The 241,910-nt window shown below is 44.6% G+C and overlaps 1 protein-coding gene across 2 annotated transcripts; it reads left to right on the forward strand.

Annotated features, from left to right (window-relative positions):
- Positions 1–129,026: 129,026 nt before the first annotated feature.
- On the forward strand, positions 129,027–240,854 carry GRIP2 (glutamate receptor interacting protein 2). Of its 2 annotated transcripts, none has more exons than XM_069736250.1 (24): positions 129,027–129,328; positions 212,247–212,327; positions 213,834–213,969; positions 214,054–214,199; positions 214,742–214,828; positions 215,590–215,665; positions 222,124–222,269; positions 225,118–225,265; positions 225,890–226,059; positions 226,860–226,985; positions 227,355–227,513; positions 227,735–227,921; positions 229,912–230,057; positions 230,440–230,520; positions 231,631–231,694; positions 232,179–232,324; positions 232,893–233,037; positions 233,227–233,366; positions 233,520–233,699; positions 233,859–234,012; positions 235,343–235,463; positions 235,738–235,953; positions 236,218–236,364; positions 237,885–240,854. In XM_069736250.1, exons 1-24 carry the CDS (start codon positions 129,166–129,168, stop codon positions 238,059–238,061), a joined length of 3,342 nt encoding a protein of 1,113 aa, XP_069592351.1. In that variant the 5' UTR covers positions 129,027–129,165; the 3' UTR covers positions 238,062–240,854. The 2 variants fall into 2 exon arrangements, with proteins under 2 accessions (XP_069592351.1, XP_069592352.1); XM_069736251.1 differs by lacking the exon at positions 129,027–129,328 and adding an exon at positions 151,242–151,421.
- Positions 240,855–241,910: the final 1,056 nt, after the last annotated feature.

Consider the following 241,910-nt stretch of genomic DNA (forward strand, 5'->3'; position numbering starts at 1 on the left):
TGCAACACTAATAGAGGAATTTGGTAGCTACTTTCTCCTCTCTTCCCACTTAAAACAGCTGAAGAGCTGTGTGCTCATCCTGTACACAGCGTGATTGATTACCCTGTTCCAAAACAAAAAGTTATTGTCATGATCCAGAGCGGGTTTTGAGTCCTGTTTTCACTTTTTCCCAGTCTGGTCATGTCAAGAATTAACCCTTCCTAGCCTCAGTCTGGGCTCAGGTTGGCTATTTATTGCCGCTGCTTCCTCCAGGCGATATCAGTTATAGTTTTAGCCTAGTGCTGCTGTAGCTGGATCCGATTGCTCTGATTTGTCCTCCTGCGTTTTCTGTCTGAACCAGTGTCTCTGTTTTCCCCTATTTGCATCTTGACTCAATGTTTCCCTTTAGTGTTCTGACTCCCTGGTTTTGACTTGGCTTGTATCCTGACCTGCTTCTGTCTTTTGTCTTCTGGCTTATCCGCTCCTGACCGTTACTGATCCCCTGGCTTCTCTCTGACCGTGAGTTTGCTTATTCGTTTGGTACTGCATTACAGTCTAGGATCTGACCCGGCTTGTTTGACTATACTGCTGCCACCTGTGGTAGCCTCACTGCTGCACTGCAAGCCAGCTCTGTTTAGGTGCAGTCCTGCTTCCACTCTACTGCCATCTAGTGGAGCCTGCACCTACCTGCATTGCAGCAGCGTGACAGTTATGCCATTGAATACTGATCCAATAGAGACCATGAGGACCCTATTGAATTGTGTTTCATGTATACATTGCTTCAGGAGCTCTCCCTGGGCACATGACAAATGTGCCAAGTGTGAATGCCCCTGTACACAGAGGTTGTAATGCAGCTTTCCACCTGCAAAATTCTATTTCCCATGGACCAACGCATGGCCTATGAGTCTCCCTACGCAGGGAGGAACCTTAGCCATTATAACCCCTGCAAATCTACAAAACACTCTAAGACAGTTCAGAAAGCGCTTATGACTTCATACCAAGTTAATATCCCTTAAGATCTGGGACATCAGTCGTTATGGAAGACTATTGTAATAATATTCCGAATCTCAGGGGAGCCCTTTATACCCACACATGGTCAGAGGAGGCTCCAGCGAGACTGTGTATAACAGTGCTCCCCAACCTGCGTCTCTCAGTGCTCGATGGGATTAGTTCTGCAATAGCTGGAGAGTCATGGGTTGGGGAACATTGGTCTACACCATCACTCCTGGAGAGGAAACCTCTAGTGTAGTTTTAGCAATTAGTGGTGATGACACTGGCTGGACCCCATCAATCTAACATTTATCACCTACTCTGTGGCTATACAGTAGATAGGATGCATCCATAACACTTTTTTTTATAATTTTTTTAGATCATGCTCTCTCTCCTGGGTGAGGTAAAAAAGTGACTAAAAGGTGCCACGAAAAAAGTGCACTGGGATGCAGTCAGTTCAAACCCTCTCCATCAAGGGAAAGACCCCCAAAGACTGTTCCCCTTCCCTCCAAGCCAAAAGGCCACAGTGAGGGACAGGAGCAAGTAGCCTCCCCTATCCGAAGACAAGGGAGACCCATTCTCACTTTTAGCATCTGCCTGGTCTCCCACCCAAGTGACAACTGGGAGCCATCGACTGTTCACTCTCCCGCTGAGAGTGAAGAGCTAGGGACACGGTCGGCTCCAGGTTTTCATGGGCCCAGAGCAAAAGAGTCTCAGTGGCCCCCTTTAACACATACCACGATTAATGATGCACAGATACGGTGGAGAAATATAGGTATACAACACAGGGCCCAGGCTACTCACTCATCGTACCCAGACATGCGCACACACTGCCCAGACATGCACACTCACACAGTACGCAAACATGCGCGCGCACAGAGTGCACACAGCTGCTGGAGCAGCGACCCTCCCCCGACTGCGAGTGGGCCCCCCTTTGTCCAGGGCCCCGGCACTTGCCCAGGTGCTGACACCGGCCCTGGCTAGAGATCGGGGGGACCAGAACCTGATGGCCACACACCCTAGACCTATCAGAAGGGAACCTCTGAGGGATCCGCATCCGACAAACCCAAGTGCACAGACACACAACGAAACAATCAAAATTGTGAAGGTTATTCAGCATAATACTGACCGGACCATCGACCAGGAATTTAACAATTCCCCATCCTAAGCCAAAATGCACAGAAAAGGGTGTACTCAAAAAGTGAGACGTCTAATGTGCAATGTGCCAAAATGCAAGTGGGGCTCCCAATTCCAGTGAATTAAGGCCCCCCAGGGTCGCCACTCCTGGGGCACCTCAGGCTTTCGAACTTACTCGGACTTAGTGGCTTTGATTCTGGGGGTCCATGTTTTTCTCCAGATGACTATATAAGCCACATGGTGTACTAACAAGACCATCAAATCCAGTGTGCATAACATATCAATCTACCAGGGCGGCCCCAGACAAAGGCGCATTCTCAAAAAATACTACAGGTAATCGTAGCCAAACGGCTGAGACGCGATTCATCCACGACACTTTAGTGTTTTTATTTCACAGATGTGGAGGAGCTGCTCCCAGGACTCTGGTGCCTGCGGACCCGGCTCCTGTACCTTCTGCTACATTGCTCCCTCAGTCGGGCGTCTGTCTTGTATAGCAGCAAAGTCTCCTTGGGAAAATGTATTGAAATGTTGTTGTTTTTCTTTCCTTCCAGTTGGGGTAATTGTTCTCTGTCCTTTTCTTTTTCCATTGAAGTGACAATATTGCATTCAATTGGGCTTAAACATGGGCTATTGAGACTATCCGGAGAAAAGCCGAGAGGTGCCCCTACCCTGTGCATTACCCTGTCCTTGAGCAATAATAGCGTCATTTACTCCTGACCTTTACTAATCATGTGGCGCTGCCTACAATATATTCACCAGAACAATGCCGCCGATGTTACGTTGTGTACTAGGGCTACACAGATCCCGGGGGCAGGTAGCCACTGCAGCTAAAATAGTGCCATCTGAAGGTGCACAGTAGTCATTCCTTCCGTCTCCTCCATAGGGGTGTAAGAGTGTGCATGTGTCCTCAGTGCTGAGTGTGCATGTGTCCTCAGAGCCAAGCATGCATGTGTCCTCAGTGCCGAGTGTGCATGTGTCCCTAGTGCCGAGCGTGCATGTGTCCTGAGTGCTGAGCGTTCATATATCTTTGGTGCGGAGCGTGCATGTGTCCTTTGTGCTGAGCAGTCATGTATCCTCAATGCTGAAGGTTTATGTGTCCTCAGAGCCATGCGTGCACGTGTCCTCAGAGCCATGCGTGCACGTGTCCTCAGAGCCATGCGTGCACGTGTCCTCAGAGCCATGCGTGCACGTGTCTTTGACAGGGAAAATTGAAAAATCCTCAACCACACAACGTATCCTCCCTGACGTCCGAGAATCTGCCATGCTCACACGAATTTGCCTCCTAATTCTTTCCCCAACCTCTCCAACCAGGGAAGGGTCTGCCTCTCCCCCTCACTCACCTGCTACATGGTCACTGATTCTGAAAAAAATTGTTAGATTCGTCAACTTTCATTTACTATAAGGGGAAATTCAAGTTATTATCTCCCCACTGGATAGGTGGTAACTGTTACAATGGTGGGGGTCCCATCACTAGAACGGGGGCTTGTGTCCTATGGTTTCCTCTGGATGTCCCCTACAGTCACAAGTTTTTCCTTCTTGCGATCAGTGGGATCCACACACCGGCCTTACAGTCATCATCTGTCCAGTGGTGACGGACACACGGCTTTCTCTGCCTTGGGACATTCTGAATGTAGACACCATGTTCATCAATGTCAGATTGGTGGGTGTCCAACCCAGGGCGCCCCCCACTGATCTGGATGTCACAGCGCCGTACATCCTATAGTGACCGCCGACAGGTACTACAACTATGTCATTCAACAGGAGCTGATCTGCAGTACCAGAGATCGGCCACTACACAGTGTGCGGCGCTATGGTATTCTGTTCCATACACTTTACATGAGACCACTGCTGATCAGTTGTCGGACCCCCATCGATCTGAAATACAACAATGGCGTCATTTCATTTTTTTCACCAAAATTTCCTGAGTGTCAGAACCAACGTGGTAAAGTGAACGGTGTCATTCATAATGATACATAACCCTCATATGGCGATGTCCACGGAAAGAGAGAAACAGTATGGCTCCCGGAGGAAGGGGAGGAAAAATGCCTGCGTCATTAAGGGGTTAACCGCATATAAAAAGTTCCTTCTAGTTGAAGATGTTGACTCTGCCTTTTGGAAAAAAAATCAACTAAAACTTTGTTGCAGTCCCTGATCATGAGAAATTGGGCCACCTGATACTCAGGAGAATGTGGAGGGTTAATGAGGAGACGGATGCGTTCTGCCAGGCTCTGCCAGGCTCTGCCAGGCTGTAGGGTGTATGATAGCGCAGCAGAAGGATGAGCAGGGGCAGCACGTGCGTCCCACCGAGGTTGATGTAGTGTCACTGCCCTCAGCCACAATGTCACAGCCGCTGCCGGACCCTCAGGGGGGCTCTTAGCGAGACGAGGACATGTCTTTTCTGTGCAACAATCGTAATGAGACAGCTTTAGTCATTAGGCTCCGTATCATCGCATGCTGATACCATTGCTGCTGCTGCTGCTGCTGCACCTCTTATTACCATCCTGCCCTTGGAGACTGCAAACTTTTATCAGGGAGCAACTAGTAACTTAATGTGGACCCTCAAGTCTAAAAATCCCCCGGTATTGGCAGGTTTCTTCATTCATCCTCTTGTATTTTTTGCACGTACACGAGGTTAAATCAATTCAGTGCAAACGTGCAATCTTCACGCACGGCCTTAAAGTGGAAAACTCGGTTACTGGGAAGGAGAATTTGCTGATTGTGCAGGGGAAGATGATACCGCAGCGGTGCCAAGTGATCTCAGCTGCCAGATGAAAACACTCAAAGGGCAGCGAGGAAGAACTGAGCCACAGAAGAAGGGCGGTCATTATGGCCAGCAGTGGACGGATGGACGGACGCCTTTCCCTGCCTTTTCAGTTCTCGGTATCTGTTCCTCCCCGCCACATTCTCCAGCTCAATTCATTATCAGGATAGGGAGTCCTTGGCTTATAAGTCTTATATAAAAAGCCATCTATTTCAATATTTGCATGCAATACTACATTCTCCCTGTAGCAACTGCTAAAGAGGCTATAAGTAGCTGATGGAAGTAATATCTGTTTGCTGGGGTCTTCATAGACACTTTTACAACTTAAAAAGAACACAATGTCTTTTTTTTACAACTTAACAAACATTCTCGATTGCCTACTGTTTTGTGTATACAGCTCCCAATGCAGATCTATGTGTTTCCATGGTAACAGACTACAAACGATCTATGTGTAGTCTGATCCTGCATTTATGTGTTACACCTCTCCCTCTTCCTCCTCCTTTTCTAGATCGCACACAAAGGCCGCCATCACACTCGCAGTATTTGGTCAGTATTTTACATCAGTATTTGTAGCCAAAACCAGGAGTGGAACAATCACAGGAAAAGTAATAGAAACATATGCAGCACTTCTGCATTTATCACCCACTACTGACCAAATACTGAGCGTGGACGGCAACCAAACAGTGGAGAGGAGGCAATACATGGTTGCATGTTATAGACCCTTTAAAGGGTTTCTACGTAGAATTATCCCCAGGATAGGTGAACATGTCATGAATGCTGGGGGTCTGACTGCTGAGACGTCCGCCGATCCCAGGAATGAGGCAGTCTGATTGTAAAAATGTCTTTAAAGGGTTTTTTTTTAATCAAGAATAGAAGTCAGTCCTATCACTGGGATAGGGGATAATGTGTTGTTGTTGTGAGAGTTGGGGGTCCGACCGATGGGACCTCCATCGAGAATACTGTATGAATGGACCGAAGGTTGAGCATGCGCACCACGACTGCATTCACACCTGCGGCGCTCGGCTATCTAAGGCGCTACCATTGAGAATGATGGAGGTGCGCATGCTCGACCGTTCCTCCATTCACATGGTTCCTACAGAGTCCTGTTATCGTGATCAGCGAGGGTCCCAGTGGTCGGACCCCCCCCAACAATCAGGATGTTATCACCAATTCTATGAATAGGGGATAGTTTCCAATCTTGGCACAAACGCTTTAAGACCATGCGTGTTTTGGGCGTATTTCGGTACAGAGGACCTAGGTCCGGGTCAGCAATGGATAAAAAGGACCTGAGCTGAATCCGGGGTCAGGCCAGGACTTGCATCCGTGATACAGGCGACGACCGTAATACTTCTGTCTGAAGCCTGAGTGCAGCGCTGCAAACCAGTAACTTGTTACTAAAAAGTGGCGCATGCCAGTCAGAAATCTGGCGCATCTTACATCTCCGCAGAGCACCCAGCAAGGTGCCGACATCTGTTATTTTGGTGGAATGAAGTAATAAATGTGTCTAAAGTAATTTGCACCAGAATGGTGATTTAATTACCTGGATTGTTTCTGAGGAAGACATTCGCTGGTTCTGCGTGGCATCTGCCCGTTATAGTGTCTGACATGCTAATTGCATACTAATTAAAGACAGATGCGCTAATATGTGTGCGGGCAGCCTGTTGGCACACTCTCCTGAATATAAACCACCAGCCAAACCAGCTCTGGTTAAAGGGGTTATCCATTTAAAGGGGTTGTACGCATCTTTTTTTATTATCTAATGCGATGACCAAATCATCCCTACATGTGCTGTCTCCGAGGAAGAAAGGAGACCGGCGTGGGGACCTGGGCGATGGTACAAAGGGATGGTGGCAGATCTTTAATGATTTTTCTTGCTCAGTGGCATCCCTCGGCCACAAGTTGTGCTGGGGAACTGCAATATGGCCCCATTGAAAAACATGTGGTCAGGAAAATTGTGCAGCCCAAAGCCTGAACTTCTGATGCCACCGATCACATCCTACCGTAGCGATATGCCATCACTTTAAGAATGGCTGCATATCAATGAGGCGCAGCATCTGTGACGGATCCAGACGGCGCTTCTCCATCAGTGATATTTCTGATCCTCGGCGCGTACTCCCCCCGACTTGGAGAGGCCCCCAGATCTAGTAATAGCAGCTCAGATCTGGCACCGCCGCACATGCTGAATCAGGAGACATGTGGAGCCTCGCTCTCGGCATGGCATGCTGGCACTTTCTCTATTTTTGAAGACATCATGTTTTTTTTATTAGTTTTGTATTTTTTTTTTTTTTATCGTTCATTTCCAGAGTTTAATTTTCTACCTCCTAATATTTCCTACGTTCCGCTTTATTGTGCACAGTTCACATTTTGTAGCCCTTTTCCTTGGCATGTTCTGCGCAATTTGCAAATTAATTGTGTCGATTTATGACCCGAGCTCTCGGGCTAATGAGATCCACTCCCTGATTTGCATCGCTGACAGATTTCTCTGCTCTATTTTAATGAGAGGAAGTATGACATAAAAGGGAGGCAGCCGACTATTGATGTGTAAACAGCACATGGGGTCACGGATTCGCCATAGCGATGCCATGTGTTCCGTATATCACCGGATGGCAAATACGCCTGCGCTATTTACAGGGCTCATACGGCTGTATGGCACCTATAGAAACCTATGGGATTCTGCTCTACATCTATTTGTCTTCAATGCATGCTTTATTACAGGGGCCCAAAAGGTCAAGGGGCCACTATTACCCCCAAAGCAGGAGATATGGTGCATTATGATGGACTGTTGGACTAGATAGGGCCCATGTATTGTTCTTGTGCAGGGGCCTTTTACTGTCTGTGTCCGCCCATGCTTTATTATGGAGGCGTTCTTCTCCAGAATCAGAGGGGAGCACAATGCATACTGGCATATAGGATACATAGTATACAGAATTGTAGGGGCTCCATTTTCTAAATGCATGAGGTATATTGTCAGCTCTGCAGGCCAGTTATATAAGAAGGAGTTCTTCCTGTCCTCTATACCCTGCATGTTTCCAGGACTCATCCATGCCTCCTATATAGGACTCTATTCATATTATGTCTCAGCGTCTTCTCCCAGGGTGTCCATAGGGTATAATGGGTGTGATTGATTCTTTTACCGCACATTTATTTATACCATACTTTTTTTCAGTGTATTGGAAAGCGTCGACTGTTCAATACAAAGAGATTATGCAAAAAATCATATACCGCATATATACGTGTACGTTTTATATAATAAGTGCTAATGGGCCACATAGCCGACTGTATGCATAGGTTGGGGCATTACCATTGGGATATATGGCGAATATTAGGTGATGTCCATATGTGACGAAAAAAATCTGTTCTGGCAACTTTTGTATGTGTTGTAAGACTTGGCACAGATTTACATTGAAAAGGGGGAAATTTAGGGTGAACATCCAGACTTTAAAGAGGTTGTCCCACGAACAAAGCTCATTTTAATTAATAGATCTTGGAATAATAATAATTTCCAGAATTGGATGTGTTTTAAAAAAATGTTCCTGTGCTGAGATAATCCTATAAATGTGCCCCTGCTGTGTACTGTGTAATTTCTGTGTCTCACCGTACAGGAACATGGTCTGATCGTACTGCATCTCCTGGGCAGGGGAGGAAGCAAAAGAGCATACAGACATTACAAGAGGTAAAACATTTTTTTTAAACCAGGCAGGAAAAAGCTTTATCTCAAGAATCCTCAGTAGTGATGAGCGGGTGCACTCGTTGCTCGGGTTTTCCAGATTTTCATCCCCTCAACTGAATGATTTACAGCTACTAGCCAGGCTGAGCACATGTAAGGATTCCCTAGCAACCAGGCAACCCCCACATGTACTCAGCCTGGCTAATAGCTGTAAATCATTCAGCTGCCGCGATGAAAACTAAATCTCCGAACACTAACAAATACTCGGAGACCACCCGAGCATGCTCTGGAAAACCCGAGCAACGAGTATATTCGCTCATCACTAATTCTCAGTGATCCCGTGCTGTAATGTCTGTATGCTCTTTTGCTTCCTCCCTTAGGCTACGTTCACATTAGCGTTTTGCGCGGTTGCGTCAGGCGCACCCGCGGCGACGCATGCGTCATGCGCCCCTATATTTAACATGGGGGGCGCATGGACATGCGTTGTGCTGCGTTTTGCGATGCATGCGTTTTTTTTGGCCGCAAGCGTAGGGCGCAGAGGACGCAGCAAGTTGCATTTTTTTTGCGTCCATTTTTCGGCAAAAAAGGACGCATGCGTCGCAAAACGCAGCGTTTTAGCGTGCGTTTTGTTGCATTTTTGTTTGCGTTGTGCGGTGCGTCGCCGACGCAGCCCCGCACAACGCAAATGTGAACGTAGCCTAACCCAGGAGCTGTGCTATGATCAGACCATGTCCCTGCACGGTGAGACACGGCCATTACACAGTACACAGCTGGGGCACATTTATAAGATTATCTCAGCACAGGAACATTTTTATTAAACGCATCCAGTTGTGGAAATTATTATTATTCCAAGATCTATTTGATTAAAATCAACTTGAAAATTAACTTTGTGGTAAAAACCCTTTAAAGAGCATTAGGGGAAAAGTTGACAGGTTAGGCTCCAATTTTATTCCCGCTGTTCCCGACTATTCCAACCTTTTTATTTTAGTTTTTAAAACGTCATATGGTACAAAAGATGTGATCCTTTGTATTTAGTGCGCTCAATATTTTAAATTTTTTTTAGATCTTTTTCAGGCAAAAACCTCATTCACACGTCCGCATACTAGAAAAACAGACCGATTATTCTGATCAGACACTTGTCGAATGTTGTTTTGTGGAGGGTTTTGGGCGCAAGCCTTTACGGGGCCACTGAACGTGGGCAAGAACGCTGTATGTAAGCACTCTTATCCATTTTCTCCTTCTTGGAGAGATACCTTTTTTTTTTTTTATCTCCACCTTCTCCATCCTGACAGTCCCTGAAAATAGGACCGCACTCGGATGGCAATGGAGTGCTCTTCAATTTTCTCACGGACCCATAGACCTGCATCGTTGTTTTTGATCCAACCATCAGTCATGTCTCTGCGATTTTTCTCTGATCACTCGGATATGTGAATGTTCCTATAGACGATCACAGGTACCAGTGCTGTCCGTGACAACTACGGATAGTACGAGAATATCGGGCGTCTGAATGAGGCCTGTGTCACCCGCCCATCCTCCAATCCTGTGACCACACCCAGTTGCTAAATAACATAAAAATTTGCATTAAATATAAAGGCCATTACCTCTGGAACCACATGGCGGATCAAGAAAAAAAGAACCTTGAACTCGGGAGCAACAGGAATAAAATAAGAGCCGTCTGCCCACGTTTCACCAGGTGACAGATCTCCTTTATTTTGTATAATTTTTTCACATCTAATCAGATTTATTAGAATCTCATCCATTTGGTAACACGGTGCGGGGTTTTTCCGCCTGACATTCCGCAGCGTTTCCGCTGCACGTGAACACGGAGTGTCAGCCCTGCGGCCCGGCCGTTATTCTGCAGGTGACACTCCAGGTATCATCACGTCACATACTACCATCACTCGGATTTTCCGCCCCTGACTGTTCACATAATAGACAGAGAACCGTTCTGTTCCTGGGAATCGGCCTGTACTATTGTACTACAGGGGGCACGGAGCCCCCTCCGTCTATAATGGAGGGCAACGTCTGTCCCTCCAGATCAGTTGTTGCTGTAGATTACCATGAAGAATGATTTAGTAGCCCCCCTGCCAGATATCGCTGTGTAGCCCCCCGGAGGTGCCGGAGGGCATTCCTTAGCTGCTCCTGTCAGTCTCCCCTCAGATCTCGGCCCATATAGTATGATCCTCACTGTCTGGGATGCGTTATTCAGGTGGCTATTGGGGATGGCAGGGGGAGGACTTGAGCTGAGCCCAGGGGTCCAGTGGGGAGCGGTGACTGTCAGCTGTGCGTAGATGCACTGGTCATTTCTGATCAGGGCACTGCCATTAATGCCAATGGAAGCCTAAGATCCGCTGCCAGGGAGCCTCACTACACCCATTGACAGGGGAGCCAGCACAAAGGAGAACTGGTGATGAGACCCCAGGGACCACCACACTGTGCATTAATGGGGCACACCACAGCCCAATGTTAAGCCATACAGTAAGGCACCGCTTCTGCAAATCCTCTCCCTTGTGTCTCGGAGACAGTGGACAGGCTGCCCGTATCCCTCACATGTGCCAGCATGCCAGGCTGGAGAAGGAACCTTTCTCTCTGCTTGCAGAGGATGCAGGATGATGGTAAGACAATGGTTGGGATGATGAGGGTTTTCCTTGTGCGTACTCTCAGGTGTGCGTATAGTTTAACTATGTCAGTGCTGGGAAGAAAAAAAAGAGAAGAAAGGCCTATTAGTTGGTGTGGAGATGAGGGGTTCCGTGCATTGACCCTTTGTTTGCTGGACGCGGTTTTCGCTTTGCTGTGAATTGTCGGTAATGATATTGCATTGTATTTCATTAATAATGAATGGGCAGAAGTTGAATATGAAGCGGATAAAAATAAATGTGGAGGAGTCAATTAGATTTCTTGTAGTCACTGAACGCAGAGAGTGATGACCTGGGGTGACCTCATAAGCGCAACTGCTTGGGTTAAATTGTCAGTCAATTGACCTGTATAAATAATAGGCGCAAAATAGTGGCCCGAGGGCGAGGAGGAAATACTCATTAACCTGCAGAGTCTGAGCGGGAAAAACCCACAAGGGTGGCCGCCCAGACGGTGATACATCATAATGTCTCATCCATGTAATATCTCATGCATGTGATACATAGTAACATCTCATCCGTGTGATACATAGTAACATCTCATCCATGTGATACATAGTAACATCTCATCAATGTGATACATAGTAACATCTCATCCATGTGATACATAGTAACATCTCATCCATGTGATACATAGTAACATCTCATCCATGTGATACATAGTAACATCTCATCCATGTGATACATAGTAACATCTCATCAATGTGATACATAGTAACATCTCATCCGTGTGATACATAGTAACATCTCATCCGTGTGATACATAGTAACATCTCATCCGTGTGATACATTGTAACATCTCATCAATGTGATGCATAGTAACATCTCATCCATGTGATACATAGTAACATCTCATCCCTGTGATACATAGTAACATCTCATCCATGTGATACATAGTAACATCTCATCCATGTGATACATAGTAACATCTCATCCATGTGATACATAGTAACATCTCATCCATGTGATACATAGTAACATCTCATCAATGTGATACATAGTAACATCTCATCCATGTGATACATAGTAACATCTCATCCATGTGATACATAGTAACATCTCATCCATGTGATACATAGTAACATCTCATCCATGTGATACATAGTAACATCTCATCAATGTGATACATAGTAACATCTCATCCATGTGATACATAGTAACATCTCATCCATGTGATACATAGTAACATCTCATCCCTGTGATACATAGTAACATCTCATCCATGTGATACATAGTAACATCTCATCCATGTGATACATAGTAACATCTCATCCATGTGATACATAGTAACATCTCATCCATGTGATACATAGTAACATCTCATCCCTGTGATACATAGTAACATCTCATCCATGTGATACATAGTAACATCTCATCCATGTGATACATAGTAACATCTCATCCATGTGATACATAGTAACATCTCATCCATGTGATACATAGTAACATCTCATCAATGTGATACATAGTAACATCTCATCCGTGTGATACATAGTAACATCTCATCCGTGTGATACATAGTAACATCTCATCCGTGTGATACATTGTAACATCTCATCAATGTGATGCATAGTAACATCTCATCCATGTGATACATAGTAACATCTCATCCCTGTGATACATAGTAACATCTCATCCCTGTGATACATTGTAACATCTCATCAATGTGATGCATAGTAACATCTCATCCATGTGATGCATAGTAACATCTCATCCATGTAATATCTCATCCATGTGATACATCATATTATCTCATCCAAGTGATATATCGTAACATCTCATCCATGTGATACATAGTAACATCTTATACATATAATATCTCATCCCTGTGATACCTCGTAACATCTCATCCATGTGATACATCATAGTATCTTATCCGTGTGACACATTGTAATATCTCATCCATGTAATATCATACCCATGTGATACATAGTAATATATCATCCATGTGATACATCATATCTGTTCCCTGTGATACATAGTAATATCTCATCCATGTGATATATTTTAATATACTATCCATGTGATACATCATAATATCACACCCATGTAATACATCGTAATATCTAATCCATGTAATATCTCATCCATGTGATACTTAATAACATCTCAGCCATGTAATACATTGTAATACCTCATCCATGTGATGCCTCATAATATCTCATCCCTGTGATACATAGTAATATCTAATCCATGTAATATCTCATCCATGTGATACCTTATAACATCTCATCCATGTGATACATTGTAATACCTCATCCATGTGATACCTCATAATATCTCATCCCTCTGATACATAGTAATATTTCATCCATGTAATATCTCATCCATGTGATACCTCGTAATATCTCATCCCTGTGATACATCATATCTCATCCGTGTGACACATCATAATATCTTATCCATATGTAACATCATATATATCTCATCCGTATGATACATCGTAATATTTCATCCATGTGATATATTGTAACCTCTCATCCATGTGATACATCATATCTCATTCATGTAATATCTCATCCCTGTGATACACTGTAATATCTCATCCATGTGATAAATCATATCTCATCCATGTGATACATCATATCGACATGCTGTTCCTTATTTTTTACAGATCCATTAACTTTTATTGCCAATTTTGATCCCCCAAATCAGATCAAAATCAAGCATGACTTTTTTTCATTTTATTTTGTGCGACCATGTCCAAAAAAAATGCAAATGTGAACAGTATCATAATTTGCTGTAATGGGCACAGGTACGTTAAACACTGGCGTTCGGACGAGGCCTAACATTTTATACATGTGTTACTGTATAAGGTTTCGTAGGGTTCAGCCCCATCCAGAGAAATGGAAGCGATTCTCAGTTGCAGATATACAAAAAAGCCTCCTGCGTGTGACCATAGGCTAACAGTGCCAGAAACGTTGATAAATCATCCGCACTAAATGAAACTTTGTCGCTTGTATCAGTAATGAATCCGACAGAGGTTCTATATAATGTGCTTTACTATAACGCCGGGGGTTCACGTTTATGCAGTGTAACATTTATACCAATGTCGTCTTAATGCTTTTTAAGGATTTTCTTGCAGTCACTGAATCGCCCGTGATCAGTCACACTGTCTAGGAATCTGATTACACTATAGTTATCCTGTGTGAATTTGTAAGTTTGTTTCACTGTTTGCCATAGACAATAGTGTATTACTGAGCGCAGCACTTTATAGGTAAGTACTCACTAATGATCAGAGACATTTATAGCTCCCATCTTATTCCCCGGCACTGTCTAGCCTTATATCCTGCCCATATAGTTATCCCATGGCCATACTTACGGTACTTTTTGAACTCACGTGTATGTGGAGCTATAACGGCTCCTGGGAAGATTTTCTTTAAGATTTTGGAGGGGTCTTTGGGAATTTTTGTCCCATCAACCTAAAGAGCATTTGTGAGGTCAGACCCTGATGTTGGAGGGAGGCCCGGGCTCACAATAGGATAGGTCTGAGGTCCAGGCTCTGTGAGGCCACTCATATTAACCTCTCCATGTCTTCATGGAGATTGTGCACTGGGCACAGTCATGGGGAACAGAGAAGGGTCTTCCTCAAGCTGTTCCCTCAAAGCTGAAGCTACAATTGTCCACAATGTCTATGTAACATCCGTGCTGGCATCACTGCATGGCTTCCCATCTTCCCTCTTACTCACCACTCCGGGCCATGCTGTGAGTTCTGTCCTCTGCCGGCTCCATGCTCTGGGCCTCATGTCCTTGATTGCTGCATACTACCTGGCTGTATGCTTTGGGTGGCGGCCCCGGCACTTCCTTTTTCTTATAGAGATTGTGTGCACCTTCCTAAGGTGTCCCCTGCCAATGTTCAAGAGGCATCAGGTACTTAAGACATTCCCACCCCTAGGGGGATGCCTGAGCAACGTACTTTCTCATTGTCTTGTTGCTGAGGTGCTAGGTCCTGTCTTGCTTTAGCTCTTGTTTCTGCCACCCAGTGTGGCTTCGTACCCTGGCCCGTTCCTGTGTATCTCGTTTCTACCACCCAGTGGGGCTTTGTACCCTGGCCTGAGTCCTTGTTCCTGTGGCTTGTTCCGTACCTGACCCTGTCTAAACTAAGTCCTATATCTGTGTCCGTTTGTATCCCTGCCTGTAGCCTTCCCTATCTCGCTGTGTTTCCTTGTGTTCTCTCCTTCTGCTCTGCCCCGCCTCCTGAGGTTCTGCTCTGCCCCGCCTCCTGCGGTTCTGCTCTGCCCCGCCTCCTGCGGTTCTGCTCTGCCCCGCCTCCTGCGGTTCTGCTCTGCCCCGCCTCCTGCGGTTCTGCTCTGCCCCGCCTCCTGCGGTTCTGCTCTGCCCCGCCTCCTGCGGTTCTGCTCTGCCCCGCCTCCTGCGGTTCTGCTCTGCCCCGCCTCCTGCGGTTCTGCTCTGCCCCGCCTCCTGCGGTTCTGCTCTGCATCCCGTAGTTCTGCTCCCTTATCCTACTCTTTCCTGCCTGTGTTCCCGTGTCTCCTGAAGCAGTTCCTGTTCCTCCAGTCTGAACTGGTTCCGATCTGTTCTCTACTCGTAGCTGCCCGTGTTCCTGCCCTACCCGTTATCATCCTGATTCCTTCAGTGTGCTCCGTGCCTGCTAGCCATGCCTGTCAGAGTGCCAGCCACTGTGCCTGCCAGAGTGCTAGCCGCCGTGCCTGCCAGAGTGCGTGCCAGAATGCCAGCCGCCGTGCCTGGCAGAGTGATAGCTGCCGTGCCTGCCAGTGCTAGCTGCCGTGCCTGCCAGTGCCAGCCGCCATGCCTGCCAGTGCCAGCGGCCGTGCCTGCCAGAGTGCGTGCCAGAATGCCAGCTGCCGTGCCTGCCAGTGCCAGCCGCCATGCCTGCCAGTGCCAGCGGCCGTGCCTGCCAGAGTGCGTGCCAGAATGCCAGCTGCCGTGCCTGCCAGAGTGCCAGCCGCCGTGCCTGCCAGTGCCAGCGGCCGTGCCTGCCAGTGCCAGCGGCCGTGCCTGCCAGAGTGCGTCCCAGAATGCCAGCCGCCGTGCCTGCCAGAGTGATAGCCGCCGTGCCTGCCAGAGTGCCAGCCGCCCTGCCTGCCAGAGTGCCAGTCTCCGTTCCTGCAAGAGTGCCAGCTTGCGTTCCTGCCGCTGTGCCTGCCGCTGTGCCTGCTAGAATGCCAGCGGCCGTGCCTGCCAGAGTGCCGGCCGCCGTGCCTGCCAGAGTGCTGGCCGTCGTGCCTGCCAGAGTGCCAGCCGCCTTGCCAGCCTCCGTTCCTGCCAGAGTGCCAGCCGCCGTGCCAGCCCCCGTTCCTGCCAGAGTGCCAGCCCCCGTTCCTGCCAGAGTGCCAGCCCCCGTTCCTGCCAGAGTGCCAGCCCCCGTTCCTGCCAGAGTGCCAGCCCCCGTTCCTGCCAGAGTGCCAGCCCCCGTGCCTGCCAGAGTGCCAGCCCCCGTGCCTGCCAGAGTGCCAGCCCCCGTGCCTGCCAGAGTGCCAGCCTCCGTGCCTGCCAGAGTGCCAGTCTCCGTTCCTGCAAGAGTGCCAGCCTGCGTTCCTGCAAGAGTGCCTTCTAGAATGCCAACGGCCGTTCCTGCCAGAGTGCCGGCCGCCGTGCCAGCCTCCGTGCCTGCCAGAGTGCCAGCCTCCGTGCCTGCCAGAGTGCCAGCCTCCGTGCCTGCCAGAGTGCCAGCCTCCGTGCCTGCCAGAGTGCCAGCCTCCGTGCCTGCCAGAGTGCCAGCCTCCGTGCCTGCCAGAGTGCCAGCCTCCGTTCCTGCAAGAGTGCCAGCCTGCGTTCCTGCAAGAGTGCCTTCTAGAATGCCAGCGGCCGTGCCTGCCAGAGTGCCGGCCGCCGTGCCTGCCAGAGTGCCGGCCGTCGTGCCTGCCAGAGTGCCAGCCACCTTGCCAGCCTCCGTTCCTGCCAGAGTGCCAGCCTCCGTTCCTGCCAGAGTGCCAGCCTCCGTTCCTGCCAGAGTGCCAGCCGCCATGCCAGCGGCTGTGCCAGCCGCCATGCCAGCGGCTGTGCCTGCCAGAGTGCCAGCGGCTGTGCCTGCCAGAGTGCCAGCGGCTGTGCCTGCCAGAGTGCCAGCGGCTGTGCCTGCCAGAGTGCCAGCCGCCGTGCCTGCCAGAGTGCCAGCCGCTATGCCAGCGGCCGTGCCTGCCAGAGTGACAGCGGCCGTGCCTGCCCGCACCTGTCACTAGTGTTTCGTCCCTCAGTGGGATCAGCTGCCACAGCGAGACACCCAATCAGGGCGTGAGAATAACAGTCTAGTGCTGAAGAATTAATATTTCCCATCACTGGAGCTGAGGGTCCGAGGCCGTCCACTGATAACAGCAGATGGCATTATCCTCCTCCGCCATCTGTATAGGGGGCACAATGCAGTCAGGGGGGTAACGTCCTCCTGCAATCACCAAACCCAGACTCCTCCATGAGATGCAGATAAAAAAGTGCTATCCGTTACCGCACAGAATACGTCTCCTCCAGAGTCTAGTGGTGACAGCTTTACACTTCATCTGACACTCGGCATTGTGCTTGGTGATGTATGTCTGCATGCAGCTACTTGGCCATGAAGTGTTTGTGTTGATGTTATTTCAGAGGAGGTCTGGACTCTACAGTTATGGGGTCAGCAGAGCGGTGATGACTTTTCTGCCCTCTGCTCCTCAACACTCGGCCCCCCGATCTGTAACATTACGGGGTTTCTGTCATGGTTAGGACCTGGTTAACCCCTTTCTGGCATTAGACGTACTATCCCGTCAAGGTGGTATGGGCCCATATGACCACCGACGGGATAGTACGTCTAACGCGATCAGCCGCGCTCACGGGGGGAGCGTGGCCGATCGCGGCCGGGTGTCAGCTGACTATCACAGCTGACATCCGGCACTATATGCCAGGAGCGGTCACGGACTGCTCCTGGCACATTAATACCCAGAACAATGCGATCATACATGATCGCAGCGTGCCGGTGGCATAGGGAAGCATCGCCTGCCAGAGTGCGTGCCAGAATGCCAGCCGCCGTGCCTGCCAGAGTGCCAGCCGCCGTGCCTGCCAGTGCCAGCCGCCGTGCCTGCCAGTGCCAGCGGCCGTGCCTGCCAGAGTGCGTCCCAGAATGCCAGCCGCCGTGCCTGCCAGAGTGATAGCCGCCGTGCCTGCCAGAGTGCCAGCCGCCCTGCCTGCCAGAGTGCCAGTCTCCGTTCCTGCAAGAGTGCCAGCCTGCGTTCCTGCCGCCGTGCCTGCCACAGTGCCAGCCGCCATGCCTGCCGCTGTGCCTGCTAGAATGCCAGCGGCCGTGCCTGCCAGAGTGCCAGCCGCCGTGCCTGCCAGAGTGCCGGCCGCCATGCCTGCCAGAGTGCCGGCCGCCGTGCCTGCCAGAGTGCCGGCCGTCGTGCCTGCCAGAGTGCCAGCCGCCTTGCCAGCCGCCGTGCCTGCCAGAGTGCCAGCCGCCGTGCCTGCCAGAGTGCCAGCCGCCGTGCCAGCCAGAGTGCCAGCCTCCGTTCCTGCCAGAGTGCCAGTGTAAAAAAAATTGTTCCAATAAATACATTTCTTTATGTAAATAAATAAAAAAAACAATAAAAGTACACATATTTAGCATCGCCGCGTCCGTAACGACCTGACCTATAAAACTGTCCCACTAGTTAACCCCTTCAGTGAACACTGTAAAAAAAAAACTAGGCGAAAAACAATGCTTTATCATCATACCGCCGAACAAAAAGTGGAATAACACGCGATTAAAAAGACGGATATAAATAAACATTGTACCACCGAAAACGTCATCTTGTCCCGCAAAAAATGAGTCGCCATACAGCATCATCAGTGAAAAAATAAAAAAGTTATAGCCCTCAGAATAAAGCCATGCAAAAATAATTATTTTTTCTATAAAAGTTTTTATTGTATAAAAGCGCCAAAACATAAAAAAATGATATAAATGAGGTATCGCTGTAATCGTACTGACGTAAAGAATAAAACTGCTTTATCAATTTTACCAAACATGGAACGGTATAAACCCCCCCTCAGAATAAAAAGCGATCAAAAAATGTCATGTGCTCAAAAATTTTGCCAATAAAAACGTCAACTCGTCCCGCAAAAAACAAGACCTCACATGACTCTGTGGACCAAAATATGTAAAAATTATAGCTCTCAGAATGTGGTAAAATATTTTTTGCAATAAAAAGCGTCTTTTAGTGTGTGACGGCTGCCAATCATAAAAATCCGCTATAAATATTAAATCAAACCCCCCATTATCACCGCCTTAGTTAGGGAAAAATAATAAAATAAAAATTTTTTTTTCCATTTTCCCATTAGGGTTAGGGTTGGGGCTAAAGTTAGGGTTGGGGCTAAAGTTATGTTGGGGCTAAAGTTGGGGTGAGGGTTTGGATGACGTTTACGGATGCGTTAGGGGTGTGTCAGGGTTAGGGGTGTAGTTAGGGTTGGGATTAGGCTTAGGGGTGTGTTGAGGTTAGGATTGGAATTAGAATTGGGAGGTTTCCACTGTTTAGGCACATCAGGGGCTCTGCAAATGCAACATGACGTCCGATCTCAATCCATTCAATTCTTTGTTGGAAAAGAAAAACAGTGCTCCTTCCCTTCCGAGCTCTGCCGTGTGCCCAAACAGTGGTTTACCCCCACATATGGGGTATCAGTGTACTCAGGACAAATTGGACAACAACTTTTGGGGTCCAATTTCTCCTGTTACCCTTGGGAAAATACAAAACTGGGGGCTAAAAAATCATTTTTGTGGAAAAAAAAAGATTTTTTATTTTCACGGTTCAAAGTGCTCACCACACATCTAGATAAGTTCCTTGGGGGGGGTCTAGTTTCCAAAATAGGGTCACTTGTGGGGGGTTTCTACTGTTTAGGTACATCAGGGGCTCTGCAAACGCAACGTGACGCACGCAGACCATTCCATCTAAGTCTGCATTCCAAAACACCACTTCTTCCCTTCTGAGCTATGCCATGCGCCCAAACAGTAGTTTTCTCACACATATAGGGTATTGGCATACTCAGGACAAATTGAACAACAACTTTTGGGGTTCCCATAATTATTGAGTTATTAGTGCTTATTATGCAGCGAAGGTCCCAGTGCCGTTCTGCCGGGTGGTATAAGAGATTGTCAGCAGGCTTGTAATCTATCATAATTGAACTTATCGTACATGCTTGGGCCTCCATCCTCACCTTACAGGTGTAGTGTCCCTTTAAAACCATACTTACATCCCATAAGGCCCCTTTCTATGATTTATTTGCAGATCCAGCCACAATGGGCTCATCCACGATGTCGGCTTTGTATTATGACACGTTACAAGATTGAAGTATATATCACTGACAGGGTCTGTCACGGAGCAGAGAGACAGAGTGACACCCAGAGCGCCCTCTTCACATATCACTGATTGGGGTGATTTACTATTCTGGACGTATTAAATGGAGAGAAGGAGCAACCTTGACACTGACGTCTTCATGTGTGACACACAGTCTATATCCATCACTGGGAACATGGGTAGCAAATTACATTGTCTTACCAAGTGTCACCCACCAAGACGCGAGTGATTCAGAGCCCGGGCATTCACCACCACTGCGGCAATGTATGGAAGGAAAGGAGGCGGCGCAGCTATGTATGGGCACCGAGGACATCCTGTACAGGCTGACATGTTAGTCAGGAGTCTAGGAAAGCTGTGTGACATCCCTCTTATGGAAGCCATATTGGTTGTCACTCATTCTTCTTTGGACATTTGCATCTAAGATTAAAAACAAACAATGAACTTTGCAAATAATTTTGATAAGAGAATCGTCACCGTTTTGTGTCTTCAGCTCTTATGCAGATGCAGAGCTATGTGTCCCAGTGGTTACTGACTACCTTGAGTCCATCGCGAGGGGCAGAGAGTCGAGGATGGCTTCCAGAGTCATATCTGATCTTTAAAGAGTTTAAAGGGGTATTCCCATCCCATACCCACATGTTATCCTTTAAATCAGTGTTTGTTTTTGTACATACATAAACACACAGAATATATTCAGGGGCACTGTGTATATGCATATATATTTATAGGTCACAGTGTATATACAGTATATATATAGGTATATATTCAAGGGGTGCAGTGTACATTTTATACATATTTAGGGGCACAGTGTATATTTATCCTACTATATAATTGTCTAAGGGTCACTTCCGTCTGTCTTTCTGTCACGGATATTCATTGGTCGCGGCCGTGACAGAAAGACAGACGGAAGTGACCCTTAGACAATTATATAGTAGGATGGGGCACAGTGTATATTTATAGATGCATATTCAGGGGGCACAGTGTATATTTTTATATATCTAGGGGGCACAGCCGTTAGGTTTTGTTTGGATTCTTCACTACAGAAGAATAAATGTCTGATGGAGCAGCCAATCTGAGTCAAGTAGACTGAAATTGCAGCAATTGTGAATGGTAATATATCTGGCTCACGGACAGCAGCAGGCCTTGAAAATATATTTCCTTGACGGGTATGAATTATGCAGAAAGGGCCAACAGGTTGTCCTATAAATATCCAAATTGAAGACGTAGAGAACTAAAAAAAAACAAAAACAAGCATCATGAAATCCCTTCCATGTGATGTAGTGTAATGGAGAGTGAAGACATCAAGTGAAATCTCACAGACTGAAATTTACGTAGTGGAAGGTGGAGAGTCCCAGCAGCACAGAGTATATAAGGAGAGGAATGTGCTGATTTTGTCCGAGACTTGTTCACATTCCTGTCAGCGCTCACCCCCCCACACTGCCTGTCATGAGATGAGATCTGGAAGTGTTTGCAATGATACAGAACTCTGCTGTAGATACAGAGATGAGTGAGCAGAGGAGGGCGTGTTCCTTTCTCCCCTGCAGGATGCTGCCTGCTTTTTGATTGGTCAACCTCATGCAGGGGAAGAAGTACACAACCTTAGTTGTACTGAAACATAAATTATAAACTATACTTTACAAGTGAATAAAAAATAAAAACTATTTTTACTCTCTACATCTACTAATCCATGATGTGGCCGGGTTTATCATGCTCAAAGTGGTTAAATGTTGTAACTATGTATGCAATGATGTGTGAGCGCATTAACATACTTACCTATCGCTGCCTCCTCCAGTTTCTAGCTCTGCTGCCGTCCTCTTCTGACCCATCTCATCTGAAAACAAAGTGTCTCACATGGGAGTTTGTGTGTGGCCTGAAAGTCGCTACCCAATGCAAGTCTATGGAGCTTCGTTCTGATGATCCATAGGTTTACATTGATGGACGTCGCTTCGCCCCAACAACTGTGTGAGCCGGCAAAGAAGAGGAGCAGTCAGGTGGGACCAGAGCGGCACTGGCAGTTACCCATCATTACATAGGTAATTAATCCACCCAAAGTGTAAGGCTTGATGGATGGATGGACGGACGGATGGATAGAACGGAGTACAGATTTTGCAGTGCAGTCTCGTTTCAGTGTTCTTTATATTGTATTTTCGGTGCCTGATATTTCACATTTTGTCAGTAGGTGTCATGAGCGCAGCGGCTGTAAAGATACCCATGATTTGTCTGCTCTCCTCTCCCCGCAGCTGGACCCTGCCCTCCTCCAGGATAGAGTAGGTCGCTGCCCCTGTCTTTCTACCCTTCATATCTCTACATTCACAAACTTGTCTGCATTTTATGTCCTGTCACAATTTCCTCGCTCTGAACTCAGCTGTTGAATATAAAAGATGCTGAAGGATCCAGAAAGGTCTAACGTTTGATTGATGGGAAGTCAGACACTTTGGCCTCTTGTCCACAATGTGCCAAGTGCTGGGAATAGCAGAGATGGGAGAGGGGTTGTTTCTCAATAACTGGAGCATGCATAGAGGAGAGAAGGAGCAAAACAAAAATAGACCTTTTCCAAGTGCAGGTTCCCTCCATCCCCTCCTTACTCCATGGTAGCTTAATAGGGTCATCTCCTCTGTCGCTTGTAGGAGCAAAGTTAGGAAAGTTAGTTTTTCCTATGTTTGTGAAGTTGCATTGCATGTGGCTGAGCGGGACAGATCCGAGAAGCGAAAGATCTGCTGTGTATAGAAATCTGCCACCGGCACCTACATTTTAGGAGTAATAGGGTCTAGATAAAGGTTTTTGAGACTGTAAAAAGTGTGGAGATTTTTTTCAAGTGGAAACTTCAGAAAACACTTAGTTGAGAGCGGATTCCATTCGGAGCCGCTTCAAAGGACAGATATGCCCCTTCTTTCTTCCTAACAGGCGGTTTCCAAAACTGGAAGCTGGAAAAAAATGCTAAAAAAAACTGGACATATGAACAACTAAGTGGGTTTACAATAGAAATGAATAGGAAGAGTCTATTAAGTGATTTTTCTGCCATTTTTAAGCATACCCACTCCAAAGAATTCCTCAAAAGCTACATGTGCAAATGACCTAAGACTTTTACTTTTTACTTATTTAGTTACAGCAGATTTTAGGGTATGTGCACACGTTGCGGATTCGCAGCAGTTTTCCATGTGGTGTACAGTACCATGTAAACCTATGGAAAACCAAATCCGCAGTGCCCATGGTGCGGAAAGAAACGCGTGGAAACGCTGCCTTGTATTTTCTGCATCATGTCAATTCTTTGTGCTTATTCCGCAGTGTTTTACACCTGTTCCTGTATAGGAATCTGCAGGTGGTAAAACGCAGGTGAAATCCACACAAAAAACACTGGAAATCCACAGGTAAAATGCAGTGAGTTTTGCGTGCGGATTTTTCAAAAACAGTGCATAAAAAATAAGTACATGAATCCGCAACATGTGCACATAGCCTTATGCTAATTTTGTTTCCTGTAGGTTTTGTCTAAGTCCTTGCATGGCCAATAAAACGACTTGTATTCAGGCTCGGACTGGCCAGCAGGAGAACAGGAGAATCCTCCGGAGGGCCCCTTTGACGTAGTGCTGATGAGAAGTGCTATTGCAATTGATTTACTATTTGCTGAAAAAGTTATCATTTAATCATTCAGTAAACCAGCTAGCCAGATTAGTATTACATAGAAGCCAAATAATGAACAGTGGGCTCCAAGAGTCAATGTTATTGATGGGCTTTGGCCAGCCAGTCCGACACTGCTTGTATTTTGGGACGCGTCTGCTTTACACACGGCTTTGTTAGAAAGGGATAGAGTTAATAATTTTCAAGCAATAGGATAAATCTCCGCAGCCCTCTTATATTCAGCCGTTTATGTAAGAAATAAAGAAAGCCTGGGCCCCTGGGAATACTGTGAGGAATGTCGCTGCGGGGGAATTAAACCTGTCTTGTCCCAGATTTGCAGGTAGGTGTCAGATAAAGGAGGCTGACACCGTGAAATCAGCTGCTGGATATCTCTCAGACACAGGCCCCGGGGTGTCCTCATAGGATCGGCCTCAGATCACCCAGAAATATTGTTCCGTAACTTGGACAACGTACAGATTCCTGAACGGCGGGGAGATTGATCCGACAGCTGCTCTAGTTAAATGTCGCCGTGGGATAAATGTCATTAGGGGCTATGATGCAGCGCTGAAGGCCGGGGATATTACACGCTCGGATTATCTGAGGTCAGGCTGCACACCGGCACTCATTCTACTGTTGGGACGGCTATGCTGGGATCTGCCGACAGCTATCCCTAACAGATGATGTCAAGGGAGAGAAGGAACCAACATATTTCTGTCGGCCGATCGTCTTGTTCTCTGGTATTGCGAACACAGGAGTTCTCCGCCAAGCCAAACATTCATGTTTATGGGAGGCCTCAAGAGTATTGGGGGCTTTAGGCAGGTGTAGATGTATATATGTCTGTTTCACATACCCGTCAGCTCCAGAAACAAGGGTATGCAGATCTTCCAGAAGCTCCAAAACCTCCCGGAAAGCAGCGCTTCAAGAAGGTTCTTGTTAGGCTCCATCATCTCAGCCCCCTATGTGCTTTGCACTTTCAATAAAGTGTGGAGGGTCTATAAAAGGGGATCAGGGGGCACAGCCTAGTTAAAGGAGCACGATCATGAATGGTTTTTACCGGTGCACTACACAGCAGCAGACCTTTTTGCTGAAAATACATCCCGTGTGAACGTTCCCTAATCTTTTTGCTTGCGTCCCTTCTAAGTAATCGGAAGTGTGAAGTCTACCTGGTGCCATTACGTTAGTGATGTTTCTTCTTGGTTGCACTTATTGAATACTGTACATATAGCCAAGAAGTCTCTGCAGCTCTGATCCTCTCTCACATACAGAATAGCTGCAGCTGCATCCCCCTCTTCTCCACTATTTGTTGTTGCAGGAACACCTTCCTCACCATCCACCAGCCTTAAATTCACTTTGTGTACACGTAGAGTAGCACAATTAGGAAAAGTGTGAAGGAGGGGGATGCAGCTGCAGTTTTCCTTCCTCCCAGGTTTTATGAGAAGGAAGTGCAAGTAGCAGGAGAGGAGGCATTGTGTCATTGCACAGAGGGTGGCATTGCCCTCTAAACAGAACTTTGAGATGGTTCAGTACAAATTCTAAATGCAGTCGAATAGCTAATGTGATATTAATGATGGCGGCATTTCCAGTCCTGTTTCACTGCACACAAATGTGATCACCATCAGGCTCCGCGTATATATACGATACTGATACTGCTATACACCAATATGCTCAAGTCTCATATTCTATCACTAATTCATCCGTGTTTGAATTGCATGCACATGATGAATAATTCCATTCCTGGCCATTATATGACTCATGTCCTGCATTTTTTCTACCAGTTTTCCCCTCTGCAGGCTCCATCTCTAATTTTGAGTTGTCTCTGAGCTGGTGGGTGGAGAGTAATTACTATGATGTCTCCCATACATTATATAGCAGTACTGAGCAGTGCAAATGTGAATCAATCACAGTTGCTGAGATAAAAACCTTACTAGAAACCAGAAGCATGGAGGACATTACAAGGCAGTACTGAGCAGTGTGGCTGTGAATCCAGCTCTAATTGCTATAAATAAACACTTATTAGATAGCAGCAGCATAATTAGTCTCTCATTATCATTGTCCTCCTTTTCTGTCCCCCTCTTGTCTCTATGAACTTTTATTGGCAGCTGTAATTTCATGCCTCTGAGCTGACAGTCTGTTTTTGTTTTTTTGAGAGTTTCCGCTCAGTTTCTGCTCAGTGTGCACAGAGCCCAAATTTGGTTCTGCTGGTGGAAAGGCTTGCTCGTCGGCAGATTGTGGCGCTCGATGGGCAGGATGTAAGGCTTTGAATAAGAGCGAATGAGGCAATCTGTGAAGATGTATTCGCGATAGAAGACGTTTGGGCACGACACTTGTGAACATGCGGCAGGCAGCGCTTCCTCCTCATCGCGCACAAGTGCACTGACCCATATACACGAAATCTGTAAGAACCATTATTCATTCAGAAAGGGATAATGGTCCGCAGCGCTCCGCTGCATATTCATGAGCCTGATTTGCATGTAATTAGCATCGGCTGAGGACGCCTTTCCTTAGACTCATTACAATTATTATTATTATTTGCCTAGATCCGGCTGCATATGTCGTACGTCATGGAACAGAGCGCAGCCAGACCACATATTTACCCGGCTATTTATAGAGAGGGTCCTGCCCACCGGTGCCCACCACCACTTTTAGGAGTTTATTCCTCTTTGTATTCCTGAGACATTCAATGGAAAGAATTTGCCTTAATCGCCATTTCTGACTTTCAATCTCATTTTAATATTTACTTCTTTATCACTCACTCTTTTTTTTCTACATTAATAGACTTTGGATTGGTATGAGATATTGCGGACGATTTATCCATGTTCCCTTTAAAGGGTGTTTTTAGGGACAGCACATCGATGGCTTATTTGTATGATTAATGGGGGCTCAAGTCCACTAATCAGTAGGACAAGGAGGGTGCGAATGTAGTGCCCCCGATTCATCCAGGCACGATGGCATGACTGCCGCTCAGCTCCACTTCATAGGATTGCTTGGTATGAAACCCTGAGGCCATATTCATTAACACTTGATACGCCAATCTAATAAAAAAAAAGAGCGTGTGAAAAAATGTACACCTCTGAATACATGTGCTGCAGTTTACACTGTCAAAAAGTCAGAAAATACAATTTAGAATTGCAGAAAAAATGCCTCATTTTCTGTCCATCATCATGATTTTTTAGGCGCTATGTATACCAAAAACTCGCATAAGAAAGTTTTTGCTGCGGGAAGAAACTTCAGAGGACGCCAGTCCTGAATCGTCTTTTCTTATGTCTTTTGTGACAGCATCCTCATTTTCGTACATTCTATCCGGAAGCCATCAGAGGAATAGTCGGGTCATTACTTTTAGCCTTTTCACGGCTTTCAAAGCTTGAAGCCGTTAAAGAAGTGACAAAAAAACGGAACATGAGCACAGCAAGTCGTATTGACGTTACCGTGTATGTTTTGTAACATTTTTTTCAGGCAGAATCAACCTGAAAAAGCCGCCGTGTGTACATACCCTATAAGGGTACATTCATCTGAATTTTTTTTTCAGTTGTTGTGCTCCCTGTGCACATGGATCCAATGTTAGTTTAGCAGCTACGTCCCATAGATCCCTGAAGTTCTTACCAGAAGAATCGCAGCTCGCTCTGGTCTGTTCCGTTTTCCCATCCATTAGCTGGGAACTCAGAGCTGCACATAAATCCAATCACGTTCGCAATTTTTTATTATATGTGTCAAAAAATTATTTCTATCAGTGTTTTCATCAGTTTATCTTGTAGGCAAAAAAAAAAAGAAACTGATTGAGACTCTGAATCTTCTAGAAAACAGTCACTGAAGAGCAGGCAGGACACGGATGGTGTAATGTTTATCTGTGTTTCGTTTTTCATCCAGTAAAAATGCCGTATTGTCACTGCTATGCCGCCCGTTTGCCTTCTAATGTCCATTTCTTCCATCTGCATGACATCCATTATTATACATCAGCAATGATACAAGGTCAGATATAGTTTCCTGTTTTAAGAATTACCATTGGTCTGAAAAAAAACAAATGCCACATGGATGGTGTCCGCATGGCATCAATATTCTAACACATCCATTGAGTTTCATAGGCAACAAGAATATAACTACTATAATACTGCCCCTATGTACAAGAATATAACTACTATAATACTGCTCCTATGTACAAGAATATAACTACTATAATACTGCTCCTATGTAGAAGAATATAACTACTATAATACTGCCCCTATGTACAAGAATATAACTACTATAATACTGCTCCTATGTACAAGAATATAACTACTATAATACTGCCCCTATGTACAAGAATATAACTACTATAATACTGCTCCTATGTACAGGAATATAACTACTATAATACTGCCCCTATGTACAAGAATATAACTACTATAATACTGCCCCTATATACAAGAATATAACTACTATAATACTGCCCCCTATGTACAAGAATATAACTACTAGAATACTGCCCCTATATACAAGAATATAACTACTATAATACTGCCCCCTATGTACAAGAATATAACTACTAGAATACTGCTCCTATGTACAGGAATATAACTACTATAATACTGCTCCTATGTACAAGAATATAACTACTATAATACTGCACCCTATGTACAAGAATATAACTACTATAATACTGCTCCTATGTACAGGAATATAACTACTATAATACTGCTCCTATGTACAAGAATATAACTACTATAATACTGCCCCTATGTACAAGAATATAACTACTATAATACTGCCCCTATGTACAAGAATATAACTACTATAATACTGCCCCTATGTACAAGAATATAACTACTATAATACTGCTCCTATGTACAAGAATATAACTACTATAATACTGCCCCTATATACAAGAATATAACTAGTATAATACTGCCCCTATGTACAAGAATATACTATAATACTGCCCCTACGTGCTAGAATATAACTACTATAATACTGCCCCTATATACAAGAATATAACTACTATAATACTGCTCCTATGTACAAGAATATAACTACTATAATACTGCCCCTATATACAAGAATATAACTACTATAATACTGCCCCTATGTACAAGAATATAACTACTATAATACTGCCCCTATATACAAGAATATAACTAGTATAATACTGCCCCTATGTACAAGAATATACTATAATACTGCCCCTACGTGCTAGAATATAACTACTATAATACTGCCCCTATATACAAGAATATAACTACTATAATACTGCCCCTATGTACAAAAATTTAACTACTACCTATTATTCTGCACTTTCCCCAAATCCCTATATATACACATACTCATGTATACACGGTGTATGAGAATATTTATACAGTTAGGTCCATATATATTTGGACAGAGACAACATTTTTCTAATTTTGGCTTTAGACATTACCACGATGAATTTTAAACAAAACAATTCAGATGCAGTTGAAGTTCAGACTTTCAGCTTTCATTTGAGGGTATCCACATTAAAATTGGATGAAGGGTTTAGGAGTTTCAGCTCCTTAACATGTGCCACCCTGTTTTTAAAGGGACCAAAAGTAATTGGATAGATTCAATAATTTTAAATAAAATGTTCATTTCTAGTACTTGGTTGAAAACCCTTTGTTGGCAATGACTGCCTGAAGTCTTGAACTCATGGACATCACCAGACGCTGTGGTTCCTCCTTTTTGATGCTCGGCCTTCACTGTGGTGGTTTTCAGTTTCTGTTTGTTTGTTGGCCTTTCTGTCTGAAGTTTAGTCTTTAACAAGTGAAATGCTGCTCAATTGGGTTGGGATCAGGTGACTGACTTGGCCATTCCAGAATATTCCACTTCTTTGCTTTAATAAACTCCTGGGTTGCTTTGGCTTTATGTTTTGGGTCATTGTCCATCTGTAGTATGAAACGACGACCAATCAGTTTGGCTGCATTTGGCTGGATCTGAGCACACAGTATGGGTCTGAATACCTCAGAATTCATCCGGCTGCTTCTGTCCTGTGTCACATCATCAATAAACACTAGTGACCCAGTGCCACTGGCAGCCATGCATGCCCGCGCCATCACACTGCCTCCGCTGGGTTTTACAGATGATGTGGTATGCTTTGGATCAGGGGTGCATTCCTCGAGGGCTGCAAACAGGTCATGTTTTCAGGATTTCCTTGTGCTGCACAGGTGATAATTTAATCACCTACACAAATAATGAGTTGGTGATTAAATTATCACCTGTGCAGTACAAGGAAATCCTGAAAACATGACCTGTTTGCAGCCCTCGAGGAATGCAGTTTGACACCCCTGCTTTGGATCATGAGCTGGACCATGCCTTCACCTTACTTTTCTCTTTCCATCATTCTGGTAGAGGTTGATCTTGGTTTCATCTGTCCAAAGAATGTTCTTCCAGGACTGTGCGGCTTTTTTAGATGTTTTTAGCCTTTTTATTCTTGATGCTTATGAGTGGCTGCACCGTGCAGTGAACCCTCTGTATTTACTTTCATGCAGTCTTCTCTTTATGGTAGATTTGGATATTGATACGCCGACCTCCTGGAGAGTGTTGTTCACTTGGTCGGCTGTTGTGAAGGGGATTCTCTTCACCATGGAGATTATTCTCCGATCATCCACCTCTGTTGTCTTCCGTGGGCGCCCAGGTCTTTTTGCATTGAGTTCACCAGTGCTTTCTTTCTTTCTCAGAATGGACCAAACTGTAGATTTTGCCACTCCTAATATTGTAGCAATTTCTCGGATTTTTTTTTCTGTTTTCGCAGCTTAAGGACGGCTTGTTTCACCTGCATGGAGAGCTCCTTTGACCGCATGTTTACTTCACAGCAAAACCTTCCAAATGCAGCACCACACCTCAAATCAACTCCAGGCCTTTTATCTGCTTAATTGAGAATGACATAACAAAGGGATTGCCCACACCTGTCCATGAACTAACCTTGGAGTCAATTGTCCAATTACTTTTGGTCCCTTTATAAACAGGGTGGCACATGTTAAGGAGCTGAAACTCCTAAACCCTTCATCCAATTTTAATGTGGATACCCTCAAATGAAAGCTGAAAGTCTGAACTTCAACTGCATCTGAATTGTTTTGTTTAAAATTCATTGTGGTAATGTCTATAACCAAAATTAGAAAAATGTCTCTGTCCAAATATATATGGACCTAACTGTATATAGAGTATATCATGTGGACAAATCTTCCTGTTTATTAGATTGTATCAGAAGAAAAAAAGACCAGCAGTTCAGCAGATTGTTCTGACGTTTTTGATTCCTGCAGATTGTCTTACAGTTGGATATCACCTCCCCACAATAATATTGGATTAGAGGAGATTTTTCGTTTCTCGCCCACTGCAGGGATTGTCTCCCCGGATGATAGATCTGGGTATTTGCCTAATCCCTCCATGCTGACACGATTACACCTTGGTGGTGTTATAACGCTGGACCTCCCGGTTGAGCCGAGGCTTTCTTGGTACAAGCATAAACTTTCTGGCCTTGAAGGTGGCTACAATTATTTATACGTTTTTTTCACTTACCAAACACAGATTTGATCACAATGCTGGGACTTGTGCTCTCTTGCCGCTTTGCAGCGTTAATGAAAGTGACTGAATTATGGCAGGAACCTGATCTAGATAAATGATGGCGCGGGACTCTGGAGTCGCCCATCCTTAAAGCCCAATACTCGGAAAGCTACTGGTAACACAATGAATACAGTGCAGGAGGAGACCATTGTGGATATAAAAATATATATTTTTGCTTTAGATAAAACTTCAAATTGGATTTTTCAGCTCCTACATTCATGTACATTCACAGGTATGAGCGCAGAGTAATTCAGATGGCAACAAAGGTTGCTGACATCAACAATGAAATACATTCCCGGGGATCTGACGGACCGCTGCTGCCAGTGGAGCGCTGCTATTAATGATTATCACACGCTTTACATAAAAAATACAATGTCACATTGTAACATAAACTGAAAACCCATTTTCAACAATCATCTACCTTTTTTAGCTTTATGATTCTGTACTGATTAATTGCATTAAATATCTGTATATTTTTCGTACACGGAGTTCCAGCTCTCTCTGTACACCGTGGAAATGAAATCGTTTTTTCCATCATAAATGAGTAAAACTGCAAAGTGTAAAAGTTAGTAACTTTGCAATTTACCTCTTATTCAAAATCCATTTCATTCTCTGCTATGAATGGATTATAAAATTAATTAGTTTACAGCTCGTTGCCTAGGTTACCAGCCACCTCTTCAGTCTACCAGCAGTAGCCTAGACAAGCAGCAAGCGCTTACAAGCTCTTTGTAAGTGCAGCGCTGTAGCTTTGCAGCTTGGATCGACTACTGGCCCAAACGGTCAATTATAATTATCAGGATCGCACAAATTCAGACCACCCGGTTGGCAGGAAACCATGAGGAAGAGGAGTGGTTTTGCACATCAATAATGAGAAAACCTCTTTAAATGATACAATTCTAGCACCACTAGGGGGAGCTCATAACATAGGGTGAATGTACGATCAGCACAAAGGAGCTCCCCCTAGTGGTGGTTTTAGTGAGACAAAATGTCACCATTCAACTCCATTTCTGTATTAAAGGAAACCTGACAGCTGATACAAGCTGCCTGATCCATAGATCAGACATTAGCCATGTATGTGTGACTGTGAAACACTGCAGCATTTCAGAGAAAGGCAGGCTTTAAAATCCTGTGGGGAACCAGCGTCAATACAGACCAGTCAGACAGGGTCCCCAAATACTTCTCTGGAGTGTACGAGAGCGGGCGAGAGAATCTGCTGGGGACCGGCCTGTCCCATGCGGCTCGGTTCGTATCTGCTTTTATAGCCTGTCTTTCTCTGAAACTCTGCAGCGTTTCATACAAACATACAGGCCTGAAATCATACAGTCTGTGTCTGATACATGGCCCAGGCAGCATGTATCCACTGTCAGGTTTCCTTTAAGGGAAGAAGAGGTTTTATAGCTGTGAATTAGAAATAGTAACATTGTTGCAAACTTCTGAAAAACTGCAACTCAGTAATTCTAAAGATTCTGCTGTCTGAGCACAAAGCATAGGATTGCTCATCCTGAGCTTCTTGGTTCATAGCTATGACTAATAACTGGACTGGACATACTCCTGCAGGATTTAGATGCCATCCCAACCTTCTTGGTGCTGTAACTATTGGTTGTCAGCCAGGCTCTGCCTACCCATCTGGGAAATGGAGATCATTTATTTAAGTTATGGTTTCCTGTTTTTAACTACAGATTTCTATTTGTTTATGACAATATTGTTGTTTACATCTGAACTTGATACTTTTCACTGCTGCGAGTTTGTTACAAATGAATCTAGTAGAAACAATTGTCTATGAGCAGAGATTGGAGTTGTATCAGGGTCTGACCATGAGAGGAGGATGATGATGATGGATGGAGACAATGGCAGGAACCATGAAGATGTCTCCGAGGACCCAGAGACCGGAGGGTGTGGAGATTCCCCAGTTATCTGGTCTCCTGGAGTTGGAATTGACTTGTTGTCGCTCACAATAATAAAGTTATAAATCTAATCATCGGAGCTCGGGTTTGATTAAGATGAATAGTTTCTGTGAGGACAGGTAGACTGACTCAATTACAGGAGCCATCACCGTCCCTCCGCTGAATGTAATTACACAATTAATGAGCTGTGCTTGGAAAATGGAAGGATTTCATGAAGGAAACAGAAAATTGACTTTCTTAATTAATGTTTTATTTAATTGCCCATCTTTGTATTTGGAGGTGAGCAGTTATCCTATACCTGTAAGTATAAAGGAAGGTATTAAAAACATTCACATTCTGCTCCAATCACTAATGGTTCTTAAAGGGCTTGTCCACGCTCATGATCTCTGCTTGCAGACAGTGAAATTGTATTTTTTCTTTTAGAGGCTGAGAGCCCATCCTGACCTTATCCTACTTTCATAGTCTGCTCCAAAACATGGAAATATGCCTGTTTTTAGGGCTCGTTCAGAAGAGTTATACGTTTGTTTGCAAAACTAATAACCTATGGACAGCAATGCAACTCTATGGGGTAGTTCACATGACTGTATTTACACACGGACCAATGTAATAAAATCGTGGCGTGTGATCTGATTTTAGTAGTTATATTCCTATACATAGGGGCAGTACTATAGTAGTTATATTTTTGTACACAGAGAACAGTATTATAGTAGTTATATTCCTGTATATAGGAGCAGTATTATAGTAGTTATATTCTTGTACATAGGGAGCAGTATTATAGTAGTTATATTCTTGTACATAGGGAGCAGTATTATAGTAGTTATATTCTTGTACATAGGAGCAGTATTATAGTAGTTATATTCTTGTACATAGGAGCAGTATTATAGTAGTTATATTCTTGTACATAGGGGCAGCATTATAGTAGTTATATTCTTGTACACAGGGGCAGTATTATAGTAGTTATATTCTTGTACACAGGAGCAGTATTATAGTAGTTATATTCTTGTACATAGGAGCAGTATTATAGTAGTTATATTCTTGTACATAGGGGCAGTATTATAGTAGTTATATTCTTGTACATAGGAGCAGTATTATAGTAGTTATATTCTTGTACACAGGGGCAGTATTATAGTAGTTATATTCTTGTACACAGGAGCAGTATTATAGTAGTTATATTCTTGTACATAGGAGCAGTATTATACTAGTTATATTCCTGTACATAGGAGCAGTATTATAGTAGTTATATTCTTGTACATAGGGGGCAGTATTCTAGTAGTTATATTCTTGTACATAGGGGGCAGTATTATAGTAGTTATATTCCTGCACATAGGAGCAGTATTATAGTAGTTATATTCTTGTACATAGGGGCAGTATTATAGTAGTTATATTCTTGTACACAGGGGCAGTATTATAGTAGTTATATTCTTGTACATAGGGGGCAGTATTATAGTAGTTATATTCCTGTACATAGGAGCAGTATTATAGTAGTTATATTCTTGTACATAGGAGCAGTATTATAGTAGTTATATTCTTGTACATAGGGGGCAGTATTATAGAAGTTATATTCTTGTACATAGGGGGCAGTATTATAGTAGTTATATTCTTGTACATAGGAGCAGTATTATAGTAGTTATATTCTTGTATATACGGGCAGTATTATAGTAGTTATATTCTTGTACACAGGGGCAGTATTATAGTAGTTATATTCTTGTACACAGGAGCAGTATTATAGTAGTTATATTCTTGTACACAGGAGCAGTATTATAGTAGTTATATTCTTGTACACAGGAGCAGTATTATAGTAGTTATATTCTTGTACATAGGGGCAGTATTATAGTAGTTATATTCTTGTACATAGGGGCAGTATTCTAGTAGTTATATTCTTGTACATAGGCGGCAGTATTATAGTAGTTATATTCCTGTACATAGGGGCAGTATTCTAGTCGTTATATTCTTCTACATAGGGGGCAGTATAATAGTAGTTATATTCCTGTACATAGGGGCAGTATTATAGTAGTTATATTCCTGTACATAGGGGCAGTATTATAGTAGTTATATTCTTGTACATAGGGGCAGTATTCTAGTCGTTATATTCTTCTACATAGGGGGCAGTATAATAGTAGTTATATTCCTGTACATAGGGGCAGTATTATAGTAGTTATATTCTTGTACATAGGGGCAGTATTATAGTAGTTATATTCTTGTACATAGGGGCAGTATTATAGTAGTTATATTCTTGTACATAGGAGCAGTATTATAGTAGTTATATTCTTGTACATAGGGGCAGTATTATAGTAGTTATATTCTTGTACATAGGAGCAGTATTATAGTAGGTATATTCTTGTACATAAGAGCAGTATTATAGTAGTTATATTCTTGTACATAGGGGCAGTATTATAGTAGTTATATTCTTGTACATAGGGGCAGTATTATAGTAGTTATATTCTTGTACATAGAGGCAGTATTATAGTAGTTATATTCTTGTACATAGGGGCAGTATTATAGTAGTTATATTCTTGTACATAGGGGCAGTATTATAGTAGTTATATTCCTGTACATAGGTGCCAGTATTACACTAGTTACCATATATTCTTGGTGGATGCTTTCCTGAAACGGAAAGTACTTGCAAGCAACATAATGCAAAGAATAGCAGGTTTACCCAGAATCCTTTGCAGTAGGCGGAGCTATGCAAATCATCTCTTTCAACCCCTGTCTAATCCACAGCGCTTGGAACCGCCAAGCGTGCAATGCTGCGGATTAGTTTCTAAATTTACACAGCCAACCAATTCCTACCTGTGGACACGTGTTTCGGCTGCAAAGGATTCTGGGTAAACCTGCTATTCTTTGCATTATGTTGCTTGCAAGTACTTTCCGTTTCAGGAAAGCATCCACTATGTATTTCCTTTAAGTAGAGGGCTTTTCGGTCTCTTTCGTCCCGCTATATTTAGCCCAACTTGGGTCTCTCCCTAAGGTGGCTAGCATGTGCATATATTCTTGTACATTCCTTCTTTGCTGGTTTCAGGCTCAGCATATTTGAAGACTTTCCAGTTGCAGCAGTGACATCTAGAGGTGGAGCTGTATACTGCGTTGTGTTAAGAAATCAGTGAGGTGCAGGAGAACAATTATAGCCTGACATGCATACATTATCTCTTAATAACCATAAACTGCAAATGTCACATCTCATGTTTTTGGTGTGAGGATATTAAGTGTTCATCATGCTGATGTTTCTGCCCAGAAGCAAGTTGTCTTCTGTTTGTGCTGACATTTGCTATAGGGAGATTTATGAGTTTTCCAGATTATACATATAATTCTGCTCTCCAGTGGTGTACCACTGTAATGAAATGCACATTTGTACAACATGGGTAAAATTAGATGTAAATTTATTAAAAAAATATTCAATATTCATAATAAATAAACTTTCCTGAGCAATGCCATCAAATCAGAACCAGGCGTTTTATTTCCAGCAGAAATCTGGGGACTTTGATTTTGGACATAAATGAGTAACCAAAGTGTGTGTATTTTATTTTTATTTTCCTGGTGTCAGATGTGTTATCTTCACACTTATTATTGCATTTGTGGTTTCCACTTCTGTGCAGGACGGACACTAACTCTGCGCAGTAGAAGCGCTGGAATCATTAGGACGATCTGACGGAGTCAAGGATCACCAGGCGGTGGACACCAGGGGGCGCTATTATAAGGGTGAACACCAAGGGGGCGCTATTGTAGGCGTTTATAACAGCAATATCTGGACACAGGAGCCATTCAGGTGCAAATATTTAGTTTTACGCACTTGGGTGGTCCGGGACATCTGCGCTACAGTAAATGAAGACTCATGTTGCAGTAATGACTTCCCAACTACTCACGTGTCTTCTGCAGTCAGTTACATTCTTACCAACAACAAGGGGTGTAGGTTTCTCGTCCCCAATCCCACCCATGAATGTCAGATTGCTGGGAGCCAACAGTTGGGACCCCCAGGATTTCTAAGCATGGGGGTTCCAAAGTCCCTGTGTAAATGGAGCGAGCACTGCCCTGGTCACTTGTATGGGGCTGATGAAGCCTTCCATCCTTCCTATGGAAAGGGGATAAATATATTTAGTGGGAATAAATATATGGAGACTTTGAAGAACAAGGGATTCAGGAAGGGGAATAAAAGCAGCGTCCGCTATCAGTCACTGGAGATGTGATATAGTGCAGTGATTATTGGGGCAAGACTACACTCTTTCCATTGAAGAACACTACATTCCTCAGCCCTCAGCCTTAAATGGCAGATAACAGAAAGTAATAGATTATATTCAACCAAACACAAAAGGAGGAGAAAGCAGACGGCTGGCTGCTGTTAATGCAGAAATTACTCTCGTAAAGTTCATTTTGAGTTACTCTGTACTTGGCTTCACTATAAATTGCGTTTATAGGGATATTAAGCTGGAGAACAGTTTCTTGCAAACAAAGGAACGGCAAAAGAGAAAGGGATTCATGGATTAAATGAAATGATAATTGCATGATACGAAGGCCGATTAGACAGTGGTGGTTGGGGGATTTATAGATAGTCCTCCTGGTGTCCACAATCGCCACATAATGAAAAGTTCTACAACTTCCTAAAATACTTTCTATATATACTGTATAGTGCTATCATATTCTGCAGCGCTCTACACACATTATCATAATAATCTGTCGTGATCACATCCTGCACTTGATGCACTGTAGCGAGGCACACCACTGTGGAATCAGAGCGGCACATCTCCGTCCCCATTGTGGGGTATTCCCACCATAATTGTATTTAGCAGTGAATCTGCTGACATGAATTCTACGCTTTGCTCGCGTTTTGCCAGGAAATTCAATTTGCATTGAAGTTATTCGAATCAAATACACATTCTTACCTTCGGCACGTAGACCTCGTCCGCGCAGGGCACCACACAATGCCGGGTGCCTGAAAACACCAAAGATGGTGGTACAGGGAATTCCAAACAAAACGGATGAGGATTATTATTTAGTTTATTATTTTTTACATTTTCCCAGCTCTTTTGATTTCTGGAAAATGATCGACATTTTACTGGATTTCCACTAAACAAATTGCAAGAAATATTTTGTGAAATTCCAGGCAACTTTGGATTCGCCTCAAAGTGATTCTCTAATTCTAATATTTGCAGAAATGTTTTTGACTTTTGGTCACAGCCCCTTCCAGAAAGGGGGTCCTGTTGTGAATTCTGTGGCTGAGTTCACTTCTGTGGTCACAAGTGGTATTGCAGTCTCTGGGCTTCCTCCCTCAGGTGTTTTGGTGAGCTCGTTGGCTGCCTTGCTATTTAGCTCCACCTGAGTCTGTCTTCCTTGCTCCTTGTCAATGTTCCAGTGTTGGATCTGAGCTACTGCATCTTTCCTTGGGCCTGCTGCTCTGCTAGATAAGTGCTTCTAGTTTGTTTTCTGTTTTTTTCTGTCCAGCTTGCTATTGTCTTTTGCTGGAAGCTCTGAGAAGCAGAGGGGTGCACCGCCGTGCTGTTAGTTCGGCACGGTGGGTCTTTTTGCCCCTTTGCGTGGTTTTCGTTTTAGGGTTTTTTGTAGACTGCATAGTTCTCTTTGCTATCCTCGCTCTGTCTAGAATATTGGGCCTCACTTTGCTGAATCTATTTCATTCCTACGTTTGTCTTTTCATCTTGCTAACAGTCATTATATGTGGGGGGCTGCCTATTCCTTTGGGGTATTTCTCTGAGGTAAGTCAGGCTTGTATTTCTATCTGCAGGCTAGTCAGCTCCTCAGGCAGTGCCGAGTTGCATAGGTAGTTGTTAGGCGCAATCCACTGCTGCTTATAGTTGTGTGAGGATAGATCAGGTACTGCAGTCTACAGAGATTCCACGTCTCAGAGCTCGTCCTATTGTTTTTGGTTATTGCCAGATCTCTGTATGTGCGCTGATTACTGCACGCTGTGTTGCCTGATTGCCAGACATAACAGTACAAGGAGCCTCACCAATGATTCCCAATAGAGGGAAAAAAGAAATCCTGACATCATTTTTTTTTCTTAGCTCTGTCTTCAGTCTTTTTTTTCCCCTAGACATTAGAGTGCTTCAGGACACAGCTGTGGACATGGATATTCAGGCTCTGTGCTCCTCAATGGATAATCTCGTTGTAAATGTACAAAAGATTCAAGATACTATTGATCAGAAATCGATGCTAGAACCAAGAATTCCGATTCCTGATTTGTTTTTTGGTGACAGAACTAAGTTCCTGAGCTTCAGAAATAATTGTAAGCTATTTTTGGCCTTGAAACCTCATTCTTCTGGTAATCCTATTCAACAGGTTTTGATTATTATTTCTTTTTTGCGCGGCGACCCACAGGACTGGGCGTTTTCTCTTGCACCAGGAGATTCTGCATTGAGTAATGTTGATGCATTTTTCCAGGCGCTGGGATTGCTTTACGATGAGCCTAATTCAGTGGATCAGGCTGAGAAAAATCTGCTGGCTTTATGCCAGGGTCAGGATGATGTAGAAGTATATTGTCAGAAATTTAGGAAATGGTCAGTACTCACTCTGTGGAATGAATCTGCACTAGCGGCTTTGTTCAGAAAGGGTCTCTCTGAAGCTCTTAAGGATGTAATGGTGGGATTTCCTATGCCTGCTGGTTTGAATGAGTCTATGTCCTTGGCCATTCAGATCGGTCGTCGCTTGCGCGAGCGTAAATCTGTGCACCATCTGGCGGTATTGTCTGAGAGTAAACCTGAGCCTATGCAGTGCGACAGGACTATGACTAAAGTAGAACGGCACGAACACAGACGTCTGAACAGACTGTGTTTCTATTGTGGTGATTCTACTCATGCTATTTCTAATTGTCCTAAACGCACTAGGCGGTTCGATAGCTCTGCCGTTATTGGTACTGTACAGTCCAAATTCCTTTTGTCCATTACCTTAATGTGCTCTTTGTCATCGTATTCTGTCATGGCGTTTGTGGATTCAGGCGCTGCCCTGAATCTGATGGATTTGGATTATGCTAAACGTTGTGGATTTTTCTTGGAGCCTTTGCGGTGTCCTATTCCGTTGAGAGGAATTGATGCTACACCTTTGGCCAAGAATAAGCCTCAGTACTGGGCCCAGCTGACCATGTGCATGGCTCCTGCACATCAGGAAGTTATTCGCTTTCTGGTACTGCATAATTTGCATGATGTGGTCGTGTTGGGGTTGCCATGGCTACAAACCCATAATCCAGTATTGGATTGGAACTCTATGTCGGTAACCAGCTGGGGTTGTCAGGGAGTACATGGTGATGTTCCATTTTTATCTATTTCGTCATCCATTCCTTCTGACATCCCAGAGTTCTTGTCGGACTTTCAGGATGTATTTGAGGAGTCCAAGTCTGATGCCCTACCTCCGCATAGGAATTGTGATTGTGCTATCGATTTGATTCCTGGTAGTAAATTCCCTAAGGGTCGTTTATTTAATTTGTCCGTACCTGAACACACCGCTATGCGCAGTTATGTGAAGGAGTCCCTGGAGAAGGGACATATTCGCCCATCGTCGTCACCATTGGGAGCAGGGTTCTTTTTTGTAGCCAAGAAGGATGGTTCGCTAAGACCGTGTATTGATTACCGCCTTCTTAATAAGATCACTGTTAAGTTTCAGTATCCCTTGCCATTGATTTCTGACTTGTTTGCTCGGATTAAGGGGGCTAGTTGGTTTACTAAGATTGATCTTCGTGGTGCGTATAATCTGGTGAGAATCAGGCAGGGAGATGAATGGAAAACGGCATTTAATACGCCCGAGGGTCATTTTGAGTATCTGGTGATGCCGTTCGGACTTGCCAATGCTCCATCTGTTTTTCAGTCTTTTATGCATGACATTTTCCGTGAGTATCTGGATAAATTCTTGATTGTTTACTTGGATGACATTTTGATCTTCTCAGATGATTGGGAGTCTCATGTGAAGCAAGTCAGAATGGTTTTCCAGGTACTGCGTGCTAATTCCTTGTTCGTGAAGGGATCAAAGTGTCTCTTCGGTGTGCAGAAAGTTTCATTTTTGGGGTTCATCTTTTCCCCTTCTACTATCGAGATGGATCCGGTTAAGGTTCAGGCCATCCAGGATTGGACTCAGCCGACATCTCTAAAAAGTCTGCAGAAATTCCTGGGCTTTGCTAATTTTTATCGTCGCTTCATCTGTAATTTTTCTAGCATTGCCAGACCATTGACCGATTTGACCAAGAAGGGTGCTGATTTGGTTAATTGGTCTTCTGCTGCCGTGGAAGCTTTTCAGGAGTTGAAGCGTCGTTTTTGCTGTGCCCCTGTGTTGTGTCAACCTGATGTTTCTCTTCCGTTCCAGGTCGAGGTTGATGCTTCTGAGATTGGTGCAGGGGCGGTTTTGTCACAGAGAGGTTCTGGTTGCTCAGTGTTCAAACCATGTGCTTTCTTTTCCAGGAAATTTTCTGCTGCTGAGCGTAATTATGATGTGGGCAACCGAGAGTTGCTGGCCATGAAGTGGGCATTCGAGGAGTGGCGTCATTGGCTTGAGGGTGCTAAGCATCGCGTGGTGGTATTGACTGATCATAAGAACTTGACTTATCTCGAGTCTGCCAAGCGCTTGAATCCTAGACAGGCCCGTTGGTCGTTATTTTTTGCTCGTTTTGATTTTGTGATTTCATACCTTCCGGGCTCTAAAAATGTGAAGGCGGATGCTCTGTCTAGGAGTTTTGTGCCCGACTCTCCGGGGTTATCTGAGCCGGCGAGTATCCTCAAGGAAGGAGTCATTGTGTCTGCCATCTCCCCTGATTTGCGGAGAGTGTTGCAGAAATTTCAGGCTAATAAACCTGATCGTTGTCCGGCCGAGAAACTGTTCGTCCCTGATAGGTGGACTAGTAAAGTTATCTCTGAACTTCATTGTTCGGTGCTGGCCGGTCATCCAGGAATCTTTGGTACCAGGGAGTTGGTTGCTAGATCCTTCTGGTGGCCATCTCTGTCACGGGATGTGCGTGCTTTTGTGCAGTCCTGTGGAATTTGTGCTAGGGCTAAGCCCTGCTGTTCACGTGCCAGTGGGTTGCTTTTGCCCTTGCCGGTCCCGAAGAGGCCTTGGACACATATTTCGATGGATTTCATTTCTGACCTTCCCGTTTCTCAAAAAATTTCGGTCATTTGGGTGGTCTGTGATCGCTTTTCTAAAATGGTCCATCTGGTGCCCTTGGTTAAATTGCCTTCCTCCTCTGATTTGGTGCCTTTGTTCTTCCAGCATGTGGTTCGTTTACATGGCATTCCTGAGAATATTGTTTCTGACAGAGGTTCCCAGTTTGTCTCGAGGTTCTGGCGAGCCTTTTGTGGTAGGATGGGCATTGACCTATCTTTCTCCTCGGCCTTCCATCCTCAGACTAATGGCCAGACCGAACGAACCAATCAGACTTTGGAAACATATCTGAGATGTTTTGTTTCCGCTGACCAGGATGATTGGGTGTCATTTTTGCCGTTGGCTGAGTTCGCCCTTAATAATCGGGCCAGCTCGGCTACCTTGGTCTCTCCATTTTTCTGCAATTCTGGGTTCCATCCTCGTTTCTCTTCAGGACAGGTTGAGTCTTCGGACTGTCCTGGTGTGGATTCTGTGGTGGACAGGTTGCAGCAGATCTGGACTCAGGTAGTGGACAATTTGACCTTGTCCCAGGAGAAGGCTCAGCTTTTCGCTAATCGCAGACGCCGTGTGGGACCCCGACTTCGTGTTGGGGATTTGGTTTGGTTATCTTCTCGTCATATTCCTATGAAGGTTTCCTCTCCTAAATTTAAACCTCGTTTTATTGGTCCGTATAGGATTTCTGAGATTCTCAATCCGGTGTCTTTTCGTCTGACCCTCCCAGACTCCTTTTCCATACATAATGTATTCCATAGGTCGTTGTTGAGGAGATACGTGGCACCTATGGTTCCATCTGTGGAGCCTCCTGCCCCTGTTTTGGTGGAGGGGGAATTGGAGTATATTGTGGAGAAGATTTTGGATTCTCGTGTCTCTAGACGGAAACTCCAGTATCTGGTCAAATGGAAGGGTTATGCTCAGGAAGATAATTCCTGGGTTTTTGCCTCTGATGTCCATGCCCCAGATCTTGTTCGTGCCTTTCATGTGGCTCATCCTGGTCGGCCTGGGGGTTCTGGTGAGGGTTCGGTGACCCCTCCTCAAGGGGGGGGTACTGTTGTGAATTCTGTGGCTGAGTTCACTTCTGTGGTCACAAGTGGTATTGCAGTCTCTGGGCTTCCTCCCTCAGGTGTTTTGGTGAGCTCGTTGGCTGCCTTGCTATTTAGCTCCACCTGAGTCTGTCTTCCTTGCTCCTTGTCAATGTTCCAGTGTTGGATCTGAGCTACTGCATCTTTCCTTGGGCCTGCTGCTCTGCTAGATAAGTGCTTCTAGTTTGTTTTCTGTTTTTTTCTGTCCAGCTTGCTATTGTCTTTTGCTGGAAGCTCTGAGAAGCAGAGGGGTGCACCGCCGTGCTGTTAGTTCGGCACGGTGGGTCTTTTTGCCCCTTTGCGTGGTTTTCGTTTTAGGGTTTTTTGTAGACTGCATAGTTCTCTTTGCTATCCTCGCTCTGTCTAGAATATCGGGCCTCACTTTGCTGAATCTATTTCATTCCTACGTTTGTCTTTTCATCTTGCTAACAGTCATTATATGTGGGGGGCTGCCTATTCCTTTGGGGTATTTCTCTGAGGTAAGTCAGGCTTGTATTTCTATCTTCAGGCTAGTCAGCTCCTCAGGCAGTGCCGAGTTGCATAGGTAGTTGTTAGGCGCAATCCACTGCTGCTTATAGTTGTGTGAGGATAGATCAGGTACTGCAGTCTACAGAGATTCCACGTCTCAGAGCTCGTCCTATTGTTTTTGGTTATTGCCAGATCTCTGTATGTGCGCTGATTACTGCACGCTGTGTTGCCTGATTGCCAGACATAACAGGGTCCCTTGACCCTATTTTACCTGGCAAATTGACCTCCACATCCAGGCAGAGCAGATAGGTGTCCATGCATGTCTTGGGCTCCCTCCATTTCCATCTATCAGAATCACGACTAAGCCGAGTTTCTACAAATGAAGAAGGGATTGTTGAAAATCATCACTTAGTCCCATTTCAGTTACCAAAAATTAGGTCCCATTCTGCACCCCTTGAGTCTAAGCAGTGCTGGTTAGGAATCCAGGCACAAAAATTGCCACCCACCCACTGCCCACCAGTCTCTTGCCAACTCTCCACCAAACGTCTAGAAGGGGAGACTTTCCTGACACCCGGGGAGCCTCAGTAGCCTCCTGCCACGTCCTGGGTATTAGGTTTTGGGAGGCTTTCGCGGTACGAAATGCACAACAAAGGGGTATGGTAGAGGCATTTAGAAGTTTTGACAGAGGCATGAAGGTAACTTGCCCCAAAAAAGTGGGTGCAGCAGCATAGAAAACTTGAATGCGGCTTGCTTTGCACCCTGTGGACTCTTCACCAGGACATGCAGAAGAAGTAAACAAAGTCTCTCCACTATGAAAGACCCTTTTTAATGGGTGGTGATGGGCAAACCTAGCCCCCATCGTGGTGCCCTTTACTTTTGAACTTCGAAGGTCCTCTCCGTTGCCCCTTAGATATTTGGTGGGGGCCTAAGAGGCTGTGTATGAATATAGACATCTCTGTGTCGAGGTGTTTGAGGACATCGGTGACACATTTCACAGTTCTCGCTTCTCCGCTGCCTGCAGTGGTCAGTCTGCCATTGTCACAGACTCTCACCTTCGGGGCAGAGGCAGACCGGCTCCACCGGCACACGGCAGAGTAATGACTTGATATTCGATGGTATCTAGAGTTCCACTTACATCTTCTTCCTGTCCTAATAAAGCGGACACAAGATAAAGTAAATAGTTTTGTACCTTGTGCATCAGATAAAGACTCGCGGTGCCCTGATACCGGACTAAATCCATAACCTAAAGGAACTCGGAAGATTTCTGATAAAAACAGAGGAAAGTTTCAGGAAGATTAATGTCCCTGTAAGTCAGAGCAGAACTTCTACAAGGACATCCTTCATGTTCCCATGATCAAAATGCAGCAAATTTAGGCATGTTGTGGTTCAGGTCTCTGTACACCCTGGATGAAAATGGGTGTTCTGGTTCAGATTGGGCATTCCTGGGTGGTCCTGGGAGGCAAGACTTACTATAACTGTCCCTACTTCACTAACAAAGGTGTCTGCCAGACCCCCAATCACAAGACGTCATCTAACCCTTATCACCTGTCCTATCCAAATGATCAGCGCATGACTCAAAAATCTTCCATATTGCTGCTATTTCACTCCAGCATTCAATTTCTCTGTTGTCCCTTCTCAAGAGTTGCTGAGCATGAATAATAACGTCCTATGAATTAACCCAGCAGTGCTGGCCTTGTGCTCATGAATCAGGTCTCCCAGGATGAGCAGAGCCGCAGGGCCATCCCATAAGGATGCAATACATGGAATTTTAGAAGGTTACAAAAGTCAGATACATTTTCACAATGAGATGGATCCAATATATTAAAATATAATTGTCCTCCATATCCCGTGCCGCACCTGTGAGCGCACAGCAGTCAGAGTGCCCGAGTCACATTGCAATTATCCCCGCTCTGGTTATGGGGGGATACAGAAAATGTTATCAGCTAATGAGTTATAATATAGCCGCCTGCTGTTAATAGCCACAGACATCACACCGGGCAAACTGGCTGGGCCACCGAGAGACGGCGGGATCGGGGAGACTGCTGGAGAGGCGCTACTTGTGGAAGAAAGCAGCCATGTTTTTGTAATCTCATACATCCCCTTTAATGCTAGTTATAATGCTTAACGCCTTCTTTAGTGGACCAGAAAATCTGTGGGACATACCCTTCAGGTTCTATTTTACATATACGGTATATATAACTTAAAGGGGTTGTCTTGTCCAGTTTAGAAAACTATTTTTCATTTCCTGCCAGTAAATTTTGGGATAATAGAGGGGTCCTCTTTTCAGGATCCTCATCTCTTGCCACAGAGGAGAGATTTTACAAAGAGCATCTCTCACTCTGGAGGACCCAAAATATTTAGAATTGAGAGTCCTCAGTGGTTGATACCTTTTAATGGCTAACTGAAAAGATGGTAACAAATTGCAGCTTTCGAGACTACTCAGGTCCCTTCATCAGGCACAGACTAACACAAATTCTGAAGAGTCACATATTTATGCACAATACAGCCCAGAAATAATGTCATAGATAAGGCAGGTGACAAGAAGCAGAACTACCATTATGGGAGAGTGATAAACAGTTGTGTCCATAAACATTGGAACAGTTCATAGATAATGAGTGTGAATGTTTTATTGTCCTCTGATTGGGGTCTGGTTCTGTGTTGTGATGCCCCCACAAGGTCTGAGGAGCAAATTCCTTCATTGAAGTAAAAAGACATAAATCCATGCAACACATTCATTCCTGCACTGAGAGTGTCAAAGGTCATCATCAGTTTATACTCCCAAACTCTTCTGTCTGAGATTTGAAATTACCCTTTAATACAAGTAATCTCATGTCCATGGTGCAGTGATCAGGGAGACAAAAATGTATTGCCACAGGTAGATCTATTATTTTTTCTCTTATTGTGTGGCGATGAGAGTTCATCCTTGTTCTCAGTTTCTGCCCTGTCTCCCTTACATACAGACACCCAGTTGGACATTTAGTACACATAGGTACCACATTATATGTGATGCAGCTGAAAGTTGAAAGCTGCAATTTGTTACCATCTTTTCAGTTAGCCATTAAAAGGTATCAACCACTGAGGACTCTCAATTCTAAATATTTTTCTATCTTCTGGCTAACACGGTACCAAGATATATATATCTTTCCTATATCAATCTGGAGGACCCAGGCAGCCCATTAATGTGAATGGCCAAGGTGTAATGCTTCATTTCTCCTGTGGTGGCGACAGAGGGAAAGGAAACACTGCCTGGTTTCCTGCAGATCACGGCTGATCGATCAGTGATCAGTAACCCTCTGAACAAGTATTCGATCATCTCCATCTTTAAGGGGAAAATGCTAATTTTTTTACCCCCAGATCTGAGGTTTGGGGCCCGTTGTTCCTCCTGCCTCAAGACAAGTAAACAGCAGTTTCCCATTGGAAAATACTGGAGTAATTAGCTGATCCGACGCTCATGCATTGTTAATTATGGCGACATAATCTGCACATTCGGGGACGCTCAGCATATGTTATCAGCTCTGTTTGTCTATCGCTTATCACAAAATATGCAGATTGTATTTCTTTCTTTCTTTGTGCAGCTGCCAGTAATGTTCCCTCATTAATTCTGTAGGAATAGCCTGTGACGTGTCACACGAGAATAGCGACCGGTTTTCTGACAGCAAGAGGGTGAAGGGCGACGTTAATTCTTTCTTCTCCTTGTTTCACAAAATTTATTTTAAAGGGGGCCTGTCCTTTTCATATTTCATCTGGTTTATATACTGTACTTTGCATTAGGTTACATTAATCTCCACCTCATACTGTTCTTCCTGCCTTTTACTATTAGTCGCAGATGTGAAATGCGTTGGCCAGCAGAGGGCAACAATGAGCAAAGGAGAAAGCTCCTCCCAGGATCAGGGAAAAAAATCAAACCTGATCACCATCCCGAGCAGTAACAGTAACGGGAGGGACATTCACACTCAAATACTGGGGGTTTCAGTGCAGCTGTGTAACAACCCTGCCGGCATCACTGCATGGCCTTCCATTCCCCACCTGCCTGTTACACCAATGCACTCACCCAGTGCCATGCTGTGAGATCTGTCTGCTGCCGGCTCCATGCCATGTGCTCTATGGCCGCTTACTCTGTGTACACTTCCTGGCTGTGTGCATAGGGGGGCGGCGCCAGCAACTCCGAATTCTTATTGAGACTGTGTGCACCTCCCTTGGGTGTTCCTGGCCAATAGCCTAGTGGCCTCTGATACTTAAGGCATCCTCACCCATTGGAGGATGCCTGAGCAAACTATTTCCCTCAGTAAGCATTTGCTACTGAGCTGCCAGGTCGTGTCTGTTTCCTGTCTCTGAGGGCTGCAATACGCAATCTGTGCTCTGTTACTTCTGTGTCTGTACTCTGGTCTATGTCACTTCCTGTTCCTTCTTTGTTTGTTTACCATTCTCACTTTGCTGTGTGTATCTCCACGTTTCCTCTCTGCTCTGCTTGCCACTATCAGTGGTTCTGCATTTCTCTGCTCTGTTCACCACTACCCGTGGTTCTGTGCTTCTCTGCTCAGTTCTGCCACAACCTGTGGTTCTGCACCCTCTGGCTCTTGGCGTTGCCTCCTGCGGTTCGCTCTTGGCTCCGCCTCCAGCATCTCTGCTCTTGGCTCCGCCTCCAGCGTCTTGGCTCCGCCTCCAGTGACTCCGCTCTTGGCTCTGCCCTCAGCGGCTCTGTCCTTAGCTCTGCCTCCTCCTCTGCCTTCTCCTTTTCTGCTCTGTCTTCTCCTTCTCTGCTCTTTGCTCTGCTTTCTCCTCTGCTGTTAGCTCCGCCTTCTCCTTCTCTGCTCTTTGCTCTGCCTTCTCCTTCTCTGCTCTTTGCTCTGCCTTCTCCTTCTCTGCTCTTTGCTCTGCCTTCTCCTTCTCTGCTCTTTGCTCCGTCTTCTTCCTGCTCTTACTCCACCTCATGTGATTCTACTTTGCATCCGCTCTTGCTTTACCTCAGTTCAGCAACTTGCCGTACAGGTCTCTACCTGTTTCTTTATGTTTTCCAGTCTGAACAGGTTCTTACCTGTTTCCATACACCCGCCTGTATACCAGTTCCTACCAGAGTATCAGCCCTGTCTGCCTGAGTGCCAGCCGTGCCCGCCTGTCTGCCTGTATCTCCGTCAAGCCAGTCTGCCCGTCAGGGCCTCTGCCGTACCCGTCCGTCAGCCAGTGTCACAGCCGTGCCTGCCTGCCTGTCTTGTTCCCTGGTGGGATCAGCATCCACAGTCAGACTCCACCCTGGAGTGGTACCTGGTAGCTTCCTATTGCACAAGTCTGACCTCACCATCAGAGGCTCCAGCGAACACCTAACAAGCTACTTAGTTACGCCCCTTCCAGGGAAGTTTGGTCTGTGGTCCAGTGGGGCCATACCCCCAGATGCCCGCACCAACCAGTCTGGGCACGAGCCTTACAAGCTGTTTTATACAATATATCGACCATGTCATTTCGGAAGGATCACTGCAGTATTGCTATAAGTATCAAATACAACCGGACTTGCCCTTTAAATTCCCGATCGGCCATGTTAAAATACTTTCATCGTCTTGGTGAGCTCTCTCTTCAAATGACTTGTATAAATGGCTTTAATTTCAATGATTTGGGTCAAGTTGTTTGTTTACTCTCCGACAACGGAAGGGACAGTACGTCCTTTAACTATTGCGCTGCCGTACGTCTCCAGGAAAGATCATTTGGCTTCAGTTACAGCAGATTAAGCGAGACGCAACTGATAGCTCATTGGCATGAAGGTAAAGCAAATCTTAGATTCTGCCTATATTCCCTTAAAGGCAATGTCCACCTTCCTGTCCTGAATATGCTGCACATATTTTTTAATGGGTCTAAAGTAAAAAAAAAAAAAAAAAAAAGAAAAACGATGACGTATTTATAGGGGAATGCAGCTCATACTCATTTGTTAATTTGGCCAGGATCGCAGGAAACACTTTGCGCACATGGCGTCTTTTTCAGGTGAGTCTTCCCCTAAAACTGCCTCAATAAGCGGGCAAAAAACGCTCAAAAGAATGAACATATGCATTTCTACGTATAAAAATATATTACTTTTCTGTTCATATCTTCAGGCTTTTCAGCATCATTTTACCCCTTCAGGTTTCCAAAGGCGCCAAGTGAAGACGATCTTACTTTACAAGTCAAAAAGAAGGCTCTGATGATGTCCCAGGCGTCTTTTTGAGCTTTTAGCCATTTTTGCTTCAAAAACTGCTAGCGCTTGTTTAATTGTTTAACAGACTTTAAAAAAAAAAAAGGATCTCAAAATCACCAATAAAAAAGATGCCACACAAACACTTGAAAAACAGTTAAAAAAAAGCTGAAAAATACTTTTCGGGGGAAAAAAAACGTTTACTGAAGCATCTGACTCATTAAGAATCTCTGAGGTTCCACACGCCTCAAAATAATCCAAATAAACCTGCTCTAATAAAGCACTTTGGATTGTTAGATTGAGCGATGATCCCAAACTCCTAGCCATCACTTTACAAGATAGAAAGAATAAAAACTTTAATGGAAAATATACGGTTTTGTATCCACACCCTCTGTGCATATCTATGTGTCTCCATGGTAACAGACTACAACTAAACCTTGTGTAGTCTGATCCTGTAAGTCATACTCCCTATTTTTTACTAACATACTTTCTATAGGTTAGCAAGAAGTAGTAGACACATAAAAGCGAGTATAACCGTAGGATCAGACTACATCGGGTTTCTGGTAGTCTGTTACCATGGAGACACATTGACTCAGAAGCATCAAATCTGTAAAACACTTAACGGCAATTACCAATCCTTCCTTTACCATTCGGTCCCAGGTCTGATGCCCAGAAGGGTCCCCTTGATTTCAGCCCAGGGGCGATATTGTTGTATTGAAGTACACTGTGAATTTTAGTAGTTGGTGCTACTTATTAGAAGTATAAAAAACATACATTATTCGTTAGATTGATTTTTATGACAGCGACCTTATATTGGCGGGATAATGTATCTTTAAGGGGTACTCTGGGATGATAATATTAGGATAGGTCATCAGTATCTGCTCGGAGTGGGTCCATCTCCAATCAGCTGAGTGAAGGCGCTGTTGTGCATCTGAAGTGCTGCAGCGCCATCCATTGTGCAGTGGCTGTGAACGGTACTGCAACCTGCGCCATTTCTGATGTGCGATGGTATCAAGAGTCAGATAATGAAGATGACCCAATACTTGCTAATAATAAGTATGAATGCCATTCTTCCCCTCAACCTGGCGGTGTTTTCTTTTTCCCGTTTTTCTGATTTTGAGATACAACCTTGTCTTCCTAATATCTACACAAGACTAGCAAATCCAGTGTATCATAAAACGGCCAAAATGATTCCTCCCTGATGTATTTGGGCACTTTTACGCCAATAAGTTATCACCCTGGGTGGTCCCTGACTTTTATCTTGCACTCAGTATATACTTATATTATATGTACGTTCCTCGGGGGCCGGCACTCGGTCTACGGAGGACAGAACACAGAGCGGTTACTCATTAGGTAAGTTTAAAGACTTTATATACCGAGACAAGACAGACGTGGGGTCCGATGTTTGCAGGTGGCAGATATAAGCCGGACCCCGGTTTTGTCATTGTGAATTATTAACACCGTCTCCTTAGTTTCTTCCATCGGCTGAGGCCACGTTCTCATCCTGCATCTGTAGACCTGGTTCTTAATGCGAGCTGAAAGTAAAAAAAAGCCTGGCCATAAAGAGTCCTGCAGCTACAGGGGGATCAATAGGCAGAATCGCCCCGCGGCCGCAGCCCGGGCAGCAATGAATTCACCAGCTTTTATTGTAACCAATTGCAATTCTAGTACATTTGTCAATCAATAAAACAATAGCGATAACGGTTATTACTGCCGGCGTGGCTCGTCTTGTTTTCTTTTTTTTTTCCTGGATATTAAGAACGTTTTCCTTCTCAGTTTTTGTAAAATTAACCATATAATTGCTGCAAGAGTCAGAGGTCTGGAATACAGATTTGGGGAGTTTTTTTATCGGACAAATCAAATTTGCTGTTGTCTCGGAAATCTGATGAATCTATTTGCTTGTCTTTATTGGAATATTTCCTGGGACACAGGAGCTTACAATCTGACTTGTTATAAGCATGCATAAGATGGCCAATTAAAGAGCTTACCCTCCTCACAGGGGTAGGCCACTTAGTAACTTTTTGGGAAAGGTGTCATGACTATGAAGCCGATCACAGTATGTCTCAGCAATAAGCTGCAATCTGTGGGGGAACCCAGGAGATGGCCTCCGTTTATCATCTGTAGGTTTTGACCGCTCAACCTCATATGATCCTACTGAATGATGTGAGTACATGGGGTACATGGCTATGTAAGGTGCGCAGTGCGATAGTCATGGGCGAGAGGCTGCTGTGTTCCCACAACCTGGCACCCTAGAAATAAAGTGTCCGATTCCCATGTGCTGTGCGTGTGACTCAAATTTCGGCCTTAGGCTTCTGCTGTATCCAGGCTCCCAAATCCAGGAACATCCGCACACAAATCAGGGAACACTTGCTTCTTAACAAACAGTTCAACTTTACTTAGCATCTTGAGGTCTAATAGCAGTTCCACCACGTACGTCCTCACTTTCTCTGTTTGTTCCACCTGAGCTATCCCTTCGCTTAATGGCTCCCTCGGCCCCTGAGATACTCTGTCCTGCGTCACAGTTTCCTTAAGTCCCGTCCCGTCTCCCTCCTGTGTTTCCTTGTCTGGCTTCCATTTGTTGGAAGGGAATAAGGCACGCTTCCCAGTGCCTGGTTCTGGACGTAGGCCCCAGATGTTACAGGAATGTCCGCTGAAGACATTTGCTGAAGTTCATATTCTGCCAAACAGTCCATACTTCTTATGCCCTCCATTTATCACAGTACATCACATTAACCAAGCACATTAGTGCCTATAAAACTCTATGTAGTTCCACATATTAAGATTCACAAAAATACAATAAAATCACACATTTTGTACAAACACTGTTTTGAGAGGGAGACAGCCCCTGTCACACCCTTACAGCTAAACTAGTGCTCCAGCTGCTGTACTCTTAGGCTCATTGATCAGTTTTCATATTAATATATGAGCCTCATACTATAAGAAAAGATTAAGTTGCACCCTGAATTGCTAAGAATAATAACTTTAGAAAATTGGAACTGCATTATTGCCATAGAAAATAGGAAACACTGCATTATGTAGATGTGTAATATTGGAAACATTAAAATGCTAAATTGCTATGAAAAATTACAATAAAAAAGGTAGCCTCATACTATACTGACACCTACTGTTGTGTAGAAATCACTTTTCAACAGCCATATCATTATCATCACAGGCAGGATAACAATGTCAAGTAACAAATATAGATATCACAGGATCAACCATTTACAAAGGGGGTGATGTCATGTCACATCTCACCTCCTCCCTCCTTGCACAGTTACCTCTGCACAGGCCATAGAGCAAGCCTGCAACACTCTCCCATATAAGTCAATAGTTCATGGTCACAGCTCACCTCCTCCCCTCCTTGCACAATTACCTCTGCACAGGCCATAGAGCATGCCTGCAACACTCTCCCATATAAGTCAATAGTTCATGGTCACAGCTCACCTCCTCCACCTCCTTACACAATTACCTCTGCACAGGTCACAGCTCACGTCCTCCCCTCCTTGCACAATTACCTCTGCACAGGCCATAGAGCATGCCTGCAACACTCTCCCATATAAGTCAATAGTTCATGGTCACAGCTCACCTCCTCCCCTTCTTGCACAATTACCTCTGCACAGGTCATAGAGCATGCCTGCAACACTCTCCCATATATGTTGGTAGTAGATGGTCACAGCTCACCTCCTCCACCTCCTTACACAAGTACCTCTGCACAGGTCATAGAGCATGCCTGCAACACTCTTCCATATATGTCGGTAGGTCATGATCACAGCTCACCTCCTTGCACAATTACCTTTGCACAGGTCATAGAGCATGCCTGCAGCACTCTCCCATATAAGTCAGTAGTTCATGGTCACAGCTCACCTCCTCCCCTCCTTACACAATTACCTCTGCACAGGTCACAGAGCATGCCTGCAGAACTCTCCCATATAAGTCAGTAGTTCATGGTCACAGCTCACCTCCTCCCCTTCTTACACAATTACCTCTGCACAGGCCATAGAGCATGCCTGCAACACTCTCCCATATAAGTCAGTAGTTCATGGTCACAGCTCACCTCCTCCCCTCCTTACACAATTACCTCTGCACAGGTCACAGAGCATGCCTGCAGCACTCTCCCATACAAGTCAGTAGTTCATGGTCACAGCTCACATTCTCCCCTCCTTACACAATTACCTCTGCACAGGCCATAGAGCATGCCTGCAGCACTCTCCCATATAAGTCAGTAGGTCATGGTCACAGCTCACCTCCTTGTACAATTACCTCTGCACAAGTCATAGAGCATGCCAGCAGCACTCTCCCATATATGTTGGTAGTAGATGGTCACAGCTCACCTCCTCCATCTCCTTACACAAGTACCTCTGCACAGGTCATAGAGCATGCCTGCAACACTCTTCCATATATGTCGGTAGGTCATGGTCACAGCTCACCTCCTTGCACAATTACCTTTGCACAGGTCACAGAGCATGCCTGCAGCACTCTCCCATATAAGTCGATAGTCCATGGTCACAGTTCATCTCCTCCACCTCCTTGCACAATTACCTCTGCACAGGTCACAGAATATGCCTGCAGCATTCTCCCATATAAGTCAGTAGTTCATGGTCACAGCTCACCTCCTCCACCTCCTTGCACAATTACCTCTGCACAGGTCACAGAATATGCCTGCAGCACTCTCCCATATAAGTCAGTAGTTCATGGTCACAGCTCACCTCCTCCACCTCCTTGCACAATTACCTCTGCACAGGTCACAGAGCATGCCTGCAGCACTCTCCTACTCATGTCGCTGCTTTGTATCGCAGAGATGTGTGTGTTATATACTGCAGGAAACGTGTGATGCAGAGCTCATGCTTCTTACCAAGAACCCCATGAATACATAGTTGCTTGGGTCCAGTTCAGATTCCACAGCCGTTAGCGCTGATTTGTCAGGTCACAGTGGGCAGCTGAGAGGTCGGATGGATTTTATCACAGTGACGCAGTATTTCGATCAGGGAGGAGATCTCCGCTCCCGTCCACCTCGCTGACTGTCATCACCGTACATGAGGGATGCCACTCGGGCTGCCTGTAATTAAGTCACCGCTAGAAATGAGGCTTTTAATTGTATCCGCTTCACTAGTCAAATATTATAATGTCCGAAGGAAGCGCCATGCCGGACTCAGCCCCCGCCGGGTGCAAATTATCTCTTAATGTTCTTCTATTGTAACTGAATGTCTACCAAAAAGGAAAACTGTTTTTATAAATACTCTATGTCTCCCATCAGCTTTACATATTATTCTTATATCTGTTTCTTGTGCTGTTTCATTAAATCTTGGTTCCTCTGATCAATGCGACGACTTACAAAACTGCCAGTTATATTATTTATCCAAGACGATGTTTTCAACCCCCCCCCCCAAAAAAAAAAACAGTACAAATTTCCACCCACAAGGTCTCTCCCACTGCCTGCTGTAAAGTGAAATCTGTCTCTAGCTGCAGAGAAATGGAGGCAGAATACAAGAAGAGGTCGAGATCATTGTACAGGGAGGTGGCAGTGGGCCTTTACAAGAAATGGGTCTTTGCCTCACTACTGGAAGGAGGACTTTGTCTCTGCTCCTGTCTGTCAAACTGTATAAAGGCATAACAGGAAGGCGGGCTTTTATTTTAGGCAGGGCTAGCCACCCGACAATGCAAGGCTCAATACATACTGGAAAGAGGAAAGTTCCAGCACCTGTAGTGCTGGCAGAATGGTAATGTATAGGGATCACCTACTAAAATAACAATGATAATTTGGATAGTTCATTGACTTATTCAGACTGATATGGGTACCAAAGCCATTATTGTGGAGTTTATAGGCATGAAGACCATACGTCTGCTTTAGCACGCTTTAAATTGGTGGTGTAGCCAAGACATCCCCCGTTATAGCTGCAGCTCCTGTGAAATGCACTGATAATAAGGGACCTGCTTGTTGTCAGTGATTGCAAAGTTCTTGTTTATGGCCTTAGGCTGAAAACCCTACAGAGCTAAGACTTCCCACAGCTGAGGGTGTGATAGATTATGTCTAGTCTAGGGTAAAATGTATCAGCCTGGAGTCCACACAGTGTATCTCACTTCTGTAGACATGCTATAATTGTAGCAAAGTCTCAGCTGTGAGAATGATTGGCAGCAACAAGTATGGAGTACTGTTTAGATATAAAACACTATGGAGCTCCCCCTAGTGGTGACCACACGTACACAACATTTGGCAATTATCTCTGACATTGCAGGTGATTTGGAGATCAGTATCAGGTCGGATCCCATTTAATATGAGGAAATTAGTCAGCAAGGTTTAACCTGAACGCAATCACAGTGATAACAGGTGGACATTCCCTTTAATTCTCAAAATCAACAGATCTGAACCTGACAATATGAAACAAGAAAACAATGTGGACGTCCTATTGGACATCTGAGGCTTGCACAGGCTGCACCTGCGATCCGTTCTGTGTCCTGTACATGAAGTGTTCCGACAGGATCCGCTTCCTCCAGACAATCAGATTGCTGCCCCCGGCAGAGCGGCTGCTTTCTCAGGGATTGCAGAGAGGCTCAGTGATTCCAGCCGTCGCACCTTCACCTTTCAGGGGATACCCCTGGAGCACCGTGTATCTCCGCATCTACTAACAAACAGCGATGGGAGCGGAGCATCTATCTGATGCAGAGTGACATGCCCTGTCCACCGCTCAGATCCTGAGCCTCACCGAGGAGGAGAAGAGACATAGGATGTTCAGCACTCACACACATGAAATGGGGAGATAGAAAAAATAAATCTGGTAGAAGTAACAAGGGAGAGGCAATTAGTAGGAAGAAAATAAGCGGTGATGAGTGTATCCAACTCTGGGGCTAGATCTGGATCTTCAGCTGCAGAAATTTGTCAGTTCACCTTTACCGTGTATGTGCCCTGTAGGAGAAAGCTATATATAAGTCTTACAATGCTCAGTGCAATCCCCGAGAATACAGAGTCTGTGCTCTCCTGTAATAAAAGCTGACACATACATAGAAATCAATGCAAAAGAAAGATATTCTAAAAGCAAAAACGCCTAATCTTTTTCTACTGATTGGAAAATGCATCCCGTAAGTGTGTTCACAGTGACAGGCAAAGGGGCGTATTCTCAGCCCGAGGGTAAGTGCACGTGGCGCCTTTTTCAGCCGGATTCTACCTAGTATCCACCTGAAAAAGGGTTCCAGAAGTGCCCCATAAAATGAACATAATAAGCAGAAATGAGATAATCACTTGAAATCGCTCCTTAGCCTCCTATGCTCCATGCTCAGTGTCAAACACCATGATAACAAACAGCACTGTGACTACTTTTCACCCTATAACTAGGCACTGACTGAATACAAGTCTGTAGACACCTGTGATGATAAGTACAGAACACGCCGTTATGTCACACATCCCTATAGTCACATTATTTTACATAGTAACATAGTAACATAGTAAGGCCGAAAAAAGACATTTGTCCATCCAGTTCAGCCTATATTCCATCATAATAAATACCCAGATCTACGTCCTTCTACAGAACCTAATAATTGTATGATACAATATTGTTCTGCTCCAGGAAGACATCCAGGCCTCTCTTGAACCCCTCGACTGAGTTCGCCATCACCACCTCCTCAGGCAAGCAATTCCAGATTCTCACTGCCCTAACAGTAACGAATCCTCTTCTATGTTGGTGGAAAAACCTTCTCTCCTCCAGACGCAAAGAATGCCCCCTTGTGCCCGTCACCTTCCTTGGTATAAACAGATCATCAGCGAGATATTTGTATTGTCCCCTTTACATGAACACCCAAGCCTTACACTATGGCTGGTCCGAATAACTATAGCAATTGTTACCATCCACCTCTCGTGTCTCCCCTTTTCCTCATAGTTTGTAAGCTTACGAGCAGGGCCCTCACTCCTCTTGGTATCTGTTTTGAACTGTATTTCTGTTATGCTGTAATGTCTATTGTATGTACAAGTCCCCTCTATAATTTGTAAAGCGCTGCGGAATATGTTGGCGCTATATAAATAAAAAATTATTATTATTATATTATTATTATATACTTATACATGGTTATTAGATCGCCCCTCAGTCGTCTTTTTTCTAGACTAAATAATCCTAATTTCGCTAATCTATCTGGGTATTGTAGTTCTCCCATCCCCTTTATTAATTTTGTTGCCCTCCTTTGTACTCTCTCTAGTTCCATTATATCCTTCCTGAGCACCGGTGCCCAAAACTGGACACAGTACTCCATGTGCGGTCTAACTAGGGATTTGTACAGAGGCAGTATAATGCTCTCATCATGTGTATCCAGACCTCTTTTAATGCACCCCATGATCCTGTTTGCCTTGGCAGCTGCTGCCTGGCACTGGCTGCTCCAGGTAAGTTTATCATTAACTAGGATCCCCAAGTCCTTCTCCCTGTCAGATTTACCCAGTGGTTTCCCGTTCAGTGTGTAATGGTGATATTGATTCCCTCTTCCCATGTGTATAACCTTACATTTATCATTGTTAAACCTCATCTGCCACCTTTCAGCCCAAGTTTCCAACTTATCCAGATCCATCTGTAGCAGAATACTATCTTCTCTTGTATTAACTGCTTTACATAGTTTTGTATCATCTGCAAATATCGATATTTTACTGTGTAAACCTTCTACCAGATCATTAATGAATATGTTGAAGAGAACAGGTCCCAATACTGACCCCTGCGGTACCCCACTGGTCACAGCGACCCAGTTAGAGACTATACCATTTATAACCACCCTCTGCTTTCTATCACTAAGCCAGTTACTAACCCATTTACACACATTTTCCCCCAGACCAAGCATTCTCATTTTGTGTACCAACCTCTTGTGCGGCACGGTATCAAACGCTTTGGAAAAATCGAGATATACCACGTCCAATGACTCACCGTGGTCCAGTCTATAGCTTACCTCTTCATAAAAACTGATTAGATTGGTTTGACAGGAGCGATTTCTCATAAACCCATGCTGATATGGAGGTAAACAGTTATTCTCATTGAGATAATCCAGAATAACATCCCTCAGAAACCCTTCAAATATTTTACCAACTATAGAGGTTAGACTTACTGGCCTATAATTTCCAGGTTCACTTTTAGAGCCCTTTTTGAATATTGGCACCACATTTGCTATGCGCCAGTCCTGCGGAACAGACCCTGTCGCTATAGAGTCACTAAAAATAAGAAATAATGGTTTATCTATTACATTACTTAGTTCTCTTAGTACTCGTGGGTGTATGCCATCCGGACCCGGAGATTTATCTATTTTAATCTTATTTAGCCGGTTTCGCACCTCTTCTTGGGTTAGATTGGTGACCCTTAATATAGGGTTTTCATTGTTTCTTGGGATTTCACCTAGCATTTCATTTTCCACCGTGAATACCGTGGAGAAGAAGGTGTTTAATATGTTAGCTTTTTCCTCGTCATCTACAACCATTCTTTCCTCACTATTTTTTAAGGGGCCTACATTTTCAGTTTTTATTCTTTTACTATTGATATAGTTGAAGAACAGTTTGGGATTAGTTTTACTCTCCTTAGCAATGTGCTTCTCTGTTTCCTTTTTTGGCAGCTTTAATTATTTTTTTAGATAAAGTATTTTTCTCCCTATAGTTTTTTAGAGCTTCAATGGTGCCATCCTGCTTTAGTAGTGCAAATGCTTTCTTTTTACTGTTAATTGCCTGTCTTACTTCTTTGTTTAGCCACATTGGGTTTTTCCTATTTCTAGTCCTTTTATTCCCACAAGGTATAAACCGCTTACACTGCCTATTTAGGATGTTCATAAACATTTCCCAATTATTATCTGTATTCTTATTTCTGAGGATATTGTCCCAGTCTACCAGATTAAGGGCATCTCTAAGCTGGTCAAACTTTGCCTTCCTAAAGTTCAATGTTTTTGTGACTCCCTGACAAGTCCCCCTAGTGAAAGACAGGTGAAACTGCACAATGTTGTGGTCGCTATTTCCTAAATGCCCAACCACCTGCAGATTTGTTATTCTGTCAGGTCTATTAGATAGTATTAGGTCTAAAAGTGCTGCTCCTCTGGTTGGATTCTGCACCAATTGTGAAAGATAATTTTTCTTGGTTATTAGCAGAAACCTGTTGCCTTTATGGGTTTCACAGGTTTCTGTTTCCCAGTTAATATCCGGGTAGTTAAAGTCCCCCATAACCAGGACCTCATTATGGGTTGCAGCTTCATCTATCTGCTTTAGAAGTAGACTTTCCATGGTTTCTGTTATATTTGGGGGTTTGTAACAGACCCCAATGAGAATTTTGTTACCATTTTTCCCTCCATGAATTTCGACCCATATGGACTCGACATCCTCATTTCCTTCGCTAATATCCTCCCTTAAAGTGGACTTTAGACAAGACTTTACATAGAGACAAACCCCTCCTCCTCTCCGATTTTTACGATCCTTTCTAAACAGACTGTAACCCTGTAAGTTAACTGCCCAGTCATAGCTTTCATCTAACCATGTCTCGGTTATTCCCACTATGTCAAAGTTACCTGTAGATATTTCTGCTTCTAGTTCTTCCATCTTGTTTGTCAGGCTTCTGGCGTTTGCGAGCATGCAGTTTAGAGGATTTTGTTTTGTTCCAATCTCCTCACTGTGGATTGTTTTAGAAATGTTCTTACCTCCCTTCTGAGTATGTTTTCCTGGGTCGTCTTTGTTCGAGTCTAATGTTTTTCTTCCCGTCCCCTCTTCTTCTAGTTTAACGCCCTCCTGATGAGTGTAGCGAGTCTTCTGGCGAATGTGTGTTTCCCAGGTTTGTTGAGGTGTAGTCCGTCTCTGGCGAGGAGTCCATCATACCAGTAATTCACACCGTGGTCCAGGAATCCAAATCCTTGTTGTCTGCACCATCGTCTTAGCCAGTTGTTTGCATCAAGGATCCTGTTCCATCTCCTGGTGCCATGCCCGTCTACTGGAAGGATAGAAGAAAAAAGGAAGCTTTTCAGGGAAGCAATCATTTTTGTCCCCGCCATTTTCATTAGTGTGTCTTTGTTTCTTTTTGCCGAACCACAATTGATAAGAAAAGTCTGAATGTCATTAGTTGATTCAGTGCATTTAAATGTCAGTTTCTAGTTATAAATGTGACTATTGTGGGGTTTTCTTACTTTAACAGAAGGAGCCTAACAATTGTGTCTGTATGTAACTCAATTCCTATACCTCTCTTTAAAAGAAGACGCCATCATCATCCAAAAATAATATTAAAGAGGTTGTCAGTTTGGGGCCACATTTGGTATTTTGTTGTCAGTTTGGGGCCACATTTGGTATTTTTGTACAGAGAGCCCTCCATTAAATGGGTTGTCATACAGTATATTGGTGACCTATCCTCTGGATAGATCATCAATATTAGGTCGGGGTCGCACCAGTGTATTTTCTCTCATCCGAGAGACTCGGGCCAGTTATGTTAATCACTTTCTGATCAGAGTGTCAGCACTGTGCGATCCAATTTTCTCGGATGAGGATGAAATGAAAAAAAACCCTCCATATTCTCCATTCTGTCAGTTTGCGGAGATCGGACTGCACTTAGATTTCATCTGAGTGCAGTCCAATGTTTTCTAATGACTCATTGACATTGCATGGCCAAGTACGATCTGATAATTGGATCCAACTTGTTGTGTGTTTTTTTTCCTTGATTCGAGGAAAAACATTGGACGACCACACCGATCTGATAGTCATGATCTTTCCTGAGTTCTGGACAATCCCTATGAGCATGCCTAATCTGATAAGAGTGAGAACGAGAAAGGCACAGACGTCTCATTCATTCCAGGGAGCGCTGATGCACTAAGCTGCAGTATCAGCCATTCGTAGGTTTGGGGGCAAACAGAAGTGGCACCCTTATACTACAATCAGCCAACATGGGCCTTATTAAACCCGTGCACCCATCCAGTTCTGCACACTCAGCGCTCCGCACCATGGGCTGGAGGTAAAATGCTAAAGTAAACCAGTAAAAGTCAGCAATCAGTGGACTGTAATATACTGGTGCGATCAGCTCTCCGGTGGCTGATATCATTACAGGCTTCCTCCTCGCAGGCCATGAAGGAGCCGGTAATCCACCAGTTCATATGAGCTGCCAGGAATGGATTGTCCGGTCCAGGTGTAAGATAAATCCCATGATGGCGGGTGCCTGAGCGCCGGCCGCCTGAGCAATCTCCATATTTCCCATTGGATCAACGTTTATACATGAACATCCATCCCCTCTCCACGACCTGCATGATTTTCATGTCAGAAATCGCAGCTTGAAGCCATTAGTAATACAGCAACCAGGGAAAAAAGTGCAAATATATTTTTATTCCTGATTTGTAGAAAACTGTTCTGTATCGCCACCATTAGGGTGAACGATAGGAATGAAAATGGACTGGAGAAGCGCTGAGCGCGCAGCACCGTACAGAATGGAAAAGACACTTATTATCTAGAGAGATGACAGACCCGGAAACATGAGCACTCTCACCGATCAGTGCATTTCCAGTTTCGGCACTGTAGACTATGAAGAATAATAAAAGATGGATCTACCCCTGCTCTTATATAGAGGCAGCACTGGGGACTCTTGAGAGATCGGGTCCATTCCAGGCTGTGGTCACTATTAGTATAGGAGGGGTCCGTGCTCCTGGGCTGTGGCGGCGGCTGTTCTTCACTTTTGTTTGTCGACATGAATGGAACCAACCTACTAAAGTTTCCTCTGACTTAAATTAAGGCCCTGCTGTCCGGCCAATCACTGGGTCCAGTCAGCAGACCGGTGACAGGGCGGGTTTCATGTTGAATGGGGGTCCACAGCACTCAATTTAAAGGGAATTTATCATCACGAAATTACCTATTGATAAATTCAGATTATTGAGGAGTTACATTCATTTTTTGACAAAGTTTTCTTTTCATATCGCAATTAGTATAAAAAATTGTATTCTTGCAATTTTCACACTGGCCATTGGGTGCTTTTATACTTATCATTGACAGGATTGCAATAACTGATAACACGTCTATATACAATATATACCACAGAATCCACCATTCACAATTGGTGATGTCACAGCTCTCCTCCTCCTCCTCCTCCTGTGCAATGACTGATAACACCTCTATATACAGTAAATTACACAAGATCCACCATTCACAATAGCTGATATCACAGCTCACCTCCTCCTCCTGTACAATGACTGATAACACCTCTATATACAGTAGATAACACAGGATCCACCATTCACAATAGGTGATGTCACAGCTCACCTCCCCCTCCTGTACAATGACTGATAACACCTCTATATACAGTAGATAACACAGGATCCACCATTCACAATAGGTGATGTCACAGCTCACCTCCCCCTCCTGTACAATGACTGATAACACCTCTATATACAGTAGATAACACAGGATCCACCATTCACAATAGGTGATGTCACAGCACACCTCCCCCTCCTGTACAATGACTGATAACACCTCTATATACAGTAGATAACACAGGATCCACCATTCACAATAGGTGATGTCACAGCTCACCTCCTCCTGTACAATGACTGATAACACCTCTATATACAGTAGATCACACAGGATCCACCATTCACAATAGGTGATGTCACAGCTCACCTCCTCCTCCTGTACAATGGCTGATAACACATCTATATACAGTAGATGACACAGGATCCACCATTCACAATAGGTGATGTCACAGCTCACCTCCTCCTCCTGTACAATGACTGATAACACCTCTATATACAGCAGATAACACAGGATCCACCATTCACAATAGGTGATATCACAGCTCACCTCCTCCTGTACAATGACTGATAACACCTCTATGTACAGTAGATGACACAGGATCCACCATTCACAATAGGTGATGTCACAGCTCACCTCCTCCTCCTGTACAATGACTGATAACACATCTATATACAGTAGATGACACAGGATCCACCATTCACAATAGGTGACAAGTCACTAGGGGGACTTGTCAGGGAGTCACAAAAACACTGAACTTTAGGAAGGCAAAGTTTGACCAGCTTAGAGATGCCCTTAATCTGGTAGACTGGGACAATATCCTCAGAAATGAGAATGCAGATAATAAATGGGAAATGTTTATGAACATCCTAAATAGGCAGTGTAAGCAGTCTATACCTTGTGGGAATAAAAGGACTAGAAATAGGAAAAACCCAATGTGGCTAAACAAAGAAGTAAGACAGGCAATTAACAGTAAAAAGAAAGCATTTGCACTACTAAAGCAGGATGGCACCATTGAAGCTCTAAAAAACTATAGGGAGAAAATACTTTATCTAAAAAACTAATTAAAGCTGCCAAAAAGGAAACAGAGAAGCACATTGCTAAGGAGAGTAAAACTAATCCCAAACTGTTCTTCAACTATATCAATAGTAAAAGAATAAAAACTGAAAATGTAGGCCCCTTAAAAAATAGTGAGGAAAGAATGGTTGTAGATGACGAGGAAAAAGCTAACATATTAAACACCTTCTTCTCCACGGTATTCACGGTGGAAAATGAAATGCTAGGTGAAATCCCAAGAAACAATGAAAACCCTATATTAAGGGTCACCAATCTAACCCAAGAAGAGGTGCGAAACCGGCTAAATAAGATTAAAATAGCTAAATCTCCGGGTCCGGATGGCATACACCCACGAGTACTAAGAGAACTAAGTAATGTAATAGATAAACCATTATTTCTTATTTTTAGTGACTCTATAGCGACAGGGTCTGTTCCGCAGGATTGGCGCATAGCAAATGTGGTGCCAATATTCAAAAAGGGCTCTAAAAGTGAGCCTGGAAATTATAGGCCAGTAAGTCTAACCTCTATTGTTGGTAAAATATTTGAAGCGTTTCTGAGGGATGTTATTCTGGATTATCTCAATGAGAATAACTGTTTAACTCCATATCAGCATGGGTTTATGAGAAATCGCTCCTGTCAAACCAATCTAATCAGTTTTTATGAAGAGGTAAGCTATAGGCTGGACCACGGTGAGTCATTGGACGTGGTATATCTCGATTTTTCCAAAGCGTTTGATACCGTGCCGCACAAGAGGTTGGTACACAAAATGAGAATGCTTGGTCTGGGGGAAAATGTGTGTAAATGGGTTAGTAACTGGCTTAGTGATAGAAAGCAGAGGGTGGTTATAAATGGTATAGTCTCTAACTGGGTCGCTGTGACCAGTGGGGTACCGCAGGGGTCGGTATTGGGACCTGTTCTCTTCAACATATTCATTAATGATCTAGTAGAAGGTTTACACAGTAAAATATCGATATTTGCAGATGATACAAAACTATGTAAAGCACTTAATACAAGAGAAGATAGTATTCTGCTACAGATGGATCTGGATAAGTTGGAAACTTGGGCTGAAAGGTGGCAGATGAGGTTTAACAATGATAAATGTAAGGTTATACACATGGGAAGAAGGAATCAATGTCACCATTACACACTGAATGGGAAACCACTGGGTAAATCTGACAGGGAGAAGGACTTGGGGATCCTAGTTAATGATAAACTTACCTGGAGCAGCCAGTGCCAGGCAGCAGCTGCCAAGGCAAACAGGATCATGGGGTGCATTAAAAGAGGTCTGGATACACATGATGAGAGCATTATACTGCCTCTGTACAAATCCCTAGTTAGACCGCACATGGAGTACTGTGTCCAGTTTTGGGCACCGGTGCTCAGGAAGGATATAATGGAACTAGAGAGAGTACAAAGGAGGGCAACAAAATTAATAAAGGGGATGGGAGAACTACAATACCCAGATAGATTAGCGAAATTAGGATTATTTAGTCTAGAAAAAAGACGACTGAGGGGCGATCTAATAACCATGTATAAGTATATAAGGGGACAATACAAATATCTCGCTGAGGATCTGTTTATACCAAGGAAGGTGACGGGCACAAGGGGGCATTCTTTGCGTCTGGAGGAGAGAAGGTTTTTCCACCAACATAGAAGAGGATTCTTTACTGTTAGGGCAGTGAGAATCTGGAATTGCTTACCTGAGGAGGTGGTGATGGCGAACTCAGTTGAGGGGTTCAAGAGAGGCCTGGATGTCTTCCTGGAGCAGAACAATATTGTATCATACAATTAGGTTCTGTAGAAGGACGTAGATCTGGGGATTTATTATGATGGAATATAGGCTGAACTGGATGGACAAATGTCTTTTTTCGGCCTTACTAACTATGTTACTATGTTACTATGTTACTATGTCACAGCTCACCTCCTCCTCATGTACAATGACTGATAACACCTCTATATACAGTAGATAACACAGGAACCATCATTCACAATAGGCGATGTCACAGCTCACCTCCTCCTCCTGTACAATGACTGATAACACCTCTATATACAGTAGATAACAGGATCCACCATTCACAATAGGTGATGTCACAGCTCTTCTCCTCCTCCTGTACAATGACTGATAACACCTCTATATACAGTAGATAACAGGATCCACCATTCACAATAAGTAATGTCACAGCTCACATCCTCCTCCTGTACAATGACTGATAATACTCTATACACAGTAGACAACACAGGATCCACCATTCACAATACTGTAGGTGTTGTTACAGCTCACCTCCTCCCATCCTGTACAATGACTGATAACACAGGATCCACCATTCATAATAAGTGGTCACAGCTCACCTCCTCCTCCTCCTGTACTTATGCTGCTATAAACCCCAGGCCCCAATATTATGCCCATAGTGATACAGTGCTGTCCCGTCAATATGGAGAAACTTCACCCTCCTCTCTCTGCATGGACCCCTCCAGGATGCGGCTTTACAGCTACATTTTGAGAGTATGTATATTATTACAGGCGCAGAACATTTTGTCAGCAACTTTTACAACACATTAAAGGGGTTGTCAACATTAAAAAAAACTCTATTAGATCTATTCTAATTTTATGTTATAAAAAAAAGTCATAATAGTTTTATAATCGGTGTGTCCCCATCTGCAGCTATCATGCGCTGTCTGTGATTTGGTGCAGTATCCAGGAGGGTATGTCTGGCGTCAGCACACAATCAGCGCTGTGTGTGAAGGAGGATGGCTGATTGCTCATTTCAGTCACTAAACCAGCCCCCTTCTCCAACATGGCTGATGCATAGCTAGAGAAGGGGCCAGCTGAGCTATTAAAAATCATCACAGAAGGAAGAAGACCAGAAGTGGAACTGCCGAGGCAGACACTGTGGCTGAAGATCGGCGCACATCAATAATAAAACTTGCACAACCCCTTCATAATGTGCAAGTCTTCACATTTTATTGGTGCGACACCCCCTCCTAGCTACAGACCACCAGAGTCTGCAACAAGCGATAAGAGGTTCAGGTTCATTATAAAGCGTCATAACCCCACCTTTCTGTGTTTGAGGGGGTCTCCTGGCTCATGGACCCACAAAGTTCTTCTCCTTCTGTTATGGAACAATGAGAAGTGGACTTCCCCTTTAAGTGAATTTGATTTGCTGTATATTAATGCAAAATATAGACATACTAATATAAAATTTGACATATTTTGGGGTCAGGACTTTTCTATGGCGGATTGCCAGTTAATAAGATCCATACAACACAATAGATTCTTCCCCCTTGAAGTCCACGACTCGGCCGCCACTGAAGAAAGAGGAAACGTTCTTTTGTGTAAAGTAGAGCAGCGACTTGTGTAACGAGGAGGGAAGTTTCGTCCGCGCCGCCAAGGTCACCGTGCAGCGGGCGTCTAATGATCCTGGCAGCGCGCGGTAAAGCAGCGGCGGAGGACGCGCTTCGCACCATTAATCTTTTCACACCTGACATTTCTGGTCGGAATAAAATGCTGATTGATCGGAGTGAGGACCTAGAAACACAGGAATCCATTAATATCGTCATGATGACCAGTTGACCAACAGTTTGGAGGTGAATAGATTGTTTTAATGTTTTGATACAACATAAATCAAAAGTAAAATCAACACTTTTTGTAATTGTTTCTGCAATTTTGAAAAACCATAGCAAAGAGATTCGGATCAATCATGGCAAAAGAAAAAAATCACTGGGGCGGCAACATGTGGACGCAGCTCAAAAGTGGCTGCAAAAGTTTGGTCATTAGATTTATTTTGTTATTTTGTTTCCGCGATCATTTTTACATTGATAAGAGAAAATGCCGCCATATTGCTTGTTACATTTACTTCCTATCTTCAAGTTGATATCTATTTTCTTATATATGAGCCAGCGTGGCCAATATAGGAGGGCAGAGCTGAGAAGCCACAATAAGTGCAAGTCCGTGGCCATATAATCCAGTCAGACTGCTCGCATGTTGGTATCTTCCACCGATGCCATCACTTTAATGTAATAGTTGCTACATACATGGCCTTTCTTGGTGCATCTGATTGGCTAAGAGGATCTGATTGGCTTAGATACTATGGTGCAGTACTACCTTGTTGAGTAGATGGGACTGAGCTGCCACATTGGGCACAACTGCTGGGTCTGAACAACTGACGTTAGTGGTCCAGACCAATGTCATTGGGGTCAGAGTCTAACCATGCACCTATTGATAGGATATTCTAAGCATAGTCCTTCCATGGAGGTTGCTGCAAACCGTCTTTCCCATTAGAAGAACCATTCTGGTCTTGGAAAAAAAAAAATGGAAGGTGGGACGTATCCAGGCTGAATCAGATTCTTCATGACAATGGTCAACAGTTATTGAAACCATCAGCTAAAAAGGAGCTTCCACAGCCACACTTGGCACAAGCCTCTCCACTCAGCAGATTCAAAGAACACCCTGGTTTTCAGCCTTCCATCCCAGTAAAGGGATGTGGTCTTCGCTGCAGAGGCCTCTGGGTTGTATTCATGGAGTATCTGCTGGCCAGTGGACCAAGTTGAAAGTAAAATGGTCAGCAGGCGGGTGAAAACCACTCGCAACAACAGAATCAAAGACCAGGTACGTAGTCAGGGGAACACCCGGGGTCAAGTCAGGCAAATATATTAGGCAATGTCCATAGACCTTCACTGGACAGGCCTGACGAAGCGCTCTCCACTACATCAGACGGCCAATGCCTTGTGAATGCTGCCTGCATGCACGTCCCCGCCAACCACTGCACGTGTTTTGATTAAAGAATACAAGTAATTTCACTTCTAGGCCTCAAAAAGTCCAGGGTCAAATCCAGATGGGCGTCCAGCAGAGTAGTATAGGTATACTAGCCTGGTCAGAACATAAGAGGTCAGTCCAAATATGAGCAACTGAGGAGGAGAGCACTTATTTATTGAACAGCCTTCAGCAGGTTCTCGAGCCATGGTGACTTGATGAATGAACGATCTTTAGGAAGATCCATCTTGTTCAAACCTAGATAGGTCCACCAGGGTCTTCTCCGCCGTTATCTTGATTGTATCAAGCCATCGGGTTGCTGGTCTTCCTCTTCGCCTTGTTACTTCTATTCTTCCATGTTGCCCTTCTCCAGTGATCACTCTCTTCGTATGATGTGTCCACAGAAGACATGTCATGGCTTGGTGATCCTTGCCTCGAGTGTCATGTCTGGCTTGATTTGTTACAAAATTGATTTCTTTGTTCTTCTGGCCATCCATGGTATTGATAACATCCTTCTCCAACACCACATTTCGAAGACATCGAAGGAGGAGAGTATGCAACCAAATAACTGGAAATCACCCCCAGTGAGTGTCAAGCACGTCCTGCCATTGGCCCACTGACTGGCTCCAGGAGTCGGCAGGGCCATCATGACACCTTGAATATTCACAGTTGTGTGGTGCACTGGGCAAGAGGGGAGAACACTCACTTCTAGAGAAGTCCACAGCAATGCGTACCTGGCGGTGAGCCCGCTGCCCAGTGATAACGTCACAACCGCTTCCTGCGCTGTCAGAGGCGCCCACATTGTTAGAACAGTGGCATCTGTCAGTGGAGGTATGGGGGGAAAGTAAGTTCATAACCCCAGGATAACCCACATATTGCCCCGGATCACACGCTCCTTGCATGGCACCAACGTTCATCTTTATGGAGACCAAGTGAAGCTAATCTGTGTCCCTACCGCGTCTCCTCATCGCTATCCTCACGGGGCAAGAAGTGAACGCCGCACTGATTTATTTCCTAATCTGAGGATCATCATCTCTGATTTATTGTCTTTGCTTTGTCACAATGGGTCGTTTTCCTCCCTTCAATGTGTCACAATGGATTGCTTGGCGCTCGCAGCTTGTTACAAATTGCACTGTCTTTTCCTGCTTGCCCTGACTGTTACACAATGGCTGCCTCTGCGGCTAATCCCCGCACAGCCGTGTAATGTTTTATCTCGTGTACTTATTGATGTGCCTTGTAGAATCGAATTTCTCAGCTTAACTGTGCAAAGCTATTTAACATGCCCGGAATTATGAAGTGCGAATGTCGATGGGCGGAGGGGCATGTGTTGCACGCACGAGTGCCCCCTTTTTATTGGTCTCATTTACTTAATAGGAATGTTTTGCATCTTCTATTAAGTCTTACAAGATGATTTTGGAAATACTGAATTATAACCGAGGTTGTCGTTTGGTCTTTGTACTATAAGACAAGTATTGTCTCATTGCCTCCCCCAAAACCTTACGTTGGTGGATTTTACAGAACGCTGCAATAGTCATAGCGTAATTGATTTTTATCTAATATATTAGAGGCATTTCCAGTAAATTAAACTCAAATATTGTACAATAAAAAGTTCTGCACGTTTGTAATCTAATTTGTATTTAAAAAACAAACAAACAACATTTTCAAGACCTTTGCTTCTTGTCACTAAATGGGAACATTCTTATTCACACTTCAGTGTCCCTCCTCCCTGCTGCTGCATCTTTATCCACCCAGGCTGATTGGCAGCTCCTCAGTGTTCATCCACCCTGCTGTTGTTTAGGCTCTGCCCACCCAGGCTGATTGCTCCTCAATGTCCCTCCTTCCTGCTGTTGCTTAGTCTCTGCTCACCTAACCTGACTGACAGCTCCTCAGTGTCCCCCCTTCCTGCTGTTGCTTATTCTCTGCCCACCTAGGCTGATTAAGGGCTCCTCAGTGTCCCTCCTTCCTGCTGTTGCATAGTCTCTGCCCACCTAGGCTGATTGACAGCTTCTCAGTGTCCCTCCTTCCTGCTGTTGCGTAGTCTCTGCCCACCTAGGCTGATTGACAGCTCCCCATTGTCCCTCCTCCCTGCTGTTGCTTAGTCTCTGCCCTCCTTGGCTGATTGAGAGCTCCTCAGTGTCCCTCCTTCCTGCTGTTGTTAGTCTCTGCCGAAACTAGGCTGATTGACAGCTCCTCATTGTCCCTCCTCCCTGCTGTTGCTTAGTCTCTGCCCACCTAGGCTGATTGAGAGCTCCTCAGTGTCCCTCCTTCCTGCTATTATTTATCCTATGCCCACCTAGGCTGACTGACAGCTCCTCAGTGTCCCTCCTTCCTGCTATTGCTTTGTCTCTGCCCACCTAGGCTGATTGACAGCTCCTCCTTGTCCGTCCTTTCTGCTGTTGCTTTGTCTCTGCCCACCTAAGCTGACTGACAGCTCCTCAGTGTTCCTCCTCCCTGCTGTTGCTTAGTCTCTGCCTACCTAGGCTGATTGACAGCTCCTCAGTGTCCCTCCTCCCTACAGTTGCTTAGTCTCTGCCCACCTAGGCTGACTGGCAGCTCCTCAGTGTCCCTCCTCCCTACAGTTGCTTATTCTCTGCCCACCTAGGCTGATTGACAGCTCCTCAGTGTCCGTCCTCCCTGCTGTTGCTTAGTCTCTGCCCACCTAGGCTGATTGACAGCTCCTCAGTGTCCCTCCTCCCTGCAGTTGCTTATTCTCTGCCCACCTAGGCTGACTGACAACTCTTTGGTTGTTTAGTAAGTTGAATATTTTTTCATGCTACAATGGTTAAACTTCAGGGGTTGAGACATTGCCAAAAATTATGTCTCTTTACAATTTCATTACAGGGACTACCACCTGTGCGCATATAACTGTGATCATAGGAGACGCTATCTCCTATACAGTAGACTGCTTCTGAGCGCTGCACAGCCTTGTAGGTCTGAGAAAATAATGCAAGAAATAATTCAGCTTCAGCGTGCAAATCCAACAGGACAAGGAGAAATATGCAGGGAAGGGATTGTAAGTTGTTATCTAGCTGTGCACTGACAGGGGGGCTTTTGCGCGGTGGACATTGGCTTTCAGCTTTTTAAATAAAATACCCACCATAGATATTGAACTCGACTGCTCTCACGTTTCAGGAACACATCACAGATGTCAGTCACTGCTGGGCTCCTTCGCAGAGCGCGGGGTCGTGTAGCAGGAGGTTGATTGACAGCTCTGCTTCGTTGGTGTCCCTCACCTGCTGTACGGCACGCAGTGTTGACAGGTGACCTCCAATAACCCCATTACAATATATCACTAAGGATTTAGGAACATGAACTCTTTCCGTATGTGATGGAAAATTGTTTTACTTGCAGAAATTGAAATGTTTTTTTGCTCTGATTTTTTTTTAATTTCTGGCTGAACATGAAAATGACACTTCCCTTCCCGAGTATCACTGCCGATGAGTCAAGAGGTCCAGAGGAGCAGAGATACTACGCTTTGCAGTAAAAAAAAAATCAAAGTGAAAACATGTTAAACAATTCAATATTCCTAAACGCTGCAACAAAAATACTCATTTAATATGTAAAATGTCTCTTATAGAGCCGGTACACAACCATGGGGCAGAAATTCTTTATAAGTCCTTGAAGAAGCCAATGGTACAAAATGTCTCTCTAGCCCCATATAGAGGGATGGGAGGAGGTCACAGCTGATCACAGGTTCTTTTTAAGAGGTAAAAGAAAAAATTCAGAGTCAGAAACGCTAAACCGCCCCTCATCTTCTCTGCCCCATCTAAGGCGGAAGTCAGACTGTTTTATCAATAATTTGCTGCTTATTCTAAACTCGACTCATAAGTAAATTCCCAGATGGGTAATCAAATAGTAACTATCTACAAGCCGTAATCTATATATCTGCCGAGGAAACAAAGAGGGATTAAAGAGGAGCTTAGACATCCACAACGTAGGATCTCTGTCTGATACACCAGCGTTATTAGCATAAGACCCATACAGGGACACAACACGATGGGAAACGGATTATGAGGTGTCAATGTAACGTATTGTTCTTCATCTATCACAACCAAAAGAAGAGGAGCAAAGACAAGACACAGGATATTGTATAGTAGATTGTCGAGTCCATGTTGTCAAACTCATTACAAATGGCATTAATTATCCTGTAACTCTAACCCTAATGTATTATACTCCAGAGCTGCACTCACTATTCTGCTGGTGCAGTCACTGTGTACATACATTACATTACTGATCCTAAGTTACATCCTGTATTATACCCCAGAGCTGCACTCACTATTCTGCTGGAGCAGTTACTGTGTACATACATTACATTACTGATCCTGAGTTACCTGCTGTATTATACCCCCCAGATGTTGTGAATTCTGTGGCTGAATTCACTCCTGTGGTCACAAGTGGTACTGCAGCTTCTGAGCTTCCTCCCTCAGGTGTTCTGGTGAGCTCGTTAACTGCTTCATTACTTAACTCCGCCTGATGCTGCTATCCTTGCTCCTTGTCAATGTTTCAGTGTTGGATCTGAGCTTCTCCTGATTGTTCCTGTGACCTGCTGCTCTGTATAGCTAAGTGCTTTTTGCTTTTTTGTTGCTTTTTTTCTGTCCAGCTTGTCTTTTGTTTTGCTGGAAGCTCTGAGACGCAAAGGGTGTACCGCCGTGCCGTTAGTTCGGCACGGTGGGTTTTTTTTGCCCCCTTTGCGTGGTTTTGCTTTAGGGTTTTTTGTAGACTGCAAAGTTCGCTTTACTGTCCTCGCTCTGTCCTAGAATATCGGGCCCCACTTTGCTGAATCTATTTCATCCCTACGTTTTGTCTTTTCATCTTACTCACAGTCATTATATGTGGGGGGCTGCCATTTCCTTTGGGGAATTTCTCTGGGGGCAAGTCAGGCCTATTTTTCTATCTTCAGGCTAGCTAGTTTCTTAGGCTGTGCCGAGTTGCCTAGGTAGTTGTTAGGCGCAATCCACAGCCGCTTTTAGTTGTGTTTAGGATAGGATCAGGTGTGCAGTCTACAGAGTTTCCACGTCTCAGAGCTCGTTCTTGTATTTTTGGGTATTTGTCAGATCACTGTGTGCGCTCTGATCGCTAAGCACACTGTGTTTCTGGATTGCCTTCATAACACCTGTCATTAGCGGACATAACAGTACAAGGAGCCTAACTAATGATTCTCAATAGAGGGAAAGAAAAAGTTCTGACATCATTTTTTTTTTTTTTTTTTCTGCTCTGTGTTCACTTTTTTTTTTTTTTCCCCTAGACATTTGGGTGATTCTGGACACAGGTGTGGACATGGATATTCAGGGTCTGTGCTCTTCAATGGATAATCTCGTTATAAATGTACAAAAGATTCATGATACTATAGATCAGAAATCTATGTTAGAACCAAGAATTCCTATTCCTGATTTGTTTTTTGGAGATAGAACTAAGTTTCTAAGTTTCAAAAATAATTGTAAGCTATTTCTGGCCTTGAAACCTCATTCTTCTGGTAATCCTATTCAACAGGTTTTGATTATTATTTCTTTTTTGCGCGGCGACCCTCAAGACTGGGCATTTTCTCTTGCGCCAGGAGACCCTGCATTGAGTAGTGTCGATGCGTTTTTCCTGGCGCTCGGATTGCTGTACGATGAGCCTAATTCAGTGGATCAGGCTGAGAAAAATTTGCTGGCTTTGTGCCAGGGTCAGGATGATATAGAAGTATATTGTCAGAAATTTTGGAAATGGTCAGTACTCACTCAGTGGAATGAATCTGCGCTGGCAGCTTTGTTCAGAAAGGGTCTCTCTGAGGCTCTTAAGGATGTCATGGTGGGATTTCCTATGCCTGCTGGTTTGAATGAGTCTTTGTCTTTGGCCATTCAGATCGGTCGACGCTTGCGCGAGCGTAAATCTGTGCACCATTTGGCGGTACTGCCTGAGGTTAAACCTGAGCCTATGCAGTGCGATAGGACTATGACTAGAGTTGAACGGCAGGAATACAGACGTCTGAATGGTCTGTGTTTCTACTGTGGTGATTCCACTCATGCTATTTCTGATTGTCCTAAGCGCACTAAGCGGTCCGCTAGGTCTGCCGTCATTGGTACTGTACAGTCCAAATTCCTTCTGTCCATTACCTTGATATGCTCTTTGTCGTCGTTTTCTGTCATGGCGTTTGTGGATTCGGGCGCTGCCCTGAATCTGATGGATTTGGATTATGCTAAACGTTGTGGGTTTTTCTTGGAGCCTTTGCGGTGTCCTATTCCATTGAGAGGAATTGATGCTACACCTTTGGCCAAGAATAAACCTCAGTACTGGACCCAGCTGACCATGTGCATGGCTCCTGCACATCAGGAAGTTATTCGCTTTCTGGTGTTGCATAATCTGCATGATGTGGTCGTGTTGGGGTTGCCATGGCTACAAACCCATAATCCAGTATTGGATTGGAATTCCATGTCGGTATCCAGCTGGGGTTGTCAGGGGGTACATGGTGATGTTCCATTCTTGTCGATTTCGTCATCCACCCCTTCTGAGGTCCCAGAGTTCTTGTCTGATTATCAGGATGTATTTGAAGAGCCCAAGTCCGATGCTCTACCTCCGCATAGGGATTGTGATTGTGCTATCAATTTGATTCCTGGTAGTAAATTCCCTAAAGGTCGATTATTTAATTTATCCGTGCCCGAACACACCGCTATGCGCAGTTATGTGAAGGAATCCCTGGAGAAGGGACATATTCGCCCATCGTCATCACCACTGGGAGCAGGGTTCTTCTTTGTAGCCAAGAAGGATGGTTCGCTGAGACCGTGTATTGATTACCGCCTTCTTAATAAGATCACTGTTAAATTTCAGTATCCCTTGCCATTGTTATCTGACTTGTTTGCTCGGATTAAGGGGGCTAGTTGGTTCACTAAGATAGATCTTCGTGGTGCGTATAATCTGGTGAGAATCAGGCGGGGAGATGAATGGAAAACTGCATTCAATACGCCCGAGGGTCATTTTGAGTATCTAGTGATGCCGTTCGGACTTGCCAATGCTCCATCTGTGTTTCAGTCCTTTATGCATGACATCTTCCGTGAGTATCTGGATAAATTCCTGATTGTGTACTTGGATGACATTTTGATCTTCTCGGATGATTGGGAGTCTCATGTGAAGCAGGTCAGAATGGTTTTTCAGGTCCTGCGTGCTAACTCTTTGTTTGTGAAGGAATCAAAGTGTCTCTTCGGTGTGCAGAAAGTTTCATTTTTGGGGTTCATCTTTACCCCTTCTACTATCGAGATGGATCCAGTTAAGGTCCAAGCCATCCAGGATTGGATTCAGCCGACATCTCTGAAAAGTCTGCAGAAATTCCTGGGCTTTGCTAATTTTTATCGTCGCTTCATCTGTAATTTTTCTAGCATTGCCAAACCATTGACCGATTTGACCAAGAAGGGTGCTGATTTGGTTAATTGGTCTTCTGCTGCTGTGGAAGCTTTTCAGGAGTTGAAGCGTCGTTTTTGTTCTGCCCCTGTGTTGTGTCAGCCAGATGTTTCTCTTCCGTTCCAGGTCGAGGTTGATGCTTCTGAGATTGGAGCAGGGGCGGTTTTGTCACAGAGAGGTTCTGATTGCTCAGTGATGAAACCATGTGCTTTCTTTTCCAGGAAGTTTTCGCCCGCTGAGCGTAATTATGATGTGGGCAATCGAGAGTTGCTGGCCATGAAGTGGGCATTCGAGGAGTGGCGTCATTGGCTTGAAGGAGCTAAGCATCGCGTGGTGGTATTGACTGATCATAAGAACTTGACTTATCTCGAGTCTGCCAAGCGCTTGAATCCTAGACAGGCCCGTTGGTCGTTATTTTTTGCCCGCTTCGACTTTGTGATTTCGTACCTTCCGGGCTCTAAAAATGTGAAGGCGGATGCTCTGTCTAGGAGTTTTGTGCCCGACTCTCCGGGTTTATCTGAGCCAGCGGGTATCCTCAAGGAAGGAGTCATTGTGTCTGCCATCTCCCCTGATTTGCGGCGGGTGCTGCAAAAATTTCAGGCGAATAAACCTGATCGTTGTCCAGCAGAGAAACTGTTCGTCCCTGATAGGTGGACTAATAAACTTATCTCTGAACTTCATTGTTCGGTGTTGGCTGGTCATCCTGGAATCTTTGGTACCAGAGAGTTAGTGGCTAGATCCTTCTGGTGGCCATCTCTGTCACGGGATGTACGTACTTTTGTGCAGTCCTGTGGGATTTGTGCTAGGGCTAAGCCCTGCTGTTCTCGTGCCAGTGGGTTGCTTTTGCCCTTGCCGGTCCCAAAGAGGCCTTGGACACATATTTCGATGGATTTCATTTCTGACCTTCCCGTTTCTCAAAAGATGTCAGTCATTTGGGTGGTCTGTGATCGCTTTTCTAAAATGGTCCATCTGGTGCCCTTGGCTAAATTGCCTTCCTCCTCTGATTTGGTACCTTTGTTCTTTCAGCATGTGGTTCGGTTGCATGGCATTCCTGAGAATATTGTTTCTGACAGAGGTTCCCAGTTTGTTTCAAGGTTCTGGCGAGCCTTTTGTGGTAGGATGGGCATTGACCTATCTTTTTCCTCGGCTTTCCATCCTCAGACTAATGGCCAGACCGAACGAACCAATCAGACCTTGGAAACATATCTGAGATGTTTTGTTTCTGCAGACCAGGATGATTGGGTGTCCTTTTTGCCGTTGGCTGAGTTCGCCCTTAATAATCGGGCCAGCTCGGCTACCTTGGTTTCTCCATTTTTTTGCAATTCTGGGTTCCATCCTCGTTTCTCTTCAGGACAGGTTGAGTCTTCGGACTGTCCTGGTGTGGATTCTGTGGTGGATAGGTTGCAGCAGATCTGGACTCAGGTAGTGGACAATTTGATCTTGTCCCAGGAGAAAGCTCAACGCCGTGTGGGTCCCCGACTTCGTGTTGGGGATCTGGTTTGGTTATCTTCTCGTCATATTCCTATGAAGGTTTCCTCTCCTAAATTTAAACCTCGTTTTATTGGTCCGTATAGGATTTCTGAGGTTCTCAATCCTGTGTCTTTTCGTTTGACCCTCCCAGACTCCTTTTCCATACATAATGTATTCCATAGGTCGTTGTTGCGGAGATACGTGGCACCTATGGTTCCATCTGTTGAGCCTCCTGCCCCGGTTTTGGTGGAGGGGGAATTGGAGTATATTGTGGAGAAGATTTTGGATTCTCATGTTTCTAGACGGAAACTCCAGTATCTGGTTAAATGGAAGGGTTATGCTCAGGAAGATAATTCCTGGGTTTTTGCCTCTGATGTTCATGCTTCCGATCTTGTTCGTGCCTTTCATGCGGCTCATCCTGGTCGGCCTGGGGGCTCTGGTGAGGGTTCGGTGACCCCTCCTCAAGGGGGGGGTACTGTTGTGAATTCTGTGGCTGAATTCACTCCTGTGGTCACAAGTGGTACTGCAGCTTCTGAGCTTCCTCCCTCAGGTGTTCTGGTGAGCTCGTTAACTGCTTCATTACTTAACTCCGCCTGATGCTGCTATCCTTGCTCCTTGTCAATGTTTCAGTGTTGGATCTGAGCTTCTCCTGATTGTTCCTGTGACCTGCTGCTCTGTATAGCTAAGTGCTTTTTGCTTTTTTGTTGCTTTTTTTCTGTCCAGCTTGTCTTTTGTTTTGCTGGAAGCTCTGAGACGCAAAGGGTGTACCGCCGTGCCGTTAGTTCGGCACGGTGGGTTTTTTTTGCCCCCTTTGCGTGGTTTTGCTTTAGGGTTTTTTGTAGACTGCAAAGTTCGCTTTACTGTCCTCGCTCTGTCCTAGAATATCGGGCCCCACTTTGCTGAATCTATTTCATCCCTACGTTTTGTCTTTTCATCTTACTCACAGTCATTATATGTGGGGGGCTGCCATTTCCTTTGGGGAATTTCTCTGGGGGCAAGTCAGGCCTATTTTTCTATCTTCAGGCTAGCTAGTTTCTTAGGCTGTGCCGAGTTGCCTAGGTAGTTGTTAGGCGCAATCCACAGCCGCTTTTAGTTGTGTTTAGGATAGGATCAGGTGTGCAGTCTACAGAGTTTCCACGTCTCAGAGCTCGTTCTTGTATTTTTGGGTATTTGTCAGATCACTGTGTGCGCTCTGATCGCTAAGCACACTGTGTTTCTGGATTGCCTTCATAACACCTGTCATTAGCAAACATAACACCCAGAGCTGCACTCACTATTCTGCTGGAGCAGTTACTGTGCACATACATTACATTACTGATCCTGAGTTACATCCTGTATTATACCCCAGAGCTGCACTCACTATTCTGCTGGTGCAGTCACTGTGTACATACATTACATTACTGATCCTGAGTTACATCCTGTATTATACTCCAGAGCTGCACTCACTATTCTGCTGGTGCAGTCACTGTGTACATACATTACATTACTGATCCTGAGTTACATCCTGTATTATACTCCAGAGCTGCACTCACTATTCTGCTGGTGCAGTCACTGTGTACATACATTACATTACTGATCCTGAGTTACATCCTGTATTATACCCCAGAGCTGCACTCACTATTCTGCTGGTCCAGTCACTGTGTACATACATTACATTACTGATCCTGAGTTACATCCTGTATTATACCCCAGAGCTGCACTCACTATTCTGCTGGTGCAGTCACTGTGTACATACATTACATTACTGATCCTGAGTTACATCCTGTATTATACTCCAGAGCTGCACTCACTATTCTGCTGGTGCAGTCACTGTGTACATACATTACATTACTGATCCGGAGTTACTTCCTGTATTATCCTCCAGAGCTGCACTCACTATTCTGCTGGTGCAGTCACTGTATACATACATTACATTACTGATCCTGAGTTACATCCTGTATTATACTCCAGAGCTGCACTCACTATTCTGCTGGTGCAGTCACTGTGTACATACATTACATTACTAATCCTGAGTTACATCCTGTATTATACTCCAGAGCTGCACTCACTATTCTGCTGGTGCAGTCACTGTGTACATACATTACATTACTGATCCTCTGTTACATCCTGTATTATACTCCAGAGCTGCACTCACTATTCTGCTGGTGCAGTCACTGTGTACATACATTACATTACTGATCCTGAGTTACCTCCTTTATTATACCCCAGAGCTGCACTCACTGTTCTGCTGGTGCAGTCACTATGTACATACATTACATTACTGATCCTGAGTTACATCCTGTATTATACTCCAGAGCTGCACTCACTATTCTGCTGGTGCAGTCACTGTGTACATACATTACATTACTGATCCTGAATTACGTCCTGTATTATACCCAAGAGCTGCACTCACTATTCTGCTGGTGCAATCACTGTGTACATACATGACATTACTGATCCTGAGTTACATCCTGTATTATACCCCAGAGCTGCACTCACTATTCTGCTGGTGCAGTCACTGTGTACATACATTACTGATCCTGAGTTACCTCCTGTATTATACCCCAGAGCTGCACTCACTGTTCTGCTGGTGCAGTCACTGTGTACATACATTACATTACTGATCCTGAGTTACATCCTGTATTATACTCCAGAGCTGCACTCACTATTCTGCTGGTGCAGTCACTGTGTACATACATTACATTACTGATCCTGAGTTACCTCCTGTATTATACCCCAGAGCTGCACTCACTATTCTGCTGGTGCAGTCACTGTGTACATACATTACATTACTGATCCTGAGTTACATCCTGTATTATACTCCAGAGCTGCACTCACTATTCTGCTGGTGGAGTCACTGTGTACATACATTACATTACTGATCCTGAGTTACCTCCTGTATTATACCCCAGAGCTGCACTCACTATTCTGCTGGTGCAGTCACTGTGTACATACATTACATTACTGATCCTGAGTTACATCCTGTATTATACCCCAGAGCTGCACTCACTATTCTGCTGGTGCAGTCACTGTGTACATACATTACATTACTGATCCTGAGTTACCTCCTGTATTATACCCCAGAGCTGCACTCACTATTCTGCTGGTGCAGTCACTGTGTACATACATTATATTACTGATCCTGAGTTACATCCTGTATTATACCCCAGAGCTGCACTCACTATTCTGCTGGTGGAGTCTTTGTCACAGAATATAATCATGTGGTCTGTACTTCTCCCCCCGTTTATGGCCATGCTCTGGCATTAAATGTCTTGATCGATCTTTTGATAAAAGTCTGCAGTCACTCTGAATGAATCTTGCAGAAACCTGTGCACTTGCTTTAGATACAACCCAATTCAGATGTATGGAAATTTACTGCCACCCTTAGACCGTACTGTATTATTGTGATTATGTAAGCATGACCCACAAAGAGTTAATTGCGAGCTCAGCCCCTTTGTCAGCCCCAGGGATGGCAGCAGAATCTTATTTCTTCATTTGGCCCCTGCAGAGTGTGGAGCAGGAGTTGCCAGAGCGCAGGAGATGAGGCTGGCAGTTCACACAGGCCCCTGGCAGAGCTCCATGGGATTGTGCAGACTTCAGTATGAGATGATGAATTGCTGCCTCCTCACCCCTGACCTTGGCAGAAGCTGAGCGGTCCTAGTGCTGCCGCCTCATTGCACTAGATTCCAGGATGCACCGGGTTTATTCTAGTTTACAACTTGAAAGAGCTTAACGAGAGCTGTAATGAGATTATTAGCATTGTCTCTGACGAGGCATCTGTGCTGCCGAGGAGCCTGTGTGATGTGCAACGCTGATTCCGCTGACTTATGGCTTGGATTATATTTACTTAACAGTATTTTGATTTTATAATATTTGGGTTGCAAATTTAGTCAAACATTTCTTGTGCGATCATCTGAAATGACATGATCTTGGCTATTAAAATGGAATCTAAAGGTCCAGCTAGAATTGCAGCATTACCTACTGATAGGAATCACATTGCAATGGATGTCCGCCTATTAAAACATTCTTTTTTTTCTCTAAATATACTCTTATGATAGTTATAGCTCTGTTTTTCTAATATAGAGCTCCAAATCCCCTGCAGAGACTTGAATAATAAAATTCTTGCTGCCTTCAGCCACCACTAGGGGGAGCATTGGCGCTCAATGCATACACAGTGTATTCTTACGTCCTAAGCGCCATCTAGTGGTCGAATTTAATCTTTGGAAAGATCCAGGCACCTTTGTGTAGATTTGTTTTACTTAAATTGCTCATATTTTGGCTACAGATCATTTTTTGTTCAAGTTTTCTTTAAAGGGAACCTGTCACCCCGAAAATCGCGGGTGAGGTAATCCCACCGGCATCAGGGGCTTATCTACAGCATTCTGTAATTCTGTAGATAAGCCCCTGATGTTACCTGAAAAAGGAGAAAAAGACGTTATATTATACTCACCCAGGGGCGGTCCCGCTGCTGGTCAGGTCGGATGGGGGTCTCCGGTCTGCTGCGGCGCCTCCTATCTTCTTTCCATGACGTCCTCTTCTGATCTTCAGCCACGGCTCCGGCGCAGGCGTACTTTGCTCTGCCCTGTTGAGGGCAGACAAAGTACTGCAGTGCGCAGGCGCCGGGCCTCTGACCTTTCCGGCGCCTGCGCACTGCAGTACTATTCTCTGCCCTCAACAGGGCAGAGCAAAGTACGCCTGCGCCGGAGCCGTGGCTGAAGATCAGAAGAGGACGTCATGGAAAGAAGATAGGAGGCGCCGGAGCGGACCGGAGACCCCCATCCGACCTGACCAGCAGCGGGACCGCCCCTGGGTGAGTATAATATAACGTCTTTTTCTCCTTTTTCAGGTAACATCAGGGGCTTATCTACAGCATTACAGAATGCTGTAGATAAGCCCCTGATGCCGGTGGGATTACCTCACCCGCGATTTTCGGGGTGACAGGTTCCCTTTAAATATTTTGGACTTATTGGCTTTTACAGGCTCTGCAAATCACATTGTTTGACAGCAGAGTCTGTGACTCTTGTATCTCTTCTCTTGAACCATCTTCAAAGCTCATTATTGACCAGAGTTCAATCTCCTCTCTATTTCGGCTGGTCAAGATCAGGAGCTGCACAAACCTCACCCAAGAAAGGGGCAAACCAACCTGAGACTCCTGAATCCGCTCTTTGGGGGAGTGATTTTTTTGCAGACTCCTCATTCCGTTCTCTGGGCCCCATAGGAGTGTTGTAACCCTTTAAAATCCATGCTCCTGAACATCTTTAAAGATACATTGTAGCATTAATATTCAGGGTTTTATAAACTGATCCTGAGTCCCCTCTTACAAGATTTCAGGCCCCAGATATAAGCTTTGGTTCCACCATAAATTCAGCATTAGTTCCTCCATAAACCAGAGAGTAACTGTATGGAACGTCAGACTCCGCTCCTGGTGTCTTTCACTCCCTGCTGTATCAGGATGAAATATTTTACAGCCGAAGAAATTGAAACAATAAATGTAAGGAGTAAATTGTCTGGTTTTGCAGCACATTACGGCGGTGATTTCTCACTGCTTCCTCCATAGTGGAAACATGAAAGTACAAATCCTAAATGTCACAAAGGAGGTAAAGGCTACACTCACACTAGCGTCGGACTCGGCCCGTCGCAGTGCGTCGGGCCGAGGTTCCGACGCTAGCAGTGAAACGGAGGCACAACGGGGGCAGCGGATGAATTTTTCCTGCGCATCTGCTGCCCCATTGTGAGGTGCGGGGAGATAGGGGCGAAGTTCCGGCCGCGCATCTAACGTTTTTTGCTCCGGGCGGTCCGCCACAACACGGCGCAACCGTCGCACGACGGTTGCAACGTGTGTCCATGCGTCGCAATGCGTCGTTAATGTTAATCTATGGGGCAAAAACGCATCCTGCAAACAACTTTGCAGGATGCGTTTTTTCCCCTAAACGACGCATTGCGACGTATTGCAAAAAACGCCAGTGTGAAAGTAGCCAAAACCTGCATTCACATCCACATCTGGGATATTGCAGGAGCTGTCCAGAGCAGCGGTGCTGAAATCCTGCTTACTACTAGTCAGAAAGCAAATGTCAAGGCTGAACACCATTCAGTTCCCGAGACATCTGAGAACAGGCATCAGCAGCTTGACAGGTAATGCTGGGAGTTGTGGTTTCCCATCAGTGGGCGTGCGGCAGCTTGGTGATGCCTGTTCTTGACATGTCAGGAAATCTGATTGTTCTTCCAGCTTTGTTTCTTGACAAGTAGTGACCAGGATTTCAGCACCGCGGCTCTGGACGGCATCGGCAGTTTCCCAAATGTAGATACATCAGTCCCCATTCCTTTTTTTCATCCAGTCTAGATGAAGCGTGCGCTGGACTGAGGTGCGACATTTCATCAAAAGGCTTTCATCTTAACAGCTGCTCGACGCCACCACAAGAAGTGTCCACAAGTCATGGACTGGAGCAAAGTTTTGTCATAACTGACCCCACCACTTTCATAGTTTACAGACCCTCTTGGCTAAAATTCTTGCCACTTCTCAAAAAGTTGGTGAAGCTGCCTGAGACTGGTGTAGAAACTCTCAAAAGTCGAAACATGTTTCCACTAATGATTGCATAATTTTGAAAACAATTCTATTCCAGAATTCTGGCAAAGAACTCTTTGGTGAGTTGCCCTCGTTGGCTTTACCTCCCGTGTGATTACGATTACCCAGATTCGTGTAGTACATTTTATCACCCCTCTGTTACTCATCCTGGAAATGTGTAAATTTATAAACTGAGAACTCTGTCTCACCGATATGTCTCCTTGTGTTTAGGGTTTGGGCCTAGCAGTTCTCTAATATACAAAATTGGAATCTCTTAGAGAAATACAGAGGACAAAAGAGATACACGGTTATGCAGATCGCAGCACAGGGGAGGGCGCTATATAACACACAGAATCCAAACTGATACATTTCACATGCACTGATACATTGTATCAAAGTCTCCGCAGAGAGATGTGTTGCTCATGTATTGATCTCACAAAGGATTGTTTACACCAGGTACAACTGTAACAAACCCTCAGCTCTGATGGTCTGTAGAGGTATTCTGTTTCTGGATGTAACCAAGAATGTTTCCGTTCCCTGGCAGCAAGCAGAGATCTTAAAAATGACCAGGAATGTAAATATTAAAGCCCCAATTTAGTGACTATCTTAATGAAGCGAATGCTGGCTAAAGATGCACCAAATTCATGCGCCATTGCCAGAAATGTTACCTCAGTCGTGTTACCTCTGTATATAACGTTAACCCTTTAATTCCGCCGTCGCCATCATCTTCCTTTATTACAGAGAGTTACTGATACAGGCCCTTCACAATTCCCCTCCTTTGTGACAGTTCTCGTTCCTCGGATGTCGTTTTTATAGTGCTCTGTAAATCTCTCGCTCATTAGTTTTTTCTACTCTGCCTGCAGCACTCCGAGGGCATCAAACGCTGTTTGTTACTTCAATTAAGTGGTAACAGTCTTTAAAAACCCAGAAGAACGATGTCAGGCCGGCAATGGGGGAAAGGAATCAGTCTCCTAATGGTTGATACTCATGAATTAAGGTGGGCGGATAAGAGAAGAGGGACATGGCTGTCTCCGCTACAATACACCACCATCCTTGTCTGGTATTCTTATAAAGGAGTCTGAGCTGTAATACCAGACACAGCCTATGGACAAGAGTGGCGCTGTATGCTGAATCCACAACAACACCTATTACTGTGATCTGATAGGTAGTGAGTCCCTAGATCCCACCTAACTACGAAAGCCAGGTGCACATGTCCAACTAACATGACCTGAGTTCAGATGGCAATGTCCGGACTGGTCATGGGTGGCCTGAGCTGAACTGAACAGCTTCATACATAAGACCAGGAGGCCGCGGCAGGGCCAGATAATGCAGTCCATACTCAGACCATGAATGTCGGATGTGTAAAACCAGCACAATATGAATATTACAGAGGAAGAAACAAAAAGCAAAATACAGAACTGATAATATTATAGAAAACAGCAATACAAACGTTATATAAAAAAGCAACAAACAACTGATAATATAGAAAACAGCAATACACACGTTATATAAAAAGGAACAAACAACTGATAATATTGTAGAAAACAGCAATACACACGTTATATAAAAAAGCAACAAACAACTGATAATATTGTAGAAAAGAGCAATACACACGTTATATAAAAAAGCAACAAACAACTGATAATATAGAAAACAGCAATACACACGTTATATAAAAAGGAACAAACAGAACTGATAATATTATAGAAAACAGCAATACACACGTTATATAAAAAAGCAACAAACAACTGATAATATTGTAGAAAATAGCAATACACACGTTATATAAAAAAGCAACAAACAACTGATAATATTGTAGAAAATAACAATACACACGTTATATAAAAAAGCAACAAACAACTGATAATATTGTAGAAAATAGCAATACACGTTATATAAAAAAGTGACAAACAGAACTGATAATATTATTTAAAACAGCAATACACACGTTATATAAAAAAGCAACAATCAGAACTGATAATATTATTTAAAACAGCAATACACACGTTATATAAAAAAGCAACAATCAGAACTGATAATATTATAGAAAACAGCAATACACACGTTATATAAAAAAGCAACAATCAGAACTGATAATATTATAGAAAACAGCAATACACACGTTATATAAAAAAGCAACAATCAGAACTGATAATATTATAGAAAACAGCAATACACACGTTATATAGAAAAGCGACAAACAGAACTGATAATATTATAGAAAAGAGCAGGATACAGAACGACACCTAACACCGCAACATTGCAATCTGAAGAGCATTACTCTGGCACCATTCAGAAATGCTCTCTGACAGACCCCCAAGTGTTCCCCCTGCGGCACCGCGCTCATCAGTAACACATTCCCAGCAAAGCTTTACAAATTTCACGTCTGCAGCAGCGAATAAACCTTCACATCGAGGTGTTACAACAGCTTCTATTTATAACGGAAAGGCAGATTAGCCGGCGAAATCCGACATTCACGTCACGACGCGCCTTCATCTCATCTCATTTTCAGCTTTATTTTACAGAAACATTTTCAGATCTGCTTCATATCTGCTGCACAACATCTGATGCCCCCTAGCTTGAGTATAAACTATGAGCCCAACTCATAATAAGATCTGGGGTACTCATCACTGTAGAATAGTGGTCTCCAACCTATGACTTCAGAAGAACTACAACTACCTGCATGCCCCGAAAGCCCTGCAAACAGTTGCGAAAAGCATGGAGCCAAAATAGACTGGGCCTCGATCTCCAAGAACTCGGTGCTAGTTGCAAAGGATGTCTTCATGGCAGTGATTTCCAACCTGTCACAAAACTACAACTCCCAGAATGCTCTGACAGCTCTATACCTAGTAGGAAACCTTGTAAAACCGTAAATCTAGCAGGTCATGCTGGAAATTGTAGTTTTGCAACAGCTGGAAAGCCATAGGTTAGAGATCACTGCCACAGAGAAATCCCATGCACTACCATTGAGCCCTTTGAAATGAGAACCCAGCCTTGGTGCCACCATTTTTGCTCCTGGCTGTTAAGGCATGATGGTAAATGTAGTTTTGCAAACAGCTGGAATGGTGGAACCAACCATGGCTGAACCCTTATGTCCAAGAACACAGTAGTGGTTGAACGGGAGTGGTCACTAACCTGTTGCTTTTGCAAAACTTCCTAGCATACCCCCAGAACCAGCAGCCAGGAGCAGAGGTACAACTCCCAAAATACACCACTAAGGCATGCTGGAAATGATAGTATTGCACCAGCTGGAGTGCCATTGCTTGGAAAATCCCATGGCCCATGGACATAGAAGCCAAGTCAAGATGGTCCCACCTTTTTTGCTTCTGGATCTAGGGTTGTCTGTGCATTGTGGCAACTGAAGATTTAGCAAAATCTGGAGAGCCACAGATTAGAGATGTCTGCCATAGAAGCAGGGCTGTGGAGTCGGAGTCCTGGAGTCAGAGTCGGTGTCCATTTTGGTGGAGTTGGAGTTGGTGTAAAATGGACTCCTGAAATATATAATGAATTGGGTGCAGTAGTACAATCCAGGATGTGCTGAATATTTTTTCATAAAAATTTTGGAAAGTTATAAAATGTTCTTTAAATGTCTGTTCTGTTCCTGATCTCAGGATCTCGGCTTTTGGTTGGATGAATCTGTGCTGCACTTTACGTACAATCTCAGCAGTGAATGATGGCGTCGGCAGTTTGTCTTACTGACTCCACAGCCCTGCATAGAGCCCAATGCGGTACAGTCGGCCCCAGCCTTTGCTTATGGGTGGTGAGAGCAAGAAAGGATATATTAGCCTAAGGGTCACGAAAGGGGAACAGATGCCAAGTCCTTCTGTCCTGGTGGATAAAGGGGTTGTTCTCATTCACAGACTATACCCCATAGGCTGTGTTATTATGTACACCCCCTGGAGTAATGACAATTATTATGCAGCCATGGTTATTATATTTGGGGCCGTAGTCATTCTTCCTCATCCCCAGGACTGTGCAGGGGTCACATATACACGTCCTGTCAGTGCTCGGCAATAAACACCTTCCAGACTCGTCTCCATGTCTGGATGTAAGTCATAAGCTGAGACTCACTGTTGATGGCTTCCCCCTCGGAGCAGACGATGCGCCTCAAATACATAACAGAAGCCTGTATTTAATCAGTGGCCATAAAGAAGGAAATGATTTGCCTTGGCGCAACACGCAGGGGGCCACTGATTCATTTATCCGAGACTGCTGGGCAAGACGTGTTTTGGCTGCAATGTCAATTCATCTTTGGAAGGAGCAAAGCGTTTGTGAAATGTGCGGGGAGCCTGGGACCAGGATTGATTGCCAAGTCTGTGACAAGCAGAGAGGCTGAGGCTAAACTGCGATAATATAGAATATAGGTGATGCTTCGCCGGGAAATAGTGAGGGGAGAGCAGGTCAGGCCGACAGCGATGGCCATAATTCATAGCTGCCTGAAGAGGGATGATGGAAGGTAGGACAGTGCAAGTCAGAAATAAAGTGCGGAGAATGGAGACTTGGCTTAAAAAGTTTATTGAAGTTTTAGAACTTTTAGACCTGTAAAGCCGACACTATTACTTACTGACCTAAAGATATTCCAACCTGAAATTGTCACAGTAAATCCCCTACTTTGACACTATTTACATATTATTTAGGTGGTGAGAAGCATAGCGGCACTCCTATAGTAAGGTGCACAAGTAGGGTCCCCCAAACCTTATACTATTAAAGATGAACTTGGTAATTGATGGTAGTAAAGTAGACTTTAATGAACGTATGACAGATTGAAAGTACATTTTGCACAGGACACGGCTTCCCCTCTACCCCCAATACAGACCCCTACCACCACAATGGGAGCACTTATTACCGCTGCGAGTTTGGGTCTACGCCCAAAAGCACATATAGGCCCCCACAGGGCGGTCACGCCCTGGAGACCTTCATAGGCTTCATTGATAGTACATTTCATACCCTCTGATCTGATGTAGACAAGGGTCGCCTCCACTACCAATCCAATCTCTCCCCATAAGACCAACAAGCCATCAAATCACTACAAGACGACAAAAATCTTGTCATCAAAGCGGCTGACAAGGGCGGCGCTATAGTGGTAATGAATCAAACAGATTACATACTAGAAATAGACAGACAACTCAGTGACGATAGTCTATCAGCGCCTCACACATCATCCCACTTATCACACTAGCCGTCTAATTAGTGACATCTTGGATAAAAGTCAGACCAAACGATTATTGACCAAAAAACAAGATATTTTCTCCTTAACAAACATCCTATCATTCCAGTATTCTACATACTACCGAAAATCCACAAAAATCTTGAACACCCAACAGGACGCCCAATTGTAGCATCCACGGACTCACTGCTCTCACCATTATCCATCTTGTTAGAGAAAATGTTAACACAATCAATTAAAATTAATACATCTTTTCTGTTGGACACGGGCAATTTTTCGAAAGTCATAAAGGATATAAATCAAATTCATCCGGACGCATACCTGGTAACATTTGATGTCAATAATCTCTATACTTCCATCCCACACACCCAAGGCATCAAATATGTTCACCATCTCTTAGTAACATCGCAAACTAATCTTAAAATCATGGAATTATGTATTGAACTTCTAACCATGGCTCTAACTAAAAATTATTTTCTTTTTCAGGATACATTTTATTTACAGATTAAGGGTACTGCAATGGGCTCCAATGTGGCCCCCTATATGCAAATTGTTACATGTCCACTTTTGAAGAATCGGTAGTCTACCCCAATACCTTTTACCAAGAAAATTGTCTCCTATGGAGATGTTACATACTCAACATTTTCTGTATATGGGGTGGTCAATTGGAGTCCCTTTAGACATTTTTTTGAATTTCTCAATTCCTCGTGGAGCAATCTGACTTTTACCATGGCTTACAATTTACAAGAAATTATTTATTTTGCTTCCACCAACTTCATGTTTTCTGCTGATCTTATTGACCATTACATTATGGTATATCACTGTGATCTTATTGATCCTGGTCTAGGAATATGATGCTCACCTTTGATTACCTCAATGGCTGTATATACTTTTGTTGTTTTCTTATATTATCTTTGTTTGGAATGATTTTTTTAGGACTCTGATGAAGGTCCTTGCGGACTGAAACGTCACACCTGTTCTGTCATACTTTCATTAAAGTCTACTTTACTAACATCAACTACCTGAGTGCCAAGTTCATCTTCAATACATATTATTTAGGAGCTCCGCTTGCCGTCAGTGAATGAAAGCAATCATGGCTTACATTCTGAGGCTTGAAACCTGAGTGCAAAAAATGGCACATGTAAAACTTCCCTGCCCTGGACCACCATAGACTTCACCGTTATTTCTGATCTATCATTATTTAGACATGATATGGCGGTAACATTTGGACACTGATAAGTAGGTTTATATGTATTGTGGTTTCTTTGGGAGATGTGTATATGTATAACAGGAGTGCGTCAGCGCTATTTGGCATTATTACCAAAACAAATAGTGTTATTATTATTTAGGAATTGTTTGGTAGTTTTTTTGAGTGGTAGTATGTGTGGCAGATATATGGCAGTAGTCATTGGTTGTATTATTTGGATGCTGTATAGCGATATTATTATTTAGACATTGTTTGGCAGTTTTTTTTCAGTGGTAGTATGTGTGGGAGATATACGATAGTGTTATATGAGTACTATTTGGTAGTATTATGTACACACTCTATAGTGGTATTATGTAGGCATTGTTTGGCAGTTTTTTTCAGTGGTAGTATGTGTGGAAGATATACGATAGTATTATATGAGTACTATTTGGTAGTATTATGTACACACTGTATAGTGGTATTATTTAGCCACTATTTGGCAGTTTTTTTTTTCAGTGGTAGTATGTGTGGAAGATATACAATAGTATTATATGAGTACTATTTGGTAGTATTATGTACACACTGTATAGTGGTATTATTTAGCCACTATTTGGCAGGTTTTCTTTTCAGTGGTAATATGTGTGTGAGATATACGTCAGTGTTCTGTTAGTACCATTTAGTAGCATTGTTTGGATTTTGTATGTCAGTATTGTGTAGATATTGTTTGGCAGCATTAGTTTATCCATCATTGACAGTACTGAGTATGGCAGTGATATTTTCTTTTGCCTTGCAGCATTCTGGTGCCAGTGCATGCTATCTGTGGTTATATATTTTTTTAAGTTTGTTTTATTATCATCTTTTACAAACACAGCGATGAATAATATATAATCATCGACAACAAATGGCCGCCACAACCACACACTGCACAGAGAGATGGGGACACATCAGAACATTGTGAATATTAACCATAATGTTCAGGAGTTTCTAGCTATGACTATCCAGAGCCCCAATCCTTTATATAGTCTGACTCCCCTGCTATCGCATAGTAGTCTTTCCTGTGGGGCTATTGCAGTGATCGCACTAATCCAGGACTGTAGTTGGGGTGGGCATGGCTAGTAATTTTCTGGGAAAAAATAATAATTTGTTTGTAGCCAGAGCAATATTTTCAGTAAAACTGTCCCTGCAAAAAATGAATTGTTCTTTCACCTCTGGGTCCTTTGTAGGGGCGCACGCAGGAATCATGGGACCCCATAGTGGCCGCGTGGTCAGCCGCTATTAGTGGTGCGCCACTGGCCCTATACAATGGTTTACACTAAACCCAAACCCTCCGTCATCAGCCCACCGCCTAGACCATGCATCTCCTTTATTTGGGATCTTTCCCGCCATGCACCATGGCTCGTGTATATGGTATATGATGGGCTCTGGGCTGTGTTCATTTTTCATATGTGACATGTTTCAAGCCTGTGGAGGCGGACGCACAGATTACGCGTGCAGCGAATGATTTGCATAAATTACCCATCGAGAGCCAAGAGACAAATGAGCAGAGAATTACTGAGAAAGCGCAAGGGGTGAAGTCTGCAGGCGGCATGTGCAGGATCTGTCAGGAGTAAGCGCAGGGTCAGAAGACATTCATTATCTTACATTAGACTCACAGCCGCTCTCACCACCTTGTCAGTACAATCAGCGCCATGCTCAAATGGGCAGCGCCAGGGAAAATAAGGACAGGATATATGTGTGTCCTACCAAGAACTGATAGAAGCAGTGATGGATCCGTACAGTCTATCAATGGCTGCAGCAAACCAATCTCATTACAGAGATGGCAAGTATCAGCTCTCCTCCCTCACTGTCTTCTTATGCTGACTGATTATGCTTCTGGCTAAATGGATTTGGGGACTAAAACAAGTCTGTGTCATTATAAGATGTAGTCTGTTGTACAGCAGGTGAAACTTCCTGCAAACCACATTGCAACAATGTAGATCTCTATAATAAAACTGCATGCATTTTTTTTTCTGCATAGTAGTCACTTTATGTGACCTCACTCTTATGAAAGAAGGTTCCCCAGCAGGACAGAGGATTTTAGGAGTGGAATGTTCTGATCTTGTAGTTGAAGCTGACCTGTCAGTAAGCCATGGGGTGAGCGTTAGGCCTCTTTCACACTTCAGTTGTTTGGCGTCAGTCACTACAGTGACGGATTGACGGATCCGTCACAATTGTTGAGAAAACGGTTCTAACGGATCCGTTTTTTTTTACGGATCCGTTACTTGGGGGTTGTCTGGGAAAAGTATCTACTTTTTGGAGCATGCGCAATTGAAAAAACAGATTGGGGCGACTGATCCGCCGAAAAAAACGGTTGCGGCGGATCCGTCGCCCATAGGCGGCCATTCTATGGAATGGCGGACGCGACGGATTCGTCGCGATCCGCCATTTCGGCGTTGACAAAAAACGTTTCAATGTCCGTCTATTTTCAGAAAACGTCCGCCAAATTTCGACGGATCCGTCGCATGGCGGGTGGAACGGACGACCATCCGTCACAATCCGTCTCTAATGCAAGTCTATGGGAAAATAACGGATCCGTCAAAAAAGAGTGAAAGAGGCCTTAGTTATGACAGATCCATTATCTCGAGAATGGGATCCCGTTTTGCACCGCTGTAAATAAGGGTCCGTCACAATGGGAGCACACTTTGCCCAAACCCTCATAGAAGTAAACCTAGAGACCGGCCTATGCGGGGCCACTTCTCCATTCATGCATCGATCAGACATTATGGCACGCGCTATGGATTCAATATCCAGAGTGTTTCTGGAGACTACGGTGCTCATCTTGTGGGTGACATTGATGGGTCTACTCACTATACTGTATATAGATACAGTGCATATAAAGACTCTCAGGCAGCTTCATAGTACATATTTCTACACTTCAGTGTTGGAGGGGGGTTCACACTGCCGCCTCCTATATACGAGGACGCCCACCACATGCTCTATACAATGCGCCGCTCCGTTATAATGTGTCCTTGAATTGATTTCTATGGCTTTGTCTTGAGCTGCTGCTTATAGTTGCAGCGTACGAGAGCAAAACCGTCTAGTATTCCCTCTGGCTGCACGGAGACTGCGCTCAGCATCCCTGTACCGGGCCTACATCATATTTCCGCCTGTTATATAGCAGAAATCTTGTATATTTTACTTTAACAGTTTGCATTACTCCTGAAGAGCATCAGTCACTAGTTTCGCAGTCCCCTGAAATATTGCATAATAGATGGATAGGTAGAAAGAAAAATGTTATCAGCAGCTTTAAAGGGTCTAAACTAATTGCATACGTGAAAAGTTCTACAACTTTCCTTACCAATTTCAATATATAGCTATACTCTTATATTCTGGGGCCACAAACCCCGTACACAGCGCGTCCTACTCTCTGCTAAGGGCTTGTTACATTTGTATCTAGTTCTATCCTTTCCTGTTACTGAGCTGGACACAAGAAATGTATCATATCGTGTATACAGCGTCTGAACACTATTAGTTACTATGGTAACAGACTACAAACAAACCGTGTGTAGTCTGATCCTGCCGGTCATGTATGTTAATCATTTCAGTCTTTTCTGCTGCTTACTACTTTCCCCCTGTAAATTAAATGTAGGAAGGAAGGACATAGGAATGAGTGGCACACCTGATGAAGCTCTCATGGTTGGACAATTCACTAGGAGACTCCTCCGTTCACAAGAAGCAACTGGAATTTTCTCTTGACACCTGTATTGCCCTAGAAAACCAGGGAGTGTAAAAAGAACCCATTCACTGCCATAGACCATTAGGAAATTCACAATTAACCTTTTCAAAACCATAACCATCCAGAGGATTTAGCTATAATTTTAGCCAACCAGGGAATTTAAAAAATATCAGTAAAAGTTCCTTAAAAATGGCAAACAAGGATGTTTTACTTTGCTTGTTCATCATGGCCCCATTTTGTACATGATCTGTACTGATCACTTTGGCAGCAAAATGTTAATCTTTCCAAGATGCAATCCAATCCCCACGGGAAGGAAGGATGCAAGTGATCCTCAAGATATTGAAAAATTTTCTGCCCAATTTTACAGCGATTCGAGCATATCTTCATGTGGAGCTCGCTGGACTAGTTTGAGAGTTGCAATGCCTTGCAGGCTATTTCAGGGGGTCATACAGAGGGTACTATTGCACCCAGTAATTTAGGCAGCAAAATTAAAAGGGAAATGATGGATTCTCTTAAGTTGTATTTTTGTAGTACACTCTCGTCTCAGCCACACTGGTTGAAGCATACTAATAAGAATAAAGCAGATTGTTCCCCGCTCAGGTCTGGAAACAGCAGATTTCCCGGTGGAGGGAGTCTCGGGTTGACATGGCGCGGGCCGCCACCTCATGAGCTGAGCCTTTTAAAGTTCACGTTAGCAGTTTCAAGTGATAAGAAGTGACTGCGGAAAAGCGTCACACTCGGCTGGTGATCCTGTCCCAAATAGCACAAAGCCCTACAGGTAGAATGAAATGTCAAGCGTGGGGCGGAGGGGCGCTGGGTGCACCCACCATGTCACATTCATTACTCACCATCTACCTGCCAGCCACGCAAATATCCTGCATCACATCGCCACAGACTCTTACTCATAGGCCACTTAACCCTCTCATAGCACACGTAGAAGCATAATAACAGGAGTCTCTACACCACAGGATCAGGCACAATAAGGAGGCACTTGAAGAAAAATGGGCTGCATGGTCAAGTCGCCAGAAGAAAGCCATTACTGCGCAAATGCCACAAAGTATCTCGCCTACAATATGCAAAACAGCACAAATACCAGCCTCAAAACTTCTGGTATAAGGTAATTTGGAGTGATGAGACCAAAACTGAAATTTTTGGCCACAACCATAAACATTACATTTGGAGAGAGGTCAACAAGGCCTATGATGAAAGGAACACCATTCCTGCTGTGAAGGATGTAGGTGGATCGCTGATGTTTTGAGGATGTGTGAGCTACAAAGGCACAGGAAACTTGGTCAAAGTTGAAGGAAAGATGAATGCAGCACTTTATCTGCAAATAATGGAGGCAAATTTGCACTCATCAGCCTGGAAGCTGAGCATGGGATGTATTTGGATGTTCCAACATGTCAACAATCAAAAACACAAGGCCAAGTCGACCTGTCATTGGTTACAGCAGAGCCAAGTGAAGGTTCTGGAGTCGCCATCTCAGTCTCCTGACCTCAATATCATTGAGCCACTCTGGGGAGATCTAAGTGCAGTTCATGCTAGACAGCCCAGGAATTTACAGGAACTGGGGGCTTTATGCTAAGAAGAGTGGTCAGCTTTACCATCTGAGAAAATAAAGAACCTCATCCACAACTACCACAAAAGACTTCAAGCTGTCATCGATGTTAGAGGGGGCAATACACGGTATTAAGAAATGGGGTATGAGAACTTTTGATCAGGGTCATTTGGATGTTTTGGGTTGTCATTATGATTTAAAAAGAGAAACACAGTAGTTTGTCAATAAATGGCTTCACCCAACCAATAACCATGAGTGGAGAAATAGTTTTGGTGTTATCATTCATAATCTCTGAAAAAAAAGACAAGAAAGCAAAAATTCTGCTGGGGTATGTAAACTTTTGACCACAACTGTATATGTACGCCTGGTATAACCTGGGCTGTATTCTCATTAAGGACAGTCTTTTTGTCTTGGTGTGCGCCTGTCAGTTTTGCCCTGTATGTTAACAGTTCTATATGTGAGCCCCATCCTGGGGGGTTCGGAGCCATTTTCCTTTTTGCACTTGTGACCACTTAGGTCTGTAGTTCCATTAGTAATTATTGAGACGGCAGCTTCCAGTGGCAGCAGAAAACACATTAATCTCAGCAGGAGCCTTCAGGTCGCAGCATGTGAGTTACGGTTCTGCACAATCCACCTGCACCTCAGACATCATTGTGCTTTTGACGTTTAATTGAACTTTCTTTTCACTGTTCTGCGTTGGGTGGGTGGTGGGGGGTAATACATATGTGCACAGGGATTGTTTCTACTTTGGCCTCCCAGTTACTTAATGATCATAAATTGTAGGAAGCAGCAATCAGGCAGCGTCAATACTGAGTCAATAGCTCTCAGCAAGCAGCTGCCTGCAGGGCCGTTGTGTGGTGTAATAACCCTGATCATAAAGCTTTATATAGGGCAGGAAAACAGGGCTGCGGGGAAATAGCCCCCTGCACCCACAAACCTGAGGTAAGGGGTTCTCGGCACTTTTTTAAACTTGTGGTGTGACCACTTTGCATTGTTGAGGAAGGCAGCCCTGTATAAGTAGCCATCAGCCATAACAATGGGGCATGGGTTGGTATTAAATTTTCCCCTCTTCTTCACAGATATCTCAGTGGTAATTTAAATACAGGGCGCAATATGGGTGACGGTGTATCTTTTGGCTTAGTTGATAACTTCTGAGGAGGGACATCAAAGACCCCAGATCGAGCTCCCATCAATACAGACCTCAGGCCTAGCCCCCATCAATGCAGACCTCAGACCGAGCTCCCATCAATGCAGACCTCAGGCCTAGCTCCCATCAATGCAGACCTCAGACCTAGCTCCCATCAAAGCAGACCTCAGACCTAGCTCCCATCAATGCAGACATCAGGCCTAGCTCCCATCAATGCAGACCTCAGACCTAGCTCCCATCAATGCAGACCTAAGGCCTAGCCTCCATCAATGCAGACCTCAGACCTAGCTCCCATCAATGCAGACCTCAGGCCTAGCCTCCATCAATGCAGACCTCAGACCGAGCTCCCATCAATACAGACCTCAGGCCTAGCCTCCATCAATGCAGACCTCAGACCTAGCTCCCATCAATGCAGACCTCAGACCTAGCTCCCATCAATGCAGACCTCAGACCTAGCTCCCATCAATGCAGACCTCAGACCTAGCTCCCATCAATGCAGACCTCAGACCTAGCTCCCATCAATGCAGACCTCAGACCTAGCTCCCATCAATGCAGACCTCAGACCTAGCTCCCATCAATGCAGACCTCAAACCTAGCTCCCAACAATGCAGGCCTCAGACCTAGCTCCCATCAATGCAGACCTCAGACCTAGCTCCCAACAATGCAGACCTCAGACCTAGCTCCCTTCAATGCAGGCCTCAGACCTAGCTCCCATCAATGCAGGCCTCAGACCTAGCTCCCAACAATGCAGACCTCAAACCTAGCTCCCAACAATGCAGGCCTCAGACCTAGCTCCCATCAATGCAGACCTCAGACCTAGCTCCCAACAATGCAGGCCTCAGACCTAGCTCCCATCAATGCAGACCTCAGACCTAGCTCCCAACAATGCAGGCCTCAGACCTAGCTCCCATCAATGCAGACCTCAGACCTAGCTCCCATCAATGCAGACCTCAGACCTAGCTCCCATCAATGCAGACCTCAGACCTAGCTCTCATCAATGCAGACCTCAGACCTAGCTCCCATCAATGCAGGCCTCAGACCTAGCTCCCATCAATGCAGACCTCAGACCTAGCTCCCATCAATGCAGACCTCATACCTAGCTCCCATCAATACAGACCTCAGGCCTAGCCCCCATCAGTACAGACCTCAGCCTAGCCCCCATCAATACAGACCTCAGGCCTAGCTCCCATCAGTACAGACCTCAGACCTAGCTCCCATCAATGCAGACCTCAGACCTAGCTCCAGTCAATACAAACATCAGGCCTAGCCCCCATGAATACAGACCTCAGATCTAATCCCTCATCTACACAGACCCCAGACCACGCCCCATCAATAGAGACTCGATACCAAACCCCATCAATACAGACCTCAGACCTAGCTCCTCATCTATAAAGACACAAGACCGGACCCCATCTATACAGACCTAATCTTTCATCTACAGAGACCACATGCCCAATCAATACAGACCTCAGACCTAGCGCCACATCTATAAAGACTCCAGACCAGGCCCCATCAATACAGACTAGAGACCTAATCCCTCATCTACAGAGACCCCAGACCAGATCCTTCCTTTCTTCATACCGCAGACCAACCCCCTAAAATTCTTTTTCGATTTCATCCCTCCTACTTCAACTCCTATTGTTCAGACCCAAGACCAGATTCCTCATAATAATAATCTTTATTTTTATATAGCGCTAACATATTCCGCAGCGCTTTACATTTTTGCACACATTATCATCACTGTCCCCGATGGGGCTCACAATCTAAATTCCCTGTCAGTATGTCTTTGGTATGTGGGAGGAAACCGGAGTGCCCGGAGGAAACCCACGCAAACACGGAGAGAACATGCAGATGTTGTCCTTGGTGGGGTTTGAACCCAGGACTCCAGCGCTGCAAGGCTGCAGTGTTAACCACTGGGCCACCGTGCCGCCCCATCTATACTAATGTAGGTGAGACCCCCCATCTACACATACCAATACCAGACCCCATCTTTAAAGACTCCTGACCTAACACACATCCATACAGACCCCAGACCATACCCCTGGCCATGGCCCCCACAACACTTGTTCAATCTCCAGGCCTTCCCTCAAAGCCTGTCAGACCCAACACCAAACCCCATCCTGTTAGTACTGACACAGGCCATACCCCATTTATACAAGCCCAGACCCAACCCCATCTAATAAGACCCCAGACCTAACCCAACCAGCTATACAGACCCCAGACTCAACCCCAATTTCTACATTTCCCACATATCAGATCATTAACAAGTTCTACCATCTGTGCTAACGGGGGCCAAACTCCCCATCTGTAAAGACCTCAGATGTGACCCCCTTAGCTGTACAGACCAAAGACCCCTCCTTTCTTTATACACATGCCCCCACAAAACCTGACCAGTCCCCACGTCCCCCCTACATTATGTGTAGACCCCATTGATGCACAAAGTAGCAGCATCCTGGTGCTGTGGGGCCAATACTTGATAACTTTTTGGAGGGTCTGTGCCTTTGCTGTGTTTTTTTAGGAGCCACAGGGGTGACCACAGGTCCTGGTGCCCAATGTGGCCCAAATTATGCCTCTGACAGAGTTTATGAATCCATCACAAAAAGATTCCCCCGGTTTTATTTTTATACATGATTTTTTTCTCAATTTTTATTTATTTATTGATTATTGTTATACTAATGCTTTTCTACCTGCTGCGATCTTTGTTCGTATCGAGAGGCCAAAGAAACTCTGAGACTGGAAGATTTATTCTGCGATCACTCATTCATTTGTACGTTTTGCCCCCTTCTGTGGCCACGCGGGGATGGTCAATCATCAGCCGTGTCCGGGAGGAAAAACTATTAGCAAAACTTATATTTTCTATTGACTTTAGAATATTTCCTGCTGGTGACCTTGGTAGTGCCCAGAAATGGCCCAAGTGCCAGAGAATTGGAAAAGTTGGAGGGCGAGACGAAAACGGGTTGGGGGTTGTCAATATCTCCATCGGTCCCCGATACGTTTCCATTTTCCTCTTGAGGCCGATTTTCTTTCCCATCTTGTCCAGGTGTCACATCTGTGTTCATTTTACCTAATTCTGCCATTCTGCCTGATGTCCTTGGGGGAATTTGTGCCCATATTATGCAGCTTGTTCAGTTTTCGGTTACAGAAATGGCCCGGGGCCGTCCCTCGGCCGTGCTTTATATATATACCGGGAACAGGAAGATTTGTCACATCCAAGAAGACAAATGGGCCGAGGTGCTGTGTAATAATCGTCACACAATATACCGCTTTGCATTAATCTCTGCCCGTTAGTCTGGGGCGGCTGAGCGGGTCGGCCATTTATTCTGCACCCACATGGTGGGCCATCATAGTGTAAGAAATTACCGCGGCTGCCATCTTCTTCCTCCGCTTTGCGTTTCCTTGTGGAGGGCGGTCGTGATGTGTGAGTGCAACATGGCGGATTGTGATAGAGGAGGCGATGACACACAGGACCGGTCATAGACACACACGGCTGCCATTTGTACGTGTTACAGCGCGGCTCGATATAACTGGGGGTTACCTAACAGAACAATGGGTGCTAGGACGGCGAAAATTCACTCGAATGTTATCATCAGACACTTGAGGAGCCAAAAATGATCGTACAGTACAGCGCACGGCTATGATTACATGGATTATGGGTCCAGGGTTTTGTGATGAAAATGTAAACGTGTGTGTACATGGACGAGCGGCAGGCATTTTGTGCAGAGGTGCCACATCACCACTATGAGGACTGCTTCTTTTATCAGGAAATTGGGTTCTGTTTTTTTTTTTTTGTGGCGCACCCTATAGAATGAGTATGGGTCAATGAAGGGGTTAAGCCTTGCCATTTGGCGCTGCGTTCTTGCAGGGTAGCCCGATCTTTGTTCCATGAGTGATTCTGACTTTGGTCGTTCGTCCTCAGGAGAAATTATTACAGTTTGTTTCATAATTGAATTAGCCGACGTTATGCACACGACGGCGCGGAGATAGACGCCGGAGGAGCCGTATCATCCACGATTACTCCGTGTTTGCACAGCCTGGGGAAGTGGAGAAAATGCCGAGATCGAGGAGGAAGCCGTCCAGACACGGAGACATAGGAATATACCCAGATGTCCAAATACCTATGTGCAGCAACACCATGCCCACCCTTCATCCAGCGTACACAAGACCACTCTCCATAGACTGGAATGCATTGCCATACTCTTATTTACTCAATTGGAAAGTTCAGTCATTTAGAGACAAAAAATATGAAAAAACAATGTTTATAAGTGTAAATACTTCTCATCTACCTGTGATAGAAAGTAAAAAGGAAGTGTCACAGACCATTAATCTATGTGATAAATAAAGGACACAATCAGTGCAGGAGGTGCAGAGGATGCATTACATGTCACTACCGACCGAAGAGGGTCATCATTAGTATAGATTGTTCTAATTTACCCCAGAGCTGCACTCACTATTCTGCTGGTGCAGTCACTGTGTACATATATTACATTACTGATCCTGAGTTACATCCTGTATTATACTCCAGAGCTGCACTCACTATTCTGCTGGTGCAGTCACTGTGTACATACATTACATTACTGACCCTGAGTTACATCCTGTATTATACTCCAGAGCTGCAATCACTATTCTGCTGGTGCAGTCACTGTGTACATACAATACATTACTGATCCTGAGTTACATCCTGTATTATACTCCAGAGCTGCACTCACTATTCTGCTGGTGCAGTCACTGTGTACTTACATTACATTACTGATCCTGAGTTACATCCTGTATTATACTCTAGAGCTGCACTCACTATTCTGCTGGTGCAGTCACTGTGTACATACAATACATTACTGATCCTGAGTTACATCCTGTGTTATATCCCAGAGCTGCACTCACTATTCTGCTGGTGCAGTCACTGTGTACATACATTACATTACTGATCCTGAGTTACATCCTGTATTATACTCTAGAGCTGCACTCACTATTCTGCTGGTGCAGTCACTGTGTACATACAATACATTACTGATCCTGAGTTACATCCTGTATTATATCCCAGAGCTGCACTCACTATTCTGCTGGTGCAGTCACTGTGTACATACATTTCATTACTGATCCTGAGTTGCATCCTGTATTATACTCCAGAGCTGCACTTACTATTCTGCTGGTGCAGTCACTGTGTACATACAATACATTATTGATCCTGAGTTACATCCTGTATTATATCCCAGAGCGGCACTCACTATTCTGCTGGTGCAGTCACTGTGTACATATATTACATTACTGATCCTGAGTTACCTCCTGTATTATACTCCAGAGCTGCACTCACTATTCTGCTGGTGCAGTCACTGTGTACATACATTACATTACTGACCCAGAGTTACATCCTGTATTATTATCCAGAGCTGCACTCACTATTCTGCGGGTGCAGTAACTGTATGCATACATTACATTACTGATCTTGAGTTACATCCTGTATTATTACTCCAGAGCTGCACTCACTATTCTGCGGGTGCAGTAACTGTATACATACATTACATTACTGATCTTGAGTTACATCCTGTATTATACTCCAGAGCTGCACTCACTATTCTGCTGGTGCAGTCACTGTGTACATACATTACATTACTGACCCTGATTTACATCCTGTATTCTACTCCAGAGCTGCACTCACTATTCTGCTGGTGCAGTCACTGTGAACATACATTACATTACTGATCCTGGAGTTACATCCTGTATTATAGTCCAGAGCTGCACTCACTCTTCTGCTGGTGCAGTCACTGTGTACATACATTACATTACTGACCCTGAGTTACATCCTGTATTATACTCCAGAGCTGCACTCACTATTCTGCTGGTGCAGTCACTGTGTACATACATTACATTACTGACCCTGAGTTACATCCTGTATTGTACTCCAGAGCTGCACTCACTATTCTGCTGGTGCACTCACTGTGAACATACATTACATTACTGATCCTGAGTTACATCCTGTATTGTACTCCAGAGCTGCACTCACTATTCTGCTGGTGCAGTCACTGTGAACATACATTACATTACTGATCCTGAGTTACATCCTGTATTATACCCCAGAGCTGCACTCACTATTCTGCTGGTGCAGTCACTGTGTGTATACATTACATTACTGATCCTGAGTTACATCATGTTTTATACTCCAGAGCCGCATTCAGTATTCTGCCCAGGATCTGTGCTTGTTCTTACTGTTCTCCCCACTATACAGGTGCGGCATTACATATATAAGATTCAGGATACATATAAGGCCGGAGTCACACTACAGCGAGATACGGCTGAGTCTCGCAGGTTCAAAACAAGCTCTGGCACCGGCACACCGGAGCGGAGCGTGTGGCCTCACAGCAATACATGGAGCCACACGCTCCGCTCCGGAGTGCCGGTGCCAGAGTTTGTTTTTAACCTGCGAGACTCGGCCGTATCTCGCTGTGTGTGATCCCGGCCTTATACACTTGTTGTGGATTCATTCACAAGATCTCTCTGTAACAATGTTTTTGATTTGCTGTCATCCTGCGGACCCCTGGAAAGATGATCAGATAATTAAACCCTCGTTATTTAGCTAAGTGCATTGCAGACAGTTGGCGGCATTATCTGATGTGTATATGCCTCGCACACCACAGGGCAGGATGATTGCTCTGCACTGAGTATTTCTCCTATAGTATGACCGCTCCCACTGTCATTGTCACTTAGCGTTACTACACAAACCTGTGCTCCTGTACATCTTCCCATATTCCTGCAAATATCGGAATATTAACTATTCAGAAATCTGGTAAAACTGCAGTGAAATGAAATGGTTATTATTGCTAAATGGCAAATATTCTTAGTTATGCTGTTCAATACCTACTATTTTCCAATAATAGGTGTGCACTGCAGCGAGCGCTGTAACCTGGGTACTACAACAGGCACTGTAACCTGGGTACTGCAACAGGCACTGTAACCTGGGTACTACAACAGGCACTGTAACCTGGGTACTACAACAGGCACTGTAACCTGGGTACTGCAACAGGCACTGTAACCTGGGTACTACATCATGCACTGTAACCTGGGTACTACAACAGGCACTGTAACCTGGGTACTACATCAGGCACTGTAACCTGGGTACTACAACAGGCACTGTAACCTGGGTACTACAAAAGGCATTGTAACCTGGATACTACATCAGGCACTGTAACCTGGGTACTACATCAGGCACTGTAACCTGGGTACTACATCAGGCACTGTAACCTGGGTACTACAACAGGCACTGCAACCTGGGTACTACATCAGGCACTGTAACATGAGAAGTATTATTGGAGGATTGTTTGGAAGTATTATTTGGAGGATTGTATGGCAGTATTATTTGGAAGATTGAATGGCAGTATTATTGGAGGATTGTTTGAAAGTATTATTGGAGCATGGTATGGCAGTATTATTTGGAGTATGGTAATGCAGTATTATTTGGAGGATTGTATGGCAGCATTTGGAAGATTGTAATGCAGTATTATTGGAGGCTTGTAATGCAGTATTATTTGGAGGATTGTATGCAGTATTATTGGAGGATTGTAATGCTGTATTATTTGGAGGATTGTATGGCAGTATTATTTGGAGGATTGTATGGCAGTATATTAGAGGATTGTATGGCAGTATTATTTGGAGGATTGTATAGCAGTATTATTTGGAAGTTTGTATGGCAGTATTATTTGGAGGATTGCATGACCGTATTATTTGGAGGATTGTATGGCAGTATTATTTGGAGGATTGTATGGCAGTATTATATGGAGGATTGTAATGCAGTATTATTTGGAGGATTGTATGGCAGTAATATTTGGAGGATTGTGTGGCAGTAGTATTGGAGGATTGTTTGAAAGTATTATTGGAGGATGGTATGGCAGTATTATTTGGAGGATTATATAGCAGTATTATTTGGAGGTTTGTATGGCAGTATTATTTGGAGGATTGTATGGCAGTATTATTTGCAGGATTGAATGGCAGTATTATTTGCAGGATTGTATGGCAGTATTATTTGGAGGATGGTATGGCAGTATTATTTGGAGGATGGTATGGCTGTATTATTTGGAGGATTGTATGGCAGTATTATTTGCAGGATTGATTGACAGTATTATTTGGAGGATTGTATGGCAGTATTATATGGAGGATTGTAATGCAGTATTATTTGGAGGATTGTATGGCAGTAATATTTGGAGGATTGTGTGGCAGTAGTATTGGAGGATTGTTTGAAAGTATTATTGGAGGATGGTATGGCAGTATTATTTGGAGGATTATATAGCAGTATTATTTGGAGGTTTGTATGGCAGTATTATTTGGAGGATTATATGGCAGTATTATTTGCAGGATTGAATGGCAGTATTATTTGGAGGATTGTATGGCAGTATTATTTGGAGGATGGTATAGCAGTATTATTTGGAGGATGGTATGGCAGTATTATTTGGAGGATTGTATGGCAGTATTATTTGCAGGATTGAATGACAGTATTATTTGGAGGATTGTATGGCAGTATTATTTGGAGGATTGAATTGCAGTATTATTTGGAGGATTGTATGGCAGTATTATTTGCAGGATGGTATGGCATTATTATTTGGAGGATGGTATGGCAGTATTATTTGAAGGATGGTATGGCAGTATTATTTGAAGGATGGTATGGCAGTTTTATTTGGAGGTTTGTATGGCAGTATTATTATAGGATTGTATGGCAGTATTACTGGAGGATTGTATAGCAGTACTATTAGAGGATTGTATGGCAGTATTATTTGGAGGATTGTATGGCAGTATTATTTGGAGGATTGTATGGCACTATTATTTGGAGGATTGTATGGCACTATTATTTGGAGGAATGAATGGCAGTATTATTTGGAGGATTGTATGGCAGTATTATTTGGAGGATTGTATGACAGTATTATTTGGAGGAATGAATGGCAGTATTATTTGGAGGATTGTATGGCACTATTATTTGGAGGATTATATGGCAGTATTATTTGGAGGATTGTATGGCACTATTATTTGGAGGATTGTATGGCACTATTATTTGGAGGATTGTATGGCAGTATTATTAGAGGATTGTATGGCAGTATTATTTGGAGGATTGTATGACAGTATTATTAGAGGATTGTATGGCAGTATTATTTGGAGCAATGAATGGCAGTATTATTAGAGGATTGTATGGCAGTATTATTTGGAGGATTGTATGACAGTATTATTAGAGGATTGTATGGCAGTATTATTTGGAGGATTGTATGGCAGTATTATTTGGAGGATTGTATGGCAGTATTATTTGGAGGATTGTATGACAGTATTATTAGAGGATTGTATGGCAGTATTATTTGGAGGAATGAATGGCAGTATTATTTGGAGGATTGTATGTCAGCATTGTGTTGCTCTTCTCACACTTGCAGTTAATAAAATTCACAGAGAGCTGCAGTGATCAGAGTACAGACTTTCAAATAGCAATCTCCATCTAATTAACAGGAGATTAAGTCCCTTGTTAAATGGAAACTAATGGTATTGGTGAGTGTGTAATGGATGGCACAGAAGTGAGGAGGAGGACGCTGATTGTATAGGATTTACTACATAACGGGCAGGAGAACATCCTCATTACATGGGATTGTATATTATCTTCCACATAGAGACTTTTCAGCCCCTGCCCCGAATATTTGAACCATAAGCCGAGAGCAGTTCCACAAATACTGGGAGCGGCCTTTTAAAGGGAGTGGCGTTTTATAATTTATTTAGATCGCCTATATTAACAGCAAACCACATAATTTGTCCTCGACCCATTATTAATATCAGACACCACACCAGACCCCCTTAATATATTCAACCCCCTGTATTAATATAAGACCACAAAGAAAACGGTTAAATTCAGAGTTGGATACAGACAAAAGAGGCCCCTGTGCAAGAAAAGTATATGGGCCCTTTGCACTCCAATAGTAGACTGCTTTGGCGTTGGATGCGGCCCCCTTACATTATGGGCCCCCTTTGCCTCTGTGTGGCTGCACACGTTGCTCCACGTCTGCCCCTGATTACATGAATATCAGCCCCCCGATCAGCCCCCCGATCTCTGTGTGTGGGCAGTGCTGCCTCAGATCAGCATTCTGGGCAGATGTGCATCATAAACTGGAAAATTAAAAAAAAAAAAGGTTTATAGCATTGCATTGTGCCCATGGACCGTGAGCGATGCCAGGGCTGAGACGTATGAGCCAGATACATATCCCTCTTGCTATTCTGCGGGCAGGTGACAGGTGCGCTTTAAACATCTCGATAATTTGAGTGGAATCGCTGCCACAATGCTTCATCATTCCGTTTCGCCCTTATCTGAAAGGAAATATAACGAAGCAGATGCCTCATTGTGTCGACTTACATCTTCATCTGCCCCCCGAGAAAGTGCTCTTGCAAGCAGACGGATTAACCCTTTCACTGCCTGCGCTTCTGGCTGCGAATGAGTTATTGTTTTCTGCGCAGTCTGCGCACTTTGTGGTCGCTCGGAGCAGGTGCCGCTGAAAGACTGATGAAAAGCTAATCAGTGCAGTAATTTGTGTATATTATATCACTACAGTACATGTATGATACACAAAATTCCCCTGATCACTGATAATTACAGACGCTCTACACCCCCCACACTATCCGGAGCTGGGGCTACACAAGAGACAATTACATTGTAAGGAGCCGATGATGTGATAATGGCTGATAGCTGCATCCTCCATGTGTTCTCAGTGCCTGATTCATTGTCGACTCTGACTGTGCAAATCATTTCTGGGTCCATATACAGAATGACCCAAGTCAGAAACCCAAAGAGCAGATCACTGAGGACCCCAGAAATCTGGGCACAGTACAGATTGCTCCAGCGACTCGTCTGTGGCATCTCCTCTAATTGCAGTCCTTCACTTCACCCTTTATTTTCCATCTCGTCCAGACCGTCATCACAAATTCTCCTGACTGCCACCAATTTCTTTAAATTATTATTTCACTCATTAATGATGCCCTCCTTAGTGTCCTCATTCAGTATTGGTGCCTCCCTTAGTGTTCTAATTCAGTAATGGGGTCCCCGTTAGTGTGCTCATTCACTAATTGTCATTCCCTTAGTGTCCACATTCAGTATTAGTGCCCCCCTTAGGAACCTCATTCAGTAATGGTGCGCCCTTAGGAACCTCATTCAGTATTGATGCCTCCCTTAGTGTTCTAATTCAGTAATGGGGTCCCCTTTAGTGTGCTCATTCACTAATTGTCATTCCCTTAGTGTCCACATTCAGTATTAGTGCCCCCTTAGGAACCTCATTCAGTAATGGTGCCCCCTTAGTGCCATCATTCAGTATTGATGCCTCCCTTAGTGTTCTAATTCAGTAATGGGGTCCCCTTTAGTGTGCTCATTCACTAATTGTCATTCCCTTAGTGTCCACATTCAGTATTAGTGCCCCCCTTAGGAACCTCATTCAGTAATGGTGCCCCCTTAGTGCCATCATTCAGTATTGATGCCTCCCTTAGTGTTCTCATTTAGTAATGGGGTCCCCTTTAGTCTGCTCATTCACTAATTGTCATTCCCTTAGGGTCCACATTCAGTAGTGCCCCCCTTACGAATCTCATTCAGTAATGGTGCCCCCCTTAGGAACCTCATTCCGTAATGGTGCACCCTTTATGTCATCATTCGGTATTGGTGCCCCTTTAATATCTATTGCTAAGTATTGGTGCCCACTTAAGCGTTCCTTCCCCACCCAGGAATTGTGACCCAATAAATAATGATGCTAATACTCGCCTAGCCTGTTTCTAGCCCCAGTTTAATACTCCTTGTCCCTCTCCCCTTACTGAACAGTATATGCTTCCTCAGGGGCTGGGTGCAGCAAATAGTTGTCCAAAGCTTCAGAGCACTGGGGCAAATATCCACTGGTCCTCGCCAAGGCCGTCACTGGGGTAGACCAGTCACTGCCTCACACACAGCTGGCACTAAACATTGGCTCAGTTGGGGAATCTGCCAGTTTGGGGTGCACTGTCACGTTTGGACACGAGGGGGTTAATCGATCTGCCTCCATCATTCTCAACCCAGTTTTATTCTTCTCTCTACGAAAACCTACAGGCAAAGAAATGAAAGCGGCTTGTAGAGAAGCATTAAAGAGAAATCCTGTGATTGGCACTGCCCAGCGCCGCATCCTATGGAAATCAGCAGATAATTATCGGTCCTGAGCCAGTACAGACGGACTCCGGGCTTTGCGGGCCTGCAGAGGTGTAATTATCAAAGCTATCAGCTCCAGCCCTGGTTATTGCCTTAATATTTCCACCCCGTGCTCCATCCGGCCGGGAGAGCACAATGTCATCCTGCTTGTATATACAGGGTGGGAGGGCGAGGGGGTTTTTATGTTGGGGTAGTTGCTCCATTGGAGCCGGTTAATACGGTGGGTGCTGCGTCGTGTCTATAAGCCTATTGAGGCTACGGAATAGGAATGAGGAATGCTGACTGCGATAAGGCCCCGGAGGCCGTCCGCCGCCGCGCTCCTGAGCCAGCGCTGAGATAAGCCGTATTCTTGGAGTGTTTGTACCCAATATGGACTTATTAATCGGTACAAGAAAATTCAGCCTCAGATTTATTAAATCTCTTTATCAGGGAGCCCCAGGAGTGCACCGAAATGGGGACCCGTGTACAGTGTCAGCTTCACCCAGCTTCTCCTCCAACAATGACGTGCTTAACCTTTACATCGCCATCAACCATCGAGGCTGCAAGGCGTTCCACAGGGATCTCACCATTCATGGGGTCCATGGCAAATTCAAGGAAAGGCCCCCAGGTTGCTTTACTGGAATTGCCATCAGGGGTTGCAGAGTAGTGTCCTACAGCAGATGTTCTGTACAGAGGAGTGTCTACATGTATAGAGCTACATAGCAGGAAAGCCCCTAGAAGATGTAGTAGAGGCCAATTTTATGATTTTCTTTAGTTTACTTGTCCCTGGTTCCAGTAATTCTTTATCCCAGTCCCGCTTCCAGTAATTCTTTGTTCCAGTCCCCAGGTTCCTAGTAATTCTTTGTCCCAGTCCCGGATGCCAAGTAATTTTGTCCCAGTTCTCGGTTCCTGTAATTTTTTGACCCAGTCCCTGGTGCCCAGTAGGTCTTTGTCCCAGACCCTATGTCCAGTACTTTACATACCCCATTTCTTAATACCATATATTTCCCTCTCTAACATCAATGACAACTTGAAGTCTTTTATGGTAGTAGTGGATGAGGTTCTTTATTTTCTCAGATGGTAAGGCTGACCACTCTTCTTGGCAAAAAGCCTCCAGTTCCTGTAAATTCCTGGGCTGTCTAGGATGAACTGCACGCTTCAGATCTTCCCAGAGTGGCTCAATGATAATTGAGGTCAGGAGACTGAGATGGCCACTCCAGAACCTTCACTTTGGTTTGCTCTAGCCAATGGCAGGTCGACTTAGCCTTTCATTTTGGATCATTGTCATGCTGGAACGTCCAAGTACATCCCATGTGTAACTTCAGGGTGGATGAGTGCAAATTTGCCACCAGTATTTGTTGATAACATGCTGAATTCATCTTTGCTTCAACTTTGACCAAGTGTCCTGTGCCTTTGTAGCTCACACATCCCCAAAACATCAGTGATCCACCTCCATGCTTTACAGTAGGATTAGTGTTCCTTTCATCATAGGCCTTGTTGACCTCTCTTCAAATGTAACGTTTATGTTTGTGGCCAAAGAGTTCAATTTTGGTCTCATCACTCCAAATTACCTTGTTCCAGGAGTTTTGAGGCTTGTGTCTGTGCTGTTTTGCGTATTGTAGGCGAGATACTTTGTGGCATTTGTGCAGTAATGGCTTTCTTCTGGCAACCTAACCATGCAGCCCATTTTTCTTCAATTGCCTCCTTATTGTGCATCTTGAAACAGCCACACCTCTAGTTTTCAGAGAGCCCTGTATTTCAGCTGATGTTATTTGTGGGATTTTCTTTGCATCCCGAACAATTTTCCTGGCAGTTGTGGATGACATTTTTGTTGGTCTGCCTGACCAAGGTTTTGTTTTTACAGAGCCCCTGATTTTCCATTTGTGAATAATCACAGTTTAAACGCTGCTGACTGGTATTATCAATTCCTTGGATATCTTTTTGTATCCCTTTCCTGTTTTATACAGTTCAACTACCTTTTTGTTATGATCAGGTGGCCTTGGAGCAGCATGAAATGACCTTCGCTGGAGCGGTGGTAACTTTACTGACCGCAAACCCTGATCCTATCACCGCAACTAGAAGTAGCCGTGGGGTGTGCCTAACCAGACCTAGACACCTCGACACAGCCGGAGAACTAAATATCCCTAAAGATGGAAATAGGAAAACTCTCTTGCCTCAGAGTAGACCCCCAAAGGATAGGTAGCCCCCCACAAATAATGACTGTGAGTAGGAGAGGAAAAGACACACGCAGACAGAAAACAGGGATAAGCAAAGGAGGCCACTTCTACCTAGATAGGAAAGGATAGTACAGGATACTATGCGGTCAGCATAAAACACTACAAAATATCCACAGCAGAAAAATACAAAAACTCCACCACCTAACTAAAGATGTGGAGAGTATATCTGCGAATCCAACCAGACTGAGAAAAACATCAGGCACAGTCTAGCAGGAACAAAATAGAAATAAGATCAGCACAGAAAATAAACACACAGCCGTGTGTCTAAAAAATGAAGCAAACACTTATCTTTGCTGAATTGGCAGCAAGCAGGAGAGGCCAGGCAGAGGACCAACACTTCCAAAGGAACATTGACTACTGGCAAGGACTAATGAGTCCTGCACAGCTAAATACCCCAGTCAGAATTGCAATTAGCAGAAACACCTGTCCAAGACTGCTGCTCAGGAATAACTGCATTACCATCAACAACCACAGGAGGGAGCACAAGAGCAGAATTCACAACACCTTTTCCCGTAGATCCGTTGGCAAGTCTTTTGCTTTCCCCATGTCTCACAATCCAGAAACGTCAGTGGCTGGATGAAAGATGCAAGAGTCTGTCTGGATCCCAGAAACTCACTCAGCTTTTATGCACACACAATGATTACAAGCAAACAGGTCACAGGTGAGGATGTTACCTTTAGTAGCCATTCAGACCCATTTGTGTCAACTTCTGTGCATGTTATCAGGCCAAAATCACCGGGGTATGTGAACTTTTGATCAGGGTCATTTGGATGTTTTGGGTTGTCATTATGATTTATAAAGAGAAAACACAGTAGTTTGACAATAAATGGCTTCACCCAACCACTAATCATGAGTGGAGAAAGTTTTTGTCTTATCATTCATATTCTCTGAAAAAAAGGCCATGAAAGCAAAAATTTTGCTGGGGTATGTAAACTTTTGAACACAACTGTAATATGTTCCCATCCTTGACATCCTGGGGACATGCCACTTTTAGGACCATCAGCTACTGTGAGCACTGGGTCCTATGTCCTCTATTTGGATTTTCAGAGTGGTCATTAGTGGAATCTTTTACCCTTTAAATCAATGGAGATTAGGTCTTTTGCACTTGGCTTTTGTCATTTAAGTCTATGGGAGGGTTACGGAAAGATCCATTCAATCTATTAAAGCCAAAGAGACAAGCGGCCGATTTGTGTCAGCAGAGGTCCAGGGTCGGCGTTTTTCTGACGTGAGTCCCCATTTGTCAGGTAAATATCTGAGTTTTTTTTATGCACTGTAAAAAAATCCCTTGTTTCTACCCACTTTTATGTAAAACCTATAATCCAGAAATCTGTTGTCCAAAAAGCACTGGAGCAGCCGGAGCACTGAGGGAGATGAGACCTCGCTGACCTTCCTTCAGAGTTTTCCTCCACATGTCATTATTTCAGTCTTATCCACTTAACGTGTCATTAGTCGCCATTACGCACGACCTCTCTGTGGCAGGACACGACCGTGGGCAGGGAAGATGAGACTGGTGGAGCTGTCACTGCAGCCGCTTCTTCTACAACTGTGCAAAGTGATATCAAGAGTCAGTGCAGGTGTGTAAAAGGACTTTAAAGGGAACCTGTCAGTCGATCTCTGCCGCCCAAACCACAGGCAACAGGAATCAGAGCTTGGCTGCATGACTTAGAGACGCGACTAGTCCGGTGCCGCCCAAACCACAGGCAGCAGGAATCAGAGCTTAGCTGCACGACTTAGAGACGCAGCTTGTCCGGTGCCGCCCAAACCACAAGCAGCAGGAATCAGAGCTTGGCTGCACGACTTAGAGATGCGACTAGTCCAGTGCCACCCAAACCACAGGCAGCAGGAATCAGAGCTTGGCTGCACGACTTAGAGACATGACTAGTCCGGTGCCGCCCAAACCACAGGCAGCAGGAATCAGAGCTTGGCTGCACGACTTAGAGACATGACTAGTCTGGTGCCGCCCAAACCACAGGCAGCAGGAATCAGAGCTTGGCTGCACGACTTAGAGACATGACTAGTCCGGTGCCGCCCAAATCACAGGCAACAGGAATCAGAGCTTGGCTGCACGACTTAGAGACGTGACTAGTCCAGTGCCGCCCAAACCACAGGCAACAGGAATCAGAGCTTGGCTGCACGACTTAGAGACGCGACTAGTCCAGTGCCGCCAAAACCACAGGCAACATGAATCAGGGCTTGGCTGCACGACTTAGAGACGTGACTAGTCCGGTGCCGCCCAAACCACAGGCAACAGGAATCAGAGCTTGGCTGCATGACTTAGAGACGTGACTAGTCCGCTGCTGCCCAAACCACAGGCAGCAGGAATCAGAGCTTGGCTGCACGACTTAGAGACGTGACTAGTCCGGTGCCGTCCAAACCACAGGCAACAGGAATCAGAGCTTGGCTGCACGACTTAGACGCGACTAGTCCGGTGCCGCCCAAGCCACAGGCAACAGGAATCAGGGCTTGGCTGCACGACTTAGAGACGCGACTAGTCCGCTGCTGCCCAAACCACAGGCAGCAGGAATCAGAGCTTGGCTGCACGACTTAGAGACGTGACTAGTCCGGTGCCGTCCAAACCACAGGCAACAGGAATCAGAGCTTGGCTGCACGACTTAGAGACGTGACTAGTCCGGTGCCGTCCAAACCACAGGCAACAGGAATCAGAGCTTGGCTGCACGACTTAGAGACGTGACTAGTCCGGTGCCGCCCAAACCACAGGCAGCAGGGATCAGAGCTTGGCTGCACGACTTAGAGACGTGACTGTTACGCCCACAGGGCATGGGGAAATATAGTGGACTCACTAGACCACTGATGGAGCAGTGGCAGCTGTATACCCGGTACACAAGAGACAGGAGAATGGCTTCAAAATGCAAAGGTATTTAATAAAATGAAGTTTTAAACAAACAGAAAGAGGTGCCTGAGAGAAGAACCCTCTGGACCACAACACTGAACCACGTAGTGGAGCACCGGGCAAGGTGTACCCCTATACAGGGATTCCCCCGTCACAACACCAGATGGCCTAAATGCCGCAGTACCCGGACCAGAGGGACGACCCGTACAGACCATATAAACAAGACGGTGAAATTCAAGCTCTATCAGTGAAGAGGATCCTGGAAGCTCTGTGTAGTTTCGGAAAGGCTGATCCAGCCGGAAGCAATATCAGGATAGTTCTGCGAGGAGCAGCTCAGTCAGCCTGGAGTGGAAACCGGGGAGTCCAGAAGGATCCAGAATAGGGAACTGCCAGCGGAGGATACTGAGGAGACAGAGGGATTAGAAAACCAAAAGTAAACTACACTTTGCAGAGCAGAGCACAGCAGAGTGTGGACTGAGCAGAGGGCCATAAACAATAGAATGAACACATTGTCCAGGCACCTCCCATAATGGGATGATGCCTTTTATGCACAGAGCATCATAGCACAGAGAGCCTTAATAGAGAACAGGTGCTCTGCTGTTTTAAGTATGTGCAGGAAGCGGGGCGCGCCTCCTAAGAGCATTTCCAGGAGACCTGCCAAGAGGATGCAGGTTCTTAGCAGAGAAAGGAGCCGCTGATCGTCTGGAGCCACGGACAGGGTGAGTAGCACCAGTGGAGCTGTGTGAAAGGTGCCGGTCTCCCTTCACAGCAGAGACCGAACCCGCGGCTGAGGGCATGATAGTGACTAGTCCGGTGCCGTCCAAACCACAGGCAACAGGAATCAGAGCTTGGTTGCATGACTTAGAGACGTGAATAGTCCGGTGCCGCCCAAACCACAGGCAGCAGGAATCAGAGCTTGGCTGCACGACTTAGAGACATGACTAGTCCGGTGCCGTCCAAATCACAGGCAGCAGGAATCAGAGCTTGGCTGCACGACTTAGAGACATGACTAGTCCGGTGCCGTCCAAATCACAGGCAGCAGGAATCAGGGCTTGGCTGCACGACTTAGAGACGTGACTAGTCCGGTGCCGTCCAAACCACAGGCAACAGGAATCAGAGCTTGGCTGCACGACTTAGAGACGTGACTAGTCCGGTGCCGTCCAAATCACAGGCAGCAGGAATCAGGGCTTGGCTGCACGACTTAGAGACGTGACTAGTCCGGTGCCGTCCAAACCACAGGCAACAGGAATCAGGGCTTGGCTGCACGACTTAGAGACGTGACTAGTCCGGTGCCGCCCAAATCACAGGCAGCAGGAATCAGAGCTTGGCTGCACGACTTAGAGACGCGACTAGTCCGGTGCCGTCCAAATCACAGGCAGGAGGAATCAGGGCTTGGCTGCACGACTTAGAGACGTGACTAGGCCGGTGCCGCCCAAACCACCGGCAGCAGGAATCAGAGCTTGGCTGCACGACTTAGAGACGTGACTAGTCCGGTGCCGCCCAAATCACAGGCAGCAGGAATCAGAGCTTGGCTGCACGACTTAGAGACGCGACTAGTCCGGTGCCGTCCAAATCACAGGCAGGAGGAATCAGGGCTTGGCTGCACGACTTAGAGACGCGACTAGTCCGGTGCTGCCCCAATCTGCTCCTGTGATTGACAGGTGTCTTCCTATGTACTGGAGCAGAGCCGGGAGATGGCTCATCTCTGTCTATGGTCCCTTACCACTGCCTAAGGGTTACAGAGAACAATCATGCAGCCAGGATCTGATTCATGCTGCCCCAACCATGATTGTCAGGTTCATTATTATGGCGGCCATTGCAGTTACTACTTTAATGACTGAACGTAGTGATTTCTGAGGGGCGTGCTCTGTCTGGACATGCTGGGATCTGTAGTCTGATATCTGTACGACATCTTCATCCCTATGCCCAGTCACCCCCGATGGCGTCTCTGAGGCATCCTGGGAGTATGGTCTCTGATGTCGGCCTCTGAAGTCTCCTTCTCATCATTAGCCGCCACTTCTTTGTGTAATTGCTCGTACTTGTATCTCATCTTAGAATTAATTGCAGCTTATTATCAGCGGAGACGCAGATTTCCCGGATCCCGGAGTCACAGCCAGACCAAATAATTCATTAAATGTGTGTGAAGGGAAGTCGCACCTTCTCATCCCTGATGGATTCCCAGTGTGATCCCTGCGACTGGACGAAAAGAGGAAAAGTAGTGATGTAATCGATATTGCAGGAAAAGGCTGCAAGCAAGGATTCAGGAACATGATGGGGGTTGTAGTGGTGTGTGTGTTTCCAATGAGACGATCACTCAGGATAGGATTAGATACAATAGATCAGCAGACAGTATCACACATGATAGGACTAGATACACATCCCAGCAGACAGTATCACACATCATAGGATTAGATACACAGCTCAGCAGACAGTATCACACGGGATAGGATTAGATACACAAATCAGCAGACAGTATCACACGGGATAGGATTAGATACAATGGATCAGCAGACAGTATCACACATGACAGGATTAGATACACATCCCAGCAGACAGTATCACACATCATAGGATTAGATACACAGCTCAGCAGACAGTATCACATGAGATAGGATTAGATACACAGCTCAGCAGACAGTATCACACAGGAGAGGATTAGATACACAGCTCAGCAGACAGTATCACACAGGATAGGATTAGATACACGGCTCAGCAGACAGTATCACACAGGAGATTATTAGATACTCAGCTCAGCAGACAGTATCACACAGAAGAGGATTAGATACACATCTCAGCAGACAATATCACACAGGATAAGCTTAGATACAATGGATCAGCAGACAGTATCACACAGGATAGGATTAGATACACAGCTCAGCAGACAGTATCACACAGGATAGGATTAGATGCACAGCCCAGCAGACAGTATCACACAGGATAGGATTAGATGCACAGCTCAGCAGACAGTATCACACAGGAGAGGATTAGATACACAGCTCAGCAGACAGTATCACACAGGATAGGATTAGATACACGGCTCAGCAGACAGTATCACACAGGAGATTATTAGATACTCAGCTCAGCAGACAGTATCACACAGAAGAGGATTAGATACACATCTCAGCAGACAATATCACACAGGATAAGCTTAGATACAATGGATCAGCAGACAGTATCACACAGGATAGGATTAGATACACAGCTCAGCAGACAGTATCACACAGGATAGGATTAGATGCACAGCCCAGCAGACAGTATCACACAGGATAGGATTAGATGCACAGCCCAGCAGACGGTATCACACAGTGCGGGATAAGATGCATGGCTCAGCAGACAGTATCTCACAGGATAGGATTAGATAGACGGCTCAGCAGACAGTATCATACAGGATAGGATTAGATACACGGCTCAGCAGTTAGTATCTCACAGGATAGGATTAGATACACAGCTCAGCAGACAGTATCACAGGATAGGATTAGATACACAGCTCAGCAGTCAGTATCACACAGGATAGGATTAGATACACGGCTCAGCAGTCAGTATCACACAGGAGAGGATTAGATACACAGCTCAGCAGACAGTATCATACAGGATAGGATTAGATACACAGCTCAGCAGTCAGTATCACACAGGATAGGAATAGATACACGGCTCAGCAGACAGTATCACACAGGATAGGATGAGATGCACGGCTCAGCAGTCAGTATCACACAGGATAGGATTAGATACACGGCTCAGCAGTCAGTATCACACAGGATATGATTAGATGCACTGCCCAGCAGACAGTATCACACAGTGAGGGATTAGATGCATGGCTCAGCATCACACGATGGGATTAGATATGAGATAGGATTCTTCAGTATATTGATGTAGCTGACACCAGAGAACAGCAGCTCACACTGTCTACTTTTATACCTGGGTAATAATTTTGCAGTGCTGTAGCGATGTCATATGATGGTGACATCGGAGTGATTGATGCTGAGACACTTTGGCCCTGTGTATGGAGTGACACCGGCATCTTCTACATTCAGTCCCTTCTATTCTTCCTCCAGTGATCACTGTACATTCTCAGTAATATTTTCAGCTGGCAAGTTGAGAAGGCCGTGACTGACCACATGGTGGCGCTGTAATTCCTACTTTTATCATGTGGGTAATTCATGCAGCATCTTCACAGCTGAGCATATAATGTGTACACACAAATATATATAAATATATATATTTATATATATATATATATATACATATATATATATATATATGTATAGTTATATATATATACTAGAAGGTGGCCCGATTCTAACGCATCGGGTATTCTAGAATTTGTATGCATGTATGTGTTGTAGATTGTGAGCCCTCGCGGGCAGGGTCCTCATTCCTCCTGTACCAGTTATGACTTGTATTGTTTAAGATTATTGTACTTGTTTTCATTATGTATACCCCTCCTCACATGTAAAGCGCCATGGAATAAATGGCGCTATAACAATAAATAATAATAATAATAATAATATAGCAGCCACATAGTATATAGGAGCCATGTAGTATACTGTATAGCAGACAAATACTACGTCGCCTGTGCTATATACAAGTGGCTGCTATGTAAATACATACATACATATTGGAGAATACCCAATACATTAATACAGGCCATGCAATATATAACAGTGGGCACGCAGTATATAACACAGGCCAAACAGTATATAGCAGCCACGCAGTATATAACACAGGCGATGTAGTATATAACACTGGCCACGTAATATATAGCACAGCCCACGCAGTACATAACACAGCCCACATAGTATCTAACACTGGCCACGTAGTATATAGCAGCCACGCGGTATATAACACAGCCCACGTAATATATAACTCAGCCCACGTAGTATATAGCAGTGTGGGCACATATCCCTGTTAAAAAAATAAATAAAATAAAAAATAGTTATATACTCACCCACCGGGATCCAGCGAAGCTCTGGCGATGCGCGCGCGGCTGCCGCCATCTTCCGTTCCCAGGATGCATTGCGAAATTACCCAGATGACTTAGCGGTCTCGCGAGACTGCTAAGTGTTCTGGGTAATTTCGCAATGCATCTCTGGGAACGGAAGATGGCGGCAGGCGCGAGCGCATCGTCGGACTACGAAAGGTGAGAATAGCAGGTTTTTTTAATTTTTTTTTATTTTTAACATTACATCCTTTTACTATTGATGCTGCATAGGTAGCATCAATAGTAAAAAGTTGGGGACACACAGGGTTAATAGCAGCGTTAACGGAGTGCGTTCCCCGTGGCCCGTTACTGCTGGCATTAACCCTGTGTGAGCGCTGACTGGAGGGGAGTATGCAGGCGCCGGGCACTGACTGCAGGGGAGTAGGGGAGGGACTAATCGGACTCTGCTTTCAGTTGTTTCACACTTTTTTTTTAAGTATATAATTCCACATGTGCTAATTCATAGTTTTGATGCCTTCAGTGTGAATGTACAATTTTCATAGTCATGAAAATACAGAAAAATCTTTAAATGAGAAGGTGTGTCCAAACTTTTGGTCTGTACTGTATATATATGTAGATATACAGTACAGACCAAAAGTTCTCATATAAAGTTTTTTCTGTATTTTCATGACTATGAACATTGTACATTCACATTGAAGGCATCAAAACTATGAATTAACACATGTGGAATTATATACTTAACAAAAAAAGTGTGAAACAACTGAAAATATGTCTTATATTCTAGGTTCTTCAAAGTAGCCACCTTTTGCTTTGATGACTGCTTTGCACACTCTTGGCATTCTCTTGATGAGCTTCAAGAGGTAGTCACCGGAAATGGTCTTCCAACAATCTTGAAGGAGTTCCCAGAGATGCTTAGCACTTGTTGGCCCTTTTGCCTTCACTCTGCAGTCCAGCTCATCCCAAACCATCTCGATTGGGTTCAGGTCTGGTGACTGTGGACCAGGTCATCTGGCGTAGCACCCCATCACTCTCCTTCTTGGTCAAATAGCCCTTACACAGCCTGGAGGAGGTTTGGAGTCATTGTCCTGTTGAAAAATAAATGATGGTCCAACTAAACGCAAACCGGATGGAATAGCATGCCGCTGCAAGATGCTGTGGTAGCCATGCCGGTTCAGCATGCCTTAAATTTTGAATAAATCCCCAACAGTGTCATCAGCAAAGCCCCCCCACACCATCACACCTCCTCCTCCATGCTTCACGGTGGGAACGAGGCATGTAGAGTCCATCCGTTCACCTTTTCTGCGCCGCACAAAGACACGGTGGTTGGAACCAAAGATCTCAAATTTGGACTCATCAGACCAAAGCACAGATTTCCACTGGTCTATTGTCCATTCCTTGTGTTCTTTAGCTCAAACAAGTCTCTTCTGCTTGTTGCCTGTCCTTAGCAGTGGTTTCCTAGCAGCTATTTTACCACGAAGGCCTGCTGCACAAAGTCTCCTCTTAACAGTTGTTGTAGAGATGTGTCTGTGTGGCATAGACCTGGTCTCTAATCTGAGCTGCTGTTAACCTGCGATTTCTGAGGCTGGTGACTCGGATAAACTTATCCTCAGAAGCAGAGGTGACTCTTGGTCTTCCTTTCCTGGGGCGGTCCTCATGTCAGCCAGTTTCTTTGTAGCGCTTGATGGTTTTTGCCACTCCACTTGGGGACACTTTCAAAGTTTTCCCAATTTTTTGGACTGACTGACCTTCATTTCACTCGTTTTTCTTTACTTAGCTTCTTTTTTCTTGCCATAAAACAAATTCTAACAGTCTATTCAGTAGGACTATTAGCTGTGTATCCACCAGACTTCTGCTCAACACAACTGATGGTCCCAACCCCATTTATAGGGCAAGAAATCCGACTTATTAAACCTGACAGGGCACACCTGTGAAGTGAAAACCATTCCCGGTGACTACCTCTTGAAGCTGATCAAGAGAATGCCAAGAGTGTGCAAAGCAGTCATCAGAGCAAAAGGTGGCTACTTTGAAGAACTTAGAATATAAGACATAATTTCAGTTGTTTCACACTTTTTTGTTAAATATATAATTCCACATGTGTTAATTCATAGTGTTGATGCCTTCAGTGTGAATGTACAATTTTCATAGTCATGAAAAATCTTTAAATGAGGTGTGTCCAAACTTTTGGTCTGTACTGTGTGTATATATATATATATATATATATATATATATATATATACATATATATATATATATATATATATATATATATAAAACCTAGGAACATATTTATTCCATGCCCAAGGTATGTGACACGTGAGCTGTAACGGAAGAGTCAGATGGCCGTATAACTCGGGCTAAGATCACATGTTCCTTTCCTACGCGTTTCGAACACGAAGTGTCCTTTCTCAAGCTGAGAAAGGACACTTCGTGTTCGAAATACGTAGCTATCCAGGACGTTTATACCATGTCTGTCAGAATTTTTCAATTTTTTGTTAAATAAAATTATTTTTATTAAGAAGCTGGAACAACACATCATTTTTTCTTGATGGGGAGCACATGGCTGTCATTATTTGGGGTACAGCTGACATTGTTTTGGTGACCACAAAGCTGGCATTATTCAGGGAAGGTGCAGCTGACACTGTTCTGGGGAGGCTCGACTGGCACTGTTCTGGGGAGGCTCGGCTGGCACTGTTCTGGAGAGGCTCGGCTGGCACTGTTCTGGAGAGGCTCGGCTGGCACTGGTCTGGGGAGGCTCGGCTGGCACTGTTCTGGGGAGGCTCGGCTGGCACTGTTCTGGAGAGGCTCGGCTGGCACTGTTCTGGAGAGGCTCGGCTGGCACTGGTCTGGAGAGGCTCGGCTGGCACTGTTCAGGGGAGGCTCGGCTGGCACTCTTCTGGGGAGGCTCGGCTGGAACTCTTCTGGGGAGGCTCGGCTGGCACTCTTCTGGTGAGGATCGGCTGGCACTGTTCAGGGAGGGTTCGGCTGGCACTGTTCAGGGAGGGTTCGGCTGGCACTCTTCTGGGGAGGCTCGGCTGGCACTGTTCTGGGGAGGCTCGGCTGGCACTGTTCTGAGGAAGCTCGGCTGGCACTGTTCTGAGGAAGCTCGGCTGGCACTGTTCTGAGGAAGCTCGGCTGGCACTGTTCTGGGGAGGCTCAGCTGGCACTGTTCTGGGGAGGCTCGGCTGGCACTCTTCTGGGGAGGCTCGGCTGGCACTGTTCTGGGGAGGCTCGGCTGGCACTGTTCTGAGGAAGCTCGGCTGGCACTGTTCTGGGGAGGCTCGGCTGGCACTGTTCTGGGGAGGCTCGGCTGGCACTGTTCTGAGGAAGCTCGGCTGGCACTGTTCTGGGGAGGCTCAGCTGGCACTGTTCTGGGGAGGCTCGGCTGGCACTCTTCTGGGGAGGCTCAGCTGGCACTGTTCTGGGGAGGCTCAGCTGGCACTGTTCTGGGGAGGCTCAGCTGGCACTGTTCTGGGGAGGCTCAGCTGGCACTGTTCTGGGGAGGCTCAGCTGGCACTCTTATGAGGTCCCTATGCCTGACATTCTTATGGGGCGCTGTAATGTGGGTGAGGTGTTTGGCACTGTTACAGGACTTCTGTGGCTGGCACTGTACTGGGCTCTTTTGCCTGGTATTATTCTGGGACTTCTATATTTTTCTTACCTTTTTAGTTTCCTTGACCTCTGACACCTTCTCACTGTTGTGTTCGTCCAATCCATAGTAAGTGATGGTGACAATCGTGGCCAACCGTTCCCTACAGACCATGAACATCCTGTGCTGACGCTAACAGTTTGGCACAGGGAAGCTTTGCAGACACTAGCTGTAGCCGGCGGCGGGTATACGGGGGGCACGTGACTCTATGAATGGACCCTGGAGGAGGGGGGCACATAATTACATCGCCTGATGTAGGAATTAATTATTTTAGTCAAAACTCGCAAAACTGTTATATCAGCTTCACATTATTCTTCCCTTTGGGATTAAAAAGTTAAAGCTGAGCCTCGAGCGCTGGAAGCGCAAGTGTTTATCTGGAGCAGAGAAATCTGAATAATATCAACTGTGTGTCCAGAAAAGGGGCTGAAAATGGTGAGAAATACATGATGAAACCACAGGAGAAGCCGAGATGTTGCATAGCGCCCCCCCCCCCCCCTTCCAAACCATCCACCATCTATTCAGCCATTCCTTACCCAAATGGAACCATTACAGCTCCCATGGGACAGTATATAGCCGGATGAAGAAGACAACTGTAGGATCCATGTATACTGGTGTTCTCTGTTGTTGTGAGTGTGAAGGGTTAATCATCAAGTGCTCTCTTATCATGGCTCATTATTTAAAGGGGATCTGGCTTACTCCAAGAAAATGGCTTCAGGGGATCCAGATGATCAGTAATAGACTCATACTGGGAAGAAGTCTGTCCAAAACATCCAGAAGACACTTTACTTTCTTGGTGACTTGACTTGTGAGCAAGCAAGGATATTTTACTTTCACTGCTCCAGGAGCCCCAATACTACATTATACGTAACTATCTGCCATACAATTTACTGGGTACTAAAATTATGGTTTCCAGAGGGGGAAGGAGACTGACTGGTGAAATTACTGGGGACTATATTGCTTCCACAGAGGGAAGGAGACTCATTGTCAACTATATTTACAGTTACTAGAAAGAGACTGAGTTGAATATATGGCTATCAGGGAACAAAGGAGTCTGGTTTGGGACTATATGCACAGCTGACAGAGGCGGATGGTTACTGATTGGATACTTACTGGGGGCCATTATCTACAGATGCCAAAGGTGTAAGGAGGAACTAACTGAGGAATATACATATTTGTATGTGCGAGAGGGTGGAGAGTGGAAAGGTGACTGACTGTGTACTATATTTAGAGTCGGCAGTAGGATGAACACTCAGTGGGGACTGACTGGGGATATGTTTATAGCTGCTAGAGGGTGAAGGAGACTGATCTTCACATGTCTGATCAAAATGTAGACTGAGAAATTACTGGGCACTGGTATTTACAGCTGCTTAAGGAGAAAGGAGATCTACTGGGGACTGTATGTATTCACTGCCGCGAGTGAAACAAATAGACCGATAACGAAGTGAAGGAAGGAGGTAAGACATGTAACATTTGTGATGTTTTGAGAGCTATAGATAGAAAACAGAGCAGTGGGTCTGTCGATACTTCCCAGAAACCCACCCATACCCACACAGATTAGCAGTGGCACTAAAAGGGACGCAGTGAGGAAGAAAAGGAAGATGAACGGTACACTTTTTTAGTGTAAATATTGTAAAGTAGGAACTAATAGCCATTTGGAATTGTTTACACGGACTAATTTGTGGACTAATCTCTCTAAAACACATAGAGAAGAAGTTAGCTACTTCCTCCTGTGTCACCAATGAACTGCTCTCCCTGTAAGGACCTAGTGGGAGAAGCTTCCTGGTGGCCAGGTGACAATAGTAGAAGTTAGGGACCTAGAAGGAGAAGCTTCCTGGTGGCCAGGTGACAATAGTAGAAGTTAGGGACCTAGAAGGAGAAGCTTCCTGGTGGCCAGGTGACAATAGTAGAAGTTAGGGACCTAGAGTGAGAAGCTTCCCGGTGGCCAGGTGACAATAGTAGAAGTTAGGGACCTAGAAGGAGAAGCTTCCTGGTGGCCAGGTGACAATAGTAGAAGTTAGGGACCTAGAAGGAGAAGCTTCCTGGTGGCCAGGTGACAATAGTAGAAGTTAGGGACCTAGAAGGAGAAGCTTCCTGGTGGCCAGGTGACAATAGTAGAAGTTAGGGACCTAGAAGGAGAAGTTTCCTGGTGGCCAGGTGACAATAGTAGAAGTTAGGGACCTAGTAGGAGAAGCTTCCTGGTGGCCAGGTGACAATAGTAGAAGTTAGGGACCTAGAAGGAGAAGCTTCCTGGTGGCCAGGTGACAATAGTAGAAGTTAGGGACCTAGAAGGAGAAGCTTCCTGGTGGCCAGGTGACAATAGTAGAAGTTAGGGACCTAGAAGGAGAAGCTTCCTGGTGGCCAGGTGACAATAGTAGAAGTTAGGGACCTAGAAGGAGAAGCTTCCTGGTGGCCAGGTGACAATAGTAGAAGTTAGGGACCTAGAAGGAGAAGCTTCCTGGTGGCCAGGTGACAATAGTAGAAGTCAGACAGCTGAAACTGATGGCAGGAGAAATCTGTAGAGTAAAAAGATGAGGCTACAAGAGCAATAGACTGCATGTAAGGAGTCAAGAGCGCAGGAACATTTTTATTTTTAGCTGAAAATATTAATCCTGACGCTTGATTAACTTTTTACGTTTTCTCGGCTACAGGATTATATATATATGTATACAGAGAGAGAGATATGCCATTGTTGTAAAAAGCAGCAGGTCGTCTGCCCCACACCCGCCCCACTATTTCTGGATTTTGCAGGTCAGTATGAGAGTTCCTCTGCCATAGAGAAGATGATGGGTCTTTCTGAGCGTAGAAGGCTGCGAGACATCAGATAAGTGAGGAAATGGAGGATTAGCAGCTTGCGGTAACTTCAAAAGAATTAATCATATACCAGAAAGTTTGGCATTTCTGAAAGGGACGTCATCATTTAAAAGAAACTTCTCAGCTTCTTAAAAGTCAATACGCTGGTACTGAAACTAGATGGTTCCTTAAAGAACCTGAAACCATAAAGTAAAAAAAAAATCCTGCAAGTATAAGTCCGTAATATTCTCATATTTTGCCCATCTGTTTCTGACTAATGTCTATGGAAACCTTCCATCTTTCTTCCAGTGTTCACATCATGTTTTTGTTCTGGTAGATGAGCTACTACCAGAGGAGTCAGAGGGAACAGAGGAGTCAGAGGGGAAAGAGGAGTCAGAGGGGACAGAGGAGTCAGAAGGGTAAGAGTAGTCTGGAGTAGAAAGAGGGGAAAGGAGGGGAAAAAGGAGTCTAAAGAGGAGTCTAAAGAGGGAGAGAAACCCCGAGGGGGCAGATAATAGAGGGAGCAAAGGGTTGTGGAGGGGACTGGAGAGGAAAGAGGAGTCAGGGGAGGATGGAGATGAAGTAGACAGAGATGAATGCAGGGAACAGAGGAGTTTGGAGGAGGGAAGAGGAATCTACAGGTGGACAGTGGGGTCTAGAGGGGACAGAAGGGTTTGGAAGATAAAATGGGTCTGAGAGGTCTGCACAAAACAGTGAAGTCTGGAGAGGGCTGATGAGCCTGAAGGTGACAGATGGGTCTTAGGGGTACTAGAGGGTCTCGGAGGGGGCATAGGTGTTTTGAAGGGACAAAGAAGTCTGACAGCAGCTTTTTCCTCTCTCCCCATTAAATCACATGGATGCACGGCCTAGCAGAGTAGTCTAGCATTTTATGAAGGATTAGTATGTAGCATGTCCCAATATACAATAATATCACTTCTATATTATGCTTTTCGTCCAAGAGGTAACGGATCTCAATCTCCTTTTGAAGAGTGACAAGTCTGACAATGCCAGTGTAAGGAGACTTATAGGCCATGCAATACTTCTCTAGGAAATTAGATATGCCTATTGCCTCTTCAGAGAGGAAAAGAACAATAACAGTAGTGCCACCTATTGAAAGTAGCAAACCTAAAAGTCAGTATTGATTTTGTGATCATTGGGAGAGAACGAGATGGCAGCAGCAGTTTGTAGGGGACTCTTGCCATGAGTAGGGGGTCCATACACTATAGAAGCATGTTCACTTATTTATTGTGTGTTCACACCTTTCAGGTCATGGGGGGTTTTCCTGGTACAGTGGGCATAGTCTGTTTACTCTGATCATAGGACCACCTGTAGTAATGACTGCAGTCGCTTTACAATGATAGATATTACATCAGCACAATCGTCCTCCCCTCTCAGCACTTGCAGTTTCTCTTCTTTTTGCCCAGTTCTTCTATCAGTTCCGGGCGGCACCGAGCTGAGACATCCATTTGTTTGAAGTTTCGAACCTTCCGCTAATTAGAGCATCTGGAGGATTAATGGAGCACTGAGGGTATATCTACATAACGATGACACGTACTGAACGAGTATATAAATCATGTACTAATATTTACTGGCATCACGACACAAGACGTCGGGTGAACGTACACAGAGACGGACGGACAGATAGATAAAGAAATATAGAAAGGTTTAGATAACGAGATAGATAGATTGATAGATACTTAGAAATGTATGTAGATGTAGAGAGATATGAGAGAAAGATAGATATGTACAGTAAATAGATAGTTACGTAATAGATAATAGATACATAATAAATAGATAGATGATAGCTGCACAATAGATACATAATAGATAGATAATAGATAGCTACACAATAGATACACAATAGATAGATAATAGATAGATAATAAATAGATACATAATAGATAATAAATAGATACATAATAGATAGATAATAGATAGATAATAAATAGATACATAATAGATAATAAATAGATACATAATAGATAGATAATACATAGATAATAGATAGATACATAATAGATAATAAATAGATAATAGATAGATAATAAATAGATACATAATAGATAGATAATAAATAGATGCATAATAGATAGATAATAAATAGATGCATAATAGATTGATAATAGATAGATAATAAATAGATACATAATAGATAGATAATAAATAGATACATAATAGATAGATAATAAATAGATAGATAATAGATAGATAATAAATAGATACATAATAGATAGATAATAAATAGATGCATAATAGATAGATAATAAATAGATGCATAATAGATTGATAATAGATAGATAATAAATAGATACATAATAGATAGATAATAAATATATACATAATAGATAGATAATAAATAGATAGATAATAGATAGATAATAAATAGATACATAATAGATAGATAATAAATAGATACATAATAGATAGATAATAAATAGATACATAATAGATAGATAATAAATAGATGCATAATAGATAGATAATAGATAGGATTATATAATATATAGTCAGATGTAATTAGATGATTGGCTCCCTCCTCTGCAGAAGAGCTGACACTTGGATCCTCCGCTCTTTCTCTCTTCTCGCTGCACCTTCCCATCTCCTCGTCTGTCCCTTTCTATCTATTTAGCTCGGAGGAAGCCGCCGCCGCTGTGGTTTATTGCTGTGTGAACATTAACGACGGGATGTATTTGTTCCACATTTCGCCCCGCAGTCCACTCTGACAGTATGTAAGCTCCGAACCGGGTAGCGCACTGCTCAGCCTGCGGAGAGCGAGCCATTCACCCAACCATCACACATCCAGGAGAAGGAAAGCAAGAAGAAGGAAGGAAAAAGAAAGGAGAAGGAAGAAGGAAAGAAAGAGAAAGGAAAAAAGAAGGTTAGAAGGAAAGAAAGAACAAGAAAGGGAAGGAGAAAGAAGGAAAGACCTTACTACCTGCCTTATAGAGAGGAGGGAGAGGAGGATACCCTGTATCTGCCCACACAGTTCGTGGAGACTCCTCACTGCTCCTCTCCTGTGCACAGACCTTAGATCGGGGAGCAGAACCCGACAGAGCCGAGCTCTCCTCCTCCAGGACCCCACAACCAAGTAGCCCATGAATAGGGTCAACAAGGTCCTGCGGAGCGTCAGGAGACCATCCCGAAGGAAGAGAAGGGAGAACAACAGAGCAGCCGAGGATGAGGATGGGGAAGGAGACCAGGAAAGCCCCGAGGACACCTGTGAGGAAAGCCTGTGCAGCCTCAGCCTCTGCGTGAGCGGTAAGTGATGCAACATTTATACCCGGGGTCAACACCGCTGACCTCAGTGGCATATAATAGTGCTGGAGCGTTATAAGAGGGGGCTGATATCAATCACAAGGTATAAACATCTCTGGAGGTTATATCATTACTGGAGCGTTATAAGAGGAGCTAAACTCAGTCACATATGATGTAATAACTGGAAAAAGAACACATTGCAGTCACATACAGAAAATAGTTAAAAAAGTACAAACATTAAAATTAAGAGGTCAGCAGGAGAAATGACAAGACCGAGGAGTGATGATACTGTAACAAATTCCTAAGGAATTATCAGTTTTGGACTAATGATACAAAGAATAACACGATAATCAGAGCAGAAATATTTCACAATATAGCCATTATAGAGTAGATGTGTTTTACATGATCACAACAGTCAACGTCAGCATGACAGTGGAATATAATTGTACCGTGCTGTGATTTATATGCAGGAGTATGTGAAAGGCGATTCCCGTAAGAAGGAAATGGCCATGAATTAACAGTATATACAGTTAGGTCCAGAAATATTTAGACAGGGACACAAGTTTTAGCACTTTAGCTTTTTACCAAAATATATTCAAGATCCAGTTATTTAATCATGTGCTGCCTACAAGCATAAAGTCGCTGCTGGCATCGAAACGAGATGCTGCGAGGGAGCGCAGGAAGGTAAGTATAATGGGTTTTTTTTTTTATGTTTTTCTGATGGGGCCACGCATACCAGGATGGAGATGGGGGACAATCATACCGGGATAAGGATGGGGCCATGCGTACCAGGACAGAGATGGGGGCCCTGAATACCAGAGTGGGGGCCAATCATGCCACGATAAAGATGGGGGTAATGCATGCCAGGATGGGGATGTGGCCATGCATACCAGGATGCTAATAAAGAGAAATTAATATTCATTGCCCTCCATGCCCATGGGCGTGGAATGCAGTGAATATTCATTTATCTTTAGCAGTGGGCAGACACAGGAGTTAGCCGCAGCCGCCAGCTCCTGCCTCCTGTGACCCACTGCTCTGCCGCTGCTGCTCCCCCACCTCAGGTAGAGCCGGTACATCCGGACTATGAGACGCACCCCCATTTTCCTCCACATTTTTAAAGGAAAAAAGTGCGTCTTATACTGTAGTCCGAAAAATATGGTAATTTCACAAAAAAATATCAGCTGTGATCCCATGCTGTGCTATCTTTATACTCTATTTGGCATTCTTCCCTGCCCAGGAGATGTGGTATGATCAGATCATGTTCCTGCACGGTCAGACACAGACTTTACACAAGACACAGCATGGGCACATTTATAAGATTTTCTCAGCACAGGAACATTTCTTTAAAAACACTTCCAATTGTGGAAATAATTATTATTCCAAGACCTATTGATTAAAATCAACTTTAAAATGACCTTTGTTAGTGGGAAAACCCTTTTAAGGCAGAATAAGCGACAAACAAGCGAGAATGGAAGTGACTGCAGTAAAGGCGCAAAGTATCACAAAGGAGGAAACCAGCGATGGTGACGTCCATGGCCTCCAGACTTCAGGCCGTCATTGCTGCTCTACAGAGTATTAAACATGAACATTTTATTTGTAGTAAAGTTAATTTGTCCAATTACTTTTGTGCCCCTAAAATGAGGAGGCTTTGTAGAAAATCGCTGCAATTCCTAAACGTTTCACAGGATATTTTTCTTCAGCTCTTTTAATTAAACCTGAAAGTTGCCACTTCAATTGTTTCTCAATTGTTTAATTTTACATCCAAAATAACAAAATTCCGTCCTGAAGAGCTGAAATCGCGGAAATTCGGTCACTGGACAAATATTTCTAGACCTAACTGTATATAGCAAGTGCTTACCCAAAGCAGAGTATCACCTCTGTCATCCCGACACACGGTTTGCCTTTATGGTGGGGCAGGCTAATGCTTCTTATATCCCAAATGCGAGGTGGAACCCTCTATAATTGGTGCATGAGTGCATCTGGAGTTATATCAGTACTGGAGCGTTATAACAGGGGCTGTTAGATCAGTATCATTACATCATATGTGAACTCTTGACTGATGGCCGCTTGTTCTTTTCTATTCAGTGCTCAGAGTTTAGCACAATTTCTGGGTTTTTCTTTGTCGCTTTTTGAGGATTTTTGAGGTTCTCAGTGGAACTGAGATCTTTGAAGTTATCTGTCGTGGACCCAAAATGTCAATGTTTTGTTCCCTGAACCACTTAGTTCTCGCTTTTCCCTTATGACCTGGTTTCCATCATGCAGGAAAAAGCATCTTCACCACATTATCCTAAATGATGGAGAAATTGCTCTTGAAGGAGGTTTAAATCACGCTCTTTATTCATGGCCCTGTTTTAGGCAGAATTGTGAGTGAGCCCCTCATGGATGAGAAGCCCCCCAACATTGTTAGTGACCCCCTCCATGTATGAGAAGCCCCCAACATTGTGAGTGACCCCTCCCTGGATGAGAATTCCTCCCACATTGTGAGTGACCCCCTCCATGGATGAGAAGCCCCCGCACATTGTAAGTGACCCCTGCATGGATGAGAAGCCCCCAACATTGTATGTGACCCCCTCCATGGATGAGAAGCCCCCAACATTGTATGTGACCCCCTCCATGGATGAGAAGCCCCCAACATTGTATGTGACCCCCTCCATGGATTAGAAGCCACCAACATTGTATGTGACCCCCTCCATGGATGAGAAGCCCCCAACATTGTGAGTGACCCCTCCCTGGATGAGAATTCCTCCCACATTGTGAGTGACCCCCTCCATGGATGAGAAGCCCCCGCACATTGTAAGTGACCCCTGCATGGATGAGAAGCCCCCAACATTGTATGTGACCCCCTCCATGGATGAGAAGCCCCCAACATTGTATGTGACCCCCTCCATGGATGAGAAGCCCCCAACATTGTATGTGACCCCCTCCATGGATTAGAAGCCACCAACATTGTATGTGACCCCCTCCATGGATGAGAAGCCCTCAACATTGTATGTGACCCCCTCCATGGATGAGAAGCCCCCAACATTGTGAGTGACCCCTCCCTGGATGAGAAGCCCCCAACATTGTATGTGACCCCCTCCATGGATGAGAAGCCCCCAACATTGTATGTGACCCCCTCCATGGATGAGAAGCCCCCAACATTGTATGTGACCCCCTCCATGGATGAGAAGCCCCCAACATTGTATGTGACCCCCTCCATGGATGAGAAGCCCCCAACATTGTATGTGACCACCTCCATGGATGAGAAGCCCCCAACATTGTATGTGACCCCCTCCATGGATGAGAAGCCCCCAACATTGTATGTGACCCCCTCCATGGATGAGAAGCCCCCAACATTGTATGTGACCCCCTCCATGGATGAGAAGCCCCCAACATTGTATGTGACCCCCTCCATGGATGAGAAGCCCTCAACATTGTATGTGACCCCCTCCATGGATGAGAAGCCCCCAACATTGTATGTGACCCCCTCCATGGATGAGAAGCCCCCACACATGAATGGTCTCAGGGGGCTTTACTATTGGCAGACATAGGACTCATGGCAGCCTCACATTTTTTTCTCCAGACAATCATTCTTCTACAGTCTGACAAGGCTTCATCAGAAAAAATATTTGGAAAACCAATTGTGTCAGTCTCAAAACTTATGGTCACAGGATAGATAGTAAGTAGTAATGCCGAGTCAGCATCAAGCTTCAATTCTGTGCAGCTGCATGAACGCCAAACCTGGAATGTTCCTTTTTCCCAAAAATTCAAGGGAAAGGTGGCTTCAGCATCCAGTAACGTTCACCAAAAACAGCAGTAACGTTTTGACCCCTGGTATAAATCTGAGTCTTCACTAAACCCCAACTAGGGGTAGAAACATTGCTGCAGCTTCTGTAATTGTGGTGACGTAATAACGCGAGTCGACCATTACTGGACGCTGCGACTATAGTACAGTCAGAATTGTGTCACGGATTTTTTCCTGCCTGTTGAGAATTTGCAGGAAAGGGTCACGATGTGCGATAATGAGGGATTTCTGAGCTGCTTCAGTTCATGAGACCTACAAAGAACGGTTCGAAATGTATCAAGGCTGCAATCACGGGGGAAAATCATCACGGCTGGGAATATCCCCAGCGACTTCACAACCATCCCTCCTGCCAGATCCGCAGCTTTCATATCAATACAGTAAAGAGTTCTGGGATCCATGAGAACTAAATCTGCACAATATGGCGGTGGATTGCCATCTGATATTGGGCACTCTTATTGGTAGAATTATTATTCCACTCTTCTTTCTATAGCACCTCCTCCCATGGTATAGAAAATGAAGCCCTTGGCAAAATCAAATTGAATATTCCTTAGTATTCTACCGCAATAATATCACCACATGATATTGCCATATAATTCCAAGGTAACACTGCCAAGCTAATACTAGCATACACAGTGCACATAATACTGCTATATAATGCCAAGGTAATACTACAATATAAAGCTCACCTACCACTATCACATAGTGCCAAAGTAATGCCGCTGTATACTGCCTACCTAATACTATCATATAGTGCCAAGGTAATACTACTGTACAGTGCCCACCTAATACTATCATATAGTGCCAAGGTAATATTACCACATCCTGCTCACCTAATACTATCATATAGTGCCAAGGTAATATTACCACATACTGCCCACATAATACTATCATATAGTGCCAAGGTAATATTACCACATACTGCCCACCTAATACTATCATATAGTGCCAAGGTAATATTACCACATCCTGCTCACCTAATACTATCATACAGTGCCAAGGTAATATTACCACATCCTGCTCACCGAATACTATCATATAGTGCCAAGGTAATATTACCACATACTGCCCACCTAATACTATCATATAGTGCCAAGGTAATATTACCACATACTGCCCACATAATACTATCATATAGTGCCAAGGTAATATTACCACATACTGCCCACCTAATACTATCATATAGTGCCAAGGTAATATTACCACATACTGCCCACCTAATACTATCATATAGTACCAAGGTAATATTACCACGTCCTGCTCACCTAATACTATCATATAGTACCAAGTTAATATTACCACATCCTGCCCACCTAATACTATCATATAGTGCCAAAGTCATACTACTGTATACTGCCCACCTAATACTATCACATAGTGCCAAAGTAATACTGCTGTATACTGCCCACCTAATACTATCATATAGTGCCAAGGTAATACTACCGCATACCACCCATATAATACTATCATATAATACCAAGGTAATACTACGGCATACTGCCCACATAATACTATCATATAGTACCAAGGTAATACTACTATATACCGCCCACATAATGCTATCATATAGTTCCAAGGTAATACTACCGCATACCACCCACATAATACTATCATATAGTACCAAGGTAATACTATCGTATACTGCCCACATAATAATATCGTATAGTACCAAGGTAATACTACTATATACTGCCCACATAATACTATCATATAGTACCAAAGTAATACTACCGTATACTGCCCACATAATAATATCGTATAGTACCAAGGTAATACTACTATATACTGCCCACATAATAATATCATATAGTACCAAGGTAATACTACCGTATACTGCCCACATAATAATATCGTATAGTACCAAGGTAATACTACTATATACTGCCCACATAATAATATCATATAATACCAAGGTAATACTACTATATACTGCCCACATAATAATATCATATAGTACCAAGGTAATACTACTATATACTGCCCACATAATACTATCATATAGTACCAAGGTAATACTACCGTATACTGCCCACATAATAATATCATATAATACCAAGGTAATACTACTATATACTGCCCACATAATAATATCATATAGTACCAAGGTAATACTACTATATACTGCCCACATAATAATATCATATAGTACCAAGGTAATACTACTATATACTGCCCACATAATACTATGATATAGTACCAAGGTAATACTACTATATACTGCCCACATAATACTATCATATAATACCAAGGTAATACTACTATATACTGCCCTCATAATACTGACATATAGTACCAAGGTAATACTACCGTATACTGCCCACATAATACTATCATATAGTACCAAGGTAATACTACCGTATACTGCCCACATAATAATATCATATAATACCAAGGTAATACTACTATATACTGCCCACATAATAATATCATATAGTACCAAGGTAATACTACTATATACTGCCCACATAATAATATCATATAGTACCAAGGTAATACTACTATATACTGCCCACATAATACTATCATATAGTACCAAGATAATACTACTATATACTGCCCACATAATACTGTCATATAATACCAAGGTAATACTACTATATACTGCCCACATAATACTATCATATAGTACCAAGGTAATACTAGTATATACTGCCCACATAATACTATCATATAGTACCAAGGTAATACTACTATATACTGCCCACATAATACTATCATATAGTACCAAGGTAATACTACTATATACTGCCCACATAATAATATCATATAGTACCAAGGTAATACTACTACATACTGCCCACATAATACTATCATATAGTACCAAGGTAATACTACTATATACTGCCCACATAATAATATCATATAGTACTAAGGTAATACTACTATATACTGCCCACATAATACTATCATATAGTACCAAGGTAATACTACCGTATACTGCCCACATAATAATATCATATAGTACCAAGGTAATACTACTATATACTGCCCACATAATACTATCATATAGTACCAAGGTAATACTACTATATACTGCCCTCATAATACTGACATATTACTACCTTATGCTGCCTGTATATCAGTTCTTTAAAAATCCCAAATAATACTACAATGTAATCTCCAAATAATAGCCCCATACATCACTAGACGGAGTCAGTTTGCTCTTGAAGCTCCCAGGGACCCTAAGACAGTTCCCGGCTCTGGCTGTAGGCTATGTGTAGGCAAAGGAGAGAGCGACTGTAGGGATCACAATACACCAGTGGGGAACATTTATCAAGGCTCCAGTATTCTCATTTGGCTGACTTTGTGCCATAAATATGTGCCAGAATTCTTCCACATTTTTTGGCGCATGCTGTTGCACATTAGGCCACTCCTTTTTTTTCCTGATAAACCACACCTCTTTTCTATAAGACCACACCCACAGGTTGTCGCAGTTGTCAAAAACATATAATGAATATGGTGTCAAGTCATTAATGTTTTTTTTGCAAATTCTGCCACAATTCTGCCACATTTAGAGTTGATATATGTTCCTCAAGATGTCGGCATTCTGTAACCATGGAAACAGATAGGTCTGCCCAGGAGCTGTATGCAAAGAACATAATTTGCAATCTTGCTTTATTAATTTTGGATGAAGTTTACACATGTGTGAATTGATTCTGCTGCCTCGGGCTATTGTCCGATTTGGGTCTGTACCCACATTAGGACCAGGGGAGCATGGAGCTGCCATTGTCTAGGGGGCTTCACCTGCTACTCTTTATCAGTCTGAGGTTGGGGTCGCACGTCTCGATATTGTGCCTCGCGGCTGATATCAGGTTCACGCGCCATTTATCGCAAACTGAGCAGTTTTTTCAGCAATTTCGGGTAAAGCACCTACACATGCCATGTATCGCCTGTGCTGGCGGCAGATTGGAGGTGCCAGTATCGACCGATACACCGCCACCCCGCGGCCCGCACGGGCGACCCCAGCCTCACCTCTCTATTTCACTGCTAATAGCAAAATATGTGAGAACCCAAGGCTCAGTGATCCTTCAAAGCCGAGCAATAATTTTGCCCAGAATTTGGGGCAAGATGTCTTTTTTTATCTCTATTATTTTAACCCAGCGTTTCCTGCCTCTCATACATTTTAATGAGGGTCTTTTTCTCTTTTCATTCCGTCTCCCATTCTCCTTTTCCTCTGTATCTCCCCTCCTGCGGCCTTAAAATGAAGACAGTAATTACACCGCTGCGTTCCGGCATCTGAGAGCTGAAAGAGCAAATTGTTTGAAAGGAAACTTGGTCGATGGAGACAGAAGGAAAGTACAGACCTGGAGCACCTGTCAAACCGCGGAGTCAGGATTAAAGAGCACGCTCACGGTGCATTGAACTGTGCTGGCGGCAGAATTACTGTCATAGTGCCAGTGCGAACGTACTTCAGGCTGGCTGCATTTCTCACCCTGATAACCGGGAGCAATAGATAGATATCTACATGTAGCCCAAACTGCAGTGCTGTCAGCCCCAAATCCCGAGCCAAAGAATCAAACGATGCAATGCTCACTTCCTTTAGCCACCACTAGGAGGAGCTCACAGCATAGGAATGGATTCAGCTCCTATTCTACTATTCATTCTATGGGAGCTGTATGCAGTCGTCTACAGTGATCTCCCCCTAGTGGTGGATGCAAGTAAACGGAATTTTATCATGAGTAGTTCAGTTGCTATAGGAGTAGTGCAGGCAGTGGTGGGCTATAGTGGGTGCATCCTGGCATTGCAGCATGACGCCCTGTAATGTACCTAGGACATGAAAGATAATTTGCATGTTTTGCATTGAGATTTAGATTATTGTGCATGCACATAGTTGGCGCCTTGTAATTGCCCCGCTGTGCCATCGCACCCCAGTCATGTTGGGCCCTCTGGTCTTTTGCCCGTTGCTTGTTTGTGATCTAGTCTACGTAGTAGCTCCATGTGCTGCTTGGTATGTACCCCCTTGTTTTTAGGGTTCCACTGATAATACTTAATATACTATCATCCCTTTTTCCCTTTATCTATAACAGCAAATCAAATAACTTTCAAAATCTCATTATTTCGAGAATACCCAGCGGGCAGCATCCTTGCGTTTTATTACCCATGCAGTGGAAATAATCACTTCTTATAAATCATACACAACCTCATTTTATAATGGACCCTAATTATTATGGCTATTGAGTTGTTCAGAGAGATTTGGCGCTGAGAGGTTGTGTGAGGCCGCGGCGGTGCTGGATCTTGTGCTGCGTGGAGGAAACAGGAATTCAGGACAGACCGAGGCGATGAAGAATTGCAGGCAGTTACACCAACCATAACAATAATAAAACCAGAGCATTTTCTCAGGCGGGATGCTCCTCGAGGGACGGCACAGTTATACTGTTACATTTATTGGAGGAAATGCTGGACATGGAGCCGAAGTGATTGTGTGTGACTTATTAACACGGAATTAAAGCAATCAGATGCAATGTGCAACCACAGATATCACGGTATGCACTGGCTGGGTAAATGTAGCAATGGAGCAACACTATAGAAGAAATAGAAGTTATTATTCTTATACAAAGGGAGAGTATTCTAATATATAATAATCTTGTACATAGGGAGCAGATCCACATCACTAGTGTACCCAAATAGTTAATGACTCATCATAATACAACCCCTGGCGAAAATTATGGAATCACCGGCCTTGGAGGACGATCATTCAGTTGTTTAATTTTGTAGAAAAAAAAGCAGATCACAGACCTGGCACAAAGCTAAAGTCATTTCAAATGGCAACTTTCTGGCTTTAAGAAACTCTAAAAGAAATCAAGAACAAAAAATGTTGGTAGTCAGTAATGGTTACTTTTTTTTAACCAAGCATAGAGTCAAAATTATGGAATCATTCTATTCTGAGGAAACAATTATGGAATCACCCTGTAAATTTTCATACCCAAAACGAACACCTGCATCAAATTAGATCTGCTCGTTAGTCTGCATCTAAAAAGGAGCGATCACACCTTGGAGAGCTGTTGCACCAAGTGGACTGACATGAATCATGACTCCAACACGAGAGATGTCAATTGAAACAAAGGAGAGGATTATCAAACTCTTAAAAGAGGGTAAATCATCACGCAATGTTGCAAAAGATGTTGGTTGCTCACAGTCAGCTGTGTCTAAAATCTGGACCAAATACAAACAACATGGGAAGGTTGTTAAAGGCAAACATACTGGTCGACCAAGGAAGACATCAAAACGTCAAGACCGGAAACTTAAAGCAATATGTCTCCAAAACAGGAAATGCACAACAAAACAAATGAGGAACGAATGGGAGGAAACTGGTGTCAAAGTCTGTGACGGAACTGTAAGAAACCGCCTAAAGGAAATGGGATTTACATACAGAAAAGCTAAACAAAAGCCGTCATTAACACCTAAACAGAAAAAACAAGGTTACAATGGGCTCAGGAAAAGCAATCGTGGACTGTGGATGACTGCATGAAAGTCATATTCAGTGATGAATCGCGAATCTGCATTGGGCAAGGTGATGATGCTGGAACTTTTGTTTGGTGCCGTTCCAATGAGATTTATAAAGATGACCGCCCGAAGAGAACATGCAAATTTCCACAGTCAGTGATGATATGGGGCCGCATGTCAGGTAAAGGCACTGGGGAGATGGCTGCCATTACATCTTCAATAAATGTACAAGTTTATGTTGATATTTTGGACACTTTTCTTATCACATCAATTGAAAGGATGTTTGGGGATGATGAAATCATTTTTCAAGATGATAATACATCCTGCCATAGAGCAAAAACTGTGAAAACATTCCTTGAAAAAAGACACATAAATTCAATGTCATGGCTGCAAATAGTCCAGATCTCAATCCAATAGAAAATCTTTGGTGGAAGGTGAAGAAAATGGTCGATGACAAGAATCCAACCTGCAAAGCTGATCTGGCGACAGCAATCAGAGAAAGATGGAGCCAGAATGATGAAGAGTCCTGTGTGACCCTCATTAAGCCCAGGCCTCAGAGACGGCAAGCTGTAAGAAAAGCCAGAGGTGGTGCAACAAAATACTAGTGATGTTTTTTGTTTGTTTTTCATGATTCCATAATTTTTTCCCTATGCTTGGTTACAAAAAGTAACCATTACTGACTACCGCATTTTTTCTTCTTGATTTCTTTTACTGTTTCTTAAAGCCAGAAAGTTGTCATTTGAAATGATTTTAGTTTTGTGCCATGTCTGTGATCTGCTTTTTTTTCTGCAAAATTAAACAACTGCATAAACATCCTCCAAGGCTGGTGATTCCATAATTTTTGCCAGGGGTTGTATACTAAACAAGGAGAAACTGAGTCAAAATATGCTAAAAGTATGAAAGTTTGTAGTAAGGAAAAAAAGGAGCCGGAGAATAGGTCAGGAGTCAATAACAAATGCGAACAGCTTAGAAATTGTATCTAATATTGGAAATTCATGAAAGACATATATATATATATATATATATATATATATATATATATATCTCAACTGGTGTCCCTAAATTAGGTTACTACGCTATGTTAAATAATGGTGGGAGAAAGGTGCAATAAGGGGGCAATAGTCCAGTGTCTATCAGGAAGTGCCAGCGAGTTTGAGTTGAACGCTATACATATTAGAAGTGTGACAAGTAAGAGGAGTATTTACCCATTGTATCTCTGTCCTGCCTGAACTGCAGCCACGTTACATAACGCGCGTTTCACATCAATGTCGCTTCCTCAGGGGGCGTGCAAAAATAATAATATATAATAATCTTGTACATAGGAGCAGTATTATAATAGTTATATTGTTGTACATAGGGGGCAGCATTATAGTAGTTATATTCTTGTACATAGGGGCAGTATTATAGTAACTATATTTTTGTACATAGGAGCAGTATTATAGTAGTTATATTCTTGTACATAGGGGCAGTATTATAGTAGTTATATTCTTGTACATAGGGGGCAGAATTATAGTAGTTATATTCTTGTATATAGGAGCAGTATTATAGTAGTTATATTATTGTACATATGGGGCAGTATTATAGTAGTTATATTCTTGTACATAGGGGCAGTATTATAGTAGTTATATTCTTGTACATAGGGGGCAGTATTATAGTAGTTATATTCTTGTACATAAGGACAGTATTATAGTAGTTATATTATTGTACATAGGAGCAGTATTATAGTAGTTATATTATTGTACATAGGAGCAGTATTATAGTAGTTATATTCTTGCATATAGGAGCAGTATTACAGTAGTTATATTCTTGTACATAGGAGCAGTATTATAGTAGTTATATTCTTGTACATAGGGGCAGTATTATAGTAGTTATATTCTTGTACATAGGAGCAGTATTATAGTAGTTATATTATTGTACATAGGAGCAGTATTATAGTAGTTATATTCTTGTACATAGGAGCAGTATTATAGTAGTTATATTATTGTACATAGGAGCAGTATTATAGTAGTTATATTCTTGTACATAAGAGCAGTATTATAGTAGTTATATTCCTGTACATAGGGGCAGTATTATAGTAGTTATATTTTTGTACATAGGGGCAGTATTATAGTAGTTATATTCTTGTACATAGGAGCAGTATGATAGCAGTTATATTCTTGTACATAGGAGCAGTATGATAGCAGTTATATTCTTGTACATAGGAGCAGTATTATAGTAGTTGTATTCCTGTACATAGGGGCAGTATTATAGTAGTTATATTCTTGAACATAGGAGCAGTATGATAGCAGTTATATTCTTGTACATAGGAGCAGTATTATAGTAGTTATATTCTTGAACATAGGAGCAGTATTATAGTAGTTATATTCTTGTACATAGGAGCAGTATTATAGTAGTTATATTCTTGTATATAGGGGGCAGTATTATAGTAGTTATATTCTTGTATATAGGAGCAGTATGATAGTAGTTGTATTCCTGTACATAGGGGCAGTATTATAGTAGTTATATTCTTGAACATAGGAGCAGTATTATAGTAGTTGTATTCCTGTACATAGGGGCAGTATTATAGTAGTTATATTCTTGAACATAGGAGCAGTATGATAGCAGTTATATTCTTGTACATAGGAGCAGTATTATAGTAGTTATATTCTTGTATATAGGGGGCAGTATTATAGTAGTTATATTCTTGTATATAGGAGCAGTATGATAGCAGTTATATTCTTGTACATAGGGGCAGTATTATAGTAGTTATATTCTGTACATAGGGGGCAGTATTATAGTAGTTATATTCTTGCACATAGGAGCAGTATTATAGCAGTTATATTCTTGTACATAGGAGCAGTATTATAGTAGTTATATTCTTGTACATAGGGGCAGTATTATAGTAGTTATATTCTTGTACATAGGAGCAGTATTATAGTAGTTATATTCCGTACATAGATAGAGGCAGTATTATTTTAGTTACCGTATATTCTTGCCCATGTATATGTGTACAGTGTGATTTTAATTATTTTATAAGATCAGGAATGTCTCATACATTTCCTTAGATCGGGGTTCGGGGGGTGGATGTCCTTTAATGATTTGTCGTTGACATGAGTGTAATAAGTGGTAATAGGTTCTTGTTATTGGAGTTCACAAGTCAGTTCTGCTGGCAGGACAGATTTCCTCTGGTGATACACAACCTCACATTTCTACTTTATTCTTTTCTCTTTTCTCATCTCCTTTTATGTTCTCTAAGATCAATGATGAATTTCATCCCTATCAGATATACAACTTGTGCTTATGTATTCCTAACGGTAAAATCAATGCCGTAAAGAAGCAGCTGCCCAAAAAAGGGGAAAGCAAATTTGTAATCTGTTCTCTGGCTGCAAAAATGTCTTCTTACCTATATCTAGGGAAGGGCGGGATAAATTACAGTCGGCATCAACATTATTAGCTCTTGAGCTTCAATCTTTTTTCTGTTTCTTGGACATCTGGCTGCACCCAGTATGGCAGCCGCTACCGATCCTGCAGACGAGTGTGAAATCTCGTGTAAACTCTGCAAGGACAATCCACAGTGTAAATTATCCATAAGCCAGACACCAGGTAATGATCGTGACTGTCCTAGATATAATACGATATAACAACTTGCTGATGGTTTCCACATAACGTACGGTATATTGTTCCCTACATAGCACAAAATAAAGATGTCAATTTTTAGGAGTTGTTTCACTAGAAAAATTGATGTTTTGTTTAGCAGGGGTCTGACGGTCGTACCCCCCTCCACTCACAGCAATCTTTCCATTATTTGGTTTCATCCTGAGCCTCCTGCTTCAGGCGTACAATGCTGCAGCGTTTATATAACTCTGCAGGTTGAGCACTGATCTCCCCATATATTACAGTAGTGTGATGATGTTCATAGCAGCGGTTCTGACAGATACACATCTGGTTTGCAGAATCTGAAGATTGCATTCGCTTTGCGATGTGAGTGGGAGGATTTCTGCGCAGTTCGTGTGGGAGATAATTCTGAGACGTTCTATTGTCGAGAAAGGAAGATGGGCACCTGACGTCTTAATAACACCTGAGGATGGCATTTTCCTGAGTCTGTAGGTAAAAGGGGGAACACCAGCACCCACGACGTCGGCATCTAAGACAATGAGTGCCCGAGTGCCCTCCGCTGTCTTAGGAAAGTAATTATGCAATGTTATAATATTGCCCTATTATTCCCATACTCGCCAATTTTCCCAGGACAGGGGAGACCTTACTAGAGTCCTCTACGAAAAAATATGCCATCTTTGCCACTTCTTAGCGAAAAATCTTCTACCGTTTTGTGTATGTAGCCCATATGCAGAGCTATGTGTCTCCATGGCTACAGACTACAAACAAACTATGTAGTCAGACCCTGCAGTCAGGAGCAGTGGAGGGACACTGCTGAAGCAGCACACAGGTCCCTTATATTTGCATGCATTCTATAAAAAAACACAAGCCATAAAGCCAGTGTGTCCATAGACCTAACTGGTCCCTCTGCCGCTGCTTATGGTGAGTGGCGCAAATAACAACCTGTCATCGGGTGTCTGCCGGCTGTCGCCCGTATTTGCGTTCTGGCAGGCACCTGTCGGTAGGACATCATCATTGCCAATGTAAATGAGTAGCATCAGATTAACCCTTTACACTAGGGCTACCCAGAGTGAAACATTGCAACATTTGATGTAATAATAATTCCCTACGGAGTCAAGTTGTGACCTGCAATAAGGCTGGTTTCACACTTGCGTTTCAAAAACGCATGCGTTTAAAAAAAAAAAACGCATGGTGAAAAAACGCATGTAAACGCGTGCAAACGCTGTGTTTTTTTGACGCATGCGTTTTTGCATGTGGTGAAAAAAACGCGGCGTTTTGATGCGTTTACATGCGTTTTTTCATGCGTTTGCATTTTTTAAACGCATGCAGATAAATGTGTGACAGCTGCCAATCATCAAAATAAAGTAAAAAACCCACTATAAACAGAAAGAGCTAGGGTTAGGGGTAGGGTTAGGGGTAGGGATCCTAACCCTACCCCTAACCCTAAAGGGATCCTAACCCTACCCCTAACCCTAAAGGGATCCTAACCCTACCCCTAACCCTAAAGGGATCCTAACCCTACCCCTAACCCTAAAGGGATCCTAACCCTACCCCTAACCCTAACCCTACCCTTAAAGGGATTAGGGTTAGGGGTAGGATCCCTTTATCAATTTTATGGTGTGGGGTGGTTTATCAGTGTGTTTTTATGTTTTAACAAAAAACGCATGCGTTTGTAACGCATGCAAACGCAAACGCCGCTAAAAATACTACATGTTGCATTTCTGCAACACAACGCATGCAGAAAAAACCGCATGCGTTGCAAAAACGCGTCAAAACGCATACAAAAAAACGCAGGCGTTTTTAATGTTAAATATAGGGAAAAAAAACGCAAATGTGAAACCACCCTAAGGCGTCACTAATGTTTCCAAATGTGTCACATTTTCTCGGTCACAAGCCGCACGCGTGTTTTTTTTTTTTGTTGCGTGACTTTTCAGGGAATTACATGAGTGTAACTCATTCTGCTTTGGGCAGAATCCCAAATTTGGACCTTATGAATGAACGGCTCCGTTTCATCCTACAGATCCGGCAGTGGGGATCTAGCCCTGCAGATAGCAGCCACCTTCCTTATTGACCACATCATTGACTTTCTATATGTTTGATCCGGAGCAGAGCGATCACTGCTGGAATAGCAAAAGCCAAGTGTTCATTGCTGGATTTACAGCGCGGAAGAGAAATATGGATGCAAAAGCCGCCGCACAAATCCTCTTAATTTACAGCAGGTATTAGACTTTGGATACTGTACGATGTGATGCTCTGTGTGTTTGTGCTAAGAAGCGCAGAGATAATTGAGGTGTCTGGATATTTATGGGCTGTTTGGGGCTGATGTTAAAAGGGGAAAGTCATCAGCTTTTAAGGGGCTTTAAATTGTAGTAAATATTGCTGATGTGTGCAGAACGCTGCGTGGAGAACGGCTGGGAGAAACTACAGTATATAAGTGCATGTTTATAGGCAGGGTGTATGCAAAATAATAGCAGGAGTCCAGCTGTCAGACCCATTTATACTGTCAGCTGTTATTGGAAACAGTCAGCAAGCATCTCATACCAGTGTCTAGTGCGGACAATATCAGAGTGCAGCTCTGGAGTATAATACATGATTTAACTCAGGATCAGTAATGTAATGTATGTACACAGTGACTGCACCAGCAGAATAGTGAGTGCAGCTCTGGAGTATAATACATGATGTAACTCAGGATCAGTAATGTAATGTATGTACACAGTGACTGCACCAGCAGAATAGTGAGTGCAGCTCTGGAGTATAATATAGGATGTAACTCAGGATCAATAATGTAATGTGTGTACACAGTGACTGAACCAGCAGAATAGTGAGTGCAGCTCTGGGGTATAATACAGGATGTAACTCAGGATCAGTAATGTAATGTATGTACACAGTGACTGCACCAGCAGAATAGTGAGTGCAGCTCTGGAGTATAATACAAGATGTAACTCAGGATCAGTAATGTAATGTATGTACACAGTGACTGCACCAGCAGAATAGTGAGTGCAGCTCTGGGGTATAATACAGGATGTAACTCAGGATCAGTAATGTAATGTATGTACACAGTGACTGCACCAGCAGAATAGTGAGTGCAGCTCTGGAGTATAATAAAGGATGTAGCTCAGGATCATTAATGTAATGTATGTACACAGTGACTGCACCAGCAGAATAGTGAGTGCAGCTCTGGGGTATAATACAGGATGTAGCTCAGGATTAGTAATGTAATGTATGTACACAGAGACTGCACCAGCAGAATAGTGAGTGCAGCTCTGGGGTATAATACAGGATGTAACTCAGGATCAGTAATGTAATGTATGTACACAGTGACTGCACCAGCAGAAAAGTGAGTGCAGCTCTGGGGTATAATACAGGATGTAACTCAGGATCAGTAATGTAATGTATGTACACAGTGTGTCACGCCGTAAACGGCGATAAAGAGGCAGGACGGCGTACTGGGACCTGCACCTGTCCCTACCACTTAAACTGGGCCCTGGCTTTCCCTTATCTCGGGGGTACCTATGATGGTTAGGAGGCCCGAGCCGCCAGCGTATCCCTGTCTCCTGTGCAGGCTCTATCAGGGGCCCCCTCTCTCCCCAAAGGAGGTGGACTGCACCAGTGTACTAATACAACAACTAACAGGGTATACAGACAAGGTAACTAAAATTCTCAAACTCACCAAATGCTCACACAACCACAGAGGAAACACAGTGAAGGGAAGAGAAGGAATAAACTTAGGAAGGAAAACAGGTTTAACATGCAACCAAAACTGCAGACACCAATCTCTGTAAATAAAACTCCAACACCAACACTACGCTCCTTCAACCTCCAAGCCAGGCAGCAGAACTGATCACTGACACTAGCTGAAGTCAGGACTGGGTCTACATAGAGGATCAGATTACAAAATCCACTTCAGCTGAGAGACCAAGCTCTCAGCAACTTAGCAATAAGGTTAACTCCTGCACTGCTGGCACAAAGCAGCTAGGTCAGAATACAGGTGAAGAGTTTCTGTTCACTGTGTGTGAACGAGGCCCAAAGCGCTGCGGTTCTCTGGAACCTCTCTTTTGCGGTAGCCCCGTGACACAGTGACTGCACCAGCAGAATAGTGAGTGCAGCTCTGGGGTATAATACAGGATGTAACTCAGGATCAGTAATGTAATGTGTGTACACAGTGACTGCACCAGCAGAATAGTGAGTGCAGCTCTGGAGTATAATACAGGAGGTAACTCAGGATCAGTAATGTAATGTATGTACACAGTGACTGCACCAGCAGAATAGTGAGTGCAGCTCTGGGGTATAATACAGGATGTAACTCAGGATCAGTAATGTAATGTATGTACACAGTGACTGCACCAGCAGAATAGTGAGAGCAGCTCTGGGGTATAATACAGGAGGTAACTCAGGATCAGTAATGTAATGTGTTTACACAGTGACTGCACCAGCAGAATAGTGAGTGCAGCTCTGGAGTATAATAAAGGATGTAGCTCAGGATCAGTATTGTAATGTATGTACACAGTGACTGCACCAGCAGAATAGTGAGTGCAGCTCTGGAGTATAATACAGGAGGTAACTCAGGATCAGTAATGTAATGTATGTACACAGTGACTGCACCAGCAGAATAGTGAGTGCAGCTCTGGGGTATAATACAGGATGTAACTCAGGATCAGTAATGTAATGTATGTACACAGTGACTGCACCAGCAGAATAGTGAGAGCAGCTCTGGGGTATAATACAGGAGGTAACTCAGGATCAGTAATGTAATGTGTTTACACAGTGACTGCACCAGCAGAATAGTGAGTGCAGCTCTGGAGTATAATAAAGGATGTAGCTCAGGATCAGTATTGTAATGTATGTACACAGTGACTACACCAGCAGAATAGTGAGTGCAGCTCTGGAGTATAATGCAGGATGTAACTAAGGATCAGTAATGTAATGTATGTACACAGTGACTGCACAAGCAGAATAGTGAGTGCAGTTCTGGGGTATAATACAGGATGTAACTCAGGATCAGTAATGTAATGTATGTACACAGTGACTGCACCAGCAGAATAGTGAGTGCAGCTCTGGAGTATAATACAGGAGGTAACTCAGGATCAGTAATGTAATGTATGTACACAGTGACTGCACCAGCAGAATAGTGAGTTCAGCTCTGGTGTATAATACAGGATGTAATTCAGGATCAGTAATGTAATGTATGTACACAGTGACTACACCAGCAGAATAGTGAGTGCAGCTCTGGAGTATAATACAGGATGTAACTCAGGATCAGTAATGTATGTACACAGTGACTGCACCAGCAGAATTGTGAGTTCAGCTCTGGTGTATAATACAGGATGTAACTCGGGATTGGTTTTGTTTGTATACTGTGACTAGTTTATGTGGATTATGGATTCTGTAGCTGTTTCGTTTGATTCTGTGATGTGAATTCATTAGTTTAGCAATACCTTTTGGACAATCAGGGTTTGTAGGTGCAGGTGTTTGCTTCTGGCAGAGAATTACATCACTTGTAGTACTACAGTCTCCACCTGTATACTCCACTGTAAGCTCTCTTATGGTTTTGCTTTACAGGATTGTGAAAGTATGGAGGCAGTGGAAGGGTTAATGACCCTTTGCTGTTATTAGGATGAATTCCAATAAGGAGGAAAGAAGCAAATAAACATCTTATTAATATTAATGGGGGACTTCATTATCTGCCGGACAGGGAAGCCAGACTGAGACAGACGCTGCGAGGCGAGGATCTCATCCCCGGGCTGTCTCTCCCCACATCCCTGTCTTCTCTTCTCTCATCCTTGCTGTCTTTTTTTACTGTAATTCTCTCTCCCTTTCTATCTTTTGTTGGGTGTCTCTTGTGTCTTTTTCTTTCTGTAACCATTGTGAGCCATTTCTGTTTAATTGTCTCTCCCCACCATTCACTTTCCTCCCTTGTTTCTCACCTCTCTTCCCTCATGTTTCGTCCTCTTCGCACTCCCCAATATCTTTCCTCCATTGCTGCTTTCCTCTCTCTTCTTTTAATCTTCACGTTTCTTACTTTACCCATTTAATTTCCTTTTTTTTCCAGTGAACTTTCCTTTCCCTTTTCCTCTTCCCGCTCTCCCAGCATTTCCTCCTAATCTTCCCTTCTCTCTTCCTTGTACTTATCCCCTTCTCCTTTCACTCTTCATCATTCTTTCTTCCGTTCTGTTTTCCTCTTACTCCTGTTCTCTATATCTCTTCCTACCTCTATAGCTCCTTCTCCCTCTATTCCTTCGCCTGCTTTTTTCTCTTGCAACAAACCATCAATATCGCTTCCCCTTTCTAAGTTTTTTGTTTCTTCCAGTCCTTTTTTCTATCCATCTTCCTATCTCCCTTTCTTTCCCTCTACTTTTCCCTCTCTCTTTTTGTGTTTCTGTATTTCTCTGTTCCTTCGTCCTCTTTGTTCCTCTTCCTTTCTCTTTCTTCCTCCACCACTTTCATTTTTTTGCTTTCTCAGTCTCTCCTCCATTTTATCTTTTTTTAATCATTTTACTCTATATAACTTTCTCTTACCTTTCTATTTCTTTCTAATCTCTGCCTTTCTCCCTCCCTCTCTGTCTTCCTCTTCCTTTCTCTTTGTTCCTCCTCTTTTCATCTTTTATACCTCCTCCCTGCCTTTCTTTGCCTTTCTTTGCCCTTTTCTAACTCACTTTCTGTTTTCCTCTTCCTCCTCTCTCGTTTCTCCCTCTTTCCATCTTTCACTTTTCTTATTTTTCCTTTATCTCACTTTTTTATTCTCTCCCTCCTCCTCAGTCTTCTCCTTCCCCCTCCCTTCTATTCCTTCCTGTATTTTTCTCCTTTTTTATTTTCTTCCTTTCTCCTTCCTTTCTTGTTCTCTTTCCCTCTTTTTCTCTCTCCCTTCCTCTCTCCCCGTTTTTCTCCTCCTTTGTTTCTCACTCTGCCTGCTCTCATTCATTACTGCCTTTAATCTTAGCTCTTTCTCCCTCCTCTTCTTCGCTTTTCTTGTTCTTCCTTTGCCTTTTTATCCCTTTCTCTTTTTCTTCCTACCCTCTTTTTTTTCTTCATCCTCCCCCTCTCTATTTCCTCCTCAACCTCCCTACCTCCCTCTCTTTCTTTGTTTTCCCTCTCTTATCATTTTTCCTCATCCTCTACCTTTCATTCTCTCTCTTTTCCTATTTTCTTCTTATTCTTCCCCTCTTTTTTCCCCTTACTCCTCCTCTCCACCTTTCCATTCTCTCCCTCTTCCCTCCCTTGTTTTTCCTCCTCCTCTCTTCTTTTAATTCTCTTCTTATTCTCTCCCTCTTCCTCCCCCTTTTTCCTCCTCTGCTCTACGTTTCATTTTCTCTTCTCCTCTACCTCTTCTCCCTCTCTTTTTCCTCCTTTCTACCTTCCTATCTTTTCCTCTTCTCACCTTATTTTGTTCCTCCTCCTCTCTTACTTTTCATTCTCTCTTCCTATTTTTTCCTCTTCTCCCCCTCTTTTTTTCTCCTCCTCTCTACCTTTCATTCTCTGTTCCTATTCTGTCCCTCTTCTCGCTCCTTTTTTCCTTTTCATCCTCCTCTCAACCTTGCTATTCTCTCCCTCTTCTCACCCTCTCTTTTCCCCTTCCTCCTCCTCTCCACCTTTCCATTCTCTCCCTCTTCCCTCCCTCTTTTTTTCCTCCTCCTCTCTTCTTTTAATTCTCTTTTTATTCTCTCCCTCTTCCTCCCCCTTTTTCCTCGTCTGCTCTACTTTTCATTTTCTCTTCTCCTCTACCTCTTCTCCCTCTTTTTCCTCCTTTCTACCTTCCTATCTTTTCCTCTTCTCACCTTATTTTGTTCCTCCTCCTCTCTATCTTTCATTCTCTGTTCCTATTCTCTCCCTCTTCTCGCTCTTTTTTCCTCTTCCTCCTTTCTACCTTCCCATTCTTTCCCTCTTCTCCCCCTCTCTTTTCCTCTTTCTCCTCCTCTCTACCTTCCTATTCTCTCCCTCTTCTCCCCCTCTTTTCTTCCTCCCACCTTTCTCCATCTTTCTTCATTGTGGTACATTTTCGTCCTCTGCTCCATTCATCGCAGCTGAGATTACCTTTCTGACTATCTTGTAGGATCAGTAACTCCCCAGCGTCTCTTGCCCTCTCCCCTGCGTCCTCTTCTTTGTATCGCCCCCCATCGCACTGTGTACCCCCTCCTTCTATGACTGACTGCTCTGCGTACCGTGACTGACTTGCCCTGGCAGCGCACACCTGGACGGGGCGAGGGAGCTGGCAGCACTGGGCACCTATGTTCTCCGTATCACTAAAGTGTCGGCTGGGGATTATAAAGCGACGAGTGAAAGGTACGAAAACCTTGTGACTTAAATCTGCAGCGTCGTCCGCAGAAGCTGCGCTGTGCCAGGCTGGAGACATTGAAATATTAGCTGTTTGGCTACAGGACGTACTTGCTTTACCTTCAATACAATCCATTGTTCCCTGCTATTAACAATTGCAGCCAGTGAAGACCCTGACTGTAGGCTGTATCAATGGGATGATTGACAGGAAGTGCAGAGACCTCCCTGCCCCATGATCTCTGCTCTACCCCTGTGTTCAGCAGCTTTCCTTATTACGCTGCTGCACTATTATAAGTCGCAGGCTACGGTTTACTGGCCCTTTAAGACACTTGAGTGACAATTGGGTCATGTTTTGCAGACTTCAAGTTTCTTTTTCAAGTAGGATAAGATGATTAAGAGTCTGCAGGTCTCTGAAGAAGCAGAGGGTGCCCTGTAATGCTAAGACATAGCAACATACCTGGATGAGTTTATTATGAAGGCGACTCTGCAATGCACCACAGGGATCCGGAGACACAAATAATGTTCTATTTTCTGGATGCACTTAGTAAAAGCCTGTGATGGAAGGAGAGGGTTGTAGCAGGTATGCGGCGGTGGCTGATCTTCCTGAATACTGATGTGCAGGGTTTCTGTACTGCTGCATACACCATACTCTAGTTGTTTCATTGCAACTATCACCAGATATAAACACTTTTAAATTGGGGACTTAAATTCAGAAATGTCACAAATGCAGAAAACGTCAGCTTGATATTACACCCCATGATGTAGCAAAGCTGTCATGTGTATGTACATGAAGAATAAGACTATTCATAACCATTATATCACTTGTTTCCTGCATATTTCACCAGCTTTTACTTCTGCCGGCTCTAATTTTCAGTTGTCTCAGAGCTAGTGGGTGGAAACAAGCTGCTATGATGTCTCCTATACATAGCACACACAAACATGAGGGGATTCATGCTCTCCTGTCTCTATGTAGCACATGTTCAGAAGCAGCAGGGGCATAGTGGAAAATATACAGCATTACTGAGCAGTGTAAATGTGAATCCACAACTAACTAGATAAAACACTTACTAGTAAACAGCAGCATGAATAAATATAGACATACTGATCAGTATAGCTTTGACTAGAGGTGCAGTCAAATAAAACACCCTTTAGAAAGCAGTAAAATAAATAATATCATTCAGAAATTCTCAGCAGTGTAGCTGTGAACCCAGCTCTAGAGTTAGATAATACACTTACTAGTAAGATATAGTGCAGCTCTGAGTGAGTCTGTGCCTATCACTCTTTACTCCCTTTTTTCTCTTTCTAGACTCAAAAGGCAGCTGTAAGCTGATCCCTCAGTGAGCTGCCAGTCTGTCCTGCTTTGATCAAGACTGATATTAGCAGATTTTTCCAAAGTAAATGATTATTTCAAGAGGCCGGGGGGAGGCGAAATGAGTCATAAGTGGAGAAAGAAGCAGATTTCTCTATGTTGCAAAGTTTCTTGTACTCACTTGTATTATTATAGAGGTTGTCCACTACTTTTTGATTGATGACTATATTATCCAATATCGATGTCAGCTGATCGGCGGGTGTGTTAGGTGCCAGACCCCGGCCAATCAGACATTGATGACAGTAATGGACAACTCTTTAATTTATGAAAAGTTTGTTGAAATGAAAGATTGATTTAAAATGTCAAGTTAAAGTTTGATACATTTGTGTCATCATACCAATTTCTTTTTGGGTACTATTGTGGACTGATGTTGAGATACAACATGTCTTACTCTAGTCACATCTAGAGCTGCATTCACATTTGCCCTGGCTAGTTTCGCTATTCTTCCCTCTGCTGGTTCAGTGTCTGAATTGTTGTGGTTTATTATGGGGCATGAGATGTTGCGCAGATGCCCGGAAATATATACAGTCATGGCCGAAAGTTTTGGCATCCTTGAAATTATTCCAGAAAATGAAGCATTTCTGACAAATAATTATTGCACTTATACATGTTTTGTTAAACGCACATGTTTGAGGACTTGAGAACAAAAACTGGTGAAAAATATCAATAATCTCAAGGTTACAAATCCATCTCCAGAGATCTTGATGTGCCTTTGTCCACGGTACACAACATAATCAAGAAGTTTACAACCCATGGCACTGCAGCTAATCTCCCAGGATGTGGACGGCAGGGAAACATTGATGAAAAGATTGCAACACAAGATAGTCCGGATAGTGAATAATCAGCCCTAATCAAGTTCCAAAGAAATTCAAGCTGTCCTGCGGGTTTAGGGTGCATCAGTGTCAGCGTGACCTATCTGTCCACAAGTGAATGAAATTAAATGCTATGGCAGGAGGCCCAGGAGGACCCCACTGCTGACACAGAGACATACAAAAGCAAAACTGCACTTTGCCAAAATATATGCGAGTAAGCCAAAATCCTTCTGGGAAAGCGTCTTGTGGACGGATGAGACTAAGATAGAGCTTTTTGGTAAACCAGTACCAGAATGAGCCCTACAAAGAAAAGAACACAGTGCCTACAGTCAAATATGGTGGAGGTTCAAAGATGTTTTGGGGTTGCTTTGCTGCCTCTGGCACTGGGTGCCTTGACTGTGTGCAAGGCATCATTGAATATTTTTGGAGTTTTGCATGAAATTATGTCCAATTTGCCTTTTTTTTCTCTGTTTTTTTTATGTTGTTACAATACACAAAAAAGGCAATAAATGTGTATAACAAAACGTGTGTAATTGCAATAATTGTCTGGGAGAAATACTTAATTTTCTGGAATAATTTTAAGGGTGTCAACACTTTCAGGAATAACTGTATATATACACACACTCCACAGCATTGAAATTGCAACACCAAAAAGTGGTGGAATGATGGAAATCATGGAGATGTTACTGATTTGCAAATGCAGAAAAAATGGAAACATTTTCAAACCCTCCTTATGGAGTACTAGACTGTGGCCCGATTCTAACGCATCGGGTATTCTAGAATATGCATGTCCCCGTAGTATATGGACAATGATGATTCCAGAATTCGCGGCAGACTGTGCCCGTCGCTGATTGGTCAAGGCAACCTTTATGACATCATCGTCGCCATGGCAACCATTATGACATCTACGTCGATACTGTGCCCGTCACTGAATCAGAAATGTGGGATTTCTACATCCTTTATGACATCATCGTCGCTGTGCCCATTGCTGATTGGTCGAGGCCTGGCGGCCTCGACCAATCAGAGACACGGGATGTCTACGTCCTTTATGACATCATCGTCGCTGTGCCGGTCGCTGATTGGTCGAGGCCTGGCGGCCTCGACCAATCAGAGACGCGGGATTTCTACATCGATACTGTGCCCGTTGCTGATTGGTCGAGGCCGCCAGGCCTCGACCAATCAGAGAGGCGGGATTTCCAGGACAGACAGACAGAAAGACAGACAGACGGCCCAATTCTAACGCATCGGGTATTCTAGAATATGCATGTCCCCGTAGTATATGGACAATGATGATTCCAGAATTTGCGGCAGACTGTGCCCGTCGCTGATTGGTCGAGGCAACCTTTAGGACATCATCGTCGCCATGGCAACCATTATGACATCATCGTCACCAATCAGAGACCTGGCGGCCTCGACCAATCAGAGACGCGGGATTTTGTGGCCCGATTCTAACGCATCGGGTATTCTAGAATATGCATGTCCCCATAGTATATGGACAATGATGATTCCAGAATTCGCGGCACACTGTGCCCGTCATTGATTGGTCGAGGCAACCTTTATGACATCATCGTCGCCATGGCAACCATTATGACATCTACGTCGATACTGTGCCCGTCGCTGAATCAGAAACGGCCTCGACCAATCAGACGCGGGATTTCTACGTCCTTTATGACATCATCGTCGCTGTGCCCGTTGCTGATTGGTCGAGGCCTGGCGGCCTCGACCAATCAGAGAGCCGGGATTTCCAGGACAGACAGACAGACAGACAGAAAGACAGACAGACAGACAGACAGACGTGCAGGATTCCCGGCTCTTCCAGCCTCTACTGCTGTCACTGAGGTTATTAATGGCCGTTTGTTGAATATTCTGCCGCTGACTGCACTTGGGCAAATCATCAAGATCCGCTGCTGTCAGCTACTGTGTAATCACAGACCAATGAAGTTCCAGATATGCTCCCATCAGATTGGTGGCATGGCGTTTGGGTCTTGTAGTAGGACACATTTATGATTGCATTTCTATATAAAAGCGGCAACATAGGTCATATATTCTAGATAGTTCATATCGGTCTTGGAACAAATACATTTATGTTTCATCCATTTTTCTATGCAAAAAAGTTGCAGTTTGCTCATGTTTTCACATTAACGTGTGATATTTGACGCATGGTCTCACACTCTTATCTAACATTGCGTACCACCGTGCTTAAACAGTTACTTTGTTGTAACTTGCACCAAACAATTGATACATTTGGAGCGATGGAGTTGAAGTGACTTTGCTAAACATTTGCCATAAATGATGCCATTTTTGATAAATGTGGACTTCTTTGTCATATTTGATAAAGGGCCTGTAGTGACCAAAGACAATTGTGCAAAATACTGCTTGAGAGCGGTCAGTGCTTTTCTGGCGAGGTGGTGGAGAATGTGTTTTTTGGGATGAGCATTTAGTCTGGTGGGTCATGAGCAATTCCCCCCTGAATTGCAAAAGGGTGCAGGATATCTTATCTCTCTCCTTCGTAGTGACTCCTGAGAGTGACATGACATTTGGACTGTTTTAGGCTACTTTCATGCATCATGTTTTCGCCTTCAGGCTCAAACCGGCTAATTTGAAAAAAAAAAAATCGGTCCAGCGAATGTTGCCGCCGGATCCGTTTTTTTCCCATAGACTTGTGTTTGTGCCGGATGACCTTGCGTATCATCCGGTTTTTGCCGGATCCGGCAAATCTGCCGTTTACGGTTTCTGGAAAAAACATCCATAGCAACACTTTTTGTCTCCGGCGAAAAAGCCGGAAACGCCGGATCCGGCGCTTCTGGCTGTTTGCTAGAATGGAAGCCTATGAGAGCCAGAAGGTGCCGGATCTGGAAAATGACAGATTCCGGTGCCGGATTCCGTTTTTTTAAACTGCGCATGCTCCAAATTTTTTTATCCAATTATCTGGATAGGCTAGTCAGATCCATTGAAAAAAAAGGATCTGTCGCATCAGTTTTTCACAATCTGCACCGAATCCGTTTTTTCCAACATTCGCCGGATTGTGCCTGATGCAAAAAACCTGATGTGTGAAAGTAGCCTTAAGGAACCTAACTAGTAACCTGCAATGGTTTTCTTTGCAAAAACATCAGTGAAACTCTTATTCAATTGTATTGTCCACGCTTTTCAATGGCTCACAACTACACGTGCACCGATTGAGGTGTCACCCACATCATGGTAGCCATCTCTCACAACTGTACAGCCCAGTCGTAACTTGTAAGTTCTGTGCAATTATTTGGAAGCGACTAAAGATCCACGGTGCAAGACTGCAAACAAATCCTGACTATCATTTCATTTGGAGCTCTGAACTTGCAGCTGCACAAGCAAAGTGTAAAAGAAAGCAGAAAAAAACCTCAACTGCTGGACCTCCACCACATCACGGTAGCCATCTGCCACAACATCACAGCCCAGTCATAACTTGTGACTATTGTGCACTATTTGGAAAAGTTTAAAGCTCCATGATGTCAGACTGTAAACAAATACGGCTGTCACCTCATCAGGAGCTCTGAACTTGCAGCTGCACAAGCAAAATGTAAAGGAAAGCAAGAAAAGCTCAACAACTGGAGTTGCGAAACAGCAACAACCAACATGGCTGCACTTCATTTTGCAAAAATAGTTTACTCAATCATTTTGCTCAATCTAGTTTACTAATGAGTACCATAAGTAACTTTGGGTGAAAATTCTTTTTTAAGATATTAGGACTGAGATGAGGATCGTGACTGAGCTGTAGCAACTCCTTCCTCATCTCGTTGCACTGTTTATTTGAGAAGGATCAGGATTGTTGCAAATACGCTCTCTGTAAAATAAAACATCTCAGCAAAGAATTGAATTCCCATATTCCTAAAGAGTCGCATCCGACTAAGGGCTTAGTCTCGGGCTGGAGTCCAACAAAACAGGTGGGTCGTGTGATCCAGGATTCTTAAAAATGAATGCAAACACTGAAACCTCTGCTGACTGCTCAGTTACATAAACAAACCCAATGATGGCGGTCACAGGGGAATCCAAGGAAAAGAACTCAAAGAGGCCGAGCAAATTCAGGAGAAAACACTATGAATATTACTATGGAATAAACTAGATGAACGGGTGAGTACAAACATCAAAAGAACAGAAAATACATAGTGATAACCCCAGTGTACACTGCAAGGACAAGGTCTGTATATTATATCAGGAATCGGTATTATAGTAGTTATATTCTTGTATATTGGGGCAGTATTATAGTAGTTATATTCTTGTACATAGGGGCAGTATTATAGTAGTTATATTCTTGTACATAGGGGCAGTATTACAGCTGTCATATTCTTATACATAGGGGCAGTATTATAGTAGTTATATTCTTGTACATAGGGGCAGTATTATAGTAGTTATATTCTTGTACATAGGGGCAGTATTATAGTAGTTATATTCTTGTACATAGGGGGCAGTATTATAGTAGTTATATTCTTGTACATAGGGGAAGTATTATATTAGTTATATTCCTGTACATGGGAGCAGTATTATAGTAGTTATATTCTTGTACATAGGGGCAGTATTATAGTAGTTATATTCTTGTACATAGGAGCAGTATTATAGTAGTTATAGTCTTGTATATGGGGGCAGTATTATAGTAGTTATATTCTTGTACATAGGGGCAGTATTATAGAAGTTATATTCTTGTACATAGGAGCAGTATTATAGTAGTTATATTCTTGTACATAGGGGCAGTATTATATTAGTTATATTCCTGTACATGGGAGCAGTATTATAGTAGTTATATTCTTGTACATAGGAGCAGTATTATAGTAGTTATATTCTTGTACAGAGGGGCAGTATTATAGTAGTTATATTCTTGTACATAGGAGCAGTATTATAGTAGTTATATTCTTGTACATGGGGGCAGTATTATAGTAGTTATATTCTTGTACATAGGAGCAGTATTATAGTAGTTATATTCTTGTACATAGGGGCAGTATTATAGTAGTTATATTCTTGTATATTGGGGCAGTATTATAGTAGTTATATTCTTGTATATTGGGGCAGTATTATAGTAGTTATATTCTTGTACATAGGAGCAGTATTATAGTAGTTATATTCTTGTACATGGGGGCAGTATTATAGTAGTTATATTCTTGTACATAGGAGCAATATTATAGTAGTTATATTCTTGTACATAGGGGCAGTATTATAGTAGTTATATTCTTGTACATAGGAGCAGTATTATAGCAGTTATATTCTTGTACATAGGAGCAGTATTATAGTAGTTATATTCTTGTACATAGGAGCAGTATTATAGTAGTTATATTCTTGTACATAGGAGCAGTATTATAGTAGTTATATTCTTGTACATAGGGAACAGTATTATAGTAGTTATATTCTTGTATATAGGGGCAGTATTATAGTAGTTATATTCCTGTACATAGGAGCAGTATTATAGTAGTTATATTCTTGTATATTGGGGCAGTATTATAGTAGTTATATTCTTGTACATAGGGGCAGTATTATCTACTATATAATTGTCTAAGGGTCACTTCCGTCTTTCTGTCCTTCTGTTTGTCTGTCTGTCATGAATATTCATTGGTCGCAGCCTCTGTCTGTCAAGGAAATCCAAGTCGCTGATTGGTCGCGGCAAAACAGCCATGACCAGTCAGCGACGGGCACAGTCCGGAAGAAAATGGCCGCTCCTTACTCCCCGCAGTCAGTGCCCGGCGCCCGCATACTCCCCTCCAGTCACCGCTTACACAGGGTTAATGCTGGCGGTAACGGACCGCGTTATGCCGCAGGTAACTCACTCCGTTACCGTCTTATTAACCCTGTGTGACCAAGTTTTTACTATTGATGCTGCCTGTGCAGCGTCAATAGTAAAAGGATCTAATGTTGAAAATAATAAAAAAAATTAAAAATCATTATATACTCACCTTCCGCTGATTTCCCGCTCCTCGCCACGCTCCGGTAACCGCTCCATGCAAACGGCAGGTTCCAGTGGCAAGGATGGCATGCGACAAGGACCTGCCATGACATCACGGTCATGTGACCGCAACCTCATCACAGGTTCTGCGTGCCTGCACGAGAAGGACCTGCCATAACGTCACGGTCATGTGATCGAGACGTCATCACGGGTCCTGCGCTACCAACCCTGGGACCGGAAGCTGCCGAGTGCACCGAACACAGGCAACATGACTACAAAGGCTCCCTCGGAAGGTGAGTATATGTTTATTTTTTATTTTTTAACCTGTGACATACGTGGCTGGGCAATATACTACGTAGCTGGGCAATATACTACGTGGCTGTGCAATATACTACGTAGCTGGGCAATATACTACGTGGCTGGGCAATACACTACGTAACCGGGCAATATACTACGTGACTGGGCAATATACTACGTGGCTGAGCAATATACTACGTGGCTGGGCAATATACTACGTGGCTGGGCAATATACTACGTGGCTGGGCAATATACTACGTGGCTGGGCAATATACTACGTGGCTGGGCAATATACTACGTGGCTGGGCAATATAGTACGTGACTGGGCAATATACTACGTGACTGGGCAATATACTACGTGACTGGGCAATATACTACGTGGCTGGGCAATATACTACGTGAACATGCATATTCTAGAATACCCGATGCGTTAGAATCGGGCCACCATCTAGTAGTACTTATATTCTTGTACATAGGGGCAGTATTATAGTAGTTATATTCTTGTATATAGGGGCAGTATTATAGTAGATATATTCTTGTATATAGGGAGCAGTATTATAGTAGTTATATTCTTGTACATAGGGGCAGTATTATTGTAGTTATATTCTTGTACATAGGAGCAGTATTATAGTAGTTATATTCTTGTACATAGGATCAGTATTATAGTAGTTATATTCTTGTACATAGGGGCAGTATTATAGTAGTTATATTCTTGTACACAGGAGCAGTATTATAGAAGTTATATTCTTGTACATAGGGGCAGTATTATAGTAGTTATATTCTTGTATAAAGGGGCAGTATTATAGTAGTTATATTCTTGTACATAGGGGCAGTATTATAGTAGTTATATTCTTGTACATAGGGGCAGTATTATAGTAGTTATATTCTTGTACATAGGAGCAGTATTATAGTAGTTATAGTCTTGTACATAGGGGCAGTATTATAGTAGTTATATTCTTGTACATAGGAGCAGTATTATAGTAGATATATTCTTGTACATAGGGAGCAGTATTATAGTAGTTATATTCTTGTACATAGGAGCAGTATTATAGTAAGGAAAAAGCAGAAGTCCAGCGCGGGTGATGTCCATAAAAAATACCTTTTATTCCATATTCGTTAAAAGCACATAAATCCAAAGTCCATCTTCATATCCATAGACACAAAAACGGGTGATTCATACCAGTGACAGTCACAGGCTTAAAGTGCATTAAAATCATACGCGTTTCAACGGTCGTATTTCCAGTATTATAGTAGTTATATTCTTGTACATAGGAGCAGTATTATAGTAGATATATTCTTGTACATAGGAGCAGTATTATAGTAGTTATATTCTTATACATAGGGGCAGCGGTATAGTGGTTATATTCTTGTACATAGGAGCAGTATTATAGTAGTTATATTCTTGTACATGGGGGCAGTATTATAGTAGTTATATTCTTGTACATAGGAGCAGTATTATAGTAGTTATATTCTTGTACAGAGGGAGCAGTATTATAGTAGTTATATTCTTGTACATAGGAGCAATATTATATTAGTTATATTCTTGTACATAGGAGCAGTATTATAGTAGATATATTCTTGTACATAGGAGCAGTATTATAGTAGATATATTCTTGTACATAGGGAGCAGTATTATAGTAGATATATTCTTGTACATAGGGGCAGTATTATAGTAGTTATATTCTTGTACATAGGAGCAGTATTATAGTAGTTATATTCTTGTACATAGGAGCAGTATTATAGTAGTTATATTCTTGTACAGAGGGAGCAGTATTATAGTAGTTATATTCTTGTACATAGGAGCAATATTATATTAGTTATATTCTTGTACATAGGAGCAGTATTATAGTAGATATATTCTTGTACATAGGAGCAGTATTATAGTAGTTATATTCTTGTACATGGGGAGCAGTATTATAGTAGTTATATTCTTGTACATAGGAGCAGTATTATAGTAGATATATTCTTGTACATAGGAGCAGTATTATAGTAGATATATTCTTGTACATAGGGAGCAGTATTATAGTAGATATATTCTTGCACATAGGAGCAGTATTATAGTAGATATATTCTTGTACATAGGAGCAGTATTATAGCAGTTACCATATGTATTTGTATTTGTATATTCTGTATCCTGGCTGCCGCATTCACTCACATTCACCGCCCTTGCTCTGTTCACATTGCTTAAGTTATATTCTTGTACATGGGGAGCAGTATTATAGTAGTTATATTCTTGTACATAGGGGCAGTATTATAGTAGATATATTCTTGTACATAGGAGCAGTATTATAGTAGTTATATTCTTGTACATGGGGAGCAGTATTATAGTAGTTATATTCTTGTACATAGGAGCAGTATTATAGTAGTTATATTCTTGTACATAGGAGCAGTATTATAGTAGATATATTCTTGTACATAGGAGCAGTATTATAGTAGTTATATTCTTGTACATGGGGAGCAGTATTATAGTAGTTATATTCTTGTACATAGGGGCAGTATTATAGTAGTTATATTCTTGTACATAGGAGCAGTATTATAGTAGTTATATTCTTGTACATAGGAGCAGTATTATAGTAGATATATTCTTCTACACAGGGAGCAGTATTATAGTAGTTATATTCTTGTACATAGGAGCAGTATTATAGTAGTTATATTCTTGTACATAGGAGCAGTATTATAGTAGTTATATTCTTGTATGTAGGGAGCAGTATTATAGTAGTTCTATTCTAAGTCCAGCGCTGTATGTCCATAAAATGCATTTTCTTTAATCCATAGCTTCAAATAATATTAAAACAATTATGTCATAGACCAGACATTAAAATCATACGCGTTTCAACGCAAGAACGTGTGTCTTAATCATTGGCCATCTTGATTATTTAGGACCATTCCATGTCGGGGTTGCAGTACTGCAATGTGTACCTGTTTGGCTGAAAGCAATGAATCTTCCCGCGTGTGTCAGCTCACATGTAGTCTTGATGATGATCTGATTGGATGGATTACTGACCTGTAGATATTGCTTACAATAAACTGAACAGACGCGTGCACCAAATTCTCCGATCTCCGCTCCTGTTAAATGTGTCACATTGTATAAGTGTAAAGATGGATGTTGCACAACATGTAAAAGCGTAGAAGTAACATAAACAAAAGGCTACGCAGCCCCCCTGCTGTATCACTAACCATATATACAAATACAGGTGCTTCTCACAAAATTAGAATATCATTAAAAAGTTAATTTACTTCAGTTCTTCACTACAAAAAGTGAAACTCATATATTCTATAGACATAGAGTCATTACAAACAGAGTGATCTATTTCAAGTATTTTTCTGTTAATGTTGATGATTATGGCTTAAAGCCAATGAAAACCCAAAAGTTATTATCTCAGTAAATTGTAATAATTTATAACACCAGCTTCAAAAATGATTTAAAAAAAGAAAAATGTTGTCCTACTGAAATGTATGTTCAGTAAATGCTCTCAATACTTGGTCGGGGCTTTTTTTGCATCAATAACTGCATCAATGCGGCGTGGCATGGAGGCGATCAGCCTGTGGCATTGCTGAGGGGTTATGGAAGCCCAGGTTGCTTTGATAGCAGCCTTCAGCTCGTCTGCATTGTTGGGTCTGGTGTCTCCTCTTCCTCCTGACAATACTCCATAGATTCTCTATGGGGTTAAGGTCAGGTGAGTTTGCTGCCAATCAAGCCCAGTGATACTGTTGTTTTTACACCAGGTATTGGCACTTTTGGCAGTGTGGACAGGTGCAAAGTCCTGCTGGAGAATGATATTTCCATCTCCAAAAAGCTTGTCGGCAGAGGGAAGCATGAAGTGCTCTAAATTGTCCTGGTAGGCGGCTGCGCTGAATTTGGTCTTGATAAAACACAATGGACCTACACCAGCAGATGACATGGCTCCCCAAACCATCACTGATTGTGGAGACTTCACACCAGACCTCCAGCAGCTCGGATTGTGGCCTCCACTCTTCCTCCAGACTCTGGGACCTTGATTTCCAAACGAAATGCAACATTTACTTTCACCTGAGAACAACACTTTGGACCACTGACAACAGTCCAGTTCTTTTTCTCCTTGGCCCAGGTAAGACGCTTCTGGCGTTGTCTCTTGGTCATGAGTGGCCGGACACAAGGAATGTGACACTTGTCGCCCATGTCCTGGAGACGTCTGTGTGTGGTGAAGCAATGACTCCAGCAGCAGTCCTCTCCTTGTGAATCTCCCTCTAATTTTGAATGGCCTTTTCTTAACAATCCTTTCGAGGCTGTGGTTATCCCGGTTGCTTGTGCACCTTTTTCTACCACACTTTTTCCTTCCACTTTCCATTAATATTCTTGGATACAGCACTCTGTGAACAGCCGGCTTCTTTAGCAATGACCTTTTGTGGCTTCCCCTCCTTGTGGAGTGTGTCAGTGTCGCCTTCTGGACATCTGTCAGTCAGAGTCTTCCCCATGATTGTGGAGCTACTGAAACAGACTAAGGGACCTTTATAAACGCTTAGGAGCCTTTACAGGTGTTTAATGTTAATTATTCTAATTTACTGAGATAATGACTTTTGGGTTTTCATTGGCTGTAAGCCATAATCATCAACATTAACAGAAACAAAACACGTGGAATAGATCACTCTGTGTGTAATGACTCTATATGGTATATTAGTTTCACTTTTTGAATTGAAGAACTGAAATAAATTAACTTTTTGATGATATTCTAATTTTGTGGGAAGCTCCTGTAGTTATACATCTTCTTGTATGTAGTGCTATGGACAGTAATAATTGTGTATGTACAACTGTTGTAACCTGGGCATCTCCTGTATATAATTATATGCGTACAGCTGGTATAACCTGGGCATCTCCTGTATATAATGATATGCGTACAGCTGGTATAACCTGGGCATCTCCTGTATATAATTATATATGTACAGCTGGTATAACCTGGGCATCTCTGTATAATTATATATATACAGCTGGAATAACCTGGGCATCTCCTGTATATAATTATATATGTACAGCCGGTATAACCTGGGCATCTCCTGTATATAATTATATATGTACAGCTGGTATAACCTGGGCATCTCCTGTATATAATTATATATGTACAGCTGGTATAACCTGGGCATCTCTGTATAATTATATATATACAACTGGAATAACCTGGGCATCTCCTGTATATAATTATATACAGTGGGGCAAAAAAGTATTTAGTCAGTCAGCAATAGTGCAAGTTCCACCACTTAAAAAGATGAGAGGCGTCTGTAATTTACATCATAGGTAGACCTCAACTATGGGAGACAAACTGAGAAAAAAAAATCCAGAAAATCACATTGTCTGTTTTTTTATCATTTTTTTTGCATATTATGGTGGAAAATAAGTATTTGGTCAGAAACAAACAATCAAGATTTCTGGCTCTCACAGACCTGTAACTTCTTCTTTAAGAGTCTCCTCTTTCCTCCACTCATTACCTGTAGTAATGGCACCTGTTTAAACTTATCAGTATAAAAAGACACCTGTGCACACCCTCAAACAGTCTGACTCCAAACTCCACTATGGTGAAGACCAAAGAGCTGTCAAAGGACACCAGAAACAAAATTGTAGCCCTGCACCAGGCTGGGAAGACTGAATCTGCAATAGCCAACCAGCTTGGAGTGAAGAAATCAACAGTGGGAGCAATAATTAGAAAATGGAAGACATACAAGACCACTGATAATCTCCCTCGATCTGGGGCTCCACGCAAAATCCCACCCCGTGGGGTCAGAATGATCACAAGAACGGTGAGCAAAAATTCCAGAACCACGCGGGGGGACCTAGTGAATGAACGGCAGAGAGCTGGGACCAATGTAACAAGGCCTACCATAAGTAACACACTACGCCACCATGGACTCAGATCCTGCAGTGCCAGACGTGTCCAACTGCTTAAGCCAGTACATGTCCGGGCCCGTCTGAAGTTTGCTAGAGAGCATTTGGATGATCCAGAGGAGTTTTGGGAGAATGTCCTATGGTCTGATGAAACCAAACTGGAACTGTTTGGTAGAAACACAACTTGTCGTGTTTGGAGGAAAAAGAATACTGAGTTGCATCCATCAAACACCATACCTACTGTAAAGCATGGTGGTGGAAACATCATGCTTTGGGGCTGTTTCTCTGCAAAGGGGCCAGGACGACTGATCCGGGTACATGAAAGAATGAATGGGGCCATGTATCGTGAGATTTTGAGTGCAAACCTCCTTCCATCAGCAAGGGCATTGAAAATGAAACATGGCTGGGTCTTTCAACATGACAATGATCCAAAGCACACCGCCAGGGCAACGAAGGAGTGGCTTCGTAAGAAGCATTTCAAGGTCCTAGAGTGGCCTAGCCAGTCTCCAGATCTCAACCCTATAGAAAACCTTTGGAGGGAGTTGAAAGTCCGTGTTGCAAAGCGAAAAGCCAAAAACATCACTGCTCTAGAGGAGATCTGCATGGAGGAATGGGCCAACATACCAACAACAGTGTGTGGCAACCTTGTGAAGACTTACAGAAAACGTTTGACCTCTGTCATTGCCAACAAAGGATATATTACAAAGTATTGAGATGAAATTTTGTTTCTGACCAAATACTTATTTTCCACCATAATATGCAAATAAAATGTTAAAAAAACAGACAATGTGATTTTCTGGATTTTTTTTTCTCAGTTTGTCTCCCATAGTTGAGGTCTACCTATGATGTAAATTACAGACGCCTCTCATCTTTTTAAGTGGTGGAACTTACACTATTGCTGACTGACTAAATACTTTTTTGCCCCACTGTATGTACAGCTGGTATAACCTGGGCATCTCTGTATAATTATATATATACAGCTGGAATAACCTGGGTATCTCCTGGATATAATTATATATGTACAGCTGGAATAACCTGGGTATCTCCTATATATAATTATATATGTACAGCTGGAATAACCTGGGTATCTCCTGGATATAATTATATATGTACAGCTGGAATAACCTGGGTATCTCCTATATATAATTATATATGTACAGCTGGTATAACCTGGGCATCTCCTGTATATAATTATACATGTACAGCTGGTATAACCTGGGCATCTCCTGTATATAATGATATATGTACAGCCGCTATAACCTGGGCATCTCCTGTATATAATTATATATGTATAGCTGATATAACCTGGGCATATCCTGTATATAATTATATATGTACAGTTGGTATAACCTGGGACTATTCTGTATATAATTAGATATTTGCAGCATTTTTCTTTCTTTTTGTAATGAATCCAGATCAGTTTGTTTTCTTCTGGGGGGAGGGGGGGGAGGGTGTCACACGTTTTCTGAGCTGATCTTTGATTTAAAGGGTTAATTCTTATTTTTTTCCATAAGACAGAGTAGCGCTTCTCCCAGGACTTAGTGCTGCATAATCTCCTCGGCTCGTTCTGTGTGGTTACTGAATGCTTCAAAGGAACAGCTTAATTAGCAGAGAAATCCGGAGCTTTTTTATGTTGACATTAATAATAAAAAAAAAATTAACTTTGCCGCCTGTGTGTGTTTTAATTGCTGCTTACGAGGCCCTCTGTGCATCCGATGAGATCTTGAAAAGAAAATCTGGAATTTGCTTTTTGCATATAAATGCAGCAGAGATGGGACGAGTTTTACCTCTGGAGACCCCCGAGCACACTGCAGGGCTACAGTTTACAGTAAACGCCCCCTCCAGCAGCAACTGCGCGAACTTGGAAGAATTATCATCTGCAACTTTTTGTAGAAACTTTTTGCTTTTTCTTAACCAATATACATGGGGAACTGTGACACCAGCACTCCTGAAATATTCACCTTAAACCTGTTTCATGAAGTGGTCGGAGTCAGATTTCTGGTGTAAAACCTCTTGAAACGTTGCAACACTTTTTTGAAACTTGTCGTAGTAACCTGAGGATGCGGATAAACTTGAACACAATAGTGGAGGAGGAGGAAGCCGCGACAATTCAGCCTGAGCATCTGAGTCTCAGCGCAGTAGGCCCGATGAGGTCCCCAGATCCCACCTGCTGTGCAGAGCCTCAATCCGCACTGAGCAAAGCAGGACATCGTGGGCAAAGGGCTGGAAGAGTCGTTTTTAAGTTTTCTATTTTATCAGTGAGAAATTGTGGGGGTCTGTGTGGACTAAGGAGGCCTCATACCTTGCAGGTAGTGCTGCAGGGTCCTCATACTGTTTGTATGGGGGGCTGTGTGGACTAAGGAGTCATCATACTTGGAGCGCTGTAGGGTCCTCATACTGTCTATATGGGGGGCTGTGTGGACAAAGGAGGCACCATACTGTGCTGAGAGTGATGTAGGGTCCTCATACTGTCTGTATGGGGGGCTGTGTGGACTAAGGAGGCCTCATACTTTGCTTGGAGCGCTGTAGGGTCCTCATACCGTCTGTGTGGACTAAGGAGGCACCATACTGTGCTGAGAGTGCTGTAGGGTCCTCATACTGTCTGTATGGGGGGCTGTGTGGACTACGGAGTCATCATACTTGGAGCGCTGTAGGGTCCTCATACTGTCTATATGGGGGGCTGTGTGGACAAAGGAGTCATCATACTTGGAGCGCTGTAGGGTCCTCATACTGTCTATATGGGGGGCTGTGTGGACAAAGGAGTCATCTCTGTGCTGAGAGTGCTGTAGGGTCCTCATACTGTCTATATGGGGGGCTGTGTGGACTAAGGAGGCACCCTACTGTGCTGAGAGTGCTGTAGGGTCCTCATACTGTCTGTATGGGGGGCTGTGTGGACTAAGGAGTCATCATACTTTGCTTGGAGCGCTGTAGGGTCCTCATACTGTCTATATGGGGGGCTGTGTGGACTAAGGAGGCACCATACTGTGCTGAGAGTGCTGTAGGGTCCTCATACTGTCTATATGGGGGGCTGTGTGGACTAAGGAGGCACCATACTGTGCTGAGAGTGCTGTAGGGTCCTCATACTGTCTGTATGGGGGGCTGTGTGGACTAAGGAGTCATCATACTTTGCAGGTAGTGCTGCAGGGTCCTCATACTGTTTGAATGGGGGGCTGTGTGGACAAAGGAGGCACCATACTGTGCTGAGAGTGCTGTAGGGTCTTCATACTGTCTGTATGGGGGGCTGTGTGGACAAAGGAGGCACCATACTGTGCTGAGAGTTCTGTAGGGTCTTCATACTGTCTGTATGGGGGGCTGTGTGGACTAAGGAGTCATCATACTTTGCTTGGAGCGCTGTAGGGTCCTCATACCATCTGTGTGGACTAAGGAGGCACCATACTGTGCTGAGAGTGCTGTAGGGTCCTCATACTGTCTGTATGGGGGGCTGTGTGGACAAAGGAGGCACCATACTGTGCTGAGAGTGCTGTAGGGTCCTCATACTGTCTGTATGGGGGGCTGTGTGGACTAAGGAGTCATCATACTTTGCTTGGAGCGCTGTAGGGTCCTCATACCATCTGTGTGGACAAAGGAGGCACCATACTTTGCAGGTAGTGCTGCAGGGTCCTCATACTGTTTGAATAGGGGGCTGTGTGGACAAAGAAGGCACCATACTGTGCTGAGAGTGCTGTAGGGTCCTCATACTGTCTGTATGGGGGGCTGTGTGGACAAAGGAGGCACCATACTGTGCTGAGAGTGCTGTAGGGTCCTCATACTGTCTGTATAGGGGACTGTGTGGACTAAGGAGGCCTCATACTTTGCTTGGAGCACTGTAGGGTCCTCATACTGTCTGTATGGGGGGCTGTGTGGACTAAGGAGGCCTCATACTTTGCTTGGAGCGCTGTAGGGTCCTCATACCGTCTGTGTGGACTAAGGAGGCATCATACTTTCCTGAAAGCACTGTACAGTCTTTATACCGTCTGTAGGAGGGGCTGTGTAGTGCTGTAGGGTCATCACACTGTGTGGGGGTCTATGTGGACTAAGGAGGCGTCGTAGTTTGCTGGGAGCGCTGTAGGGTCCTCATACTGTCAGTTGGGGTAATGTAACAGAATTCAGTGCATTATAGACATCCTGAAGTTCTGTGCTCTGAGTAATATTGAGGTGTAGGGTCCCAATCATGATATCTCTCCTCTATAGCTTTAAGGCCTAAGAAAGGAGAAAACTTATTTCTCCTCCTAGACTGATGTTCACTCTCAGTTCATGTGTAAAATCTATATTCAGTGAAGACAGAATCCCCCATTAATAATAATCTTTATTTTTTATATAGCGCTAACATATTCCGCAGCGCTTTACAGGTTGCACACATTATCATCGCTGTCCCCGACGGGGCTCACAATCTAAATTCCCTATCTGTATGTCTTTGGAATGTGGGAGGAAACACACGCAAACACAGAGAGAACATACAAACGCTTTGCAGATGTTGTCCTTGGTGGGATTTGAACCCAGGACCCCAGCGCTGCAAGGCTGCTGTGCTAACCACTGAGCCACCGTGCTGCCCTGAGATATGCAGTGACAGCTAGTGCTCACAAATTCTATGGCGAACGTGCGGCGAGCTAGAGGCCGACACAGACATGCTGCTGCAAGTTCTCTTGCAATGACAAGCGCAGGTCTCCATAGAACTTCATAAGCACCAACCGTCATCTCTTATCTCAGTAAAAGGAAAACCTGTATCCACTGGTCACAGATGTTACCAAGGAATTGAGACTTTTGAGAATGAACGGTCATTCCTGGGGGAGAAAGAAACAGATTTCTATGATGAGATACATTACAAAGTTTCTGTTTTTCACTTTTACTATTGGCTGCAACTTTTTTTTCTTTGCAGAGTAAATCTGCTTTCACACTATCAGTATTTGGTCAGTATTTTACATCAGTGTTTGTAGCCAAAACCAGGAGTGGGTGATAAATGCAGAAGTGGTGCATATGTTTCTATTATACCTTTCCTCTATTTGTTCCACTCCTGGAGGCTCAGGTCCGGCTCCCTCTTTGGATGCAGTTTCTTGATATCTTTCATGTTTTATACTGACCAGCTGATCTCTTGTGGTGACTGCACAGATCAGACGCCGGCCCAGATTTTGCATGAGGCCTGAGCTCGGGTTTTGTATTACAGGTGCTGCAGGTGATAGGTGTGGATTAGGGCAGTGCAGGTCAATGTGAGATGCAGCGTGGAGCCCAGGGCTGCTTTCCCTAATGACAATAATGAGGTGGAAGTCAAGGAAAGGTCAGAGTCCTCCATACTGTAAGCTAATTTTCTGTGTACGTAACAGGATACTTTGTAGATGGGACTCAGGTTTGTGTCAGCTGCAAGGAAAATATTAATTGAACAGAACAGATTTTCGGCCGTGTGTCAATATCATCTCACACTGTCCCATGGAAGTCAATGTTCCCAGCAGCTCTGTATGCAGCATTATATGGACACGGATGTGAAAACTGAACCAACGCTGTGATCTCCAAACTGTATTTCTTTGGCTATGATGTAACTACAATTCCCAGTCTTCACTTGTTGGGAAATGCTGGTAGTTGTAGTTTTGCAAAGTGTAAGTTACATCAGGATTTGTATGCTTCTCTGCCCATGGCAAATACAATACAATAATACATTTATCTGCATTATCACATAGTAAACTACTGTGCTCCCAGCCTCTATGGAAATCCTAACATTACTGTGTTTTTTTTTTACAGTTGATACAAAGTTTAGAAGTTATTTCAATATGTTTAATAAATAGCAATCCTCCAGGTGTCCTATAATCTGATACATTGTTGCTGTGAGACATCTGTGCTGTATTGTGGTTTTCTGCACTCACTTGTAACCTGGGGTCAGATAGAGAAGAGTGCCCCCTATGGATGAAATGATTGTATTGTCCATACTTTACAACAATGTGGAAGGTCCAGGAGACTCAGAAAAAAAAGAGGGGAGACTTCCTGGAAGATTAAGGCTATGTGCACACGTTCAGGAATTCATGCAGAAAATTCCTGTGAAAATCCGGACATTTCTGGCAGATTTCCGCATGAAATCCGCATGCATTTTTTGACGCGGTTTTGACGCGGTTTTTGTGCCAAAGCCTTCAGGAACACGAGCGCTCCCTGGAGGTTTCCTGTGCTGGGCACTAGGATGCTCCATCATCCAACAGACCTCCAGCGACTAAACGCACATTCAGTGGTTGGGAAAAGAGGGCCTGATCATGGAGTACATTTCTGCGGTGTGGTTAGCGCATTGCACTCCATAATTGTTCCAAAAAATTTCCTGTTATGCTTGTAGAATCTACAACCATTAATTTCTGTGGAGAATGGCCACTTCTGGTCAGCCACCTATGTGTTAAAGTGGTGGTCGGGACCATGATCACCTCATTTCCATTGGGGGGGGGGTGAATGGGTGCAGCGATTGGGGGCTCAGTTGTTACCGTGACACTCTCTTATTTCCTTATAGTCTAAACTCTGTTAAAGTAATTTTGTTTCTTTTCTACCAGTAACTAATTATTTTTTCTCCCTCTCTTTGATGAAAGTTGACGTTCTGGTAGAAAACTTGAATGTTTCATTTCTGTCATTTTGTGATTGTTGAAAATGGAAAAAGCAAACATGTAATTTACAGCAGATATTTTCTGCCAAACTTCATTACTGTGCGGGGGTCTGACAGCACAAGCTCCGGTAAAGTCATGCAGATTTTCTGCCGTTCAGACATTTACGACATCCATATATATAACTAATCCCACACAAATATTGGTGGGAAGAAAGAAGAGATCCCATGATAAAAACCAAATGTTTATTAGTATTCTTTTAAAAGTTTAACAATAAAAAAGCAAAATGACCGTAGGCGACACCAAAAGACAAGGAACAAAATAAGTAATCCGTACTCAATAACACTCAGATTTTGCCAGAATAAGCAGGAGGCGAAACACGCGTCGGGGTGAGGGGACGCCATCTAGTACGAGGTAATACCATCTCTTTATACAGCTATGGATATTATGGTCCGTTAAGTTGCTCCAGTGCGGTCAGCTCAGGATTTCCTATAACCACTGATACTCTAAAATATAGCCACTGTGTTAGTGATTGTGAGGTTGCCCCATGGTGGGTATATGGGGATCTGTAAGCGGTATATGTATTGGACGTATTAAGCCACTGGGTGAACGATCTTCCTTTATTATTCTGGAGTGCAATATTCACTTGCAAAATCTGAGTGTTATTGAGTACGGATTACTTATATTGTTCCTTGTCTTTTAGTGTCCCCTACGGTCATTTTGCTTTTTTATAGTTAAACTTTTAAAAGAATACTAATAAACATTTGGTTTTTATCATGGGATCTCTTCTTTCATCCCACCAATATTTGTGTGGGATTAGTTATATATAGTGTTGTGAAGTGCCCTCTCTGATGGTGTCTCAGACATATGGGGAGTTAATTTACGACATCCAGTCTACAGATATTTAGGTTATGGGCTACACCCTGTTGGGGTGATCTCTTAAGGTGAGACCTTTAGTGATTGCTTGTTCCTGACCTAAATGAGCTGGGTGCATGCTTAGAAGATAGACATCGGATACAGAATCGGATGCATGCTCTTCTCCCAGCAGAAGTTGGCACACAACTGAACTTTATTCTTAGAACAAAGAATCTTGTAACAGGCAGAAAGTGGGTGTTGTACAACTTCTGAACAGCCAGTGTCAGTCTATGATAGGTCCTTGCCAACTCCACTGTATGTATGGTATTCCATCCAATGTTCAGTATCTGCTTCACATTCCAAGAATTCATTCCAGGGCAAAATCACCATCTTGCCACAATACATCTGAGCTGGCCTATGTAAGGTTTAATAAATGATTTAATTAGCCATTCTCTCTTTCACAACCCAAGATGACAACTGGGGGCAGGGGCATACAATGATGGAGACGGCTCCAAAATGGGCAACTATGGACCATTTTGGTCACAGTTTAGGCTTGTATAAAAGTATGTGCACCCTAGATATAATCTCCATCTGTACTTGTTGACCATCTTGATACGAAGCATGCCATTATATGGAGCCGTGTGCTGCTCTCCTAGGATGTTTTTTTCCCATTGATACCGGCACTTGGAGGCATCAGGCCTTGCAGGGAGTACTGGACGGTCATCATAATGTCTGTGAGGGGGGTGCTGTGGAAGAATTCACTGTGAGGGTATCATACCCTATTGGAGCCATGAAGGGGTGTCATAGTGGGTGAGCACACTAAGGCTATATTCACATGTTGCAATTTTGCATCTTTTTTTTTTTTGCTGTGTTTTTTAATGCAAATTTTCAGCTGCATTTCACAGTATCAGCAAAGTCTTTGAGATTTCAGAAACTTTATGCACACACCTTGTTTTTCCTATTTTGTCAGAGTTGCGCTTCTGCAAAATGCAGCGTGTCACTTCTTTCAGCATTTTTGAAGCGTTTTTCACCCCTCAATTTGTACTGCAAAAAACAATGGAAAAGCCCAGGTATCAGATTTTGCTGCCTTTTTGGTGCCAAAACCTGATGAAGTTGAGTCAGATAATTTTTTTTTTTATACACTAAACTTTATTAGCATGCAAAAGAGACAAATGTACCCTGACAAAAATGCAGCAAAAACTAAGCAAAACCTGCTGTTTGTAAGCAACTTAAACTTTGCATTAAAAAAACCGCAGCAAAATGCATGGTGTGAACATAGCCTAAGGGGCTTCAATAGGGGCAGGATTACTGAGTGAGCTCTGCAATACATGCCCCGAACGCTGTCTTGTTCGGACGTTCGCCCTCCTGTAGCGCTGTCTAGTCCATGAAGTTTTTAGATTGGTTTCGGAGTAGGGGGTGGGAGGCAATTAGGATTTTTGCGATGTGTCCCCTGATTTCTATGTACACTCCTAACGATGCTGCTTCAAGTCCTGGTTGATGCCAAGAGTGTTGGATGAGGTTGAGCTCACATTTGGTGTTACATTGTCTTAAACAGAAGATCAGTCCAGTCCTAACATGTGTTGATGCAGGACACACTCGTCTGGATGACTGTGATTGGGCGCTTCCACTTTTCCACTAGTTTGTTCTCTTGGCTGATCATTGCATTGATCACTCTCCCCAATTTCTTGCCAAAAACTTGGACGGCATCATAGCTGGAGAACCCATGATGGGAGTTATCCATCCTCACTGACTTCCGCACCGATAGGTCAGCGGTATTAATGACCTTTGACATTGCATTGGCAGATACCTGATGATCATGTACCCTGACTGCGCCATCTATGGAATATCACCGACGACACCTTTTGGCTGTGTGCACACGCTGCGGTTTTTGCTGCGGATCTGCAGCGGATTTGACCGCTGTGGATCCGCAGCAGTTTTCCCAAAGTTTACAGTACCATGTAAACCTAAGGGGGAAAAAAAACGCTGTGCACATGCTGCGGATTATTTTCCGCAGCATGTCAATTGTTTGTGCGGATTCCTCAGCGGTTTGCAACCAGCACCAATAGGAAATTGCTGGTGAAAAACCGCAGAAGAAACCGCAAGAAAATCCGCAGAGAAAACCACAGTGGTTTTGCACTGCGGATTTTCCAAATCTGCTGTGGAAAAATCCGCAGGAAAATCCGCAGCGTGGGCACATACCCTTAAAGGGACACTGTCAGCACAGAAGGACTGTTCAAACCAAGTACAGGAGCTCCATGTTGGGGCCATTGATATACACCTTCCTGCCTCCTTATTCTCCATCTATCTGCCCTGTCAATCAAAGAAGAGGGGCAGCGGAGATAGAGGGTGAACAAGCAGGTGGTTATTATTATTATTATTATTTATTGTTACAGCGCCATTTATTCCATGGCGCTTTACATGTAAGGAGGGGTATACATAATAATGGTTAGGTGTATATGATTGACTGGCCCTGCCGTGAAGAACTTTCTGGCTGCTCTACAATGGAAGTCCATATCATGACGCTCAGTGACCTTATTTTTTGTCGTCTTTAGTTATTGTTGGTCCCGTAGGGGCGCAGATACTGTTACACCAGGTTTTGGAACCCAAGGAGACCGGGTGACTATTTCTGCTTCTTTTCTGGGCTCTGGTTCCTCATAGATGTTCCGCATCATCATTTAGGGTGAAACCAGGGACATTTTGGAATGGTGGCATCCAACGCCATTCTAGGGCTATAAAGTGTGGCCTGATACGTCCGGCTGTGTGCATGATATCAATAACCTGGATATGGCTGGACCTGGGAGAGAGATTCATAGAGCAAACATTCTATAAAGTAACAAGGCCTCCTTTATATACGCGCCCACCTTGCCAGCATGATACAGCCTCGGGGATGAGAACCGCTCCTGATGCAGCTTTATGTTCTTTACCCAGTGAAATAGATAATTTAGAAATGACTCCCCCGTGCCCCGTCTTGATTATGGAGATACTAAGCCATTCAGCCCAAATGCATTCAGTTTAATTTCCTGGAAGCCGATGCCGGCGCTTTATTTGTAGATATAAATTGTATCGGGCAGTTCTGCGTCTGCACTGATCCAAGAGAAATAATCATAAAGGGTTAACCAGGTCATTACTGCAAAGCCTCAGAGGGCAATGCTGATGGGATTGTACTGCCCTCCAGTGGCAGGGACTGGCTACAGCATCAGTAACTTTTCAAGGACTTGTATAATTGCATTTATTTCGCCAACATATTCCACAGCGCTGTGCAGAGATTGCAATCTGTCATGTCAATCAAAATCTGTTGCCGCCTTCTCCCTTTTTCTTCTTGGTGCCAATCCAGCTGTCAGCAGAATAGGAAGGCTGGTTGCTATGGATACAGCAGCACCTTTGTCTATGGGGTTGTCAGACAATATTTCCCTAGCAACCAGTCAGACTAATCTGGGAGTAACATGAGGGCATGGAAAGGACGGAGAGAACTTACGGGGTTCAGACCATCTTATCTCTATCATTTACTGATATAGTAATAGGATTTTGGGTGGGGCATCCCTTTAAATTGTTAACAACATCGTTGCATGTATTGGAATTTTAAAGGGGTCTGATCTCATTAAAATATTGTTGCGTAATCCGCAGTTTTGCAGCTTTTTAATATATTTTAGCAAGGTTGAGCTAAAAAAGTAGCGAATGATGGTGCGAGAGCTTGTGACTTTAGATAGAAGTAGATATGGCCTCATGTATATAAATAAATACTACTAATACTAATATGGCCTATTATTGTTATTATTTTTTAAGCCAGAAATGGTCCAAGTTTTGGTGCAAATCTAATATAGTTCATAAGTAGCATAGATATCACTACATTTGGCTAAATTTACTCCCACATACTTTTTTTTGTACTTATTTATCTTATGAAATGTCCGTCTTAATATGGACCTGTATGTTTCAATTCATTGCCATATTCAGGATCTCTGCTTGCAGTCAGTGAGCAACTTTTTTTGTTTATTTTTTGGGGGTTTATCTTTTAGCGGTCTCTCGTTCTGCTTTCAAAATGTGTTACTTTGTATCGGTAGAGTTCTATCACCATGGAAACCAGGACAGACGAGCATTGATTCTCTACAAGAACCTGCAGCCAGGTGTGAACAGGTTTCCATTTATTGGCAGCAAGTTGAGATCTCGGAAACTGGGGAATTGAAGAAAAAACAAAATGTACCAAATGTGATCCATGTATCAAATATCTGTTCATCACAAGCTCTCTCTCTGTTGCACAACCTAAGTGGAGGACTACAGCTCCCAGCGGTTGGATTACAAGACCCGCTGGTTTTGCCATCTGAGTCTGAACCCTTCCCACTCTCTCCCTTTTGGAGTGAACTTTTGGTGGTTTTTACACCCATTAACCCTTTTGTACGATTTTCGCTGCCTGGATCTTCACGGGTTACGTGGCGCTTGTCTTATTGTTCATGGCTGTTATGCCTCCGCAGTTCGTGACGGGAACATGTCAGCCTTGTTCACGTGTAATTAAGAAATCGTTTCTGATTAACCTGACAGCCTGTTATTAAACTGTCTCTATTTTTTTCTAAATTGTGAGATGTATTAAGTGATCAGCTTCGCCGTGCCCCTTCCCTTCCCCCAAAGACGCTCCATCCTATATTATGTATGTACAGTTTGTAGCCCCCTCTGCTTCCAAATAAGGGACTCTTCCAATAGAAAGCGGGTGCCGTGTGCTGCAATTGGGGGCAGTGCCCTATTACCCTGGCACTGTCCCCATTGTTCCGGCACTGTCCCCATTACCCCGGCATACCCCAGCTCTTTTCCCATTACCCTGGCACTGTGCCCATTACCCTGGCACTGTGCCCATTACCCCGGCACTGCCCCCATTACCCCAGCCTTATTTCTTAGGTACGTCCCAAGTTACGCTGTGTTCACATTTGCGTTGTTGGGCGCAGCGTCGTCGACGGATACCGATGCATGCGTCATGTGCCCCTATCTTTAACATGGGGGGCGCATGGACATGCGCCGGTATGCGTTGTAATGCGTTTTACAACGCATGCGTCATTTTGACGCACCAGACAGGGCGCAGCGACGCTACTTGTCGCGTTTTCCCTGCGCCAAATTTCCTGAACTTTACTATTTTATGACAACGCATGCGTCACAAAATGCTGCGTTGTGTATATGCGATGTGGGTTGCGTCGACGACGCTGCGCCCAACAACGCAAATGTGAACGTAGCATTACAGACATTTTTATTAGACCCAAGTGATGTCTCTATTAAACTGCAACTCCCAACATGCACAAATCAAGGCCTGGTGATCCCATAGGGCACAATTTGGGAGGGTCTGGTCGGTTTGATGCTCCCACTCGGTCACCCCCACAGTCATGATTCCATATTATAACTTCATATTGTGAACTGAGGTTTACTGCAGGGCGGCCAATGAAAATAGGTTTCTGCCTGCTTTTCACAAAGAAATAAAGTTTCTACAGTGTGACTGCGAAGAGTCCTTTTACATGGGAAATAAGAAGGGATTGCTGCCAGAAGGGGAAGGAAACTGATTTTGTCCAGAGCTCACTCCCAGCAGCACAGAGCTCGCTCCCAGCTAACAAAACATTTCTACCTAGGGTGCCAAGGGAGTAAATTTCAGGTTTGCATCCCAAATTTGTCAATCACTCCTTCCTTCCTTCCTTCCTTCACTACTTCCACACTTATGATATCTTGTTACAGTGTGTCAGTGTAGGCCATGCTCTGTGAGCTCATCACAGCAAAATAGTTCTGTCTTATTTACAGTATTTCACAGTTTCATTTCTTAACTGCAGACTTTGGGACAAATTCTGCTCCTAAATCCATCTACAGTCTGGATCAGTGGATCAGTGCTTGTGAATTGGGTTTCCACAGCTCCTTCATGTGGATCGGAGCTTTTTGGTGCTGCCATAGAAATAAGCAGCCGGCCGATTGGTCACACAATGTCTCCTATTCATGTTGGACTGGGAAGAGCAGAGTAAGAAAGACTGGGGCACAAGCAATCAGACCTGTCTGCAGCTTTCTTGTAAGTATAGTACCCTGGAGATGAAAACACAGCTACACTGCTTATTACTGCTGATTAATTACCTCAATGCTGCTGCTTTCTAGTGAATGTTTCACACATCACAGCTGGAAGCTCAGCACTGTTGTACGATGTCTTCCATGTTGCTGTTCTTTTGTATTTAGTGATTTTTTTTTTCTCAATCTTTCATCCCAGACTGAATTCATATCAAATTTGCTTGATAATGATATATAGTACAAATTTTCTCCATGATGCATCTGTCTAGATTTTTCCTTATTCAACCCAGTGCTTGATTCAACATTACAGTTTGGTACTGCTTTATAATGTCCTCTATTATGTGGCTTTGTCGCCTCAGTGGTGGATTCACAGCTACACTGTTCAGCATTTCTGTATAAAATCCTACGTGCTGCTGCCTTCCAGTGTTTTATTTTACCCTAGTGCTGGATTCGCAGCTACACTGCTCAGTTCTGCTGTATAATGTCCTCCATGTTCCTGCTTCTTCTAAACATGTTATATAAAGACAGGAGAGCTGGAATCCCTAATGTCTGTGTGTGGGAGACGCCACAGCAGCTGGACTCTACCCACTAGCTCAGTAAACACTGTCTGCACACAACAGGATACATTGCAGTCGCCTCAAGTCATGGGTATGCTTGATCGGGGATTTCTGCTCCTAGCGCCGGCATGTTTCCGCAGCCTCCTGCTCACATTATAGACCGGTTTCGAGGCGTTGCGCGCTTTCCTGACGCTCAGAATCTATTTTTCCTATTTATAACATCTGGTAATTTTCTTACACAAAGGAAACTCTCTGTCTCCTGAGGTCGGAGTCATTTCTCTCAGTATGAAGCATTGCCTTTCCTCTGGGGGGAGAAGAAGTTGAATATATTTTTCTTTTTTTTTCTTCTACTCTTTGCAGAGAGTTGAGGCTGGAGAGGTTGGAGGAAGTTGTTTTCAGAGTAAGGAAACTGCCAGAAGGTTTCTAGTTAATGAAATGGACTACAAGTCCCAGCAAACTTTTATACAAAGTTATGTATATGGCGAGCCTATTCTAGAGAGTTTACAAACCCCAGGGAAAACCAGCAAAGTGCAGCTTTTTTCAGTCACCCTCCCCAGGTCCAGCACTGAGTCTTCACTTCTACCGGTGTCGGTTATTGTCTGCAGCATTAACATCACAACGACAACGCTGCTGACAGTCACTGGGATCAGCTGCTTGTATCCTCAGCTCAGGTAGAGCCGCTGATCTCAGTTTCTGGATGCTGTTACATGATGTCGGCGCTCCACACAGTAACAGACACTGGGGGAAGCGGTGGAGATTCAGTGCCGGACCTGGGGAGGATGAATAAAGCACAACATGTTTTCTTATAAATTGCACCAGAAAACCTCTCTACTTGTCAATTCTTAGGTGGTCTAGAGCAGTGGAGTAATTAAGGGTAAATATCAACTGGCTCCTAGGGGCCCTGTCTTCAGGAAATGCTACCTAGGATCTCCCTCGAGTGGTAGGGGTATGACTGGCAGCAGCGAGTACCGCGACGTAGAAGAAAGGAGCCTGGTAACAAAAACACCACCATCCTCCTGTGTCCTGGGAAAGGCTGTGAACAGGTGGTGGAGGATGCAGGTAAGCAATCAATATACATGAAGATGGTGAAACCTCCGATCACCGCCACTATCTAAACATGATTGACTTGGACCAAATGTTCAATTCCCATACAAATACAAGAAGATATCTCCACTGTTATTTTTTGCTGGTGGTCTGTTATCTCTGTATTTTTGTTGAAATTATTTATATTTTTATCAACCTCTTCACATTTTATGTTGTATACAAATGTCTTTTTAAGGCCCCATGTGTGTAGATTGTGGGGTGTATGGTACAGATCGCCATCTGGTGGTGGGAAAGGGAATTTTATATCCCCTCATCGGGTACATGATTAATAAAATAAGGAGTCCTCAACGCTGATAGACAAGAAGGGACCAAAAGACAAGAAGGGACCAACCCCTGGCAAACAAAATTATGGAATCACCGGCCTTGGAGGATGTTCATTCAGTTGTTTTAATTTTGTAGAAAAAAATCAGATCACAGACATGGCACAAAACTAAAGTCATTCCAAATGGCAACTTTCTGGCTTTAAGAAACAGTAAAAGAAATCAAGAACAAAAAATGTGGTAGTCATTAATGGTTACTTTTTGTAACCAAGCATAGGGAACAATTATGGAATCATGAAAAATAAACAAACAAACCCTCCAACCCATCACTAGTATTTTGTTGCACCACCTCTGGCTTTATAACAGCTTGCAGTCTCTGAGGCCTGGACTTACTGAGGGTCACACAGGACTCTTCATCATTCTGCCTCCATCTTTCTCTGATTGCTGTCCCCAGATCAGCTTTGCAGGTTGGATCCTTGTCAGGGACCATTTTCTTCAACTTCCACCAAAGATTTTCAGTTGGATTGAGATCCGGACTATTTGCAGCCATGACATTGACCTTATGTGTCTTTTTCAAGGAATGTTTGCACAGTTTTTGCTCTATGGCAGGATGCATGACCCTGATATTGTCGAAGCTTCTTGGGAAAGAGGGAGATACCCCCTACTGACACTCTTACCATCCCTTACCTTTTTTCCCCCAACGCGACCACCCGAACCCCTTCTCCCAATTAAGACAGAGACAAGAGTTTCTTTGGAATTATGTAGGCCACAGCAGCCTGTTTATTAAACAAAAACAACGGTTAACAATTAATGTAAAAGCATACATTTCAAAACTAGGGGAAGTCCTTGGAGCCCAAAAGAATCTGGTGATTTTAACCATACCGTGAACATAACTCAAACCATATTTTACTCCCAGCCGTTGTAAGCCTGGCTCGGGAGCACCAAAAACCCCGCAAGAGGGTTCACTGTTCGCGGTAAAAACATGAGATCCGACCACCCCTGCCGGAACTCCCCACCACCAATCACCAGATCCAAAACATAATAAACTTCAGAACAGAGGAGCCATATACCTATGGACCCCCCAAACCAATTTCCACCAACTCCAAGGACTCCCCCCAACCGCCACAACGAGAGGCCTTTGAAAACCTTAAAGGCCCGAGACCCCACCCGACCGAAAAGCTATGGCCTTCTCAATGCCCTCCTGTAACCCGAGAGCCCAAAAATCCATTCCTACAGCATTCAAATGCACGCCGTCCGCCAACCAATACTCCCCATTTCCAGATTCCAATTCAAAATGTCTGACCGCCGCACCCCCATTCCTAACCACAAAGGCAGACACCGCCCTGTTCACCTTTATGCGGGCCTTATCAATTTTTTGCAAAGACTGCATGTGCTTCCACCGTTTCCGCGGCACGATTTCGGACCAGACGACAGTCAATCCCGGGTACAAAACCCACAAACGTAAACGGTCCTGTTTGATGTCTCTAACCAACTCCCGAAAAGGTCGGACCCCAAGATCGTTACCCCCCACGTGCAAAACCAAAATGTCGGGAGCTCTGTCCAGTCTCACACTGTTCTGGATTTCCCGCAACACGCGATTCCAGGCCATACCCCGAAAACCGAGCCACCGGATGACTGCGACGCTTCGATCAAATCCGAGTTGCCTGCCCTCCGTCCGAACGTCGGCTCGCAGAGCTCCCCATTGCACGTACGAGTGTCCAAGAATCCACACCAATAAACCTTGGTGACCTGGAAAACAAACACAAACTTAACAACTGTCCCCTACTGCAGCAAAACGCTCCATAAAGCCTATAAAACCCCATCGACCACCCCCTGTGGCCGCACATAACTTCTAAAGCGGTTGGAGCGCCACCTACCGATCCTACGAATGGCGGAATCCTCCAATCCCCCAATTGCCGCTTCAGTTGCGGCACCTATCCGGAAGGAGTGAGGGGCGAAACAAGCCCCATCCAACCCCACCGAGGAAATCGCCTTTTTGAAAACCGCCGTGAACTGGTATCGAGACAAGCAGGAACCATCCTGGTGACATAACAATGCCCCATCCCGCTTAGGCTGCAGGCCCCAAAAGTTGCTAAGGCAAGAGACTGGACACATAACGGACCCCGCAACTGAGCCCACCACAATTCTGCTGCCCCACCCCTCCTGATCCGACTTTGACCTTCGCAACCATAACTCCACCTGGCCCCCAGCCAACAATACGTCCCTGGCCAATAAACCCCCCGGCCCTTTTTTGTTTGGTGCCAACTCTCCTACTCTAAAGGCCCCAAAAAAGGCCAATGAAAAGGCCAGCCGAAATAAACAAAGCTCAAAAAACGAAGAACACAGTGATGACAATGCTTCGCCCAATTTTTCCAAAACGTTAAAAGACACCGGCCTCCTAGAATCTGTTCCTCTGGGCCGCCGCCTAAAACCTCTTACGGCCCTCTGCACCAAAAAGGACTTGGTGATATCGTCCTGACCCCGCAATTTGCAACCAAAGGCCAGGGCCGCCATGACTCGACACTTTTGCGGGAGACCAACCCGCTGATGCCCCCCGGCTCAACCATGACAACAGGATCCCGATCTGATCATGGTAGCTCCACCCACCAAATTCCGCTGCTAGCAAAAACTCCCACTCCCGCCAAGTTGCCTGATAAGCCTCCCAGGTTCTGGGAGCCAACGACGCCTTAATCAATGCCTGAGCGTCCCGGACACCGCTAGCCAAAGTTCTGGAGGGCACTCCAAACCGACCATCTCCGCCTCCGGGGCCAATGACTGAAAACGATCGAACTGCAAACGAGAAAGAGAGTCAGCGATGGAGTTATGAACTCCCGGCACATGCGACGCTGTGACATGCGCGTTCAAATTCAAACACAACAGCACCAAACGCCGTAACACGCAAACCACCGGCGGCGAAGATGCAGACAAACTATTAATCGCGCAAACCACCCCCATGTTATCGCAACGAAAACGAACACGCCTGTTCCGAAAATTATCTTGCCACAAGTGCACCGCTACCAAAATAGGGAAAATCTCCAGGAGAGCAATGTTACGAACTAAACCAGTAGAAATCCAACTCGCAGGCCACTTTGCCGCGCACCATTGCCCTTGGAAATATGCTCCAAAACCCGAACCTCCGGCTGCGTCAGTGAATAATTCCAACGACTCGTTGTCAATCACGCCCGCCATAAACAACGACCTACCATTATATGACTTCAGGAACTCACTCCACACTGCCAAATCCTCCTTGTGCTCAGCTAATAACCGCACAAAATGGTGAGGAGCCTTAACTCCCGCCGTAGCGCTAGCCAACCTCCTAGAAAAAACTCGCCCCATTGGCATGACTCGACAAGCGAAATTAAGCTTACCGAGCAGAGATTGCAGGTCTCGCAAAGGCACCTTACGCAGGCGACCAGTTCGCACAACGTCTTCCCGTAGGCCCGTCAATTTGTCCTCAGGCAAACGAAACTCCCACCGCACGGTATCGATGACTATGCCTAAGAAACACAAGCACGTACTCGGGCCTTCCGTCTTACCCGGTGCCAGCGGGACCCCGAACCGCGAAGCCACCCATTCAATCGCATTCAAAATCCTTGCACAGCAATCGGACCCCGCCGGGCCGATGCACAAAAAATCGTCTAGGTAGTGTAGGACCGCATCGCAACCAGACACGTCCCGTACCACCCATTCCAAAAAGGAACTAAACGCCTCGAACAGAGCACAAGACAGCGAACAACCCATGGGCAAACATCTGTCAACAAAAAATTTTTTCTCCCAAAAACATCCAAGAAGTCTAACGCTAGACGGATGAACCGGCAACAATCGAAAAGCGGCTTCTATGTCCGTCTTTGCCAACAGGGCACCTTTTCCGCATCTCTGCACCCAAGCTACCGCTTCATCAAACGATGCGTAAACCACCGAGCACAAATCAGGATCAATGCCGTCGTTCACCGACCTACCCTTAGGATATGACAGGTGCTGGATAAGGCGAAATTTTCCCGCTTCCTTCTTAGGGACCACCCCCAGAGGGGAAACAACTAAGTCCTCAAACGGAGCATGGTCAAAAGGGCCAGCCATGCGGCCCAAAGCCACCTCCTTACGTAACTTCTCTGAAACCACCTCAGAGTGTAACAAGGCTGAATGCAGATTTTTCCTAACAACGGGAACCACAAAAGGAGGTGCTGGAATAACAAAACCTTCCGTAAAACCGGACAGTAACAGTGCCGCCTTTTCCTTATCCGGGTACCTACTTAGATAAGGGACCATCCTTTCCACCATCACCGGAGTCTCCCCCATGGGAATTACCTGGACCTGCTTTTGCCTTGCCCTTCTTAAAGCATTTTGCGGCTCCGTGGGAGGAACCACTGCAGTGGGAGCACAAATGTTTAAATCTACAATTGCTTCCAAATTTGCACTGTCCCTCATTAAATTGCCAGCAGACACCCAACTTCTGTCCTCCTGCCTGACCGGCGTTGCCTGAGGAGCTCCCTGCACCGGACTGAGATCCATGGCCGGACCCACCGGCCCCCCCTTGAAAGGGATGGCCGAACTTGTACTGCGCCATCACGCGCAACCAGAGACCAATATCCTTCTGGTCCCACCTAATAGCCGGCCGCACAGCTTTTCTCTGCCTAAACTGCTCATCGTATCTCAGCCACGCCTGACCGCCATACACCCTATGAGCCTCACTGATGGAATCCATGTAGCAAAACAGCCCCGAGCAATTCTCCGGAGCCTTCTCGCCAATAACACTGGCCAAAATGGCAAAAGCTTGAAGCCAATTAGCAAAAGTCTGGGGAATCAAACGCCAACGCCGCTTTTCTTCCTCCTCCTTTTTTAAATCCTCCTTCTTCCCCTTGTCAATGTTAAATTTCTCCAAGGGGAGCAGTGAAAAAATTTCCACGTACTCATCCTTACTAATCTTTTCCCTGACCTCTTTCTTAAGATGCGCCCCCAACGGGCCCTCAAAACACACGTATACCTCGCCGTGCGCCCTATCATCTAAGTGGACCCTACACTCCTTCTCCTTCTCAGTCTGCACAGAAACCGAAACTGGCTCCGCAACCTCGGCCTGCGCTGCTGCCGCACTAACCGGACTCCGTGTTACACCAGACCAAGCACCCAAAAAACCCTGCGGAGCCACATCACGATCCAATCTAGCTAGCAGGTTCTGCACATTAACCAAAAGCTCCCGCACCCCTGCCGCTTCACCGCCGCCTGCTACCCCTGCCGCAGCTACGCCGCTAAGCGCTCCCTGACCACCACTAAACGCAGGCGCACTAGCATCATAAGAACAAGCACGAGACACAGACGCATACTCACCGGGCTGCAAGGGATCTGTGGTCCCTCCAGCCGGAGTGCTGGTATCCGGACGTCCACGAACGGCCCAATCCGCCACCGACCCGTCCAACGATGTGCCTTGGAGGTGTCCGTCAGACCCGCTGCTCCCAGACGCAGCTGGCCCGTGGGACACTGGATTCGGACTCCCCGCGATGGGGGGAGACGCCGCCTGGACCGGCGAGGGCACATCTTGCTGACCGGCGCCAGCCGCAGTCCAGGCCGCCGTAAGAGGCTGTCCGCTCCAAGGCCCTGGAGCAGGGGGACCCCCCGCCACTGTAGTAGGGGCCGACCCAGCGCCGTCCTGCCTCGGGCCACCCGCCCCGCTTCCATCCACCGCTCCTCTGGGCCCCGCTCTCACCGCCGAGGCAGACCGCACGGCGGAACCGGCACCGCCGCGGCCTCCCGCTGCTCTAGGCCCCAAGCGCTGCCCGGCGCGTCTTGGCTCCGCCCCCACCGCACCACGAGGTGAGGGCCTAGCAACCGCCGCTGCGCCCCCCTGGCAGTCGGATTCCTCCCAGGCCAGGGCCTACTCGCCGCTGCTCTTACCGGCGCCCGGCCTGGAGGGTCCCGGAAGGGGCTCCTACGCCTGCGGGGGGCGCTAGGCCCAGGATCCGGCGATAGGCGCTCGGGGGGCCGTGTCCGCCGAGCGCGCCGATCAAGATGGGGGACCGCCGGAGGGGATCCGCTGCCGCCGGCCCACCGCCGGCGCCGCCGTCCAGCAGGTGGGCACCTGCGCCTCCAGCCATCCGGGAGGCCGAGAGGCTGCAGCCGCCCTCAGGCTCTGCAGCACAGCGTCCACACCTGACATGCTGCTGCTTTCAGTGCTGGTGAGCGGGAACTGACCGGCCCCCGCCCCCTGACACTTCCCTAACCCTCTCTTCAACTATCTCCCCCGCCCCCTATACTGTTAACCCTTTCAGCCCCACCCCCTCCTCTCCAACCCATTGTCATGCTGGCCTTCGCTTAGCCGTGGGGGGGAGGGGGCGGCTCGCTCCGGCCTGTCCTTTATCATCTTGAAAAATTATTTCATCATCCCCAAACATCCTTTCAATTGATGGGATAAGAAAAGTGTCCAAAATATCAACATAAACTTGTGCATTTATTGAAGACTAGATGGTGGCCCGATTCTAACGCATTGGATATTCTAGAATATGCATGTCCACATAGTATACAGCACAGAGCCACGTAGTATATTGCCCAGCCACGTAGTATATTGCCCAGCCACGTAGTATATTGCCCAGCTATGTAGTATACAGCACAGAGCCACGTAGTATATTGCCCAGCCACGTAGTATATTGCACAGCGACGTAGTATATTGTCCAGTCACATAGTATACAGCACAGTCACGTAGTATACAGCACAGTCACGTAGTATATAGCACAGAGCCACGTAGTATACTGCCCAGTCACGTAGTATGCACCATATCCCTGTTAAAAAAAAAAGAATTAAAATAAAAAATAGTTACATACTCACCCTCCGGGTGGACCCCGGTTCGAAGCGGCCGATTATGGATCCTCGTCGCTCGCTCCGGTCTGAAGCTTGCAATGTGGTCTCGCGAGATGATGACGTAGACCGCACGTCATCATCTCGCGAGACCGCAATGCATGCAGCGGTCACCGGGGCGTCGCGAGGAGCATCCGTAACCGGCCGCTTCGATCCGGGGTCCACCCGGAGGGTGAGTATGTAACTATTTTTTTTAAAATTATTTTTAACATTAGATATTTTTACTATTCATGCTGCATAGGCAGCATGAATAGTAAAAAGTTGGTCACACAGGGTTAATAGCAGCGTTAACCGAGTGCGTTACATCACGGTCAACGCTGCCATTAACCCTGTGTGAGCGCTGACCGGAGGGGAGTATGTGGACGCCGGGCACTGACTGCGGGGAGGAAGGAGCGGCCATTTTCTTCCGGACTGTGCCCGTCGCTGATTGGTCGTGGCAAATCAGCGACTTGGATTTCCATGACTGACAGAGGCTGCGACCAATGAATATCCGTGACAGACAGAAGGACAGACAGACGGAAGTGACCCTTAGACAATTATATATATAGATGTAATGACAGCCATCTCCCCAGTGCCTTTACCTGACATGCAGCCCCATATCATCAATGACTGTGGAAATTTGCATGTTCTCTTCAGGCAGTCATCTTTATAAATCTCATTGGAACGGCACCAAACAAAAGTTCCAGCATCATCACCTTGCCCAATGCAGATTCGTGATTCATCACTGATTTCATCCAGTCATCCACAGTCCACAATTGCTTTTCCTGAGCCCATTGTAACCTTGTTTTTTTCTGTTTAGGTGTTAATGACGGCTTTCGTTTAGCTTTTCTGTATGTAAATCCATAGTAACATAGTAACATAGTTAGTAAGGCCGAAAAAAGACATTTGTCCATCCAGTTCAGCCTATATTCCATCATAATAAATACCCAGATCTACGTCCTTCTACAGAACCTAATAATTGTATGATACAATATTGTTCTGCTCCAGGAAGACATCCAGGCCTCTCTTGAACCCCTCGACTGAGTTCGCCATCACCACCTCCTCAGGCAAGCAATTCCAGATTCTCACTGCCCTAACAGTAAAGAATCCTCTTCTATGTTGGTGGAAAAACCTTCTCTCCTCCAGACGCAAAGAATGCCCCCTTGTGCCCGTCACCTTCCTTGGTATAAACAGATCCTCAGCGAGATATTTGTATTGTCCCCTTATATACTTATACATGGTTATTAGATCGCCCCTCAGTCGTCTTTTTTCTAGACTAAATAATCCTAATTTCGCTAATCTATCTGGGTATTGTAGTTCTCCCATCCCCTTTATTAATTTTGTTGCCCTCCTTTGTACTCTCTCTAGTTCCATTATATCCTTCCTGAGCACCGGTGCCGAAAACTGGACACAGTAATCCATGTGCGGTCTAACTAGGGATTTGTACAGAGGCAGTATAATGCTCTCATCATGTGTATCCAGACCTCTTTTAATGCACCCCATGATCCTGTTTGCCTTGGCAGCTGCTGCCTGGCACTGGCTGCTCCAGGTAAGTTTATCATTAACTAGGATCCCCAAGTCCTTCTCCCTGTCAGATTTACCCAGTGGTTTCCCGTTCAGTGTGTAATGGTGATATTGATTCCCTCTTCCCATGTGTATAACCTTACATTTATCATTGTTAAACCTCATCTGCCACCTTTCAGCCCAAGTTTCCAACTTATCCAGATCCATCTGTAGCAGAATACTATCTTCTCTTGTATTAACTGCTTTACATAGTTTTGTATCATCTGCAAATATCGATATTTTACTGTGTAAACCTTTTACCAGATCATTAATGAATATGTTGAAGAGAACAGGTCCCAATACTGACCCCTGCGGTACCCCACTGGTCACAGCGACCCAGTTAGAGACTATACCATTTATAACCACCCTCTGCTTTCTATCACTAAGCCAGTTACTAACCCATTTACACACATGTTCCCCCAGACCAAGCATTCTCATTTTGTGTACCAACCTCTTGTGCGGCACGGTATCAAACGCTTTGGAAAAATCGAGATCCCATTTCCTTTAGGCGGTTTCTTACAGTTCGGTCACAGACATTGACTCCAGTTTCCTCCCATTCGTTCATTTGTTTTGTTGAACATTTCCTGTTTTGGAGACATATTGCTTTAAGTTTCCGGTCTTGACGCTTTGATGTCTTCCTTGGTCTACCAGTATGTTTGCCTTTAACAACCTTCCCATGTTGTTTGTATTTGGTCCAGATTTTAGACACAGCTGACTGTGAACAACCAACATCTTTTGCAACACTGGGTGATGATTTACCCTCTTTTAAGAGCTTGATAATCCTCTCCTTTGTTTCAATTGACATCTCTTGTGTTGGAGCCATGATTCATGTCAGTCCACTTGGTGCAGCAGCTCTCCAAGGTGTGATCACTCCTTTTTAGATGCAGACTAACGAGCAGATCTAATTTGATGCAGGTGTTAGTTTTGGGTATAAAAATTTACAGGGTGATTCCATAATTTTTTCCTCAGAATTGAGTGATTCCATAATTTTTTCCCTATGCTTGGTTACAAAAAGTAACCATTACTGATTACCACATTTTTTTGTTCTTGATTTCTTTTAGTGTTTCTTAAAGCCAGAAAGTTGCCATTTGAAATGACTTTAGTTTTGTGCCATGTCTGTGATCTGCTTTTTTCCTACAAAATTAAACAACTGAATGAACATCCTCCGAGGCCGGTGATTCCATAATTTTTGCCAGGGGTTGTAGTATAGTAAATATATAATAGGGACAGAGGGGCACACGGCCCCCCACAGATACCCATGTAAGAATTCTAGTGATTCGGTGTTATACTCTTTTGGTAGCGAGGTGCATTATACAGGACACTGGTCACAAATTATCTTAAGTGATAATTATCTATAACTCTCTAGTCCATTATATATATTTTTTTTTTGTCTGTGTTTTTACTGTGGCAAGTAGCGGAATAGCTTTCTATGGCTGTACATTAATTTTATGGCTCTTTCAATGGATATTTGATTTTACGGGCTCCTTTTTGTTGGGCTTTATTTTTATGCCTGATCCGTGTGTTTTATTGGGATATACGTAAAGTATTTAATTCTGGGTCCTTTTTAGTGTGGACGTATCAGTAGGTTTCTCCCCTTTAGAGCTGCGACGGCTGCCATATTGGGGGGCATGTATGATTATTTATCTCCTTTACCTTCCAAGATTGCACAGTGAGCCCAACTCTTCCCATCGGTGCTTACAGCAGTAATAACTGATTTACTCTTGTAAAGTTGCTGCACTTTTTCTTTTTTTTTTTTTTACCTAGAATTCAATAAGCAGCAAATTAATGAGTTTTGGAAAACATCATGGACGGTGCGAGGCGCAGTCGATGCTTTACTGATTAATTGACTCCTCTAATGCAATGGTAGGTACTTCCACCCCAGGCGCACAGCTGTCAGTCTTGGTTGGTGACAGCCACTTTCCCGGCTGTAAACTTGTCACTTACTTGGTGACTTCACTGAAGGCAAAGAAGCAGGTTGATCTGCGCAGATGTGTAAGAACAGCGCCTCCTAGAGCAGGGGTGTCAAACTGCATTCCTCAAGGACCGCAAACAGGTCCTGTTTTCAGGATTTCCTTGTATTGCACAGGTGATAATTTAATCACCTGCACAGAATGATTCCAGCACCTTGTTCAATGCTAAGGAAATCTTGAAAACATGACCTGTTTGCGGCCCTTGAGGAATGCAGTTTGACACCCCTGTCCTAGAGGGCATTGTGTGTCAACCAATTTTGGGGCTTAAAGGGTTATTCCCATCATGCAAAATGATTCCAGGGGCGGACATATTATTGGTTCAACCAGTACAGGGGCCCAGTAGGTCAGGGGGCCACATCCAGCTCCAAAGCAGGTGGAATTGTGCATTATGATGGGATTCTGGGCTGCAGTGGGCCATATACTGTTCCTGCACTGGATCCTTCTGTGTCCGCTCCGGTTTTGATCTATGAGGATCTTGCCTCTGGGATCCCAATCATTTTGGAGAACAGATGGGCCACAGTTCTGCTCACCCCCTCCAGCTTTTTCCTGTTCGTCTGTGCTCCCGATGATCAGTTCCCAAGGATTCTTCTCAACCACCGCTCTTAGCCACTGCAATACTACAATATGCATGCTGGGACTTGTAGTTTTGCAACAGCTCAAGGCCCTTATTCACGTGTTTTGTTTTTTTATTCTTGCACCAAATTCTTAAAAATGGCTCACGAGTTTTGTGCAAAATGAAAAATGATTTTTTTATTTTTTTTTTTGCGCCTTTTTTAAGGCATTAAGTCACCTGTTTTCCTAAAAGTTTGCAAAATGTTCTTAAAAAATTCAGGCATACATAAAATCCATTTCTGGGGAGTATGAGGGACTGGAGTACATTTACACAAAATTAAAAGTTGCAGTTGATTATTCTGCCACAAACCTGTGTAAAACAAAAATCACACCCAGAATGGCAAAAAAAGAACTTAGGAATACACATAAATATGTCACACATCAAAAGCAGACTGAAAACGGCACAAATGCAATAATGAATTGGGCCCAGAAATGGAGGAAGCAGCGGGGCTGAGTGGAGGGACACGTGATGGCGGGATCAGAATACACAGGGCTGGTTTGTAGCTCACAATAGAGACTCATAGCTCAGCATAGGAGCTGTATACACAAAGTGCATTTTTTTGCATTTAGAATCTTTACAAAACTGGACAGTGGTTGCAATAGTCTGCAGACCCTTTTGTTATACTTTTGAAAGTATTTTAAGAATTTCTTTTTTGGTTGTGTACCTAAAGTGCAGCAAATCTTGAGTTTTACATTAAAAAATGCTGAGAAGCAGCGAGCTGTAAAGTGAGATGGTGTCATGTCTCATCTACTGACCTCTAGTGGCCAAAATGAAGACTGTAACATTTCAGACCTACATCCATCATCAGAATCTAAGTTTTTTTCTGTGATAGAGCGGTGCACACAGCGCCCTATGAAGGTATAATGGTACCTATAGTTCTGTAATATGGACCCAGAGGGACCCTCATGTTGTGATGCACATACTCGTGAGCCCTTTTCAGCTGTCTTCCCATTAATAACGGCTCCTATGTCTTATAGTACAGATTCCTGGTGTTTCCTGCCTGGTGATATATCCAGTTGTAGGAATTAAGCCTTGTATTCTTCTAATATCATGTGGGAGGCAAAACTGCGCAGAGCAGTGAAAACCGGGGAACATCCTCAGCGCAGCTGCACTGTACAGAACCCTGTTAAATCATCTAAAGGCAAGCAACTATCGTGTTTTACCTCTGCGGTAGGCATCCTCACAGGCAGCAGGCATGGAGGCTGGTATAGGGACCAACATAAGGGGCTGTCAGTAATAACTTTAGATGAAAATGATCCCTAAATTGTGACATCACTGTGTGCCGTGATATCACTGTGTGCATTATGCCTGCACCGTGACATTGCTGTGTGCCTTATCTTTGTACTGTGACGTCACTAAGTGCCTTATACCTCTACTAGATGGTAGCCCGATTCGAACGCATTGGGTATTCTAGAATATGTATGTATATAGCAGCCGCATAGTATATAGCACTGGCCACGTAGTATATAGGAGCCATGTAGTATATAGCAAATACTGTTATATATTACGTGGCCTGTGCTATATACTATGTGGCTGCTATATACAAACATACATACATATTGTAGAATACCCGATGCGTTAGTACAGGCCACGCAATATATAACAGTGGCCACGCAATATATAACACAGCCCAAACAGTATATAACACAGCCCACGCAGTATATAGCAGCCACACAGTATATAACACAGGCGACGTAGTATATAACACAGCCCACGCAGTATATAACACTGGCCACGTAATATATAGCCCGCCTTGACTACTGTAACCTCCTGCTCTGTGGCCTCCCCTCTAACACTCTTGCACCCCTCCAATCTATTCTAAACTCTGCTGCCCGACTAATCCACCTGTCCCCCCGCTATTCCCCGGCCTCTCCCCTCTGTCAATCCCTGCACTGGCTCCCCATCACCCAGAGACTCCAGTACAAAAGCCTAACCATGACATATAAAGCCATCCACAACCTGTCTCCTCCATACATCTGTGACCTCGTCTCCCGGTACTTTCCTGCACGCAACCTCCGATCCTCACAAGATCTCCTACTCTACTCCCCTATTATCTCCTCTTCCCACAATCGCATACAAGATTTCTCTCGTGCATCCCCCCTACTCTGGAATGCTCTACCACAACATATCAGACTCTCGCCTACCATCGAAACCTTCAAAAAGAACCTGAAGACCCACCTCTTCCGACAAGCCTACAACCTGCAGTAACCACCGATTGACCAAACCGCTGCACGGCCAGCTCTACCCTCACCTACTGTATCCTCACCCATCCCTTGTAGATTGTGAGCCCTCGCGGGCAGGGTCCTCTCTCCTCCTGTACCAGTCGTGACTTGTATTTTTCAAGATTATTGTACTTGTTTTATTATGTATACCCCTCCTCACATGTAAAGCGCCATGGAATAAATGGCGCTATAATAATAAATAATAATAATAATAATAATATAGCACAGCACACGCAGTATATAACACTGGCCAGGTAGTATATAGCAGCCACACGGTATATTACACAGCCCACGCAGTATATAACACTGGCCACGTAATATATAACACAGCCCACACAGTATATAACACTGGCCACGCAGTATATAACACTGGCCACGTAATATATAGCACAGCCCACGCAGTACATAACACAGCCCTCATAGTATCTCACACTGACCAGGTAGTATATAGCAGCCACGTGGTATATTACACAGCCCACGCAATATTTAGCAGTGTGGGCACCATATCCCTGTTAAAAATGTAATGTTAAAAATAAAAAAAAGCAAAAAACTTGCTATTCTCACCCTCCGTAGTCCGCCGAGCCGCACACGGCTGCCGCCATCTTCCGTTCCCAGAGATGCATTGCGAAATTACGCGAGACCGCTAAGTCTTCTGGGTAATTTCGCAATGCATCTCTGGGAACGGAAGATGGCGGCAGCCGCGTGCTCATTGCCTGCGCCAGAGCCTCGGTGGATTGGATCACGGCAGGTGAGTATATAACTATTTTTTATTTTAATCATTTTTTTTTCACTATTGATGCTGCATAGGCAGCATCAATAGTAAAAAGTTGGGGACACACAGGGTTAATAGCGGCGGTAACTGAGTGCGGTACCCGCGGCATAACGTGGTCCGTTACCACCGGCATTAACCCTGTGTTAGCGGTGACCGGAGGAGAGTATGCGGGGGCCGGGCACTGACTGCGGGGAGTAGGGAGGGACTAATCGTACTGTGCCCGTCGCTGATTGGTCGCGGCAGCCATGACAGGCAGCTGGCGAGACCAATCAGCGACGCAGGATTTCCATTATGGAAGTTGAGGACAGAAAGACGGAAGTACCCCTTAGACAATTATATATATAGATTGCGATATCAATGTGTGCCTCATCCCTGTACTGTCATTACTGTGTGCATTATCCCTGTACTGTGACATCACTGTGTGCATTATCTCCGTACTGTGACATCATTGTGTGCATTATCCCTGTACTGTGATGTCACTGTGTATTATCCCTATACTGTGACGTCACTGTGTGCATTATCCCTGTGCTGTGACATCACTGTGTGCATTATCCCTGTGCTGTGACATCACTGTGTGCATTATCCCTGTGCTGTGACCTCACTGTGTGCATTATCCCTGCACTGTGATGTCACGGTGTGCATTATCCGTCTATTGTGTCATCGCTGTGTGCATTATCCCTGTACTGTGTCATCGTTGTGTGCATTATCCCTGTACTGTGACGTCACTGTGCATTATCCCTGTACTGTGATGTCACTGTGTGCATTATCTCTGTACTGTGATGTCACTGTGTGCATTATCTCTGTGTATTAGGAAGCCAAAATCATATAGAGTGGGGCAAAAAAGTATTTGGTCAGTCAGCAACAGTGCAAGTTCCACCACTTAAAAAGATGAGAGGCGTCTGTAATTTACATCATAGGTAGACCTCAACTATGGGAGACAAACTGAGAAAAAAAAATCCAGAAAATCACATTGTCTGGTTTTTTAACATTTTATTTGCATATTATGGTGGAAAATAAGTATTTGGTCAGAAACAAAATTTCATCTCAATACTTTGTAATATATCCTTTGTTGGCAATGACAGAGGTCAAACGTTTTCTGTAAGTCTTCACAAGGTTGCCACACACTGTTGTTGGTATGTTGGCCCATTCCTCCATGCAGATCTCCTCTAGAGCAGTGATGTTTTTGGCTTTTCGCTTGGCAACACGGACTTTCAACTCCCTCCAAAGGTTTTCTATAGGGTTGAGATCTGGAGACTGGCTAGGCCACTCCAGGACCTTGAAATGCTTCTTACGAAGCCACTCCTTCATTGCCCGGGCGGTGTGCTTTGGATCATTGTCATGTTGAAAGACCCAGCCACGTTTCATCTTCAATGCCCTTGCTGATGGAAGGAGGTTTGCACTCAAAATCTCACGATACATGGCCCCATTCATTCTTTCATGTACCCGGATCAGTCGTCCTGGCCCCTTTGCAGAGAAACAGCCCCAAAGCATGATGTTTCCACCACCATGCTTTACAGTAGGTATGGTGTTTGATGGATGCAACTCAGTATTCTTTTTCCTCCAAACATGACAAGTTGTGTTTCTACCAAACAGTTCCAGTTTGGTTTCCTCAGACCATAGGACATTCTCCCAAAAGTCCTCTGGATCATCCAAATGCTCTCTAGCAAACTTCAGACGGGCCCGGACATGTACTGGCTTAAGCAGTGGGACACGTCTGGCACTGCAGGATGTGAGTCCATGGTGGCGTAGTGTGTTACTTATGGTAGGCCTTGTTACATTGGTCCCAGCTCTCTGCAGTTCATTCACTAGGTCCCCCCGCGTGGTTCTGGGATTTTTGCTCACCGTTCTTGTGATCATTCTGACCCCACGGGGTGGGATTTTGCGTGGAGCCCCAGATCGAGGGAGATTATCAGTGGTCTTGTATGTCTTCCATTTTCTAATTATTGCTCCCACTGTTGATTTCTTCACTCCAAGCTGGTTGGCTATTGCAGATTCAGTCTTCCCAGCCTGGTGCAGGGCTACAATTTTGTTTCTGGTGTCCTTTGACAGCTCTTTGGTCTTCACCATAGTGGAGTTTGGAGTCAGACTGTTTGAGGGTGTGCACAGGTGTCTTTTTATACTGATAACAAGTTTAAACAGGTGCCATTACTACAGGCAATGAGTGGAGGAAAGAGGAGACTCTTAAAGAAGAAGTTACAGGTCTGTGAGAGCCAGAAATCTGGATTGTTTGTTTCTGACCAAATACTTATTTTCCACCATAATATGCAAATAAAATGTTAAAAAAACAGACAATGTGATTTTCTGGATTTTTTTTTCTCAGTTTGTCTCCCATAGTTGAGGTCTACCTATGATGTAAATTACAGACGCCTCTCATCTTTTTAAGTGGTGGAACTTGCACTATTGCTGACTGACTAAATACTTTTTTGCCCCACTGTAAATCATTATTATATAATGAATTTTACCTTCTGATCTGATTTTCCTATTGATTTGAACCCAGTGGATTTAGGATCATGTCTGTGATTAGGGACATTACACTTTTTTGGGACTGCAGGGAATATTTACGTTGTTAACCCTATGAAGACTGGATCAGCCCATAAATTCTGCTTTTTTTTTTTTTTTTTTGCTTCCATATTGAGGTTCATTCTTTGGCCCAAGATCTCGGTTACATCAAACAACTGTTTGTATCTATCAGGCCATATACGAAGCACAACAGCTGCCGCCACGTGACTGACACCAGCAGACGCCACCGCCGCCACATTCACTTTTCTGCCTCAGCTTGTGTCGTTGTTGTTATTGATGATAATAATAATAATAATAATATTATTAGTTCAGTTTTATTTACTTCAATCGAACTGACCGCTGTATCGGACACAACCCATAAACTCGTGTGCTGCTGTTCCTGGAGGGCGGCATCCATGTTTTTCCCATCCTGCACACTTTATTTCTTTATTCTTTATGTTGGAGGTATATACTGAGTATTTTCTTAGGATATCTTTGTACTGTGACATCACTATGTACGTTATCCCTATAATTTGACCTCACTGTGTGCATTATCCCTGTACTGTGATATCACTGTGTGCATTATCCCTGTACTGTGATATCACTGTGTGCATTATCCCTGTACTGTGATATCACTGTGTGCATTATCCCTGTACTGTGATATCACTGTGTGCATTATCCCTGTACAGTGACCTCACTCTGTGCATTATACCTGTACTGTGACATCACTGTGTGCATTATCCCTGTACTGTGACCTCAGTGTGTGCATTATCCCTGTACTGTGACCTCACTTTGGGCATTATCCCTGTACTGTGACCTCACTGTGTGCATTATCCCTGTACTGTGACATCACTGTGTGCATTATTCCTGTACTGTGACATCACTGTGTGCATTATCCCTGTACTGTGACATCACTGTGTGCATTATCCCTGTACAGTGACATCACTATGTGCATTATACCTGTACTGTGACATCACTGTGTGCATTATCCCTGTACTGTGACCTCACTGTGTGCATTATCCCTGTACTGTGACCTCACTGTGTGCATTATCCCTGTACTGTGACATCACTGTGTGCATTATTCCTGTACTGTGACATCACTGTGTGCATTATCCCTGTACTGTGACATCACTGTGTGCATTATCCCTGTACTGTGACATCACTGTGTGCATTATCCCTGTACTGTGACATCACTGTGTGCATTATTCCTGTACTGTGACATCACTGTGTGCATTATCCCTGTACTGTGACATCACTGTATTATCCCTATAATGTGACATCACTGTGTGCATTTTATCTGTACTGTGACATCATTGTGTGCATCATTCCTGTTCTGTGACCTCACTGGGTGCATTATCCCTGTACTGTGACCTCACTTTGGGCATTATCCCTGTACAGTGACATTACTGTGTGCATTATCCCTGTACAGTGACATTACTGTGTGCATTATCCCTGTACTGTGACATCACTGTGTGCATTATCCCTGTACCATGATATCCCAGAGCTGTGACATTGCTGTGGACCTTATCCCTGTACTGTGACATCCGTGTGCATTCTCTGCACTTTGCCATCACTGTGTCTATTATGCCTGTACAGTGATATCACTGTGTGCATTATCCCTGTACAGTGACATCACTGTGTGCATTATGCCTGTACAGTGACCTCCTGCCGATGTGGCAGTTTACACTGTGACAGTCCTGTGTAGGTAACTTTTCGGAAGCCGTTGCCCCCTCCGCCGATCGTGTCCTTGGCACTGCCCCCCGCAGCAGCTCGGAGGTCCCAGGGTTTCGTCCATTGCTGGAGGAGTTCAGCTGCCGTCCAATCAGGTCGGAGCTGTGCTGTGCCCGCTGTGTGGGCTGTGCCAGTGTGTGCAGAGCCGGGCGCGGGCTGTGCGCTGTGTGCAGCTCTCCGGCAGACATGCTCTGTGGGCTCAGGAAGGATCTGCGCTCGGATTGTGGTGAGTGGATCTTCTCTCTTCCCCGGATTATGGGATGGATGCCAGGCTGTACGTGGTGCCACCAGCAGGCAGCACACCGGGCATCACCTCCAAGTACAAGTGTCTCCAGTGCTGCTAACTTTGCAGACTCTGCATTTGTGCACTTGTGGCCTGATTGCTGGGACTTGTAGTCTACTGCAGTTAAACAGAGATGTATTTACCTTTGACTGGACTGCACTGCTGGCACTGCCCTGCCTGGCATTGGGGGTATCTACAGCAGCTGGTGGCCGAGTGCTGGGTGCCACGGAGGGCACTGGAGCCAGGCTGCCTGATTTACACAGGACTAGGGCAGTAATGATCCCAGCTCTGCTACATCTAGATCTGACTGGTGCCATAGTCTGAGTGTTACCCCAGGGTCCGGCTGGTGGTGGTCCAGGACCCTGCAGGGTGTAGCTGCCCTCTGTGGGGGGCTGTGTGTCTGTATACATTGTGCAGCTGGTATTTTGGGAATGTGAGACGTTGGGGGGAGCAGGAATTCTCTCTCCAGAGAAATCATAAATATAATAGAAATATCTCAGGGTCATCTGTTTTGTGTCCGGCAACTATAAACTGATCATGGGGGTCCCGAAAAATGATTCAAGAGTGTTTAAAGGAAAACCAGCTCAGAAATCGGCTGCCTGTAATAGTGCAGCAGCACAACAGGAAATGGCTGATAACAGAGAGCAGTAGTCTGCCTCCACTTGTACATTAGTCTATACTGATGGTCTATTATACTGTGTATGTCAGATTGAGATCCCAGTATGGATTCACCGCAGAGTAACTTCCCTGGCTCCACTCATTGGGTCGTAATGCTTCCTTTGATCCGTTCTTTGGATTGTGTGGTTCCCCCTGTCTCGGTCCATTCTTTGGGTCGCACGGTACCTCTTCCCCAGACCATTATTTGGATTGCACGGTACCACTTCCCCTGGCCCATTATTTGGGTTGCACAGTACCACTTCCCCCGGCCCATTATTTGGGTCGCACGGTACCACTTCCCCTGGCCCATTATTTGGGTCGCACGGTACCGCTTCCCCCGGACCATTGTTTGGGTCGCACGGTACCGCTTCCCCCGGACCATTGTTTGGGTCGCACGGTACTGCTTCCCCCGGCCCATTATTTGGGTTGCACGGTACCACTTCCCCCGGCCCATTATTTGGGTCGCACTGTACCGCTTCCCCCGGTCCATTGTTTGGGTCACACAGTACCACTTCCCCCGGACCATTGTTTGGGTCGCACGGTACCGCTTCCCCGACTCATTGCATGGGTCGCACTGTACCACTTTCCCTGGTCCATTGTTTGGGTTGCACGGTCCCACTTCCCCCTGGTCCATTGCTTGGATCGCACAGTACCACTTACATCGGGTTGTTCTTGGTAGGGGTTCTGTACACACATTGCATCTTATGTCATTTACTCAGTGCTACATTGTATCATGCCTCTGTATCTATCTGTTTCTTTAGAAGCTGGGTGACTACCAATGTCGGCCTCAGGGCTTCCTATATGCCTGGCACATCTGCCTGGGTATGCAGTGTTCTATCCACGCCTATAGGCATACCTTGCCATGCAGGGCTCTGGGAAAGCTGAATGATAACCTTACATGTGAGCGGTCCTAGCACCAGGTGCCACATGTTAGACGGGTCATGGAGGGAGCAGTGTGCGAGCAGCCTGGCCGGGGTCTACTATGTGTGTATGGGTGGGCACCTGCGTCCTCCAAGAGCAGACATCATAGTTCTGCAGAATAATCTCATGACAGAAATAAAAAAGCAGTGATCTGCCTCTAGTGATAAGAGCTTACAATCTGCAGGACAGGCCGTGCGGGGCATAATCTCTGGGGGCATAAACTCTGGGGGCATTACATGGGGTCACAGTGAGCCAGAGATCTGTCCTGATGAAGGAAGAGATGTGGAAAGGTGCAGCATGGTGGAAAGTTCTGTACACTATGCCGGCTAATGGCTTCCCCTCCTCCAGTGATTGATGCATTAGCGTTCTTTGCTCCTGACCCGGTGTAATGTGTCCTGTATGTCAGTATACAGACTCCCTATATGTGTACATTATCCGTACAGACCACCCTGCCCCTCCCCCGCACCCGTCCTGTGCTCGCATGGAAAGTTATTGAATAGATTAGTGCTAGTTGTCTGATTCCCCATTTATCTTCCATCTACGGATTAAATCTATATTAATTATAAACGGAACATTCCGGATTTATTATCCGTTCCCGCATCAGCGTACGGGATACACCGCAAAGTCATCGGACCGCAAAAGTGACAATTCTGGAACAGATAAAATATTTTTCTTAAGATAAGTTTTCATTAAGCAGCCATATACTGTATCTGCCGCTAATAATGCTATTATGTATTCTAGCTGCCACCTTGCTTTACACTGCAGTTCTGCTCGATCATTCTCGGATTTGAAATACAGACAACCTTAGAGGTTTCTATCAGTGATGCTGCTACACTGATGGGCTGACCCTGGATCGCTCCTATAAGACAGCGTGGGATTCTCCCTATGGCAGGTGCTCAATAGAAACGTGAATGCTGCACTATATGGCCAATGATGTGCCCGTTTCTACTGAACCCTATTTTCATCTCCATAGAACCCCCCCCCCCCCTCATCCAGTGCCCACCAATAACATTGATAAATCACCTGACCCTAGTATGCAGACTTACCTTTGCTGCCATATAATATTAATTTGGCCTCTTTACTGAAAGATTAGATAACTTTTCAGCATATAGTGAATAAGCTTAAGAGCTCTGCTCAGGAGCACTACTCCACGTGGCCTGCCGGAGGATTCTCGGGATCGCCGGTGGGCCAGTCCAGGCTGCCCTCATCGGACCCATACATATACTCGCCTCTCACTGTCCCTGAGCTTTCTCTCCCGATCTTGGACCAAGTAGCATCAGGGTGTCGCTGCTCAGGAGCACTACTCCACGTGGCCTGCCGGAGAATTCTCGGGATCACCGGTGGGCCAGTCCAGGCTGCCCTCATCGGACCCATACATACTCACCTCACTGTCCCTGAGCTTTCTCTCCCGATCTTGGACCAAGTAGCATCAGGGTGTCGCTGCTCAGGAGCACTACTCCACGGGGCCTGCCGGATAATTCTCTGGATCGCCGGTGGGCCAGTCCAGGCTGCCCTCATCAGACCCATACATACTCGCTTCTCACTGTCCCTGAGCTTTCTCTCCCGATCCTGGATCAAGTAGCATCAGCGTGTCGCTGCTCAGGAGCACTACTCCACGTGGCCTGCCGGAGAATTCTCGGGATCACCAGTGGGCCAGTCCAGGCTGCCCTCATCGGACCCATACATACTCGCCTCACTGTCCCTGAGCTTTCTCTCCCGATCTTGGACCAAGTAGCATCAGGGTGTCGCTGCTCAGGAGCACTACTCCACGGGGCCTGCCGGAGAATTCTCTGGATCGCCGGTGGGCCAGTCGAGGCTGCCCTCATCAGACCCATACATACTCGCTTCTCACTGTCCCTGAGCTTTCTCTCCCAATCTTGGACCAAGTAGCATCAGCGTGTCGCTGCTCAGGAGCACTACTCCACGTGGCCTGCCGGAGAATTCTCTGGATCGCCGGTGGGCCAGTCGAGGCTGCCCTCATCGGACCCATACATACTCGCCTCACTGTCCCTGAGCTTTCTCTCCCGATCCTGGACCAAGTAGCATCAGGGTGTCGCTGCTCAGGAGCGGAGGGAAGTGCAGGAAAGAGGAGAGGTTGTTATGTGAACATCTGGCCTCCAAATTTACCAAGGACAGTTTGGGTCTTGGGGTTTATATAAGGAGGGGGCTGTATTTTTTTTTTTTTTAAGACCGTTCTGTCTGGGGTCTAAGTTCTGGGGAGAGTAATTTCATTTCTGTATGTTTATAGCTAGCTGCTTCTCTTTTTTTATTTTTAAAGGCAGGCTGATCTTGGGTCCATGTGTTTTTGTGACTTTTTAAGCGTGTCACGGGGAATCTGTCTCGATTTTTTTTTTTTTTTTTTTTTTTTTTTTTTTTTTAGGCTTGTGCTTAAGGAAACGATTTGTACTTTGTCACTCAAATGCTCTTTTTAGAAACTCTCCGATGTCTGTTCTCAAATTTTGGCAACTCTGGCACAGATCGATCTTGGGTGACGATGGCGCAGACGAGACCCCGGGTTATTTGGGCACAGATTGGTCTTGGGTGAATATGGCGCAGATGAGGAGATGAGGCCCTGGGTTACATGGGCATAGATTGGTCTTGGGTGAGGATGGTGGAGACGAGGCCCCGGGTGAGATTGGCACAGATTGGTCTTGGGTGAGGATGGTGCAGACAAGGCCCCGGTGAGATTGGCACAGATTGGTCTTGGATGAGGATGGCGCAGATGAGGCCCTGGGTGAGATTGGCACAGATTGCTCTTCGGTGAGGATGGTGCAGATGAGGCCCCGGGTGAGATTTGCACAGATTGGTCTTGGGTGAGGATGGCGCAGATGAGGCCCTGGGTGAGATTGGCACAGATTGGTCTTGAGTGAGGATGGTGCAGACAAGGCCCCGGGTGAGATTGGCACAGATTGGTCTTGGATGAGGATGGTGCAGACAAGGCCCCGGGTGAGATTGGCACAGATTGCTCTTGGGTGAGGATGGTGCAGACGGGGTCTTCTTGTGAAGTATTTTTCTCTCCAAATAAATTGCTCTGAACCTGAGCGTCCCTCACAATCATCTCAGGATGAATGACGCCACGGTCGAGTTTGAAATCAGTGATCTATTACACCAGGGAGAGGGCGAAGGGTTAATGGGCAATTAGATCAGAGCTGATAAATGCTTTTTATATGATCCGACCCCGACCTGCGTCCTCTGTCACAAACAGGAGTGAAACGTTTAATCCGCCGCGATTATTACAGCAACGGTGTTGAGCGAGAATGTGACAGATGTGTACGAGAACTAATGAGCTGGTGTGAGGAGCGAGTGACCCGAGGAGTCCAAAATAACTGCAGAATAGCTGATGTCACCCAATATGGGTTCCGTGTAGTGACATCCTCCAATAATGATGCCTGCCTCCAATGTTGTGGCCGTGTATTATCTCCCACCAATATGGCTGCCATGTATTCGCTTTTTCAAATATGGCGGCCGTGTACTAACATCGTCCAGTGTGGCGGGCCCTGTATTCACCAGTCCAGTGTGGCGGGCCATGTATTTGCCAGTCCAGTATGGCGGGCCGTGTATTCACCAGTCCAGTGTGGCGGGCCGTGTATTCACCAGTCCAGTGTGGCGTGCCATGTATTCACCAGTCCAGTATGGCGGGCCCTGTATTCACCAGTCCAGTGTGGCGGGCCATGTATTCACCAGTCCAGTGTGGCGGGCCGTGTATTCACCAGTCCAGTGTGGCGGGCCATGTATTCACCAGTCCAGTATGGCGGGCCGTGTATTCACCAGTCCAGTATGGCGGGCCGTGTATTCACCAGTCCTGTATGGCGGGCCCTGTATTCACCAGTTTAGTGTGGCTGGCCTTGTATTCACCAGTTTAGTGTGGCTGGCCTTGTATTCACCAGTCCAGTGTGGCGGGCCGTGTATTCACCAGTCCAGTATGGCGGGCCGTGTATTCACCAGTCCTGTATGGCGGGCCTTGTATTCACCAGTTTAGTGTGGCTGGCCTTGTATTCACCAGTCCAGTGTGGCGGGCCGTGTATTCACCAGTCCAGTATGGCGGGCCGCGTATTCGCTCTCCCCTCAGTGTGGCGGGCCCTGTATTCACCAGTCCAGTGTGGCGGGCCGCGTATTCACCAGTCCAGTATGGCGGGCCCTGTATTCACGAGTCCTGTATGGCGGGCCGTGTTCACCAGTCCTGTACGGCGGGCCCTGTGTTCACCAGTCCTGTACGGCGGGCCCTGTGTTCACCAGTCCTGTATGGCGGGCCGCGTATTCGCTCTCCCCTCAGTGTGGTAGCAGTGTGATCACCCCCCTCTCCCCATAGGGTGGTCGGCACGTGTTTGCTCCTTCTAGTACGGCGTCCGTGTATTTGCCCCTCTTGCACGGTTACATAACCGTACGGCCACTTGATGACCAAGTTTGTTAGATTTCGGTGTCACCAAATGTTGTGAAATGCGCCGGCCCCAGGGACGGCCTTTTGCCTCGGAGGTGATTGGCGCAGACTGCACTGATCTTGTTGCTTGCTGGATAAAGACAGGAATCGCTTCATTGTAATGATGGTCACCGCTCTCCATGTCCTCAGACCCGACCCTGCGCTTCGCCCCTTTGCGTTTTCCTGACGATTAATTAAGACGCCATGTTCGCTCCTCAGACTCGTTTTCCACTTTGTACAGGGCAGGTATTGGAATAATCCGCTTCTCTGAGCTGAATTTTAAGATTTGCATAATTCAAGCAAAAATATATAACGCCCTAGATTTACTGAGCTGAATTATATTAACTCTTCCCAGACCGGGTCCTAGCGCTCCGCTATTACATGGGAGATGCGTCGGAGCGTTCCTGAGAGCGGAAAAAGCGTTTTCATGCTTCTGTTCTTGTTATAACAACCTCGGCTGAACGAGATAATTGACGCTCAAGGTAAATTTCTACATCTGCTGCTTTATGTAATCCAACAGCTCCATATGAAGAGGAGGCAGCTACTGCCTACACCAGAAAATGCCCGGGTTGTACCAGCACGGCCCATAATATTATATACAGGAAGATGTATAACTTATACCGGCTGTACATATATAATTATATACAGGAGATGCCCAGGTTATACCGGCTGTACATATATAATTATATACAGGAGATGCCCAGGTTATACCAGCTGTACATATATAATTATATACAGGAGATGCCCAGGTTATACCAGCTGTACATATATAATTATATACAGGAGATACCCAGGTTATACCAGCTATACATATATAATTATATACAGGAGATGCCCAGGTTATACCGGCTGTACATATATAATTATATACAGGAGATGCCCAGGTTATACCAGCTGTACATATATAATTATATACAGGAGATGCCCAGGTTATACCAGCTGTACATATAATTCTATACAGGAGATAACCAGGTTATACCGGCTGTACATATATAATTATATACAGGAGATAACCAGGTTATACCGGCTGTACATATATAATTATATGCAGGAGATACCCAGGTTATACCAGCTGTACATATATAATTATATACAGGAGATGCCCAGGTTATACCAGCTGTACATATATAATTATATACAGGATATACCCAGGTTATACCGGCTGTACATATAATTATATACAGGAGATACCCAGGTTATACCAGCTGTACATACAGTTAGGGCCAGAAATATTTGGACAGTGACACAATTTTCGCGAGTTGGGCTCTGCATGCCACCACATTGGATTTGAAATGAAACCTCTACAACAGAATTCAAGTGCAGATTGTAACGTTTAATTTGAAGGGTTGAACAAAAATATCTGATAGAAAATGTAGGAATTGTACACATTTCTTTACAAACACTCCACATTTTAGGAGGTCAAAAGTAATAGGACAAATAAACATAACCCAAACAAAATCTTTTTATTTTCAATATTTTGTTGCAAATCCTTTGGAGGCAATCACTGCCTTAAGTCTGGAACCCATGGACATCACCAAACGCTGGGTTTCCTCCTTCTTAATGCTTTGCCAGGCCTTTACAGCCGCAGCCTTCAGGTCTTGCTTGTTTGTGGGTCTTTCCGTCTTAAGTCTGGATTTGAGCAAGTGAAATGCATGCTCAATTGGGTTTAGATCTGGAGATTGACTTGGCCATTGCAGAATGTTCCACTTTTTGGCACTCATGAACTCCTGGGTAGCTTTGGCTGTATGCTTGGGGTCATTGTCCATCTGTACTATGAAGCGCCGTCCAATCAACTTTGCAGCATTTGGCTGAATCTGGGCTGAAAGTATATCCCGGTACACTTCAGAATTCATCCGGCTACTCTTGTCTGCTCTTATGTCATCAATAAACACAAGTGACCCAGTGCCATTGAAAGCCATGCATGCCCATGCCATCACGTTGCCTCCACCATGTGTTACAGAGGATGTGGTGTGCCTTGGATCATGTGCCGTTCCCTTTCTTCTCCAAACTTTTTTCTTCCCATCATTCTGGTACAGGTTGATCTTTGTCTCATCTGTCCATAGAATACTTTTCCAGAACTGAGCTGGCTTCTTGAGGTGTTTTTCTGTCTATTTTTGGTATTGATGAATGGTTTGCATCTAGATGTGAACCCTTTGTATTTACGGTCATGGAGTCTTCTCTTTACTGTTGACTTAGAGACAGATACACCTACTTCACTGAGAGTGTTCTGGACTTCAGTTGATGTTGTGAGCGGGTTCTTCTTCACCAAATTAAGTATGCGGCGATCATCCACCACTGTTGTCATCCGTGGACGCCCAGGCCTTTTTGAGTTCCCAAGCTCACCAGTCAATTCCTTTTTTCTCAGAATGTACCCAACTGTTGATTTTGCTACTCCAAGCATGTCTGCTATCTCTCTGATGGATTTTTTCTTTTTTTTCAGCCTCAGGATGTTCTGCTTCACCTCAATTGAGAGTTCCTTTGACCGCATGTTGTCTGCTCACAGCAACAGCTTCCAAATGCAAAACCACACACCTGGAATCCACCCCTGACCTTTTAACTACTTCATTGATTACAGGTTAACGAGGGAGACGCCTTCAGAGTTAATTGCAGCCCTTAGAGTCCATTGTCCAATTACTTTTGGTCCCTTGAAAAAGAGGACGCTATGCATTACAGAGCTATGATTCCTAAACCCTTTCTCCGATTTGGATGTGGAAACTATCATATTGCAGCTGGGAGTGTGCACTTTCAGCCCATATTATATATATAATTGTATTTCTGAACATGTTTTTGTAAACAGCTAAAATAACAAAACTTGTCACTGTCCAAATATTTCTGGCCCTAACTGTATATAATTATATACAGGAGATACCCAGGTTATACCGGCTGTACATATAATTATATACAGGAGATACCCAGGTTATACCAGCCGTACATATAATTACCGTATATACAGGAGATGCCCAGGTTATACCAGTATGGCATCACTCTACTTGGGGAGATGCCCATGTTGAACCATCCCCGTCCTTTCTAGGATTACTTCTGTGCTGCAGATTTATGATAAATGCCTTCTCCCGGTTATTAGCCGCGTTCTGTCTGATACAGTATTTGCTTAGTGAGGACATTTTGGTTAATGACTATTTCTCGGTAGGGGGCTCTGCTACTTCCCATAAACCAATTATGCTGCCCACATAATTGGCACTGCGGTTGTATGGCGGCATTATGATGTGAGCAGATAAGAAGCTGCGGACTATGTAGAGCGCTGCCCTCCATCAATGGCGCTATGTATCGAATTTACATTCATTGAGTCAATGACAAGAATCAACATGATGCCCTCTAGTGGCTTTATGCCCTCATTGCGGACACTTGTAGAGGGGTAAACATGATGCCTCTGGGCCCTAATGTCCGGAATGAGGCCCACCGCTATGATGGATCCTCAACATCTGAACCCCCTATACCTTGACCTTGGTGAAGGGGTCTGCCCTGTGGTCCGAGGGATATCGCCACTTTTTTTTTTTTTTCATATCTGGTACATGCTGTAAAAAATCGTTATGTGGCGTTGGTGTGGCAGCAAAGGGTTAAGTGTCTTTCTCTTTGTGAACCATGATTTGCTCCCTGATGATGTGAGGATACATTTAGATGCCCGGGGTGTAGGGTTCTCGGTATGGCAGCAATGCCGGCCCTGTCGTAGTTCAGCTGCAGTTCTCCGCTCCAAGTTATTTAAGGATGGGCCCGGTGCCCGTGACTGGTCGGTGCAAGTTCCCTGTAGATGGTTTACATTACCCAGAGCCACTGACCTTTCCTGTACTGGATTACTACTGCTCAGAAACATCACTCCAACTGTTAATCTCTTATAGTATCTAAAAAAACAAAACGCCCCCTACCACATCATCGTTTATAATATTCATAGCACCCGGAGGGGAAAGGGACCGGATTATTTACAACCCTTGGATTTTATACTATGGAGCCTGAAAAATCTGCAGCTGGGCTTGATGCGATCCCCACAACGGTGCCTTCCATGATATCTCCATAGAGCTGTCATCCATAGTGTCTCCATAGTAGTTAGTAGTGCCCACATTGGTGCCATTCATATCCCCAGAGCAGCCATCCATAGTATTCCCGGAGTGGTGTCTTCCATAGTCTTCATGGAGCTGATACCCAGGGTGTCTCCATAGTAGTGCCCACATTGGTGCCATTCATATCCCCAGAGCAGATATCCATAGTATTCCCAGAGTGGTGTCTTCCATAGTGTCTTCATGGAGCTGATACCCAGGGTGTCTCCATAGTAGTGCCCACATTGGTGCCATTCATATCCCCAGAGCAGATATCCATAGTATTCCCAGAGTGGTGTCTTCCATAGTGTCTTCATGGAGCTGACACCCAGGGTGTCTCCATAGTAGTGCCCACATTGGTGGCATTCATATCCCCAGGGCAGCCATCCAGAGTATTCCCAGTGTGGTGTGTGTGGTGGTTCCACAGAGGTGCCATCCATAGTGTCCCAGTAGTGTCCACAGATGTGCTCTCTATTTCCACAGAGGTGCCATCCATAGTAACCCACAGAAGTGGCCACAGCACTGCCATTCATATTGTACCTACAATGGTGCAACCTATAGTATCCACAGAGGTGATTTTGATTGTATTTCACAGTAGATCCCACAGAGGTGCCATCTACAGTATCCCAGAGTGGTGCCACAGTCATATAGTACTCACAGGTGCCTTTCTAATTTGCGCCAGGGCTTGGCACTGTCCCCTCAGCGGTGCCATCCATATTTTTTCCATAACAGTGCCATCTGAATTTGCAGCAGGCATTGGCACTACCCAATAGTCCTCATCAATAATAATCCATTTATACAGTGTCCATAGTGGTTCCATACATAATGTGACCCCAGAAGTGCCATCCACGGTACTCCTTGCAGTGATGCCTTCTGCTGTACCTCCATAGTGTAGATGCAGCATCCATTGTGCCCCCACTGCAGTGCCAACCACAGTGCCAAGAAAATGCCCAAACACTTGTTAGAAATTACTGGGTCAAGGTTTCAGAAGGACAACACTTGGACTTTGTGGTCAGAAATGAGGTTTCCTTCCAGATTAATCTGAAAACCTTTTGGGATTGTTGAATGCATTTTTACCTTTTCTGGATATGCGAGGTCTGTACATGAGCGTGTCATCCCCGTGGTTGTATGGCTCCGGTACCTCAGTACTCTATTGGAGCAGGTGAGTCCTCCCCAGTATATTACCAGTATGGGTACCAGTAATGTGCTACAATGTGCAGTGCTGATTCCTTGTCTCGCATGTCGCCCACACAAGATGTTCCCTGTTAATCCTCATCTTATCAGACGCGTTTCCTTCCAGTATTTGCGATGGCGTTACTCTTCTGATTTCAATCTCCCGCAGCTGCTCATGTGAAATTTATTTTTTGGGGCTTGTCATATTTTACAGCTCAGATTCGCAGCCTTGGATTGTGCCGTCCTTGAAATCTGTCTTATCGTGAACTTGATAAAATAGAAAAAAAAAAAAAGGAAAAAATAAATAATAATCAGAAGATCTGGAGACTGGAGGTTACACACCGTGTAAAATATGCTCCGCAGATGGCGGGATCCAGCCTTGGAGAGTTAGGAGGACGACGCACATGTGTATAATACCGTAGTGGCAGACTGAGATTTCTTCTTTTTTAGTCTTTGTCATTGAGAAACTTTTTAGATTTGCAAATGTTGTAAAATAATTCATATATTCATATTGCATCAGCTGGGTAAGAAATGCAACATTAGGGGCCGTCGATGTCAATTTCCAGCAGTGCACTGATGATTTTGCTTTCCTTTTGGCTTAAAAATGTAACAATATCTATATATTAATAGAATATGTCAGTATACAACACAAGTACAGCCAACCGTGGGCTTCGTACGTTTTTCAATCTTTTGGTATTTACATGTACAGCCCCCTCTAATAGCAGCACATTACGTGGCTCCTTAGGTGGGGGTCTGCATCTGTGCTAATATTTACACCTCTAACCTGTGGTCTCCAGACTGTGGTTCATTTGTTGTTGTGCAACTACAACTCCCAACATGTCATGGCAGATGAGGAATGGAGATCACTACCGCAAGCCAAAAATATTTTCCTAAGTTGCAATTATAGCAAAATAATACCGACATTGTGTATGAAAATGTGGAGTATCCTACAATAAATGGATGAAATCCTCCACAGAAAAATATAGATCCAAGACCCAGAGGATGGGAGACATGTGGTCCAATATCAGCCGAACCCAAATGTGTGCAGGGGCGTCTCAGCGCTTTCTCGGGAGACTGTAGGATCGGACATGTTGGATCGCAATATGTCTGATCTTGTGCCACTGCCAGACACCTCTTATGTCCCTCTCGTTGGGTAAACATCTACCACCAAGCTGTAAATTAGGCGACCCCCCCTTTTAGAACATAAGATTGTTTTTTAGGGCTCAGGAAAATGTTAAGTGGCCCCCTGACTTCTGATAAATGCCCGAAGCCCGGGACCTTTAAAGGGGCTGAACATTGTCACCAGCAGCTTTGTGATCACTGAGTGGTGCTATTGCTAGGACCCCACTATCAGCCCCCCGCGTCTAATCGACCAGCTCAATGAATGGATTTCCATTGAGGGGGTTTCCTAATGTAAGGGGGCTTCTTCCTGACACGGGTTCTCTTTAGCGATATCAGAAGTGATAATGAAATGTTATTTTTAGGAAGGAACCCGTAACACTTTCAGACACTATGGTTTTTGTATATGACTCCTCGTCTCTCTTCTTATAGATGATGGACCCTATTCCAAAGGAAGCAAAGACCTGTCAGGGAACGATGTGGCGCTGGTCTCCAGACGGCAAAGCATTCCAGGTAAGCCCCCAGTAAGATCAGTCAGACCACCCGGCTCATCCACCAGAGAGTCCCGCCATTCTGACCCTTTCATTGATTACACCCCCCCCGACGAGCCCCTCGTTATTTGGTGCCCATCACTATCCTGACCCCAAAAATCAGAACTTTGTTATATGTCTCAAAGTCAGGACATGGTTAATGGAGAAGCTTTTATTACTGGGTGATGTCTCTCCCTTTTCTACAGGGGGCTTTCAATCTGCAACCCCTGATCAGGGGTAAAATGGCGCAAGACGAGGGGCACGATATGTGTTGTAAGAATGTGGGATCCTAAAGGGGAAGTCTAGTAAAAAAGCGTAGGTGTCCGGCTCCCTCGTGTAGCAGAGCTCTTCCCGCTGGGCGATCAGTTGCCGTTTTTGGTGCCTACTTTTCTGCAGAAGCTTTGGCGACTTTCTGACGTGTGTTTTCCTAACTCTCTCCGAATAATCCTGACTCCGCACGAGTCGCCTCGGAGCAGCGGGGGCCCCGAAACTACAATTTGAATTTTTATCAGGACAGAAATTAAACCACAGCGAGGAAGCATTAATATCCCCGCAAGGTGCCATCTGCAGTCCTATTAAGAGGTGTGCGCGGGGCGGGCGAGGAGCCGGCATGGGCAGCCGATAATTCCAGCAGCAGCAGGTGAGAGTGATAGGACGAGGACTCCAGCGGAGCCGTCAGTCATCCCGGAGCCATCGGAGCAGCGCCGAGTGCCAGCTTAACCCCTTCTGTGCCCTTTCCCTGCCACTTCTAAGTGCTAATTCAATTCCTATCTGTGCTTCCAGCGCATTTCATTGCTTTTCCTTCTTTTTTTTATGGGTCACTGAATATTTATATCACTTAAAGCAAAAACTCCAAAAATGCTTGAAATGCTCGTAGGGAAAGAACACAAACCGCCCGCAGGGCGCAAACGTTCCGGAAATCGACTAGCTTTACATATTCAACAGTTTCTTATATCGGCTGCTGGGAAAGCTGGGTGATTACACTAATGGCCACCGCTGCAGCGTCCCCAGCTTTCTCGCTTTCTGGATCCGTACTGGTTAATGTACCGCTACACGGTTCTAGGCAGATTTGACATTCAGGAGTCTTGGATAGTTTGTGAATGGTTAATTGTGGAGACATGTGCTCTCTGTCTGTATAACTAGAGCTGTCCAGGACTTTGGGTGTCAGCCTGTATTTGAGGCCCGATCGGGTGTCACCCAGTGCTCCCAACAGCGGAAATCGCTTAGAAGAATTGTTCGAGAATGGTTTTGTTGGCTACGGACCTATTGGTCCCATTGGTGACCTGGCAGCAGCTGGACTGACTGGATGACCCATCATTGTCCTTGCCAACTGCAGGACTTAGTGGCCATTTCACGATGCAGACCGCACGACCATTGGACTCCTGCGAGACATATGGTGCATACATCACTGTGAAATCCTGAGGTAGTAAATCCCCCGATTGTGGAGGAAGGGAGAAGTTATCATCCTTTGTGTTTCTTCGCTCCTCAGAGGAGTTCCGGGGAGTGACCATTGTGGAGCTCATCAAGAAAGAAGGCAGCACATTGGGACTCACCATCTCGGGTGGCACAGACAAGGATGGCAAACCCAGAGTGTCCAACCTGCGGCCCGGAGGCCTGGCGGCCAGGTGAGCTCTGCATCATGGCTCCCTATGGGAGAGGTTCCTGGGTTGCAGTCGTTTTCATAACCATAATATTACATTTATCTACAGAAGTGACCAGCTGAATATCGGGGATTATATAAAGTCCGTGAATGGCATTAATCTGACAAAACTGCGCCACGAAGAGATTATCAGCCTGCTGAAGAACGTGGGGGAGAGGGTGGTGCTGGAGGTGGAGTACGAGCTGCCCGTGGTCTGTAAGTGAGCGCTCGTGTCACGGCACCATGGCGTAAAATGGGGGCATATGTTTCCTGCTGTCTATTATAAGACTATTAGAGGGCACCAAGGACGCTAAGATGACTTCTGATATCCTTAAAGGGGATGGAACAAGACTGCACGCCATTAAGGATCATTTATTAATTGCGGGGTGGGACCCCTATCGATCTCGAGGTAGAGCTTCATCTGAATGCAGTGGAGGTCGGACATGGCAGTCCCATAGAAGGTGAATGGAGCAGAGCTGCACATGCTCCACCTCCGCTCCGTTTAGGCAGATCTCTGCAATGTGGACCCCCAGGGATAAGGGCCCCCCGGGGATCAGTAAAATATCTCCTATTTTAAGGACTCAGGATAACGTGCAACCCCATTAACAGCTATCCCCACTCTATTGCCCAACTTCCACAGGGGACCCTGAAGAATTAGTTACAGGTGGGACAAGCTGCCGGTGTTTCATGTAGTGTTCTATGACGGATCTGAATCTCCTTCTTAAAAAGTTCCCAGTGAATTTTATCGTATTTTCCAGCTCCAGACAACAATGCTGCCATCATCCCAAAGACGCTGGAGATCAGCTTGTGCAAAGAAGGGAACAGCTTCGGGTTTGTTATGAGAGGTGAGTGCAGCGGCGTTCTGTTTCTGGAAAGCTGGGGAACAACCAGTATGGATACCCAGCTTTCCCAGACTCCTGAATAGCAAACTAGCTATTACTGCAGTGCTACGTGCCCCGCGTCCATACTCCTGCACGACACGTGGGGGGATTTTACATTTACAAATCTTGGAAAGAAACTCTTGTGGGAGCTGTAAAGGTCGCCATGTTTAATTCATGCATTTCCAACAACCATTTTCAGAGTGACCTTTAATAATAAACTGTAGCTAGACCATATCAGTCTGGAAAATATCTGGGGCTGTGTGAACGCAGGCGGCCACGTGAGGCAGCGCAGGGCGATCGCCCGGCGCAGTATAGATGCTGCTTGCGGTATTATCCATTTATGCTCCATTGAGCTTTCACCCCTTGTTATCCTCAGTTGTGGACGTCCCTTGTTATTCCCAGAGGGAGCGGAGATCATGTATAACGCTGTACTGCAGCTCCGCAGCACTGAGGACTATAGAGGGAGCAGCGTCTGTGTCCCTTTAAGAATGGTGTCTAGCTACTTACCTACCTACTTACTTACCTTCCTGTTTGGGGCTGTCTGATCCGAGACGCCTCCAGGGCACCCGAACATTGCATGTGATTACATGACCAAAGCGGGTGCTGCCAGTGCTATAAGTGGCATGTAAGGCCTGGTGGGAGGGGGTAGTTACGTATTTACAGAATATATTATTAGCTGGGTCTGAGGGGGGTAAAATAATGGCTTCATGTACTTGGCTTTTCAGGAGGTGCACAGGACGACTGGCACAAATCCAGGCCTCTGGTGATAACCTACGTGAGACCGGGCGGACCTGCAGACAGGTATGGTAACCCTGGGGGGACGTGCCAGCGCCCGGCACACAACTGGTTACACACGGCATTGGTGAGGACGACAGCAGGATCCGCAGTCTGGCACTTTGATAAATCCTTCCCCCGTATTACTTACAACAGGCACGGAGCGGGAGGCATATTGCAAATGACTGCTAATGTGGCTTTAATTCCACAGCAGACAGTTTAGGACGGCGGATGAGCGACTCCACTAATTCCACCGTTAAATAAAAGTCCTGTCTCTTAGGAAAGATTTACATACGGGCGAAGCAGCGAGCTGAAATACAACGTGGATCAACAGCACTCTGTAGTCTTAATACTTGGCAAATCCGATAGTCTGCAAGCATCCGATAATCCATAACCATCCATAGTCCACACCCATCTGATAATCCATAACCATCCATAGTCCACACCCATCCGATAATCCATAACCGTCCATAGTCCACACCCATCCGATAATCCATAACCGTCCATAGTCCACACCCATCCGATAATCCATAACCATCCATAGTCCACACCCATCCGATAATCCATAACCATCCATAGTCCACACCCATCCGATAATCCATAACCGTCCATAGTCCACACCCATCCGATAATCCATAACCGTCCATAGTCCACACCCATCCGATAATCCATAACCGTCCATAGTCCACACCCATCCGATAATCCATAACCGTCCATAGTCCACACCCATCCGAAAATCCATAACCGTCCATAGTCCACACCCATCCGATAATCCATAACCGTCCATAGTCCACACCCATCCGATAATCCATAACCGTCCATAGTCCACACCCATCCGATAATCCATGCCTTGTACACAGCAGAGGGGTTAACTGTTGTAGATTTTTGGTCCATCTGCACAGAGGTGGGATGAGGATGTCCAAACCTAGCGAGGCCTGCTGGGGGATTTCAGCTCTGCACGATGAAACGCCAAGGCCCGGGGATCAGCTGGTCACTTTAAGTGATTGAGGAATATCAGGCATTATTCCGACTCCTACTATTTGCCCGCAGAGCAGGTAACCAGCGCCACTAATGCCACCAGCCGGTAAGTTTCTAGTTAGAGGAAATAGGAACATTCACGGGTTAATTGCAGGAGAAGAGACCCTGATTATATTACGGAGACCCGCGTCAGCAATGGGCTGCAGGCAGAGAATTTCCATCGTTCCCAGTCTGGATTCGCCCTATTAATCCCTCTACTCCACATTTCGCTATTCAATGGTGATTTATGCAATCAATACTGATCCAACACCAAAATGAGAGCCAGGAGATCGAGTGAAATCATGTGTGAAGTGCGCCTCTGATAACGGCACAGAAGTTTCCAGTTCTTTTTAAATTGGGTAACTTTTATTAAACATTTTCAGAAATAGAAAGAGAGTAGTAATAAAATAACAACAGAACTATCAGAATCTAAACCCTCATTAGATTCCCGCTCCCAGATTCAGGAAAAAGTCTTTCTGTCCATTGATTCTTGTTTCTTCAAGGGAAAGTCCATAAAATCCTAGAATGGAAGGGACCCCCGGGGTCCTCGTGTCCAACCCCCTGCTCAAAGCAGGAGTCACTAAACCATCTCCAATAGATGTCTGTCCAGCCTCTGTGTGAAACTTCCATTGAAGGAGAACTCACCACCTCTCGTGGCCGCCTGTTCCACTCAGTGATCACCTCACTGTCAAAAAGTTTATCTAATATCTAATCTGTATCTTCTCCCTTTCAGTTTCATTCCATGTGCAAATGAGAATAATGATGATCCCTCTACACTGTGACATCCCAGCAGATATTTGTAGACAGCTAATAAGTCTCCTCTTCGACTTCTTTTTTGCAACTAAATCTTCCCAGATCCTTTAACTGTTTCTTGTAGCACATACTTTGCACTCCCAAGTCTTTTTCACATGCGGTGTTGCTTAGTTATATTCTTCCCATTCTGTAGATGCTTTTTTCATTTTTCTTGCCCAGATGTAGGATTTTGCATCTATCCCTGTTAAAAACCATTCTGTTAGTCTCTGCACTAGCAGAATAGTGAGTGCAGCTCTGGAGTATAATACAGGAGGTAACTCAGGATCAGTAATGTAATGTATGTACACAGTGACTGCACCAGCAGAATAGTGAGTGCAGCTCTGTAGTATAATACAGGAGGTAACTCAGGATCAGTAATGTATGTACACAGTGACTGCACCAGCAGAATAGTGAGTGCAGCTCTGGGGTATAATACAGGTTGTAACTCAGGATCAGTAATGTAGTGTATGTACACAGTGAGTGCACCAGCAGAATAGTGAGTGCAGCTCTGTAGTATAATACAGGATGTAACTCAGGATCAGTGATGTAATGTATGTACACAGTGACTGCACCAGCAGAATAGTGAGTGCAGCTCTGGAGTATAATACAGGATGTAACTCAGGATCAGTAATGTAATGTATGTACACAGTGACTGCACCAGCAGAACAGTGAGTGCAGCTCTGGGGTATAATACAGGATGTAACTCAGGATCAGTAATGTAATGTATGTACACAGTGACTGCACCAGCAGAATAGTGAGTGCAGCTCTGGAGTATAATACAGGATGTAACTCAGGATCAGTAATGTAATGTATGTACACAGTGACTGCACCAGCAGAATAGTGAGTGCAGCTCTGGTGTAGAATACAGGGTGTAACTCAGGATCAGTAATGTAATGTATGTACACAGTGACTGCACCAGCAGAATAGTGAGTGCAGCTCTGGAGTATAATACAGGATGTAACTCGGGATCAGTAATGTAATGTATGTACACAGTGACTACACCAGCAGAATAGTGAGTGCAGCTCTGGAGTATAATACAGGATGTAACTCGGGATCAGTAATGTATGTACACAGTGAGTGCACCAGCAGAATAGTGAGTGCAGCTCTGGAGTATAATACAGGATGTAACTCGGGATCAGTAATGTAATGTATGTACACAGTGACTGCACCAGCAGAATAGTGACTACAGCTCTGGAGTATAATACAGGATGTAACTCAGGATCAGTAATGTAATGTATGTACACAGTGACTGCACCAGCAGAATAGTGAGTACAGCTCTGGAGTATAATACAGGATGTAACTCAGGATCAGTAATGTATGTACACAGTGACTGCACCAGCAGAATAGTGAGTGCAGCTCTGGGGTATAATACAGGATGTAACTCAGGATCAGTAATGTAATGTATGTACACAGTGACTGCACCAGCAGAATAGTGAGTACAGCTCTGGGGTATAATACAGGATGTAACTCAGGGTCAGTAATGTAATGTATGTACACAGTGACTGCACCAGCAGAATAGTGAGTGCAGCTCTGGAGTAGTCTGGAGAGTCTGATGTGTTGGGGTAGAGAGTCCGAGATTATGGGGGAAGCACTGGAGAAATCTTGGATGCGGTTGTGGGAAGAAGAGATGAGAGGGGAGTAGAGAAGGAGATCTTGTGAGGGTCGGAGGTTGTGTGTAGGTAGGTACCGGGAGACAAGGTCACAGATGTATGGAGCATCTTGTTGTTTTTTAGGGTGCACTAGTTTTGGATTGATCCTCTTGTCTGGACTGGCGCTCTTCATGACTGGGAGTTGTAGTTCTGCTGCAGTTAGTGAACGCTCCACCTTTCCTGACATTTTATATTCATCGTCATTAGAATTCCGGCTTCTTCCCTGTTCTCATGACGTCACCCGTATATGATTTTGGCTGACCTGTTATTCTTCATGCTGTCACATCTGCCTTTCCCACTCCTCACAATGGTTTGGACACAATAACCTGGTAGCCTGACTGCCCGTATCCCTGCAGCATCCTCCTTACTTAAAGTCTCTTGATTCTTAACATTAAATCAATGTGCAAAATTTCCATTAAGATATTCAGGTGCCCCGGCGGTGACAGGCAGACCTAAGCAGATTGTCCTGATCAAAGTGAGACGCTGTTGGATATCGGGGATGACTTATAGCATTTGTCATTTTAATTCGCTCAGTTAAGCGCTTGGAAAACTTTTCCTGAAAGATAACAGTGAGAACTGCGCAGACACCTGGAGGGGAAGCAAGGGTTAATTATGATTCTGATGTCTGATCAGCTTTTTGAAGATATTGGAGGTGCCCTTACCCAAAAGAGTAGGGGGAGATGAATGGGTTAAATTCCTCTATGGAGCCTGCAGATATATTAGAACCAATAGTAAAATACTGCTATTCTATCGAACCAGCCTGCAATAATACTGCTCCTATATACAAGGATATAACTACTATAATACTGCCCCTATGTATGAGAATATAACTACTATAATACTTCCCCTATGTACAAGAATATAACTACTATAATACTGCTCCCTATGTACAAGAATATAACTACTATAATACTGCCCCTATGTACAAGAATATAACTACTATAATACTGCTCCTATGTATAAGAATATAACTACTATAATACTACCCCTATGTACAAGAATATAACTACTATAATACTGCTCATATGTACAAGAATATAACTACTATAATACTGCCCGCTATGTACAAGAATATAACTACTATAATACTGCCCCCTATGTATGAGAATATAACTACTATAATACTGCCCCTATGTACAGGAATATAACTACTATAATACTGCCCCTATGTACAAGAATATAACTACTATAATACTGCCCCTATGTACAGGAATATAACTACTATAATACTGCCCCTATGTACAAGAATATAACTACTATAATACTGCTCCCTATGTACAAGAATATAACTACTATAATACTGCCCCCTATGTATGAGAATATAACTACTATATTGCTGCCCCTATGTACAAGAATATAACTACTATAATATTGCTCCTATGTACAAGAATATAACTACTATAATACTGCCCCTATGTACAAGAATATAACTACTATAATACTGCCCGCTATGTACAAGAATATGACTACTATAATACTGCCCGCTATGTACAAGAATATAACTACTATAATACTGCTCCTATGTACAAGAATATAACTACTATAATACTGCCCTTATGTACAAGAATATAACTACTATAATACTGCTCCTATGTACAAGAATATAACTACTATAATACTGCCCCTATGTACAAGAATATAACTACTATAATACTGCTCCTATGTACAAGAATATAATTACTATAATACTGCCCCTATGTACAGGAATATAACTACTATAATACTGACCGCTATGTACAGGAATATAACTACTATAATACTGCCCCTATGTACAGGAATATAACTACTATAATACTGCCCGCTATGTACAAGAATATAACTACTATAATACTGCCCCTATGTACAGGAATATAACTACTATAATACTGCCCGCTATGTACAAGAATATAACTACTATAATACTGCCCCTATGTACAAGAATATTACTACTATAATACTGCTCCTATGTACAAGAATATAACTACTATAATACTGCCCCTATGTACAAGAATATAACTACTATAATACTGTTCCTATGTACAGGAATATAACTACTATAATACTGCCCGCTATGTACAAGAATATAACTACTATAATACTGCCCCTATGTACAAGAATATAACTACTATAATACTGCTCCTATGTACAAGAATATAACTACTATAATACTGCCCCTATGTACAAGAATATAACTACTATAATACTGCTCCTATGTACAAGAATATAACTACTATAATACTGCACCTATATACAAGAATATAACTACTATAATACTGCTTCTATGTACAGGAATATAACTACTATAATACTGCCCGCTATGTACAAGAATATAACTACTATAATACTGCCCGCTATGTACAAGAATATAACTACTATAATACTGCCCCTATGTACAAGAATATAACTACTATAATACTGCTCCTATGTACAGGAATATAACTACTATAATACTGCCCGCTATCTACAAGAATATAACTACTATAATACTGCCCCTATGTACAGGAATATAACTACTATAATACTGCCCGCTATGTACAAGAATATACCTACTATAATACTGCCCCTATGTACAAGAATATAACTACTATAATACTGCTCCTATGTACAAGAATATAACTACTATAATACTGCTCCTATGTACAAGAATATAACTACTATAATACTGCCCCTATGTACAAGAATATAACTACTATAATACTGCCCCTATGTACAAGAATATAACTTCTATAATACTGCTCCTATGTACAAGAATATAACTACTATAATACTGCCCCTATTTACAAGAATATAACTTCTATAATACTGCCCCTATGTACAAGAATATAACTACTATAATACTGCCCCTATGTACAAGAATATAACTACTATAATACTGCCCATGTGTACAAGAATATAACTACTATAATACTGCTCCTATGTACAAGAATATAACTACTATAATACTGCTCCTTTGTACAAGAATATAACTACTATAATTTTTTCTGTAATGGATTGTTCTCCTGACTTTGGTGACTTTCAGTGCTCATTTTGAAACTTTTTTTCTTTCAGGGAAGGAACTTTGAAAGTTGGGGATAGGATTCTGTGTGTGGACGGTATCGCTCTACACAATGTTCCTCTCTGTGACTCCCTGAACATTCTCCGTCAGTGCAGCCAGGAGGCAGTCTTCCAGATTGAATATGATGTCGCTCTTATGGGTGAGCTTGTGCTTCTTGGGTTGGAAATGCAGTTTACTCTACGATATTCAACTTTACAAAAGGCAAAGCTTATATAGGAATTTAGATAAAATCAATACTGGGAAACCGATATTGGGGAGCTCCCCCTAGTGGTGACTACACACAGGATCTTATCATGTATCTCTGTATACAGGGAGCTCCCCCTAGTGGTGACTACAGACAGGATCTTATCATGTATCTCTGTATACAGGGAGCTCCCCCTAGTGGTGACTGCAGACAGGATCTTATCATGTATCTCTGTATACAGGGAGCTCCCCCTAGTGGTGACTGCAGACAGGATCTTATCATGTATCTCCGTATACAGGGAGCTCCCCCTAGTGGTGGCTGCAGACAGGATCTTATCATGTATCTCCGTATACAGGGAGCTCCCCCTAGTGGTGGCTGCAGACAGGATCTTATCATGTATCTCTGTATTCAGGGAGCTCCCCCTAGTGGAGACTGCAGACAGGATCTTATCATGTATCTCTGTATACAGGGAGCTCCCCCTAGTGGTGACTGCAGACATGATCTTATCATGTATCTCTGTATTCAGGGAGCTCCCCCTAGTGGTGACTGCAGACAGGATCTTATCATGTATCTCTGTATACAGGGAGCTCCCCCTAGTGGTGACTGCAGACAGGATCTTATCATGTATCTCTGTATACAGGGAGCTCCCCTTAGTGGTGGCTGCAGACAGGATCTTATCATGTATCTCTGTGTACAGGGAGCTCCCCCTAGTGGTGGCTGCAGACAGGATCTCATCATGTATCTCTGTATTCAGGGAGCTCCCCCTAGTGGTGACTGCAGACAGGATCTTATCATGTATCTCTGTATACAGGGAGCTCCCCCTAGTGGAGGCTGCAGACAGAATCTTATCATGTATCTCTGTATACAGGGAGCTCCCCCTAGTGGTGGCTGCAGACAGGATCTTATCATGTATCTCTGTGTACAGGGAGCTCCCCCTAGTGGTGGCTGCAGACAGAATCTTATCATGTATCTCTGTATACAGGGAGCTCCCCCTAGTGGTGGCTGCAGACAGGATCTTATCATGTATCTCTGTATACAGGGAGCTCCCCCTAGTGGAGGCTGCAGACAGAATCTTATCATGTATCTCTGTATACAGGGAGCTCCCCCTAGTGGAGGCTGCAGACAGGATCTTATCATGTATCTCTGTATACAGGGAGCTCCCCCTAGTGGAGGCTGCAGACAGCATCTTATCACGTATCTCTGTATACAGGGAGCTCCCCCTAGTGGTGGCTGCAGACAGGATCTTATCACGTATCTCTGTATACAGGGAGCTCCCCCTAGTGGTGACTGCAGACAGAATCTTATCACGTATCTCTGTATACAGGGAGCTCCCCCTAGTGGTGGCTGCAGACAGGATCTTATCATGTATCTCTGTATACAGGGAGCTCCCCCTAGTGGTGACTGCAGACAGGATCTTATCATGTATCTCTGTATACAGGGAGCTCCCCCTAGTGGTGGCTGCAGACAGGATCTTATCATGTATCTCTGTATACAGGGAGCTCCCCCTAGTGGTGTCTGCAGACAGGATCTTATCATGTATCTCTGTATACAGGGAGCTCCCCCTAGTGGTGGCTGCAGACAGGATCTTATCATGTATCTCTGTATACAGGGAGCTCCCCCTAGTGGTGACTGCAGACAGGATCTTATCATGTATCTCTGTATACAGGGAGCTCCCCCTAGTGGTGACTGCAGACAGGATCTTATTATGTATCTCTGTGTACAGGGAGCTCCCCCTAGTGGTGACTGCAGGGAGATGGTTATGTGATAACTTTCTATCTCTACGCAGTAGATTTTCCCCTCTATAGTAAATGCTGTAATAATTGGTGCGCTGTAGGATTGTATGTGGTTGGCGCCTTCTTCGCTGGTAGGGATTTCAGTCGTGGCTGGTGACTTTCTATACAGCAGTGCAGGCGGGGGGGAAGGGACTTCTGTGGTGTTTGTACCAGTCCTGACAAGTTGTTCTCCTCACTCCACTGGGGACAGAACGGCAGATTACTGATGCTTTTCACTACGAGTCATTTAACAAGTTGGAACCCTCCAAGGCGCAGTCACCCCACTTATCATCTGATGCAGGAAATTAATTGATTGGAGCAGTTCCAGCATCTTCTCTGTGGACTCCAGTGAAGAGCGAGTAACTCGTGGAGGACTGAACTCGTGTCTTCTGGTTTATGTCCTAGGTCATTGTGTAGTGTATATACAAGATAAGCCTCTATCTGTCTACAAAGACCGACCAGCACGTGTGAACAGGTGGCAACGAATACGGCCGCCTCTGTGAGCGCCGAGATGTGTGGAAATATTAACTGTATGAACGTTACACTGCATCACGGCTATAGAATATACTGATAAAACGAAGGTGCACAAATTGTTCAGCTCATGAGCGCCCACCAGACACGACAAGGAGACCTCTCTCTCTGAATGGACCCTAACCTAATATTTGTCAGACATGCCTCGCCCGGCAGGTGGTGACGACCTCCATATTTCGCTGAGCTCCTCCTGTCCGACTAAGACTGGTTTTAATTAGTTCTGGATCCTTCTTGCCCCTTAGATTTGTGGCTTTAGCCCAGGAGAGACAGGTCTGATAAATATTAGCTCATCCCTATCAAAGTAAGGTCGCCTAGTTGTGCCTGGTGGGCTCACACTAATTTGTGCACCAAGTACCTTCATTTTGCAGGTGTATTTTATATGGCCGTGATGTTTATATTCGGTTTGCTCAGAATATACATTGGTTCTCACAGAGGCGGCTCTACTCTATTCTTTGTATCCAGTCATTAGTCTAATCTATTTCTATCTGTATCTTCACCAGACACTGTGACAAACGCATCAGGACCCCTGCTAGTGGAAATAGCCAAGACGCCAGGATCCACGCTAGGAATATCTCTTAGCACTGGCACTCACCGCAACAAGCAAGTCATAATTATCGACAAAGTCAAGCCTGCCAGTGTGGTTGACCGGTAAGTATTTCCCAGGGAAAGTCATTTACATTACTGATCCTGAGTTACACCCTGTATTATACTCCAGAGCTGCACTCACTATTCTGCTGGTGCAGTCACTGAGTACATACATTACATTACATTACTGATCCGGAGTTACATCCTGTATTATACCCCAGAGCTGCGATCACTATTCTGCTGGAGCAGTCACTGTGTACATACATTACATTACTGATCCTGAGTTACATCCTGTATTATACCCCAGAGCTGCACTCACTATTCTGCTGGTGCAGTCACTGTGTACATACATTACATTACTGATCCTGAGTTACCTCCTGTATTACACTCCAGAGCTGCACTCACTATTCTGCTTATGCAGCAGGAAATATTGGGAGATTTACACTTTAATTCTGTATAACGCTAGTGATTATCGTGACAATGTTTTGTGTCCGCTACAATGAATGCTGCTCCAGCTGCGTGCTGACAAGTTCTCTCCCTGTGCAGACGTTTGGTGCAGTACATTTTGCTTTTTCTGCAGGACTTAGTAAGGGGCAGTCATTTTCCTGATTTCGGGGTGCTGACTTTCCCTTGGTGGATCTTAGCCGGTAGACACCGAATATGTGACTGCGCCCCTTTGTTTTGCAGGTGCGGCGCCCTTCACCCCGGGGACCACATCCTCTCCATAGACGGCACCAGTACGGAGCATTGCACTGTGATGGAGGCGACGCAGCTGCTCGCGAGCACCACGGAGAATGTGAAGCTGGAGATCCTCCCGGCACATCACAGCCGGCTCTCTCTGAGGCCGCCAGAGACTGGTCAGTCCATGAGCTTGCTGCATGCGGAGACCCCCGGGTGCCATGTGACGGGATCTCAGGCCGGCCCGGTGAAGGTCGGAGCCGGCTGCCTGCAGTCAGTCTGCGGAGGAAAACTCTCTTCTCATCCATGAAGGGCTGTTGTCTGATAGGGCAAGGTTGGCGCGATGTTCTGCGGGATATATCCCACGACATTGGATCTGACCGCAGCTTTAAAGGGTGAAATCACTGCCAATGAGAACAAGACGTAGGATATTAAAGGATATTACCTGCGCAGTGGGGCGGCTCTCACCCAGAGGGTTATTCATGGCTCCATCCATAGTGAAAAAATGCCGTGTAATGGTGACCCGACCGCAGCTGCGCAGACCTCGTCTCTGGGGATGAGAAGATAAGCGGCTGCAGGACATGTTACCGCTTATCCCAAAGGGAACTATAGAATCTGTTAGAAACGCAATGTATTACACGCCTCCCGCTCACTGTGGTGGAGCAACTGGGGATAATCTGCCATCATCTACTTGTCTTATGTTCTCCAGCCACAGCCAGAGCTGCATTCATAGTTCAGTCATAGGATGCATCGTTCTGACTGACGCTGAGTGTGTGAGTGTATGTGCGTTCATTGCTCCCCACAATGCACCACGTGCAGGGTCGTGTCAGGAGGCGGCAGAATTCTGCATGCAGCTCTGGATGTGACTGGAGTAATTCTCAGTATACCATACAGGCCTTTGCACTGGTGATTTATTCCTGGTTATTTTTATGTTCATCGTTATATCGATTTTACAGTTTTCTTCTTTTATTTTTTCCAGTTAAAGTGCAAAAAAGTGAGCACCACCACTGCTGGGACCCCTGCATCAACTACTGTCACACGCACCACCCAGGGCACTGCAAGACCCCCACCTGGAACCCCAGCTCCAATCAGGACTACTGTAAATGTAGGTGCACCGTGCCCCTCGAGACCCCACCATGGTAGAGCTGTATTCGCAGTTCTGCTGGTTGTTACTGGGAACAGTCAGGAAGTTGGTGCCCGGACAAGCCCCTCAGTAGCCGCCTGCAGCCGCTGCAGGGCAGGTTGTGGGGACCTTTTCTATATAAGTTTCTGGTCTTGGAATTTCTACTCTGAAAAGTGTCATCTTTACACCAAACTGGTTGCAGCCACTGAACAAGCAGGGGGTGCTGGGAGATTTCAGCTCTGAATTAAGAATTCTGACAGCTTTTTCTGATCCAAGTGATGTAAAATTCTCAAATTGTTTTGCATTATAATTAAAGCCTTGAATCTGATTTTAACCCTTCCTTATCTGCAGCGTTGGTCGCCACCAACTTCTCTTCCTCTTCCTCAGCCGGAACCCCAGGGTTTAGTAGCAGCCAGAATTCCAATACCCTCCCCCGCTCTGCACATCAGATGAGCCCGAGGACCACCATGACCCGCCGGCGGCAGCGTAGGAAGGACCATAAAAGCTCATGTAAGGGCTCTGCTCAGTACGTATGTGGTCGACGTCAAATAGGTTGTGTCTTAAAGGGACGGCATCAACATGCATGCATACACGCATCACTCTTATAGGGCCGAAGTGGCCCTCGGAGGTGCTTGCTGTGTGAGTGGGGGGAGACTAGAACATAATGGAGGCGCCATAGCACCTCACACAGGAGCAATTCTATGGCGACTCTTCATCTCCTGTCTCCTCAGTATCCTTGGCTTCCAGCACTGTGGGCCCCGGCGGACAGATCATACATACAGAAATCACAGAGATTGTCCTGCGGGGAGACCCTTTAAATGGATTTGGCATTCAGCTGCAGGGAGGAATATTTGCCACAGAGACCCTGTCTTCTCCTCCGCTGATCCGATTCATCGAGCCGGACAGCCCTGCCGAGAGGTGAGATGCTCTGCAGCTTCTGTGCTCCTTGTGACCACTGATCCGAGCTCATTTTCACGTCACAAAGGTGGTTGTCGCCTTTCAAGGCTTCCATATCCCGCCTTTGGTGCATATTAACGAGACTTCCCCTTTAAGTGGTGCTAATAACAGAGAGGGCTGGATCATGTGTTTTGGTTGGGGTTCCTCTTTAGTCCCATATCTCCTGTTGATCTGCAGGTTTCTGGGGGCTTCAGCAGTGAGTCCAGACTGACACTTTGTGCAGCACGTGTGGACCAGGAGGTGGCCATGTCTGCTGCTCGCCCCCCCACAGGGATCTATATCTCTGCTGCCGCCCTGGGCGATAATTGACTGCAAATTTTAATTAGCTTCTGTAGCAACACCCAGGAACAATTCCATTTTCCTCGTCATCTGGTCCGGTTTCTGGTCGCATTGCTTGCAAATAACTAAATCACGGCGGTCGTTGCTGCTCTATCATCGGTATCGGGGTCAGGCCTCGGCCCCAGGGGCAGACACCGGGCTGTGGAGGGCGACCCCGCTGATCATGACCTGATCTGGCCCCCGGTCATCGCTCCCGCTCCTCTCATACCTGCTGGGATCCATTATGTCCTCGCCTGACAAGGACGACCTGATCTCTCCTTCAGAATGGGAAGATTTCTTTATCATTTTATATTTGCACCTTTTTTTTAGGTATTTGCATAGGGGGAAATGGAACCTGGACTTGTGACTTAGCCACTAGAGCAGATTTGGGGGAGCACGAGTGGGGTGGGGGGCATCGTTTGGAGGCACAGATGCACTATGAACATAGCAGTAGATGTAGTGTGTCCTTCCAGCAGTCTGTCCACTGTGTAACCTTACTCTGCCCCCCTCTTACCTGGTCATGGACCCCAATGGTTAGATTGGCTGCCTATGGAAATTGTCTGTAGCATTTGCAAAATCTGAAAATGCTTGTTGGGTCCAAACTTGTCAATCTCCTGGTTGAGGGCCATTTTTATTGGTGATAGTGATTACTTCTGTGTACGGGGCTGCAGAATATGTTGCTGATATTTGGGCAACAGGAGACAAAAATGATAAGGAACATGAGTCCATCTGCTGGCAAACCTTAAAAAAAAAAAAAAAAAAAGTGCCATCTAGTGGTTATGTCTTGTTACTGCATGCTGTTGCATCTACTATGACAGTACTACAACGCCATCTAGTGGTCATTCGCTGCTGTTGAATATTGTGACTGCGATGACCATTAGGCCTTGTTCCCGTGGGTGAAAATGCTGCATTATTTTTTTGCACCAATGTTTGCACCAGAATGTGTAATGGCAGTCAGGTCTGATTACTGCAGTTTTTTTTATTTACTTTCCTCCTTTTTGGGTTTGGATTTGGCACAGCATTTTTTTTAGGCTCTCCATAGAAGACTATGGGGGAGAGAAGGGAATGCATCAAAAATGCTCAGTTTTCACAGTATCTCTAATACCTTCCCACTGTCCCCATATGCCAGGTATGGCGTGATCTCCTGAGCCTCTGAGCCCGCTCCATATAACTGCTCCTAAATTATTTTTTTTTTTTCACCACTAAAAAAAAAAAAAAAAAAAACTACAACTTTATCATTGTAATCGTGCTGACTTACATTTCCGCTATGTGGGCACTTGGCCTTAAACTGACTATAAACATTTGTAATAAGTCCTCCATGCCAAATACAACATACCCCGCAAAATTATAAGAGCAGAAGTTATTTCACGGCGCTCGACAGGACTGCAGTCATTTGTCAGCAAAGCCAAAAACTGCTAGAAGAGAAAAACAACACAAAAACGGTCCTAAATCAACCAGTACAGCCGGCTTTAATGTCTGATACGGCCATTAATGGTGAGAAGATTCCCTTTAATTCTTAGGACAATGGTGGGTTTTAACGATGCTCATCCATTGTGGCCGCCGCAGCCATAGCGCAGCGCAGATGGTGTGAATTGGTCCGTATAGTCGATGATCTGTGATTCCCGTTCTCCAGGTGCGGCCTCCTGCAGGTGGGGGACAGACTGCTCTCTATCAATGGGATCCTCACTGAGGACGGGACCCTGGAGGAAGCCAATCAGCTCCTGCGGGACGCCGCGCTGTCCAATAAAGTCGTCCTGGAGATTGAATACGATGTGGCTGGTGAGTTAGGAGGGATTGTGGCTCTAAGTCTGTGCAGCCCCCACAGATCACATCACAATGCAAGCTGCAGAAGGCTGGGAAATCGGCTTGCGGGTGCAGATGCAACAGACGGCGTGTGGGTTTGTGTGCACACACTGACTGCTGCCGTCTGCGTCTGTTGACTCCTGATATCTTACACAGGAAACACAAATGTATCGTGGGATGTTCTGTCCTCACTAAGCTTTAAAGGGACGCTCCGGATGAGACGTATGCACCGCTGTCAATGATGCAGGGCCCGGGGGAGGGGAATCCTATGGGGCCGTGTCCTTCCACCATTGTGATGAGATCTGTGTTTATGATCCGGTTTCCATTACTGATTCGCCCTTTTCCTGATTTCTCCAAGAGTCTGTGGTTCCCAGCAGTGGTACCTTCCATGTTAAGCTGCCAAAAAAGCGAGGCGTAGAGCTAGGCATCACCATCAGCTGTGAGTATTGTGGGGTGCCTGTCGCTATTAAAGGGATCTTCCACTTGTTTAATACTTTCTGTCCGAGTGACTATAGATATTCTGGAAGCTGAGATATATGGAGCTGTTTGTGCAATATGCAAAAAATTTGTATTTGTGGGACAGCTTTATGGAGAATAACAGCCCCCTATACAGTCACCAGTCACCAGACCTCAGGGTCCGGCTTAGAATATTCCAGACTAATGGATGAGCTGACCCCCCCCCCGACTAATGCCTTTATATCCCCAGAAACCATTAGTAAACCTCATTGCTTGTGGCTATAGGAAATCATTATGTATCATGCGAGTGATTAGTCGCCCGCTGCCGCTCAGGGCTCGAGATTCTGTAATGCGGAGACTTGTATTCCCACCGCTGCCGCCTTGTGTCCACCGCAGCCTCCCCGTCTGGTGTCCCCCCTCGTTAATCATCTCCAAACCGGAGGCCCCAGCGGAGAAGACACTGAATTAATGACACCTTTATTATCCGCACGCAATCGATCTCCTCTTGTATTTTTCTTGCCGCTCTTCCTGTCCCTGCGGAAGGAGAAGTCCCGTGATTTATTATCTCTCCATCCCGGGGCATCCAGGACCGGCATCTGGAATAACAATGTGCCAGCTCGCTGCATGTAAAGCGATGCCATGTATGTGGGGACATGGGGCAAGGAAAGGGCTCCTGCATCTTGGGGACAGACCATGGGGCCCCTGTAGGCCCCTGGGGGAGAGGTGGCCCGCCTCTGGTTGGCCCCATCTTCTGCCCTGATATCTGTTTGATCTTTACTATAGCGCCCCCTGTCTTCAGGCCACAGAGTGGCACGACGCTCTTTTTTTGTGGTTTGCTGTACACTTGGCGCCAGAAGTGAAGGAGGGAGGGGGTGTGCTGTGGCTCCACGCTTTACATGTACAATCGGGCCAGCGCCTCTTCCACCACCGTTGGTTCAGAGCCTTGATAAGTGGCCCTGACCCGTGCGAGGTAGTGCCACTTGCCACCATTTTGGCCCGTTCTTTACCGCCCCTGTGATACCAGGCGGATATGACTATTGTGTGTGACTGATGCAAACTCCGCACTGACTGTTACCATCTGCTTTATTATCAGCCAGCAGAAAACCCGGGGAGCCTCTAATTATATCGGACATCAAGAAGGGCAGCGTCGCTCACAGGTGCGGTCACGTGTCGGCCTCTGATAGTCATAATGTCCTGACGCTTCGTTACAATGTATCAGTCCAGGGTGCAGGCACTGGAGCTCACAGACTTGTAGTGAACCCTCAGCTGGGAGAAACATTTTACCTGCACTGATACATTGTAACGAGAGAGATTCCTGCTACTTATGTGTTCAGGTTACAGAGGATTGTCTCGACTGGATGCAATTGTAACAAAGCCTCTGCTGTGAGAACTATTAGCTCTGTATGGTTTTTCAGCCTTTGGGTGCAAATAAAAATGTTTCCACTCCCTGACAGCAAGCAGAGATCTTGAAAATGGAAAAGGAATTAAAATAAAAGTTTTTTACAGGCCGAATTATTGAGCCTATTATTATTACGGTGACATCAGTAGATTATAATGTGCGGCGATGGACTGGATGTAATGGGGTGGGGAGTACATCGCCCACATCTATATAATAACGGGGTCTGTGACTTCTCGCTACAGAACTGGCACCTTGGAGCCCGGGGACAAGCTGTTAGCCATAGACAACATTCGCCTCGACAACTGCTCCATGGAAGACGCGGTGCAGATACTGCGCCAATGTGAGGAGCTCGTGAAACTGAAGATTCGGAAAGATGAAGACAATTCGGGTATGAAATTATCTAATGAGCTGTAATCACTGCTGCAAATCCCCGAAATTGCACCATTAAATCTCATGTCTATGGTAGAGATCATGGAAAGGATCAGTTACCATCTACCTGCACGCAGACGTCATGACATAGTATGGCGCCACCTGGTGTTCAGTGTACAGCACTGTGTACGTCTACCTGGTGATCGCACATGCTCAGTTGCTTCTTCCCCACAGTCAAGTCCCCATTTTGGCAGCCAATAGGAAGAGCTTCATATAGTCCGCTGCCAGAGGGTGAAGGAGACTCATTCTGTCCAGAGCACCCAAAGGATAGCTATGGATGAGAGGATTTTCCATTTATGATGGCGACACTGAAAAGTGCTGTAAAACAGCTATTAACAGCATTTGAGTACTTTGGGGTGAAGTCAATAAATGGTATAAGGTATTAATAGTTAGACAAACTTCACTTCCACCTGATAAAAACTAGGGAGTGTGAGGAGCAGTCACAATACTTTGTCACTATGTAATTTGTAGATTACACTGGAAATGGCTCATACATACTGACCTGTATCCATGCACTCGTTTTGCAGACGAGCAGGAAACGACAGGCGCCATCATATACACAGTGGAGCTGAAGAGATACGGCGGGCCATTGGGTATTACGATATCCGGGACTGAAGAACCCTTTGATCCCATTGTTATTTCTGGCCTTACAAAGAGAGGACTGGCTGAAAGGTGAGTTATGGTAGAGATCATAATGACTGATGTCTCGAAAGACAAAAACTAAAATGTCCTACAATACCCCTCCCGACCACCGGAGGTGATGAAGAGCTCCACCTCTCGTGGCTTATACGAAGCAATAAGGTCTCTCCGTTGCAGCCATGTTTTTTTGCAGTTGCTCAAAGTGTTTTTCTTTCTGTGCAGGACTGGAGCGATTCATATTGGAGATCGGATATTGGCTATCAATAACGTGAGTCTCAAGGGAAAACCGCTGAGCGAAGCCATTCACTTACTGCAGATGGCCGGTGAGACGGTGACCCTCAAGATAAAGAAGCAAGCAGAGAGTGAGTGGGCCCAGCTACTCCGGCGAATCGGGCTACCAGCTTTGGGGCAAAGGTGCCGCAAAACGTAGGGAAAAGGGGCAGAGATCGCGCAGGAGGAGGACAGGCCAAAGAGAAAGCACCAAGGAGTCACTGATAGCCGCTTTTGGTTTCCAGGGACGCATTCTCAGAAGCTCTCCGACGGGGTAAATGAAGGGAGTGACCCCGAAGACGATCTCACCGACTCTCAGAAGACTGGCAAGTTATCGGAGATCTACTCTACTACCATCCCCAGCGTGGACAGCGCTCTGGAGTCTTGGGACGGGTCCGGCATTGATACGGGATATGGAAGCCATGGTGAGAAAACACGACCCCCCAGGGTCATACTAGGGTATGAGAACAGTCGCCTATGCTGGACCCCCTATGACGGTGACCCATCGCTTGCTTTGCAGTTTCCTCCTCGTTGCTGCCAACACCTGGGGCCCCGGGCTGATCCTGTCTGCTTGATTCTTCCAGGTAACTATATTCATCAGGCCGTGGGAATCTCGTTACATCCTCACGAGTGGAGAACGGCACGGCAGAAGATGAACACGCCACCAGCCGAGCACCGGAAGAGTTACCCCTTCCTGGATGGCAGTTTCAACGAGGAGGAGTGGGACAAGCCAGCTCGGTATGTGGCTGGACGAGCAAGATTCCCGCTGCTCCGTCCTGTTCATGTGATGCTAACAATATATTCAGTGACAACCACCAATAGTAGTAGTTATCAGCCAGCTCACCGAAGACCCTGAATCGCTGTGCATTGTACCTGCAGTTTCGTTCTACTCTGCTTGTGTACACAATGTTCATCCCGAGCTTGCTGGTTCATGCACAGAACAACAGCATAGCTGGGAGGCCTAAGAGAAAGGAAACCAAAATCACATTTACTAAGCTGTTTATTCCACTTTTTCCCACAAACCGCACATCAAAAAGATGTAAATTGTGCAAAAAATAGCAACTTTTCTCTGCACCCCCCAAAATCCAAATGTTGGTGTGATTTATAACAGATTAATACTAAAGCCCGAATATTGCTCAAGTTTAGGTATAAATGTACACCTCACAGAGGAGAAACAGATGTAACAAACCCTCAGCTCGGGAACAGGATTAATGCTGCCCCATTTTTTCCTTTAAAATATAGGACACCTATTTAAATTAATGGGGTCTGTTTGGCACCAATGGGGTCCATCAGGTCCCAGATCCTGCTGCCATTCTTCTCCTGGCCTGGCTAATATACTGAGGTGCGCTGCACACCTATGTGAAGGGGGCTGGCTGATCCTTTCTGATTAATTTCTAATATGAGTTAGAAGAAAAATTCGCTAGCCCCTTTAATATCATAGGTTTCCCAAATTTATGTGCTGCCCTATGACGACAAACAGAAAATTGAAATTGATAGGGAGTTTAAATACAAAAACTTTTAGATAGTTTTCTAACTTTTCTGATGTGTAGTTGTGATGATTATGGACACTGTATCTGAATTTCTGGTCTCACTAACCTCCCTCCACCCATTCACCATCATGGCCCCGTGACACCTGCTCGTATTTCTTGTACCTGGAGGAGCGTCTCCTGTCATCATTTTCTCACCGCGTCTCTGTTCTCCTCTCTGTGTTTTCTCTCTTTCTCTTCCCAGGTGTTCTATGTCTCAGCTCTGAGCCCCTCATCCTCCTCCTGTGTACTAACAACTCCTGGGGGGCTCCTGTTTTGCTATTTTCGTTTCTCTCACGCCCATCCTCCATATTGTCCGTTCCATTGTTTGCACCAGTCTGTCTCAACCTGCATGTCCTCCTCACCTCCAGCTTTGGCCTCATCTCCCCTTGCTCCTCCTCCCATCGGGGAATGATCTGGTGAGTGCGTTGAGTTGTCGGGCTGCACCCGTGATTTGCACACTTGGTGTCAGAAGACCCGAGTGTGAGCCACAATGCTGCTCCGAAGATGCTGCTGAAGACTCACCATGTTTGGTTCAACAGATACCCCAGTCAACCCAACGGCCTGGAGAGCGAGCATGATGATAGCTTCTGGAGAGTATTCGGGGAAGCCCTGGAAGACCTGGAAACATGCGGACAGTCTGAACTTCTCAGAGAAATCGAGGTAATGGGTTTTAATAGGATTATCACAATTCAAGGAGCATTCACAATTCTGCTGGATTGCTGTTAGCTCTCAGGCGCGCAACTTGCTGCTGGATATTCTTCTATGAATTGGTCTTTAATCTGACGCACAAAACTTGCAGCTCTGGCAGTGACTGTATTGTGAAAAGTATTTGCAAATGTTGGGTTGCTCACTTGCTTCACAGCCGTGGTAGTGAAAGCTATTTACAAACTCCATTGCCTTCATGGGTCACCCACTAATTTGCTTTCTTACTCAGGCTTCCATCATGACCGGCAGCGTGCAAAGTATCGGGCTTGATGGCAGCAAACTTCTCCTAGAAAACTCCAGTCAAAGTAGCCGCTTCCTGCATCGGAAAGGAGGTTCCCACCACTCCAAAAACAGCCCCAAAAAAGAGAACAAGCTCAACCAGGACCCCAAAATCCTAAAAGAGGATGGTCAAGACATGTCCACAGCTGCTGCAGAACTGCTGAAGGTGACGACACCAAAGAATACAGTCACAAATATAATTGTGCCTTGTCTGGGGTTGCACAACTACAGAAGCAGAGATGTAGGCTGCTGTATGCAGGAGGGTCCTGGCACAGAAGTACCCATGTAGTTGTTCTCTTCTATGTCAGGACTCTGCAAACAGCAGCCTAGATCTCAGCTTTTTAGACCATTTTGAGGCAGCAGAATATGTCCCCATGACCATGATGCCAAATTGGACATACTAATGAACTGTACCCATCTGTCCCTGCAGGTGACGGTCATGAAGGATTTGGAAACAGATGATTTTGGCTTCAGCGTCTCAGACGGGCTTCTGGAGAAAGGTGTTTATGTCAATATGATCCGGCCTGGGGGTCCGGCAGATAGGAGTGGTCTACAGTCCTGCGACAGGATACTGCAGGTGAATGTAGCTGCCTGTCGTACTCCAAAATTTGCATCATGTGATGGCACAAGCTCCTTACCAGTTGGCTCTAAATGATCCAATTTGCTAAATATTCTAAAGGGTTATTGTCCGGCGCCTCTACTCCTGCGTCACAAGCGAGCAGTGCCGAGAACCATTGCGCACGTGGCTCGTCAGATGAGCGGATTCATAACATCATTGGCGCCTCTCCACTGCAGGTGCCAAAGAAAATGATCACACAGCATTAATGAGACCTGACAGCCAAAGTTCCACATATGGATTATCTTATAAAATTTACTCCTAGAGATGAAAACCTTCAGGATATCCTCCCAAATAATTCTTCCATAAAATACCCCAAATTACTGTGATATTCAACATTAAAGCAATTAATATTTGATACAATGAGCCAATAATAGGAAAGTGTGCTGGGGAGCAATGACAAAGTGTTACATCAGTTGTAAAGGCTTATACCTAACATAATCACCTATCCATAGTATATGAGATAAATTGCGAATCGCTGGGGGTGTGATGGCCGGGATTCCCAGAGATCCCAAGAGTAAAGCTCAGCAGCCCTGGGCTCCGTTCCGAACGTGGTCTATGGGACTGACGTAAATAGTCGAGTGCTATCGAGAATATTCACCTTCGCTCCATTCAGGATGGCGTTGCTGGGCCGACTGCACAGGTTCCAGAGCTTTGTTCTTGGGATTGCTGGGGGCCCCGGTAGTCAGACCTCTAGCGATCATTCAGGTATCTCCTATGAATGGGCAATTACCGTACTTGTTATTTCAGGAATAACCCATTAATCTATGTACCGGCTTTATAATTATCTCATGAAAAGTTCTGCAACTTTCTAATTTACTTGTTTCAATCTGCCACCATTTTAAATATGTCTGCTTGCTGTCAATGTATAGCAGCATGTTTCTTTCCATCCAGAATGAACCGATTGTTAAAAGAGAGCACAGATCTAATTGCAGTGAACCCAGGTGCCCGTGTCATTTAAACATGAGGGCAAGTTTTCCACCAAGGAGAGATCCTGAAAATGGTGGGAAACTGATTTCTCTATCGCTTCATAGGGGGACACCGGAAACCATGGGTGGATGCTGCTATCACTAGGAGGCAGCAGCATACACCCATGGTTCCTGTGTCCCCCAATGAAGGCTCAGAGAAAAAGATTTTACCGTAAGCAACCAAAAATCCTGTTTTCCTTAAAAATTTTGAAGAATGTATCATCAAATGGGTAACTTAATGCAAATGTGTAAACGCTAAGAAAACCCACAAAATACGAGAATTGGGGCCCTGAGTTCCCTGCTCTGGCTTTTCATGACCACGATGAGGTGGAGTTTGATCGGTGCAGCTGTCAAGTTGTCCGCTCTGCTGATAGAAGGAGCAGAGGACAGTGATTTTACGGGTGAGGGTGAATGGAGGACTTGGGACCCTCCATTCTGGTGATTGCCCAGAACATGAGGATGATAGTGGGTACATGCCAGTTAATAAAATCCGCCCTGTGTCTTCCAATTCAGGTGAACCACGTGCGCACACGAGATTTTGACTGTTGCCTGGCCGTGCCTCTGCTGTCTGATGCTGGAGACAGGTTAGATCTGGTCATCACCCGGAAGTCTCTGTCCGCTGGGATTCGGGAGGAGACCCTTAAACACCCCTCAAGTCTAGAATCTAAGACGAGCACAAAGACCCTCTGAGGAGCCTAATATATGACTTTCCTGTACCCCTCAACCTAGAAAAAGCGGCCGCTCCGAGCACATGGTGGCCAGCGGCGACTTCCTGAGCACATTGCTATGGTCACATCCATATTTTTATCCCATTTTGCTATTTCTTTGATGTGTTCACTAGGATTTCGGAGTAACCGTCCTCGTGGTTGGAGATTCATCCCTCTCTCGGTGCTATCAGTTTTACTTTGACTCTATACCTCATAGTAATAAGAATCTTCTCCTTTCGCGTCCTCGCAGTGAGATCCCAGAAATCCAGAAACCATTTTCCTTGTAGTTTGTACAATGTGGGTGATGCTGAGATATTAGGTGAATGACTCCGTCCCTCATCACGTTTCTAGTATTTTGATCACTGACGCACTTTATACGCTCCTCGCCCCCTATGGTCCATTTTTATCGACTTTTCACACCACACAAAAGGGCAGAAAATAGATTAGATGCTTCTGTAATCATGACTACTGTAAAGATGGCCGCCCTCTCAACAGTGCCCCCTCACCCTGGATAGCAACCATGCTCCAAAGATGTTCCCCCTCACGCTGAATAGAAACCATGGCTGCTCCAAAGATAGCCCCCCTCACACTGCACAGCAATCATGGCTGCTCGAAAGATAGCGGCCCTCACAACAGTGTCTCCCCACCTCACCTCACGCTAGATAGAAATCATGGCTGCTCTAAAGATGGCCGCCCTCACAACAGTGTCCCCCCTCACACTGGACAGCAACCATGGCTGCTCCAAAGATAGCCGCCCTCACAACAGTGTCCCCCCCCTCACACTGGAGAGAAACCATGGCTGCTCCAAAGATAGCCGCCCTCACAACAGTGTATCCCCACCTCACGCTAGATAGAAATCATGGCTGCTCTAAAGATGGCCGCCCTCACACTGGACAGAAACCATGGCTGCTCCAAAGATAGCCGCCCTCACAGCAGTGTCCCCCCTCACAATGGACAGCAACCATGGCTGCTCAAAAGATATCCGCCCTCACAATAATGTCCCCCCTCACACTGGAGAGAAACCATGGCTGCTCCAAAGATAGCCGCCCTCACAACAGTGTCTCCCCTCACACTGGAGAGAAACCATGGCTGCTCCAAAGATATCCGCCCTCACAATAATGTCCCCCCTCACACTGCACAGCAACCATGGCTGCTCCAAAGATAGCCGCCCTCACAAGTGTCTCCCCTCAAGCTGGACGGCAATCATGGCTGCTCCAATTATAGCAGCCCTCACAACAGTGTCCCCCCTCACACTGCACAGCAATCATGGCTACTGTAAAGATGGCCGCCTTCACAATGTCACAACACTCTACAGCTCCCACCATGAGTTGCAGATTTTGTCACCGTCATTTCATTATTTTTCCCTATTGTTCCGTACCACAGCGCCTTATGTGTTACTGGGAGACGGCGCACTTCTTCCATGATTTACGTATTTTATAGCACTTTTGACATTTTTTTTTTGTTTCTTTATCCCAAAAATTCCCATAACAACCACTCAGAGCTCGGCTTGTTGAGCTAAAACAGAAGCTGCCGGCAACACCCCTTGTTGATAACGGTGGGCATCAGCGTGAGTGGGAGGGTTTTTAGTTTCACTTAGCGTCCACACTGCCAGCGATGAAAGAAAAAAGTATTCATAGGTCAGCATGATTCATAACGTAGCATGCCGCCATTTTACTCATTTGTTTTTTTTTTTTTACTGTGACCGCACTTGTCTGAATCGGGTCACACGCAGCCTCAGGCCTAGAAAATGGAGGAAATTATTATAACGGCGCAAACCTGGGCAGCGTCTTGTATAAAAAGCTACACAAGGCCCGTAGCAACCAATCAGAGCCCAGCTTTCTGGACTGGTTAGGAAATTGAAAGCTATGTTCTGATTGGTTGCTAGGGGCACTCCACTGGTTTCTAGGTGAGGCCTAGTTTCTGGAGCAGCCTGTTTCGAGGTGATCTGAAGGACGTTAGCCACCATATTGACTGCCGGAGGAATATTTTCATAAAATCAAGGAAAATGATAAAATTTACACAAAAACGGCTTCCATGAGGTCAGTGTTCTGCAAATATTTGTTGTACTTTGAAGAGTGCGGCTTATGAAATCTTTGTAGTAATACAGCGGCTTCACTGATATTAAGATGGCTGACTATGTCAAAAGCAGCAGCCCCAAGTGCTGGCTCTATAATTGTTGTGAAACTACAATTCCCAGCATGCCTTAACAGGCTGAAGTTATCAGGGCATGCTGGGGGTTGTAGTTTCACAATAGATGGACAGCCACAATTGGGAGGCCTAAAGCTGACAAGATGGCCGCCGCCTGCCTCGTTTTTCTCTCCGTCCAGGTAAGTGACCATTTCAGGGTGCACGCCCGCCCCCGTACTTTGGGCCATAGCAGGGACTGAAGGTATTTTTATATGCAATATTTGTGGGGTACAGAGCTCCCAATCTATTGGGGTCTTTTTTTTTAACAATGCATTTAAACCGAAGGCTTTAACGATCGTCTCCCTGTACTCTGTCCTATGCATCTCCAATGAGCGCGCCCCGCTCCCCGCATTACCAGAGGAGTATTTTTATCCGTAGGAGTAATATGAACTTGTAAAGTATTTTTCTACAGATTTCGGTATTCTTATGTATTCAGGAAAGCACAATCCGTCGAGATGACAGGAGCCGGAGAACTTTATTTTATTCCTGTTATGGGCACATTTGTAAATAGGTTTTTTTTTCTGTATTTAAGAAAGAAAATGGGAATTGTGGATAAAAGGGATTTTTAATAATAAAATACTGAATTTTATCCGCCTGGACAAAGTTATTTAAAAAAAAAAAAAACTGAAAGTCTGCGTCTGCACCCCCTATAACCAGGACCGGTCTCGAACTGCTGCAAAACAACTCTCAGCATGCTTTGATAGCGTTCAAGTGTGAAGGCATGCTGGGAGTTGTAGTCATGCAACACCACTGGGCGTATTTCTAAGTCTTTCCAGGGCAATATGTACATTTCCAGCAGATGTTGTATTACTCTGATAAAGGGTTGTCCGGCGGCGTTCACTTCTGCAGCAGGAGGTGAGCGACACTGATGATGTTGCGTCTGCACTTTCTGGCACTAAGCAATGGCATCAACGCTGGACGTGAACAGTGCAGGGCAACCCCTTTAAGACATTCATAAAGTGATGGCATATCGTTAATGTACCACGTTATTATGGGTGGTGGTGCTACAGCTGCTCGCCAAGTGAACAGCAGCGCTGGGCCCTCACGGAGTCATCCCAGCGGTCGGACTATAACCAATCATAAAGGGACGGCGCATGCTAGCGCTACCATCACTTTAATAAAATGTCAGGATACTTGTACTTTCCAAGAAGTAATGTTTCTGCAGCTTCTCTTCTTCATACGCATTCTGCCTTTCCTCTGTTATTCCTCCTGGAAATGTGTGAATATTACAACTGAGTGTTCCCATTCCCATTGGCCAGTGCCTGACTACAGCCTTGTCTTCCCATTATAAGAATGGTAATACCCAGTTTCAATTAACTTATTTCCAGGAGGAATAACTGGGGGGTTGACAAAATGCAGAGTTCTGGGGAAAAGAAAGCCCACGTGTTAGGAGTCCGCTGAAGCCCGCTCATCTCCGCCATGGACGCGGAGAACAGTAATAACCGCACAGATTAGAGTCGGGATGTTGTTCCGTTTATTATTGAAGTTAATTACAAAAGCCTCTAATGTTACAGGATAAAACGGGGAGTGAAATCGGTGATAGAGCAAGGAAAGGCATCCCCTCCCCCGCTGGAGCCGGTCTGCATCGCTGCCAGTGTGGGAAGGGTTAATGCTGGACCTTGGAGGGTTCCTGTGAGAATCGGGA

This window comes from Ranitomeya imitator, chromosome 8, assembly GCF_032444005.1.
Source record: "Ranitomeya imitator isolate aRanImi1 chromosome 8, aRanImi1.pri, whole genome shotgun sequence".
Taxonomy (NCBI): Eukaryota; Metazoa; Chordata; class Amphibia; order Anura; family Dendrobatidae; genus Ranitomeya; species Ranitomeya imitator.

What these genes read in the sequence shown, in the direction of transcription:
- GRIP2 (XM_069736250.1), top strand. Translation starts at nt 129,166, where the DNA reads ATGAATAGGGTCAACAAGGTCCTGCGGAGCGTCAGGAGACCATCCCGA. An exon ending in CCTGCCAGTGTGGTTGACCG is followed by an intron (nt 225,266 to 225,889) that starts GTAAGTATTTCC and finishes TTTGTTTTGCAG; the next exon opens with GTGCGGCGCCCTTCACCCCG. An exon ending in GCTAGGCATCACCATCAGCT is followed by an intron (nt 230,521 to 231,630) that starts GTGAGTATTGTG and finishes CTTTATTATCAG; the next exon opens with CCAGCAGAAAACCCGGGGAG.